The 286,647-nt window shown below is 52.7% G+C and overlaps 1 protein-coding gene and 1 long non-coding RNA gene across 2 annotated transcripts; both read right to left on the minus strand.

Moving 5' to 3' along the window:
• Nucleotides 1-5,544: 5,544 nt before the first annotated feature.
• Nucleotides 5,545-136,066, minus strand: CFAP46 (cilia and flagella associated protein 46). The gene is given in 58 exon segments (XM_087433025.1): nt 5,545-5,792; nt 6,996-7,076; nt 7,170-7,306; nt 7,947-8,028; nt 9,258-9,370; nt 10,144-10,246; nt 10,878-10,913; nt 10,984-11,044; nt 11,196-11,269; nt 18,265-18,423; nt 20,010-20,089; nt 20,988-21,189; nt 21,589-21,789; nt 22,764-22,840; nt 23,407-23,504; nt 31,196-31,366; nt 31,893-32,273; nt 33,885-34,073; nt 34,972-35,160; nt 38,979-39,114; nt 40,127-40,303; nt 41,710-41,816; nt 41,944-42,144; nt 44,932-45,078; nt 45,983-46,115; nt 46,855-46,953; nt 47,768-47,916; nt 51,409-51,558; nt 52,411-52,554; nt 53,574-53,779; nt 55,019-55,178; nt 59,493-59,676; nt 60,538-60,676; nt 63,450-63,534; nt 68,654-68,816; nt 69,311-69,442; nt 84,507-84,673; nt 85,471-85,578; nt 86,517-86,666; nt 88,478-88,643; nt 90,146-90,358; nt 92,059-92,192; nt 93,399-93,526; nt 94,651-94,781; nt 95,385-95,508; nt 97,297-97,417; nt 97,606-97,834; nt 105,551-105,741; nt 108,021-108,119; nt 122,665-122,764; nt 127,157-127,267; nt 129,948-130,042; nt 130,521-130,644; nt 131,509-131,673; nt 134,152-134,216; nt 134,915-135,046; nt 135,279-135,403; nt 135,993-136,066. Coding segments are annotated over 58 exon segments (7,995 nt in total). The 5' UTR covers nt 136,042-136,066; the 3' UTR covers nt 5,545-5,670.
• Nucleotides 136,067-263,204: 127,138 nt separating this feature from the next.
• LOC147916933 (uncharacterized) lies at nt 263,205-267,146 on the minus strand. The gene is made up of 3 exons (XR_015552590.1): nt 266,906-267,146; nt 266,013-266,136; nt 263,205-265,837 (listed from the first exon to the last, which is right to left on the minus strand). It is a non-coding gene; the product is annotated as an uncharacterized LOC147916933 (long non-coding RNA).
• Between the last annotated feature and the right edge of the window lie 19,501 nt (nt 267,147-286,647).

Raw genomic sequence — 286,647 nt, forward strand, 5'->3', positions numbered from 1 at the left:
GAAAAGGACAAGCCGTGAATAAGAAACTCACAGAACAGAAAATCCAAGTGGCCACCAAGTACATGAAAAGATGCCCAACCCACCAGGTGAAGGAATTCATGAAAGTCACACTGGAGATGCTGACCCCCCACGGCAGCCTTGGGCACACCTGCGCCCACCTGCGTCCACTGCCCAGATCAGGGGCAGCACCGGCTGGCTTTGCCCTGGGACAGCTGCGGCTTCTCTGGGGGGTAGTTCTAAGCCCAAGAGAAGCTTCAAAGAGGATGTTTCCTGGGCTCCCAGGTTTGGGCAGGACGGTCTCTTGTCTCCGTCCGGCTGTTCGAGCACCCCAGTCCCTCTGTGCCCCCAGCCCAGATCCAGCTTGGAGAGGGTGCCCAGGAAAACGGGAGGGTGTGGGGGCCCTGATCTCAGGGCTCTGGGCAGAGGACGCCCGCCTGTCTCTCGCCTCTTGTCACAAAGAATTAAAATCTATAATAAGAAAATTTAAGAGCTCCCCTATAATTTGGCCCATCAGCTCCATCCCGGCCATTTGCCAACTGCATCGGGGTATTAATCTAGTAGTCTCCCTCTAGTCTCAATGAATCGTGATAAAAATGTCAAACAATTAGATTATATTGGCCAACAGCGCCGGTGTGATTGAGTGGCGAGGCAGGGCGCGTCCCTTGAATCACCCTGACAGAGGAAGCCGGCTGCCCCCTGCCATAAATCCCCACCATCCCCCTCTGCTTTTATAGGGGCCCTGGATCTGAGAAGCATGAGGGTGTGTTATAGGGCTGTCCAGAGGTCAGTGTGGGTCCAGTGAGCAGGGCCATCCCGAGGGAACCCCGCTGCTGGGGGGCCTGGGTGGTGGGGGTGGTCTGTGGGGACCAGAATGATGCTGCGGTGGGGAGCAGGCAGCCCCGGGGGCCAAGACCCCTCTGAGAGTCTGCAGATCCCCACAGGTCACTTCCCCACGGAAATGACTACGCAGAAGTGCTGGCACACGGAGAAGCCGTCCCAGGGTCCAGGCGGAGACCCTCCAGGCCAGCCCAGCGGTCACACGGGAAGAGGTCACAGGGGAGGAGGCCAAGGAGAAGGGCGGCTGAGCCAGCCCCGGGGCCAGTCCCTGCCGGTCCAGCCCCTGGGGCCCCGAGGCCAGGAGGGAGTTTGCAGCAGCCGCTGTTGCCAATGTTTCGCCCGGCCTGCCCTTCCCAGGAACCTCACCGCTGCCTTCTTCTTCTTTTTAAGGGTGAAGACGTATTGAAAATTGATTTCTCTGTTGGAAATAGGATAATTAAACTGGTTGTTTCTATCTTCATCACCGTCATAATAAAATGAGAGGACAGCAGGGTTATGCCTGGCGTGAAGTAATATTGTATGTCTTAATGCAAGGGAGCATTAATTGAATACAAATGGCCTTTCTTTAAGTCGCTGGGTTATATTTCAGAGATATGGGATAATGATGCCAGTTAATCATTTTTACAAGATATAAAATTACTGGCTCCTCCAGGAAGATCATTAAGGAAAACAATTGTTCACAGCAATTGAAAATAGAGTTTTAATTATTTAACACAGAAATTAAACTATTAGACACCAGTGTTGGATGAGGGAACTTAATAGAAATTTATATACAAGCGTCTGTGAACATTTTAATTTTATTAACCCACCTAATTTCTTAATCCAAATCAGCCTGTTTTCACTGTGATTGTGAATTAACTGCTTGGCGAGGAGGGCAGGCCCAGGCGCCCGAGGCCCCAGGTGGACAGGGAGCCCGGGAACCAGACTTGCTTCCCGGGAGGAGCAGGTGAGGGGCAGCTATTGGCCTCCCAGATGAGCAGGGGACCATCCGCTTGGAACCCCGGGTGGGATCCAGGAGCCCAGAGTGCCCATGACGGGAGGTGGGAGCCACAGGCCAGGGTGGACGGAAGCCAGGGTCTCCCACGCTGCGGGCAGCTGGGGCTGGGGAGGGCAAGTGCGAGATGGCTACTGTGTGGAGGGTGACCTTGGTGTGTGCCCGGGTGATGCTATTCTATGGGGATGAAATGAGGAATGAACGTTAATTGTTGGCACGGAGTCCAGAGCTAGGGTGACCCACCTCACAGGTCACCTGGCTGTGACCCTGCGTGGGTACCGGGCAGAGTGGGGCCCTGACCCTGGCTGGCCTGGTTCCAGAGCCCACATTACCTGGGCCGGGCGGCAGGGGCACGGGTGTGCCCAGGGCCCCAAGCACTCTCATCCTGGTCCCCGCCCCATGATGAGGGGACCCCTGGACAGCCTCGACCCAGCCGAGGAGGACCCCCTCCATGCCCGGGGAACCCTTAGTCCTGGGGTATTGGGTCTTCCATGTTGGCAAGCAGCCTGTCTGAGGGTAGGGACGCTTTCAACAAGGATTCTGATTCAAAACTCTTGAAAAGGGAAATCCTTCACCACGTTAAGTGGAAACACACGGAGACTTGATCGCACAGCAGGAGCTCTCAGCGCAGGAACAAGGTAGAGAACCACCAGAAACTCATCAAAACATACACCTTTGGTGGGACTGTGAGTGCTTTTTTTCCTTCAATTTTTTAATTTTCCAAATTTCCTATAATAAAACATATTGTTTAGAAAAACCTCCTTATTTAAAAAATGTGGAAATCACTATTTCAAGACATAAATTAAGAAAACAAGCCGCACTTTTAAAATGTGACTGAGGAGAAGGAGCAGAACGTGTTGGTCTGCAGGTCGCTGCAGGTGAGCAGCCTGGTCACTGCCGGCCTGGGACGGAGGGGCCTGGACGCCGTGCGGACACAGGACTGTGGGCTAAGGCCGCCGCCTCCCCTAACAGTGCGGGTCTTGGAGCGGGGGCGGGTCAGGCCCTCTCGGGGCTGCCCAAGGCCGGGTGCCGCATTCTCCAGGGGAGAGGACAGGGCCCGAGTGACCAGCTCAAGGTCATGGAGTCCGTCCAGAGCTCAGCTTGGACCAGATCAGGGGGCCAGAGTCTCCCTTCCCCACCCCGAACACGAGGTCCCCTGGTATCCAGGAAGTCGGGGGCTGATGTGGGCAGTTGCAGTCATCTCCTGGAGCCTCCCAGCCCTGGTGCCAGGGTGCCCCCCGTCACCGACCTGCGTCCTTCCTGAACTTGCCATCTGGTCACCCCCTGGATGGGCTGTCCACCCCTAGAATTACATTCTGTCTCCTATTATTGCCAATAAATTCCAAGTGATCTCTTTTCTCCTTATAGTTTTTAGGGTTACATAAATTTCACCCATGCAATTTTTTCATGCTTGAATATATTACAGAATGCCACTTCTGTTCTAGAAGCTAATTGATAATGTGATTTGTTATGTTGCTGGGACATAACTCAGAAAGTTATTTTAGAGCCTTTGATACATGGACCAGGCTCCCTGTTTAATATTTCTCACGTGAGTCGACACAGTGTAAGGTAACAGATGTGCTGCACAGATGAAATATTTCCAGAAGCTTTTATTCTTGTTGTTTGGGTGGGTGCCAACATCTTTCTAGAAGAAAGCTCATATTTCCAGCGCTGCTCTGATTTGAATTTATTCCTTGGTCATTAGTTAGCTTTTTTTTTTAAACTGGAACGTGTATATATTTGAAAAAAGGAGAAATCAAACAAAAAAGAGGGGGACTCACTGCCTTTCAAGATTACCAAAGATGAGCTTTTTCTTTACCTTTTCTGTTGAATTAATTATAGATTCACAGGGAGTTGCAGAGACAGTACAGGCTGTGTGCCCTCCCCGCACGCAGCTCCCCGTGGTGACGTTGGAAACAGCCACCAGGCGCTGACGCTGGTGCGGCCCTGGCATGCGCTGCAGACAGTGTTTCCTTCACACCACCTCTTACAGGCATCCCCGTGTGCGTGTGTGCGCATATGTGTGCAGCTCTGTGACATGCTACCCAATGTATAGATTGCTGTCGCTGCCACAATCAAGGTGCAGGACTGATCTGTCACCCCAAGGCTCCCAGTGTCCTCCCGGGCCAGCCTGCACCCCCCCAGGGAGGGGTGAGTGGGGTGTTTTCTAGAATATCCACAGCCCAATGCCACCAGACTCCCACAGCCCTGCAGAAGGTGGGTCTGCCTGCGGAGCAGCAGCACAGGCCCCTCCCCGCTGTAAGGCCCCTCTACCACCATGGGCCCCTTCAGTGCCCCAGGACCTGCCAGGGGGCCAGGGACGCCAGGTCCAGCACGTCCAGGGCCGGCCACTCAGCCAAGAGGTGTTTGGAGGGAGTGGATTTCCCCATCATTTCCTGCTGGGCCCCATTGACACATGGTCCCCACAGTGGGACAAACGTGCCCAGGGTCAGAGGGATCAGCAAGGGGGTCAGAGGAGTGAGCACTGCCCTGGGTGTGGGGGCTTCACAGCCCAGAGTGTGGCAGGGCCTTCCAGGTGGGAGGAGCGCAATCCCTCCCTCTATCGTGTCATGTCCCCCTGTTGGCCTCTCTTCTGACACTGAGGGACATGGGGACAGAGCCTGGAGAGTCCCTCCTCCTGCAGAGCACAGTGGGCAGACCCGCCAGGCTGCACCGTGGAACCAGCCTGCCAAGGCTCAGGTCACACCATGGCAGCTCTGCTCCACGTGTCGTGGTGTGTCAGGTCCCAGACTGAAGACACAGCCCCACCCTGACCCCGTGGTGGCGGGAAGGCACAGGACCCGCTGACACCCAGTGGCGCTTAGGGCTTGGCTCGGCCTGTCCCTCCCTCCCAACTCATTGGCTACAGCCCCATGTGGATGTGGGGAAGGTCCCAGGCTGGGGACAGGGCCATGCAGCCCCTCAGGGACCAGCCTACAACAGACCACGTGCCTCTGCAGGAAGCCGGTGGGAGCAGCGTGTTCAGAAAGATCAAGTGGGAGGACATGTCCCTTCCCTGGGCACTCTGCTCCTGCAGTGGAAAGCCCCCGGGGTGGGCTAGGGCTCATTTCTGGCGTCCTCCTTTGTGCAAGTGTAAGAAGGTAGAGGAGTCCCAGCAGGAGGAGCGGGCAGGAGCCAGAGTCGTCCCACTTCCACACCAAGCGCCTGGGGCACAGACACCACACCGCAGAGGCTCAATTCAGCTGTTTACTGAAGCACCTAGACTGAAACCGAGTTTACGTCCTTACACTGTTTCTTGACAGGAACCAGGGCGGGAGGGAGTGGACGCACTCACTCTGAGCGGGCCGTCCCCTCGGGGATCAGGAGTCTCATCCTCAGGGAAAAGTGTTTGCTGTCAGCCAGAACTGTCTCCAGAGGCCCACCTGCTGCTGAAGCCTTGTGGGATGGACGCGGCTTCCCGATGACTAAGACCACAGGGAGCACACAGAGCAGGGGAGGGTTCTGGTGGTCTCGGCCGCTGTGGGGTTGGCCCCGGATGCATTCCTCACCCCCACCTGCCCCATCGAGCCCCCAGAGATATTCTCCCCCTCCTTGAGGGCCCTGTGGGCACTGGGTGGGAGGAGATCTTGAGGAGGGAGCCACAGAGCAGGCCAGACCCCCGGGAGGACATGGAGGCAGGTGCCGCCCTGTGCGGAACTTGGTGGGGGGGTTGGCCTGGGCAGTGCAGCCCAGCAGGAGGCCCTGGAGGAGGGGTCGGGCTGCGGCCAGGGCTGGAGATCCTGAGGAGGAACGGGGAGGAACGCCCGTAGGTGGGGACGCGGTGGGTCCAGGGCGGTGAAGTGGGAGCAGGGCTGTGGGGAGGCGGGCCCAGGCCACCATCAGCCGATGGCCAGGTGCGGCAGCCCGTAGAGGACCAGGTTGAGGGTGACAGGGAGACGCTCAGAGCGGGGCTGTGGCTGGAGGCACATCAGCTTGTCCTTGGAGGTCCGCGGAGACTCGTCTGAGGGGAGAGCCAGTGGGGGCTGTGAGACGCCAGGCTCACTGGGGCAGGGCGTCCACACAGGGTGGGGAGAGAAGCGGGGGGAGGAGGCGCTCCTGACTCTGCCTCCGGACGCAGCCTGGCGGGTGGACGCTGCTACACGCCCTTTACAGACGAGGACACTGAGGCTGGAGGGGGCCAGCACACAGCCAGGGAGTGACTGCACCAGGACCGAACTCGCCTGACCCCAAGGCCCACTCTCCCCTCCACACCACAGCTTGGCACTGAGCACTAAGAATCCGGAAGATCCCACCAGCTCTGGCTGCCTCTGCCACCAGCCAGCTGCCACCACTGACTGCAGGGAGGGCCTGCACGGGAGCAGGGTTTCCTCCCTTCCCTTCCCACGGACACAACACCAACAACAGAGGCGTGGGGGCTGTGGTCCACCCCTTGTCTACCTGACGGAAAAGGGGTGTGCTGGGCTCCTCACGCCAGCAGAGCCCGGCGGCTTCTCACTCCAGCCCGTTTATTATTTCTATTGGAATGGGCCTGGAATCCCACCTACCTCCTCCTCCTGCCGACACCCGCTGGCTCACTCACTCACTCGTTCACTCAGTCACGCACTCACTCACTCACTCATTCATTTGCTCATTCATTCACTCACTCATGCACTCATGCATTCACTCATTCACTCACGCACTCATTCATTCACTCACTCATTGATTTAACAAGCAGTTACTGTTTGGCAACTACATCCTGGGCACTGTGGACCATGCGATTTTTAAATGTTAAGCTCCCTTTGTGTGGTGTATTTTGGAGATTTTGCGATTTTGAATCATCCTGGGATAAATCTTTCTTAGTTATGGCAGGTTATTCCTTTAATTTTAAATCTATAACCAGGGTTGTATTTAAGTTGTTTTTACACCAGTATCTGTATGTGAAGCTGTTACCACGTGTGGACATCAGGGTCCCACTTGCTCTGAAGGATGAGCTGGTGGCTTCTCTGCTCCCAGAGGCTGTCCCTGGGCTTTTAGAATTTGTGTGATTTGAGCTGTTGTAAAAACTAATGAGCAGTTCTGATGACCGCTGTCCCCCCAGCATCTCTGACGGCAGCTCTCCCTGCAGGCCCTTACGTGTAGGAAGCGTGTGCTAACCTCTGGAGGCTATGCAGAAACAGGGGAAGTGGGGATACCCTGACCCTGCGAGGTGGGGCAGTTTCATTACCGTGGTGAACCATTTCACTGGCTCCCATCGTCTGCAGGAGACGGACGGCTCTCCCGACCGGCCTGCCAACTGTCAACAGATCTAGGGAAGAAACATCCCCTCAGACACCCCGGGAGGCTTCCGGGGAGGCGTGAAGGGCTGCGGGATAGGCCCGAGGTGCCCACGCCCACTCACTTTCCCACAAGACGCTGGCCCGAAGCGCGTTGTCCTGCAAGAGCGTCGGCCACTGGTTCGCCAGGATGCTCCTGACCCCCACCAGACTCAGAAGGATGGCGGTCTTAATGGGCTCCTCCAAGGACAGCTGGAGGGCACTGCAGGGGACCCGGCTCCCTGGGCCAGTGCCAAGGGGCGAGCCCTCCCCTCCCCGTCCACAGCCCAATGGCACCAAGTATTGGAATGTGCACTTGCACTGAAATCTCCTGGAATTCGTGAAAGAATCAAGAATTCCCACACACCCCAAAGCTGAATGCCACCTAACGAGGACAGGCATTCCAGAGTGCTGCCATGTCCCTCTGGACCGCTCCCAGCCACGGGGTGGAGCCGGGAAGGGAGGCCTCCAGCATGGGAGGGAGCCCCCCTCTGCCGACTGGCAGCCCACAGAGGCCTGGGGTGCGTGTGATGGGGTCTGAAGCCAGCGCACCCCCCTGGCTGCCGGTCCTGCTTCTCCTGGCCCAATCCCAGAAGGCCTCAGGTCCAGCTCGGCCTGGGGTCTGCTGCTGGAGCTGTTCCCCTCCTTCCCTCCCCCCTCCCCCCGGGAGTTTGCCAGGGAAGAGTTTGGGGCAGGTCATGGAGTCCTGCTCCCTGTGGGGCTCTGCCCATGGGGTTCAGGAACACCCTACCCCCACACTCCCCAGGGGGCACATCCATTGCTCATCCACCCCCAGGCTATCTGAATCAGCTGCCCAGAGGCCAGGCTGCGGCTCAAGCCAGTGCAGAGGGGACATCAGGCACCTCTTGTTCTCCGAGACCTCCGTCTGCCGCCGCATGCTCTCGTAGGACCGAGTCAGGTCCAGCAGGACCATCATCTGGCACTCTGCAGGACACAGGAGGGGTGGCTCAGCGGCTGTGCGCCAGGGGTAGGGAGGCCAGGCAGGCTGGCGGTGTCACTCAGGGTGCAGGCGGATCACGGAAACCCAGCGCAATCTGCCCGAGGCTCAGACTTGATGTCCACAGGCCCTTTTCCGGGGACCCGCTGGCCGTAGGGGTACACGGGGACATTATTGGCTTCAGGAGCTGTGGACCTTTCACAGCCTCCCTGTGTGACTGCGTCGGGCAACCGGGAGGGGCTGGGAAGCCCACTCTGGGCCTGCCACAGCTCTCCCTGCCCGCAGAGGGGTCTCAGCTCCCAGCATTCCACACGGACGAGGGCCCAGCTGTGGGGCAGGCCCAGGCACACCCAGCCCCGGGGCCCAGGGACATAGGTGCCAGGGTCCACAACGCAATACTTGGGTGTGGGCGTGCAGCGAGCCCCCGGGATGCAGAACCGCTGCCCCACTTCCCGGCGGTGGCCTGCCTGAGGGCAGGCTTTGGGGTGTCCCCCAGGCAGGCAGAACCGGCAGCTGTACGAGGACAGGCCTTGGTGGGAGGAGCGGGGGCCCCCAGGCGATGCTGTCGCCCCCACGTGCTGCCTGGGGAGCTCACGGATTTCTTCCACTTGCCCTCTCATCTGAGACGGCTTGGAGTGAAAGTGTCCAAGAAACCCTGTGCACCCCCCACCCCGGGTAAGGAACCCGCCGAGTGACCTGCGTACGGGGTGCGGGCATCTTTGACGGGTCCCCTGGCAGGGCCCCCTGGCGACTGTGCAGAGCAGCCAGCTGCCCAGGAGGAGGTCAACCCAGGGCAGGCCAGATGGTGTCCTCGGGCGGGGGGGCACCTGGTGGTCTCCTCTACTCTCAGCGAGAGGGAAACCAGGCCCAGCGCAGCCCCCTTAGACCAGAAGGACTGATAAGAGGGGTTGTGATCAGCGCCTTCTGGAAATGCATCCCCAGCCTTCCCAGAGCCTGCAGGCACAGCAAGGAGGCACGACCCCCCGACTCCTGACGCTGGCCATGCCTGCCTGGCCTGGAAATCTGAACTGGGGTCTCTGAGAGACAGAGGGGCACTGAGGCAGGAGGCGTTTCTTCCTAAGGTGGCCCGCCCTCTGAACCCTTTATCAGGCAGATGCTGTGTGACGAAGATGCGGGCCCCGCTCTGTCCCCCTGTGGATTCATCTTGGGCCCACAGGTCCTGGCAGAGAGTCGGGCTTTCCCAGCCCCGCCTCACCTTCTAGGTTCATGGCGGCCAGCCTTTCCACTAACACGTGCGACAGGACGTGCTCCATCCCGTAGAAGAAGAAACCGCTGCAGCCGCCCAGGAGCTGCTCCCACTCGGCCTGGCTGCAGAGGGAAGGGGAGACGGTGTGTGGACAGGCAGACGCCCACAATGCTGCAGCAGGGACCACTCTGTCCTGAGGCCCTCTGGGCTGCGGCTGCAGGCGACACCCTCCCAGAGGCCGTCCTGTGTGGTCCTCACTCCCCCACCCACGCCTGTGCTGAGGCAGAACTAGCACTGCTCTCCCCGTGTCCTCAGTCCTCCGTCCTGCGCTGACGCTCGGGGGCCCTGGACGGCTGCTCCAGGTGGCTCTCCTGAGAGTGGACCTCGTGTCCCTGGAATGAACCTCCGTCTCACTGGGCAGGGGCTCTGGAAAGTGCTAGAAGGGCACTTCCCTGATGGCCAAGCACACTCAGGTCCCCGAGGGCACCCACAGGAGGCTCTTCCTGCCCCCAGAGGCCCGTCGCTGGTGGTCAGGGGCGCAGACCCTGCGCTGGGCTGGCCGGGACCTCATGCGGGGGCATGCTCCTGGGTGCCCAGGTTCTCATCTGAAAGTACGGATGAGGACAATGACACCCTCCTCCAGGCACTGCAAGGACCAAGGAGCCCAGTGTGTGATGAAGAAAAGCTGGACACCAGGAGCCTCTGTGCCAGGGAGGAGGGACAGGACAGCATGGGGGGGTCAGGGCAGGAGGGGGCCTGTGGGAGCGAGAGGGGAGAGAGCGGGAAGGAGAGGAGTGGGACTGAGGACAACAGCCCCCCGGGTGTGGGCACCCCTCCAGCTGGCTCCCTGAAACTGCCCACCGCGGCTCAGCATCCTGAGAACCCAAACACGCACCTTGGGAAGTGTGTGTTTCCCAGGTGTCCCTTCCATTTCGCAGTGAATGTGTCTCGGTATCTTTCCAAAATTTCCCGGGTTACGGAGACAGGAGTCAGCGTTCCTGCGATGAGAACTGAATGTTGACAAAACCCAGGCGCTCTGTCCCACATGTGGAGCGCTGAGGGGCTGCGGGCGGGGCCTGTGCCCTGGTGCCCTTGGGTGGCACCTGGACCTGGACCTGGACCTGGACCTGGACCTCTCGCAGGGCACAGGGCCCGGCGGAGTCCACATTTACTGCTTGTGGAAATGTGAGTGCTCCTCCCCTCCTCATGGAGAGATTTTAGAAATCAATTCAGCAAATGGAAAACCCAAGGAATTAAACCCTCAGAGCCGCTGGGCGGCAGCCATTCCCGCTGTGCCCAAGCAGGGGTGCCAGGAGCCACTTCAGGTTTGTTCCTCACACCACGGTCATCCTGACTTGGCTGTGGTCGTGAGAGGAGGGCCTCAAAGCACATGTGCATCCCGGGCAGCGTGACCCCAACCCCCCTGTGGCCTTTGTAACAGGAGGCAGCTGAGGGCAGAGGCCGAGCACAGGACGTGGGAGCAGAGACCAGGGCAGGGCAGAGGCTGAGGCCACAGCACTCAGACCACGTTGTTCCGTGGCAGAGCCGAGGCCACGCCCTGACGCCGTGGGTGGTGTGGGTGCATGTGCTATGTGAGTGTCTGTTGAGGAGCCCTTGGGACATGCTCACCTATGCCCTGGGCCTCCTCGTAGGGGTCCACGATGACTGGGCCTTGGTTAAGGAGAAATAGGACCACAAACTCGGGTGTCTCCGGCGGCAGCGCATCAAAGGATACACGTGAAGTTGTCTGAGTCGACTACGAGGCAGTCAGGGGGGATGAGCCGGGGCATGCTGCCCTATAACAGACAGGGGTCCTTGGATGTGTCCCGGGAGGCAGGCTGGCCTCACTCCGGCCAGGCAGGGGCCAAGCCTCAGGCCGAGAGCTACCTGTGGGACCCTAGGCTCCCCAGGCCCTCAGCCCATGGCCAGCGGCCCTGTCCCGCCTACCTTCCCGCCCTTCTTTCCTGGACTTCTCTTCTTCAGCTCTTTGCCTCTGCCTTCCTTCTTTTTCACGTTCCCTTCTGTTGAGGACAACAAAAAGAAGTGGTGATGTTCTGGAACTAGATAGAAGTGGTGGTACACAACATTGTGAATGCACTAAATGCCACTCAACTGTTCACTTTAAAATGGTTAATTTTATATTGTGTGAATTTCACCTCAATAAAAAAACAAGAAGTAGTGAGAACAATTGATTTTAATTTTTGTAAGTCGAAATGGCAGTACTTTCACAAATATAAAGACTCACAAGGCTGGGAGAGGCGTGGGCCAGAGACCTCAAGAAAGGAACCGTCTCCAGAGGCTCCCAGGCCCCACCGGCTGACCATTCGCACAGCACGTTGAGCACCCGCCAGGGTGCCTGCCCAGGCGGCCTCCCCACAGGGCCAGGCCCTGCTAGTTCCCCTGCCTCCTGCACGAGGGTTTACAACCCCCTTGCTACACTGCACTGTTCTGGGGGCTCGTAGGTTCTTCTGGAAGTTCTGGGAGGAACCAAGTCTCTTCCTCTCTTTCTGCCCTCGCGTCCTTCCTTTCTGTCTGCGCTGGAAGTATGACATGAGGCTCTCCGCCAGGTCCTCACTTCTTTTTCAAACAACCAATTTTTGTCTTTGTGTCTATTTTGTTGACGCCTGCTGATGTGTTTATTGCAGCCTTCCTCTCCTTTCTTTGGGGTTTTTGCTGTTCTTGCTCTAACTTCTTAAATTCGATGCTTAGCTTACAAAGGGACACCACTTCTCCTTTCCTCACATAAACACTTAGAGCTACCAGGTCCTTCTGGGCCCTGCTGCCCAGACACATCCTGCTAGTCTTTGACACCCCACGACCGCTGCTTCTGAGTCCACGCAGCGTTTACGAGTGTGTCTTTTAATTTCTAGGTGTGCAGGGATAGCGGTGGTTTCTAACTCATTCATTCTGTGGACTCAGCCAATTTCCATGGTTGTTCCACGTGTACCTGAGAGAATGTCTCTAATGTCCAGACACGGAGTTCCCTCTGCCCCTTCAACCAAGGCTGCCGTTGTGTTGTCCCAATCCTCTCTTTTTCCCTCTCTTTGGTTGCGTGCCCGTCAGTGATGAGGCTGGAACCTCCCCCGACGGGGACAGACCACCAGCCATGCCGGGGTCGTTACTTGTGCTTCACCTGTTTCGAGGCTACTCTGCCTTCCTGATGAAGTGACCGCTGTCCTGCTGTGACGGCCTGTCCCCAGCAGGGCTGTGGCTGCAAGGTCCTTCCAGCCGACAGGGACACAGCCGCCCTTCTGCTCACTCTGCTGCCCACTCTTTCCAGCCTGCGGCTTCCTGAGGCGGCATCCTCTTGGTTCAGGTGCGTCTCCGCAGCAGTCCCTGACAGACGTCCCCGCCTGCTGTCCCGTAGGGGGCAGTGTGGCCTGTTCCCCCTCTCTGGTCAACGATCTACATGGACTAATTTCCAGCCGGCTGTTCTGACGTCTTGTCTTGCTCCGTGTGTGCTGCTCCATCCTCGGCGCCTTCTAACTGGACTGAGGCACCGGGTTCATTTGTTTTTCTTATTCATTTTCCTTCTTCACTGGTTGGAATTTATACAGCAATTCTCCCTTTGGGGGTCATCTTACCGTGGACCTTTAACACCCAAGTAGCATCCCCCCAGTGTGAACAGTCCAGGGCTCTGAGAACACTTCACTGTGGGGGCTGCAGGATCCTTTCTGTGACCACTTGTAATACATTTAAAAAGACTTGACTCACGTTTGCCAGAACTTGTTCAGTTGTGGTGAGAGTCTAGTTTCTTGTGGCTGCTGTAACAAATAACAACAAATGTACGGGCTTAAAACAATACAAATTTATTATCTGATGGTTCTGGAGGTCAGAAGTCAAAAGGGGATCCCCTGGACAAAACCCAGGTGTGGGCGGGGCTGGTTCCTCCCGGAGGCCCCCGGGGGGATCGGTTCCAGCTTCCAGAGGCGCCCGAGTTCCTGGGCCCGTGGCCCCTCCCTCCATCTCCACAGCCAGCAGCGTTGCCCGTGTTCGTCTCTCTGCCCCCTGCCTCCCCATTATGAGGACCCTTGTGATGACACCACAGCACCCGCAGAATCCAGAACCACCTCCCCATCTCAGGGTCCATCACTGAGTCACGTGTGCACAGTGTCTCTTACAATGTCAGGTCACGTACTCAAAGGTTCCGTGATCGGGATGTGGTCGTCTTTGGGGACTGTTACTCTGCCGACCCCACCGCACGTTCTAGACCCTCCCACCGCACCACGACAATGCTGGTGATGCAGGGCAGTGGGACAGGAGGCCGTTTCCAGAAATGGTGTGCGGACAGTTGGGACTCACACGGAAGAGGAAACTCAGACTTCACACCACACACAAAAATTAACTTCACAGGGAGGGCAGATAGAAATGTGAAAGGCAAAAAAACAAAAAAAACTGTATGAATAGCTTTACGATCTTGAGGTGAGAAAAGACTTAAAAAAAAAAAGAACCCAGGGGCCGGCCTGGTGGCACAAGCGGTTAAGTGTGCTTGCTCCACTTCGGTGGCCCGGGGTTCACAGGTTCGGATCCCGGGTGTGCACCAACGCACCACTTGTCAGGCCATGCTGTGGCGGCGTCCCATATAAAGTGGAGGAAGATCGGCATGGATGTTAGCCCAGGGCCAGTCTTCCTCAGCAAAAAGAGGAGGATTGGCAGATGTTAGCTCAGGGCTGATCTTCCTCACCAAAAAAAAAAAAAGACCCCCAAAGCACCAGCTACTAAAAAAGATTGTCACATTGGACTATATTAAAATGTTTTCTTCATCAAAAGACACCATTTAAGAGAATAAAAAGACAAGCTACAGGGTGTGGAGGAGTTTTCTGTAGTTCATAGAAATGATAAGAAAATTTACATCCCAATACATCAAGAAAACCCTACAAACCTAAAGAACAAAATCCAGATAACCCAACAGATAAGCTGGCAGAAGACGAGAACAGCTTCTTCACAGAGGAGGACTTCCCAACAGCTGATGAGAAGTGGAAGGACTCTGTCTCACCAGCAGGGGCAGGGACTCGTGCCCGAGGCGCCACCCTGACCCCACGCGGCCACACCCCCATGCGCACCCGGGGAAGCAGGCTCACGTGCCCCGAGAGGCTTCTAGAAGGGCCATGGTGTTTGCCACCCTTCATTTTCCACCCCTCATCGTCTTTTCATTTCACCTGGCTTTCCGTGAGGAGGCGCATCTTGGATCGCGCATTCTCATTCATGTGGAGGAGCTCTGCCCTCTAACTGGGGTGTCGAGACCACTGGCAGAGAACGTGATCAAGGGTGTGGCTGGATTGAAATCTACTGTCTTCCCATTTGATTTCCGTTTGTCCCTCTGTTCTTTGTTCCATTTTCCCTCTTTTTCTGCCTTCTCTGGGTTAATCAGCATTTGTTTGTTTGTTTGTTTTTTGTGAGGAGGATCAGCCCTGAGCTAACATTCAATGCCAATCCACCTCTTTTTGCTGAGGAAGACTGGCCCTGTGTTAACATCCATGCCCATCTTCCTCCACTTTATATGAGACGTCGCCACAGCATGGCCTGACAAGCGGTGCGTCGGTGCGCAGCGGGGATCCAAACTCTGGCGGCCAGCAGAGGAGCGTGGGCACTTAACCACTACGCCAGGGGCCCTTGCGTTAACCGGCATTTTTTACGATCCCATTCTGTCTCCTTCCTTGGTGTATTAGCTATAACTCTTTGTTTTGTTTTTGGTGGTGGCATTAGATCACACCTTCAGTTCATCACAGCCGACCTTCATGCACTGTCCCAACACATCATGTACAGTAATGACAACAGCACAGCATCCTTTACGTCCTGTGGAACTGAGGACGAAGGAGTTACAATTTCCCTAGATTAGGGTGAAACCACGCCTGTACCTGAGGTTCACATGGGAAACAAAGTAACCAAAATTTCTGAGCTCGCCTTGCAGAACAGCAGGAGCACTGCTGATAAGAGAGCAGCTTGCTCACAACCTGACTAAGCATCGCGCAAATGTCACAGACTAAAAACTCACCGCATGCAGCACATAGAACTCCCCCGAATTTGCACACATGGGCCAGGAAGGAATACGAAAGACAGTTGCGCCTGCGCCGAGGACTCAGAACTTCAGCCCCAAGGCCACATGCTCCCCCTCCCCCACCTAAAACCCCAGATAAAAACCCCTGCTGGTAGCTTTTCAGGGAGCTCAGCATTATATCGCTTTGCAGTAGAATTCCTACTTTCTTCCCCTGCACCCGCGTCAGATGCGCTTGCTTCGCAACAGGTGGGCGAACCCACCTCAGGTTCACTGACACTGCCTCTCAGCCTTGTCCTGTCCCGCCTCACATTTCACATTTATATGTTATAAAGCCCCACTACACGTTGTTACCATTTTTTTTGCTCTAAACTGCCCAAATCTTTTAAAGAGATTTTAAAAATAAGAAAAAAGTTTTAAATATTTACCCACATATTCCCCATTTCTGGTGGTGTTTATTTCCTTGTGAAGATGCATATTTCTGTTTTTTTCCTGCCTGAAGAACATTTTCTAGCATTTCTTGTAGTGCAGGCAGGCCTGCTGGTGAAGAATTCTTTCAGCTTTTCTGTTTCTGACAAAGTCTTTATTTTACTGTATTTTTAAAAGTTATTTTCAAAAATATTTAGATTGGCAGATTTTCTTCTCTAATAATGTAGATGCTGTCCACTGACTGCTTGCACTGTTTTTGTTGAGAAGTCCGTTGTCACTCTTGTATTTCTTTCTTGATCCACAATGTGTCTTTTTTCTTCGGCTGCTTTTAAAATACGCTGTCACTCATTGATAAACCAATAAATCATTGATTGGTTTTAATCAATCTGACTATGATGTGTCCTGGTATAGTTTTCTTTTTGTTTCTTGTGTTTGGGGTTCATTGAAACTCTTGGATCTGTGGGATTACAGTTTTCATCAAATTTGGAAAAAAAATTGGCCTTTATTAATGCAAATATCCCCCCTCCTTGAGGATTGTAATTACAAGTATATTAGGCTGGATGGAAATTAATAACAGAAGCTCGAACTAAACTGAGTCACAAGGCCTGCAGAGGGAGCTCTCACCCCATCACATGGTCAACCTCACCAAACAGGAAGACAGCACACCAGCATCTCAGACAGGAAGTACAACTACTGACTACGGAGGGCAGATTTCTGTTCCCACCCAGCAACAGCTCAGCCAATCAGAAACACCGCACCTCAGCCAATGAGAAACGCCACAGCTCAGCCAATGAGAAACGCTGTAGCTCAGCCAATGAAGAGCCGTTGCCGCCCTGAACTGTCACTCTCCCCCAATGGGCTTTCCTTTAGAACAGCCCCGCCCTCTCCCCCTCCTTCTCTATAAAAGCAGCTCCCTTCTTTGTTCTCTGGGTTTGCCTATGGTTCTCCATAGCATGCACGGCCTGAACTGTAATTCTTTTGGCTACTCCTGAACAAACTCATTTTGAGATAAAATAACAGAAAATTCGCTTTTTAAGTTGACAGCTGCTTGAACTTGTCCAACAGCTCACTGATGCTCTGTTCATTGGTTTCAGTCGTTTCCTATGGCTATTTCTTCAGGTTCACTGATCTTTCTTCTGGCGTGTCTAATTGCTGTTCATGCTAACATGTATCTTCCATCTCAGACAACGTCTTTTCATCACTAAAGTTCCGTTTGGGTCTTTGTATCTTCCACGTCTCTGCTCAACATGCTCAGTCCTTCCTCTCCCTCCATGGACACATGGAATATAGTTATAGGAAGTGTTTCAATGGTCTGTTCACTAATTCTGCACCTGCATCATTTCTGGGTCTGTTTCTGTGGATTGGCTTTGCTCTTCACTATGGGTCATAGTTTCCTGCTTCTTTGCAGGCCTGGTAATTTCTGACTGAACGTCAGGTCAGACATTTGTTGGGTGCTGGATATTTTTTATTCCTATACATGTTCTTGAGCTTTGTTTTGGGATGCAGCTACTCGGAAATAGCTTGATCCATTTGAGGCTTGATTTAAGTTCTGTCAGGTGGGCCTAGAGCAGGTGTCCCTCGTGCAGAGGCAACACCTCTGGTCCTGTACTAACACCTGCGAATTATAAGATTTTTCATTCTGGCTAGTGGAAACCTGAGCCGTTCCCAGCCCTGAACGAGCTCTGGGGACCGTCCTCTGCCCCTTGGGGGGGTTCTTTCCCTGACCTTGCAGTTCCCTCACACCGCACTGGCCAGTTCTCAGCTGAAGACCTGAGGGGTCCTCTGCGATCTGTGCAGCTCTCTCCTCCCAGTATCCGCCCTGCAAACTCCAGCCACCGTGGGTCCCCAGCTCCATCTCCTCCACTCAGGGAGACTGCCAGGCTCTGCCTGGGTCCCTCCCTCCCCTGTGCTGTGGCCTGCAGACTCTCTCCACGCAGAAAGCTGGGCTCATCTGCTGGTTTCCCCTCTCGGGGATCGCTGCCCCACACTGCCTGGTCTCCAAAGTCTGAAAACCGTTGTTTCATATATTTTTTCTGGTTTTTTAGTTGTTTCAGTTGGACGGGCAAATTTGGTCCTTGTTACTTCATCTTGGATGGAAGCACAAGTCCAATCTATTTATATTTTATTTAATTTGATATTTAGTGAAGTGCAACATATATGCAGAAAACTGCACAGAGCACATGTGTGCAGCTTGGAGAACTGTCACGAACTGGGCACATCTGTGTACCCAGTACCCGTGCCCCACCCCTAAGGCCCACGTCAGGTCCTCCGGCCTCTCCTTCACTGCTTCTCACCACTCATAAAGGACTCGTTGTGTAATGGTTGTTCACCGCCCTTCCCCTCCTCTGAAACAGAAGTTGGTGACGGCAAGAACAATGCCTGATTTCTTCTTCAGTGTATGTTTAGCACCTAACAGAACCCTTGGCACATAGGAGGTATTCTAATAAATACCTTTGAAAATGAGTGCCTAGAAAAATGTTGCAACATTTGATAATTATTTTTTGACAGGACTTAACATTCTCTTATCATAAAAGTAATTTAAATAGTTCCACCCTAAAAGTCAATATTAGTGTGGCCAAGGGTAGCTCTTACCTGTCTCCTCTTCCTGGAGGCGATTGCATAGCATTTGGAGAGAAAATTCTCGTGACACAGAGGAGACCATCCCTTCATTGAGCACAGAGAGACCTTCCAGCGGCAGCTCCAGAAGATCCCTGTCCACAATGAGGACGATGTCTGCAGCCTCGGGCTGAACTGTGGGAGGGAGGGCGCCAGCTGCAACGGAGAAACCCACAGCGGGGAGCCTGAGGGGCTGTGTCATTGCTGAGGCCGTCTGGCTGGCCATGGGAAGAAATCTGACCTGAGCACAGCTTGCAGAGAGGCGGGGCCCCAGGACATGCCGGGGCCATCTGGGGGAGAGACACTGGTTTCAGTGGGGCAGCCATCTCACATCTCAGACCTGGACTCGTTGGGTCCTCTGTGGTTCTGAGGACCTGCCCCCAGCAGCCAACGCCCGAGGCAGGTCCTGGAACACCATGGCTCCTTCTAACCAGGGAGCCCTCTTTCAAAGGATGAGGATTTGCGCCAACCCCAGTCCCTGAGGACACTCCAGAGAGGGGTCATGGCCGCTGGTGGCAGCTCCTTTAAAGGACGCTTCTCCAGGTGACCCCTGAGCCCTCGGAGCCACCGGTCCTGCCTGGCTTACTAGAGGAAACCTGCTCCTTTGACAGGCACAGCGGTCCTGAGGGGTGAGGCCACTGGACATTGTAATTCACAAAGTAACACGGGTTTACTAAACACCACACAAGGGCCTTTCCTGTCTTGATCTCGGGAATTTTTATTGCAGAATCTCAGTTCGCAAACGTGGCCTCAGGTGGTCAGACTCTGGCCTCTCAACTGGAGGGCAACACATGACTTGTTTTCCCAACAGCCGCACACACTTCAAAACCCTTCACCGACAGCGCTCTGCGCGCTGGCTCTGAGCATCCGCCTCTTGGGCGCTGTGGGAGGAGGGTGCCACCTGGAGCTTCCAGAAATCGAAGTGCTTTTTGGCAAAGTAACCGCCCCTTTTCCCTTCTGCTCAATAATCCTTTGTGGGAGATAGAAAAGTAGACAAATGAAAATGCCTTTTTAAAATGAGCAATTTATAAACTCCTAGGCTCCAGGAGAGATTAAACCCTTGCAGACACTTGAGGCTCCTTTCCAGTCGTGGGGTTTGGGTGATGTTAGCACATTTCAAACATTTTTAAGCCCATCAAGTGAGAAACAAGGGCATCTGTCCTGAGGGTGCAGAGACAACCATGAAGCCACAGGGAGCTCAGGCCTGCGGCTGTCCCCAGTGTACGCCGACCTTCTCCCAGGGTTGGGCTAAAACGGGAGCATTTCACCTTTTATTCATGGAATCAGCAGCACTGACCGGAAGGCCCACTTTGCCCTCCGGTCATCCGGGACACGCACACTCCGGATGGCGATGCCAACTGGTGTTGTGCTAGGATCGCATGTCGTTACTGCTACTAGTACGCACACGGGGGCTGCCGGCCCCCTGAGGAAGGGCGGGTCTGCTGGGCTAGGTGGTGCTGTTGGCGGGGGTTGCACAAAGCCCCCCCGAGGGTGCTGGTCAATGGCTGTGCACACAACCTCTGGGGGCCTCCCCGTCCACCTGTGGGTGCTCAGCACCCTGGGAGACCCTCAGAGGGAGGCTCTCCATGCAGGGCCCGCTGGGCCATTGCAGAAAGCTTGTTTCTCTGCAGAGAATCCCAGCCTAACTTCTCCAGCAACAAGCCCTCTGCTCCTGAGGTCAGATGCCTGAGGCCTTCACAGCCTCCTCGGGCGCTGCTCACCCTGGGGCAGGGATGGCTTCCTTTCTTTGTCTTTGCTCTTCAATCTCCCCAGATCTGCGACGATTGTGGGGACCTGTGTTCTAAAAGTCAAAGGCATATATTCAGGTTCTACAAATACATGAAAATCGCACACACTGATTTGTGAAGAGCGTGTCTCTGGACTGTTTCACTGTAAGGCCAGGCCCGCCACTCTCCATGGCTCACTTTCAGGGCCAGTCTCACTGCGATGGGGGCCTGGGATAACTGCGCACAGACGTGAGCACGCAGGTTCAGGACGGTCCCCGACCTACTGCAAATCCAGAGAGCGCCGTGTGCCAGTTCCCTCCGCCTTCTTTCCCACCAAAATTAAGTCTAAGGGCCCTGAACCCTCAGCTGTGCTCTCCTCTCCCACTCACACCCGGGCCAGAGGCTCAGAGGGCAGAGGGGACGTGAGCAGGGGGCGCTCCCCCAGAAAAGGTCTTAAGCGGAACCAGGACTTCTTCCCAAGGACAGATGGATGGAGTCGGGCATCCTGGGTTTGAAGGGGCCTTTGCACGGCTCCCATTTCAGTGGAACACAGTCCGAATCGGCACACAGAGAAGCTCACTGAGCACACAGTGTCATAATATCAGAGACATGCATCTCCACGTATGGACACTATCAGGAAAACAGCTCTGACTTTCCACCCGTCCCACATCCAGTCACTCAGCTTGCACCAGAAAGTTCTGGGGTCAGAGCTGGCCTTCAGGCTGAGCCCCCCACCCGTCTGCCCTCGCCCCCGGGCATCACATTCCTGAGTGCCCCCTGCACTTGTGGGGACTTGTGGTGATGGAGAGGCCCCGGGACCTCCCATCTGTTCGGAGGAGAGGCCAAATTGTGCCGCCCCCCCCAGGGCTCCGGCAACCTGGCTAGTGCCTCCTCTTGCCCTCCTGGCCGCCCTCAGCGTAGGGAGTGGCTCAGGCCCTTAAACACCTCAGGGAGTAACCCATCGACAGGCACCTGGCTTCAGGGCAGCTGAGCAGTGAGAGCAGCGGTCTCAGGTACTCCTCCATGGTCTCCAGGACATCACTGAGTCTCTGCAGAAGGCACCCCTCCCTTTCTGCTTCCTGTCTCAACCCAGACAACAGCCCAGGATTAGCAGGTGTCTGAGGGACCTCGTACAGTGCCCGCATGGTCGGAGCAAAGAGGAGGTTAGACCCCACTGGGTGGGGGCCCCGACAGGAGAGGCCTAGCTCCTGCCCTTCTGGACACAGCCTGGTGGCCAGGGGCCCAGCTCAGCAACACAGGAGGGCTCCTTGCTCCTGCCCGCCTGCCCCTTGTACCTGCCCGCCTGTCTTGGGCACTGGGGTCCCAGGGCCCCCTGCAGACAGTGCTCCCTGCCAGTTCACCTGCCCACTCCTCGGAGAGGCCACCCTGGCACCCCAGCCCCACCGGGTTCCTCTGCTCTCATCACAGAGGCGTCTGCATCAGACTTGGCTCAAGGATTCAAACAGGACTTGGCCCCCAGGCTGGGTGTCCGGCCGTGCCTGGGTCTGGATGGCCAGTGACCCTCACCCGCCTGGGCAGTGGTCCTGGCCCAGACCTCCCCACCCTGCCTCACTACAGCCGGGCTGGGGTCTCTGTCCCTCCGTGGGGTGGGGGCAGCCCTGGCAGCTGGGCTCGGGCCTCACCAAGCCTGGGCTCAGGGCCACGTCCTCACTGTACACTTCGGCCTGGGCCTGTTCCCGGAACTGCTGGGCGCTGGCCAATAGGCAGGAGAAGGTGGCCGGGCTCACGGCCACCCGAGCCACCTTGCAGGAGCCTGCAGAGACAGACACCGCCGCTGTCCCAGTACCCGGCCTCGGAGACCTGCCCTTCAGGGCCGAGAGGACAGCAGGTGGGAATATACGTGAACACTCAGAATTACGAGAGGAACAAATTGCGGGCAAAGGGCTTCTCCACGCAGGCGCCTGCCTGGCGTCCGTTTCCCCAGGAGGAAGGCTGAGTGGCCAGGAGGCTCTTCTTCAGCCCCACGTGGAGTCACCGAGATGTAATCACCACCAGGACCCTGCAGCCAGCACCAGGGAGGAAGCTGCCCCCTCAGGGCAGGAGGATGGGCCGGGAGAGGCTGGCTTCCAGGAAAGGCCAGGAAGGAAGGGAAAACAGAAACCACGTGGTGTTTGAAAGGCGCCAAGGCCGCGCTGCAGACACTTTGAGGGGCGTCAGCTGGGGGACGCACGGCCAGTCCTCCCGGACCCCAGGGGCCCTGCCCTGAGACAGAGCTCGTGGTCGCTCACGGCTTTCACAAGTGTGGACTCGCGCTCAGGGTGCGTGGAAACAGCCTGAGGGATCGCCAGGAAACAGCAGGCAGATGTCTCGACTGCTTCTAGAGCCTTCCGTAGTTTAAAATGAAATGGCGAGTGGGATTAAGCGCCTCAGGCGTAAGGAAGGAAGTGGGAGTGTCGCACTGGAGACGAGGAACTTGAAGGAGAGATAGATGGGTTCATCCCCAGGATTACAGGCTTTCCCAGAGCAGCCTGGACCGAGGGCGGCTGGACTGGGTGTGAGTGTCACTGCGCTGGGCGGCTGGGGGCTGAGACGCAGGGGGCCAGGCTTTGCAGCTGCTGCCCGACCCCAGGAAACACACGCCTCTGCCTTGTCTCCTCATCTGTCATGGGCTCGACAAGTCCCCCCTCGGGGAGATGGCGTGGGGGCAGAGGGCTGGGGTCGCCACGCCTGGAGAGGGACCTTGTCTCTCTCAGTCACTGGTGCCCCAGCTCCGAGGACAGAACTCACCCCCCACTTGGAGCACCTTCCCTTTGGCTGCAGGGATGACCTTGGGTCTCTCATAGGCAGCGCCGTACAGATGGGTCCTGTGGGGAGGATGCAGGGTGGGGTCAAAGCCCAGCTCTTGGGGTCCCAAAGGAGCCCCAAGACGCCAATTCTGTGAGCCACATGCACCCCTGACAGGACCCCCCTCCCCTCGAGCTCCTTGGCCAAGTCCAGACACAGAATAAAAACAGGCCCATCTGGGCACAGCCATCCACCGTAAACTGACCACAGCGCTGCAGAAGGCGGGCCAGCCACCCTCCCTCCAGGTGTGCGGGAAGTTCTGCCCACGTGAGCGGGGACCTTCAGACCAGACGCACAGGGCCCGTGCTGGGGTCAGGGTGGCACCGTGCCCCCAGGCATACTAGCCTGGCCATCATCACAGTAGTTCTCCCCAGACCCCTCCCAGAGGGACGCCCACCCACCCCACCTCAGCTGGGAGCCCCTGCTGGCCCGTCTGTCCAGCACGCTTCCCGGGCCAGCCGGGGCATCTGGCGCACCCACGGCATGCCCGCAGGCGCGGCAGCCCCGGTGCTGTGTCCGCACCGTGAGGCTAGGCTTCCTAGCAGGATGGGCAACAGGCACGAGAGCAGGAATAAGAAGGCCTCACCTGTCTCGTGAGTGGTGCAGAAGGAGGATCCGAACAGCAGGAGGAATTTCGTTCAAGAGGTTAAAGTGTTGCTCAGTGACGCAGAGATTTTGCCAAGCCTGTGAGTGAGAACCACGAGTCAACAAAGGCTGGTAGGAGGCAGTGATGGTCACTGCACCGCGGTCATCGCTTCTCAGGAGATGTCAGAGCAGAGGGTTTTGTGCAGCCCTGGGCGTAGGGGGCGGGACCCCTGCAGGACTCGTGGCCACCACAAGGGGGCAGCAGACGCAGGCGGAATCCGCTGGCTATCCATTAACATTTCCTCTTTTCTACTGGCAGAGTCAGAAACCCCACACAGCGCAAATGCACCAAGAACACAACGAGTGGAAACTCCAGCACCTCCTCCAAACAGTCTTCTCCCTCCATCCTCCTCCCTGTCTCCTCCACACTGCACACGTGCACATGCACACGTGCGCAGACGCACACAGCCGCGTCCCCTCTCTTCCTGGGCCTGCAGGCGGTCTGCCCTGGGCTGTGGTCAGGCTGCGGCTCAGCGCGCTCCCCGCTGTGCTCCCTTCTCTCCTGTGGCCCGTGCCCTGACAGGTTCTAAAGACTGTCAGGCTCTGTGTACCGTTCAGGCTCCTCACTCTCTGCAGCAGGTGGCCGGTGGGAGGGCCCGAGGGTTCCGGCCGCCTGCTCTCCCTGCAGGGCAGCCCCCACTAGATGAACTGCGACTGCTCAGAAGCACATCTTCCCACGTTCTGACGAAATGAGCTTCCTCAGGTTTGCAAAAGCTGGCCAGTGTCCAGACTCAGCCCACCAGGGTGACTTAGAACGCTTGTCTGAGCAGAGACGACAGACAGAAAGCGGTAACTGTACATGGAAAGCTGCATGGACTTCCACAGCGGGCCACACCCACGTGCCCAGAGGAGGAGACCCCACAGGGAACCAGGACAGACTTCCAATAGCTCAGGCTGGCTTCTTCATCCCACACCGGGTGGTAAGGTCCATCCAGGCTGGTGCCCGTGGAGGCTGGAGGAGGAGAGTGCCTCCTCCTCCTCTTCGCTGCAGAGGATTCCGTCTTGTGAACGCACCACGACTTCTTCATCCTTCTGCGGCCAGTGGCATCTGGGTAGTCGCCCTTTCTGGCTACCATGAATGTTGCTGTGATGGACACTGGAGCGCATGTTCTCTGGGGACCACAGGGAAGTGTCTCTGCTGGGCACAGGCTGCCGGTGGAGCTGCTGGGTAGAACATGCACATGCCCGGTGGCTCCCAGGGGGCTGTTGTACCCCCACCCCACCCTGCCCTGCCCCCACCAGTGTGCCAGAGTTCCAGTGGCCTTCTCGGGGCCACTCAGGGATCTCCACCTGTGTCCTTTGGCCATTCTGGTGCGGTCTCGTAGTATCTGAATGTGGGTTATGTTTGCATTTCCCTGACGACTAGTGAACTTGGGCGTCATTAACAAGGTTTCTTGGCCATTTGGGTATCTTTGGTGAAACTCCAGTCTTGGGATTTTTCTGTTGGAGTGTCTGTCTCTACTGAAAGGGAACAGGTGCTCTCTGCACACGGGATGCGAGCCTTTGTCAGGTACGTTTGGTGAGCGTCTCCTCTGTGGCTGCCTGTTGACTCCCAGTGCTGTCTTTTTGATGAACAGAAGTTCTTAATTTCAGTGCCAGCCAATCTGACATTTTTTCCCTTTTGTGGTGAGTGCCAGTTGTCTCCTGTTTAATGAATTTTTACCTACTCCAAAAGTATGGAGAAGTTTTCCTCTAAAACCTGGACACCTGTGCCTTCCTCAGGTAGATCTGCAGCCCACCTGGAACCACACCGTTGGTGGAGGCACACCCCCACATCCCTTCTTCCTTCAGGGTCACCCACGACATACATCGGGCAGTGTGTGAGGACAGGTCTGTTCCTGGACTTTTTCTCCTGCCTCACTGGTGGTCTTCTCTATGTGCATGTCAACCTCACACTGTCTTAACTTCTACACCTTTAAGTGGGTCCTGACATCCTGTACAGTAAGTTGGCATTTCCATGAAAATTTTAGAATTGAATTAACAGTTCTTAAAAAAATATAAGCCTGCTGTGAATCTGACTTGTTTTGTGTTGGATCTATAGATTAATGGCCCATAGGGGGTCTTCCTGGTTTAACTTGGCATTTAGGCTCACAAGGCCCCTGGGGGCATAAGGGGAGGAACCACAGTGGCCAGCAGGGCGGTGCCGGGCACCCCCCTCTCTGGGAGCGGTCCCTACAGTGGTCCCCCAACCATTCCTGGGGAATCCTCTAACCCCGGAGACAGATCAGGTGCGAGGGAAGAGCTCCATGGGGGCAGGTGCGGGAGCTGGCGTGGCTCCTGGGGTCCCCACAAGAGACACACTCCGTGACAAGGTGTTTTCGGCACGTTATTGATCATGAGTCCCTTTTACAGAACACAATGGTGACCAGGACCCCGGGGAACAGAGCTAGAAAGTTATGGCAGGATATCTGTTTAAGTCTGGCCTGGGGGGAGCTGCCGTCTAACCACTTGAAGCCTTCCACCCCGCAAAGGCGGGTTCCCTCTCTGTGCGGCTCTCCTTGAATTTCTCTTCAGAAGGTTTGCAGTTTTCAGGGTAGAGGTCATATATGTCTTTTGTCAGATTTTCCCGAGGTATTTGATTATTTTTGATGCTACTGAAAACGTTATCATCGAGACACTTCTGTGGTCCACTTGTTTGTAACCGGCACGCAGAAACACAGCTAATGCTGGTCTATCAACCTGAGAGCCTTCAGCAGGACCTGCCAACTCCGCACGTTAATTCTCACACTAACCTGGAGGCTCTTCATGACTTCCCAGGTACAGTCACGTTGACTGTGAATAACCAGTTTTAAGTTTTCTTTTTCAATCTTCTGCCTTTTTCCAGTGTTATGTACTAAACTAAGGAGGAGTGGTGACGGTGAGCTTTCTGCGTCATTTCCTCTGTTGGAGAACATTGTCCAGCATTTTACCGTTGAGTCTGAAGTCTGCTACAGAGTTTTACAGACATTCTTTATCAAATTAAGGAAATTATCTCCTATATTAATTTTTTGAAATCATGAACTGAATTTTGATAAATGCTTTTCCTACATCTCCTTGTCCTTCTGTTAATATGGTGAATTACACTGAATGATTTTTTAATATTAAACCACATGGGGTGCAGCCACGTGACCCTGGTGCAGACCCCTTTAGTAATCGCTGGACTCTAACATTTCGTGTCTGTGTTGATGAGACGTCTCCTTCCTTGTAATGTCCCTGCCAGGACTCCCATGTCAAGTTCTGGTCTCTTAACAGAATACTGAGGAGGTGTTCCTCTCACGTCTGTTCTCTGGAAGAGTTCTGAAGGACTATCTCTTCCCTCAAGGTTGGGAAGAATTTACTGGAGAAGCCAGTTTGGTCTGGAATTTTCTTTGTGGGGATGTTTTTAATGAAAGATGAAGTTCTTTAATAGTGAATTATTCAGCTTTTCTATTCTGTCAGCTTTGGTGAGTTGTATTTTTTGAGGAAGCTGTCATTTCATCCAATTGTCAAATTTTTAGAGTAAAGTTATAAAAAATATTCCCTTATTAGCTTTTTGATGTCTGAAGGATCTCTGTGATGTCCTTTTATTATTGATACTGGAATTTCGTGTTCTCTCTCTCTTTTTCTTTATTGAGTCTAAGTGTTTATCGATGTTCTTAGTCTTCTCTTTGGAACCAACTTCTGACACTGTTGGTTTCCTCTGCCATATATTTCTCATATTTCATTGTTACAGTTCTCATTTGTCCCCTTCTATTTTCTTAGGAGTTTTTATTCTAGCTTCTTAAAGTCAAAGCTTAAATCACTGTTTTTAAGACTTTCTTCTTGTATTCAAGGCTGTCTTTTTCCTCTAGGCCCTGTTTAGAGAAGTCTCACAGGTTCTGAAATGTACTCTTTTCATCCTCTAAGTCAATTTAAAATATCACCTACATTCCATTGTGATTTCTTCTTTGACAATCGATGATGATAAATATACTGTTTAATTTCAAGGCAATTGTGTTTTTCACAGGCATCTTTTAGTTATTGATTTCTAGTTTAATTTCATTGTGTCTGGAAAACAAACTCTGAATAATTGCAACCCTTTGGAATTTGTTGAGGCTTCCTTGTGGCTCAGCATCGGTCAATTTTGGTAAATGTTCCACGCACACTTGGAAAGAATGTGTATCCAGTAATTATCAATGCCATGTTCTGTGAACGCCGGTTAGGCTAAGGCTGTTCAGACCTTCTGAATTTCCCACCTCCTGCAGGCTTACCGATTTTCCATCTACGCATTCTCCCAGCGACTGAGAGAGTGGTTACAGCCTGCCACTGGGACTGTGGTCTGTCTGTGGCTCCTCTTGTGTCTGTCAGCTCTGTTCCGTGTGTGAAGCCCTATCGCTGGTGCACACAGATTCGGGGCTGTGATTCTGTTGGTCCATTCCTATGCGTCATGAAATGCCTCTCTTTATCTCTAGTGATGTTTTTTTCCATAACATCTGACTTTCATCTGATTAGTATTTTCATGGTTTCTATATTGCTTCTCATCTTTTCCTTTCCATATTTCTGTGTCCTAACATGTAAAGTGTGACTCTTTCAAGCAGCATATAATTGGATTTTGTTTTTCTTTTTATCCAATCCAATAATCTTAGTCTTTGACTTATAGTGTTTAGTCAATTTACATTTACTATAATTACAAATATATTTGGGTTTATATCTAATATTGTACTCTTCTTTTTCCGCTCGAAACATATGTTTTTATATTCCCTTTTTATCTCTTTTTGCCTTCGTTTGGGATTAATAAAATATTATTTGTTCCTTTTTTATTAACCTAGTTACCCATCATTTATGGTCACCCTAGAGACTACCACATTCATCCCTGCCTTATTATCTAATAAAAATATGAATGTTACACTTCCCTGGTAGCGACAGAACCTCAGCATCTTAAATTCTACTTAACCCTTCCTGCCTTTGGTATTACTGCTGTCTTTCATTTTACTGCTGTGATATAACTCCAACTCCACAAGGTGTTAAAATTACTGTCTTACACAGTCAACATTTATTTCTTTGCACCCACACACTTGCCCTTTGTAGTATTCTTGAGTCTCTCTGGCATTGTCGTGTTTCTGTCTGGGCTTATTTTTCCTCTAAAAGACGCCCTTTTAGTTTGTCTTTTATTGTAAGCTACCTGGTGACATGCCCTCAGTTTCCGTTTGTTTAAAAGTGTCTTTATTTTGCCCTGAATCTGAAGGATCTTTTTGCTGGTTGTGGACTCCTCAGGAGGCAGTGGTCTCCTCTGGCCCCGCCACAGGCTGCCCTCAGGTTGCTCTGTGTCCTTGGTGCCCAGCGGCTCTGCTCCAACTGTGCAGCAGCCGTTCTCCTTGCGTCTCTCCAGCGTGAGGTCGCTGGCATTCCTGACCCGCCGGGTTTCACCAGTCTGGGGAAGCGCTCAGCCTTCACCTCTTTTCAGTGTGGCCTCTGCTCCAGGTTTTCACTCTCCTCCCTTTCGAAGACTCAGGTTAAATGTGTGTCCGGCCTTTTGAGAGTTTCTCACGTGGCACCTATCCCCTGTGCTGTCTTTTCCGTTCTCTTTCCTCCCCAGGTGGGGAGCTTCTGCTGGTCTGTGTTCCAGCGCACGGACTCGGCCTTGGGCTGTGCTCACTCTCCTCTGGATCTGTGCGCCGCCCTCCTCATTTCAGAGGCTGTAGGCAGGAAGGCCTCGCGGGAGGCCAGTGTTCTTGAGGCTGTCTCCTCCCAGGCAGGTGTTTTTCCCCAGGCACCGAGAGAGCATGATGGATTTCATTGCCTTCTAGAAGCTTTCGGGCAAACTCCACAAGGCCCAGGACTCAGCCGCCAACCCCAGGCTGGTCATCACACAGGCCGTGCCAGGTCCCAGCACGTCAGCCCTGTGCGCATGGCTGCTGCAGGCGTTGCTGCTTCTCTTTCTCGGAGAGCTGTCCGTTGAGTCCAGTCCCATCTGCTCCCTGATCAGCAGTGACCCAGGGGGCAGACAGTGATGGTCAGCTCGCCGCAGAGGGCTCTCCCCTCCCAGGAACTTGAGCTTAGCTTGTTCTCGTTGCTTCCACAGCTGAAGCCGCTAAAAACATCAGTTTCTGCCGTTCACCTGGCTGTTTCTGTGGCTGTCGCAGTGGGCTTGCTGTGGCCCATGGCCTCCCCTACCCCATAGTGCAGCCGGCCCTGGAGTCTGTGACTGGTCTGTGCACCTGGGAGTCAGCACAGATTTTCCAAGAGGATTCTTGGAACAGTAGGAGGAGCAGGAACACCAGCCGTGATGGTGATGGCCACCACCGGCCAAGCCCCCGGCGCGTCCGGGCTCCGTTCCACCACCGGCCGGGTCCCCGTCGCATCCAGACCTTGTTTTCAGCACTTGATGTGCACTGATGCATTTGGTCCCTCAACTTTCCTATGAGGTGAGCACTGCGCTTCCCCAGGCACAGAGGAGGAAACGGAGGCAGAGGGAGGCGTGTGGCTGGCCCAGGTGTCCACCTACTGTGGAAGAGCTGGGACGGGAGCCATGGCGGGCATCTGCTTCTGGACTCCACCGCCTGGCTGTTCACACGGACCTCACTCAGTAACGCTGACCGGGGTTGCCCATTTTATTCCACGTGGCGTGTGCTCCCCCACATGGAGTGAACATGCATGGACATGTCCTCCAAGTGCAGCTGCCCAGCCTGTGCCGCCTCCTCCAGGCTGGCCTGGCCTGCTCTAGGCTCAGTCTGGGGCCACACCTCCAATGTCTTGCTTCTGCTCTTCAGAGGGAGGGAAGGTTTTCCGTCACTGGGGTTAAAGCCTTGGTTCTCAGCGGGGGCAATTCTGCTCCCACGGGCGACGTCTGGAGACATTTTTGGTTGTCACTTCTGGGGAGTGCACCCACCTGCATCTGGTGGGTGGAGGCTGTGACACTGCTAAACATCCCACAGTGCACAAGATGGCCCCCCAGAGAAGCATCAGGCCCCAACGTGACAAGAAGAAAAGCAGCCCCAGGTGAAGGGTGTGAGGTCAGACCCACACAAGGACACGGAGGGAACGGCTCCTGTCTGTTTTCCCTGATCTGTTAGATTCCATCAAGTTCTGCTTGTTTTTTTTTTTTTTTTTTGGTGAGGAAGATCAGCCCTGAGCTAACATCCATGCCAATCCTCCTCTTTTTTCCTGAGAAAGATTGGCCGTGGGCTAACATCCATGCCCATCTTCCTCCACTTTATATGGGACGCCGCCACAGCATGGCCTGACAAGCGGTGTGTCAGTGCACGCCCGGGATCTGAACCCAGGCCACCAGCAGCGGCGCGTGCACACTTAACCGCGACGCCACAGGGCCAGCCCCAAGTTCTGTTTCTTTAAATGCTCCACCTCATCCTGCTAATCCAAATAAAAGAGTAAGTGCCATTAGCTATAAGGATCTGCAAATGTTTCTCAAAATTAAACCCCATGATTCACTGAGGTATAAAATGTTTCCTTGAACTCAGTCAGGGCTAAACGCAGCACGCCACCCTTACAGAGACCCTCGGGGCACTGTCCCCTGCTGCAGGCCCTGGGCGTTTACAGTTGAGAGCTTGCCGCTCCTCATGGTCACCTAGGAGGTGGCTGCTGTCCCCACAGGCCCTTCAGGAGGATGAAGCCCAGAGAGGTCGAGTGACCCTCTGGGAACCACACAGCTAGCGAGAGGCAGGCCAGGACGTGGACCGCCTGAGACATCTCTGAGACCTGGGCACTGACAGTGGAGCGTGTCTGGGAGCTGCGGGGCCAGGTGCGGGTTGGGAGGGTGTCCCCAGCTTGGTTACCTTGGAAACGGCAGCCAGCCTCTGCTCCACGCTGGCGAACAGGCTGGTGGAGGTCCTCTCCTGGCGCCTCAGCCTGTGCTCCAGCTGCAGCAGGGCCGCCAGCTGCGAGCTGCTGGTGTTGGCCGTGGCCGTGAGCAGAACGTCGCGCATCATCGCCGAGGCTGCGCAGCTCTGAAACAGACGGCGGGGCGCCGAGGGCCTGAGCCCCATCCAGGGTGGCCGGTGCCCGTGGGGGGACTGTGCCGGAGCCTGGAGGACAGGCTCTGGGGCTGCCCAGGCTCTGCTGGAACCAGCTCCCTCGGGACGCCCCGTGTCTCCTGGCCGCCAGCCCCTCACGTTGTGAACCAAGCGCCTGCCCGCCACGGGGTGCAGGGAGGGATGCGCGGATGCTTCTTCGCTCTGAGCCTCAGGAATGTGAGGCTTGGTGAGCTTCTGCTGCTTGTGGACCAAGACGACAGCGATAAGAGGAGTCGGGGCTCAGCAGAACCTCGGGGGGACAGGACGGCCTCCCCAACCATCTTCCGGGGACCTGCAGCTCTCTCCTCTAATTGAGCACCACCCTCAAGACAGGGGCCCTGGTTGCAGCCTAGCTGGGGGGGGGCCACCAGCGGGAGGGAGCCGCGGGGTCCTCGGGGATCCCCCTCCCCTGAGGTGGCTGAGAAGGGCCTCGCGGAAGGTGCGCGGAGCAGGGCTGTACCTGAGACAAGGCCAGGAACTGGCAGGTGGCCGCCGGGTCCAGAGCGCCAATGCACTCCACCATCTCCAGGCTGGCGGCTGCCGCGACGTCCAGGAGGCTGCTGCCCAGGGCCACCTGTAGGCACTGCAGCAGCACCTCGGATGCCTGGGCCAGGTACCGCCGGGCCAGCGCCATCCTCCTCTGAGGGCACAAGGCTCAGGCTCAGGCTGGCTCCGCGGGCGGGGCACGTGCACGGCCACGGGAGCAGCGTACCTTCAGATCCGAGCCTTTCCTGCTGTGCTCCTCTGGGGCCGCCCTGAAGGCCGGCAGGTCGCTGGAGTGCTCCTCGCTGTCTCCATCCTCCTGGATTATCTCCAGACCCTTGCTCAGCTCCGCACCCGCCTACGGACACGCACTGCTAGTCAGCCAGCATTTGTCAGCCTGGACACTTCCCACCCCCCAAGAGTGCCCATGGCTGTCGGGGCATCTCTGCAGGATCCCTGGGTGAGGCCCCGGCCTGAGGCCCTGGTGGTTGGCAGGTGCATCAGGGTCTCAGGGTGGGAAGAGGAGCGAGACTCATTGTCACTGGTCTCGGATCAGTTGCATTCTGTGCCCACTTTCCTTCAGCCCTTCAAAGTCACCTTCCTGGGCCTTGGCAACCCCAACCAGCACCGTGCAGCAGGAACCGAAAAAGTCAGGTGCCCACCTGCCTGGGGGTGGAGGGGACAAAGGCACAAACAAGACCCCACGGGACCCGTCTGGCTGTCTGCAGGACAAGCCACCCTGACGGGGTCCTCGGGGATGCCAAGGCGACCCTGCCTGGGGGGCAGCCGGCCCAGGAGAACTTGGGTTGAGGGGCAGCCCCTGGGCTTGTGGGGTCATGGCAGGAGTGGCAGGAGGAAGGGGGCAGGGTCTGGGCGGTGCATTTCTGGAAAGCCTCCTGCCCAGCCACGTGCGATTTACTGCAGGTTTCCCTGATGGCCCCTCTGAGCAGGTATTGCTCATGCCATTTCACAGACGAGGACCCCAGCCCCCTTCCTGGTCCACCTCAGAGTCTACCTCAGAGCCACCTGGTACTGGTTGAATCATCAAGCCACCCAACGTATGCGAGTCCCGTCCTAGGTCCTGGGGACCCAGGACAGATAACCCATCAGGGTGACCCCAGGGCCTGCACACCGCCCCCTGCAGGGAAGCAGGGGCACCAGCCCCAAATCACACTGGAGGGCGAAGTTAGCTGCTCTGGGCTGGGGGTCTTCCCAAAGGTGCAGAGTCTGTGGGGATGAGCCTGGCTTCATTGGGCAGGTGTCCTCCAGGAGGAAGTGGCATCTGCACAGGTGTTTAGGATGGTGAGCTGGACCTTCCCTGACCTGCAGCAGCTGTCACCAGAGCCCCTTCCTGGGGTAGGGCGCTCCCGTGAGGGCACCCAGGCCTGCCGGGCAGCCTTGCTGGGGCTCGAGAGAAGGGTTCGGGCCTGCATGCACCAACAGGGCAAGTGGCCGTGGGGCTTGAGCCCTCCTTTTGGCCTCACTAGCCTGCGTGCAGGGGGTAAGGGTGAGTGGAGAGGAGTGAGGGTGGTGGCCCCCCTTCCCACCAGGACAGAGCTTTAGCACCAGTGCTCAGACACACCCCAGACTTGCCAGTGGAGAGTTGCTGAGGTTTGGGGAGATGCCAGGAGCCAAGATCTGCAGGACCCCTCGTTTGGGGCTGGGACCTGGCAGGCTTCCCATCCTGCCCTGGACCCCCAAGTGCCCACTCCTCCTCTCCTGCACTCTCCTCACGGGGGCAACTTCCCCCCGAGCTCTGTCCCCAGAAGCCTGTGTTTCTCTCCTTCCCCACTAGTCAGACTGCGTTGCCTTTTCCTCCCTTTCTCAGGCCACAACTTCTTGACCGGGGAAAATTCGAGGCCTGTTTTATATCCCAGTTCTTACTAAGATCAGGGGAGTTGTAAGTATTTTGTTTTTGTTTTAAGCATAGGCGACGAGTCTGTGACCAAGCCAGAACAGGAGCACGTACCGAGAGGCTCTCCTCCCAGTAGAGGGCGGGGCGTACGGGGTCTGTGTGCACGGCCAGCAGGTGGAGAGCCTTCCCGGCCAGGCCCAGGAGCCGGGCGTGGATCTCCACGCAGCCGACACACAGCGGCGGCAGGCTCCCCAGCTGCGCCAGCGCAATATGGGCCAGGGTCCGCTTCAGCGTGAACCATTGCTTCAGGAACACACACCTCGTTAACGTTACTCCCACCCCCGTCCCGGGAAACGCAATAGGCCCACCCTCTAAGGCCCCCGGGATCTACCCTCTAAGGGCCCCAGGATGGGATCCACCCTCTAAGCCCCCAGGATGGAATCCACCCTCTAAGGCCCCCCAGGATCCGCCCTCTAAGGGCCCCAGGATCCACACTCTAAGGGCCCTGGGATCCACCCCCTAAGGGCCCCAGGACTGGTTACATCAGTCACTCTGACAAACGCCTCCTCATGGGCGGGGAGGGTCTGCAGGGCTTAGGAGTTGGGAGGGTCACTAAAGTTTGCTTATATAACCTTAATTTGGGGCTTATTGACAAATATGTGAGTTTGTATCAAATTTTAGGACTATCTTTGATCCATTTATACTTATGTCAAATTAATTTGATTCATACTTCATGAAATCTAAGAAAATGTCTCAAGTGGCAGAATATGTTTCCTTCAAAACAAATATTTTGCAAATTCAACTTATTTTTTAACAAAATGTAATTCTCCTTTCTCAAGCTCTCACATGCTAACATAATTTGTCAAGACACAGTCGTGCCTCAGGAAGGAGAGCCCTGACGTGCGTGGGAGGCATCCCCCAATACCACCCCGTGTTCACTAGCCAATTAGGTCCCCTCGGGCGACCAGACGAGGCCTTTCCTCAGCAAGGCCTGGAAGCCCACCATGCCGCCAGCTGCTGGAGCAGGGAAACACTCGTGGTCAGAGATCCCAGGCAGAATGCTCCGGGCCCTCTGACTCCCACTGGTCAGCCTTCTCGTCAGGGTCAGGCACACCGTGACGGACTCCCCCGTGGATGGGAGAGGCCCCGAGCTGGCCGCGGGGATGGGATGGGGGCCCAGGCGGTCTCCGAAGACGCTCACCCAGCCGGTGGAAGTGTAGTCGCTCGTGCTCTGCAGGTAGCTGGCCAGCAGCCTATCCGTGGGGCCCTGCTCAAGCTGCCGCTGCAGGGCCCCCTCCTGGGCGAGCCGCAGCGAGTCCAGAGACGCCTCTGCGAGGCTGAGCTTGAGGTGCGCCAGCTTCCTCATCAGCGGGGTGTTGGCCTTCTGCACCTGAGCCATTCAGGGACACACTGAAGCTCGCAAGCGCTCCCACGAGGCCCAGCCTCTGATTACAGCCAGCTCTGAGGAGGCCTCGCCCACACAGCGGTGTTCCCACGCACGAATACACCCACAAAACCATCGCCATGATTAAAACAGGGGACGTGCCCGCACCCCCCAATTCCCTCACCTCCCTTTACAATCCTCCCTCCTAGCCCCCTCCTAGGCAAACACCTGGCTATTTTGTGGCTCTACAAATGAGCCTGTGCTTTCTAGGATTTTATATAAACGGCGTCCTACTGTCTGCACTCTCTCTGTCTGGCTCAGCTCACTCACTGTCTTAAAGCAGGGCAGTCATCTTGATCAGGACTGTGGATAATTTAGGAGAGAATTGACATCTTAATAATATCAAGTCTTCTGATCCATGAACTTGCTATATCTTTCCGTTATTTAGGCCATCTTTAATTTTTCTCAGCAACGTTTTGTGGATCTCAGGGTACAAGTTTCCACTTCTTTTTGGTCAAATTTCTTTTTTTATGCTGTCATAAATGGTATTGGTTTTTTAATTTTAATATCTGATGGATCACTCCTAGTATATAGAAATACAAAATTAATCTTTGCATATTGTTGTTGTAGCCTGTAGCCTTACTAAATTCACTTGTTGGTCCTAGCAGCTTCATTATTATTATTGCAGACTGCATGGGATTTTCTACACAAATGACCATGTCATCTGCAAAGACAGTTTATTTCTTCTTTTCCAAAGTGAATGCTTTTCATTTCTTTGTCTTGCCTTATTGAATTGGCTGGAACTCCAACACAATTCTGAATAAAGTGGCGACAGGACACAGCCCTGCCGTAGTCCTCGTCTATGACAGCAGATTTATCTGCTTCTCCATTGCAGTGTTATCAGTTCTTGCTTCATGTATTTTGAAAGTCTGTTATTAGGTGCATAAATGTTTAGAATATTATGTCCTCTTGGTCAGTTGACCCCTTTACATTATGAACACATTTTTTGTTCTGGTGGTACTCTTTCCCTGAAGTCTGCTTTATCCCACATGAACAGAGCCACTCCAGCGTCCCCCGACGGGTGTGAGCATGGCACAGCTCTTGCCATCCTTTCCCTTTTAGCTGATTCCCTCTTATGCTGACAGTGGCTTTCTTGCAGGCAGCCTAGGTCTGGGCTTTGCTTTTCCGTGCCATCTTTTGATTGGTGTTCAGACCATTTCCAGTGGGTGTAACTTTCAGTGTGACTGGGTCTGAGGCCATAGTCTTGCATGGTTTTCTGGTTACCCCATCTGTTCTTTATTCTCTTTTCTCTTGTTCTGCTTTCTTGTGGAACAAGTGAATAATTTCTATGATTTCCTTTCATCTCTTTCTTGTCTTACTAGGTACACCTCTTTGTTCTGTAATTTTTTAGTTGCTTCAGGGTTTACGGTATAGTATGCCACTTCATGCAGACTAGGAAAAAGTCCTTTATGCTACGGTTGTACATTTTGTTTTTATCTGTGTTACACACCCTATGCTACATTGTTATTATTTTTGCTTAAATAGCCAATTATCCTGTAGAGAGATATAGATAATGAGAGAGGATCTTATTTGTCTTCCCGGGAAGTTTATGTTTCTGACGCTCTCCACTCACTCTTGATCATACCTCCCTCTGGTATCCCTTCCTTCTGCCTCAGGACTGACTTTAAAACTTCTGGTCGTGTGAGTCTGCTGATGACACATTCTTGTAGCTCTTGAATGTTTGCGGGAAAAAATCTTTATTTCACCTTCATTTCTGAAGGATATTTTTGCTGGGTACGGAATTCTGGATTGACAGCTCTCTCTCTCAGCACTTCACAGACGCTGCTTCCCTCTCCTTGTCACACTGTTTCTGGTGAAAACCTGCTGTCATCTTATGGTTGTTGCTCTGAACACAACATATGCTTTTTTCTCTGATTTTGAGACGTTCTTTTAATCACTGGTTTTTGTTTTTTTTTTAAATTTTTCCCCCCAAAGCCCCCGTAGACAGTTGTATGTCATAGCTGCACATCCTTCCAGTTGCTGTATGTGGGACGCGGCCTCAGCATGGCCAGAGAAGCGGTGCATCGGTGCGCGCCCGGGATCCGAACCCGGGCCGCCAGCAGCGGAGCGCACGCACTTAACTGCCAAGCCATGGGGCCGGCCCTAATCACTGGTTTTAAACAACTTGGTTATGGCCTTGGTATGGTTTTATTCCTATTCATAGTTCTTGTGTTTGGGGTTCATTGAGTGGGTTTATGGTTATTTTTATTAAATTTGGAAAAACTTCAGCATTATTCCTTCAAGTATTTTCTCTGTCCACTCCCGTGTCTCCTCTCCTTGCAGGATTCCAATCACCCTTGTCCTCATGCACCTCACGTTGTTAATTTCTCTCTCTCTTTCTTTCATCTCCCATAGTCTCTACTGCTGCGTCGTCTTCTGCAATCTCAGCCATTTATCCCATCCAGTGTGTTCTCCATCTCACACTGTAGTCTTCACCCTTAAAAGTTCAATTTTGGGGGCTGGCCCAGTGGCGTAGTGGTCAAGTTCACGCTCTCCCCTTCAGTGGCCCGGGGTTGACAGGTTTGGATCCCGGGGGCAGACCCACACACCACTCATCAAGCCATGCTGTGGCGGCATCCCACATATAAAGTAGAGGAAGATGGGCACAGATGTTAGCCCAGGGCCAATCTTCCTCAGCAAAAAGACAAGGATTGGCAGAAGATGTTAGCTCAGGGCTAATCTTCCTCACCAAAATAAATGAATAAATAAAAGTTCAATTTTGGTCTTTTTATATCTTCAATATGTCTACCTAACTTTCTGAGCGTCTAGAATAGCCCTAATAACTGTTCTAACATCGTTGTATTCCAATTCTAATATCTGTGTCCATTCTGGGTAGGTTTTGATTGACTGATTATTCTCCATATTACGAGTCACGTTTTCCTGCTTTTTTGCATGGTAAGTTTTGCATGCAATTTTTCATTGTTTTTTTGGTATGGTCATTTTTGCTCGGTTGTCAGACATGGTGCATTTTACTTTTTGGTGGATGGACATGTTTGTATTCCTGCAAATGTCCTTGACTTTTGCTCTGGGACAGGTAAGTCACTTGGAGCCAGTTGGTCCTTTCAGGTCCTCCTTGTGGGACCTTCGGGCGGGTCTGGAGCCGTGCTCGTCCAGGGATGATTATTCCCGGCTGAGGCAGGCCCTCTGCTCTGCCCAGCGCCCTGGATCCTGAGGTTGTCCAGTCTGGCTGGTGGGAGCACACACTGTTCTCAGGCCTGAGTGAGTGCCAGGCAGTTTCCTAGAATCTTTGTGGCAGTTCCTTCCTGGCCTTGGGTAGCACCCTCCAGGAACATGTTGATGAGTCCCCAGCCGGACTCCCCGGGGGTCCCCTGAGGATCTCTGGAGCCTTGTTTCTGCACAGCACTCACCTTTCTGGTCCTCTGTCCTGCAAAGTCCAGCTGCCCTGCTCTCCTTGGACACCAAGCTCCACCTCCTCAACTCAGGCAGTCCACGAGACCCACCTGGGTTCCCCTGCTGTGGCCGCAGTGAGCGTGGACAGTGCTGGGATCGCCTCTACTCAGGGGTTACTGCTTGTGGTTGCTGGCATCCACTGCTTTGAAATTCCTGTTTCCTATTTTTGTCTGTTTTGGTTGTTTTGGATGGGAGGGTAAATCCACTCACTGTTGCTCCATCTCAGCCAGAAAGGGAAGTCAGCTGTTGCGTTTTTAGGGTAAGTTTAGTGGTGTGTATTCACATGACGACGGGAATGACCCAGGCACGAGGGAGTGACCAGGCATGCACCCAGGGACGCGGGACACACTTACACCTTGAAGGGACAGTAAGCCCTGAATCCTGCGAAATCTCTCTTCTTCTTCAGCCACGGCTCTCTGGACCAAGCCGTACGCTGCCAAGTAATACGCCGTCTTCCGCTCTTCATCTTTCTCATTTTCGGCACACAACCTTCACGAGACGGAAGAGCGGAACTTAGAACAGAAATACCAGTGTTACCTCATCAGGGCTAACACCGTATAGTATGTAACCTCTGTGTAACTACACTGCATTTTCTATCAGTGCTTAAAATTTTATCATTAGGTGTTTTACATATAAAGATATTCTCAATACATCTTAACACAAAAATAAGTATGCACACTACACTATTTTTATAAAAAATTAAATCTGTGCCTAACAGATCCGATGAACAAAACCAGTGTTCATTGTGCTGGTTTGATCACCTCATTTTCCTGCTTGTGCTTTTCTGCATTTCTCAAAGTTCTACAATGACCATCATTGCTTCTATAATAATAATATAATTACGGTTAGATTGCACAGGTGTCCAGGTTTCCTTTTCCCTCACAAAGGCTGTTTTTAATACCTTTCACGTGACTTGCCTGCTGTGTTTTGAAACCCTGCGTGTACACCAAGCATGTGGTAGCCCCGGGCGGGGTGGAGGGTGGGGAGGTGGGAGAGGGGAGTGTTTACTGAGGCTTTGCTTCGCTCTCTTCCCTCTGCGGAGGGTGGTGGGCAGGAGGAGCCTGGAACTGAGGGAGTCAGGCCAGCCCCTGCCCTGGGCGAGAGTGGGGCCTCCGAGAGGTCATGTGAGGGAGGTGACAGAGCCCTCCTGGGGGACAGCGCCTGGGGCCACCTCCTGAGACCAGAGCCAGTGTGAACAGGTGTGGGGTGTGTGGGTGTCCCGGAGGGAGTGGGGGACAACAGGCGGAGGCCAGGAGGAGGCCGTGTCAGGGGCTGATGGGAGTTTGCCCCTGAGGAAGGCTGGGCATGTGGTCAGGAGGTGGGGGAAGTGGCAGTGGAGAGGGAGTATTGAGGGGAGAAGGTGAGACGGGCCTGGGGAGGGGCTGCGTGCAGGGACTGTCACTGAGCACATGGCGCGCTGGCCCTGGCCCTGCCCCTGCCCCGTGCGGCCTCCAGGGGGACAGCGCTCATCGCAGGAAGAGGCCGCAGCAAGGCCACACACCTCTTCATCTTTGCGCGCTCCAGCTTTACATCCACACAGTTCTCCTGGTAGCCACAGCTGATAAACTTCTTCTCAATTTCCAACAAGCAGGCATCCATTCTGTCCAGCAGAAGCAAGTGCTCAGAAGGTTCGCCCTCCACTGGCTCCTGGGCGGCCTTCACGCGGAGGCTCACACACCTGCAGGTGGAATCCTCTTCAGATGTGGCTGAGCACACGCCCAGGCTGGCTGGTGGCTTCTGATAGGTCAGAAGCTCTAGGCCAACACCAACCACCCGTGTGGCTACCGCCAGCACCTCTAGCTTTCATCCAGAAACCGTGCAGGCCACATTCTTCAATCACAATGAACAAAATTAGAAAGTAACAACCCCTACGCCAGGCATTACGTCCACGTGGAAATTCAAAGCCACTCTCCTAAATGATCCTGAGCAGAAAAGCAAACCCACGTGGAAGCCTGGGGGTGCTGCCCCGTGGAGTCCAGAGGCGCGTTCACTGAGGAGGAGACAGAAAGCGGCTGGACTAAGTGATCCACCCGAGAAGTGGAAACAACAGCCACGAGCAGGCCCCTCACCAACACAGAAAGAAGAGCTGAACTAGGACGAAGCAGAAAGCTAAAAAAGTAAAAAGACTCAGTCCCTGCTGCTTTGGTCAATAGGGCCAAAGCTGCTTCTTTGAAAAGGTCATTCAGGTTGGAAACTCTAATTCTGATTTAGGAGAAGAGAGATGGTACAATCAGATGACAAGGGGCGGGACAGACCTAAGGCGAAGACTTGGAAAGGTCACAAGAAAAGAGGCTGCGAACGTTTACACTGACACAGCCGGACATCTAGAGGAAACAATTTTCTAGGAGAATACAAACTACTGGAAATTTGGCTCAAAAATACGCTAAAACTCTGAAAGATGGATAATCATAGAGGAAACAGTAATACTCTCTGAAGTTCTGTCCCTAAAACACCTGCTGCCTCCCTGTCCTGGGATAGTGGAGATAGTGGGATAGCAGGATAGAGGAGTCCCTGCTGCTATCTCCCGTGGACCGGACATGAGAGCTCTGGTCCCGTCTCACGTGGCTCAGACAACCAGCAGAGCAGAGAATAAAGACCGGGACAGCCTGGGGAGACCCAGTGCAACAGTGATTGTGGGAGAAGGGGAGGGCCCCCCACAGCTCACCGGCCAGGCGGTGCCTGTCCCTCAACCCCAGAGGTGACCATGGAAAGCTACCTCAGGCTTAACGGGAACTGAGAAGATTCCCTGAGAATTCAGGAACAAAACAAGGCTGCCTGCAGACCTGTTGCAAGAAAAAAGTTCATTGGAAAGGAAGAGACACTGCCTCCAGGAGCCCACGGGCCAAGGTCGAGGCCCCCTTCCTGAGAGGGGATGGGACACGGGGACAGAAGGCTCTGTTTCTCAGAGAAGGTCTGAAGGAATGACAGGACACTCTGGAGTTTTCTAGAGCTGGGTGTTGGTATACGGCCCTCGATATGTGAGTCTGTGAACTTCATAGGTTTGACATATGGCATGAAAACTGATGATAGAAAAAGTTAACCACACTTTCATGTTAATTAACCATTTCTCTTACAAAACATTACCTGGCTTCTAGGTCTGTGGTCATAAATTCCAATATAGGTGTTCGGTTAGGTCTTTCTTTCTTGAGAACCTTGAAGGCACCTATGAGTTTTTGAAACAGTTGGCAGACCTGAGGAAGACACGGCCTTGGTGTCAGTGTGTCGCTCTGCTGGCCGCCGGCCCAGCCCACAGGCCCCTTTCCCACCGGGCATGCCGACCATGCCCAGACGAGGCCCAGGGCGCCTGCTGCTCCTTACCACCACTTCTCTTCCTTCACTTTCCACGGACAAGAGTGTATCTGCCAGAGTCAGGGTTGAACTGTACCAAAACTCCTCACTTCCTCCCAGGAGCTGAGCCTTCTCAATCATCTTCCTAGCTTGTCCGTAGTTCTTCTCCTTGTTTGCCAACTGTGCTAGAAGGTGCAGGCATCTTGATTCTGCACAAGGATCCTCAAGCTCCTAAAAAAGATACTCACGTGGAGACAGGATGGGGAGGAGGTGAGGGGAGAGAGAGAGACAGAAAGACAAAGAGATAGAGACACAGAGACAGGGAGAGAGAGACAGAGACAGAGACAGACAGAGAAGGAGGGAGAGAAAGAAGAGAAGAGAAGAGAGAGAGCGTGAGCAGCTCTAGGCATCAAGCCTTTCCACACCCACCGTCCACTCAGCTTCTCTGACAACTGAAGGAGGAGGCCCCACATTTGCCCTCAGAGCATGGGGGTGAGCTTGACTCCTCTGCATGTGTTAAAACCTACTTCCAGGGTTCCAGAACGTGCTAACAGTCCTGAAAAGCCCCCTCTCTTCAGCAGCAGGCTGCAGTGCCCTCTCAGGGTGCTGGCCCAGGGCTAGGAGCGCCCCTCCAGATGCTGGACCAGGGCGAGAGGCAGGTCTGGTGACCGGGCCGAGCGTCCGCATCTACTAGGCCTTCTCCGTGCTAGCTGGCCAGGGCTGCCCTCATGCCCCATTCATTGCACACGGTAAGAGGCGGCCTGCAGGTGGGGTGAGGTGAGAGAAATTGCTGGCTTCTGGACCGAGCCCTGGCAGGAGGACCCAGGACTTTGAAGCAGGAAGAACAGCAGTCCAGGGTGGCTGGGCCCAGAGAGAGCGGCCAGCATGTGACCCACAGAGGCTGAAGTGGGGGACCTGGTGGGCCTGGGATTTCTCATCCCAAGAGCCAGGGCCTTGGCAGGCAAGTGCAGGCTTGGGAGTGGCTGTAATGGGACAGTGGCCAGGGTGGGGGTAGCGGAGGTGGACACCGAGAGAGTAGGTGGGCATGGAGGCTAGACACGTGTCAGGGACAGTGCTGGGGTCTGGCGGGTGGAGCCAGAGGGAAGAGGCTGACAGAGGGTTGCTGTGGGAACTCTGTGTGGGTGCAGGCACAGCTGCCTCCTGAGGAGTGGACGGACACAGGGGCCAGTCCCTGCAGACACCCCAGGGGAGACGTCACCAGGGTCTGAGTGCTTTGACCCCAGGGAGAGAACCGAGGGGGGCAGAACCTGAGACTTGCAGATGTGGGGTGGGGGATTCAGGGGTGTGGACGAGGGGAAGATGCTGAGACAGAACAGCCCTGAGAGGGAAAGAGAACCAGGGAGGTTGGGGGTGGTGGATGGCAGGGAGAGAAGGTGCCTGTGGGCAGGCTGCCAAGGAGACCGGTCCTGACCATGCGAGAGAAGGTCCAGGAGGGGCGGGATGGTGGCTGGGTGGACGTGAGGACAGCATGGACAACCCTTTTACGGGGCTGGATGGCAGACTGATGGGGAAGGTTAAGGACGCACAGGCACAGGCTCGGAGACCAGATCGTGGCAAGAGGGTGGGTTTGATAAAGCCAAGAACTTCTGTTACAAACCAGCATCAGCTCACAACCTCCCACTGCCTTCAGCCTCCGGGGTCAGAAGGGTGGGTCCCCATCCACCCCTGTGGCTCTCGCCCCTACAGCTCCTAGAGGCCTGTGGTCCTCCTCCTCTGGTCTCAGAAGAGCCCGTCGCCAGCAGAGTGCTGCCCCACCCCGGGTCCCACCCTGTCTGCGCTCCCTTCATCAGCTGGCACAGCCTTCTCGGTCCCTTCCCCGGGCCGTGCTCCCTCTTGAGTCTGGTCTGCACACACCATCCTCACTGGCAGACCCGCACACACCTGTCCCCACTGCCTGAAACAGAGACCTGAACCTCCCGAGGTGCACTTTTATACCCTTCTTAGGGACCTTTCTCTCTCTGGAGTTCTTCTTCAAAACAAGTGGCAGCCTGTCTGGTCTGTAGCTTTGCCTCACCCTCCCAGTGGATGCAGTCCTGAATGCTGGACGGAGACAGACCACCTGTCTACAGGCTTTGGGGAGCAGCTGACACTGGCAGAAGCGGGGGAGCTACGACCTTGTGGAGGAGTGACGCACACACGGGTGGCTCCACTTCATCCTGGATTTTTCCCGAGGGCGTCCATCCTTGCGGGGACAGAGCCCGCGAGGAGAGCAACAGCCCAGCTGGGAAGAGCAGGCTGGAGCTTGGGGATTCCAGGTCTTGGCACTGGAAGGGCCAATCCCAGGGTGGGGGGCGCCACGGGGAGGGCCCAAAGATCCGTGCTCTGAGGCAGAGCAGGTCCAAGAAACCCAGCAGATGGCAGCAGCAGGGAGCTAAGGAGCCGAGCTAAGATTTGAGCAGCCAGGCTGGAAGGCAAGCCATTCCAAGAGAGCACAGTCAACCCTAGGCTGTCAATGAGCCCCTGGAGAGGCCACAGACACCTGCAAGGCCCGCACCCCAAGAATGAGAATAAAACTCACAGGACGGGGGCCCTGGGGCACCATCTGCCTTTGAGAACAAGACTGACGCTCTCTGGAAGAAGCAGCCACCAAGCCTCTCCAGGTTCTCATCCCCACACACAACACCAGAAAGTGCACATTGACAGGCCTGCTAGGAAACAGAACAGAACCCCCACAGTGAAGAGAAGAAAGAGGTGCTACAAACAAACCCACAGCAGTCATCAGGAACAGGGGCTTGAACAAACTCTGAGTAACGAGTTCAAGAAAATAGAGGAAAAGATGGACAAAGGACATGAGAGACAGGCCTTCCATACAGAGTCGGATCTAAAAAGAGAACCAAATGGATGTTCTAGAACCGAAAGACACAACACAAGCTTCAGAACAGACAGGCCCGTTTCCCAGCTGAAGCAGTCTCAGCTGTGTGTGTGGGTGGGGGGGCTGCTTCTGATGGCGAGGAGGCCCCACGGGCCCTGATGGCCTGGGCAAGCGTGGCCCCTCACCTGGAAGGCCAGGTACGCCTCCGACAGGAGCAGTCTCGCAGGCTGGTACAGGTCCATCTCAAGGAGAACCTCCGCTTTGAGGGTCCACAACTGGGGAAAGGATGTTCCTTCCAGGCCTCTACCGGCCTCTCCGTTTATCTTCAAAATCTGAAAGACATGGCAGGCCTGCACTGCCTCCGCCTCTGATGTCTATGCCAGCGGCTCCACGGCAGGGAGGCAGGGGTGTCCCCAGGAGCCTGTGTCGGTGCAGGAGGCTGTGCTGTCGGTCCGGTTTCCCACCAGGCCCTGTGCCTCTGTGAGGTTTCCCTCCTGGGACACCTGTGTCTTCTCTACACCTCACACCCACCCAAGCCCACCACCAGCCACGTCAGAGCTGGCTCCCGGGCTCTGTACTCAGTGTTCCCCCAACCCCGCCCCGGCTCCCCCTCCTCACCCTCTTCCCGTACCAGGCAGCACCCTGATCAGCACCTAACGGCTCCCTGAGCTCTTGCAACTCAGTGTGCCACACGCGGGACTCTCTGTGGCCTGGTGCGGGTCACAGGCTGAGCCAGGCCTGCATGAGAAGCTGTGTACTCTGGGGTCCTGGTGTTTTCCTACCAGACCTCCCAGGGTGCTGACTTTGGGTCACAAATGGGTCCCATGGTGACAGGTGTTCTGGGACTTCAGAGCAGGGAGTGGGACGGTTACTTTCCTTTATGGGCAAGCCCATACGAGGTGAGCCCGTGTCAGGGAGAGCCGGTCACGGGTCAGACCTGCTGGGCCTGCCCTTCTGGGCGACATGGTCTCTCCTTGGGGACCTGTCTGTGCTCCTCCAGCCCATCCTCCCCGAAGTGCTGCGCAGGCCTGTTCTATGACGGCTTGCAGCCTCGTCCTCCAGGGGAATCCCAGGGCCCCACAGGGAGGGGACCCATCTGCTCAGTCCCTGGATTTCCCAGCACAAGGGTTTGGACCCAGCACGCAGTCAAGACAAGTCCTGGCTGACTGGCTGGAGCTGCAGCCCCGTCACACCCCCCGGGCTAGGACTCAACGTGCCTCTGGCAGAGTGGGGTACCTTATCCTTTGCTATGAGGGGCTTCATCTCCCCTTGCTGGACTGGAGTTACGGGCTCATTCAGTGCTGGCAGACTCTCTTCTAATAGCGATTCCTTATTTTTCTCCTTTCTCAAGGAAATTTCTTTTCTGCAGCTAATGTAAGTAAAATAGGCAATATGTCAAGGAAGAAATACAACAGCCAAGAAATACCTGAAAATGTTCAATTTCACTCATAATCAAAGAAACACAAATTAAAAAAGCTATAAGAAGCCACTATTCACTCACTGTTTACAAAGATTAAAAAAAATCTCGTGATTTACCAGCAAATGACTCCCAAATTCATGTTTCTAGGCCTTTCTCTCTTCCAACTCCAGACTCGTGCACCCAGCTACTAACGTGACATCCTGACATCAGTACGTATCTCAGACTCCAGGGCAGAACTCTCCCCTGTCTGGAAAGGCAGCCTTCCCTGCTAGGCTCCGGCACCAACCGAGGCGCCCGCAGGGCTCCTGCCGCCTGTCGATCCGCCTTCCCTGCGTGGCTTCAGTATGCCCGCTTCCCTCGCTGTGGCTGCGCCACCCGGACCCCTGCAAGTTCTCGGTCCTCCATCTCCCTCCACTTGCACGGCCCCAGCCCGGGAGACGCCAGCACACAGGAGGGGTCGTAAGTGATAAACTGCACCTCAGGCACTGCCCCGTGCCCCCCGGGGCCAAGGGTCCTCCCGACACCCCACTGTCGGGTCGTAGGAGAGATGGGGGCCTGGGGCTTGGAGGGGACACGGCCGAGAGTTGGAAGGGCCAGATTGACCAAGTCCTTCCTTCTTTACAGGTAAACTTGTGTCGCTGAGGAGAGTCAGCAGCCAGGAGGACGCACCACGGGTCCCTGAACACACCTGGCCTGCTCCGTTTCTCCGAGGTACGTCTGCCCGACCACTTCTTCATGGTAAGCGGCTGCTTCTCGCAGCTTCAACTCGGAACAAACCAGGGCAAGTCTGGGGCGAGAAGGAGGGTCAACACTGTCACACAGGCGCAGCGATCACTCAGGCTGTGCTGGCCTTAGTGTACTTGATAAAAATGGGTAAACGAAAATAGAAATGGATAATTTGATGATATTTTCAACAATCTTTAAAGCTAAGCAAAATTATTAGGGAAAAATAACAGGTGGCTCCATCAAATTTCAGGTGGAAAAACTTTTAACACTCATTCATATGTTTCACCCAGTATGTATTTGTGTTTGTGGGGTCAGGGTCTCCTCTAGGGAAAGAGAAGGCACAGCGGGGGCTCTGACTGCCCATCACAGCTCAGGCAGAGAAGCCCTGCTGTGATTCTTGTGTAAAATGACTTTATCTGAAGTGCTTTCGCGCTTACAGAAAAGTTGCACGAACACTACACAGAATCACCGCCCATCCTTGCCGATTCCCTGGCCGGACGCTTCCCCACGCTGGCTCTCCTGCTCCCTCTCCCCCTCCTCCCTCCTTTCTCTCTTCCTCTCTCTCTCTCCCTATTTTCTTTTCTTCTGGAGTATTTGAGAGTAAGTTGAAGACACAATGCCCCTTTATTCTAATAGTGTGTGTTTCCTTAGAACAATGATATTCTCTTAAGGACTAGGTAGAAATTTTAAAATAAAAATACTATTTTTATGTTCAAGTATTTTGATTTATTTGGCTTTACAAATCTTAGGGACTTTATTATTTACAGAATTAATATTTTAAAATGCTGTTTGTTTTTATATTGCTTTAGGGAAATTTGCACTGTAGCTGCTTAAACGTTTCCCAGTTTCCCCGAAAATAAAACAGGTATACCAACCGAAGGTGGTAGAGATCTTGGAGGCTCTTGCTTTCTACCACAGAGGCTGCAATTAGTACACCCAACTGTAGGACTGGGATTGTGAGCTCATAAAGGGACATCTTCTGCAGGGCCTTGACCAAGTGGTCCAGATAATATAAACTGTACGTCTACATAAATACACAACAAACATGTAAGGTCAGAGAGGGAGGAAGGTGAGGCCACTAGCTCATCAGCTCTTTCTTTAAAGAACTCGGTCCTTCACAGTGCCTAGCACACAGTAGATGTTCAACAAATGTTTGTTGAATGAATCAATGAATGAATGAATGATGTGCTCTCTTCCTTCTCGCCTTCAACAGCTTTCATTTAGTCATGTGAAATTCCCTATAATCTTCAGCACCCAAGCACAGCTAAAGATCCTCACGAGAAACAATCCATTCATGTATTTATTCAAATTAATGTTTTTGTTTTATTTTTTCCACTAAAAACTACTGGTCCCTTAAAAGCAGAATTTTTTTTATGTGCACATACAACTGCTTTAAAATCTAATATAGATAGAGAAGAACTAATAATTCTTATAATGTTGGACTAAGTTTGATAAAACAGTAACTCTTCAGTGGAAAATTAGAAAAGTTGGATGAACTATTTTAAAAATCTGCTTAAAAGCATTGAAAAATGAATAATGCTGGGAAAAATTACTGGACCAAGACCTGGAAAAAGATGGATATCCAGAGAAGTGAACCTGGCATACTGGGGTACATTTGTCCTGGGGGGTGTCTGCTGATTTGAAGAGGCAGCTGAGATGCTGAATGGTGCTTCTGATTTTTTCTTTGCAGGGTGGAGCCAAAAAACTAGAGTTGAGAGCCCACCCAAAGCTAAATACCCAAGTCGGGTCCCCGAAAGGCTGCACCTTAGGATTAAGGGCAATCTAGAAGTAGAGCAGCCCTCTCAGGGACTACATCCACGCCCAGTGCCATTCAGGTGACCTGGAAAGCGTGTGGTTCTTTGAGAGACTAATAATTGATAACTCCTGGTTAGGCTGATCAAGAAAGAGAGGTGGGGAGCCACAAGATCTCTATGGATCCTACAGACCATAAAGATCATTAAAGGATATTAAGAACAACATTATGCCAATAAATTTGAAATTTTATATTAAATGGAAACATCCTAGAAAAACAAAACCCACCAAAATTATTACAAGAAGAAACAGAAAATCTGAAGAGTTCTATAACTATTAAATAAATTGGATCCATAATTTAAAATCTTCCCAAATAGAAGACCTAGGCCCAGAGGCTTCACCAGGGAATTCCTCCAAACACTTAAGGATTCTAGGCATTCAATTCAATCACAACCAAAACTCCACCAGGGTTTTAAATGGAGTCTGACAAGCTGATTCTAAAATACACATGGAAGTTCAATGGAAAATGGAGAGGACCTCCCAAGTCGTCATGAAGAGTCAGGTGAGGGGACGTTCTCCACCTAACATTCAAAGTTATGAAGGTCATAATCGAGACAGTGAGATGGTGGTGCACGTGTGGACACTTGATTCACGACAAATGTGATGCAAAGAAGGTGGGCAAATGATTTTTCAATAAATGGTGTTAGAACATTCAGATATCCAGATTTAAAAATTTGAAGCTGGATCCCTCACCTCACACCACACACAAACCAATTTCAGGTGGATTGTAGATCTAAATCTGACATGTAAAACTATGAAGGTTTTGGAAAAATATTGTAAGAGAATATCTACATGACCTTTGAGAAGAGAAACTTTTCTTTTAAACAGGACACAAAAAAGCACTACTCACAAAGAAAAAGATTAATAATTTTTATTGCATTAAAACTAGAAATCTCTATTCACGAGACCTCAAAAAAGCCAAGGCACAGAGTGGACAGTGATCTGCTGTCTGTGAACTGTCAAACTGCTTTTTCCAGAATAGATAAAGAATTCCTTCCAATCAACAAGGAAAAGACAGAAAGCTGAATAGACTGTGGGCAGTGGACAGGACAGGCACATCACAGAAGAGGACACCCAAGTGGCCAACAGGCACTGAAAGGTCTCCTCCCTTGCCTTAACCAGGGAGTGTCCAATTAAGACACAGCGAGATGCTGCCACACGTCCACCAACAAAGTTAAGCAGGTGAGCCACGCTGGGCTGGCAAGGGTAGGGCAATGGGAACTCTTGCCCCTGAGGGTGGCATGTAGCTGGCACCATCACTTTCAAAGGCAATTTGGCAATATACTCTGTGGCTGAAGATACACAAGCTGTGTGATCCAGAAATTCTGCTGCTGGGTATGTGCTCCAGACACGTGGGCGTGTGGGCACAGAGACACGTGGGCACAGAGACACGTGTACGTGAATGCCCACAGCAGCTTCCTTTGTAACAGCCACGACCAGACACAGCCCCAATGACCATCAGTAGCTGAATGGACAAAAAGATTGTGGTCCAGCCAAGTCACAGAATACTCTACAGCCATGAACGAGAACAAACTATAGAGACACAAATGAGCATGGAGGAGTCCCACAAACATGACTGAATGAAAGAAGCCAACACCAAAGATTACATATGGAATGATTCCATTTTTATAAAGCATAGAAAAATAGGCCGAATGTAGTGAGCTAAATAATGGCCCTCAACGTCCTCAGGTGCTAACCCTGGGAACCTGTGCGTCTGACCTTACATGGCAAAAAAGGACTTTCCAGGGGTGGTTAAGATAAAGATCTGAGGGGCTGGCCTGGTGGCACAAGTGGTTAAGTGCGCATGCTCTGCTGCGGCAGCCTGGGGTTCGCTGGTTCAGATCCTGGGCGCGCACCGATGCACCGCTTGGCAAGCCATGCTGTGGAGGTGTCGCATATAAAGTGGAGGAAGATGGGCACAGATGTTAGGCCAGGGCCAGTCTTCCTCAGCAAAAAGAGGAGGACTGGCAGATGTTAGCACAGGGCTGATCTTCCTCACACACACACACACAAAAAGATAAAGATCTGAGACGGGGAGATCATGCTTATGCCCTAAATGTAATCACATGGGTCCTTATAAGAGGGAGGCAGAGGGAGACGTGACACAGACACAAAGGAGAAGCCACGTGAAGATGGAGGCCGGGATTGGGGTGAGGCAGCCACAAACCCAGGGACCCCTGGGACCACCAGGAGCTAGAAGGGCAGGAACGATCCCCCGGAGCCTCCAGAGGGAACGTGGCTCTGCTGACACCCTGATTTCTGCCCAGTGCTACTGATTCTGGATGTGTGGCCTCCAGAACTGCGGGAGAACACACTTCTGCTGCTTAAACCACCTGATTTGTGGTAACTTGTTATGGCAGCCACAGGACGACTAATTTTCATGTTTAGGGGTGTTACTGGGTGGTGAATGCGTGAGGAAAAGAAGGAAGTGTTGCCCACGGATGGTGGCAGTTGTCTGGGAAAGAGTGGGGGCCGGGCAGGGGCTGTGGGGAGCCCTGGGCCAATGGTGCTCTGCGCCTTGACCTGGGTGCTGACACCTGTTCCCTTCTTAACAAGTCACTAAGTAAACGCCTGTTTCTGTACTTCTCTTTCTGGGCATATTTCATAACAGAAGACGTTGGCTGGAGCTACAAGTCATGGAGATGCGGAATGCAGGCTTGCCAGTGTATTTCCAAGGCCTGGGACACTCTTTAAGTCAACTTACCGGTTTCTGGATACTTGATGTGTTAATTGTAAAGTCGCTTTTATCTTGTTTAAATACAGATATCACTTCTTCAGGGCAAGAATAGGAAGCCCATTCTTCTATGCTTGCTGGTAAATCTTCAGGTTGTTTCCTAGGAACTGGGGTTTGACACTGTAAGGCAGAAACACGGGATTTGCTTTAAAAAATGGAGCTGAAAACATACGCCCAGGTGGCACAGCTGAGTAGACAGGTCGTGAGCCTTGAGAAGGCAGCGCCTCTGGAGACCATGTGCAGTGCAGATCTGCGCTCTCCCCGTAGCCCCGTGGCTCAGGGCCGCCGCCCTACCATCCCAGCCTGGCTGCAGCCACACCAGAACCACGTCCAGTTCTACCTCCAAACCACGCTCTGACATCGCTTCCAAGAGAGTGCAAACGGACGCTTTCTGCCCCTCGCACAGCCAGAGTCTACCTGGGGGTGCCCCAGGCTTGCGGCCCTCCCCACCCACACATCCCGTGCTCAGGAGGACTTCGAGCCGGAGCCCAGGTGTGAGTCCCAGCTCCGGGGGCTGTGCAGACAGGACCACTGTCAGACGGGCTGCAGTGCGCACAGCCACGTGGACACGCAGGGACTTCAGGGTGAAAGGTCTGATGTGCGGTACAGGGCCCCACGTGATGCAGAAGCTGTTTCTCATGCCCTGAGAGCTGCCCGCCCCGCCCCGCACCCCAGGGCCCAGGTCTGCCTGCACAGAGTGACTGTGCAAAGGTGTCTGTCTGGTGACTTGCTCAGCATGAGATAACCAGGGGGAGCAGCCAGACATCCCTGTGTTTCTCTCCCAACAACCCTGGGGTGTGGTGCGATCACTGCCTCCACTTTACAGGAGAGAGAGCTGAAGCACAGCGTTCACCAGGCCCCATGTCGGGCTGTGGCCCCTCTGCGGCCCTCGCACTCCACTGTCTTGCCTCTGCAACCACCCGCCGCGGGGGCTGCCCAGAGTGGCCTGCACACTTGGGCCGAGTTGGCTACCTGCTTCTGCTCTCTGCCCTTCTCCGCGTCCTTGTCGTTGCTCCTCTCCTGCTCCTGCTCCCTTTTAGTCAACAACAAACGCGAACTAGCTGCTGCTGGAATTTTACTTTCTGAAATGGACTTTCCTGCTGTTAATAAAGAAACCTGGGAAAAACGAAATCCAAATTTGCAACGAGAACGGACGCACGTCCCCACCTTCCTCCTGCAGGCTCAGACCTGAGGGAGCTGGTGATCCTAAGGCTCAGAGTGGCAGCCTCGTGTCCACTTGTCCACTGTGGCCAAGCCTGTGAGGTGGCCAGCCCTCCTCTGCACTCGGGGCATCCTCTCCAGGACTCTGTACCAGTGGGAGCGTGGGGGTGAGGGGCAGACACGCTGACCCTTACGGAGGCTTGTCAGCTCCGTAAAGTGAGTGAGTTTAATGTCTAAGTAAGAACATATTTGAATCACTTTTAGCAGTTCTCCTAAAAGAATCGTAAAGAACTGTTACGTGGCAGGTGGTGGGGGGTGTGAGGTGTGGCCTGGGACATGCTGAAGATCAAGGATCTTCCTGCTGCCGAATGGCGACGGCCCTGTTCTCTCCAGCACATTACTGAGGGCAGGGCACAAACTTGCCCTCAGAAGAAAGGCCTGTCTTGATGGACGCTGTCCTGCTGGGGGGTACTGCTTGTAGGAGATCCCTGAGAACAAGGGGCCCCTGGGGGGCCCCTGTGAGGAGGTGGTGGGGAAGGGGGGCAGTAAGGAGGCTGTGGGGAGCACAGAAGGTTCTGGAAGCCCAGTGGCAGAGTGGTTCAGGATCTGCCATGCCAGGACTGCCACTGGTCAGGAAGACACGAGCTTCGGCTGACCGGGCACTCCACACAAAGAGGCGTGGGTGACCTTGGTAAGGCGGTTCTGGGGATGGTTGGGCAAAGGTGCTGGGGTGGGTTTCAGAGAGGAGGAGGGGCCGGTGTGGAAGGAGCGGTGAGGGCCCTCCTCTGAGGAGTTCCAAGAGCAGGAGGCCCGCGGGGCAAGAGTGGGATTTTTTTAACACTGATGGGAAACAAGTGGAGAGACATTTGCTCGTATCTCGAGTCTTCAGACAGTCTTTGGAGGTGCTAATCCACGAGCCCAGATTCTGAACCCGCAGAGCTGAGGACCGTGCAGGAGGGCAGTCGTGGCCTCACCTGCCAGATGCGCCTGAGGAAGGCGTAGGCCATGAGGCAGTAGTCCTGGTAGCTGGTGGCGCTCTGGGACACCATCAGGGCCAGCAGGATGTGGGCACGGGCCAGTGATTCCAACTGCCGCACGCTGTGCAGCCTTTCCAAGGAGGCTGTCCCCATGTCCTCGGACAGTGGGCTCTCTGGGGCTGCCTCGGGGGGTGCATGCTCCTCTGCAAGACAGGGGCAACCGCAGCTGTGAGCACGCCCGGACCAGTGTCTGTGGGCCTTAGCCATTTCCTCTCTGCCCCTCTCCCAGGCCCTCAGGTGGCCCCCAGTGGCCCTGCATGGCCCATCAGAGGGCAATGATCTAATCAATGCCTGCTGCCTGTCCTGGCAGCCGAGCCCCTTCCAGAAGAGGTGCCCACCCGAGCAGGGGCCAAGCTGGCCTCAGAGACGGCTGTCCCAGGGCCTCTCCCCGGGCCGGGAGACAACATGCCAGCCTGCCGCGATGCTGCAGGCTACAGTTGGGCCTGCAAGGAGATGCCTGTCCCAGGCCCAGGGTGGGTGCCTGGCTGGTGTCCTGCAGCTCTGGGGTCTACTCGTCGGGGTTGGAAGTGATGGAGCTGGTCTGAGCTGGCTGACTGCACTCATACAGACGGGCACTGGACATTGAGTGGACAGGTCTGGCGACGTCTGCGCTCCCCACAGAGCAGGCTCATGTCACCTCTCAGCCCCTACCCTGGCCGAGCAGAGGCCTCTGGAGCAGCCCTTAGTGCCCTGCGCCCTGCGTCCACTCTCCCACAGGAAGGGTGACTGGTTTACTCCGAAACGCTGCTCCCTCCAGGACGGGGTCTCAACCCTGCTGCCCGTGGGCATCTCCCAGGGAGCTCCGTGACCCCTGGCTGCACCCAGACCTGCTCTGGGCAGATGCCTGTGGTTTTCAAACCCCCCGAAATTCTGGCAACAGCGAGGCTGCCCCAGACTCCTCTACTCACCAGCACTCCAGCTCAGCAAACCCTCACCTCTCAGCCCAAACCAAACACATCTCCATCCCTCCACGACCTCAGGGATGAGCACTGAGGGACGGCAGAGAGGTGAGCTCTGGCGTGGGGTGTGAAGCACCCTCAGTGCAGAGGTGCGTTCCTGCACCTGCTCCTGCAGCCTTGGGAGTGGCCTGGGGGCTGACTCCTGATCTTGTCTATCAGAACAGGCTGGGCCTTCCTGTTAGTGCCACCTGATAATGGTGCGAGCAGGTCCCCCTAACCCCTTTCCTGAGCACGGGCACTGAGGGGAGTCTACTTGGAACTTCCTGGGCGGAGGCGGTGCTGCCTGGTGGGGGTGGCACTGCACTGTGTACGTGAAGCGACTCTCTGAATGAGAGACGACACGACCGTTGAAGGGACATCTGTGTCCAGGAGACAACAGTGGTGGGTGGCCCCCCTCCCCCCTCCCGGGCCATGTCTCCTCACCAGCCGGCTCAGGTGTGTCCCTGGCAGGTTTCATCATCAGCAGGATGTCGATCGCCCACTTCAGGTGGAAGATCACGTCGTCGATAGGAAACTGTTTGTAATACAGCCACTCACTGAATTCCATGATATAGTCAACTTTCTGCCACTCACTCTCGGGCTTCTTTGGGATTAAACAAAACAGGGTGTTAAAGACTCTGCTCTTCCCATTCCTGCCCCAGAACTGTACTGAAGATGTGATCTACAACATGAAGTGGTTTTATTATTTCATTTTCTAGAAGGAAATGGGTTTGTTTTCACCCTACGAGACCACTTCTGAATCTGCTCTCCCTGTGGACACCCCGCCCACCCGCCTGCCCCACCCAGTCCCCTGCAGACCCCGCACGTCCCTCCTGCCTTCTGGAGCAGGGCTCCTCGGCAGCCCAGCCTCAAGCGGCTCCCCGCCATCACGTCCTCAGCTTTGTGTTTCTCCAGCACACGTGGAAGTGTGTACACAAGGCTTGATCTGGACGGCTCTGCGGTCACCCGCGGGGCTGCCATCCAAGGGTGGGGAAGGCAGGACGGAGAAGGACGGCGCGCAGGAGCAGGAGTTTGGGTATGCTGGGTTAAATCGTCGGTAAGATAGAGTGTGGAGTAGGCAGTGGCACGTGCGAGGTTACAGTGGAGGGAAGTCTGGGCTGGGGACTTAGTTGTGAGGAAAGTCAGCGCAGGGATGGGATTTACCCCGGACACTGGTTGAAGTCACCAGGGAGGGATGGTCATGGAAGGGGGCGGTCCAAGCCCTGAGCCTGGGTTCTCCTCCCTCATTAAGGGTGGGGAGAAGAGAAGGAGGAGTGACCTTGAGAGGCGGGGGAACTTGGGAGCCAAGTGAAGGAAGTCTATCAGAGCAGAGGGGCCAGCCATATGCCCCATCAAGCAGGGTAAGATGGGGTCTCAGAATGACCATGGACGTTGTTGGTGGTTTTGACAAAGAGCTGTGCAAGAGGGGTGGTGGAAGCAAGAGTCCCGTTAGAGGGCTGGAGAGAGAATGATCATATTTTCAATAAACGGTGCTGGCAAAACTGGGCTTCCACACGCTGAAGAATGGAGTAGGACCCCTGCCTCACACCAAACACAGAAACTGACTCAAAACAAATCATACCTAAATGTAAGAGCTAAAACTATGAAACTCTTAGAAGAGAACTTAGGAGTGAATCTTCACGACCTTGGATTACGTGATGGTTTCTCACATACAATACCATAAGTACCAGCAACAAAAGAAGAGACAGACAAATTGAACTTCCTCAAAATGATAAACTTTGATGCTACAAATGACATCATCAAGAAAGTGAAAGAGTGGTTGAAAAGATAATCCAGAGAATGAGAGAAAATATTTACAAATCATATATCTGATAAGGGACTTGTATCCAGAATACATAATGAACTCCTACAACTCAAGAATAAAAAGACAAACAACCAAATTAAAAAATGGGGAAAGAATCTGAATAGACATTTCTCCAAAGAAGATATACATGTGCCCAATAAATGCACGAAAAGAAGCTCAGCATTAGTCATTAGGGAAATGCACGTCAAACCACGATGAGATAGCACTTTGCACCCAGTAGGATGGCTAGAACCCAAAAGTCAGATAATAACGAGTGTTGGCGACGATGTGGAGAAATTGGAACCCTGGTGCACTGCTGGTAGGAATGTAAAATGGTGTAGCCACTGTGGAAAACAGCCTGCAGTTCCTCAAATAGGTAAGTGTAGAGTTACCATATGACCCACCAATTGCATTCCTAGGTATATGCCCAAGAGATACGTAAACACATGTCCGTGCAAAAACTTGTACACAAATGCTTATAGGAGCATTATTCACAACAGCTAAAAAAGGGAACCACCACAAATGCCCATCAACAAAATGTCTCTCCACACAATGATGTCCATCCACACAATGACGTCTCTCCACACAATGATGTCTCAGGAGGTCTCTCCACACAATGACGTCTCTCCACACAATGATGTCTCATGAGGTCTCTCCACACAATGATGTCCATACACACAATGGTGTCCATACACACAATGATGTCTCACGAGATCTCTCCACATAATGATGTCCATCCACACAATGACGTCTCTTCACACAGTGGTGTCTCTCCACACAATGGTGTCCATCCACACGATGACGTCCATCCACATGATGATATCCATCCACACGATGATGTCTCTCCACACAATGGTGTCCATCCACACAATGATGTCTCTCCACACAATGATGTCTCATGAGGTCTCTCCACACAATGATGTCCATCCACACAATGGTGTCCATACACATAATGATGTCTCATGAGATCTCTCCACACAATGGTGTCCATCCACACGATGACGTCCATCCATACAATGGTGTCCATCCACATGATGATGTCCATCCACACGATGATGTCCATCCACACGATGACGTCTCTCTACACAATGGTGTCCATCCACATAATGACATCTCTCCACACAATGACCTCTCTCCACACAGTGGTGTCTCTCCACACAATGGTGTCCATCCACACGATGACGTCCATCCACACGATAATGTCCATCCACACAATGACATCTCTCCATACAATGGTATCCATCCACACAATGATCTCTCTCCACACAATGGTGTGTGTCCACACAATGACATCTCTCCACACAATGACGTCTCTCTACACAATGATGTCTCATGAGGTCTCTCCACACAATGGTGTCCATACACACAATGGTGTCCATTACACACAAGGATGTCTCACGAGATCTCTCCACACAATGATGTCCATCCACACAATGACATCCATCCACACGGTGATGTCCATCCACACAATGAGGTCCATCCAAACAATGACATCTCTCCACACAATGGTGTCCATCCACACAGTGAAGTCCATCCACACAGTGACGTCTCTCCACACGATGACATCCATCCACATGGTGACGTCCATCCACACGATGACGTCCATCCACACAACGATGTCTCTCCACACAATGGTGTCTATCCACATAATGATGTCCATCCACACAGTGAAGTCCATCCACACAATGATGTCTCTCCACACAACGACGTCTCTCCACACAATGGTGTCATTCACACGATGACATCCAACCACACAATGATGTCCCTCCACATGATGACATCCATCCACACAATGATGTCCCTCCACACAATGGCATGTCATTCAGCCATAAAAAGGGACAAAGCACTGACACACGCTACAACACGATGAACTTTGGAAACATTATGTTCAGTGCAAGAAGCCAGACGCAAAGGCCACATCTTATCTGATTCCATTTGTGTGAAATGTCCAGAACAGACAAACCCATAGGGAGAGGAAGGAGATTTGTGGCTCTCTGGGGCTGGTGGTGGGAGGGAGGGGGAGTGAGTGCTAATAGACTTAGGTTTTTGGGGAGTGATGAGATATTCTAAAATTGCTTGTGGGGATGGTTGTATAACTCCGTGAATTTACTAAAAAATGCCTCCTACCCCTAAGAAAAAAGAAATAGTGGCGGGAAGGGATTTGGGGTCAGCAGGAACAGAGAGCCTCTCCAAGGTCATCACTGCAAAGGGAGCCCGACAGGCTCAGCTCTGTCCAGGTGACCTGCCTCTCTCTGGTGGAGGCGGAGTCCACACTGCCTGGTCCCAGCGAACCTGGCGGAGCCATCGCCCAGGGAGGCCTTGGCTTTTGGCCCAGGAGCAAGGCGCAGGGGCACCCCACAGCCACTTGTTGGGAACCCAGGCCTCGGTGCTGACCACACAGCAAGTGGCAGAGCCTGTGGTTTGGACCCAGAGTGGCCTCCTGACCAGCCCCCAGTTAACCCCTTCCCGAGAGACACCCCAGCCCCTGGAGCACTCCAAAAATCCCAGGGCAGGATTTGCTCCAGGAGGGAGAAACCTGCTTAACAGAAAACCTTTCAGATATCTGCTGTGGTGTGTGTCTGGGACATCTTCAGTCCCACGATTAGGGGCCTTCTTTGTCCTTGGGCAAGTTCTATATGCTCTTGCATCAAATTGAGGTGCCCCCTCCCTCAGATCTACCCTACTTCACTCCAGGAGCATTGAGAGGAATGTCTGTCTTGGCTTCTTGGGGGTGAGGAATGTCCCCAGGACCCACGAATTCCAGAAGGCTGCGGAGCCCCACTGCCTCCACAGCCTGGTCCAGGCCTCGGGCTCCTCCTCCTTGGGTGGGCCTCACCCACTCTCACCCTGCCCCCAGGCAGCGACACGATCACCCGCGGACCCTACACACAAGGACCTCGTCCCTCCATACTGGAAGGGGGTGATGGAAGACGGGTCCGTCTGCTGCCTTTGACTCGTCAGCAAAGGAGATGGGGCCGCGCCTCCCAGGAGGGGGTCCTGCTGCTCCACACAGCAAGGGCTCCTTCAGGCGCCTCCCCATGCAGCTTCCCTCGAGGGATCACCTCTATACGGGAGGAGTTTACTCATAGCCACCCAGAGGGACCCAGAGCAGACCTGTAAGACATGAATTGCATTATGATAGCAGGTCAGCTCTCCGAAGACGTTCTTGGAGTTCAAGGCCAGGCGGTGCCACATGTGTGCCACATAATCTTCACTCTCGTCCTTGAATTTCTGTATCTCCATCGTAAAATTCTGGCCAAGCTTGGCCTTCACAATGACCATGTGCTTGAAAATCAAACTAAATAAAAGCAAAAGAGAGAAAGTAATGCTTGAAGTGAATGATAAAAATTTTAAATGTATCTAATGCATCCAAAGCAAGTATTTGGCATTTTCCTTCTTACAAAGGTAAAACAAAATGGAACCTGAGTTACTTGGGGTTTTTGTGTTTTATTTTTCTTATTTTTTTTTTATTTTATTATGAGGTGTGTGTGTGTTGTGTTTTTTTTTTGTGAGGAAGATCAGCCCTGAGCTAACACCCATGCCAATCCTCCTCCTTTTTTGCTGAGGAAGACCGGCCATGGGCTAACACCTGTGCCCATCTTCCTCCACTTTATATGGGACGCCGCCACAGCGTGGCCTGACAAGCAGTGCCTCAGTGCGCCCCCAGGATCCAAACCCGAGCCGCCAGCAGCAGAGCGTGCACACTTAACTGTTACACCACAGGGCCAGCCCCTGTGTGTTGTGTTTTAAATCCCCAACTTTCTTGTGTTGAACTCGTAGTGGGGAAATAAAGTCCTCAGGGGAAATGGGAGTGTGTGAGAAGGCACTGTGGGATTGCAGGGGGTAGGCACTCTGGGAAGGGGTGCAGATGGGTGAGGGGGTCCTCAGAAGGGGGTCCCTGGGCAGGGAAAGGTCCTGGGTGGGCAAAGGTTCTCTGGGCGTGGGGCGGTCACCCATCAAAGAGGGATCCCCAGGCGTCAGAGGGAGGGGTTCCCAAGTGTTGGGGCATCTCCTGGTGGGGAGGGGCCCCAGGCATCAGGGGGAAGGGTCCAGGGCACAAGGAGCCCCCAGGCAGGGAGGGGCCTTGGGTATGAGGGCGTTCCCCGGGTGGGGCGGGGTGGTGGGCTCCAGGGAAAGGTGGGGGTGGCGCAGCACTCACAGGCGGTGTGCCGTCCGCGGCAGCACCTGCACAGCCTCGTCCAGCACCTTGAGGCCGCCCTCCCAGTCGGCGTGGTCAGCATGGCAGTGGAAGAGCAGGCCGTAGAGTGCTGCGCGCAGCGTCAGGTCATCCTCGGCCCCTGCAGGGAGAGGGGTCAGAGGAGCTCAGGAGTCCTGCCCTGGCCGCCCCGCAGTGGGAACCGAGGGGCAGCTGCCCCGCTGGCTGCCCAGCGCTCGGAAGGTCCTGCTCTGTGTGCGGGCGTCCGCGGTAACTGCTCCGGATCACCCAAGACCTTGGGCGGCCGAGGGCAACACCTGTGTCGGGGCAGCTGGGCCTCCTGCCTCAGAGCCCGGCGAGGGGTGTAATCGCAGGTTGTAAACCAGCACGGCGCCACTGGACAAGTGTGCAATGCAGGCACACCTCAGGGCATGTGCACTGCCTTCATCGCACACACACACATACAAATGCCAGCAATGAGCCCTGATGACGTCCGCCTGAAAGCCACCCGCAGGCTCTCAGGACGCTTTGCTGTGGGCGGCAGCGCCAGGACCGATGCAGGAAACCAGCACACCAGCCCTGTCAGGACTAACCAGCCAGGGGGCTCCTCGGGGCCCGCCCCAGTGGTTTCTGACCCTGTCGACCTGCAGGCCGTCCCTCTGTCCTTCCTCCCGCCACCTGGCTCACCTTCTGCAGGTGCTTCCTGAGCGGCCTGTGCCCCGGCTGCCCTCCCTTAAGCTCTCTCAGACTCTGCAGTCCTCCCAGCCCTTTCTCTGTTTGAAACTCCTGATATTTTTCTGTAATTTTAAAAATAAACAATGTGAGCTTAAGGAGAGAAGAATCCTTTCCAAAACACCCCAACCCAGCTCTATGGGTCAGGTGCCCGGCTCCTGCAGGTGGAGAGTACAGAGGGGAGGGATCCATGTGTCTTGTTGACGCGCCATGACACACGCCAGCACTGCAGCTGCAGTCCATTGCTCATCTAAGCAGAGGCCCCACTGGTAGGGCTGCACACCAGGTTGTTCCCACCACCAGTTCTGGACACCAGGTTGTTCCTACTACTGGTCTGGACACCCAGGTTCTTCTATTTTACATCATTGACCATGTAGCTTCCTTTCTCTTTTTTGAATCATTGGAGTGAATGGGTGAACATGCCCATGGATCCTGCCACCCACACTGCCAGGCTGCTGGCTAAGAGGAAGCACCAACTCATACTGCCCAGGACTTGTGGGCTCACCGTGGCCTCTACACTGCTAGTGCTGGGGATTTAAATATACAGGTGTCCCTGCTCTAAATATACAGATGTCCCTGCTCTCCAAGCTCAGGGGAGGGTAGATTTAGATGCATGACCGGATAAGCCAGTCAACGTCTGAAACTTGAGAACCATGTAGGTTCTATAACATGGTTTCCTCCACTGTTTGAATTATTGTCCACACCTTGGCCAGCCGAACTTAGGAACCACCAACTGGGGCGGCAAGGGCCACTTACATATGTTATTTCCAATCCTGACTAGCTGAGAGGTCCCGCCCTTCACTCTGCATTTCCTTGATCCACACTGAGGAACAACATCCTCCCTGATCCACAATCATGGTCACGTCTGTGGACCATCTGCCGCTTTTCCAATCAATCTATGGAGGCACGTGGCAGAGACCCTGCTTGGCAAATACCGCAGCCGCTGTCTGGGGCCCGGGCACTGGGACAGTGCTCCTCCTCCATCTCCCTTCCCTGGAGACCATCGGTCCCAGACAAGCCTCGGGATGGAGGAGGGCCTCGAGGGAGGGCACTGCTTGTGTGGAGCCGAGCTGCTGGGCTCTGGGGGTTGTCAGTGCAGCACAGCATATCCTAGCCTGACTAGCGCGACTGTTGATATGTCAGAGAAACTAATCATTTAGTGCCAAATTTGATACAAATATTTTCCCAGTATTTACGTTTTAATTTCCTGCATTTCTCATTATTTAAATTTTTGTATATTTGAAAGTGTGCCTCTATGATCACTGCTACGCTCAATTTTACTGTGACGTTTTTCCTAGAATTTAAATTTTTTAAACTACTACACTGTCGAGCCTATTTGATGTTTATTTCAGCACATGGAGCACAGTGCAGCCTGACCCCCGCCCTCTCCCCAGCAGGGCTGTGTTCTACCACGCAGCCTGGCTCCTTATCAGGCACTGCATTCCTGCAGTGTCTGGGCTGCTCTCTGCCTCCAGATGGCTGCCACCTACACCTCTCTGCAGCACCAGCAAACGATGTTAACTGTTGTGGTTTAGTATTCAACTTAATATCTAATCGAATCACACACGGTCATATTTTTGTTCATTATTTTATGTCAAGTTTATCTCTCTAAACAGACTCTGAAGCACTCGTGGGAGGGCACTGCTCCACCCACAGCATTCATACTCCCCAAGACACACTGGGACTCTTACACTAAAAGGAATGATTAAGTTTTAGCAGATAATCATGATTTTTTCTTTAAACATGAATTCTAAAATATGGTTTTACTGTTCTAAGGTCAGCATTTTTTTTTTGCAGGAGTATATCTCCACATTTTTTATGGAAGTAGAAGAATATGATTTATTTGTCAGAATAACCCAGAGGCTAGATTTCAAGGCAGCCACTACGAGGCTGAGAGCACTGGCTCTGGACCCAGGTAGCCCGGAAGGATCCAGTGCGGGCCTGGACCACGGGGACAACAGGCACCACCTGGGCTTTGGTTTTCTGGTGCACACAGTGGGGATTTCATGTAGTTCTTCTTGAAAAGCACTCCCAGTGCCCATCAGGCATTAACTGCTGAGCAGACACTACCTGTGGTTATTGTCATGATAAAGCTGGCTTTATATAAGGGGGCAGGAATTTAAAAGCACTGAGTCCTTGGCTTTCTTTGTGCCTGTGGCTCCCTCTGTCTCGCATCTACAAACCTGGGAGAAAACAACCTTCAGTGGTCCCTCCACTCTGGAAGTCCGCTGTAGGCCACTGGTGCAGAAGCAGCATTTTCCCCTTTTCCTAAAATAAAAACAAATAAACAATATATATATTCAAAACTTGCAATTTATTCTTTCACCGTTTTGTTTTCCATTGGCTCAGTATCTAATTACAAAAATTGCAGCTACATTTCTGAAGCACTAAGTCACAAAGAGTGACATCACAGCTCACCCATGAGAAAAGGCTCTCAGTGAAAGCTTCACTACGTCACAACACACAGACTGTCCCCCAACACAGTCTACAGCGTTTCCAATGACATGAAGCATCCAGGTCAGTTTCATAGCCTTAAATTAATGGGACTAAAAGTACATCAGAACAGACTTATGGACACGGCACAAGCAGTGCTCGGAGGGGAGTTCATGGCTGTAAATGTCTACACTGAAAAAGGAGAAGGATCTCAAATAAACAAACTATCTTTACTCTTTAAGGAATCAGAAAAAGGAAGAATAAACTAAACCCAAAGCTGGCAGAAGGAAGGAAATAATAAAGATTAGTGCAGAGAGAAAAAAACAGAGAATAAAAAAACCACAGAGAAAATCAATGAAACCAAAAGTTGGTTCTTTGAAAAGATCTACAAAATTGACAAACCTTTAGCTAGACTGGCAAAGAAAAAAAGACAGAAGAGACAAATAACTAAAATCGAAAATGAAAGTGGGAACGTTACTACCAACCCTAGAGAGATAGAAAGGATTATGGGAGAATCCCATGAACAACTGTATGTCAACAAATTTGATAACCTAGAAGAAATGGCAAAAGCCCTTGAAACACACCAATTACCCAAGCTGATACAAGAAGAAATAGAAAATCCCAACAAATTTCTAACAATTAGAGATTGAATCAGTAATCAGAAACCACCCAATGAATAAAGGTTAGTCCCAGACCAAATGGCTTCACAGGTGAATTCTACCAAACATTTAAAGAGTTGACACTAATCCTTCTCAACTCTTCAAAAAATCAAAGAGGAAGGAACAATTCCTAACTCATTGCTTTGATAGCAAACCCAGATAAAGACATCACAAGAAAAGAAAATTACAGGTTAACATCCTTTATGAATATTGATGTAAAATTCTCAATAAAATATTTGCAAATCAAATCCAATAGCATAGTAAATGTTATTCATCATGACCAAGTGGGATTTATCCCAGGAATACAAGGGTGGCTCAACATAAGAACAATCAATGTAACACATCACATTAATAGAACAAAGGAGAAAAACCACATGATCATCTCAATTGATGGAGAAAAGGCATTTGACAAAATCCAGTAACCTTTCATCAGAAAATCTCTTAGAAAACTAGGAATAATGGGAAAATTCCTCAACACAATAAAAGGACCGTATGAAAAACTCATAGCTAACATCCTACTCAATGGTGCAAGACTGAAGCTTTCCCTCTGAGATGAGGAACAAGGCAAGGATGCCTGCTTTTAGCACTGCTATTCAACATTTTACTGGAGGTTCTAGCCAGAGCTAATAGACAAGAAAAAGAAATAAAAGGTATCCAAATTGGAAAGGAAGAAGTAAAACTATCTCTATTCACAGATGACACGATCCTATTTATAGAAAATCCCAAAGAATCCACAAGAAAACTACTAGAGCTAATAAATGAATTCAGCAAAGTTGCAGGACACAATATCAACATACAACAATCAGTTGTGCTTCTACATATCAGCAATGAACAATCCAAAAAGAAAAGGAGGAAGGTGCTATGAACTTAATTATGTGTGCCCCACCCCCCTCCCAAATTCATACGTAGAAGCCCTAACCCCCAATGTGATGGTATTTGGAGACAGGGTCTTTGGAGGTACTTAAGGTTAGAGGAGGTCAGGAGGGTGGGCTCCTCATGATGGGATTAGTGCCCTTAGAGAAAGAGACACCAGAGAGCTTGCTTTCCCCACCCCCACCACATGAGGACAGAGCAAGAAGGCAGCTATCTACAAGTCAGGAAGAGCGCCTTTCTCAGAACCTGGCCATTCTGGCTCCTGGATTTTGGAGCCTCCAGAACTGTGAGAAATAAATTTCTGTTGTTTAAGCCCCCCAGTTTATGGTATTTTGTTATGGCAGCCTGAGCTGACTAAAACAAGAAGCAATTCCATTTACAGTAGCACTTAAAAGAATTAAATACTTCCAAAGAGGTGAAAAACTTATATGCTGAAAACTGTAAAACATTGTTGAAAGAAATTAAAGAAGACTTAAATAAATGGAAAGACATCCCATGACCATGAATAGGAAGACTTAACATTGTCAAGATGTCAATACCACCCAAAGTGATCTACAGATTCAACACAATCCCTCTGAAAATCCCAACAACCTTATCTGAAGAAACGGAAAAGCCAAGCCGCAGACCATACGGAACTGCAAGTGGCCCCAAGCAGCCAAAACAATCCTAAAACAGAAGAGGAAAGTTGGAAGATTCACAATTCCTGACTCGAAATTCACTACCAAGCTACAGTGATGGAAACAGTGTGGTGCTGGCAGACGGACAGACACATAGACCAGTGAAACAGACGGGACAGCCCAGAAACAAACTCTTGCATATATGGTGAAGTGATTTTTGACAAAGATGCTAAGACCATCCAAAGGGGAAAGGACAGTCTTTCAACAAGTGCTTCTAGGAAAACTGGACATCCACATGCAGAAGAATGAAACTGTACCCTTACCTTACACCATATACTAAAATTAACTCAAAATGGAAAAAAAAAAAAAAGATCTAAACATAAGAGCTAAAGCTATAAAACTCTTAGAAGAAAACATCGGAAAAAAATCTTCAAGACATTGGATTTGACAATGACTTCATGGATAGGACACCAAAAACACAAGAAACAAAAGAAAAAATAGTTGAACTTCATCAAAATTAAGAACTTTTGTGCAACAAAGGACACTGTCAAGGGAGTGAAAAGGCAACCAAACGAACGGGAGAAAAACGCCTGCAAATCATATATCTGATAAAGGGTTAATACTCAGAATAGATAGAGAACTCTTATGATTCAACAACAAAAAACAAACCAATGTAAAAATGTGCAAAGTACTTGAACAGACATTTCTCCAAAGAAAACATGCAGATGACTAATTAGCACATTAGAAGATGCTAAATATCATTAGTCATAAGAAAAACGCAAATCAAAACCACAAGATACCACTTCACACCTGTTAGGATGGCAATAATGTAAAAAAATGGCAAATAACAAGTGTAGACAAGGATGTGTAGAAATTGGAACACTTGTGCGCTGCTGGTGGGAATGTACAATGTGCGGCTGCTGTGGAAACGGTTTGGCAGTTCCTCAAAAGGTTAAATACAGAACTACCATATAACTCAGCAATTCCACTGCTAAGTATATCCCCTAAAGAACTGACAGCAGGGACACAAAGATATTTGTACACCCATGTTCATAGCAGCACTATTCACAATAGTCAAAAGGCGAAAACAACCCATCTCCATCAACAGATGAACAGATAAACCAAATGTGGTCCATCCATACAATGGAATATTATTCAGCCATAAAAAGAAAGGAAATCCTGCAATATGCTACAACATGGATGGACCTTGAGGGCATTACGCTCAGTGAAATAAGCCCCTCACAGAAGGACAAGTACTCTGATTCTACTTATATGAGGCCCCTAGAGGAGTCAAATTCAGAGACAGCAAGCAGAATAGTTACCAGGGGTTCTGGGGAGAGAGGAGGTATTGTTTAATGGGTAGAGAGTTTTGTTGGGGATGATGAAAAAGTTTTAGGTATAGATAGTGGTGACGGTCACACAACGTTGTGATTATAATTAATGTCACTAAATTGTACAGTTAATGAATGGTTAAAATGATAAATATCATATTATGTATATTTTGCCACAATTTTTAAAAAGCACATTATAAAGAACTGAACTTTTGGTAAATTTTATTAATTTCTAGACTAGGGCTTGGCTAATTTTTTCTGTAAAAGTGCCAGATAGTAAACACTTCTGGCTTTTCGGGCCACGTGGTCTCTGTCACAATTACTTGGCTCTGCTGTTGTAGTGAAGCCACAGACAGTATGTAAATGAACAGGCATGGCTGTGTTCCAATAAAACTTTATTTACAAAAAGAGGAGGAGGGCTGGACTTGCCCTCCCCCTCCCCAGTGGCGGTTTGCCCACCCCTGGCCTAGATTATTAGAGGTCATAAATATCTTGGTAAGAAAATAGGAAGCATCAACCAATCTCTTAAACAAGACTATGACTTTCCCATTTCCTTCTTGCTGTCTCTTGAGCAGCAGGCTCCCAGCTGGGGCAGCCACGGGAAAGCCACACCTTCCCACACGGCTGTGGGCCCTCCTGGCACGGCCAGCTCTGCATCAGCCCAGAGGGCAGCTCCCCCCTCTCATCCTGTCCCGGCCCGACCTCCCACGGCTCGTCTGGCTGCTGGTGTCTGAGGACTTCACTGGGCCCTGGACCAAGGGCCCAAGAGCTCCACCCATGGGCTCTGTCCTAGGCTCTCTGACCATGGACATCTGTCTGCCACATGGCCTTTGACCTGGAGACCTTCTCTTCAGAAGGGCCCTGCTGGAGACCACAGGTCTGTAGGTTTGTTATCCCAGGTCTGGCCTTCCTGGGCAGACAGGACAGGTGTTGGAGGCCCTGTGGGAGACCAAGTCCTGGGGCTGGGAAACTGCAGGACACACAGAGGACGCACGCGGTCAGCAGGCAGGCCGGGCAGCCTTCGCTGACCTCCGTGCACTCCCTGGAGCTCGATGGGGCCCAGCCCTGCCTGCCTCCAGGGCCAGGTGGAGGGAGCGAGGCCCTCAGCCAGGCAAGTTCCCTCCACCAAGACCACACTCACTGGGCGTCGGGGGCAGGGGGCGGGTGACATCCCCTTTTTACAGTCCGGTCAAGACCTCACTGGCCTGGGCACACATCTGCCCAGGGGCTTCTGCGGCTCTCCTCAGCTGTCTGAATCTGCTGTTCCGTCCCCATTCTCCTCCTCTCCCCTCTGGTGCTGGAGCTCAGGGAGGAGCATTTCGGGGATGCCTTCGTCCTCCCCACCCCCTCTCTGCAGGCCATCGTGTGCCTCATTTGAGCGGTTCTTTGGGGTCTGTCTTCCCTGAGGAATCTCACCTGCCGTCTCTGGAGGAAGACCCTCAGGAAGCCTGCCCCCCGTGGCCCCCCCACGCACCTGCTTTCTCGCTTCTGTCTTGTTGATGATGCTGATGATCCTCCGTAAGGCACTCCTGCATTTCTTCCTGTTGCCCGCAGAGGACAGCAGCGGGAGCCAGGCGTTCCAGTAGTGCCGGGCGGCCAGCATCACCAGGGCACTGCTCCCCGCGATGCCCCCAAACCTGAAAAGGAAGTCCTGACCTAGAGAGGGGCCACGCCCACTGTGTGGCAGCAGCGCCCAAAGCGTCTGGATTTACGGAGGGGAGGGGTGAGGCTGGGTGCCACGGGGCTCCCCAGGACACACTCGCTCCCTTTCTCCTGCGGCCCTGCGCCCGGCTCTGCAGGATGGGGCTCCTGGGGCATCCCTGCTGGGATCTGCTCAGGGCCACAGCCCACTCCCTACTCCCTGCCCCACCTTGCCCCGTGCGGCCCCAGCTCAGCTTCTCACAGGACTGCCCAGGACCCTCCGTCCCAGTCGCCCAAGGGGCCCTGTGAGCAATGGCGAGGCGGGCGTCCCTGCCCAGGGCAGGAGATGACCCTTGTCACAGGGCCACCGAGGGAGGGGCCGGCCACCGTGCCAGTCCCCCTTGAGCAGCGTGCTCATCTCAGGCACTGCAGCTGCCATTTATCTCACAGTGCACAGCTGTCTGCACAGTCACCCCACTTAGCACGGCACCTCATGCTCTCCAGGAAGGCCCTGGTAGCCGGCAGGCGCAGCCGCTTCCTCCCCCTCAGGCTCTCCAGGACGCTCCTGCCCTGCGTGCAGGCCACGGTGCTCAGCATCTCCGCCGCCAGCCGAGCCTCCTCCCTGAAAACAGACAAGTGCCCTAGCACATGCAGGCTCTCTCTGCGGGGAGCGAGGGGCCACGAAGAAAGGCGAGTGAGCCTGGGGATGCCGGGCCATGGGAGCGAGCTGGGGACCTCCAGAGTAACCTCATGCAAGTCCCCGAGCCAGGACTAACCGGCTGAGTCCAGTCAACCCGCAGAACCACGAGAGAATCGTAACCTGATGTTTTCAATGACTTCTTTGCAGGATGTCTTGTGCAGCCACAGGTGAGCAGGACAAGCCTGGTGGGCCCGCCCCCCACCACAGCCGAGCCCACGGGGAGCAATGGGGCTCTGTTCTCTGGGCCCCGTGTATATCTCGTCTCAGGGCCTCCGCTCTGCACCAGGCTCAGCCCTACACAGTTTTAACTCAGAGCAACATCAAGAAGGACATGCAATCCCTTGTCCCTGAACGTTTATTAACCCAGCCACGCCTGGGTCAGGCACAGATGACATCACACTCAGTCAGACATCATCCCGTCCAGTGCTGGAGGGGACCAAGTCCCTGCAACTCAGCTAGGGGGCACCGAATTTACTCTAGGAGAAATACACTAGTTCCTGGGTAGACCTCTCCACAGGCTGGGGTGCCCTGAAGCCAGGGACCCACCTGCAGGAGCAGACAGCCACTCCTACCACTCTGACCCAGGAGTCTCGGGGAGGGAGGCGCTGTCCCTCGGCTGCCAGGATCCACGGTGTCTGCCGTGCACAGTCAAGCCCGTACTCTGGAGGTGAAGCTGAGGGTGGCTGGGTTCTCCAAGGTGGGTGTGCCAGCCCCACAGGTGAAGGAGCCTGGCCCTGCCTGGGCGCTGCATCCTGGAGACTGATCTTTCTAATACAGTGTTGGGGAGAGTTCTGTCGATGTCAGCTGGGTGAGATCTGTGGACAGCGTGACTCACATCATCTACACACTTACTGATTTTTTTGTTTGTTTGCTTACTTTGTTCTATCAGCTACTGAGGAGGAATGTTGAAATCTCCAGCTCTAACTGTGGATGTATCTAATTTTTTGCTTCTTGAATTTGGAAGCTCTGCTATTAAGTGCACACACATTCAGGATTCTCATGTTTTCCGGCTCGTTTAACCCTTTTATCACGATGAGATGTCTCTGTCTCTGGTCACACTGCTTGGCTGCTCTGCGACAGCCACACCTGTGTCCTAAGACTCGAGTTTGCACAGCATCCCTTCCACTCTTCTGCTTTTAACAGGTGCCTTTATGTTTAAAGAATGTCTCTTAAAAGCAGCTTCTAGTGGGTCTTGCTTTCTGTATTCAGCGGGGTAAACTCTGCATTTTAACTGGAGTGTGGTCCATTTACCTTTAATGGATTGATTGGTATGGTTGGGGTTAAATCTGTTTTGCTGTTTGCTTTCCTTTTGTCCCATATGTTGTTTCTTTCCTCCCCTCTTTTGGGTTAACTGAATATTTTTTAGTATTCTATATCTCCTCTATTGGATTTTTAGTTACACGTTTTTGTTTTATCTTTTTTAGTACTTGCTGTAGAGATCACAACATATATCCTTCACTAGTCATAGTCTACCTTGAATTAATCTTACACCACTTCACAGATGACATAAGAATCCTACACAATACACTTCTGTTTCTCTCATTCCCATCATTAGTGTTAACGTCATCCATTTTACTTCTATATTTATTAATAATAACACAATGCAACGTATTTTTGTTTTTAACAGGCAAAGGTCTTTTAAAGAATTTAAGAACTGAAGGAAAAACCACCTTTTATGTTTATCCACACCTTTACCATTTACCTAGTTACTTCCTGACCTGAGTTTCCATCAGCCTAAAGAATTCCCAGCAGCATTTCTCCTTCTGCAGCTCTTTTGGCAGTGGATTCTCTTAGCTTTAGTTAATCTTAAAATGTCTTGATTTGGCCTTCATTTTTTGAAGGCTTTTGGTGGATGTAGAAGTCTAGGTTGATGGGTTTTTCTTTTTTAACGCCTACAACGGTGTGCTGTGCTTCTGTTGAGAAGTCAGCAGTCTTATCTTTGTTTTCCTGTGTGTAATCTGTCTTTTCCCCTTCTAACTTTTTCCCAAGGTTTTCTTGTTACCTTTGTCTTCAGCAATTTGACTCCAGTGAAAATAGGTGTGGTTTTGTGTTTATCCTGCTTGGGGGTCACTGAAAATCTTGGATCTCTGGGTTGATATTTTTTAATTCAATTTGAACAAATTTCAGCTCCTGTATTTTCAAATGTATGTACTCTGCCTCCCCATCTCACCTCTGTCCTTCCAAGACTCCCCCACACTTGTGCAGACCACGTGTCCTGTCCCACAGTCGCGGGGGCTCTGCTCATCTTGCCGTTCAGTCTTTCCTCCTCTGCCTCACCTTCAACTGTGTGCTGACCAGCACTCACGGACACTTACCACTTCTCCCATGTTCAGGCGTTGAGCTCTCCCAGTGATGCTTCTATGTCAGATGCTGTATGTTTCAGCTCTAGAATCTCCACTTAGTTCTTTATTATAGTTTCCATTTCTTTGTAGAAATTCCCCACCTGCACACTAAGTTGCCCAAATACTTTCTTGTACTTATAAGAGCTGTTTTAAATTCGTTGTCTGCTAACTCTAACGTGTGTGTCGTGTCTGCATCTGTTGACTGTTTTTTCTCCTGCTATGGGCCACATTTCTTGTTTTTCCCTGTGTCTAATAATTTTTGATTTTATGCTGGACACTGAGTTATACTGTTGAGAGTATGGATTACATTGCCTTCCTTTAAATGAAGGTTGGGTTTCATTCTGATGGACACTTAATTTACTGGTGGCTCAGCCTTATCCTATTGGGATTTGGATTAGGCTTTTTTAGGGCAAGTCTAGAGCAGCCCCTGTAGCCCATGTCTTTCTGAGTGCCTGGAAAGTTCAGTGAGGTCTCCCTGATTCTCACCAGTTAACTCCAACATCTCAGCACAGGGTGGCCTCCAGCGCCTCTCTTCAGCATAGGACCCAGAACCTGCTTCCTGCCAGGCCTTGTGGAATCTAGTGCTGTGCACAGCACCTTTACACAGCTGAGAGCACCCATTCTCTGTCCAGTACCTCCTCTCTTGTATCATAGCCTATGAACCCCAGCAGCCCCAGCAGCCCAGGCTTTGCTCTCTGCCTCCTCCACACACTTCTTCAGTCTGGGCTCCACTCCCAGGGCTGCAGCTCGGACGGCCCCCACCAGGCAGAAAGCAAGAGTGAGTGTGGGGCTCACTTATTTTTTTTTTTTAAGGAAGATTGGCCCTGAGCTAACATCTGTTGCCAAGCTTCCTCCTTTTTTCTCCCCAAAGCCCCAGTAGATAACTGTCTGTCACAGCTGTACATCTAGTTGCTCTGTGTGGGACACCACCTCAGCATGGCTTGATAAGCGGTGCGTAGTTCTGCGCCCAGGATCTGAACCGGCGAACCCTGGGCCACTGAAGCGGAGTGCGCGAACTTAACCGCTATGCCACTGGGCCAGCACCCGGAGCTCACTTTTGATGCTCCCCTTTTGCAAGAATTTCTGCTTTATGCCCTCTGTCATCCAATGCCTGAAAACAACTGTTTTATGTATTTTGTCAAGTTTTATAGTTTTTTACAGTACAAGAGTATGATATCCATTACTGTGTCGTGGCCAGATTTGGGATAAAAAGTGACTTTTAAATTCATATAAAGACTCAATACAGATGATGATTATGTTAAATAAAAATGTTGATCAAAGTAGTAAGGTACCAAATATTCTTAAACTATCTCCTGTTAATCTATTTTCTGTCTATTTTAGGGATCTACCTGAAATGTCTTATGAATATATATTCTTTTACTTTAATAGTATAAATGTGAAACTTATTCTGGTAATTACACACTGAGAGTTGACAATACCAACTGATTAGTAACTGCACTATTTTTCACCAAAACTGAAAACTATTTTCACTATTATTGTGAAATATTATCATAAAAATTACTCTGTAACCAATTCCACACTAGAGTTTCTACACATAAATTGCAAAATGGAAAAAAGTAGCATAAAAATTTGAAATATGTGTATTTTTTTAAAAAGGTGAATCATCTGCAGTGCATGCCATGTGGCTGCATGTGACCTGGTACCCTACTTGACGGGAGACAGGGTCCAGTACTCTCAGGGACCAACAAGGTCACTGTAAACTGTGGCATCTCCTACGAAGCCCAGGACCACTCCGTCTCTCCAGCCTCCTGGCACCCAGTCCCATGCCTGGACACAGCCGGCACTCCATGTGGCTGGATGAGTGGTCAGAACCACAGGGGAACCCAGGCTGGAGGGGCAATCCCACTGAGTGCAGTTACACCAATTACCACTAGAGGACAACCACGGCCCACAAATGAGTTTAAAAGTCTTAAGGTGGAAATCAAATTTTTCTAGTTTTGCACAATCCTCTCTTTCCCTATTAACCATATGTATATATTTATATTTTTAGCTTATCTTATTATAGGAATTGCTGTTTTAAAATAAAATTCAACTTCAGAATCACTGAGGAAAGAACGGCGAGGCCAGGGCACACATCCATCATTGGAGCCTGTGCCCTGCCCCCAGCTCCTCCTGGCCAGCTCTGCTGTGCCCTCAGCAGGCAGCGAAATCAGCTTTAATGCAATTACAGGAAGACTGTGAGGCAGCACCCATGCACCGACTCTTTCTATAAGACTGTCTTTGTAGTTTCTTCTGTCTTTTGAAAATAACTTTTGAATTTTTATCAAAGGGGTACCTACATATGGTTGACAATAACTGTCCCCTACCCAATGCCCAGTCCTGTTCCCTCGAGGGATAGACTTCTAAATATTTAGCTCTGTCTTCCAGCAGCTACATGCCGACCTCTAAAAGCAGGCTTCTGCCTGGATTTCCCCATTTCTCAGGCTCAAGCATTACCCACAGGACTCCCACAATGATAAATGGGAGTGAGCTCACTCAGACCACCCTTTTGCCCTTTTCCAACTTACTAATATAGCTGGTTACAGCATTATTTTTAATTCCCCTATTTATCATCTTTGTACCTTAAAACCTTACACTAGCTCCCCTTCTTGTGGACCCTCGACAAGTGGTCCCTCTCAGATGAGGGCATTACAACACCTATATTCTTCCCCTCTCCACTAATGTATGTCATCTGTGCTTTTACTTCACTTTTGTATTGTCAAAATTGATAACATTGGGAGCAATGTCAGCATCATGGTGGAGAGAGTTGTTCCCTTTGTCTCTCTCCTCTAAGTTACAAGCAGTAGGACATCCGTTCACCAACAAAGGACCCCTGCACAGCACAGCAGAGCGCCTGAGAGATCCATCATCTATACATCTGAAGGTGCGTGGACTGGATCTCCAAGAGGCAGTGGAACTAGGGGACCAGCTCCCTCCACTTTCCCTGGCAGTGGCAATCCAAAACACGAATATCCTCACCAGTGGTGGTGGTGCCCTGACCTGAGGTTTCAACAAGCACAGTGGCATGCACCGGCAACCAGAGGCTGCAGGGGAAGCAGCGTTGCACATGACCCAGCACCCCCCAACAGCAGTGGCAGGTGACACCTGCAACCTGAGGCTTCAGGAGCCACAGCAGAACCCATGACCCAGCCCCCAGTGGCAGCACCCTGGACACCAGCTCTACCAGCAGAGGAAGCTGCATACAAGAACCCAGGCCTCTGGCAGTGGCAGCAACAGCTGTGAACCCAGCACCCCCAGATAACCCGGGAGCAGCAGTGCAGGTGGTGCATGGGGAAGTGGCACATGAGCCTGCAGAGAGCCAGTGGGGGAACATGAGACTCAGGCGACCCCAGAAGCAGCAGAAGTGCTCACAGCCTGGTGACTCCAGTGGCAACACCTGTGACTGCAGTGACACTGTGAGCAGCAAGGCACCAGCAATCTCAGAGGCACACAAGCACAAGGGCACTGACGATGCCTCTGGCAGAAGCACTGGAGGGTAGAAGGTACAGGATCTCAAACATGACCAGAAGTAGCTCAGAACCAAAATAACCAAAGCCTTACCCAAATAAGAAAGGTGGTTATGGGGCCGGCCCAGTGACAGAGTGGTTAAGTTCTCGCATTCCACTTTGGTGGCCCGAAGGCCCAGGGTTCACAGATTTGGATCCCAGGTGTGGACCTACTTACTGCTCACCAAGCCAGGCTGGGGCGGTGTCCTATGTAGAAGAACTACAACTCTACAACTATGATATACAACTATGTACTAGGGCTTTGGGGACAAAAGAAAAAGAGGAAGATTGGCAACAGATATTAGCACAGGGCCAATCTCCCTCAAAAAAAAAAAAAAAAAGGTGGGATTAAAAAAAAAAAAGACAGGTGGTTACTACCACAAATGCGCTGGCAGAGGATCAATTCATCAAGCTGTTCTGTTTTCCAGAACAGATAAAAAATGACAAATCTCCAGAAACCAAACTTGAAGTCACAGAAGATTGCGATCTGACAGAGAATTCAAAATAGTTATCATAAAGAAACTCAATGACTTACAAGAAAACTCAGAAAGACAGTTCAATGAGCTTAGGAATAAAATTAATGAACAGAAGGAGTACTTCACCAAAGAGATTGAAACTTTAAAAAAAACAACAAACAAATTCTAGAGATGAAGAACACAGTAATGAGATGAAAAATAAAGTGAAAGCATTGGAAATAGAGCAGACCATATAGAAGAGAGAATTAGTGAGCTCAAAGATAGAAATCTAGAAATGATTCAGGTGGAAGAGGAGAGCACTAAGATTCTTAAAGAATGAAGAAATTCTATGAGAAATATCCAACTCAATTAGGAAAAGCAACATAAGGATAATGGGTATCCCAGAGGGAGAAGAGAGGGAGAAAAGAGCAGAGAGCTTATTCAAAGAAATAATAGCTGAGAATTTCCCAAACCTGGAGAAGGAACTGGACATGCAAGTACATGAAGCTAACAGAACTCCTAATTATCACAACATGAAAAGACCTTCTCCATGGCACATTATATTAAAACTGTCAAAAGTCAATGACAAAGAAAGAACATTAAAGGCCTCCAGAGAGAAGAAAATAACCTACAAAGGAACCCCATTAGGCTATCAATGGATTTCTCAGCAGAAAGTCTACAGGCCAGGAGAGAATGGAATGATATATTCAAAATACTGAAAGACAAAAACTACCAGCCAAGAAGACCCTATGCAGCAAAGTTATCCTTCAGATATGACGGTGAAATAAAAGCTTTCCCAGACATACAAAAGTTGGGGACGGTCATTGCCACTAGAACTGCCTTACAAGAAATGTTGAAGGGAGCCCTCCTACCTGAAACAAAAAGGCAAAGGTTTATAAAGCTTTGAACAAGGAGATAAATAGACAGACAGAATCAGAAAAATTGCAACTCTATATCAGAATAGGTTAGTAAATGCTTAATTATAACATAAAGGCTAAAAGGAAAGAAAGCATCAACAATAACTATAACCACTTCAATTTGGTAACAAACTCACAACACAAAAAAGGATAATGTGTGACAACAAAACATAGAAGGGGAAGAGGAAAAGGACAGAATCTGCATAGGCTAATGGAGACAAGATGCTATCAGCAGAAAATGGACTATCTCATCTATGAGATCCTTTACATAAACCTCATGGTAACCACAAAACAAAAAATAAGAGCAGAGTTACAAAACATAAATAAAGAGAAAACTGAGAAAAACATCACAGAAAACCACCAATCTGAAATGGCAGACAGAAATACAAAGAAGAAGAAACAATGGAAATATAGAACACCCAGAAAACAAGAGATAAAATGGCAGTATTAACCTCTCATATATCATAAATCACCCTAAATGTAAATGGACTGAATTCTCCAATTAAAAGCACAGAGTGGCTGGATGGACTAAAAAACAAGACCCAATATGCTGCCTCCAGGAAACACATCTCAGCTCTAAAGACAAACAAAAGCTCAGAGTGAAGGCATGGAAGACAACACTCTAAGCAAATGGCAAGCAAAAGAAAGCGGGTGTAGCCATACTTATGTCAGACAAAACAGAGATATGTCAAGCCAAAAAAGATAACAAGAGACAAAAGATGGACATTATATAATGAGAAAGAGGATGATCTATCAAGAAAACATAATATTTATGAATATATATGCACTTAACACAGGAGCACCAAAGTATATAAAGCAACTATTAACAGACCTAAAGGGAGAAATTGACAGCAACATAATAATAGTAGGGAACCTCAACACCCCACTAACATCAATGGATAGATCATCCAGACAAAGAGTCAACAAGGAAACACTGACCTTAAATGAAACATTAGACCAGATGGACTCAATAGATACATATAGAACATTCTACCCAAAAGCAGCAGAATACACATTTTTCTCAAGTGCACATGGAACATTCTCAAAAATAGACCATCCCGGGAAACAAAGCAAGCCTCAATAAATTTAAGAAGATTGAAATCATATCAAGCATCTTTTCTGACCACAATGGTATGAAACTAGAAGTCAACTATAAGAAGAAAGCTGGAAAAGTCACAAATATGTGGAGACTAAACAACTTGCTACTGAACAAGTATTGGATCAATGAAGAGATCAAAGGAGAAATTAAAAAAAAATACCTGGAGACAAACGAAAATGAAAACACAACATACCAACTCTTATGAGATGCAGCAAAACTGGTGCTAAGAGGGAAATTTATAGCAATAAAGGTCTACCTCAACAAAGAAGAAAAATCTCAAATAAAGAAGCTTACACTATACCTAAAAGAACTAGAAAACGAAGAACAAATGAAGCTCAAATTAAGTAGAAGAAAAAAAAGAATAAAAATCAGAGCAGAAATAAATGAAACAGAGACTAAAAAGACAACAGAAAAGAGCAAAGAAACTAACAGCTGGTTCTTTGAAAAGATAAACAAAATTGACAAACCCTTAGCAAGCCTCACTAAGAAAAAAAGAGAGAAGGCTCAAATAAATAAAATTAGAAATGAAAGAGGTGAAATTACAACGGATACCACAGAAATACAAAGGATCATAAGAAAATACTATGAAAAACTATACGCCAGCAAATTGGACAACCTAGAAAAAATGGATAAATTCTTAGACTCATACAACCTCCCAAAACTGAATCAAGAAGAAACAGAGAATCTGAATGGACCAATCACAAGTAAACAGATTGAAAGAGCAATCAAAAATTCTCAAAAAAATAAAAGTCCAGGGCCAGACAGCTTCTCTGGTGAATTCTAGCAAACATTCAAAGAAGACTTAATACTTACCCTTCTCAAACTCTTCCAAAAAATTCAAGAGGAGAAGAAGCTTCCTAACTTATTCTATGAAGCCAACATTACCCTGATACCAAAACCAGACAAGGACAACACAAAAAAAAGAAAATTACAGGCCAATATCACTGACGAACATTGATGCAAAAATCCTCAACAAAACACTAGCAAATTGAACACAACAATACATTAAAAGGATCATACACCACGATCAAGTGGTATTTACCCCAGGGACGCAGGGATGGTTCAACATCTGCAAATCAATGAGCATGATACACCACATTAACAAAATGAAGAATAAAAATCACATGATCACCTCAATAGACGCAGAGAAAGAATCTGACAAGATACAGCATCCATTTATGACAAAAACTCTGAATAAAATGGGTATAGAAGGAAAGTACCTCAACATAATACAGGCCATATATGACAAACCCACAGCTAATATCATCCTCAATGGTGAAAAAATGAAAGCTATCCCTCTAAGAACAGGAACCAGACAAAGATGCCTACTCTCACCACTCCTATTTAACATAGTATTGCAAGTCCTAGCCAGAGCAATAAGGCAAGAAAAAGAAATAAAAGGGATCCAAATTGGAAAGGAAGAAGTGAAACTGTCACCACTTGCAGATGACATGATTCGATATAGAAAAAACCCCTAAAGAATCCATCAAAAAACTATTAGAAATAATTAACGAATACAGTAAAGTCACAGGGTACAAAATCAACATACAAAAATCAGTTGCACGTCTATACACTAACAATGAACTAGCAGAAAGAGAAATCAAGAATACAATCCCATTTACAATCACAACAAAAAGAATAAAATACCTAGGAATAAATTTAACCAAGGAGGTGAAGGACCTATACAATGAACATTATAAGACATTATTGGAATAAATTGAAGAAGACATAAGGAAATGGAAAGATATTCTGTGCTCAATGATTGGAAAAATAAACATAGTTAAAATGTCCATATTATCTAAAGCAATCTACAGATTCAAGGCAATCCCAATCAGAATCCCACTGACATTCTTCATGGAAATAGAACAAAGAATCCTAAAATTTATATGGAACAACAAAAGACCCCGGATAGCCAAAGCAATCCTGAGAAAAAAGAACAAAGCCTGAGGCATCACAATACCTGATTTCAAAATATACTACAAAGCTACAGTAATCAAAACAGCATGGTACTGGCAGAAAAACAGACACAGAACAATGGAACAGAATTGAGAGCCCAGAAATAAACCACACATCTATAGACAGCTAATTTTCAACAAAGGAGCCAAGAACATACAATGGAGAAAAGAAAGGTTTTTAACAAATGGTGCTGGGAAAACTGGACAGCCACGTGCAAAAGAATGAAACTAGACCCTTACCTTACACCATACACAAAAATTAACTCAAAATGGATTAAAAACTTGAATGTAAGATCTGAAACCATAAAACTCCTAGGAGAAAACATAGGCAGTAAGCTCTGACATCACTCTTAGTATCTTTTGGAATACCATGTCTCACCAGGCAAGGAAAACAAAAGAAAAAATAAACAAATGGGACTACATCAAACTAAAAAACTCCTCCACAGCAAAGGAAACCATCAACAAAACGAAAAGACAAGCCACTAACTGGGAGAAGATATTTGCAAATCATATATCAGATAAGGGGTTAATTTCTAAAACATATAAAGAACTTATGCATCTCAACAAAAAAGAAAGAACCAACCAAATCAAAAAATGAGCAGAGGATATGAACAGACATTTTTCCAAAGAAGATACACAGATGGCCAACAGGCACATGAAAAGATGTTCAACATCACTAATGATTAGGGAAATGCAAATCAAAACTACAATGACATATCACCTCACGCCCGTCAGAATGGCTATAATTAACAAGACAGGAAACAACAAGTGTTGGAGAGGATGTGGAGAAACGGGAACCCTCATACACTGCTGGTGGGAAGGCAAACGGGTGCAGCACTATGGAAAACAGTATGGAGATTCCTCAAAAACTTAAAAATAGAAATACCACATGATCTAGCTATTCCATTTCTGGGTATTTATCCACAGAACATGAAAACACTAATTCAAAAAGATATATGCACCCCTATGTTCATTGCTGCATTACTCACAACAGCCAAGATTTGGAAGCAACCTAAGTGCCCCTCCACGGATGAAAGGATAAAGCAGATGTGGTGTGTATATACATATACACACACACACAAAATGGAATACTACTCAGCCAAAAAAAATACTGCTCGCCATGTTGCCATTTGTGACAACATGGATGGAACTTGAAGGTACTATGCTACGTGAAATAAGTCAGAGAAAGTTAAATACCATAGGATTTCACTCATATGTGGAAGATAAACAAACACACAGATAGGGAGTAACAGATTGGGGGTTAGCAGAGGGGAAGGGGGTCGGGGGAGGGCAAAAGGGGTAAAGGGGCACCTGTGTGTGGCGACAGATGGAAACTGACTTTCAGTGGTGCACACAATGCAGTCTATACAGAAGTCGAAATGTAATGATGTACACCTGAAATTTATATAATGTTATAAACCAGTGTGACCTCACTAAAATACATTTAAAAATAACTAATAAAAGATTGGTAACATTTATATTTTAAGTAACCACAAAGAAGTCTTCTTTGTCAAAATGTTAATCCTAAAACTAGAATACCAATAAACACCACGATAATGTAAATGTTTTTCACTGAAGAGTTAAGCTATACATTACTTTTGTGCTTCCTGGAGTCTCTGACTGACCTTTTCTCCATTGTACTATTTTCCTTTATCACAATACCTTCTCAACTCTTCACATTAGTCCTCTTCTTCCCTGCCCCCACCCTCCAGGGCCTTCCTGCTCTGATCCAGACAGATGGCTCTTGCAGCAAGCAGCACAGCTTGACAATTTTTCCGGATTGAATCTATTATTTCCAGTATCCCACATCTTTCTCTTTTTTGGTTTATTCTCTTGTTTTTCTGGAGCATATCCTCAAATAACGTTCTAAAAACAGGTGTATGGGAAATATATTTTCTAGGCCCCTGTCTGTCTAAGAATGGTTTTCTGTTACCCATATACTTGACTGGAAGTTCAGGTGAGTTAGAATTGTAGGTTGAAAATTCTTTCCACTTAGAATGCTCCGTTTTCTTTTAGCTTCCAGTGATGGTTTTTGAGAAGATCGCTCATTTCTATTTCCTGCTCCTTTGCAGACGGCTTTCTTTTAAAAGCTTTGGGATATTCCCCTTACCTGTGGTGATCTGACATGTCCCCACAACGCATCTGGATTCCTCTGCTCCAGGAAGTTCTCCCTCATGGCTCCCCTCTTATGTTGCTTTCTGAAGAACCCCTCCTTGACTCTTTCCGGAACTCCCACAGCAGGATGCTGGACCTCCTGTACTGCTCCCACATATCTTCTGGATTTTCTGTCACATTTTCTGTCCTTTTTCATCTTTTTTTCCGAGAGATTTCCTCACACTTTATCTTCTAACACCTCACTTAATTTATTTTCCACTCCAGAAATTATCTTTAATTGTCAAGAGATGGTTAGCCCCCAATTATTCCTTTCCCACAACACTACGTTTTAAATTTTAAATGCTGCACCTTCTCAAATATCTTTGAGGTTTTTTTTAATGTTCTCTTCTGATCGCTGCATAATCTCTTTTATCCAGAGTAAGTTTCCTCATTTCTTTAAGTTGGTCTTTTCTTTAAAGCTGTAGGTCCTTCTCAGGAGACTGAGGAAACTTTATTCACATTTATGAGTGTGGCTAAGATGCTGGAGGCTCCAGGTACGTGGGCCTGGTGGATCTGCTGACAGGCACAGCTGTACTGTGATTGGTGGAGAGTCAGATCAGGTGAGGGACACTCAACCCCACAAATCAAAGGCTTCCAGAAAGAGCCCTAACACCCTGCCTGGTGTCAGATGTCCCGCCAGGGGCCCAGTGTTCTGTGCACTGCTGCTCCGAGTTCTCAGTCTCCACACGCTGTGGGCCATCTCCCTGCTCTCGTCGGGGTGGTGGGCCCACCCCTGGCCCACACCTGCTGCATCGTGAGCCTGGGGTGGGACATCACAAAGCCTGGGAGCTTCTCCTTTTGGAAGCAAAGTAATTCTCGTTACAGATCGTCTAGGAAGAAATAAGCTCTAGCCTCTGACGGAGAGGTCAAATGTAAACACCACCAGAAAGGGTCTCCACTGTTCTGGAGGAAGGGTCACTCATGAGGCAGCGAGAAATGACGGCTGGGGGCTCTGTCCTGGCTTTGCTCCTGCGACCTCTGTGGTCGCGTCCCGACAGCCCCAGGGCTCCGTGAGGGAAGTCCCGCTCCCGCCCTTCACCCTCGCCTCCACGAACACGCAGCAGCCCTGCGGGAGGCCAGCAGGGCAGACTTCATCCAAATGCTCAGCCCCTAGGAGGGCACAGTCAACTGCGTGCTCACGGACTCGCCAGCGCCTACGCATTTCCAACGCCCCGCCCTCTGCCGGCTGGCCCTCCCTCCCCTCCTGCAGGGAAACCTCGTCCAGCCCCACATCATCCCGACAGACGTCCACGGCTTGGACATTTTCCCCGAAATCTATGCATCTGTTTCTACTCACCCCCGGGCCTCCAAAGGTGCTGCCCTGAGCTCCGGGTTCCCCCAGACCCGCCACAACCCCACCCTGACAGAGTCGTCCAGTCCACAGTCCTGGGAGTCCATCCAGACTCCTCCCCTGCAGGGCCACATTCTCATCCACGCTGCCACCTCGTGTGTCGGCCTGTGACTGTGGTCCCCGAGCAGGACTCCACGGCCAGGCACCACAGTACCCCGACCTCAAGTGAAACCCCTTCCCTTGGGTGGCACTCCCGTGGCGGCCTGGCTGGAGTGGTGCAGGTCTCCAGCAGGGCCCTCCCTCCGCACCCCAAAAGGACACTCGGATGCGAGGACCTGGTTGGGGTTCCATGGGGCAAGGCAGGAGACTCAGCACGAAGGGGCTTCTGTGCCAGTCGGGGTTCAGACCACCCAGAGGCACAGGACGCTCACTCTGGGGAGCAGCCACAGGGCTGGGATGTGGCCTGAGGCTGGGGACGCAGGGCGGCGAGGCCCTCCCTGGATCTGGCCTCGGACAAACAGAACGGCTGCTTGGCCACAACAACACCTCCACCGCCTGGGGTCAGTCATTTTGTCTCTCAGGAAACAGGCTCAGGAAATAAGCCGAAAAGAAGAACCTCAAGGAAAACAATCTTGACCGCAGAAATACTTGCAATAGCAACAAATTTAAAACAGCCTCGTGTTCAAAAAGGGGAAAGAGTGAGTCCTACAATCATCGATCACCAAAGGGAACCTGTACGCCACAGGAAACACGAAGACCACAGCAGCGCCTGTGGCTGCCCCGGGAGACGTGGGCACTGCTTTCCTTTCACTGAAACGACGTTTAGTTACCTCTGAATTGATTCAACGTGCCTATGCTGCCTGTTCACCATCACCCTAACAAAGCCGTCTGCTGGGAAGGGCAGAGGGTGGAGCTGCGAGCCCCCTTCCCCTTGTGTGCGGGTCACACTCATGGCTAGCGAGGCTCGTGTGGCCTCAGAACCCTTCTGAGTACAGCTCCCCAGGGCCACGGCTGATAGGGTTGTCCTGGCTGATGGGGAGCTGGCAGGTGGCGGTTGCACGGGCACAGGGCAGGGCTGATGGGAAACTTGCTGAGAGGAGCAGGGCCTGGGGAGGGTCTGGAGCTGGTTCTCTGTAACCTGGACGCGAGTTGCTCCTCAGTCCTGCACACGCGAGTGACGACGAACATGCTCACATACCCCTCCTGACCCTGGGGAGTGGCCCACAGCCTCAGGACACCAGAGTTCAGGCATTAGGGAGGTACTTACGGGCCAAATATCCGCAGGTACCTAATGCCCATCTGGAGAGCCTTCTGCGAGCACGCCATGGTGGTCTTGTGGTCGTGGGCCGCGAAGGCAAAGTGGGTCAGGCGCGTCAGGGTCTGCAGCTCCACCAGGGGGTCTGACCAGTTGCACTCGGACGCCATCTTCACCACCTCCCCGGCGGCGGGGGGAGAACGGCTGTCTGTTAGTGTGGTGAATCTCCGACGGCACGCAGCCCACAGTGGGGACAGTGCTGTCAGCTCGGTGGGCTATCTAGTTGTGTAAAACCCTAACTCCGGTGTATTGCTCACCAGCCGTAGACATTTAGTTAACGTTACTCCAAACAGACCCACGACTCGTAAAGGACCCTGCACAAGGCAGCCCCCATGAAGCCTGAGTCCCTGTGCTCACTACTCGTAAACCGAGGCCGAGTCTCTGGCCAGGGTGGGTAGGTTGGGGGACAAACGCCCCCAGGGTCCACACTGCCCACTGTCCCACACTCGGGGAAAGCACAGAGGGAGCTCCCACGTGACACTAAACTCAGCTGCCCTGGGGGACAGCGCCGGCTCTGTTGGGAGGCAGGTGAGCACTGTGGTGGGAACGCGGTCACCAGGACAGGCGGTTCCCACTCCAGACACCTTGGGTAAGGCCCTCTGACCACGGCTCCTCATCTCAACAGCGGAATTTGAACAACTGGCTTTGGGTTGGGGGGCTTTGTCTGTGCACAGCCCCTGGCATGCCTACCAGGACACCTGGTGACACCTACCTCGGCCAAGTGGGAGAATGGTGACAGTTGGGGGGGTAGGCAACACCTGGGGGGAGGTGACACCTGGGAGAAAGGGACATCCGGGGAGGAGGTGACACCTGGGGGAGATGGTGGCACCTGGGGGGAGGTGACACTTGGAGAGAAGGTGACATCTGGGGGGAAGGTGACACCTGGGGAGGAAGTGACCCCTGGGGGGGTACCTACCTGAGCCAAGGGGGGCACGTTGAAGTCCATGAGGCCCAGCCCGTTGCAGGAGTACATCTCCAGAGCGACAAGAACTCTGGTCACCGAGTTGATCTCCTCACTGTTACTCTGGTGGGAAGGAATCACAGAGTGTCCATCAGCCCAAGGGTGCTGGGGAGAATCTGGAACACTCGGACTTGAACCCTATGAAATACCAGCTTCGTGGCAATAATCGGCGCTATCTTGGCTATGTGTAAATGTGTATTGCCAAGTCCTCTCTTCACATAACAAAGAGGCAGTAGGCAGTGCAGTCCCTATGGTAGTCTGACAGCCGGGCTGATCCGGTGGAGGTGGAGGGCAGGCAGCATGGCACAGTAGGGGGGTGGACCTCTGCCTGCAGGGTCCCCTCCCCTTGGTCCCACTCCAATCGGACCCTCACTCCTGGCCCAGCTCAGATACCTGTCCCTGACTGCCCACCGCCTTGCTGGCCTCACTTTCCGCCTAGACCAGCGCATCCCAGCTCCTGCCGGTGCCCCGTGGGAGTCTCCCGTTGGTCTGTCTGTGACCATGCAGCCCATGTCAGTGAGGGTGGAGGCCGTGGGCTGGCCCTGCCCCTCTCCTCTCTGGGTCCCCACTTGCTCCCCCGCCCTCCACTCCCGCAGCCTTGTGTGCACTGAACCTAGGAGGTGCCCCCTCTGGGCCGGGTGCAGATAAGGTCACAGTGAGCTTCTCCGAGGGTGGACAGCATCCCCAGAGGCCTGGCGCTCTTGGTGGACATTCAGAACAGCAGCCAGTCAGCTGGCGGAAAAAGGGAACGCCACAGCCAGGGGCAGTGAGCTCAGTGGGGACAGCCTTCCCGGAGGGGATGCACTCCTTCCACAGGAGAAGGGAGCTCTCCCCACAGCGTGCTGTGGTCCAGGCTGCGAGACCCGAGGGGGCCTGCTCTGCTCTCCCTTCAGGTGGGAGACAGAGAGAAGACTTCAGCAAGAGGAGTCCACCCTGCAGGTCTGGGCACGTGGGGATGGGGGCACTTCCAGACGTGGGACACGGCCACAGGGCGCCCGCACCTGCTCATCCGGGCCCAGCCGCGGCCCAATCTGCTGCTGCAGCAGCTGCTTGCCCTTCACCCAGGTGGCGATGAGCTGCTGTCGGGCATTGGTGGGCACCACCTCTTGGGGCACCGTCCCGTTGGTCAGGCTCAGCGCAAACTCGCAGACCTAAAATGGATGTGTCCTTGTTCATAAAACCCCAATTCTAAACAGAGAAACCTGGGCCAAGACCGTAATCATTAAAAATAAGGGGACCTTGCTCTTGGTCCCGGCCGCAGCAGTGGTCTAAACATGCACCAGTCCTGGAGCCTGTAGAACAGGGCAGCCTGGGATGTGAGAGCCCCAGGGGTGCTGGTGGGGCTTGTCTCCTCCTATGTCCCTACTCCCTACGGCACACCCAGGCAGCTACACTGCCAGGAGCAGCAGGCCCCTCACTGAGTCGTCACCATGTGCCTGCGGCTCTGCTGGCCCTAAGGCATGGTGCACAGCCAACCTCTTGACAGGCACCAGGCCCCCTCCCTGTGGACGGTGTTTGTTCTGGGGGCTGCACGGTGAAGATCCGAAGCCCAAAAGCTGGGAACCCAGCTCCCTGCTCGCCTGCTGTGTGACGAGGGCACGTTCTTCATTCTGTGCCTCGGTTTCCTCATCTTTGAGTGGGGACAAAACCCAGCATATGCGTTTTGTTCTGAGCCACGCTGGTGCCGTAAAGCCCTCAGCAGGCGGGCTCCTGAAAGCCACTACGGCCGCGGCTAACTACAAGCCGTGCGGTCTCCTCCCCGTTTTGCCTGTTTTTCCCCTGAAGTGGAACACGAACACCTGACCCTTGCAAACGTTTAGGGCCGTACCGAAACGCAGAAACAAAAACACCCTTCCTACCCGCTCTGCCTCCGTTCTTTCCTTCTGGATTGACCTGCGCACAGGCTGGTCACTTCCACCCGCGCCGGCCCCACCCACTCTCCCCCGCCGGCCCCGCCCCTCCCTGCGGCCCCGCCCACTTCCCCCGAGGTCCCGCCCACTCTTCCCCGCCTGCTCCGCCCCCCCACCCGGGGCCAGCCTCCCCTCCTTTCCAGCCCCGGCCCTGCTCCCGGCAGTCCCCTCGCCCCGACGGGCCCTGCAGCCCCAGGGCCTTCTGCGCCCTGGCTCTGCGCTCCCGCAGGTGTAAGCCAGGTGCGGGCTCTCAGGCAGGTGTGCGCTCTGACTCCAGTCTCCACCCGACTGCGCTGAGAGTGCCATGCGGCCCCAGAGGACCGCGCCACATGGGCTCCTCCCGCCTTTCTCTCTCTCCCTCGTCTTTCTGCATCCGGGGCTCCTGGCCGCGGCCCACAGCAGTGACCCCGGTGGCCTTTCTCGGTCCTCCTCACCGGAAGCACTTCTCTCGGCCCGTACTCGGGTCTGCCGCAGGTTCTGGCAGATTCCCTAAACTCATTCAGGAAATTCCTTTCTTCCACCTTTACTAAGATTCTTCTGAATTAGAAATGAGTGACGGATTATCAGACACCTTTCCACATCCATCAATGAGACCATTACCATTTCCTCCTTTATTATGAATGACTACAGTAAAACCCACATTTCCTGGGAAACGGCTTTTATGGAATGATGACCCACCAAGTCATCATACAACCTGTCCGTGCACTTTTTATCGTGTATGGTCGCATTTCTGTTTGAGACTGGCATTGTCTGTATTTCCTAGTTTTACACCCCCGTTTGTCTGCTCTGGAATAACCAGCAGAGGTGCGGCCAGGGCCTCGCAGGGCATCCTCCTGACACTGCCCCCCACCTCAACTTGTCTTGTTTCCTCATTTTTTGAGAAATGCATGTTTTCCACCGGCTCCTCACCCCGTGCCCTGTTTCCGGGCAGCTGAAAACCCCTGCCGGAGGTTTCCACTTCCCAAAGCGCCCTCCCACCTATCGCCTCCACTGATCTCAGGGAGACTGGTCCCTGCCTGCCCCGGCCCTCACACACAGCGAGGGTGCTGTACCTCCACTGCAGTCCTCACTGCAGAGCTGGCTCCTGAGTCTGGTGGCCCATGAAGCAGGTTTGGTCGCACAAGTCTTCTAGATTTTTCTGGTGTCTGGGTTGGAATCCAGCTGATAATCAAGCCTCGAGCCAAAGCATTGCAGAGCATCGCGAGCATCACGGGGTCTCTGGAAAACAAGGCACCAGCGAGTGAAGCGCAGCCTGACGGCAGCCTAACTGCAGCCGCATGAAGCCACGGGCCCAGAGTCCAGCAGAAGCCGGTGAGTCCTCAGAAGTCCACCACAAGTGTGTTTACGGGGTCCCCATCTGCTGGACTGACACAGAAGGGTGGCTGCCCATCGTCCCTGTGCCAGTTCAAGAAGCGAATCAGCCTTTCGAGGGAGGAAGGGAGCCGGCTGTGACAGGATGAGGGCTTGGTCCCCTGCCACAGGTGGCCTCCACACTGAGAGGTCAACACCTGTGCCATGTGGGCTAGACTCCTCAGGGAGTCCTGTGGGGCCCGGACGGGGTGTCCAGCAGGCCTTTGGTCGTGGTCTAAGCATTTCCATCAATTACCAGATCTGATGGGCTTACAACAGAACCTTCATGTTTCTCACCAGAAACGTCATGGTACTAAAACATTTAAAATAGTCAAAAATGGTCTCCGTATGCCAAGAATTGGGGATAAACGTCTGATCTTTGTCCACAACAGAACCATGCAGGATGACTGCGTGACTGGGAGGGGCTCAGCTTCCGATGGCTGGTTTCTCGGAGCCCTGTCAGGGTGCTGACTTCCTCTCCCCCTGGCCATGGGGACCCTGCCCAGGGCCTCACACTTGGAGGAGAGGTGAGGACCACTGAGCAATTCCTTACTTCATGGCCCATTTTCTTTATTATCCGTAACTTTAAAAAGTTACCACATGCCTATGTTGCTGCATTCTAGCATTTCTACTTCAGTATCTGATGGAAAAATTTTAAATCTTATTGTTTGGATGAAAAGCCAAACCAACAAAAAACACACAAAGAGAGTCTTAAAATTTCATCCTAGTTAGATGAAACTTTGACCTGACTTGATGTTTTCGGATGTCTGATTTTAGCTGGTGGACACAGTCCCTCAGGAGTTCACACCCATGTGGATAAAGAACACACAGACACAGATCCTCACCCCTGCCCCAACCAGAGTGAGGTCTGTATGGAGGAGATCCCTTTCCTTTCCTTCCCTTCCATTTTCCCGAGACACTCGTGTCTCAGCAAACCTTCCTTGCAATTGTTCTGTTCAGAACAGAGTGAGGCAGGCTGGGAATCGGCACTGTGGCGATGCCTCGGGGCCACGTGTGGCTGTGAGAGCTCTGCTGTGGGTCAGGGCCTCACCAGCATCTCATTGACCCCCACATGCCACCCTGCAGCTCAGAGAGGCTGAGTAACTGGCTCAGGGGTGCACAACCAGGAAACAGAGACCCTGGGATGACTCAGGCAGCCCTCCCTGTGTCCCCTGCAGGCTTTTCCATGGCCCGTCACTGCCAGGTGCCAGGCGCCAGTGGCCCCAACTCTCACTGGAAGGATGACACTAAAGATGGGGGCAGGGGGCTGGTGGCACCACCTCCCAGAGTGAATACATGTCTGACCCCACAGCTCCTGGGCCTGGATCCGAGGGTCACGAGTGCACACAGCACCCGCCAGCCACACCCACCCGCTGTGGCCTGTGGCCTTGACGATGCTCAGGAGGTGACACAAGGTATCCACAAGCTCTTTCTGCCGCCCGGCCACGAGGAGATGGTGGTTGTGATTCAGGACGTAGACCACGGCGTTCTGCACGATCCAGGCCTCCTGTATCTCCTGTCCGATCTCAGCAGACCGCAGCCAGTTGCTCATGGCGTAGTGCGACAGACCCTCTATCCAGTTCCTGCAGAACACACACCATCAGGCTCTCCTTTGAAACAAGACTTTCCCCAAACGTGCATTAAAGACGTAAGTGTGGACTCTGCCATCGGCCCCGCCCCTGTCTATGGAGCCCGGAGGTTAGAAAGGGGCAGCCCGACGTGTTCCCTCCCGAGGACCCTGGACCTGCCCAGCTCTTCCCATCTCCCAGCTGGACGCCCCTTGCTCACCTCTGCAAGCTCCCACACGTGCAATAAGACCCTCTCATCCTGTCCCTTGCCTGCAGACCTCCCCGGACCCTCCCCGTTTGAGGACCAACCCCTGGCCCGAGGCCTGCCCGGCTGCCTGTCCAGCTTTGCAGCTGCCCCTCACACCTGCCCCTGTGCCGAGTCTCGCTGGCCTCCACCCATTGCACACAGGCCGCCTCCTCAGGGCGAGCCCTTCCCACGTAGTGCTGTGTGCACGTGGCGTCTGCACCAGGGCTCCACATCCTTTTCGGTAAAGGGCCAGAAATTCCTGGCTTTGCCAGCCACATGTCGTCTCTGCTGCATATTTTTCACGATTTTATTTTGCAACTTGTTTAAATGTCCAAACCACTCTTAGCTCGTGGGCCGTACAAAACCAGGCTGTGGGTCAGATGTGGCCTGGGCCCTGGTTCGCTGATCCTCCTCCAACTGTAAGCAGGGCCACCAGGTAAGGACAGCTCTGCTCCAGCCTTGGGCCTGGGCCCTAGACAGACCTGGCCTCCCCTTGCCTTGTGGCAGCAGGCTCCGAGGACAGGGCCCCGGGCTGTGCTCTGCACAACACTCTGAAGGCGACTAAGGCAGAGACGGCCTTAAAACACCAAGACGAACATCACCCACACAACCCTCGTGCACACTCTCCTTTCTCCACACAACACTAGTGCACACTCTCCTTCCTTGTGCCTCTTGAGGGCTCAGTGGTCTCCCCATGCCGCACGTGGTCTCCCCACGCCCCACGCGGTCTCCCCACACCGCACGAGGTCTCCCCACACCGCACACGGGTGCAGAGGAAGAGGGGCCAGGGCTCCACCTCCACTCCCGCACGGGAGCACAGGGTGCGGGCAGCCTGTTTACTGGGTAAAACCAAGAGTAAAATAGGCTTCTCTTCTCCCCCAGTTAACAGTGATCAGCTCCTATGACGTGAAAACACAAATATTCACTCACTACCACATTCACTTTTAAAAATACTTAATTTTAGATTAAAAAACACTAAAAATCATCATTGTTAATACAGCACCTCAATTTCACAACTGTTTTTGCACTTGGCATCTCTTGTGGGCAAGTCTTCTGGAATGTTCCATATGAACTTTCTCATTCGCATACTGGGAGTGATTTGTGCCCCAGACATCCCGTGACGGTGCTCCCATACTGAGAGCTGACCACAGCCTCCCCTCCGAGCAGACAGAAAGAGCGCTGCTGGTCTATATTTTCCACCTTTCACATGATCTCCCTGACATCGCAACTTTACTGATAACGAGAAGGACTAACCACAAAGGACACAAGTCTGAACTACAAAGCACTGGACAAACCGGTCTCGTCACTCTTCTCACACGTGACACCACACCACACTCCTGGTCTGGACACAGCCACTCGTGACCTGTGCCCTGCTTCCCAGGCCATGAAGCCTGCCCTCTCCGTGGACAAGCAGTGCCGCAGGTGCAGAGGACACCTGGCCCCGTCAGTCCACGTGGCAGCCACCTACCGGTACATGATCCACTCTGCGTTGTCCTCTGCAGACTCGAGCGTGTAGCCGGCTGGGTGCTGGCTCAAGTCCTCAGGGGGCCTGGGACAGTCATTTAGCTCTACACCTTCTGACCGCAGCAAGTGGACAGTGGCCTGTGAAGGAATTGCGGTGGGAGAGGTCACGGGAGCAAGGACCAGCACCAGGCGGGAACATGCAGACAGGCGCAGGTGGGGAGACACTGTGACCAACCCCATGGCCTTCACGACCTTGCGTGTCTTCCCTGTGGGCAACACTCGCTCCCTCCCCACACATCCGTCACTTCACCTGTGAATCCTGCATCTCAGAAATGAAGGGCTCCTTTCAAGAGCACAACCTGAGCCATCACCATACCTCGGACACATTAGCAAGTGCCCAGCCAGCGTCCCTGTCCCCCGATGGCTTCACGAGTGGGTATAGAAACACTCAAGACTGCTGAGACCCCTGGGCACAGGCTGATGGGGCTGCGGAGAGGTAGCTGGACGGCCTTGCCACCTGTTTCCCTGGTCGTCGCTGTCAGATCCCTGAGTGCACACTCTCCTCCAGTCCTCACCGTGTCCCCGGGTCATGGCCCGACCTGCACTTGGAGGTCTCAGCAGACCCTTACTGAGCAAACCAGGGAGTGCTCTGGCCAGGTCACCTGCCCACTCCCAAAAGAAACAAGCTAAAGTTGCTCGAAGAAATCTGAAGTTACAAAATGTCACCAAATGTCCCCCCGGCATCGAGGCACAGGTGCCATGGCTGAGAGCTCAGACCTGGGTCCCAGTGCTGGCCCGGATCCAGCTCTGCTGCCTGCGAGTCCTGGGGTCCTGTGCTCACTGTGGGGACTGGGCTCACAGTGGAGGCAGCAGGGAGTCCAGGTAAGGCCTGGCGGCTGGTCCCCGAAGCAGGCAGCCCGCCTCGGACGGGATTAGATCCAACACACACTTTCCCTCCATCACCCCTTGTTCACAGTGCTCCTGACGTCCACTCTGATGCAAACACCCTCCCAGATGCAGGCAGTCAACCCCTAGTACCGATGTGACTCTGAGTTCACAATTCAGAAACTATTTCTAAAGAAAAATTTATATCAACACACACCACATTTTGATTTATCAGTTTCTCCTAGAAAATACCCAAGAACCCAGGGAAATCTCCATAATCTGCAGTCTTATTTGAGGAGCAGAGGTGGAGCGCTGGGAAAAACGTCTTCAGGGGTCAGCATGCCCCATCAGTGCAGACGCGGCGACCTCAGAGGATGAGAAGATACTCGTGGGGGTCCTTGCGCCCACGTGCCAATGCTGCAAACGCACACCCCGTGATGCTGCCATGCAGGGACGCACCTCAGCATTGATGAACCCCACCTCGGCGAACTTCCGCAACAGGCTGGGGGACACCTGCCTCTGCAGGGTGGCGTCTGACTGGCCCCAGGCGTCCTGCACGGAGCTTGCTCCGCCCTTCTTCTTCTTTCCTGAGGGAAACAGCAGAGTCTCAGATGTGGTCAGATGTGGCGAATCTTTTCCAGCAACTCAACAAAAAAGCAAGGATTCCTGGCCTCTCCTCAGCTCCGCGGGGTGGGCAGGGGTCTCTGGGCGGTGGGCATTTTTCCCAGGAAGGGGCTGGAGGAGACCTCCCCAAGTGTGCAGGGCCCCCTGTGAGGTGGCTAAGGTGTCCCCAAAGCCAGCTTGGCCACAGCCAGTCTCCAGCTGACACCCCCAAACCCACGGTTCTTGGTTTTGGTTGTGTGGTTCTGGTGCTCGAGAAGCACCCGGCCCCGCCAAGCCGGCAACACCCACGGTCCAGGCCTTCTCGGAACCCTGGCAGTTCCCTGTGTCCTAACAGTCCACTAGACCAGAGCTCCTCCAGGGACCTGCACACTGGACTGGTCAGTCCGCAGACCCAGTGACGACAGTGGGGAGCCTGCTCCCCGCCCACATCCCCGAGAAACAAGCCTGTTCGGGAGGCTGCTCCATACTCGGCCCCCATACACGCCATCAGCCTCTGCCCTCTGGGCTCTGCCTGCAGGCTCCCACCACGCGGCCGTGGTTCTCTCGCTCACGGCAGGTCCTTTCCCCTTTCTGAGCCCCCTGATGACCCCAGAGTGATGGTTAAGATCAAACGGGATGATGGCATGTGAAGTCAGCCTGGCACAGCGCCAGACGCACACAGGAGGCCCCATAATCAGTAATGATAATAATAATTATTAGTATAATAATAATATAATAAAGTAGTATAGTAATAATAATAATTAGTAGTGATCGTTGTTCATCATGAACTGTGCTGGGCAGTCAGCTGCATATATTTAAAATACCCTCTCCATTTGAAGGCCCCACTGGATTCAAGTCCTGGCACAGCAACCCTTTCCGTCACTTCAAGAGCAAATCCTGGCCTCTTCCAGGAGGCAGTGGACGGCACGGCCGCAGCCTGTCGGGACTTGGCCAGCCCCTGCACGGTGACTGCCAGAGGTGCTTAGCCACTGCGGCCAGGGCAGCCACGGGCCTTTCTGGCCCCAGGGCTTCAGCGAGCATGTGAAGCCTGGAGATGGTCCTGACTGGCTGGCGACTCACTGCGCACGCACGGCCGGGAAGCACACACCTCTCTTCCACCTCGCAGGCTTCTTCACCTTGACATTGTCGTACAGGAGACAGAAGCGGCTTGCTGCCCGGCACACGTCCCACACACCTTGCTTCCGGGCAACTTTGGCAAGCTCTGCCCAAATCTGAATTCTGCTCACCAAAGATGGAAAGGAGGGAACAAGTGCACAGAGGTGTGACTGGTAAAAGCAGAAATCACATCGAACTGTTGCTTGTGAGCAAGAGTCACCGGCGGTGCTGCAGTTTCAAGGTTGCAAAGAGCGACCTTGAGACAAATCAATGCTCACAGCTGGGGCCTCGAGGCAGCAGGACGGGCCTGATGGGGTGGGGCTGCCCCCCGAGATCAGGGGGGAGAGCGCAGGGGGCAGAAGTCTGGCTGCCACTGGCCAAGTGTCACTGTACCAGCTGACCTCCCTCCCCTGGGGCAGGTGGCCCTGGGTGGAGACCCCTGCAGTGTGCTCCAGAAGCCAGCCACTCCCGCCACTGCGTCCTGAGAACCACACGCAGCGCCCAGCGCTGGGCGTCCTCCTGGAGTCAGGACAGTCTCAGCAGAGTGACAAGAACACCCTCAGGGCTGTGGTTTGCTGTCTCACAGGCGACGGGGAGGTCCATCTGCGAGGCCATTGGGGAGCCCGCGCCTCCCCCTCCCGCCGCCCGGCCGTGACGAACGCTCTCGGTGACAGCCCCGCCCGGCCAGCTCGGCCAGCTCGCGTCCTTCTTCCTCTCCTCACTCACCGCTCCTTGTCATTCTCATTCCCCAGACGCCGGAGGTGCCCGGTGGCCTTGTCCACGCTGATGATGTGGTGCCGCGCCTTCGCGCAGAGGTAGGTGAACCGGCCCCTGTTCTTCCCGGTGGAAACTGAGGACGGAAAATGCAATGCAAGCGCCACATGGTAAGGGATCACGCGACTCAGAGGAACCCAGCTCTGTTCAAGGGAATATTTGTATCATCTGTCCTCAGCTGCCGCGGCCGTCGCAGCAGCCCTGGGGCCCTGGACTCCAGGCAGAGCCGAGAGCGGCTCCTGGGGCATCTGTGGTCTTCTGATGGAAGCAGGTGGAGCTTCCTGCGAGTGCGGGAAGCCCCCAGGCACCAGAGCAGCGTGTTTCAGGGTGGGACTCATCACCCTGCCCCCTCTTCCACCCACCCAGGCCCCATGGCCTGGTAGCTACTCATGGGAGTAGCACCCATGAAGGGGCTACTCCCTTCATGCGGTCCCTGCCCACCACCTGCTGTCCTTGCCCGAGGTCGGCAGTTCTCTCTGCTTGGTGTTGGAGGCTCCTCCTCCCGGCGGATCTGGCGCTTACTCTGAGAGCTCAACCCCACCCACGCCCGGCCGCCCGGCACAGCTGCATGGTGTGGGACACAGGACACGCACTGCCCGGGCCACCACCCATCCTCCCAGCGAAACAGGCATTCGCCTTCAGGCGCGGCTCACGGAGCCCGCGGACACCAGGCAGGCCAGCAGGCCAGCAATGCGCGTCACCGTGAAACGCACCAAGAGCACCAGGCGTGTGTGAGCGCCGACAGAGCCCCGTGCTCCTCAGATTGCGGGGATGAGATGAAACAGGGAGGCATGATGCCCGCCCCAGATGAGAATGACTCAGGGGAATGACCAGCGTGAGGCCACAGAGAGGGCGGCTGCCCCCAGGGCGAGGGGCACGCCCCACCACGTCCTCCTCCCCACCGCTGGGGCAGGACTTCACCCGTCCTTCTCCCTCATCTCGGATCCGCAGCACGGGACCCTGCGGCTCCTCTGTGTGTGACAGCTGGGGTCACGTCTGCGGGCGGGACCCCCAGAGGATGGGCGGGGGTGGGGCCCCCAGCCAGGTGCAGACCTGTGTCCACAAGGGTGAGATAGGCTTGTGGGTAGTGCAGCCTTCCATTCATTTACCGAAAATTAGTTTACAGTCCCCCTTGGGATAAAAGCCAACGTTTGGTGTGAGTGGAGACAGAGAAGAGGTCCGCTCACGCTGACTCTCATCTACAGACACGACAGAGCAGCCCCGGACCTCGTCCTCGTGCCTCAGACGGTGGTTTGGGCAGAAGTGTGACCCCCAAAAAAGACGTGATGAAGCCCCAACCCCCAGAACCTCAGAATGTGACCTCATTTGGAGATAGGGTCTTTAGAGGGATAATCCAGTTAAAATGAGGTCATTGGGGTGGGGTGGACCCTAATCCATTATGACCAGTGACATTAAAAAAAAGGGAATCTGGACACAGAGAAACAGGTACAGAGGGAAGACGGTGTGAAGACATAGGGAGAAGACGGCCGTCTGCAAGCCCAGGAGTGCGGCCTGGGACAATCCTTCCCTCCCGGCCCCCAGGAGAAAGCAGCCTGCCGACACCTTGATCCCGGAGTTCCAGCCCCCAGAACCGTGAGAGGATGAATCCTATTGTGAAGGCTGCCCCACTGTCCGGAGCACTTGTCATGGCAGCCCGAGCTGACCGATACAGAGAGCGGGAGAGGAGACCCCTCCTGGCACCTCCAGAGACCACAGGCCACACATCGAGGCCCAGGCCGGCGGGTTCGGACCTTCAGGGGGGCACAGCGTGGCCCACACCTGTCGGTCCGGGTCTGCCTCGGGACCGCATGCGGCCAGGGCGGCTCCTGAGCAGGAGCACAGGCTCCAGGAGGGACCAGCGCACCTCTGGCCTCGTTCTCACTGTCGAGCACAATCCGGAAGGTGTCGGGGGCGAGGGCCAGGCCCGCGTTCACCAGCAGAGCCCGCTTCTCCCTGACACTGTCTTTTGGGATAGCTTTCTTTGCCTGCAAAAGAAAGAGAAGGTGTGATGAGTGGCACTGTCTCTGGTCTTTTCTGAGTGCTTGTGGCCTCTAAAGAGGACCACATGGGTCCTGCCGGGGGGCCCCGCCCGGGACAGGCCTGCCCTTGGCAGGCACTGAGCCGGCAGGGCCCTGGGTCCTGGGGGCGAGCCCCGAGCAGGCCGTGCCAGCACCTGCTCGATGGCCATGGTGGCCTTATCCTCGGGGCGCGTGGGGGACTGGTACAGCATGGTACACAGGCGCAGCCGGTTGACGGCCCTCCAGAGCTTGTCCTGGTAGAGGCCCAGGCTGTCCAGGCGCATGGCCTTCTGCAGGTGCTCCATGGCGGGCTCCAGCCGGTCCTCATCCTCCTCGATGCACGCCATCTCCATGTGCGCCTGGCAGCGGAGCAGGACCATGAGGCTGGGGAGGGACAGCACAGCGTCACAAGGGCCCGGGGCGTGCTAGCTTCCTGGGAGACCCTCAGTGGGCCTCCTGGCTCCTGGCTTTCCTGCTTCCTTCAGGTCCCGCCCTGCCTGACCTTATGGCCTCACACAGGGGCACAAGGAGAGCAGGTCCCTGCAGACCACAGGAGACCTCAGACCCAGCTGGTGAGAGCCCCTCTCCACCCCCTGCCGGAGGTATAGCTGAGCGTCGGTCGGTGCCGTCTCATCCATCACTCCTGGACGGCTCTTGGCATTGCCAATGAGGGGCTTCAGTGCAAGTCCCTCACTCCCCACTGTCCACACCTGAAGCCCTGTCTTTGCCTCGGAGGACGGGGCCTCTCTGCTCTGCTCTGGTGTCTCATTCTGGTCTCATCGGCTGAGGCTCTTCCCCGACGCACACATCCGCTCAGAACAGCACCACTCCCTCGGCCCCCGGTCCCTGCCTGGCGTTTGCCTCTGCTGGAACCTCACGGGGCTGGGTGGGGGCTGGAGTCGCTGTGTCTAAGCAAGTACATCAAGTGTCCCCTGAAACGTCTCCAGCATTCCATGCAGAGACCACCACGTCACGGTCACTGCCTGGGACACAGCGTTAGCAGATCCCACAAACACGTGGAGTAAGAGTCCACAGGACCCCCGCACCGACTCTCAGCCCAGATGGGGCGTGAATGCCATATGGTGTGCACGTAACCTTGGGACGAGGAGCAGAGAGCCCCGGTGCCAGGAGGTGCAGTGCTGCTGTCAGGGGAGCCGGGCATCGTGGGCGGGAGAGGGCCACTCATGCCCACCGAGGGGTCCTGGTTAAAGCCACAGGTGAGGTCTGTGCTCCCCATCAGGGAGCCAGGTTCCACAGACTCTGCCTAGAAGTCCAGACTGCAGCCAGAAACAGCTCACTGCCCTCTGGCCTGAGGCAGGGAAAGAAGCAGTAGACAAAATGGGGGCGGATCCAGCACTGAATCACGCTCCCCTGGGCAGCGTGAGCCCTGAACCCCGTAACGTGAGACTTGTCCAGGGCTGGATGATCCAAGGAGCTGGCCAAACCAGGCCGACGCTACACACACAACAGAGAGGTCCACACAGCAGGACAGCCCGTATCAGGGAGAACCCGGCAGAGAGGTCCACACGGCAGGACAGCCCGTATCAGGGAGAACCCGGCAGAGAGGTCCACACGGCAGGACAGCCCGTATCAGGGAGAACCCGGCAGAGAGGTCCACACGGCAGGACAGCCCGTATCAGGGAGAACCCGGCAGAGAGGTCCACACGGCAGGACAGCCCGTATCAGGGAGAACCCGGCAGAGAGGTCCACACGGCAGGACAGCCCGTATCAGGGAGAACCCGGCAGAGAGGTCCACACGGCAGGACAGCCCGTATCAGGGAGAACCCGGCAGAGGTCCACACGGCAGGACAGCCCGTATCAGGGAGAACCCGGCAGAGAGGTCCACACGGCAGGACAGCCCGTATCAGGGAGAACCCGGCAAACCGCTCCCTCCCGGAGACCACCGTGATGACGGTGAGTCAGCAGAGCAGATTTGAATGAGGGAATCCATACCCGCCAAAACAGGACAAATGGGACCAGCTGAAAAGGACTCAGAATGAGTAATTTCAGAGTTACTTCTGCTTGCACCTGTGATCAAGTAAGTCTGCCATGCATATAACAACCACAGGCTGGACCAGGTAACTCGAGGCAGCCGTTTCAGGCACTGGGCTCCGAGCACAAGACCGCAGCCCCTGGAGAAGGAAAGTCAGGCATGAGCCCGTGACTGCCAGCTCCGCCTGGGACCGCTTCCTGAGGCACAGAAGGGAGAGCACAGGCCCCGTGAGCCCTGGAAGCAGAGACCAGAGCACGGGCTGCCGAAGCAGCTGGAGTCTGCACGCAGGGATGGAGGGACAGGCTTTGCACAGGGCCCGAGAAGTCTGTGTGTGGGCTCTCGGAGAACCCGTGACCAAGGGCTGGGCTGCACACGTACAGGGTGAGACTGCTCCAGGCTGGAGAAGTAATACTGGATACCAGAGACGCCAGAGGCCATGCCGCGCTGCAGGCTACAGAAAGTTGGCCCAGCCAGAGGGAAGAGACCTGGTGAGTGGCTCACTGACGTTCTGGACATCCCCCCGAGACTCCACGGAGGCGTCTCACCCTAGGAGGAAGGGCCACCCCGTGGAGGAAGGCCTGCTCTAGACCCGCCCAAAGAAAACCGAAAGTCAGAGCCTGCTGAGATCACAGGTGTGACGCGGTGTAGAGGTCGTGGCCCATTGAGACAGGCTGGGAAACACCTTGACATTCCAGAGGTACGGCCCCAACAACACATGAAGCCAATTCCCAGCCAGTAATTGACTGCCTCCTAGAACAAGGATCAACACTTTTCTAAAGATAACAGAATCCAGAGACTGCACAGTGCACTGTACACAATAAAAAATTATTAGTTATGTGGGGAAACAGAAAAATGTAACCCACAGTCAGGACATAAGACGGGCCAGATGTTGGGTTTAGCAGACAAATCCTTTAATGCAGGTATTAATAATACAAATATAAATATGTTCAAAAAGCAGAAGGAAAACAATACTAATGAGTGAACAGATAGGGAATCTCAGCAGAGAAGTAGAAACTACAAAAAATGGAAATAATAGAGTGAAAAACTATAATAACTGAAATGAAAAAATTCCCAGTTGAGCTTACCCGCAGATTGGAGAAGGTAGAAGAAAAGAGTCAGTGAACCTGAAAACAGATCAACAGAAATTATCCAGTCAGAAGAACAGATTGCAACAGGTGAACCGAGGCAAGGAACCGTGCCTTGGGGACCTGTGGGACAACAGTCAATGTTCCAGCACATGTGTAGCTGGAGTCCCGGAAGGAAAAGAGAGTGACAATGAAGCAGAAACGAATCTGACGATCTGACAAAAACATCATCTTACATATCTGGTATTTCAGCAAACCCCAAGTGGGATTTTTAAAAAAGGCTCCAAGGAGGGGCTGGCCCCGTGGCTTAGCGGTTGAGTGCGCGCGCTCCACTACTGGCGGCCCGGGTTCGCATCCGGGTGCGCACCGACGCACCGCTTGTCCGGCCATGCTGAGGCCATGTCCCACACACAGCAACTAGAAGGATATGCAACTATGACATACAACTATCTACTGGGGCCTTGGGGAGAAAAAGGGAAAAAAAAAAGGAGGAGGATTGGCAATAGATGTTAGCTCAGGGTTGATCTTCCTCACAAAAAAAAAAAAAAAAAAAGGCTCCAAGGAATACCATAATCCAAAGGCTGAAAACAACAGTTGGAGACAGAAACTCGAAAACAGAAAGGAGGGAAACACATGTCACATCCAAGAGAACCATGCTGAAATAATTCTTGACTTTTTATCAAAAACTAGAAAGACCAGAAGAAAATAAAACAACCTTTTCAAAGTGTTTAAAGAAGAGGGGCCAGCCTGATGGTGTAGTGGTTAAGTTCACATGCTCTGCTTCGGCGGCCCGGGGTTCAAAGGTTCGAATCCTGGGGGCGGACCCGCACACCATTCATCAAGCCAGGCTGTGGCGGAGGAAGACTGGCACAGATGTTAGCTCAGGGACCATCTTCCTCAAGCAAAAAGAGGAAGATTGGCAATGGATGTTAGCCCAAGGCTAATCTTCCTCACCAAAAAAAAAAAAAGCATTTAAAGAAGAAAAATGTCTGTAAACCCAGAATCCAATAACCAGTGAAAATATTATTCAAAAACAAGGGTGAGGCAAAGTCATTTTCAGATCAACAAAAGCTGAAAGAATTCATCACAAGCAGTCACGCATTGCAGGAAAAAACAAAGGAAGTCCTTCAGGCTGAAATAACACCAGATGGAAACTCGGATCTGTGGAGGAGAGAGAAGAGCCAGTGGGACTGGTAAAGACGTGGATAAATGCAAGAGACGATTGTTTTCTCTGCAATTTTCCTAAAAAAAAACCACTGGCTGCTAAAAGCAAAACAACCGCACTGTATGAGATGCGGTTTATCATATATCTAGAAGTAAAAGACATGAAAACAGCTGCACAGAGAGAGTGGGTGGGTGGACGGAGCGCAGCCTCACAGGGGTTTACGCTTGTGAAGTGGGCAGAGGTGCAGCACCGGCCTTACACGACTCCGGTGAGTGAGGAGGTATATTTAGCCCTAGAGCAACCCCCTCCCCACCTCCTGCCGGAGGTATAGCTGAGAAACAAAGAAGCCAATAGAGGAAATAACATAAAATTCTTTAAAAAGTCCCATTAACCTCAAAGAAGGCAGGGAATGAGCAGCAAGTGGAAACAAATAATGAGATTTGACAAATTCAAATTACACTAAATGCAAAGAGACTAGACACTCCAGTTAAAAGTCAGAGATTGACATACTAGATAAAAAAGGAAAACTGGGATATATATTGTTGGCAAGACACTCACTTAACAGCTGTGGTTTACACTTTAAAGATACACAGAGGATGAGAGTTGAAAGGATGGAAGAAGAAATGCCGTGCAATAGCGAGCACAAGGAACTGGGAGGCTCTATTAACATCCAGCACAGGAGGCCTCCAGACAACGGAGTCACCAGAGACCAAGAGGTCACAAGAAGACCACAAGCCCAAGCGTGTTACACAGGTTCCAAAGCACACTGAGCAAAGCTGAGAGGGCTACAGAGAGCGGGAGTGGACCCGCAGTCAGAGCTGGGCTCCACACTCCCCTCTCAGCAATTGTTGGAACAAACAGACAAGAAATGGGGAGACCACAGACCTGAGCCAAAGCATCAGCCAATATGATGGATGCTGACATGAGCAGCACAGACTCCTTCAAGAAGGAAGGACTGTGCCTTCAGCTGCCGGCAGGAACTCCTCAGTGTTCAACCCCCAGAGAGTGTGTGTCAGCTCGCAAACCTTCTACCAAAATACAACCACACAGCACCACCCCGGGGCCAGAGAGCTTCACTGGATTCTATCAAACATTTAAGGAAAACAGCACCAATATTACACAAATCCTTCAGAAAGCAAAGGAAAAAGAACACTACCCAACTTCCCAATTGATTTTACAAAGTCAGCATCACCTTGACATCAAAACCCGACAAAGATATTACAAAAGAAGAAAATTGCAGGTCAACATCCTCAGGAACATACACATAAAAATCTTTAACAAAACACTAGGAAATCAAACCTGGCAATACATAAGAAAGTGAATATCTCAGGACCACGTACAAGATGCAAGGTTGGTTCAACCCTCAAAAATCAATCTGTGTAACTCACCATATCAAAGAAGAAAAGAGAAAATTCACATGATCATTTTAATAGCTGCAGAAGAAATATCTGACAAAATTCAACCCCCATCCATGATAAAAACAACTCAGAAAACTGGACATTTAAAATGTGTGCAGTCTATTGTATGCAATTATATCTCAATAAAGTTGATCAGGAACAGAATTATCAGAGAAAAAGAGGGCAACTAGAAGTTATTTTTTAAAAATCAGGTAAATATGAAAACAACTAAAAGGATATTTTTGGAAATGAGAAATAAAGTCATTAAAATTAAAAAAAGATAGACTAAAGAGGAGAAGAAACAATTCCAGAATTGTAAAATAACTGAGAGCCAATAGAACGGAGGAAATCTGTCAGAACTCAGTGTGACTGCGCACAGGGCACAGGACCGGGAGGATGTGAAGATGGAGGGATGGGGAAGTGAGGGCCTCGAAGCATGGACGAGAAGCTCCCCATACATCCGAGTGGAATTCCAGAAGGAGAAACTGTTTTTTAAAAGGGTAAAAATCTCCAGATTTGAAGAGAGACGCATCTTCACACAGACAAGACCTCAGGCCAGGAAATGAAGGGTCCTGAGGACGCTGGTGCACTCCCCTTGCCCGCTGACGACTAGGCCTCCTTCCCCCATCAGGGGGCTCACGAAGGTGACAAAACCACACTTAATCATTCACAGGAGCGGATGGGGCAGGGTGGCTCTCCCCACACCCCTCCCTGCAATCTGCGCCCAGTCTCGAGGCCCTCCTGCTGCTGGCACCTGCTCTCCTGGGTGATCCTCTACACCTTCTCTTCTCTGCCCAGACTCCCAGTCCCCGTCTCCCAGCCTCTCTCTCACTTCTTACTTCTCCCAGAAAATGGAGTAATAGGAGGCCATTCCCACACATCTGCTCGCCCTGCAGGATTGATTCCCCTTGTCTGCGGGGGGATCTTCTGCAGCATCTCCATGTGCTGTGACACCACGCCAGGACAAAACAGAAGACACTGAGGAACCGAGAAACAGGCAGTGGCTTCACCCACTCATGGCCCCCGCCAGGATGGCACTTTCCCAGTTGTCCCACCCCATGCCTTCTCTCCTGTGCCTGCTCCAACAGGCCCTGCGCCTGCCTGGCGTCACTCTCAGCCCGCAGCAGCCCAGGACCCCTCCCGACAAGCCCTTTCTCCACTGGCTGGGACCCACGTCCTCCTCCCACTGCCTTGCCCCTTCCTTCTCGGCCTTTTGAGGGTCCCTCTGCCTTCCTGACCTCAAATGGGGTGCCACTTTGGGCTTGCTCCCTTTCTGGAGCCCAAGGAGACCTCCCGGTCACTGCTCTACAGCCCCCTATTCCCCATGCTCCAGACGCACATTTGCCAAGCCAGCTCACCTCCTCCACCGTCATCTCTTGCCCAAACTCCTGCCGCCAGCTTTGTGCACAGGCTGTTATCAACAGCAGCAGAACAATTATTTGACACCTCAAGACCCCTCCTCCATTCCAGCCTCTCGGATGCCCACCCCACCTCAGGATAACCCACGTCTCCGGGGCATCGACAAGCCCTCCTTCTAGCCTGTGCCCAGAGCTCAGCTCCTGGGGCTTCACCTTCCTCAGTCCCCAGTTCCCTCCCTTCAGTCTGGGCTCTGACTGAAGGTCAGCTTCTTGGGGGTCAGCTGGGATCACCCACCCAAAGGAGCATCCCTTCCCTCTCTTCTCTCCCCTCTCTCTGCCTTACTGGCCTTCTGCCTTGCTGGGTGTAGATGTAGGTGCAGGTGTAGGTGCAGGTGCGAGTGTGAGTGTGAGTTTGGGTGTAGATGTAGGTGCCGGTGTAGGTGCAGGTGCGAGTGTGAGTGTGGGTGTAGATGTAGGTGCAGGTGTAGGTGTGGGTGTAGATGTAGGTGTGGGTGTAGACGTAGGTGGGAGTGTAGACCTGTATGTAGGTGCTTTGGCCATGCCCCTTCACTGCGTGTTTCCAGGGTCAGTGCTTAGCAAGTGTGTGATGAACGACTCAGACCCAGTGAGGGCAGCAGGCACATGGTCTTGATCATCTCAGCGCTGGCCGGGGAACCGTGCTGCTCACCCTGACCTGTGAGTATTGCAGACACCAGGGGAGTGGATGCAGGCTTCATGGCGAGCTCTGGGCCACCCTGTGGAGCCACCTTGTGGGGCACAGGTGACCTGAGCCTCATGGCTGTGCTGTCCCCACAGGCTCGCAGGCCCTCGGTAAGGGGATGCAGGCTGCTCTAACTTTACATTAGCAAGTGGTGAAGGGCAGCCTAACCCTGCTCAGGGCACACGGACGGCTTTATCACTCAACAGCCATTCAAGCCCTGTTTGAACACAGGGGGCTTTTCCTGTTTGCATCACTTTTCGGGAAAATGAGTTGGATTTCATCCTTACCCCTTATGGTGCTGAAGGACCCTGCCCTAGCCCTCTCCAGCCCATGCACCACCCCTCTCTGAGGGGACAGCCCAGGACAGAGGCACACAGCTACCTGTCCACCTTCTCCAGGACCTCCACGATGCTGGTCAGCGGCTTCCGCAGGTGGTGCCTCAGGTTGTGCTGCAGCAGAGGCAGACATGTGTTCCACTGCGTGGTGCACACCACCTGGATGACCCGGGGGTCGCCCAGGCGGATGGCTCGCTGGAGCGTAATGTCAAGTCTCCGTATTATATTCAGCTGGGTCTGCACAAAAGACGTTGACCAGACTGAGAGACGAGTACCAGTTATCAGGCCTGCTGCGCATGCCCGAGCCCAGGAAGCATGAAGGCTAGGAGGCAGCAGGTGGGCAGGGCCCACGGTCTGAGTGTGTCTGTGGAAATGGTCTGTGTGATCTTTTCTACGAGGGACTGGTTGCCTTACAAGACACTTCCTTAAAAGGCTTGGAATGGGCTCTGCACAGCCATGCGAGTGTCTCTCTTCCGTGAACTGATTTGATCCAAGCCTGCTTGTTCCTTGGTCCTACATATTTATTGGGGCCTATGTCTCATTACATTTACTAACCAAACAACATCTCCTCCTGGCTGCGCTACACGCACCCTTCCCAGCAGACAGGCTCTGGTCCCTGCCTTCAGGACCTGTGGAACCAGCCTCACCAGCTCCACCCCTTCCTCAGAGCCCACAGGGCTGCCCACGGTTCTAATCTTGGCCACGTCCCATGGCTCTGGCTTCCAGCATGCTCGGGGCCTCTCCTCACACTGCTCCTGGGCCATGGGTCCAGGCCAGGCTTGGGACTCACGACTCCGTGCTACCTGGCTACTAAGATGAGTCCGTGAAAGCCTCAAGAACCGATGCCCGAAGCCCCTCCAACCGGTGCCCCCTGAAAAGCCCCCAGCCTCTGAGGTCCTCAGCAGGCAGAGGCAGAGGCAGAGGGACCATGTCACAGCCAGGCAGCCCCCCGCACCACATGCACAACTGCCTCTGTTGCAGTTTATGATCAAACGTGGGGGACAAAGTGTTCTCTATAAATCATCCTCTAAACAACATTTATAAGTGCCGACCATGCACCGGGGAGCGGCACGTGGCCGTCAGCAGTCAGAGCCCTCCCTGGAGCAGTGCAGCACTGGTGCGGCAGCCACGTGAGCAAGCCCAAAAGGACAGCAACATCTGCCAGGGGGCCATGAATGTGCACGGAGGGCCCGCTGAGGGCTTGGAGCCCAGAGCCCCTGGCCGGCGGCTTATCTCCCTGCAGAGTGCTCACAGCACAGGCCAGGTGGGTGACGTGGGGCGTGGACAACCCGGCCAGTTCCATGAGCTAATCCCAGGGAGCGCCCGCCTCGGCCCCAGATCAGCACCAGCCGCCACTACTCTGCTTCAATAGCTTTCTGTTCCTTTTTTAAAGCTTTAAAATTCTTATGAAAACACAGTCTCAATGATCTCCGGATTCCTTTTCTGGCAGTGGCAGCTGGTCCAGACCTACTGCGTTAGATAAACAGACACCAGAGTGGAGCTGAGCTCACGTCGTCGCTAACTCTTTGCCATCATGTCTAGACGGCTGCTGCTGTGCCAACTCGTCACCAAGACAGCTGCCTCCTCTCTAACTACAGATGGAACGTTCTAAACAAGTCTCTGGCTTCCAAATGGGGCAAATGGGGAAGAGTGGTTGCAGTGAGCTCAGCACGGCACCTCCTGGTGGGACTCCTCTGGACCTGCCTCCCCACCCATCCCCAGGGACCCCACCCGCTTCCCCACACACCCCGGGGCCCTCACTTCCCCACCCACCTGGGGTCCCCACCCACCACCCCATGCACCCCAGGGTCACCGCCTCCCCACCCAACCCCGGGGGGTTCCCGCCTCCCTATCAACCCTTGGAGTCCCTCTTCTCCCTACCCCTGTATCCCCAACTGCCCCTCATCCCTTGCAATGACCTCACCACATCCCCAGAGCACCTGGAGTTTCTAGGCCCAGTGAGGCTGATGGCCCTACACTACGGAAGGGGGTGACTTTTGCCTTCCTGGACGTGACTCAGGCTGGTAAAGGGCCCTCACGGGGAGAGGGTGGCTTTCACCAAGGGCAAGTGTGCGTGGGGGGTGGGGAGAGCAGTTCCACACAGGCTCAGGAGGGCTCGGCTGGAGGAAGGTCTCATCCCAGCCCCCAGCCTTCAGGCCAGCACACGGGCTGCGTGACCCCAACACACCCATGAGGCCAAGGTGGCCCTGGCAGCCGTGGGGGCCATGCTCCATGCCACAGAGGATGATGGTGGCTGGCCCTGGTGGCTCAGGTGCCATCCAGGCTCCTGGAGTTCCTGCCAGAGAGGCCGTGTTCACAGGTGGGAAACTGAGGCACATGGGGCTGGCCTCAAGCCCCTGTCACACAGGAGCCAGTGGCAGACCCATGGTGAGGCCAGAAGTGGGGTCCCTGCGATGTCCCAGCACCCTCAAACCTGGTACAGACTCAACTCTCACAACTTACAAGAAATCTGCAAACAGTTCAAGTGTGTACTCTGCCTCCTACTCAATATTTACCTCAACAGCCGCTCGGATATAGATTTTAATTTTATTTTCAAGTCTTAAAGCTTCTAATTCATACTCCAGGCATTCAATTTCAATCAGCTTCCCAGGATCCTGCAGGATACAAATAGTTTTTGTATACACAGAGATTTTTAACAAAAGCAATCATGCACATTCATTGACTTCAAAGACCATTTTAAAATACAATTCATGGACTAGGTAGAAATTTAACAAATAAAAATTATAAAATAATACAAAGATATATAAGAAAAACTCCAAAAGGTGCACAGATTTCAGCAAGAAAGCTACATTTTTTTTTTTACCTTTTTAATAGAGCAAAGATAATTTCATTGGACATTTAATTTTTAAATATTTACACCAACTTGAGACAGTGTTTCTGTTACGAAATTTGGCAGACGTGCTTCTTTTACTTAATCTCTGGCGGGGTTCGGGTGACAGTGCCCCGTGTGGAGGCGTCGGAGGTGGGAGGGGCAGCGGCCGGGATGTGTCGTCTGGGTGGGGTATGCCTAACGTCTCACAAAACTGCTAAACTGTTTCCCAAAGGGTTGTGCCATTTTACATTCCCACCAGCTGTGTACGAGAGTCCCAGCTTCCTCCACATCCTCTCCCACGTTTGGTATGGTGAGTCTTTTCATCTTAGCCATTCTAACAGGTGCGCAGTGGTGAGAAAATAGAATGTACATACTGGTCTCTGCCCCTGGTTCCAGTATAGGGCTCCTAAAACCCTTGTAATTTCCTAAGTGAGAAGAGCACTAGCGGCACCTTTTCTTCTATTGGGGCAACTCTAGGTCGGCTCCTGGATGGGGGCTGGTCACCAGAAGGACCAAGCCATGATTAGAAGCTTGGAATTCTCAGCTCCACCCCCATCCTTCAGAGAGGGGAGAGGAGCTGGAAATAGAGTTAATGATAGATCATGCCTACATGAGGACGCCTCCATAAAATCCCAATAGTACGGGGTTCAGGGAGCTTCCAGGCTGGTGAACACATCCACACTGGGAGGTGACGCACCCCAACTCCATGAGGACAGAAGCTCCTGTGCTCGGGACCCTCCCAAACCTCGCCCTGTGTGTCTCTTCATGTGGCTGTTTATCTGTATCCTTTAGCATATCCTTTAATAAACTGGTCAATGTTAAGTCAGTGTTTTCCTGAGTTCTGTGATCTGCTCTAGCAAATTATCAAACCTGAGGAGGGGATTGTGGGAACCCTGATTTATACAAGTGGGACAGAAGTGTAGGTAACCTGAGAACCTACTACTTATGATTGGCATCTGAAGTGGAGGAGCAGTCTTGGGGGCTGAGCACTTCACTGTGGGATCTGGAGCTATCTCTAGGTAGAGAGTGTCAGAATTGAGTTCAACTGTAGGACACCCAGGTGGGATCGTGGAGGATTTCCCCCTCCCTTGGGGAGGGGGAAAACCCCCACATTTGGTGACCAGAAGTGTCAGAAGGAAAGCATTCTGTGTGAAAGTAAAGGAGTGACATACAGGAGGTGAAAAACTAGGTTTTCCCAAATACAGTAGTAAACATCATAAGTAATGATACTCAGCATCTTTTTTTTTTTCTTTGCCATCCATATATCATCATTGGGAAAGTGTCTGTTCAGATCTTTAGCATTTTTTAAAGTTGTTTTTCTTGAGTATTGAGAGTTCTCTACATATTCTGTATAAGTCCTTTATCAGATATATGATTTGCAAACATTTTCTCTCAGTATCTGGCTTGTATTTTCACTTTCTAAACAGTATCATTCAAAGAGCATAAGTTCTTCATTTTAATAAAGTTTAATTTATCAATTTCTTCTTATATGAATTGTGCTTTTGATAACCTATCTAAGAATTCTTTGCCTAACCCAGGGTCACAAAGATTTCTCTTACGTTTTTCTCTAGAAGTTTTATAGCTTTAACTTTTGCATTTAAGTCTGTGATGCATTTTGAGTAATTTCTGTATATGGTGTGAGGTAGGGGTCACTGTTCATTTTTGCACATGTGGTTATTCAATTGCTCCAGTACCCTTTGTTTAAATAACTATCTTTTATCCACTGAAAGACTTTGCACCGTTATCAAAAGTCAGTGGACCCTGTGTTTGTGGCTCCATTCTGTTCCATTGGTCTGTGTGACTTTCTCCATGTCAATGTCACACTATCTTAACTACTGTGCCTTCATAACAGGTCTCCAAGTTAGGGAGTGCATGTCTTCTGACATTCTTCTGCTTTTTCAAAGTTGCTTTTAGCTATTCTAGGTCCCTTGCATTTCCATATAAATTTTATAATCAGTTTGTCAATTTCTGAAACACTCCTGCTGGGATTTTGGTTAGGATGGCATTGAGTCTGTTGTTCAATCTGGAGAAAACTGACATCTTAACAATATTGAGTCTTTTGACGCATGTTATTATCTTTGCTTTTAACAGCAATTAACTTTTGAAGAGATTTAAGCACTTTTTAAGTCTTTTATATTTACTCACGTAGTCGCCCTTTCTGGTGCTCTTCCCTATTTTGCGCAGATCCAGATTTCCACCTGGTATCATGTTCCTTCTGCCTGAAGAACTTCCTTTAACATTTCTTGTAGTGTAGGTCAGACTCTTTCAGATTTTGTATACTTTAATAAATCTTTATTTTTCCTCTGATTTTGAAAGATAATTTCTCTGAGTGTAGATTTCTGGGGTGACAATATTTTATTTGAAAGATGTTGATCCTATGTCTTTTGGCTTGTATTGTTTCCAACAAAAAGTCTGCTGTCATTCCCAGTTTTGTTCCTCAGCACATAATTTTTTACCCCTCTTTAAAGACCATCAAATTTAGGGGCTGGCCCCATGGCCTAGTTGTTAAGTCTGGCACATTCCACTTCGGCAGCCCGGGTTCGCGGGTTCAGATTCTGGGCATGGACCTACACCACTCGTCAGCCATGCTGTGATGGTGACCCACATATAAAGTAGAGGAAGATTGGCACAGCTGTTAGCTCAGGGCTAATCTTCCTCAGCAAAAAAAAAAAAAAATCATCAAATTCAGAATTTTGAACCATTATTTCTTAAAATATTTTTTTCTGTCCCCTCCTTTCTCTCATTTCCTTCAGGGACTCCAATCACATCCATATTGGTCTGCTTCACATCAGCGCACATCTCACTGATGCTTTGCATTTTCTTTTCAGTGCTTCTCCTCTCTGTTTCATTTTGGATAGTTTGCATTACTATATCTTCAAAAGTTTGCTGATCTTCTCTTCTGAAATGTCTAATCTGCTTTATTTTTTACTTGAAAGTTTTTTTAATTGAGGTATAATGACCAAAAAATTGCATATATTTAAAGTGTAAATGTGATGATTTGATAGATGTATACACCGTGAAATGATCATCATAGTCAAATAAATTAACATGTCCGTCACCTCACATAGCTGGGGTTTTTTGGTGAGAACGCTTAATATCTACACTCTTAGCAAATTTCAAGTATACAACACCGTTTTATTAACTATAGTCACACATTATTAACTATAGTCAGTACAGTTCTGTCCCCAGTATAGTTAGATCCTCAGAATTTATTCATCTTATAACTAAAAGTTTGACCCACGTTCTGCAGCTCCCAGGCCCTGGCAACCACCACGCTAGTCTGTTCTTCTGTCTGGCTTCTTTCACTTAGCATAATGCCCTCCAGATTCATCCATGTTGTCACAAATGGCAGGATTTCCTTCTTTCTCATGGCTGAATAATACTGCATTGTATATACATACATTTTATTTATCCATTCATCCATCAACAGACACTTACTTGTTTCTATATCTTGGCTATTGTGAATAATGCTGCAATGAACATGGGGGTGCAGATATCTCTTGAGATATTGATTTCACTTCCTTTGGATATATACCCAGAAGTAGGATTGCTGGATCATATGGTGGTTCTATTTTTAATTTTTTGAGGAACCTCCATATGGTTTTCCATAGTGACTGCACCACTTCACAATTCCACCAGCAGTGTATAAGTGTTCCCTTTTCTCTACATCCTTGTCAACACTTGCTATCTCTTGTCTTTTTGAAAACAGCCATTCTAACATGTGTGAGGTGATGCTCACTGTGGTTTTGATTTGCATTTTCCTAATGACTAGTGATGTTGAGCACCTTTTCGTGTACCTGTTGGCCATCTGAATATCTTCTTTGGAAAAATGTCTATTCAGGTCCTTAGCCCAATTTTTTCACTGGATTATTTGGGGGCTTTTTGCTACTAAGTTATATTAGTTCCTTACATACTTTAGATATTAACCCCTTATCAGATACATGACTTGCAAATATTTTCTCCCATTCAGTAGATTGCCTTTTCATTGTGTTGATGATTTCCTTTGCTGTGCAGAAGCTTTTTAGTTTGATGTAGTCCCATTTGTTTATTTTTGCTTTTGCTTTTGTTGCTCTAAAGAGACTGTCCTTTCCCCATTGTGTGTTCTTGGCACCCTTGTCAAAGATTAGTTGACCATATATGCCTGAGTTTATTTCTGGGCTCTATATTCTGTTCCATTGATCTATGTGTACGTTGTTATGCCAATACATACTGTTTTGATTACTATTGTTAGTGCCACTGAGGCAATTCCAACTCCTAGTGACACTGTGGACAGCAGAGTGGAACACTGTCTGGTCTTTTTGCACCATCCTGTCACCTGAGTGTTGTATCAGACAATGCTCTGCTGACAGTCACAGGGTTTTCATGGCCAATTTTTTCGGAAGTGGGGGCCAGCTCTTTCTTCCTAGTCTGTCCTAGTCTGTAAGCTCCGTGGAAACCCGTCCACCGTGGGTGACCCTGCTGGTATTTGAAACACCAGTGACACAGCTTTCAGCGTCACAGCAACACACAGCCACCACAGCGTGACAGCCGACAGCCGGGTGGTGTGATTCTCCAACAGGAAACGAACCCGGGCTGCAGCAGTGAGCGTGCCAAATCGTAACCACTAGACCACTAGGGCTGGCTATTGATGACAACAGCGTTGGGGCATAGCTGGAAATAAGCAAGTGTGATGCCTCCAACTTTGTTCTTTCTCGAGAGTGCTTTGGCTATGTGAGCTCTTTTGTGGTTCCATACAAATTTTAGGATTGTTTTTTTCAATTTCTGGAGAAATGCCAGGGGAAATTTGATAGGGATTGAATCTGCAGATAGTTTTGGTAGTATGGACATTTTAACAATTTTGATTCTTCCAATCCAAGAACATGAGATATCTTTCCATTTATTCAGTCTTCTTCACTTTCTCTCATCAACATCTTATAGTTTTCAGTGTATAGGTTTTTCACTTCCTGGTTAACTCTATTCCTCAGTATTTTTTTTTTTTATTCTATTGTAAATGGGATTGCTTTCTTTTTTTTTTTTTTTTGTGAGGAAGATCAGCCCTGAGCTAACATCCATGCTAATCCTCCTCTTTTTGCTGAGGAAGACCGGATCTGAGCTAACATCTATTGCCAATCCTCCTCCTTTTCTTCCCCCAAAGCCCTAGTAGATAGTTGTATGTCATAGTTGCACATCCTTCTAGTTGCTGTATGTGGGACATGGCCTCAGCATGGCCAGAGAAGCTGTGCGTCGGTGCGCGCCCGGGATCCGAACCCGGGCCACCAGTAGCAGAGTGCGAGCACTTAACCGCTAAGCCACAGGGCCGGCTCCTGGGATTGCTTTCTTAAGTTCTCTTTCAGATAGTTCGTCGTTAGTATCTAGAAACACAACCAATATTTGGATGCTGATTTTGAATCTTGCAACTTTTTTATCTTTCTGTGAGGAAGATCAGCCCTGAGCTAACAACCATGCCAATCCTCCTCTTTTTGCCGAGGAAGACTGGCCCTGAGCTAACATCCGTGCCCATCTTCCTCCACTTTATGTGGGACGCTGCCACAGCATGGCTTGACAAGTGGTGCGTTGGTGCGTGCCCAGGATCCGAACCCGGGCCGCCAGCAGCAGAGCATGTGCACTTAACCGCTATGCCATGGGGCCAGCCCTGAATCCTGCAACTTGACTGAATTTGTTCATTAGTTCTAACAGTTCTTGATGGAGTCTTTAGGGTTTTCTATATATAAATAACATGTCATCTGTAAAAATAATTTTATTTCTTCCTTTCCAATTTGGATACCTTCTATTTCTTTTTCTTGCCGAATTGCTCTGGCTAGGACTTTTGGTACTATGTTGAAAAGAAGTGATGAGAGTGGGCATCCTTGTATTGTTCTTGATCTTAGAGGAAAAGCTTTGATCTTCTCACCATTGAATATGATGTTAGCTGTGGGCTTGTCTAACTTGGTCCTTATTATGTTGAGGTACATTCCTTTTATACATCATTTGTTGAGTTTTATCATGACATGATGTCAAATTTTGTCAGATGCTTTTCCTGCATCTATTGAGATGATCATACGATTTTTATCCTTCATTCTGTTAATGTGGTGTATCACATTGATTGATTTGCATACATTAAACCATCCTTGCATCCCAGGGATAAATCCCACTTGAACATGGTGTATGATCTTATAATGTGCTGTTGAATTCAGTTTGCCAGTATTTTGTTGAGAATTTTTGCATCTATGTTCACCAGGGATATTGGCTTGTAATTTTCTTTTCTTATAGTGTCTTTGTCTGGCTTTGGCACCAGGGTAATGCTGGTCTAGTAAAATGAGTTTGGGAGTTGTTCCTTTCTTTCCAATTTTTTAAAGAGTTTTAGAAGGATTGGCATTAATTCTTCTTTCAATGTTTGGTAGAATTCACCAGTGAAGTCATCTGGTCCTGGGCTTTTCTTTGTTGGGTGATTTTTGATTACTGATTCAAAGTGCTTACTAGTTATCAGTCTGTTCTGATTTTCTATGTCTTCATGATTCAGTCTTGGTAGGTTGTATGTTTCTAGGAATTTATCTATTTCTTCTAGGTTATCCATCTCAGCATATTTGTTCATAATAGTCTCTTACAATCCTTTGTATTTCTGCAGTATCAGTTGTATTGTCTCCTCTTTCATTTCTGATTTTATTTGAGTCTTCTCTCTTTTTTCTTAGTTTAGCTAATGATTTGTCAATATTATTTTTTTTTAAAAACCAGGTCTTAGTTTCATTGATCTTTTCTATTGGTTTTCTGGTCTATATTTCATTTATTTCTGCTCTTATCTTTGTTATTTCCTTTCTTCTACTAACTTTGGGCTTAGTTCTTCTTTTTCTAGTTCCTTGAGGTATAAAGGTAGGTTGTCTATTTGAGATCTTTCTTTTTTCTTATTACAGGTGTTTTGCTATAAACTCCCCTCTTAGGACTGCTTTGCTGCACCCCATACATTTTGGTGTGTTATGTTTCCATTGCCATCGGTTTCAAGACATTTTTTGATTTCCCTTTTGGTTTCTTGTTTGACTCACTGGTTGTTCAGGAGAGTACTGTTTAATTTTCCCATGTTTGTGAATTTTCTAGCTTTTCTCCTATTATTTATTCTAGTTTCATACCATTGTGGTCAGGGCACCAGCTGGGTGGGGAGTGGCAGCTACAGGTCTAGAGAAGGTCCAGCATTGTAGTCTCCATGCAGCTCCGTCAGCTGAGATCAGCATCAGCAAAGACTCTTTTGTTCCTCAAAAGCCAAGGCCACTGGTTTCTGCAGCAGTCGCAGGTCTGTGGGGTCTTTGGTGGCACAGGCTGCTGGGACCTCCTGATCACTTTTTCTCCCACAGTGGATGTCACAGCCATGGGGTTCTCTCTTGGCATAGGGTCTGACTTGCAAGCACCCTAGCAGTGATGGTGGCACTGCTGTCTGATGTGCAGGCACCCGTGGAGCAGCCATGGAGCTGAGGACTGAGTGTGGGTGTTTGCAGAGGAACAGCAGCTCTGGCGTCCTGGGCGCTGGCTCACCCACAGCAGCAATGACGTGTACAACACAGGTGTATGTCATGTGGCCACAAAGCCAGGGTTTAGATCTAATCTGCTTTAACTCCCATTCCAGGAACTAGTCTCAGCCTGTAAGAGCTCTGCAGATTGTCCCTGTCTCCCCTCAGGCGGCTCTTTCTCAGCTTGTGTAGATCCTCACACACATGCGCTGACCAGTGCTCAGCTGAAGACTCGAGGAGGCGCCTCTGCAGATCCCCAGAGCTCGCACTTTGTGCAGTTCACTCCTCTCTGGTCCTCTGTCCTGTGAACTGCAGCTGCCTTGTCCTCCGTCAGTTCCATCTCCTCAATTCAGGTGGACCACCAGGCCCCACCTGCGTCCCTCCATCTGCCGATCTGCCACGCCCCAGACAGTAAGCTGGACATCACAGACTCACCTCATGTGTTCCCCACCTCTACAGTTTTACCTTCCTCCATGATCTACTGTTTGGTGTCTTGAAAACTATTGTTTCATATATTTTGTTTGGTTTCTCATTTGTTTCAGACTTGAGATAAATGTGGCCCTTTCATTCCATCTTGGCCAGAAGCAGAAGTCCATTTATTGTTTCACTATGCCACTTTCACATTATTTACTCCTTTTAAGAAAAGGTTCACTACCAGGAAAAAAAAACTGGGAAAGTGACAAAAATGTGGAGATTAAACAACATGCTACTGAACAACCAATGGATCATTGATGAAATTAAAGGAGAAATCAAAAACTATCTGGAAACAAACGAAAATGATAACATGCCATATCAAACCATATGGGATGCAGCAAAAGCGGTCCTGAGAGGGAAACTCATAGCGATACAAGCCCACCTTAACAAACAAGAAAAAGCCCTAATAGGCAACCTTAAATTACACCTAACAGAACTAGAAAAAGAAGAACAAACAAAGCCCAAAGCCAGCAGAAGGAGAGAAATAATAAAAATCAGAGCAGATATAAATGATATTGAGACCAAAAAAACAGTAGAAAGGATTAATGAAACAAAGAGTTGGTTCTTCGAGAAGATAAACAAAATAGACAAACCCTTAGCCAGGCTTACTAAGAAAAAAAAGAGAAAAGGCTCAAGTAAATAAAATTAGAAATGAAAGAGGAGAAATTACAACGGATACCATGGAAATACAGAGGATTATAAGAGAATACTATGAGAAATTATATGCCAACAAATTGGACAATCTAGAAGAAATGGATAAATTCTTAGACTTATACAACCTCCCAAAATTGAACCAAGAAGAAATGGAGAATCTGAATAGACCAATAACAAGTAAAGAGATTGAAATAGTAATCAAAAACCTCCCAAAAAATAAAAGTCCAGGACCAGATGGCTTCTCCAGTGAATTTTACCAAACATTCAAAGAAGATTTAATACCCATCCTCCTCAAACTATTCCAAGAAATAGAGGAAGATGGAATACTTCCTGAATCATTCTATGAGGCCAACATCACCCTGATACCAAAACCAGACAAAGACAATACAAAGAAAGAAAATTACAGGCCAATATCGCTGATGAACATTGATGCAAAAATCCTCAACAAAATATTGGCAAACCGAATACAACAATATATTAAAAAGATCATACACCATGATCAAGTGGGATTTATACCAGAGACGCAGGGATGGTTCAACATCCGCAAATCAATCAACGTGATACATCACATCAACAAAACAAAGAATAAAAACCATATGATGATCGTCTCAATAGACGCAGAGAAGGCATTTGACAAGATACAACATCCATTTATGATAAAAACTCTCAATAAAATGGGAATAGAAGGAAAGTACCTCAACATAATAAAGGCCATATATGACAAACCCACAGCTAACATCATACTCAACGGGGAAAGACTGAAAGCCATTCCTCTGAGAACAGGAACGAGGCAGGGCTGCCCACTCTCACCACTCCTGTTCAACATAGTACTGGAGGTTTTGGCCAGAGCAATTAGGCAAGAAAAAGGAATAAAAGGAATCCAAATAGGTAACGAAGAAGTGAAACTCTCACTATTTGCAGATGACATGATTGTATATATAGAAAACCCTAAAGAATCTGTTGGAAAACTGTTAGAAACAATCAACAACTACAGCAAAGTTGCAGGGTACAAAATCAATCTACAAAAATCAGTTGCATTTCTATATGCTAATAATGAACTAACAGAAAGAGAGCTCAAAAAGATAATACCATTTACAATTGCATCAAAAAGAATAAAATACCTAGGAATAAATCTTACCAAGGAGGTGAAGGACCTATACAATGACAACTACAAGACATTATTGAGGGAAATCCACGATGACATAAAGAAATGGAAAGATATCCCATGCACGTGGATTGGAAGAATAAACATAGTTAAAATGTCTATATTACCTAAAGCAATCTACAGATTCAATGCAATCCCAATCAGAATCCCAATGACATTCTTCACAGAAATAGAAAAAAGAATACTAAAATTTATATGGGGCAACAAAAGACCCCGAATAGCTAAAGAAATCCTAAAGAAAAAGAACAAAGCAGGAGGCATCACAATTCCTGACTTCAAAACATACTACAAAGCAACAGTAATCAAAACAGCATGGTACTGGTACAAAAACAGACACACAGATCAATGGAACAGAATTGAAAGCCCAGAAATAAAACCACACATATACGGACAGCTAATTTTCGACAAAGGGGCTAAGAACATACAATGGAGAAAGGAAAGTCTCTTCAATAAATGGTGTTGGGAAAACTGGACAGCCACATGCAAAAGAATGAAAGTGGACCATGTGCTATCGCCATTCACAAAAATTAACTCCAAATGGATCAAAGACCTGAAGGTGAGACCTGAAACTATAAAACTCATAGAAGAAAATATAGGCAACACACTATTTGACATTGGTTTTAAAGGAATCTTTTCGGATGACATGCCTACCCAGACTAGGGAAACTAAAGAAAAAATAAACAAGTGGGACTTTATCAGGCTAAAGAGCTTTTATAAGACAAATGAAACCAGAATCAAGATGAACAAACAACCAACCAGCTGGGAGAGAATATTTGCAAAACATACATCTGACAAGGGGTTGATCTCCATAATATATAAAGAACTCACACAATTGAACAACAAAAAAACAAACAACCCGATCAAAAAATGGGCAGAGGAAATGAAGAGACACTTCTCCAAGGAAGATATACAGATGGCCAATAGGCACATGAAAAGATGCTCAACATCACTAATCATCAGGGAAATGCAAATCAAAACAACACTAAGATATCACCTCACGCCTGTTAGAATGGCTATAATCACCAAGACAAAAAACAACAAATGTTGGAGAGGATGTGGAGAAACAGGAACCCTCATACACAGCTGGTGGGAATGCAAATTGGTGCAGCCTCTATGGAAAACGGTATGGAGATTCCTCAAAGAATTAAAAATAGAGATGCCCTATGATCCAGCCATCCCACTACTGGGAATCTATCCAACGCACCTGAAATCAACAATCCAAAGAGGCTTATGCACCCCTATGTTCATTGCAGCATTATTCACCATAGCCAAGAAGTGGAAGCAACCTAAGTGTCCCTCGACTGACGCTTGGATTAAGAAAATGTGGTATATATATACAATGGAATACTACTCAGCCATAAAAAAAGACAAAATCGTCCCATTTGCAACAACATGGATGGGCCTGGAGCGTATTATGTTAAGTGAAATAAGCCAGAAAGAGAAAGACAAACACTGCATGATCTCACTCATATGTGGAATATAAACCAACACATGGACAGAGAAAACTGGACTGTGGTTACCAGGGCAGTGGGGGTGGGGGGTGGGCACAAGGGGTGAAGGGAGTCATATATGTGGTGATGGACAAACAAAAATGTACAACCCAAAATTTCACAATGTTAGAAACCATTAAAACATCAATAAAAAAAAAAAAAAAAGGTTCACTTATTTCTGAACAATCATATAGAATTACATGCTTATTTTTATTTTATTTTTGTTCAACATTCTTCCTAAGAGGACACTAAAGTGTCAGACATTACAGTTCAGTGTTAGAAATCTGACTCTGCCTCAGAGTCAGATTTGGATGATGTCTCCTTGGATGATGTCTCTCCACTGATGTCTGCCCCACTGGGAAGGACCCAGTTCCTGGACTCCCCAACCATGTGGCCCATCATGCAGGAGACCCTATGAGGAAAGAGCTGGCAGCCCTGAAAACCTGGACATGCCCACTTTGGAGAGACTGTAATGATCTTAACGTATCCGTCCATCCGTTCAACAGGTATTTACTGAGCACCTCCTAACTGCCAAGTATTGTGCTAGGAAGTGGGGCTGTAACAGTGACCAGACCAGACAGGTCCCTGTCCTCAGAGAGGGTGCACTCTCACAGGGAAAATGGACGAGTAACTCATACACAACACTATCAGGCATTAAGAAGGTCAGAATGTAATAACATAACTAACAATTTACCAGGAAGATATATTTCACCAGGAAGATGTAACAATTCCAAACCTATATGAACCAACAGCCACGAAAAAATGACATACGTACAATGTAAAATTGAGATATCCATATTTGTAAAGAGAGATTTAAAACATTTCTCACAGAAATCAATAGAGCAAATAGGTAAAAATGAGTGAGGATGTAAATATTTAAACCAATCAACACCAAAGTGCTATTTAATGGATATATACACAATCCTGTATTTTAAAAATAAAGATATTCTTTCCAAGTATGCACAGAATATTTACAAAATATAAGACCAGTAAACACTGAGCACGTGGGGACAGACCAGTGAGGAGAGGGTGCTGTGAACTCAGAGGTGCAACTCACTGGCCTCTCTGCATTTCAGATAAAAATGTAAAGAAAGAGCCAGTACTAGACATTTCCACAGACAGCAAAGATGCGGCATCACCTGAGTGCACTGTCAGACCAAAGCGCCTGGAAGGGTGACGAGCCCCCAGCAGAACGCTGCACTAATTAGAGGAGGTCACGTTCTACAGGTGGTCTGAGGGGGTGACATTTGAGATGCTGCCTGAGGCTGGGCAAAGAGCCATGGGTGCTGGAGGGGCACCACGTTGGTGAGAGCCCCCCTGCCTCCACACGAGCCTGCTTCACCGGCACCTGCTGACGGCAGCAATGGGGCTCTTCTTACGAGGTGCCAATGCCTGCGTTTCACTTCTACGGCGGCCCTTGGAGAAGGGGCCTACCACTGCCGCCATTTCACAGAGACAAAAACCGGGCTCCCGGGGGTGTCCCGCAGCTAGTGAGCCACGGAGGCAGTGGGACCCCAATGCTAAGGTTGGGCCACTGTGTCGTGGAAACCCAGAGGAGGGAAGGGTGGCAGAAGCACTCTGCGGGGCACTGCAAGAACAGGCGCCCCACGCAGGTCCTAGCTTCGGTGTCCTCCAGCCTCACCTGCACCCACCCCATCCCGTCTGAACTCTGCCTGACGGTCAAGGTCCAAATGAACTTTTATTTCTTCTTAGAACCATTTCCAGATCAAAAACTATGATATCACTAACTGATTTCCCTTTGCTAAACTATACTTCTCAGCATCTGCCCCATGAAAGGGCAGTCACCTTGGAGCTCTATCTGGAGGTCAGCTCCTGAGGGTCAGCTGGTATCTAATCCTCACAGGCAACCTGGGACTAAACACAGCAGGTGCTCAAGGAAGACGGCGTGAGGTGACACTGTAGTGGGTGGTCGCACTGCCGGAGCGAATGAATCCTTCATCTACCTTATTCATCCTGTGAGCAGCCGCACTCAGAAGAGTCTGTGTTAGAGTCCACGCGCTGCCTTCACACTGGTCAGTGCCGACTGCTCTACGCAAGAGCCCTCTCACTCAAATTAAAAAACAAACGCACTTGGGGCCGGCCCCGTGGCTTAGCGGTTGGGTGCGCGTGCTCTGCTGCTGGCGGCCCGGGTTCGGAACCCCGGGCGCGCACCACTTCTCCGGCCATGCTGGGGCCGCATCCCACATACAGCAACTAGAAAGATGTGCAGCTATGACACACAACTACCTACTGGGGCTTTGGGGGGAAAAAATAAATAAATAAAATCTTTAAAAAAAAAACAAACACACCTGAAGCATGCACGCTCATAAACTTTTGGTGAGAATGTAAAATTTTCTTTGGAGGATGATGTTGTAACAGATATTTAAAAATCTTAAAAGCGAGGGCCGGCCCTGTGGCTTGGTGGTTAAGTGCGCGCGCTGCGATGCTGGTGGCCCGGGTTCGGATCCCGGGTGCGCATCGAGGCACCACTTCTCCGTTCATCCTGAGGCCGAGTCCCGCATACAGCAACTAGAAGGATGTGCAGCTACGACATACAACTATCCACTGGGGCTTTAGGGGGAAAAATAAAATAAATAAAATCTTTAAAAAAAAAAAAATAAAAGCGAGAACTCCCTAGTAATTTCAAGTCCATGAATTTATCTTAGCAAAAAGTTCTAAATGCAGATAAAAGCTTTAGGCACAAACGTTCATTGCAGCTCTTTACATAATAAGCAAAAAATGATAGGATTTAAATGTCCCATCACAGCATTGGGGAGTAAATTATGGATCACGATTATTATGAAATACCGTGCAGCCCTTAAAGGGAGCTGTAGAAACACCTGGTGGCAATGCCTGCCTACGATGACAGGAAAAGGGGAAAGGCGTGACGCGAAAATCACATCGTCTCAGCTGTGCAAAACGCACGTTAAAAAGACTGGAAGGAAATTTACGAGCGATGCACATTTAGGACCTGCTGGTGAGGGTTTTTCAATTTCTTTCTCTTCTTTTGCCTTTCATGTCCAGATCACAGTGAGCGGGTACCGAGCATCCAGTCATTAGGCTACTTACTTTGCTGTCAATTTTCTTCAAGTCTGAGAGGCAGCCAGAGGAGACCTCCTCGCATTTCAAGATCAAAGACAGATGAGCTAATTCAAACAGCAAAAGAATTCTGGAAACAAAGAAACCAAACACCAATGGATCAACAGGGGGTGACAGGAAACACAGACCTGCATGGCAGAACGAGCGTTCAGCCATCGTTCACCGCAGGCAGGAAACAGAACAGAAGAGAGGGGGGACCCTATGGGATGGTCCCAAGCCCGGCCCACCCTGGCCCTGACCCAGGATCTGGAGGAAATCACAGGGCTGCGTCCCGCTGGGTGAACTGTCCCTCCTCCCCAGCCTCGTGGGCAGGTATGAGTGCGGTCTGGGGGAGGCAGGGACAAACACCCTGCAGAGCGGCTCGAGTGTGGGTGTCACTCTGAATTATTGGAGCAGTGGCAACGCAGGGACAGACATGCGTCTCCTGACTCAAAGCCAGCTCTTCCTATCACGTGACATGCAACTGGGAATGTCACCAAGAGCATCCGCAGTCCCCATTCAGGGTGTCTGTAGAAATGGACGGGCTGATGCTAAAATTTATATGGAAATGCAAAGGACCTATGGCGGCCTAAGCAACTTGGGAAAAGAACAAAGCCAGAGGACTAACTTCCCTGATTTTATATAAAACTTAACATGAAGCTCTAGGAGTCAAGGCCACGGCCCTGGGTGAGACAGGCCAGGGGTCGCAGCCCTGACTCTGATGTTCTAGACCGGGTAATTGTTTGTTGGGTGGGGAGGCCTATCCTGTGCACCGTAGAATATTTAGCAGCAGCGCTGGTTGCCAGGCACTAGATACCAGTAGCAGCCCCACTAGTGGCCACCAGCAGTGTCTCCAGACACAACACATGTCCCCTGGGACAAGCCAACCCGCTTTCTGCCCTGTCCGAAGTAATGTCACAGCCTTACCCAGGAATGCAAGCAGCTGCTCTGCTGTAATAACTGAACTCCAACTCGGTGTTACCAACTCCCTCCCTGCGTTGGGAAGGTGTGTGGGTCCCTGCACTCCCCACTGCCCCACCCCCCTCCTCCACCCACTCAGCACCTGGACCTCCAAGGGCCCTAGCAGGCCTGGCCTCCCAACCTCCAGCCCTCCACCCTCCCTGAGCTCAAGCCACACAGGCCTGCTGCGTAGGTGAGAAGGGAGAACCCACAAAGGTATAAATCACTGGTTTTCATCCTTTTTGGTTTTAAACTAATAGAACAGTTTTTTCCCACCCAGAATTCCAGACACAGAAGCCCAAGTGGAGAGGTGTCAGCAGGGCCCCTCATAGAGGGCGGGGAGCCTCTAAGGCTCTTGGGGCCGAGGGAGGACCTGAAGCCCACGGAAGGCAGCTCTGACTGGCTGAGCCTGTGTCCCCAGCAAGCAGAGGACACACCTCTTCCAGGGCCCAAGGAGCAGCAACCAAATGCTGACTGCACATGAAGCCTCGAGGAAACTTAATTGTCCAAATCAGAAACTGTTCTGGCCATCCTCTCTGGCCACAATGCAATAAAACCAGAAGTCCTTATAAAAGCAAAGCCATAGAGACACTGCAGGGAAGAGGATCATTTTCAAATCCTGAGGGTGGAGGGGCCTTGCTAGGTGCATGGGTAGAGGCGGAGAGCAGGGGCCAGGCTGGTTCATGGCGGGGGCATTGGGGCAGGGAGGGTGCATGGGCAACGGGGCGCAGCCAGCTCTGAGCTGGGGCCACATAGCCTGTGCTTCTGGGGGACCTGGGTCAGCATCGACTCACAGGACTGTTGGGCCAGGAACTGGGTGAATCCACTGAGGGGCCTAAAACAGCCACTGGGCCAGGATCGGTGGGAATAAATGTTCACTCAAATTACTCTTCTATTAAATAAAACATTTCTGTACATCAAGAATTATTTTAAAAACCTCAAGGTAAACAAACTGGGACAATTGATAAATACAGGGGGGTTGGAGGACTCAAATTTCAAAATAGAAAAGGCATTTGCAAGTCAATAATAAAATTACTTATACCATACTTTTAAAAAATTGGGCAAAAGAAATCAATAGGAAATTAATCAAAGAAAAATGATGCCAGTAAATATATGAAAAACTTCCAACTTCACGAGAAGTCTGAAGACTTGAAGTGAACGCAATGGCATGCATCTCGCCTGACACGCTCAGAGCTTATCAGGAGGCAGGAGGCAAGCATCCTTACGTGTGCGCTCTGTACAGCTTCACAGCATGTGTCAAGGGCCCCAGAGTCTCATTCCTGGAAACTTCCCCCAGGGGCTACTCCCACTAGCAGTGAGACCCCAGCAGAGAGCCCAGCCATGGCAGGGCGCTGGAGGCCACAACCAAGGCTGGCCTGCTTTCAGTTAGAACAAGTTAGAGATTCTGATGAAAAGAACTGACCCTCCACCCAGAAAAATGCTCACACCTACATGTACACACATGTGCACACACCCCAGACGGCTTCCCAGAGGATCTGAAAACCCATGTTAGGAACATGGTTGTAGAATATTCCCTGATGCAGAAAAATGTGCACAATTTATGTGGAAGGAGCAGGTTAAAAAATATGCAATGATAATTTTGAAAATATACATTGATGCCATTTTCAAACTTTCTATAATAATTACATACTAAATTTGAAATAAGAAAAAAATGATGAAAGTCACTTAAAAATATATATATACACAACCTCTGGCCCATGAAATCTGTATAAATTTCAGAGCAATGGAGGAACTCACATGTGAAGTGACATGAACATGAGAGGTCTTGGTGCGTCCTTGAGCCCAATCCAGCTGCAGGCCGTCTCAGGACACCCATGAGCCTGTGTCCTGGTGTTCAGGGCCTGTGGGGTCCCATCCCTTTCAGTAACCTGTTTCTAACCCAAAGACCTCAGGGCTGAACAGAAGCCACTTTCCCGATTAGATCACAAACAATTCTGACTTCCTTGCTGCTAGCTGACCGTCCTTTTTGGCTTTGATAAAGTGAGCTGTCCTCTGGAGAGGCTCCCCTGCAGCCTGCAGGCACTGGATGCTACCAGCAGCCACATGAGCCTGGAAGCAGTGCCTGCACCAGTCGAGCCTCAGAAGAGACCACAGCCCCACCGACACGTTGACCACAGCTGTGCCCAGATTCCTGTCCCACAAACACAGTGAGATAATCAACATGTATTGTTTTAAGCTATGTCTGTGGTAATTCGCTACACAGCAGCAGATAATTAATACACCCTCAAATGAGTTTTCTAGGGCTGCTGTGACAAATTACCACAAACTGGGTGGCTAAATTTACTCTTTCACAGTTCTAGAGGCCAAGAAACTGAAGTCAAGGTGCCGGCAAGACTGTGTTCCCTCTGAAGGCTCTAGGGGACAGCCGTTCCTTGCCTCTTCTAGCTTCTGGTGATTATTGGTGACCCTTGGTGCTCCTTGGCTTGTAGCTGCACCACTCCCATCTCCGCCTCCTTCGTCACGTGGCCTTCTTCCCTGTGCGTCTCTGTGTCTCAAATTTCCCTCTTCTTCTAAGCAAGATTCACTGGATTAGGGCCCATCCTAATCCAGTGTGACTTCATCTTAACTTGATCACATCTGCAAAGACTCTATTTCTAAACAAGGTCACATTCACAGGTAGAGAGGGATAGGACTTGAGTATATCCTTTTGGGGGACACAATTCAACCCACAACACCCCAAAATCAACCATCAAACGACAAACTGAAAAATTATCCAAAACAATTATTGTAGGCAAAGGACCAAAATGTTTCATATATTAGGAGTATGGAGAAATTGATGAGAAAATCATTGAGAATTCAAAAGACAAATTCTCAAAAGTGGCAGTTCAAAGGCCCCCAAACATGGTTGAGCATTACCCCTCCCTGGTAATCAGACATGCAGATGAAAACCAAAACAATAAGATAATTTCAGCCACCACGTTAACAAGTGGGTTTTTTTCCATTCTTTTAAATAAACACACAGGAGAATGGCACAAAACAGCTGCTGGGTTGGGATGCAAACCCGCCACCTCTGTAGAAATAAATCGGGGAGTACATTCCAGATCCTTCTGTCAGCCTCTAGCTCAGCTACCCACTCCTGGGAATCCAATCCAGGACTTAACCTAAACTCTGAACAGAGCTCTGAAAATGCTCAGAGGATTCAGAGGACAGCGCAGAATTGAAAAAGCTAGCCTGGAAACGCTCAGGAAAAAACGCTGTTCTTCCACCTGCTGAAACATTGCACAGCTTTCAGAAAGGTGTAAGATGTTGTGGCAGCTTGAAAAGTGCTTAGCTTTGAAGTTAAATTTGATTTTAAAGTAAGACATGAAGTTACATGCCACAAGTGCTCCCCAAACAGTACAAACCTCAGGATAAAAAAAGACTAGAAAGAAATATCCTAAAATCTCCACAGTGGCCGACACTTGGTAGGGTAGTCATGGTTGCTTTTCCTACTTTTTCACATTTTCCTGTACTTACCAAATTTTGTACAATGATTATGTAGATGTGAAACCAGAAAACTTACTTTTCTTCTCTGATTGAAGGGAAGTGCTGGTGATTGTAATAACCTAAATGTTTATAGGTCTTCTTCAGAATTTTGTTGACGTCTTCAGGTATATCATTTTTATCCAATTTTCTATAATTAATTCAAACATTAAATCACCAAAAAATCCTGTCAGATTAATTTAAATTATCCTAAGAGAAACTCTAAGTCTATAAACCTATGTTCCCCACTAAACAGAAGGCCTAGAATAAATCCCTCCTCCTTTCTCTCCTACACTCTCCCAGCCGACTTCTCACATGGCCTCATTCTCCCTCACTCCCAGTCAAGGCTCTTTCTTCCTACGTGACTAAACAAGCGGCTTTTTTTCCATTTTTAAATAAACACACATGAGAATGGCACAAAACAGCTGCTGGGTTGGGAAGCAAACTCGCCACCTCTATAGAAATAAATTGGGGAGTACATTCCAGATCCAGATCCTGCCAGAGCCAGTCCCACACACAGGGCCCACCTTTGTGGGATGCTTTGCCCTTCCCATGTCCCCTGCTCCAGGACGCAGGGCCAGCAACCCACCTCCCTCTGGACAGCTCCCCTGTCCTCTCACAGACTGGGATCTCCTCAGTTCCCCCTCCTCTCACACACACTGGGATCGCCTCAGTCCCTTCTCCTCTCACACACACTGGGTTCTCCTCACTCCCCCCTCCTCTCAACCACAATGGGATCTCCTCAGTCCCCCTCCTCTCACACACACTGGGATCTCCTCAGTCCTTCTCCTCTCACACACACTGGGTTCTCCTCACTCCCTCCTCCTCTCACACACACTGGGATCTCCTCAGTCCCCCTCCTCTCACACACACTGGGATCTCCTCAGTCCCCCTCCTCTCACACACACTGGGTTCTCCTCACTTCCCCCTCCTCTCAACCACAATGGGATCTCCTCACTCCCTTCTCCTCTCACACACACTGGGATCTCCTCACTCCCCCCTCCTCTCAACCACAATGAGATCTCCTCACTCCCTCCTCCTCTCACACACACTGGGATCTCCTCAGTCCCCCTCCTCCCACACACGCTGGGATCTCCTCAGTCCCCCTCCTCTCACACACATTGGGATCTCCTCAGTCCCCCTTCTCTCACACACACTGGGATCTCCTCACTTCCCCCTCCTCTCACACACACTGGGATCTCCTCAGTCCCTTCTCCTCTCACACACACTGGGATCTCCTCACTCCCCCCTCCTCTCACACACACTGGGATCTCCTCACTTCCCTCCTCTCACACACACTGGGATCTCCTCACTTCCCCCTCCTCTCACACACACTGGGATCTCCTCAGTCCCCTCCTCTCACACACACTGGGATCTCCTCAGTCCCTCTCCTCTCACACACACTGGGATCTCCTCAGTCCCCCTCCTCTCACACATACTGGCATCTCCTCACTTCCCCCTCCTCTCACACACACTGGGATCTCCTCAGTCCCTCTCCTCTCACACACACTGGGATCTCCTCAGTGCCTCTCCTCTCACACACACTGGGATCTCCTCACTTCCCCCTCCTCTCACACATACTGGCATCTCCTCACTTCCCCCTCCTCTCACACACACTGGGATCTCCTCAGTCCCTCTCCTCTCACACACACTGGGATCTCCTCAGTCCCTCTCCTCTCACACACACTGGGATCTCCTCACTTCCCCCTCCTCTCACACACACTGGGATCTCCTCAGTGCCTCTCCTCTCACACACACTGGGATCTCCTCACTTCCCCCTCCTCTCACACACACTGGGATCTCCTCAGTCCCCCTCCTCTCACACACACTGGAATCTCCTCAGTCCCCCTCCTCTCACACACACTGCCGTCTCGTCACTTCCCCCTCCTCTCACACACACTGGGATCTCCTCAGTCCCTCTCCTCTCACACACACTGGGATCTCCTCAGTCCCCCTCCTCTCACACACACTGTCATCTCCTCCCTCCCCCCTCCCCTCCCTCACACCGGGATCTCCTCAGTCCCTCTCCTCTCTCACACACTGGGATCTCCTCAGTCCCCTCCTCTCACACACACTGGCATCTCCTCACTTCCCCCTCCTCTCACACACACTGGGATCTCCTCAGTCCCTCTCCTCTCACACACACTGGGATCTCCTCAGTCCCCTCCTCTCACACACACTGGCATCTCCTCACTTCCCCTCCTCTCACACACACTGGGATCTCCCCAGTCCCTCTCCTCTCACACACACTGGGATCTCCTCAGTCCCCCTCCTCTCACACACACTGGCCTCTCCTCACTTCCCCCTCCTCTCACACACACTGGGATCTCTTCCAGCCCCCCTCCTCTCACACACAATGGGAGCTCCTCACTCCCTGCTCCTCTCACACACTTCAGGATCTCCACCATACTAATTCCCGTTTGCCACTGTAGCAGGTCTCTGCCTGGGTACACTTCCTTTCCCTCATTCACTCTAACCCACTCCCATCAGGGTTTTCACCCACAAACTATTCTTGTTTTGCTCAATTTCATGGTCCAGTCTGTAGGCACATTGGCAACCCCCATCAGAAGCATCTGATAAAGCTGGTGACTCTCTCCCCCTAAAACTACTTTCTTCACTGACTTATAAGCCACAGCCACCCTTGGCAACCTCACTGGCCGTGTCTTAGTAAAGCGAGGCAAGGCAGAGTTCCATCCACCCTGCAGGGCCTCTCCCTGCAACTCCACACTCACCAACCCACTGGCACACCACATCCCCTCACTGAGGGCACAGAGACTCCACGTCAGCACCTGTAAAACTCAACTCCTGCTCTCCCTCTGAAAACCACTTACGCTTTTAGCATATTAATGTGGAAAGTGACAGAGAGGCTAAGGGAAGTTTTCTTTTCTTCTTTTAATTGAAGCTCGTCCATTAATTCATGTCGCACCTGTTAGAAAATGGAATAGAATATTAATTTTGATTTAAACAAATAATTAGGTAGAGATCTAGATATTTCGTAGCTATTATTTTGAAATATTCCTCACTTAAAATTAATATTTACAATTAACAAGTATCTTCTCATTAATTATGTTTTATATTTAGTTTTACATATATAACTTAGTTGATTTCCTAGACACAAAAATTAATAGATGATGAATGCTCTTCGTACATGTTGTCATGGTAACTACTTTTTCTTTACAAATTTTCTGCTAACTTTTTTTTTAATTAAATGCTGTTACAAAAGAAATATCCAAGTGGTCACAAAGAAGCAAAGAGATTTTCTTTTGTTTTGTCCATATATGCACATATGTATGTTTTTATATCTCTCAATGGATGGACTTGTTTGCTCTTTTTATACACAGTTTTCTGAACAATGACATTTAAGAAAATTACTTCTATCAACATTTTTTGATATGCCAATTTACCATAACAGAAAATATTTGTCGATATTTCTGTGGCACGTTAGCTTTTATGAACGGTGCTGCAGTGGCGCAAAACTTAGCGGCCTCCTCCTTTTTTCCAGCCTGCAGATAACACTCCAGAAGCTCCCTGGATAATATAACAGTAGTGGGTATTAAACCTTGATGAAATCATTTTCTGCTGCAAATGTGTAATAACCAGGTTATTATACTTGTATTATTTTTATGTTTACAAACTTCAGAAAGATACACAAATGGGCCAGTTCCTAACCTCACTCCCGCAGTCTGTGGCTCACCGAGGACAGGCCAGCAGGGACTGGGAAAGCTATGCTATTGCTGGCAGGAGGGAAAGGGAACTGCTTGCACTTTAATTACCTAAGGTATTTAAAAATGACCTTTTAAAGAAAAATTGTATTTATATTTATTTTCTGTTAAAGGCTCCCCAAATGGCCATAAAGCAGGTAAGGAAAGCCTGCAGATTCTGGATTCTGAATTCAGGGCAGATTCTCTGGGTCCTCCTTGCCTATGGCTTCCCAAATACAGGAAAAGTCTGACAGATTGCCTTTCACTCCCCCAGCATAAGGACCATTTGTTGACATCTCTTGCTGTGGCTCCACAGGGCCGCCCCTGTGGCAATAAACTCAGCACCCGCTTCCCTAACAGGGGCGCCTAGACACGGACGCCCATTCTGGCTGAGTTTTATATTGCTAAAATGTCTATTACACTAACAATTTACTGAACTAAGTTTTTAAAACCATGAGCCAGGACTATGACACAGGTTCACACTTCCTGTGTTTTCAGTCAAAACATTTGCCCTGTTGTAACACCGCTATAATCAGGACACTGTGATGTCATCCACAGAGTTTAGAAACATCTTCAGACAAGACACACAGACAACATAATTCTAACGACAGAGTAGAAGGCAACGACATACACCCCGCCGTGTAAAATAATCACCCCTCTGGGAGAAGGCAGGGTGGGCGCTCAGACTCACAGCATCAGCTCTGCCCGCCAGGCTTTGTCCTCTTCCTCAGTTTGATTCAGCACATTCACAATCTGGGAGAGGCTGGAGATCAGATGGTGATGATATCCAGGCTTGAGAAGCGGCCTCACCGTCTGCCAGTAGAGGACTGAGGCGTTGTACAGCAGGAAGTAGTACCTGTGGCGCAAGAGGAAGTCCCACGGAGACGCGGTCAGAGGGCAGCCTGCCCAGAGCCCCCTCTGGGAGGGAACCTCGAGTCCTCTGCCTCCAGCAGATGGCAGCAGCTGCGTCTGACATGCTCTGGCCCACACTGCATGAGCGCCCTGCACAGCCTGCCCTGGAGGCAGCCATGGCACCCTGCTCAGACGGTGCTGGGTCCAACCAGAGATCCTTTCACTCATTCACTCACTTCACAAAGTGATCGAGTCGGGCCGGCCCCGTGGCTTAGTGGTTAAGTGCGCTTGCTCTGCTGCTGGCGGCCCGGGTTCGGATCCCGGGTGCGTACCGAGGAACCGCTTCTCCGGCCATGCTGAGGCTGTGTCCCACATACAGCAATTAGAAGGATGTGCAGCTATGACATACAACTACCTACTGGGGCTTTGGGGGGGAAATAAATAAATAATTAAAAAAAAAAAAAGAAATTTAAAAAAGGGCCGGCCCCGTGGCTTAGCGGTTAAGTGCGCGCGCTTCGCTGCTGTTGGCCCAGGTTCGGATCCCGGGCGCACACCGCTTCTCCAGCCATGCTGAGGCCGCATCCCACATACAGCAATTAGAAGGATGTGCAGCTATGACATACAACTATCTACTGGGGCTTTGGGGGGAAAAAATAAATAAATAAAATCTTTAAAAAGAAAAACAAAAACAAAGTGATCTGCTCCCTGTGAAAATACACTAGTGAGCAAGCCCTCCTTGGGTTTCCAAGGGATAGACAAGAATGGGCAAGTGCAGAGCAAAATCAAGGAAGGCTTCCTGGAGGAGGTGACATTCCTGGAGACCTGAAAGGTGACTGGGAATCAGTCAGGGGAGCAGTTCAGGGAAAGAGGGTCAGGCAGGTGGACGAGGGAGAGCAGGACATTCAGGGAACAAAGTCCCTGTGCCTGTGCACGAAGTGCAAAGTGCAGGAGGAGGGGGGGTGGGGAAGGGAGCAGGGGCAGCCTCAGAAGCTGGGCTTTTTCCTGAAGGCTGCAGGGGCCACCGGAGTTATCTGAGTAAGGGACCCACAGGGGCCAATGTGCCTGACTCCAGGCCTCTCCGGAGGGGCCAGCCCTGCCTTCTGGAGCCCAGGGACCTGGTGGCGTTCTAACGGGTCATTAGATGGACAAATGCTGCTCATGACCACTATTACTCGGGAAGGAGGAAGACTCCAGGTGTAGGCAATAGGACAAGTCCACTTGCTCCTTCATGGCGTTTATTCAGAGCCATGGAATGACCTGGGTCAGGACTCATTTTTTCCCCAGCTTTTCTAGGAAAGGAGGGGAAGCGCAAGACGTCATGAACAGTGCAAGCTCTGACCCTCGGCATTCTGTCCAGATGGTCAGTCACCTCTGCCTGGAGGGACTCCAGTCAGCCTGTTCTGTCTCCCCAATGCCACATCCAGAAAGGAGCTCACGTCCCCGCAAACTCTTCTCGTGATTCCTATTGTGGTCGGAGGCTGTGCAGACTCACTCCCCCATGCCCTCACGTTGGGTTCCTCTCTCTTCCCCACTGCTGCAGCCCTGGCCCTGCCATCCTCTCTCTCCAGGACCACCCAGGGCCCTTCTCCCAGCCCCTCTCTCCCAGGTCTATTTCTAAAGGTGGTCCTGACAGCCCCCAAGGCTCCTGATCCCCCATCTAGGACCCCCATCGAGTCTGGAGGTGCCCCCAAGACCCCCTAGAGTGCAGCACTGGCCAGGCCCCTCCCCAAGGGTGCTCACCACCCCGGCTTCACAGCTCCAGGGCACAGTCCCCTTGAAACACCCACTGTCCTTAGAACCTCTGGTTCAAGGTCGGGTCTCCCAGCCACACGTCCCCACTGAGAGAGGGTCTGCAGGGCTGGGCCCTGTATCCCCAGCACCTACAACAGCACCATCTCTGGCTGGCCAGAGATGGCCATCAGTGAACCTAGGATGTATACTTACATCTCCTTTAAATGTCGTGTCCTATTTAAATAGGTTGTACTAATGCCAGTTTGTATGCAAGCTTAACAGTTTCAGTAATATTGATTTTTGATGAAGAAAACATTAATTAAGTAGCAATCTGTGCTGGAGTTTCAGCTAAATCACCTCTACAGGCATGAGGCCTTGGCCCAGGTGGTCCCCCAGGGGCAGTATAAGCAAGTGGGGGCAGCGCGGGGAGGGACCCGAGATGCTGAACCCCCCACAGAAAGTGAGGGGGCCCTGGGGACGGGTGAAAGGAGAAGCCCATAGAGAAAGCTGACAAAAGTCATCCACAGATCACAGATACCGCTGAAGGGGGTAGAGGATGCAGCTAAGGGAACTGTACGCGCACGCAGCCAGTTCTCATGTCAGAGATGTGAGTCTATGACCCTAAATGCATCAAAAACACAAAACAAGGACAAAAAACCCCTACAGTCTGAACAGATAGAACCACTTGGTAAATTCTGCTTCTGAACCTTTTACACCATCAGTTAGAAACGGCTGATTCCATTGTACCCACCTCGGTTCTCCTTTGGCAAAGTTGATCACCTTCATATACTGAGTCACACAATTTTCAAATTCCTCCTAAAACAACACAAAGAACACACAATTAAATCCAATTTGCCAGTGAGACCTCGATCACTGCTCATTGTCACTTCCGTGAACCTGAAGCCTCTCTGAGGACTGGCCTGGCCCCCTGTACGGAGCATCAGGAGCTGGAGCACGGAGCAGAAGCCACGGCTGCGTGTGCTCTCGGGCGCCTGGCCTCTCTCCCTGGAAGTTCCCCTCTGCCTGGCTCAAGGGCTGGAGGGCTGCTGCGGCATGACGGCATGACCGCGGCACTGGGGTACAAAGGTCAAACGCCAAACAGGATGCACGTCAGACTCCACTGCTTAGGGAAAAGCATAAACAGGAAACACTGCAAGTTTCCCGTCACTGAAAGTCAATCTGTCACTTGACTCAATAAAAAACTTTAAGATTTGTCTAGCCTGACACAATTTTGGACGTGGGGTGAAATTTTTACTGTTGCGATACCAGATGTGGAATTTTGAGGAGAATCAAGGCAACCTCAGGGAAAAAAACACAGTAGGACAAACCATTACGTGTTCATTTTAGACGGGGAACTAGCGAGCATGTGCCCTCCACCTCACTGGGAGTGTTGAAACTGCACGTGAAGCTCCACGATTCAAATGACTAATAAAGAAAATCGGAGGAACTGGCACGCAGGGTGCGCTCCTCCTGGCAGTGCCCGCTGGGCCTGGGGACCCAGGACCCTCTCTCACCAGGTTTTCGGTGGACTTGGGGGCACACAGCTGGGCCCTGCACAGGTGCGCTCGACCCAGAAACTGCGTGACTGGCCCCTTCACCTTGAAGTACATCTTGATGCAGTCCTCGCTCACCTCTGGTTGCCCCATCTGCAAGAGAACACCTCCGCCATATAAGGGCTGGAAGGATGCCTTGGATGGCGCTGCCTCCCTTCCCATAAACACACGACTGTCCTGCTCTGAGGACAGACCCAGTGGTTTCCTCCCGTGGACCACCCCACCAGGCGCTGCCGCTCTCCCCAGTCCCACCTTCTGCTCCCATTATAAACCCAGAAACAGAGATCTCCCGACACGACGTCCCAGGAGCCCTGGGCTTAATTACCTTCAGGGCCTGTTCCGCACACAGAACGAACAGGTCGGGGCTGAAGCTTTCTGTCGGGTCAAACTCCGATTTCGCCAGGTTGGCTGACTTAATCAACTCATAGGCCCTCTTCAGGGAGGCAGCATCTATCAGGACGGCAGTTGAGGAGTCGGTCAGGAAAAGGAGCCCATCGCATCACCGAGCAAGAGCGAGGAGGTCAGGCGGGTCCAAGAGAGGCCTGGGGGCGGGATTCTGCGGCTGCAGGGGCCCGGTCGTCTCCAGGGAGAGGACAGCCAGGGGCAAGATGCCCCCTGCACAGCCCGCTCCCCTCCTGCAGCAGCGGCCAGTTGGAGCTTCAGAAGCAGTGGGAGTGAATAATCCTGAGGAACGCTTAGAACGACAAAACCCTTCTCTGTAAAAAAGGCGCCTTAGTTCACATTTGCCCGGGCGGACAATCCGCGCAGTGGGGGCTTCCACAGGTCACTGAGTCTGGCAGGGCTGCGACCAAGGGGGGGGAGGGTAGCAGGTGTCTTGGTGGGTCCTAGGGCCTCCCTGGGTCAGGGGTGGGGCGGTTCCCGGGTCTCCCGAGACGCAAGGGTCATGGCCCTTATCCCAGGGCCTGGACGGGGGTTGTGGCCGCCGCGGGATCAGGCGGGGTCCCGGGGGTCGGTCTTGTCCCAGGGGTTAGGGCGGGTTCGGGGTCTCCCCAGGTCAGGGGTCGGGGCCCCCGCCCACCCTGCTGGCTCTCGGCGCGGGCCAGCTCCTCCGTAACCACCAGGTCCATGGCCCCGCCGCCTGCGGCCGGTTGCTTTCCTCCCGCGTGGAGATGCCGGCGGTTGCTTAGCGACCAAGAGGGACGCGGCCCGGTCCTACGGGTCGGCGGCGGGGCCACACTTGTCCGGGGCGAACCGCCGCCGCGTCCACAGCCCCGCGCTGGTTCAGCCATCCCCGCGGGAGCGAGGACGCGGGGCGGCAGGGGGCGCGGGGTGGGGGCAGCGAATGGGAGAGGGTGAGGCAGGAGGGGAGGGCGCGCCCGCGTGGGGGTCGTGCTCTTGCAGGCCTGTCCGCCCTTTCTCTGGCCCCGCACACCGGCCAAAGCCCCCACATTGCTGCCCGGTCGCCCGTGTTGGGTGATGGCCCCCGCCCCCACCCCCTGACGATGCTGCAAACTGGCGCTGCCCTGGGTTCCAGTCCTGGCCCTGGGCGATCCCCGTCACGTTCTCCTGGAGCATCCTCCTGCATTCCTTGGCTCATTCATTCATTCACTCTACAAATAGTTATTTGCCCCCTGCCGTGGGTCAGGGCTGAGCGGGGCCTGGGCAGGCAGTGGGGTGGATAGGCTGCCCCCCTGGGTACAGGACATCGCAGAAACGGAGTAAATGTGCGCCTGGGGGAGTGCCACCAGCGGAGGCCAGGGAGCCTAACAGCTTGTACAGGGACCTGATCCTGGGTGTGGGGGGGGTGCGCAGTAGGGAGAGCCCCCCAAACAGAGGACAGTTGAGCTCAGATCTGAAAGAAGACAGGAGGTGCCTGACAAAGGAGGGAAGAGGATGCCAAGAGAGTAGCATCTTCCAAGGCCTGGAGGAGGGAGGGGCCAGCTGGGGATGCACAGTGCTGTGAGCTAGGAGACAGCTACTGCCGGGCCGGGGTTCTCCTCTTCCCACATCCACAGGAAGCCCCAGGCGTGCCTTAAATGCTGTGTGTGGGTCTGAGCGTTTTCTGTGGGTGCGAGGTGGAAACTGGCTTGGAGAGGGTGAGACTGATGAGGACTAGCCAGTGTGAGCAAGCAGAGAGGCAGTGGGCTGGCGCACACACAAGGGCAGGAAGAGAAGAGCAGGTCTGAGTGATGGAGCAGGTGTGGGGCCAGGGAGGGCCAAGAGGCCATGGCCCTGGAGACTACACACTGGGATGGAGGGAGGGCACACACCCTTGGAGGGAACTCTGGGAAAGGACTAGCTGGCGGAGGGCTCAGGAGAAAGTCCGGGCATTCTGTCTGGGACTTGTGGGATCCTGAGGTGCTTAGAGTTGACATTTGTAGGAGGGATCTGGGCTGAGAGGAGAGCTCTGGGCTGGAGGTGCAGGCCTTCGAACAGCTGCTTAGAAGTGATGGGGTGTGGCTGAGATTGCTGAGGGAGAGCACACCAAGGGAGAGGAGCAGGGGGCTGGAGACCAGCCCTGGAGACCTCCAGGCCACGAGCAGCAGGAACAGCTTCAGTGGAGACAGAAAGAGGGCCAGAGAGGTGGAAGGGAAGCCACACAGGGCTGAGTCCAGAAGCCAAGGGAACGGTGTTCTGAAGAGGGGAGGGATCAGCGAGGTCAAATGTGGCCAAAACATCAGTAAATGAGCACTGAGAAATAGCTGTTGGGTTTACCAACATGCAGGCCGTCGGTGACCCAGGAATAGACATTTCTCTGAACTGGGAGTGCAGAGCCAGTTGGAGGGAGTGGAAAAGTGAGGGTGACAGGGTGGAGAGAGAGAGATACACAACTCTTTCGAGAAGTTTAGCTCTTAATGAGGAGGAAAGAGACTGGGTGGTGATAATGTAGGGGCTTTGGTGTCTTTTTAAAGACACCGTGTATGACAAGCACTTTTAAACTGATGGGTTTTTATTCATAAACAATATGATTGTGTATGTAAAAAAAGCCTGTGGCATCTACAAAAATACTACAAGTACTAATTAGGGAAGTTAGCAAGGAGCAGGATACAACATCAATACGTGAATATTAATTGTATCTGTAGATACTGTGCTAGCAATAAACAGAGAAGGAAGGAAAAATACCACTTAAAAAAGCATAAAAGACAAACTACTTTGGAATAAACTTAACAAACGATGTCTAATACTGCTACACTGAAAACTACAAAACATTGCTGAGATAAACTGAAGACCTAAATAAATGGAGAGATATGCCACACCCATGAACTGGAAGACTGATGTTTGTAAGAAGTCCCTTCTCCCCATGTTGATCTTTAGACTCAATGCAATCTCACTCGAAATCCCAGCAGGCGATTTTCTGGAAATTGACTGCTGATTCTAAAATTTATATGGAAACACAAAGGACCTAGAATGGAAAAGATAACTTGAGGAAGAGGAACAAAGTTGGAGGACTCACACTACTTGATTTCAAGACTTACTGTAAAGCTGCAGTATTTTAGACAGTGTGATATTGGTGAAAGATGGACAGGTAGACCAAAGGAACAGAAGAAAGAGTTCAGAACCAGATCCACACATATACAATCCATTGATTTTGATAGATGTGCCAATTCAATGGGGAGAAGGAAAGTCTTTTCAACAAAAGATGCTAGAACAACTGGATAGTGAAGGAGAAAAGAAATGAACCTGGATCCTTGCATCACACCATGCACAAACGTTAGTCTGAGATGGATCGTAGACTTCAAAAGTAAAATTTAAATGTGTATAGCTTCTAGAGTAAAACATAAAATGTTTTGCCATCTTAGAGCAGACAAAAGTTTCTCAGATAGGACATAAAAAGTGAAACCATAAAAGAAGAAAGATAAATCTGTCCTCATCAAAAGTAAAACCTCTGCTCTTCGAAAGACACTGTTAAGAAAATGAAACGGCAACCTATAGGTTGGGAGAAAATATTCACAATAGATATATCTGACAAAGGACTTGTATCTAGATTATATAAAGAAAGCCTATAAATCAATAATAAAAAGACAAACACAAGTAAAAAAATGGGCAAAAGACTTGAATAGACACTTGATAGTACAAGATGTATGAATATCCAGTAAGCACATAAAAACATCATTGGTAATCAGGGAAATAAAAATTTAAATCAAAATGAGATACCACTTTAGACCCATTAGAATGGCTAAAATTAAAAAGACCAATAATGATAAATATGCTGGGATATGAGCAACTGGGATTCTTATACACTGCTAGTGGGAAGGTAAAATGATACAATCACTGAAAAACTGGAAGTTTTTAATAAAGTTAGACATGCACATACCCTATGATTCAGAAATTCTACTCCTAGGTGTTTACCCAAGTGAAACGAACGCATGTATCCACAAAAAGACTTGTATGAGAATGTTCATAGTAGTTTTATTCATCATAGTCCCACAGTGGAAACAACCCAAATATCCAGCAATAAGCGATTGTGGTATAGTCACACAATGACCCACTACTCGGCAATAAAAAAGAATGAACCAGTCATACTACAACAAGATGGATGAATCTGAACAACAGTGAGCAAAAGACCAGGCATAGAAGAGCCCTCTGTGGGATTCCATTTCTGGAATTGGACCAAAGGCTAGCAAGTTCCAGTAGGAACCGCCTTATTTCAACAAGTCAGGCCAAAGTGCCAAACAAGGACCCACAGAAAGGACAAAGCCTTTAAAGAAGGGACGAAGTCTTCAAAAAAACAAAAAATCAGATCCCAAATAAAGCTTAGAGAGCTTCACAATGCAAAAAGAGTGGAGCTCGAGATGCAGGAGAGACTTACCCTCAAACTCCGGGATCCTTGAGAAAGCAGTGAGCACAAGGGGCTCTGTGGGTACCAGCACCTGTTACCTGTCTGCTCACCCTCCTCGGAGTCGTCAGGGGTCTTCTCTGGATCTCAGTGGGACCTCCAAATAATGTTAACCTAAAACAAATGAACAGCCAGTTGTTTTACCAGCAAAATGATTTATTTGGGAACATCAAAGAATTGCAATTCAGGACACGCAATCTATGGCAAACCACAGGCAAGTCCAGAGAACAAAAGAGAGAAGGCTTCCTTTATAGAAGAGAAGGGGGAGTTGGGAGGGGCTGTTACAAACAAAGAGTCCATTGGAGGAAACTGGGACTTCAAAGTGTAGTGGCTTTTCATTGGCTGAGTTGTGAGTTGTGACAGTCTCTTATTGGCTGAGCTGTTGCCAGGCAAGGAGAGAATCTTCCTTCCTCCTGCTGGGGTAGTCAGTATGGCTTCCTGCTCTGGGTGCATGGTCCTCTCTTCTTGTTGGGGTCTGTATTGACATGGGATGGTGCTGCTGGGAGCTCCCCCTTCTGGCCTCCTGACTCCATTTTAAATGAGGTTTCTGTTTATTAACTTGCACGCATGAAATTCTAGAACAGGCACAGGGGACCTAAGGCAGTAGAAATCAGAGTGGGAGGTTAACAGGGAAGGTGGTGACGGAAAGGTCCACATCTTGACTGGAGCATCAGGCACACAACTGTGTACATTTTTCACAACTCATTGAAACCAACATTTAAAGCCGGGGCATCTCGTTTTATGTCCATCATACCTCAATGACAAACCAAGCCAAACCGAACACAAAGCCCCAGGAGCTCCAGGACGTGAGCTCCGACATGAGAGGGAGCTTGGGCTCCCCCAGGCCAGGCGGGCAGGAGGAGGAGAAGCTGTAGGCCGGCAGTGGTTTTGCCCTGGGAAGCTGAGGGACTCTCTGCCAAGTGCTCCTGCTTTTGAGGACATTGGAGGCCTGGTCGTCTGCTGAGGGTGAGGACTGTTGGGGTTGAGCATGGAGGAGGGAGAGGGAGTGAGTGACGAGAGGCTCCTGTGGGTGCTGGGGCAGAGCCGAGCTCTCGTCGAGGTTGGGGGCCATGACCCCCGAGTGGCACCCTGGCCCCGTGAGGCTCCTGCAGAGCTCAGCTGCTTGACTCAGGACAGGAGAAGGTCCCGTCGGGGTCCTTTGGGGTGGGAGGCTTGGCATGTGGCAAGGGTGAAAGAACAGGCCTAGCTTGGTGCAGGTATCAGGCAGAGAGCACCGGCATGCTGGACGTGGAGGTCACTAGGGGAGGAGAGCTGGTGGGTGGGGAGAAAGTGGGGTGTCGGTGTGCTGGGGCAGGCTGGGACGTGGTGAGGGTGAGGGGCTGGGTAGCCCGTGCAGCAGGGCCAGGCTGTGACCCAGTGATGCGGCCGAGGAGCACTGGACCTGGGGCCCCGAGGGCAGGATGGCTGTGAGCTGACTCCAGGCCTTGGAGGAATAGGGGGACATCACTGTGTGAGCCAGTAGGACAGACTAAGAAGAGGAAAATGTCTTGGAGATTTTAAAGTCGTTAGCTAAGCCGTGGCAGAAGCGACTCCCTCCTTTACCTTGCCTCCCAGGCTTCGGGGAAATCTGTGCTGCTCCTTGTACTGCTCATCTTTTCTTACTCTCTCTTCTCTCCTTCTTCCTCAGGATTAGACCCCCAATTTTTGGCAGACACAAGGCTACCCGACTTCCTGCGTCCCTTGTAGCCAGTGTGGCCAAGTGATCTAGTTCTGATCACTTTAAGGCAGTTTTAGGGGAGTTTTCTCAAAGGGAGAGCACCCTTTCTTTGGTCCTTCCTTTTGTCTGCTGGTGGAAATGTGGCTACAAACACTGGAGCTCTAGCAGCCATTTTGTGCCACGAGGAGGAACCCTCCATGCTGCGAGCCTGGGTCTCCTGCCTGTGTGGCAGTTGCTCAGTCCTGGATGGCCTTATGTGAGAAAGAAATAAACTTCTTTCTTGTTAAATCTATGGCTGCTTTGTGTTTTCTGGGACACTCCTAACTGATGTCCTCACCAGGGCTTCGACTTTGCCTGTCAGTGAAGATTAGGATGCAAATGCAGACCACAGTGGGGGCGGATTTCTGACAAGCATTGTGTCTAAGTTTTCTTAGATAAAATTTAAAATCCAAAGGATGATGAAATATGTATACATACACATATGTGTATATATACATGATATATATGTGAGATATACATATATACACACATACTTACACATGATAAAATAAGTTCTGCCCAGATGTAATTCTGAAATCTAAACTCCATGTTTTCCTCAGGATCTAGAGCCATGCACCATCTTGAAGGTAGAGGCTCAAGTCCCTGTTAAATGAACCAGCTGTTAGTTCTCACAGATGATTCCCAAGTATGTCTGTTTATTCACAAAGACACTCAGCACCATGCGCACAGCAGTTATAAAATATTTATTCCCGCCGAGGAAGTATCTCCCAAACATTATGTAGTAGGAGATTTTCCGAATCCTAGAGCATTAAATATTAAAGCTTATTTCTCTAGTTGTACAGCAGCCTTAATACTAAGAGTGGAACACAGAGTTGTTTTTCACTAGATGGTATTTCATTTGGTGAAGACAATTCAGGTCAGGCACAGACTGCTCTTTTGCTTTTTTGGCCCGAGAATCAAGTGTGGAAGCATCTGGGTGCCGTGCATTTCCCCCTGAAGTTCTACTCCTCCTCCCTCCAAATGTTCCACCTTGTCCTTGCTCTGCACCCGGAGAAGCCTCGAGAAAAGGTGGAGACAACCCAGTCGGACACCCCCAAGTGACCAGGCATCTGCACTTGTAGGGACACACTGGACTCACAGGAGAGCCTCAGCCCGAGGGTGCTCAGCACAGGCGCTTTTACCCTGACTTTTCTCACACCGCCCCAGGTGGCTTCCAGCCGGCACCTGCACCCATCTGCAGCAGGAAGTCCATAGCGCACCCTGCCTGTCCCTCAAAGCGGCATTTTGGGTCACCATCTTTGCGCATAGAGACCGTGTTCTGTGTCTGGGTTTTCCAGCAAGACCCCCGAGGCCTGCGGTATCGGTCAGCTAGAGCTGCTGCAACAAAGCACCCCAGCCGGGGGCTGACACCGCAGGAATTCACCACCTCACAGTCCAGAAACAGAAGTCTGAGATCAACCTCTCTGCGGGGCTGGTTCCTTCCGAGGGCTGGGAGGAGGATCTGTTCCTGCTAATATTTTCCTTAAGGTCGTTCTACAATTTCTTTTCAAACAAAGGATTCAGAAGCTTGTCCTTGTTTTTCTATGCTCTTGCACTGGTTTCATAGCATTGTAATTATGTGTTCCTTAAGGTTTGCTAGAACATGTGAAACTGGACATTTTCTTGTTTTGTTTTGAGCAAGTGTGTGTGTGTATATATATGTATATATATTGTGTGTTTGTACTTGTGTGTGAGTACTTGTGTGTATTTGTGTGGATATGTACTGCAGAAATTAAAGAAACCTTAACTAAACTGGGTCAGGAGGCCTGCAGGGGGAGCTCTCACCCCATCACATTGTCAATGTCACCAAGCAGGAAGAGAGGACACTGGCATCTCCGACAGAAAGTACAACTACTTTACTACTGAGGGAAGATTTCTGTTCCCACCCGGCAACAGGCCAGTCAATCAGACACGTCACAGCTCAGCCAGTCAGAAACACTGCAGCTCAGCCGATCAGAAACATCACAGCTCAACCAATGAGAAGCCCATTGCCACCCTGAACTGTCACTCTCCCCCAATGGGCTTTCCTTTAGAACAGCCCCGCCCTCTCCCCTTCTTTGTAAAAGCAGCTCCCTCCTATGTTCTCTGGGTTTGCCTGTGGTTCTCCATAGCATGCACAGCCAGAATTGCAATTCTTCTCTGGGATTTACTGAGGTTCCTTTGGGCCTAGATATGCAATCAATTCTTGTAAGTGTCCCACAGGCACTTGAAAAGTATTTGATACAAATCCAGTAGAACGTGCTATTGATTATCCTGTTTAGGTCTCTACATCCTCACCTTGTTTTATTTATCCGCTAATGTGATCCTGTCTCCTTGCACGCCTGTAGGCTTTCTCGCTTTCTGTAAATCTGATTCTATTTGGCACAAAGGTGTTTACGGCCATTTGATCTTTCCTGTGGTTGTCACCATTGTCGTTATCGGTGCCCATCTCTGTCTCCTTCAGTGCTTTTTGCCTTGAGCACAGCCTTGTCTGATGTTAAGATCACACTTCTCCTTTCTCTCTTCTCTCCCGTACCATTTTTTATTGTGTATAATTTACCTGCAGGGAAATGCACAGGTCTTAAGTGTCACATTTGGATGAGTTTTGACAAATGCGCACACCTCATAACCTCACCTCTATCAGGATGCGGGTCATTCTGTCACCCCTTGGAGGTCCCTCGTGTCCCTTCCCAGCCGATCCCACCCTCCGCCAGACAAGCTCTGCTCTGATTCCGTCACCAGTCTTCCTGGTTTAGAACTTCCTACAAATGAACTCTTACCACATGTTCTCTTTTGTCTCTGGCTTTTTTCCCATTCAGCACAGTGCTCTCGAGGCTCGTCCACGCTGCTGCGTGCCAGCGGCCCGCTCCTTCACGTGGCTGGTAGCATTCCATACGTGAACACACGAGGTTTGTTTACCTGTTCTCCTGTTGAGGGACGTCGGGGTGTTTCTGTCTGGGCTATGATGAACAAAGTTGCCGTGAACTCCATGTGCGGGTGTCTGTCGGATATTTGTTTTCATTTCTTTTGGGCAAATGCTGAGTAGCGGGACACTGCTGTACAGGGTGGGCATTTCTTTCTTCATAAAAACTGCAAACCACTTCTCAAAAGGCTGCACCATTTTACATTTCCACCAACAACGCAGGAGAATTCCAGTTGCCCCGGATATTTGGCAACATTTAATGTTATCTTTTTATTTGAACCGTTCTAGTGGGTGGGCAGTGGCCTTTGATCAGTAAGCATTTCCTTAATGACTAATGATGTCGAGCATTTTTCACATGCTTGTTGGACCTTCATGTATTTGATTTTGTGAGGTGTCTGTTCAAGTCTTTTGCCCATTTATTAAACTTGGGCTGTTTGTGTTTTTGTTATGGAGTTACTGAGTTCCTACATATTCTGGATACAGGTCCTTTATCCACTCTTTATAGATGGTGACTATTTTCCTTCCAGTCTTTGGATTTCGTTTACCTGCCCTTCACTCCCAATCTCATGAGAGTCACGTGAACTTGATTTTAAAGAACAAGTTGGCGTTATCTGGAGGGAGAGTGGGGTGGGCAGGTGTGTGAAGGTCCCACAGTGTGATGAAATGGTGACTTCTGTGTGGCTGGAGGGACAAGAGCCCATGAGATAGCTTGAGTGGGGGTGGGCTGGGAAGGCCACAGGGTTTCAGCCCGAAAATCTCAGGCCTCATTTTCCCACACCCACTTTGTCACTGATTTTGAATTTCCAGTGGTAGTTCTGCACAGCTGTGTCCTAAGAATTTGCACTTTTTTTAGTTCTTCAACCAGTTGAACACAACATCTGCCTGTGAGCACAGAGCTGGAGGTGTGAAGCTGCCTCAACGGGTGCACGACCAGAGCCCCTCGCTTTATCCATCTCTAGGGACCCCCATAGCCCCCAGTCAACCTGCACACCCCCGTGTACTCAAAATGGGGACGCACCCTTTGTTTTGGTGCCAGGACCAAAGGCAGATACAAGCACTCTGCCTGTCTGACGCAGTTCCATCCCACACCTCCCCTCCAGCTCCACAGCACCATGGAGGTTGTGAACAAGTGGGTTTCATAGCCGGTGGATACTTCAGCCCTCTGGGTGGAAGCTGGCACCCACTGTGACCGGGAACCTGGCAAGGAAAGGGTTGCTGAGAATCTGAGCAATAACTGACGTGGTCTGTCAAATGTTTTCCAGAAAAGGAGAAAACTAAATGTGCTGTTTTTTCAGAAGTTGATGTCCCCATTTTTGCAGGGGTTGCCATCTTACAGTGAAACTTACATGATGGCAGCAAGACCCCTGCAGATTGCTCCAACTCCAAGTGTCCAAAAGTCACCATGGACCGGTTACATAGTGACACGTTCATTGAACTCGTTATGTAATGGTACCTTGAACTCATTGTGTAATGGCATGTTACATTGAACTCATTGTGTAATGGCCTGCACATGTGCCCGACTGGGCCCAGTTGTTACACAGTTGTCACATATCCTCTGCACTCTGGTGTGTAAAGTCTCTGACTGCACTCAGCTTGGGGGGACACTGCATTGGGAGCTATCCCCAGTGTTCTCCATTGCTTGTGCAAACAATAAACCTTTTCTTCACCCACTTCTGCCTTGGTTGTGCTTTTTGGCTCCACACTCACCAAGAGACGAATCCATTGAGTTCAGTTACACCCCAAAACCACCAACACTGGATTCAAGATGGCAGCTCTTTTGGAACCTTGCAGGAAGGCAACTGAGGGGGATCCCCCCACCTGGCCATCCCCTGGTAGGGATGGGGCTCACTTCCTTCACCCTCACCTACCGGGACCTAAGGCCTTGCCCACCCAAGGTGTTTGGTGGTGGTGAGGGTGGGTTGATGGTTTTTCCCTTCCTGCTCTGGTCTGAGGGTGAGAAAGAGGCAGAAGGTCAGGAAAAGCACATTAGGAGGGGTCCCCATTGTGTACAAAACCGTAAGGCAAGGGGAACCTTCTAGAATGGCAGCTTTCCTCTTACCTTCCTTGTGAGATCATAGCATGTATGTATTGGTCTCTGCTCCCGGTTCCTGGCACAGAGCTTCTAAAACTCTTGTAATTTCCTAAGTGAGAAGAGCACTAGGAGCTTTTATTCTATTGATGTGACTCTGGGTGGGCTCCTGGATGCTCCTGGACAGAGGCTGGTCACCAGAAGGACCAGGCCAGGATTAGAAGCTTGGAATTCTCAGCTCCAGCCCCATCCTCCTTTAATGATCCGTCATGCTTACATGAGGATGCCTCCATAAAGTCCCAGTAGTAGGGGTTTTGGGAGCTTCCAGACTGGTGGTCAGGTGGAGGTGCGGGGAGAGTGGCGCTCTCAGAGAGCCCAGAGAAGCTCCGCGCCCCTTCCCACATGCCATGCCCTATACATCTCTTCCATCTGGATGGCCATCTGTGTCCTTTATCACGTCCTTTTATCATAAACTGGTAAACAACAAGTAAACTGTCTTCCTGAGCTCTGTGAGCTGCTCTAGCAAGTTAACTGAAACTGAGGGGAGTCGTGGCACGTCTGGGGGACAGCCTGTCTGTCAGAAGCACAGGTGACGACCTGGACTTGGATGGGTGCCTGAAGAGGGAGCGTCTTGTGAAACTGAGCCCTGACCTCCGGGTAGATGGTCAGAACAGCGTCAGACTGTGGGGACCCCAGCTGGTGTGAGGAAGCCCCGCACGTCTGGCGTCAGAAGTGCTGTGAGTGTGGTGGTGTGGGACAGTAAAGGAGACTCACAGGAGGACGGGTTTCTCCCAGCTCACTCCAGCAGCAGGATTTAGTGAAGGAAGCAGCTGGTCAGAAGTGTCGTCCACGAGAAGTATTCTGCAAACAAGAGATCTGCTGGCGAGCTTCTGTCTCAGGGGTTCGGAAGGCCAGGGGGGCTCAGCGTGTCCTCAGCCCCATGGGGGAGAGGGCTCCGGGGTCACCGCCTCGTTCTTCAGGCAGAAAAGTCTGTGGGGAGAAGCAAGACTCTTCCAGGAGACCTCACAGAACAGGACCCACATTCTCAAAGGACCAGCCTCCTGGGCCAGGTAGAGTTCCCCTGCGAGGAAGTCACAGCCCAGAGCCCAGGGCGGGCAGTTTTGGGGCAAACACTTCGGTCTCGCCAAGCCTCGGCTTCTTCACCTTGCTGTGGGCTCCAGGGCCTCTGCAGGAACTAAGCCAGGAGAATCACCCTACAAGTGGGCGCGTGTTGGAACCAGCACCTGTGAGCCGGGCAGACGCAGGCCCTGAGCAGGTGGACAATAGGCTCGAATTTCTGAGCATGTGAAGCTGAGTGAGGCCCAGATGATGTGACCTCTCGCCCTGACCTGGCCTGATGCCCCCCCCCCGCCGACACCCCCAGAGCTCAGGAGCCCCCAGGCCTGGCCCTAGGGCAGCACACTTGGTATCCTTCAGCCATTAGCTTTTTTAGGAGACCCTAAAAGGCTATCTGTGTGTTCGGTTCTCCTAAAACATGCTGCCAGATGGACAGACACATGTCTGGGGACAGGCTGCAGTGTTCTGTCCTCAAGAACACCGTGGGTCCCAGGCGAGTGGTCACCAATCCCAAGGCTGCTGGCTGCTCGCCAGTCTCACCCTCCGCACGCCCGTCGTTCATCAGTGGCCGGTGCCTCCTCTCCCGAGGTGTCCTGGAGTGACACTCTGGGGCAGCCTTTCTGGACCTGAGGACAGGTGAGGAGGGGCGAGCTCCCCTGGGCCCTAGTGCTCGCCTAAATTCATTTCTACAATCCTGGTACTTAAATACTGACAAACATAAAAGGAGGTGTAAATCCCTTATATTTACCCAAATATAAAACCAAAGCAAATTTACAATTTCAATACAAACAAACCAGAAAACCCATGCACTTTAACTTAGCAGCACTCATTCGGTTAATTTGTCAAAACCACAACGCTGCCCAGTGTCCCGATGCGGCCTGGAGCAGGCTCCCCGGAGCCTGGAGGGACCCTGGAGTGTGAGCCCCACACAACTGTGTGCTATTCCTGTGGGGAAACACTGTGGGGCTGAGGTCCGCGCTTCGGCAGGTGGGAGGCACCATTTTGTCCTCTCTGCCCTTTCTGGTTGGGCTGCAGACGTAAGTGAGCATGCGTGTCGGGCGTGGACGGGGGGCGCACGCTGGAGGTGCAGCCCAGACCATCCCGGCTCTGCAGGTGCAGGTTGGTCAGGTTGTCGCTACAATGAAGACGCAGCGTTTGAAGTGTTTGGAATGGAACTTAGGGCCTCCGAGCATGTGTGGGGCCCCAGGCTCAGCAGACCCCAGTGGAAGGAACTCTACTCTGTTGAACCAGCCACGGTGAGCCCACTCAGCAGGGAACCAGTCTCAGAGTGGCCACAGACCCAGGGACCCTGGTTTCCTGGTGCCGATTTGCTGGGTCCGAGTCCCATCATCCAGACAGCCTACGCCCCTGCCCGCTCCCCTTCCTGCATCAGACCTTTCCAGAAGCTTTCCTTGCTAGGGCTGGTGCTCTTTGATAAGGGAGCAGCATTGCTTTGCTTCAGCCAAAGGAAAAAGTCCACAAGTGTGAAAGTTAGACACCATGCAGACCGAGGCTGGAAATTTTATTTGGCATGGAAGCCTTTGCAAATGTCCTGAGGTCCCATAAATAAGAGTTAAGTCAGTTTGTTCCTTCCCCTCCTTGCACCCCTGACACGCACAGATAGGGTGGAGTGCAGGAAAGAGGAGAGGGGGTACAGGCACTAGAGTTGGGTGCAGAGCCAAGAGAAGGCTGTCCTCTGCAATGCAAGCCCTGCAGAGCCAGAAAATGTGGTGTCACTTGACCAGTGGGGCCCAATCTCCCCAGACCCAGGCCCCAGACCCAGACCTCAGACCTAAACCCCAGACCCAGACCTTGGACCCCAGACCCAGAGCCCGACCCCAGACCCCAGATCCAGACCCCAGACTCCAACCCACCGAGGACATTCGTCAGAGGGGGAAGGGGCTGAGCACGTGGGGAGTGGGGTGTGGGGGACAAGCCCAGGCTCAGGAGGGGATGTTAGGAGGGACTCTGTTCCTTTCTCCTCTTCCGCCTGTGTCTCTGGCTGGTTGTTGCTGACACCACTGACCCTGTGCGGCCACTTGTACCCCCTGGGGGTGGCCTGGCGGCAGGAGAGACTATCCCACTGGCCTTCCCTCATCACCAGCCAGTGGAGGATGGGCAGTCACAGGGCGGGAGTTGTGCAGGCACGGGACCTTCCTTCCCTACCACCCCCCACAGACGTGGACGTCACCGCAGGCCCCCAGATGAGAACAGCGGAGGCTGAGTCCTCAGAGCGCACTGCAGTGGGGGTCCCATGTCACTTGGGTTTGGCAGAAACCCAAAGACAGGCAGAGCAGTGGAGACTTCATGGTGGAAAGGGGGGCTCAGGGATCCCCGGTGGGGGCTGGGAGGCTGGAGCAGGATCTAGAAGTGGGGCATCCTCACGACTGGTTTGGGAGCATTTTGACTTCCTTGAGGGGTCCTGAGTTGGAAGGGGAAGCAGGAACCAGAGAAGCTGGCGGTCACTGACGGTGTCCTGGCGGGTCTGGGCTGCTCCCTGCAGGCTGTGGGTCAGGGTTTTGTTGTCAGGTGTGGTCTGGGTGTTGTCCTTTGTGTCCCCAGCCTCTCACAGTTTCTGAGGGTCCCCCGGGGATTTCCTCCCTCAGACCACAAGGAGCCCTCGGGCTCCCTTTAACACAGCTGCCCCCTGCCCCATCCTGGGAGCCTAATTCCTAGACTGCTGGCTCGTGCCTCAGAGCACAGCCCGTGTCTCCAGGAGACTTACACTCCCTTCCTCTGGCTGCGCCTGCCCCTCGAAGGTCCCTTCCTCTAATGGATGTCCGGGAACTGTGGAACCCTGTCCCCCTCCGTGTGGCCCTGACCACTGACAGCCAGAAAGGCACAGACGCTCCGAGCTGCGGGGTCTCAGCAGCCAGACCTGGAGGACAGGGCCCTCCAGGAGTTACCGGGCTCCCACGAAGCAGTGTGACCAGGGCAGGAGGAGGAGGGGCACGCGTGCCATTCTGCGGCATCTTGCGTCTCCACCATCTCCATGGGGACAGTGTGGTTCCAGTGTCCTCTGCTTACCTCCTCCAGGGGACGTGGGTGCTGGAGCCTCCATCCAGGTTAATCTGTGTCTCTGGAAAACCCTCTGGAAGCTGGCGATGCACGATTGGGGCCCTAGTCTGGCTCTGACGGGACCTTCTTTGCTAGTCTTGGGGTCATTTTATTCAGTTTTGGGGACTGTGGTTTTTTTCCCACTGCACACACACTTCTCTCCTTGCAATATCTTCCATCCCTACAGCCCTACTCTCTGAGGCACGTAGGATCCCCCCCTGCCCCGCACCAGAGGCGTTGTCACGCCCACTTGGACTTGTGGTCCCCATCACACACCTTGGCTGTCCCTGTGTCCAGACCCACCCTGGAGGGTGGGGACAGGTCCCCTGCCCACCTCAGCATGACACCCAGTGCTGCTCAGGAGGGGGTGGAGTGGGCAGGTGCCATGTGGACCCTCCCCTCCCTGTCCACATGCCTCCAAAAACCCTTCAGTGCCTGTTCCAGAACGCAGCCAGAGGCGCGTCAAGGTGCGAGCACACGCCCACCCATCCTGCAGCTCCTCTCACCACTGCAGTAACCACCGAGCAGTTCAGCCATCCATCCACTGATGTCCCCCAGCCACCACAGAGCTGCCGGGGGAGGCTGCCCTGGGAGTGAGAAGGATGGCGGCTGCTGACTTGTCGTAACTTTAGGGGTGCGGGGCAAGCCCCCCTGCGTCCAGGCCTGATTTCTGCACATAAACATGTCCTTCCCTGTGGTAGAGAGGACAGACCCCGGCCAGGGGAGAGAGCAGGACATGGGCTTTGTGCTGTGCCTGGTGGGGGGGCTCCCTGCTCCATGCCAGGGGAGGCAGGAGGGCCTCCCTGTGCTCAAGGACCTTAGAGTTGAGGCCGGCTCAGAGAGGTCTGGAGGTTGGGCAAGGTGGCCGAGCAGGTCCTTCTGTCCCAGGCAGTGGGCAGCTTGGTGAGCAGAGAGGGACGGGGAGGTGGTGACACCTAGAGAAGCGTCTGGTGAGGACAGTTCCTTCAGTAGAGGGAGCACAGACAGCACCAGTCGGGGTCAGCGGGGGTTCCTATCTCTATGTAACCAGGCTGACTGCACAGGAGGCCCTGGTGAAAGAGGAGCCCAGTTGCCCTGACAGCCTGGCCCCGAGATTGGGGATTTCAGATGATCTGGAAAGTTCTAGGGGCACTGGGAGCAGCCCCTGCCAGCGTGGACAGGGTGGGTGGGGATGACAGCAGCCCCTCGCTCAGAGATGGGCCCTTCTGACTCGGGAGCAGAGGGCACGGATTGAGGCGCCAGAGGCCTGGCGATGGGCCTGCTCCCTCCCAGATCCACGTGTCCTGGGGGGAGGGGAGGGCGAGCAGCCCCCACTGGCCACAGTCTAGAGCCTTCCACAGCAGCGTCCTTTCCCAGCGCCCCTGTTGGAGGATCCGGCTCCCTCAATTCTCAGCCTAGCTCTGAGGGTGCTGGGCATGCATGCCGCCCACTCACCTGACCCTGTCCTCAGAACCTTGGAGATTCCTTCCGGTGGATTTGAAGAATTTTACTAGGAAAAAGTGTGTTAAGGGGAAAAAGTCAGGAAAAAATGACACTCTTCCTTAGAAAAGTCTAATTCTTACTTAAGAGTTCTTCTCTCTGAGGAAGGAGGAGGAATAGGCCAGTTCTAGCAAGTTCTCCGTGTCTGTGGTGATCGACAGAGCAGTGCCCTGACAAACACGTCCAGCAGCGGTCAGCTTGCGCCAGTTAGGAAAAGTGGAGAAAGCACAAATACACACATGACAAAGGAGGGTGGAGAAGGCGCAAGGAAATTTAAGACTAAAAATCCTACGAGAGTTACAACTTCGCTCTCATGGACCTTTTTCTAGGAAAATGTGAAATATGAACACTCCCCCAGAAGAGACCAAACCTCTCAATGGACCAACTACCGCAGAAGAAACAGTGAGCGCAGTGGAGGAACCATCCACCCCCGGAGCCAGACCAGACAGCTCCACAGGGCCAACGTGCACACTTGCAGGAAACGCTGACTCCACGGCTACTTCCAGAAGGCTGGAAAAAAGAGAAGGAACTACCACATTCTTGCATAGAAAGACTCGCTATCACTAAGATATTAACTCCTTTAAACAGAATTAATAATTAATGCCCTTTAAACAGTTTCAGAGCATAGAAGAAGAAGGAAATCTTCCAAATTGTATGTATGAAGGCAGAACAACATTGGTATTCAATTTTGAAAAAGGTAACACAAAAACGAAAACTACAAACCAATCTTGTTTATGAATATCAACATAAAAATCTTAAGTAAATAAAGTATTACTCAGTAGAATCTAGCAGCACATGAGAAAGAATGCTCTACCATGGCCAGGTGGGGTCCTCCTAGGACACCAGGAAATTTATTCTTCTAAATCGGCGTGTTACAAGCTTAAACAGAAGAACGTACAATTATTTCCACAGATGCCTAAAAGGCATTTGGTAAAATCCAGCATCCATTCTTGAATAAAAACCCTAAATAAATCAGGAAGAAATAAACGTTTTTCAAGTCCTGCTTAATGGGGAACGTTAGGGTCATTCTCATGAAGTCAGAAACAAGACAAAGATGTTTGCTATCACCTTGATGCAATTTGATAAGAGAAAGGAATCAGAGGCATAAACATGAGAAAAAAGGTAAAATGACTGTAATTTCAGGACAGTGTGGGTGTACAGCTGGACACTGCAGGGACACTATCACAGACAAGAGGATTCCATAAGGCCGCTGCAAACTCATTGTAACAATCCATAGACTTCCTGTAAAAACAGGGCAGTTAGAAGAAGGATGGGAGAATGACCCCATTTAGTGACAGGTATAGCTTAGATAAAATGCCGAGGAATAAACCTAACAAGACATAGGCAGAATATTCCCAAAGAAAACTTTAATTGCTTTTGAGGATCAGAAAAGAAGACTGAAGAGAGAAGAAAGGATCAGAAAAAATAGAAAGAACACCATATTCTTGGATAGAAAGACTCAGTATAACAAAGATATTAATTCTTTCTAAGTTAAGCTGTAAATTTGGGTTATAACTTAGAGGTAATTGTTATGGACAGGTGAGTGAATGAAGAGTTAAGTCAGAACCCACTTCACTCTCACACCAAGATAGTTCTGGAGGAATCCACACATTAATTAGAAAACAAGATGAGGCCAAAACATTCCCAAAGAAAGCAAGAGAGTTATAAAAATCCCTGGTCTGAGTAATGGCTAAATCTGACACAAAACCCAGAGACTCTAAAAGAAAGATTGATTGAATACAGCCACGCAAAAACTTCTAACTGATAAAAATCTCACCATAAATAAGTGAAAAGACACATGAATAACTGAGGAAACATTTGCAATACGTAGTACAAACGAAGGGCTGATTTCCTTACTGACCATTTCCTCCAGGAAACCCTTCTCATCAGAGATCTCGCCCGCACGGGGGCAGGGAGGCGCTAGGGTGCACACTCACATGCAAGTCGTGGACGGAGGGGATGGAGTGGGCAGGACCCAGGCCCAAAGCTGCCAGGACCCCTCAGGGGCATCGTCTGTCCTTCTCCGCCAGTGCCTTCAGGGGCCTGGGCACTTCCTACCCTCCCGGGAGGCAAGTCTGCCTTCATTCATTCCACAGACAGAGCACCGCTCTGCCGTGCAGCCTGCGTGGGGCAGGCGGAATCCCACCTCAGGGCCCTGAGGGTCACTGCATGGTGGTGGAGGGGGCGTGGGCTCCGGAACCAGACCCAAAGGGTTCAGGCCCCGCTCCCTTAATTCCTCCACGAGCAGCTGCAGCCACTTGCTCAAGCACGGAGCCTGGTCCGTAAATCAGGGACCCACTCTGTCTGGGGGCTGCAGCATGGGGACCTCCGGTGTCTTGGGGTCTGTGGCATAAGGACTCTGCCTGTGTTGGAGGGGCTGCTACGAGGCCGGTGAGAGAAGCTGTGGGCCTGGGCGTGGTGGCGCTCAGGATCAGTGCTCTGGTGGCTTTAGGCTTTTTGCCTCCTGGGCTCTGATAACGAGGTCCCCGACCACGGAAGGCCCTGTGTGGCTCCCTCACTGCTTGAAGCACCAGAATTCAACTCGATGTCCATGGAGACCGTCCTTTCCTGCATTTGGGGAAGAAAGAGCCTGGCCTCGGGCCCTGCAGGCCTGCTCCTGAAGGCCAGGCTGCGTATTTTTAGCAGTCCTATTTCGGCCGCCTCTCCTTTCCCCTTGCTGACTGTCTCGGTATTAACTGGCATCTCCTCTTATTCTCCTGGCACCGAGACACAGCAGGCAGCTGTTTAAATGCAAGATCAGTCAGCTGTGACAGGATGCACAGCCATCTGACGGAAAGAGAAAGTTTCACAATTCTACCACCAAAGTCAGTGACTAAATTGGGATGTCAGCTGTGAGGCCACTGTCCTCAAACACAGACGGTGACAGCTGTGCTGAGGCACTGGGTCTACCTCCAGGACAGGGCCGCCCGCTGTCCCAGGGGCAGGGATTCTGCAGGCCCCTTGCACCTTCCCTGGAGGAAGGGGTGCCCTGCGGTCCCTGATGTCCTGGCTCTGCCTGGCCTCTCGGCAGGTGCCACGGGGCCCTGCAGGGTCTGGGTTCTGCAGGTGAACCCCACCGTGGGGACAGAGAGGCCCCCAGGGCCTGGTCTCCATAGTCCACCCGCCGGGCACCATGGGCGTCCAGGGGGTCCTGTCCTTTCTTGGCAAAAGGCTGTGACTCCAAAGCTGGTCCTGGGTTGTGGACAGGGCCGGGGGCACCCCCAGGAGGAACCATGCCCCAGGTGGGCATGGTTAGGGGTCAGGGGATGCTGGGCAGACCTGCACGAGGAGGCCATGGAGGATCCAAAAGGAAGGGGAGGATCAAGCTAGCCACCTCCCAGGGCCTCCTGAGCCCCGAGCTCCAGCCCCAGCCCCATAACCAGAGGGTGGGGGTGGTCAGAGCCAGAGGCGTCTCAGCCTCGAGCAGAAAGTGCAGTGGCGCCGGGGTCCGCTGGGCACCTCAAAGGTCACTGCACATCCTGGTGATTCCTAAGAGGCAGTGAGGGCCGGTCCCAGGACCCAAGGCTGAGACAGGCACCGGCCGAGGCTTTCCCAGGTTCACGGAATAGCCAGCCCCTCTATGCAGATCAGTGAATGTTCACAAGGGTCCTAACCAGGAAGACTGTAGTGGACGGGCCACTAACAGCCCGCGTCAGATGCAGCCACCCAGCACCTGGCCCTTCACTCTCCCTGGACGGCCGGCCACTGGCCTCCCTCAGAGCAAGGATGCTTGGTCCTGGTGGGCCTTGGGCGCCTGGAGACCCCGTTAATGAGACAGCAGTCTGGTTCTAGGCCTGACTGCCACCTTGGGGCCTTTGGGCAGTCACTCACCCTCTCGAGTGACCACTGCCGCCTCTATGACAGGGTCATTTTGGATTTCTGTGTCTATTCTCAGTGTTTGGGTATAAAATGAGCAAATGCCCTCAGGCCCTTCCGCTGACCCAGGCTCTCGCCTGCTCCAGGGTCCGGGGGCCGCCTTAGTTGTGCTCTGAACACTTGGGGTCCACATCCACATGGGCTCCCCCACGGCCTTCCGGGCAGCTCACAAGCCCCCCATGAGGCTGCGGTGGCTGACCCACCTGCCCCTCGGTAAAGCTGCCCGCCTGGGGGACTCAGCTGGTGGGAATCAGGGCCAAGAGCTTCCCTCCCTCTCCCGGGCAGTGTGGAACCTGAGGCATCTCCACTCGTCTTCCGGGGTCCCAGGAGGAAGGAGCTTCAGGCCCTAGTGGGACTCCTCTGAGTCCCCTCCCCAGTAAACCTGCTCTGGGACCGTGGGCTCAGGCCCGTGGCTGGGGCAGACCCTCGATGAAGCCGAGCTGCCCCCTGGGGACGGCACTGGCCTTGGGGCTGACCCAGCTCAGCGTCCAGTGGCCTGAGCCCCCATGTCCACGTCTGACCAGCAGGGACAATCATACATCTCACCCACCTGACCAAGCTGCTGAGCAGATGCTGGAAAGAACGTGGAGGAGGTTGAGGAGACGGTGGCCCTGGCACAGCTCTCTGGGGACTCGGCCGTCCACACCCTCGGCGAGGACGGGTCACCAGCTTCGTCCTCAGACTTTACTCCCAGATTGATGTAGAGACAATGTGCTCCCACCTCAGGCTGCCAGGAAAGCGGCCCTCCTGCAACGGAGCCTGAAGCCACAGCTACCTGTCAGCCCAGGGGTCCCAGTGCCCTGCCGCGCCTCCCAGGGACGCCCCGGATTGTCCCTGGAGGGGATGAGCACGCATGAGTCCAGACTGTTCCGCTCAGGCCTTGGGTGTGTGGGCGGGTGGCAGGCCTGGGAGACACTGTTTGCAGCCATGAGTTACCACCCGACCCCCACGGGCACCGTGCTCAGCGTCTGCTCGGGACAGAGGGCTGCAAACCTGCTCTGACTTGAGCTGAGAAGGTAGGAAGGAGGGTGTCACCACCCAACGATGTCAGCAGTGTCTTGGGAATTTGGAAATGATGTGATGGAGGCTGACTTTAATGATATTCCTAAAGGATGAAGCCAGAAGGAGGGGGCGCAGTTCCTGTGAAGACAAGCAGGCAATGTTGACATTTCTGCACACCCGAAACCGCCGCGGAGAGGCCTGGGTGAGGGCCAGCCTGTCTTCTGAGGACAGTGGGCTGCGGGTGAGCATGTGCGTGTGAGTATGCGTGTGTGAGTGTGAGCATGTGTGTGAGCATGCACTTATGAGTGTGAGCATGTGCATGTGAGTATGCATGTGTGTGAGCATGCACTTACGAGTGTGAGAATGTGTGTGTGAGTGTGAGCATGTGCATGTGCACATGCACTTATGAGCGTGTGCAGGTGCGTGTGAGTACGCGTGTGTATGAACATGTGTGAGTGTGAGCATGCACTTACAAGTGTGAGCTTGTGCATATGTGCATGCACTTATGAGTGTGAGCATGTGCGTGAGTACGCATGTGTGAGTATGAGCATGTGTGTGAGTGTGAGCATGCACTTACAAGTGGTAGCCTGTGTGAGAATGTGCATGTGCACATGCACTTATGAGTGTGAGCAGTGTGTGTGAGTGTGCGTGTGTATGAGTGTGAACATGCACTTATGAGTGTGAGCATGTGAGTGTGAGCATGCACATGTGAGCACGCACTTATGAGCGTGAGCATGCGTGTGTATCTGTGACAAACTCTTCCGTGTGCACGCTCCCAAGCAGTCCCATTCCAACCTGTCTTCCTCCCTGAGAGTGACGGCTCCCTCTTCCACAGGGACGCTGGAGTCACCAGGCCATCACTGTGACATGAGGAAGGGGCTTGCGCGTGGCCAGCATGAAGAGAAGCCAGGACAGAGTGCGCCACCCTGACCACTGTCTCCTGGGAGAGGAAGGGACAGCACGGTTCAGGAGGCATGTTGGAGAGAGAATCCAAGGTGTCATCTTGAATCTAAATATCTTCCTTCAATGAATTGGAACATGAAACTCACTCCTGCCTCAATTTTAAACAAATGTCATCAAGAGGGCCAGGGGAAGAAGGCGGCCTTGGTCCCCTGGCCCCTGGGCGCCTTGTTATCGCACCTAAGGAGCCTTCCATTATTTGCTGAAATATTCATAGCAGTATGAAAAATTAAGCATTAGTAGTTTGCCTTGTATTTCATTATTTATTAAGCTAGCAACTTATTTTTATTTTGGCGAGGAGCTTTCATCTTTTCCAAGGAAAAAAAGTGAACAAGAATAACAGCTCTCATGTTTTTAGTGATTGAAATTAAAATTTAAATGAACTCCCAGGCCAATGTGAAAACTAAATACAGATGTTTATGAATGCAGATTGATTGAAAATGAAAAATGTAAGAGCTTTTTGTTCTTTGCTTTATGAATGTCAATTTTGTTCAAATGACTCTTCTCGTTCACTCTGAGCCCCGTTCGCTTCCAAGGTTCATCTCCACTTCACGGCAGATACCCTGGCTTGCTCAGTCCCTCATTCATCCTTCCCTCCGTGCATCCACCATTTCTTGGCACCTGCCCTGTGTCAGCCGGGTGTTGAGAGTCCTCGAAGGGGAATAGCCTGTGCCAGCTCCCCCCAGAAGGTGCAGGGACAAGGCTGGGCTGTCACTTCCAGGGAAGATGTGCCTGGGTGGAGGTGGCCCCCAGGCTCCTGCAGGCTGGCTCCCCCAGGCTGCTCCGGAGAGCATCTCCAAAGCTCCGTATAGGAGACCAGAGAGGTGACCAGGGGGACTGGACGGGGTGCTGGTTTCCTGGGGCTGCACATAAACTAGCACACACTGGGTGGGTCAAACACCAGAAATGATCTCTCTCTGTTCTGGAGGCACATGTCCATACTCAAGTTCAGATTCCCTCTGGAGGATCCAGGGCAGGCTCCTTCCTGCCTCTTCCAGTTCTTGGTGTCCTCAGGCGTCCTTGGCGTGTGGCCGCATCATCCTAATCTCTGCCTCTGTCTTTATGTGGCCTTTCCTCTGTATCTGTCCCCTGTCTCAAATCTCCCTCTCCTTTCTCACATAATGACACCAGTAATTGGATTTAGGGTCCACCCTAAATCCAGAATGATCTCATCTGGAGACACTTAATCACATCTGCAAGGACCCTATTTCTCCAAAAAAGTCTCATTCACGGGGACCAGGGGCTAGGATGTGGACACATCTTTTTGAGGGACATCATTCAACCAACTCCACCAGTGATCCCACGCTCAGAGGAGGGAGGGCTGCAGAGTTGCTGAGGTCTTTAATCCAAACCTCATTTCAAAATTTTAGTATAAAGGAGAATGAACTGCAAGGGTCCATGTGTGTGTGTTTTAACACCACCAAGCAATTCTCTAGCACCAGCTGGGTGTCCTACAATTCAGTCAATCCTGACACCATCTACCTGGAGATGGCGTCAGACCCCACAGGTGAAGGGCTCAGTCCCACAAGGCTGTCCCCCACTTCAGATGCCACTCGCAAGTCCAGGCTGTCACCTGTGCCTCTGACCAACCGGCTGTAGATCTGAGGTTCCAGCGACCCCCGCCTTGGGTTTGATTAATTTGCTGGAGTGGCTCACAAAACTCAGAGAAACGTCTCACTTACTAGATCGCCAGTTATGAAAGGATGGAACTCAGGAACAGCCAGATGGAAGAGGACATAGGGCAAGGTGTGGGAGAGGGCGTGGGGCTTCTGTGCTCTGAGTGCGCCCGCTCCCCACGTCTCCACCTGTTCACCGTCTCGGAAGCTCTCTGAGCCCCTTGCTTTTGGGTTTTTACGGAGGCTTCATGACACAGGCATGATTGATTAAATCATTGGCCACTCCGATCAATTCAATCTCCAGCCCCCTCCCCTCCCAGGGGTCGGGGGTGGCACTGAAAGTTCCTCCAAGGTCAGTGTCAGTTCCCCTGGCAACCAGCCCCCACCCTTAGCTGACCCGGGGGCTTCCCAAAAGTCACCTCATTAACATAATAAAAGACACCTTCATTGCCCTCCTCTCAGGAAATTCCAAGGGTGTTAGGAGCTCTGTGCCAGCAATGGGGACAAAGACCAGATATATGTTACTTACTATAAATCACAATATCACAAAGAGGATATTTTCAGAAATACTAAAAAGACGCTGGTGAGAGAGAAGGTTCCCAGTGACTGCCCCAACATCCAGGCTTTCAGCTCAATGTGGGAGGTGGCAGAGAAAAATGAGAAAGAGAAAATGAATAAGATGAAATCTAAGTGAATACAGAAAGTTGCAGAAGGTTTTCGGGAAAGAAATTTTATGTTATGAGGTCAAAGCTGGCTAAGATTAAATGGACTTATTTATAGGGGTTTTTAAAATGAGCTCAATAACGTACTGCTACAAAACTAGAGTTTAATTTTCTCTCTGTTAAAATGACTAGGTTTCTTAGATCATTGGTCTTCTCTTGATAAGGGATTATGAAAGATTTTTCTTTACTCTTTAAGTAATCAGGAAACAAAGATTCTGTGTTTTCTTTATCAGGTCTCTGATTACTTATGAAAACTGAGTCTTCTCTGTTTTACAACTATGTAACTTTCTATATTTGCCTTTAAAACCCTTGTCACTTTGGTTGAATGGATAACTAAGTATTGTTTCACAGTGACCTATGATTTTTTTCTTATGGGTTTGTACCTTTTTATCAACCTCTCCCCGTTTTCCCCACCCCCAGCCCCAACAACTTCTCTACTCTCTGTTTCTATGAGTTTGACTTTTTAAAAAATTATTTCACATATAAGTGATAGCATGCAGTATTTGTTTTTCTTGTTTGGCTTATTTCGCTTAGCATAACGACCTCCAGGTCCATATATGTCGTAGCAAATGACAAGATTTCCTTCTTTATTAAGTCTGAATAATATCCCATTGTGTATATATATCACATTTTCTTGATCCATTCACCTGTTGACGCACACTTAGGTTGTTTCCATATCTTGGCTACTGTGGATAATGCTACAATGAATATGGGAGTGGGTATATCTCTTTGAGATCCTGATTTCAGTTCTTTTGGATATATTCCCAGAGGTGGGGTTGCTGGATCACTTGGTGGTTCTATTTTTAATTTCTTGAGGAAACTCCATACTCTGTTTTCCATACAGGCTGTGCCACTTTACATCCCCACTATGATCCACTTTAATCAAGTCTTTTAAACTTTTGACAGACTTCCTAAAATCAAATTCTAAATGCAATCTTTTTGACTTTGAACTAAATTTGGGATTTTCCAGAGCATCCCTGAAAAATCTCAGATTTTTTTCTCTCTCCTTATAAAAAGAGAGATGTTAAACTAATTAGGCTTATCCGATATGTTAAATTACAAGAGAAACATTGTCTGGTAGAAGTGGTGATTAACTTTCGTTAGGTTCTATTCGTATGGGTATATCTTACTAATATCCAAAAAGTGTACAAAAGTCCTGAAAATTTGTCAATGTCGTTACTGTCCATATAATCAGCCATATTTCCAATCATTATTTTTAAATGTTGTATGCCACAGCAATAATCCAATATGCTTGTCAGCTGCATCATTTCCTACAGTGGACTCTTGTCAGGTCCCTCACCACTGCTACTTCCCCATTTTCGTTACTCTCCCACAGTTATGGTTTTACTCTCAATTCTTCTCTCAAAGTGTTTACAGTCAACTGCAGGAAAAAATGCTTCATCTTCAAGGAGATTCTTGGAAAGGACCCTGACTGGTATTCTAGAGTACAGGTTTCTGATAACTTTAAGATCATACCATTGAACCAGATAAGAATTTCTAAAACTCTGATGGAGAGACATTGATTCGTAAAACTGCCAACCCCACAGCAAGCAAAACTAAGATTAATTACGTGGGGTTGGATGAACTGATAAGGATGATTATAATTTTTATTACTTTTTTTTCAAAGCATTGTTGGTTCTTTAACGTTTTGTCTCTGCATGTGAAGAATCCCTTTTTTCTTCTCTTTCTTCTCCTCTCTAAGCTGTCTTATTTACTGCCTTGTTTACTGTGTTACTTACTTACTATCTTACTTACAGCTATTTGGTAAAGTAAACATCTGTAAAACAGAAATGAAACATTTGTCTTGTTCTCTTCACCTGAGCTCTCCAGAATTCAGAAACTCTATTATTGTGTATTCTTATTTTCATGGCAATAGGTATTTACATAAGTTTAATAAGAATCTGTTCCCCTTTTAACGGGACATAATTGGGTGAGTCTTTGGCTTGGATTCTGAGCCTGGAGAGGCTTTTAAAAGTCTAATTTCAGATTTCTTATGACCAGACAGTTTTAAGGAACTAGGATTGACTTCACGGAGCCAATAAAGCCCCTTGGATGTTACCAAAGCTTTGACTGGAATATTGTATTTGAGAATATGCATAAAATCATATTCTTGCTGTGCTTATGTAAATAATCAGGCCAAGTTCAATGAGATTGGACTTACTTTGCAGACAAATTTGTCTTACTATGATTACCTTTGGTAAAAGTGGGGTGACTGTAGAAAGAAAAATTGTATTTCAGTAGAAAACTATAGTGCACCCGTTATCAGATGTTAGTCCTACTCATTGTCTTTGAGATTTTGCTATCTATTGGTGAACTGGACTGGATCCTAAATTCTTCTGGTTTCCTCAAATATCTGGCGACAGCTCTCTAAACTAACATTTCCAATTTTCCTTACACCTTTCTGACGTGGTGTCGCTGAGAGCTAAAACCACCCTTTTCCTGCAGCCCTAACGAGCTGAAGCTGGGCGGCTTGACGTAAACTCAGAGGAGTCACCACAGCAGATCCCTCGTGGGTAATCTTTGCTCCATCGTCTGTGTGGGCCCCTCAGAGGGCTCACCAGGACGCCTGATGACAACATCAAAGACGTCCAAACTCCAAACCAGGAGAATCCACCAGATTGAAGCTGCCACTCTCATCCTACCATCTAAAGATGCTTCAAGCTCAGATCTGGGCATTTCCTTGAATGGCTGCTCTCCAGACTCAGAAACTGAGTTTATAATTTGCTCCAACTATTAACCCTTGTTTTTCTTTTGTTTCCATAGAAACGCCTCTCATTAAGTACCTGATTGCTGTCACCGTATAGAGGCCTAACTCGGATGAAAGCTCACCCGCAGCCCACCCCCTGAGATCAGACTTGCTCGTGCTCATCTTGTTCTAAGTGATGATGACATGGCTCGATACTGTAAGGCACAGATACAAGATTCAAAGGCTTATGTCCACCAAGTCCCAAGAACTTTCTGTGTATCCACTCCCAACAGAAGACAATGTTCTCCAAACATTAGAACCTGGAGATTTAGTTTATTGGAAAAGACATCAATGAAAATCTGTGCTTGAACCTCATTGGAAGGGACCTATCTATTGCAAAATCTCTGCAATTACAGCAAAAATCTATGAACTCTTTAGCCAGAGTTGTCTTAGACAATTGTGTAACCTTAGACTATTTACTAGCTGAACTAAGAAGAGTGTATGTTATTGCTAATGCATCATGCTGTGTCTACATAAATAACTTAAGAAAAAATTGAAACCCAATTACACATGATCCAGAAAAATGCAGATTGGCTTGGAAAAGTCAAACCCAAATCTGATTATAATTTAACCAATTAGCTAAATTGATTGATTTAATTAGTTGGTTAATTTTGGACAAATGGAGTCTTGGCTCCGGTATCACCCTCCTGAGAGTAACACTCATAATCTCTCTTGTGGGCCGAATCCTCTCAAGTCTTAAATGCTTTTCAGTGGCCACTGACTCAGCCAATGAGAATCGACCCTCAGTCGAGACGCCTGCAGAAGAGGGAAGGGCACTGTCTAGTTGGTCACGCTCTCGTCCAGCTGAGAGATCAACCAAAGGGGGTGTTGTTAAAGAAAAACCGATACAGAGGCGACTTCCGGTTGATGTCTCCCTGTTTGCAAACTGTTTCCCGCTCAATAAAATATCCATATTAAGTCAAGCTCTTGGGATTTCCTTTCTCCTTTAATCTTGAACAGTTTTTTTTAGCCCTTCTTTGTATTTCTTAACCTTGAATTTTTTGTAGAGGACAAGTCAACCACTTTGCAGCGTGTCTCTTAATTTGGGCTGGCATTCATATTTTCTGTTTCATCTACGACAGTTTGGTAAGTTGTGTTTTTCAAGCAGTTTTTCCATTTCATCTTAGTTATCAAATTTATTGCCAGAAAATTGTTTATCATATTCCTTGATTTGCCTTTTAATTACCGGAGGTTCTCTGGTGATATTTCCTCTTTCATTTCTGATGTTGGCCATTTATGCTTTTTTCCCCCGATTGGTCTCATAGGGATACATCAAAATTGTATTCATCTTTTTAAAGGACGAGCTTTTTACTCCAGCTACTTTAAAGATTTTATTTTATTTATTTCCCCCCCAAGGCCCCAGTAGATAGCTGTGTGTCATAGCTGCACATCCCTCTAGTTGCTGTATGTGGGACTCGGCCTCAGGATGGACGGAGAAGTGGTGCCTCGGTGCGCGCCCAGGATCCGAACCCGGGCCGCCAGCATCGGAGCGCGCGCACTTAACCACCAAGCCACAGGGCCAGCCCTACTCCAGCTACTTTAAAAATATTTCCCTTTATTTGTAGTTTTCAGCCTAGCTAGGTGTGGTCTCTTTGTATTTATTTTGCTTTGGATTTGCTATGCTTCTTGGGCCTGTACATTTATGTTTTTCATCAAATTTCATCACTATTATTTCTCTTTTTTTATGTTTTAATGGTTTCTAACATAGTGAAATTTTGGTTGTACATTTTTGTTTGTCCATCACCATATATGTGTCTCCCTTCACCCCTTGTGCCTGCCCCCTACCCCCATTGCCCCTGGTAACCACAGTCCAGTTTTCTCTGTCCATGTGTTGGTTTATATTCCACATATGAGCGAGATCATACACTGTTTGTCTTTCTCTTTCTGGCTTATTTCACTTAACATAATACGCTCCAGGCCCATCTATGTTGCTGCAAATGGGACGATTTTGTCATTTTTTATGGCTGAGTAGTATTCCATTGTATATATATTCCACATCTTCTTGATCCAATCGTCAGTCGAGGGACACTTAGGTTGCTTCCACTTCTTGGCTATGGTGAATAACGCTGCAATGAACATAGGGGTGCATAAGCCTCTTTGGGTTGTTGATTTCAGGTTCGTTGGCTAGATTCCCAGTAGTGGGATAGCTGGATCATAGGGCATCTCTATTTTTAATTCTTTGAGGAATCTCCATACCATTTTCCATAGAGGCTGCACCAGTTTGCATTCCCACCAGCCGTGTATGAGGGTTCCTGTTTCTCCACATCCTCTCCAACATTTGTTGTTTTTTGTCTTGGTGGTTATAGCCATTCTAACGGGCGTGAGGTGGTATCTTAGTGTTGCTTTGATTTGCATTTCCCTGATGATTAGTCATGACTATTATTTTTTCAAAATTGTTTCTACCCCGTTGTCTTTCTCCTCGACTTCCAGGACTCCAATACCCGTCCGTGAGGCAGCTTGATATTGTTACACTCTGTTCATTTCTAAAAATCGTTTTTCTCTCTGTTCTTCAGATTGGATGATTTCTATAGTTCATGCAAAATAACAATAACCATTCCATAGATAAGAGAAATAAGGTGAGTTTACTTGAGCCAGAGTGAGGATTATAACCTGGGAAGGACTTAGAAAGCGTTCCGGAGAAGCATGGTTTTCAATGCAGTCCTATATCTTTTTAGAACAAAGAACATACATTAAACACACCCAGGCTACACTTTCATCAAAATTTCAAAGAGGTCTTCAGTGGCAAATTAGCAGGTCAACGTGACCGTGATGTTAGGAAAGGGACTAGTCTGGGCATTACCAATAGGGTGTTATCAATAGGGCATAGGAGGGGAAAGTATGCATTCTTATCTTAAGAGAGTGCGTTCTTTAAAGGTTAAGCAGATGTACAAGGCACGTTTGACAGGCCATAAGTCAGGATTTTTAGTTGAAGCCGAACCAGTTTTGAACCCAAATAATTACACCCTATATACCTCAATATGTGAAAAATCTCTTGTCACTACTGATCTGGTGATTCAGAGGCACCCACGGGAGCCTTAGTGGAGCCAGGTGCACAGGGCCGTGGGCTGGCTGGAGTTGGGGCCCATGGTCTCGGAGGTGACTAAACCTCATCCTGGACAGGCTCAGTGGGGGGTCCTTGGGCCCCTTTCAACTGCCATTTGGGGTCAGGACTCCGGCAGAGCACCAGAGAACACACCCGGCCAGCCCCTTCCAGAGTGGAAAGGAGTGGAGACCGTGAGCCTGCCTCCCACTGCGCATGGTGCCTCCAGGCACAGATCCCCTCACTGGGCCTCAGTCCCCAGGCTGGCTGGACCCAGCCTGTAGGACATGGCAGGGACCGCCCCAGACAGGGGCTAGGCATCCTCAGAGAGAGGCACCAGAGTGGCCAGCACCGATGCACAAGGTGCCCACTAGAGCCCAAAGGCTTCCCCCAGCTTCAGATGGAGAGACTGCCCTTCCAAGAACTGTCCAGCTCCGTCACACATGCTCCAGCGCCTCCCGTGAGCTTTGCTGACCCCAGAGTAGCAGGGCCTCGCCGGCTTGGACGGAGCTCTCTCCGTGACGTGCCCCCTCCACTGAGTCAAGGGCAGCACAGGCGGCCCGAGGGTCTGCTCCCTGGGCCCCAGACTGTCGGGTGGCCCTCTGGGTGGCCAGCCAGGTGACCCCACATCCCTAATGGATGCTGACTGCTGCCAGGTGGCCAAGGGCAGCCCACCCTGTCTGTGCTGAACCTGCCCTGGGGGCTCCTCACTCTCTTTCTTCCTCTGTCTCTGTCCCTCTCTGTCCCTCTCCATCTCTCTCTCTGTCTTTCTGTCTCCCTGTCTGTCTCTCTGTCCCTCTCTGTCTCTCCCCTGCCCTCTTTTTCACCTTGGACTTTGTAAACACACTGGCCTGGATTATATAAGCCCCCTCCCGCGGCCTGAGCAGAGACATTTAAAAATAAAACTTGTCAAGTGTTATTACCTTCCCATCTCCTCCAACTCCAAGTTGGGCTGTGCAGTCGAGGAGCTATTTGAAGCCACACCAGCACCGGCGGGCCTCTTAGGGGGAAGGATGGGGGCCCCCCACCTGGCCACTGGCTTCTCCCCCCACCTTCCCTCTGGCACTGACCTCTAGAGAAGGAGAAGGGGCAGTTTCTGAAAGGGGCCCCTCAGGAGACACCGAGAGGGCTTGGAAGTGACAAAGTCAGGACCGGACACAGATGATCTCTCTTGCTGAAGACACGGGTGAGTCCAGGCATAAGGGGTGCCCTGGGGGCCAAGAGCCAGGGTGCAGAGACCTGTCTGCCTGGCCTGCGTGGGGGGCACGACACTGGGCCCTGAAAGAAGGGAGAAGATGGGCTGGAGCTGAGGAAGGACCTGGACGCAAGTGGAGGCCTGCAGGCGTCTGGAGGCGCTGCCGCTGCGGGAGTCCCGAGAAGGGTCCTGAAGGCAGAGTTCATCTCACCAAAGAGCGCGCTGTCCCGAGGCCCCGGGGTCTGTGGTGTGCACATATGTCACACTTGCTCCGCACAAGGAAGAGGGTGCCTGTCCTGGGAAGCACACACAGACCCTGCCACATCTGCTGGACGAGGAGGGGCGCAGGTCTTGGCCCACACTCGCTCCTCCTTTGCTGTAAAGAGGGCCCCAGTGCCATGTGACGCGGGACCCCGTGGTCCATATGCTCCTAAGGCTCAGGTGGAGGTGCTGGCTGAGGCCCTGCAGGCAGGAAAGGCCCCCACACCCTAAAGCCCCATCAGTGAGGAAGGACCCCCATGGTGGAAGGTGGAAGGGTCCCCACGTGGTCAACTGCATGGAGAGGCAGCCGCCTCCCCAAGCTCAGGGCGCAGCCCGCTCAGCCTGGCGGCAGTCTGACCTCACGGTCCGCTGCTGCCCCGTGGCCAGGCGGCCTGTCTGGAGCGGGGCTCAGGGATATTCTAGGAGTCATTTCCAAAGGCGGATCATTTCCACTACAGGTGTTACTGCCCAACGTGGGGCCTCCTGCTCGCCGCAAGACATGCCAATAGTCAAGAGGCAAGGTGGTAGGAGAAAAGGACTGGTTATATCACAGCTTGCTAGCAAGGGGAAGATGGGCAACAAATGTCTGAAGAAAACCATCTTAAAAGGGCACAAAATCTTATAGCAGTTATATGGGCCGGTGGGTTATAGGGGAGGGGTTAGGAATGTTGACCTGGTGTTACAGACTGGGAGTGCCACGCCAGATCTTTTGGTTTTCGTTGATGATGGCTATCAGCATAGATTCTCTGTTGGGAGTCATCACATTCCTAAGGAAAGCAAAAGAACAAAGTTATCATCTTATGGCAGCAGGGAGGTGCATGCACAGGCAGGGCTTGTAAAATCAACACAGCGGTTAGATGTCCTGGAGGGAGCATATCCAGGTTAGTCTGTCAGAGGTCATTCAAAGTTACAGTAGGGTTTCTTTACTACAAGATGGCTTCCCTTATGTCAACCTCGTCTTGAGCCAGTATCACAGACAGCCTGGCCTGTTCCAGGGCCCAGGGGGTCTGCGTGTGATTCTCCCACTGGGCCTTGCCACAGACCCACGCTCAGGGTCTGCCACATCACATGGCCCAAATTGCCCTCTGGAGCCCTTCCCTGCTCTGGCCCCCTCAGGCTGGCAGCTTTGCCTGGTACCCAGGAAATGCGCCAGAGCAGTGTCCCCAGAGAGGACTGTGCTGCCTCCAGGACACACAGAGGCATCCAGCCTCCTTCCTCGTGGTGGGAGGAGCAAGATACAGTGACTGGCCTTTCGCCTTGGGGGGGGTCCCTGCATGCCACGATGGATCCCTCCTACCCCACCTCACCCAGGCTGCTCCAGGGCCCTGAGCCTGGGTGCCCACTCCCTGCAGCTGAGGCAGCCCAAGGAGTGACGGCAGTGCTGATCACACCCCAAGGCTGGGCAGCAAGTCCAGCTCACGCCTCCTCCTGGAGTCCCCGAGGGCTGTGTGAGGGGCAGGTGAGGTGGGGAGCAGGCCTGGGGGTCCAACCCCGTCAGTGGGGAGGGCGTCTGTCACTCGAGCATTCTGGGGGTGGAGGCGGTCAGATTCATGCCCCTAACAAGTGGCATCCTCATCTTCAGGCAAAGCCGCCCACACTCCTCTTCCACGACGCAGGAACATCCACATCCCTTGAGCTCGTGTCGGTGGCCAAAGCTAGAATCAGGATGGTGGGCAGCAGGGAGACCCTTCAGGGGACACACGTGTGCCCCGGTCCCATGTCAGAGCCTGGGGGGCCCGTTACAGACACTGGACCCTGGACCCTCGGTGGTGAGGTGGGTGCGCTGCCCCCAGCCGGGTGCACCCCGAGTGGGAATCGGAGGCTGGGCAGGAAAGTGGGTGCGCTCACTCAGATGGGCCCTCCGGTGCTGCTCATCCCCTGGGTGGAGCGAGGCTCCTGCAGGCCGCATGCTCCTGTCTTCGTGCACCACGGAGGGGCCCTGACAAATCTTCCTTCTGCACGGGTCCTGTCTCTTACCTCCCTTGGCTCTATTTGAGGTGCAAACGCCGGGGGAGGTTCAGAGCGGCTGTGCGGTGCATCAGTCTGTGAATGGCTGGCTGGCGGCAGCTGGAAGGGCGAGGAGGTGGGAGGGGGTGGGGGCAGAGCCACGCCCGCAGCCCTGGACAGGGGCTGCTCTCCGACACCCCCTCGTGGAGGCACCAGAGGTTTCTCCAGAAGGCGAGGGCTTTGGTTTGGGCAAGAACAAGCTGGTCAGGTGCCCTGCGCTCCCCACCTTCCTAAGTGTCCACCTGCCAGTGCCAGGAATGAGGGACGGGGGCGCAGGCCCCACCACCCACGCCTGGGACGCGGGGAGGCCCCCCGTGGCTGCACCAGTCATCTGGGGGCTATGGGAGAGTCACACCCTCAGCTCCGCCGTGGGATTCTGTGGTCAGGGAGGGCTCTGCAGAGGAGGGCCATGGCTTCTCCAGGTGGTGCTGTGCCCAGTCCCTGCTCCCGGCCCAGGGCAGTGGGGCTGTGATCCCCGGGGTGCAGCAGTGGGGTGGGGGCGGGAGGGGTGGTGGGTGCTGCAGAAGGAGGTCCTGGAAGATGGAGGTGGCCTCAGAGCCTCCTCGTGGACGTCCTGGTGAGGCCCGACCAGGGGCCACGTGGAGCCTCAGGAAGCCCTGCTGCCCTGTGACCCTGCCCCTGGGTGACCGGGACACCTGCGGCTGCCAGACACAGGACCAGATGCGGGGCTGCTCCTGGGCCTCCTGTGCCCCCTCCCAGCAGTGGTGCCCTCACGGATACTCAGCGTCCAGATGATGCCCCATGAGTGAGACCAACCCCAGTGAGTGTCACAGAAGCATTCCATAATCGTGTCTGGAGCATGTGTTACCCGCCCTGCGTCCTCCCTTTGAGAGACACATGGAACACGCCAGACGAGAAGGACAGCGTGCCTCACACAACCAGACAGGGGCCCAGGCTCGAGGCTGGTGGACCTGTGCCTCTGTGTCACTGCCCTCTGTGCCCTCTGTCCCCTGTGCCCTCTGCCTCTGCCCTCTGCCCCTTGTGCCCTCTGCCTTCTGTGCCCACGGCCCCTCCTCTCCTCCCTTGGGGCTGCTGGGTGGTCTCCTTCCACAATGTGGCTGTTGCTTGTCCAGCAGGGCTCCTGAAGGGGGTCAGCCCATGACCTCCGGGGCCCAAGCCCAATTTGGGAGGGGACACAGCCCACCCTGCAGAGTGGGCCTCAGGGGAAAACCGGTGCAGCAGTGCCGGGTCAACCCGCAGCAGGTGGCTCCGAGTCCGCTGGTCCAGAGCCGTTCCGGAGGTTCCGGAGGCTCCTGGGGCCTGGAGCCCAAGCCTGGGTAGGTGGGAGCCTGAAACAGCAAGATAAGTGGGATGCAGTTTATTTTTGAACTGTCCTATTAATTAAAACAAAAACGGAACCAAAAAAGAGTGTTAGAGTCGTATTAATCAGCGACATTTCTTAAAATGCACTTTTTCTGGCTTCTCCAAGGGCAGCTGCCCCTTCCCCTTTCCTCCCCCACAAGACCCTGAGCCCTTCCCAGATGTGGGACCAGCAGCGCCCCTCACTCCCTCTCTCCCCGTCTCTCCTCTCCCGAAGTCTGTATGTCCCCAAGCCTCCCTCTGACCACTGCTGTTGCAGACCAGCCTCCCTGGGCCTCTCCTGCTCCTCCCACCCCTGGATCAGCAGAAGAAAGGCCATCCCGCCTCCCCTCGCCAAGGGCTGCTGCCTCTCAGGGGCAGGGGAGAAGACGGTGGGTGCTCGTCCTGTGTCCTGCATCTGGTGCCCGTCCCCTGGCGAATCTGCCACCTCACAGACAGCAGGCCGCCGTCCAGGGAATTCCCAGGAGCTGCTTTCCCAAGCTGAGCCCAGCACTTTCCACCAGGTGGGACCGAGTGCCCGGACCTGAGTGGGCAGCCAGGGCCCCGGGGAGCATCTCGGGGTGGGGTGCATGGTCAGGTACCGCCCTCCCCACACCCCTTCTGTGGAGAAGTGAGGGGGAGCCCTGAGAGGCGCCCGGAGGAGATCCGGCCACACGGGCCCCAGGAAGCGGGTGGACCCTCTGTCTGCTGCTCTCGCCCTGCATCCTGAAATTCTGTGTCTCTGACCCGGGAGGCGCGTGTCTCCTGTCAGCAGCCGTGACCCTGGGCAGCCAGCCTGTCAGCTCACACCTGGACAACGTCTCAGGCCCTTCGCAGCGGTGATGCTGAGGACGGGGTGCTGACAGACGTGGTTTCCTGGAAGAGGAAGAACAGGGACTTCGTGGCCTAACCAAGAGGATTTGGAGGAAGTCTCTGGGAATCAGTAGCAAGTACATTGACCACATCATACGGTCAGTGGGAGCAAATGGTCCTCCTCAGTGGGAGGGTTGGTGAGGTGGCCGAAGACCAGGACAGGAAGTGGGTTCACGGAGAGGCCCAGACGGTGCCCTGTGTGTTGCCACCTCCCTGGGCAGGGGCGCCCTCACCAACCTAGCAGTCAGCGGTCAGCAACCAGCTCTCTCAAACAAACCAACAGGTCATTAGAGTTGACAGGTATTTGAGAAGATAAAGGGGAGAGACCTCGGCAATGGTGTGATGGCCCGTCCCTCCCACCACCTCCGGCCCTGTCCTGGGGGAGGGAACAGGCCTGCCTTTACGCTGACCCTGAACCTTGAAGACTCGAAGCAGCTGAAGTAGCTACCGCTCCATTTCTCAGTCAGCTGTGAGAAACATGTGCAATGGGAAGGTTCCAGAATTTCAGTTCCCGTGAAGATGAGGGAAGGAGCTGCCAGAGGAGGTGGCTCGGAGGAGCCTCTTGATCACCTGCGGTTGCCTGCCCCTCAGAGCTGCGAGCTAGTGGCCGTCTCGGGCTTCTCCACCAGAGATCCCCGGGGCACCGTCCCCGCCCACGCCAACCCCTGACAGACAAACCTGTGTCACGTCTGTGAGAACTGAAGCGAGGTCACTGTCTTTCTCTCCCTTCCAGGCGTGAACAAGGGCACGGCGAGCCTGAAGGCGGGTTTTCTGCGCTTCCGTTCACATAGATGACCCGCACCGTTGACAGAATCCTCCACGTGGTTGGGGGTGCTTGCCAGTGAAGTGTAAATCGTTTATTTTGCAATCATATTTTTGAAATATCAAAGCAAATCTCAAGAGCAAAGTGTCATTTGTCTTTAAAATTGGAACATTTGTGGTAAGATTGTTTTTGCTAGATATTGTTATTTTTCTGATTATGGGATGAAAAATGTCAACCATCCTCTGGAAAGTGGCATTGAGCTTTCTTCTGAAGCAAACAGAAATGATGAACATTCTTTGCGATGCCTCGGCCCTTTATTTGTCCTTCTTTGTAAATTTTTTGTGGATAAACTTTAACACTGGCTCAGGAGCAGCAGGACAGGGAGCCATGTGGGTTCTGTGTGAAAACACTGCTGAGCGCAGCTCTCAGTGAAGTTCATCTCAGGTTCCTTGTTCAGAGACAAAAGCTCTTCCGGCCTCTTAGAACACGGGCCGCTGTCATCTCAGCTCATCCTGGTCCACACAGTCCTCGGTACCCATTCTCCCCCTGAAGTCGCCCCTGCCCGTCATCCTCACACTTAACTTTCCAAAAATAAACTTGTCCCAGATGGAGACGGGGCGGCCCACAGACACGGATTAGTCAGAATGAAATAAAGTAAAATGCTCACCCTTTGAAGTTTGCTTCTCGGAACATCATCACGCTGGCTCCACAACAGCACCCAGGCCACAGCTCAGACGGACTGAGGTCATTCGTACCAGGCCCGGTGTCCCACCTCCACCCCGTTCCTCCCCCACCCGCCCCTCACCCAGGACAGCTGGGGAAACTGAGTCAAGAGAAACGACTCATGCTCCCAAAGGCAGAGGAGAGCCAGGAGCTGGTGAGCTGCCGGAAGCGAGGCAGCTGGCCTGGAACTGCCTCGGGTCACGGCTACTGAGGACTCGTCTCGTGGCCTGTGCTGATGATGCAAAGCCACGGCTACGCCCCGGTTGAGAATCGCAGGGAATGAAGGCACAAAACCCAACTGCAACTTCTGGGCAGGTGGGGCTTCTGCCAAGGCTTCCTGGACATGGCGTGACTTGGCTATGTGGCTCCAGGGGTGACGTGGACGCTCCGTGGTGGGTCCGTGTAACCGACCGTGACAGCTGTGTGCGTCTGTGTGTCCTGGGGACACCTGTTGGGACAGACAACATTCTCGGTTCTGGACCTGCTGTGCTCCCCAGAGGGCAGGAGCTAGTACTCTGCAGATTTCAGGGGGCTGCAGCATTTAACCCACTGGGTTGTGGGGACGTGACTCCACGTTCCTGGCCAGCATGGTTGGTGGCCTGTCCAGCTGGCGTCTGTAGGCCTCGGCCTCAGCCAGGGGACAGTCCACTTCTGAGATTCCACGTCCTCTGAGCTCTGTTCTTATTCACGCTGCCCTCGGGAAGATTTTCATTCTTCATCTTGCTGGTTTGCCACCTAATAAAAAGCTTCACGTGAATATTTGATTTTGCATCCTGAATTCATTTTATTACTGCAGGAGGAAAAGTTAGAAAAAAGGTGAGCTCATCATTGGTGGGCGTCAATCCTGCAGCTTCTGTGGGAGGGGATATTGCTTCCGGATGCTCTTCAAGTGGTGTGAACACTGACCTTGCAAACTGGAAATTAATTTCAAAGGGAGAGAACTTGGGGCACTCATGTGGACTTTGAAAATCACCTTTCCCAACCTCTGATGGCAAAGCGCGTGTTGGTGGACAGGCTCATGCTGCGGTGGGCGTGTCACTGGTGCTCTGACTCCTGGTCTCCACTGGGTCCTCACTATTGTCCTCATTGGTAAAAGCCAACAGAGGTCCCAGCCAGCCTCAGGGGCAGGCGAAGTGGGAGGAGGGGAGGGTGCTCCTGGTGGGCTCATGGCGGGGTCTCCTCTGAGTCTCTCAGTCAGCCTTGGGAAGGGACACTGTACCTGCTTCCCCAAAAGAAGCCCTCCCAGCCTCACCCTTCAGAAAGGCCCTGGTGGGGGGCCCCCGCTCAAGGAGGCCACGAGGGGGGCAGTGGCCGAGTGGGAAGGGTGGGAGGTCATTGCCATAGGGCACAACGCTGTTGGCATCACATTCAGAGCATGGTAGCTATTTACGGAAGTTTCTCTAGTGATGCTTTGAGGAAGGAAGGAAGGAGGGAAGAAGGGAAGGAAAGAAAGGAAGGAAGGAGGGAAGGAAGGAGGGAAGGAAGGAGGGAAGGAAGGAGGGGAAGGGAGGGACAGGAAGGCAGGAAGGAGGGAGGAAGCCGTCCTCAGCCTCCACACACTCAGCCCATCTAAACACCCGGCCGCTGCACAGGTCAGAGGACGTGGGGTGAAGTAGCAGGTGGAATGTGTCTTTTGTCCCAAAATGCAATGTAACCCCCACAGATGCAAAGAAAACCGTGCTCTGCGCCTGGCAGTGCCGTCTCTGTGATATTGCAGACAGAGACACCAAGTTCAAGGGAACATCACAAAAACTCAGAAACAGGCCCACACAAACATGAACTGATTTTTACAAAGGCGCAAAAGTGATCTGGTGAAGAAGGAACCCTTTTCAATTAACAGTGCTGGAGCAGCTGGACATCCAGGCAGAACACCCCCAAATGTACACCCAATCCTTTTCTCTCTGGAAGAAAGGTGACAGAGGACCGGCAGAGAGCTGAGGATTTCTGCGGCTCACTTCAGACTATAATTTGAAAAAACTTACGTAATCACCAACCAAACATAGATCTTATTTTAAAAATGTCCAGACTCAATCCAAAATAAATTTCATGGGAAGTTTCCCCTCTGTGTTTATTAGTTTACACCATGTAGATGCTTGATGAGAGTTCTGAATTCAAGGCTCAGCCACGTGAGTTCAAACGCAAAGTCCTCACTTCTTCTAGGATAAGGGGGCTCTGGGCCAGCTGGGGGAACGGGGAGGAGGGACAGGGGCAGAGACACAAGAAGGAGAGCCGGTCATGACTGCACCAGCCTGGGAAGACCCCGCACTCTGAGGTTCACTACCTTGATGGTTGAACTTTAGGTATCGAATGACAGCTTGGGTCACAGGGAGGCTGTGTTATCATGGGCTGGGGCGCGGGGCCTTCAGCTGGAGCCGGGTTCTCCTTCTTGGAGCTTTCCTCTGGGGCTCTGCTTGAAAGTGCATCTGGATTTGGTCCATTCCCTCAGCGGGAATTAATAAAGACCATCAGCCTGAGAGGTGACACAGAGGGCATGTCTTAGATTCCAAGGTCACATGTCCCCCACACAGGTTCCCAGACACCAAACAGATGCACTGCAGGTCAGTGGGTCCCAAAGCCGTGGCATTTGGCACTCTTCTTGTTTCCTTTGTCACTACCTTTGCAGGGAGCTCGCCACCATGCACTGGCTCTACAGTGGGGGGGACATCCTCGATCTCAGCCCCAGGGGCATTGAACTCCACCCCGTCCGTGGCCCCTGCTCTGGCCTGTGCTCCTGGGGGCGGCTCTGAGGCCCCAAGACCTCCTTCCTATTCCCGTCATCACAGACCCAGGAGAGCCGGAGTCCCTTAGAGGTGTTTAGAGAAGGAGGCTCTGCGTGTGTGTGAGTGTGTAAATGTGTGTATGTGAGTGTGTGCTCTCGCACAGTTACAGATACATCCGGACACTTCGCTGGCCCGGCCCCATCTGCCTTCCTGTGTCCGCCTCCCAGGTGTTGTGTCCCTGCGGGGCCCCTGTCTGAGCTCCATGCCATGCATGGGTCACCCACCCTCTTAGCTGTTCCACCTCACTGTGTGTGTACAGTGTGCAATCACAGACAGTGGAATGCATTTCTAGACCTACAGAGTATCCATTTTCAGATACTCAGAGGAAGGAAAGAAAGAAAAGACTAACCCTCACTCTGACTCGAAGCTCAGGGAATACCCGTGTCCAGGCTCCTCTCATCAACCAAATCAACACTCGAACCGTTATTCCCTTGGCCAGTGGAATGCAGGGTCTCTTGCCCAGCTTCGCAGGAATTTATGCTCTTTTAATCCAAAATGCTCCTCCACGGGGCTAGTTACAGAAAAGACATACAAGTCTCTGCGGGATGCGCTATTTTTCAAGGTCTAGTGGTAGTTTGCCTGTGAGCGATGTGGCAGCTTTTCCTTTAAAATCTTTTGCAGAAAACCTTGTAAGAAGGCACTTGAGCAGCAGGTGCCTGAGTCCGGTGCACACAGGCAGGAGTCTGGCACACACAGCCAGCCATCCCGGGACACAGCAGGTGGGCTGGTCCTGCTGTGACATCCACACTGTGGCCCTCGGGGATGGAAATATGAGCACAGCCTCCTCCCCCAGAGCCTCCCCAGGGCCACTCAGGCCTCCGCTCAGGACCCTCACTCCACGGACATGCTGGTCCCACACGGCTCCTGCCCGATCTCCTGTGGGTACTGCCCCCTGACCCCATGATGAGGCTCCTGGGGTTGGGATGGGTTACACGAGCCACGTCACTCACGTGCTAAACCTGCCCCATGTCACAGATGATCTCATTCAGTCGTGTTCGTGTTCATCAGATTTACACTCATGTTCCTGGGACAGTCTAACAATTCCACAGACCTTATGAAAATCACGGTGGGCGAGCCCCTCCCTCTTCTCAGGGGGAGCTCGCTTCCACCCTTTTATGTCCATCCTTCTAATTGCTACTTCTTGTTTTGATAACTTTCAGAAATTGTCTCCTGATGTGCTGCCTGAGGACAGGCTCCCGCCCTCCCCACAGGCCCATTCCAGAGAGAACAGCAGTTTTGTTGGGTCAGGGCTCCCAAGTTATACGCCCATGAGCATTACTGGGGTTTCGGGGGGTGGGGAGAGAAAGTCGTGGCCCCATCGTCCCCATGGACACACGTCTTGGAGTTTTCTGAGAGATGCTCGCGTCTTGAAGATGAGCAGAAACTTACTCACTGGTGACCTAGCAGCCCCTGCTCAAACCTGCTCCTGGTTTCTGGATTCTGCTGGGACAGGGTCCTCAGAAGACTGAGCCAGGGCAGTGCTAACTGGAGCCACTGGTTATTTTGACTACAGAAAACTCACCCCCACGCCCTGTGAAGTCTATGAAAGCCTGCGCTTGAGTCCTTTTTCCATCTCGGGGTTTCTTTTTGTTTTTTTTTTTGGGTGAGGAAGATTCGCCCTGAGCTAACATCTGTGCCAATCTTCCTCTATTTTGTACGTGTGTCGCTACCACAGCATGGCTGACGAGTGGTGTAGGTCCGTGCTCGGGATCCAAACCCTCGAACCCAGGCAGCCTAAGCGGAGCATGTCATACTTTAACCACTACGCCACAGGGCCAGCCCCTTGGGGGGTCTTTACAAATAACTGAAGCTCTGTGCACCGGGGTTCCTCCAGGAGAAATGCCCTCCCTGCAGGGCTGCTGGCAGGACTGAACTAGGTGAGATCCAAACGCCAGCACCAGCCAGGGCAGCTTCCAGGATGTTCCTTCCAGAGACGTCTATGAACTCCCCAAATACTGATGCTTCCAATTGACATAAAGATTTTTTCTGTGTTTGGTTTCCATGTTTTGATGGATTTATCCACTTCCTCGTGAATTATCTGGTCTTATTCCTGTTATCGAGGAGCACTTCACTACTGTATCATCTTACTGCTTCTTCCAGCCACTGCTCACCTGTGACCCTTGGTTTTGCTCTTTACGCCGGTTCAATCCTAGGCTGGCCCAGGTCCAGGACACTCAGTCTTGGTCTCTCCGTTCTACTCCTGGCACCATCAAGGGCCCAGGCTCCTCGTGGACACCCTCCTCCCCCAGGGCCCACGTTACCTCTTCCCGTCTCCAGATGTTCCCACCACACGCGGTGAAGGAGATGGGGGGGCCTCTGTCCAGCTCCTGCGGCCCCAGGGGAGCTATGCGTCCCTAAAGCCCGGGGGCGGGGGCTCCTTTCCTTCCAGATGCAGGTTCCTGCCAATCACACCCTTCCTGCAACTCAGGAGGGGACGCTGCCACATCTGCCCACCAGAATCCGAGACTGGGGGACCTGGCTGCCCTCCTTCTCCCCATGCTAGCCTTACAAGGAGACTCCGAGGTGGGGCATCTGGGCTCCTCCTCCCTGCGCAGCAGGCCAGGGTTTCCAACTTGGCTCCTTCTCCTAGTGTTCATGGCAATTTCAAATCTTTCTGCCTTTCTCCTAGGGGTGAGCAGGGGAGAAAGTGCCTGAAAGTCTCCTCGAATCACCTTTCTCTTGGTGGAGGACCAGGTCTCCACCTTTCCAGCAAAAAACAAAAATCACAACCTGCCAGATGCCCCTTACTGTCTGGTCTCCGAGTGGCCAGATTAGCCACACCCACACATCCCAGGTCATTCCCACTTGCTGAAGCGGTGTGTCCGTGGCCCAGCCTCCGACATCTCCACATGTTCTGCGGATCATCCTCTGGTCCTAGTCCTGAGGCCCCTCCCTGCAGCACTGAGCCTGCTCAGGAGACCTGCTGCCCTCAGCCTCTCCTCCCCTCACAGCCTTGGAGTCATCACCTGGGCTCTGCCTCCCACCCTTCTGAAAATACTCCTGTCATGGCCAGGCCCACAGTCCCAGGCGACCAGTCACCACCCCTGAGCTCAGCATGTCCTCATCTTCAGTGCCAGCTTAAGTCTCCCCTTAACCTCAGGAGGTCCTTTTGCCCTCTTCAATCGGCCTCAACAAAACCCACCCCTCGTCTTCCACCCCATCAAGTCACTCCTCCCACCACATCCCTTTCCCAGTGAATGGAGGGACATCCCCAAGTTGCCCCCAGCCAGGATCCCCTTTGCCAACTGTTCAGCAGTATTTAATGACCTCAACATTTGTGTACCTTATGACCCAGCAATTCCACTCCTAAAGATGCACACCACAGCATGCATACATTCACCAATCAAAAGATATGCACCAGAACATTCACAGCAGCATTGCTCACAATCCCGCCAAACTGGAAACAACCCGAATATCTCGCCTGTAGCTGCCCTGGTAGGTGGAACACTGGGCCTGGGTCCCAGAGGGCTCTGGGTGAGCCGCCTGTTTTCTTGCATCTAGATCTTGGTGATGAGCATGATTCACGGAGACAAAGGGGACATTGGCAAATAGCCTTGGCCAGTGAGACTCCCCCTTCAAAAGGCACCTGTGTGAATCAACTGGAAAAAATGTGGAAAACACAGAGTAAGGACCGTCAAGACAAGGCATGGGTCCTGTTTACTCTGAAAGCCCCTGCACCCTCCTATCCTGGCTGCCACCCCAGGGTTCCTTCTAGAGGGAACAGCCCAGGGGCAGAAGCTAAAACAATGCCCGCCCATGAGGTCAGGGCCGGAGCACAGGGCTGTGAGAGAAAACACCAGAAAAATTAACACCCTTTTCTCATTTGCGACCTCAGGCATTACAAGGTTTTTCCTTTCCCTAAATAACTCTCTACCTCAAAGACTGATCAGCAGAGGAAACAAAGCCGTTCATATGCACGTGTAGAAAGGAATGACCAGAACCAGACGTTAGCTGCGATCTGGGATGCTCTGAACATCCATTAACATTTTACCCATCAGTCCAGTCAGCTGCAGGTCCAGACGTATCAGAGACTCTGAAGCTTTGCGAAGTGTAACCATGCCATCCAGAGGAACATAACCATGTGCTGTCCAGACGGTGAAATTACAAAGTGAAATCACAAGCAGCATATCTTAAGGATGAGACTGCAGGCTCCCGAGTGCAGGTCCAAAGTCTGTGCGCTAGTAACTGCATTATGTGCAATAACCGGAAGTGATTTATGTCCCCTGGGGCTCCGTCCTGTGTTGGGGGCGTCAACTTAAAAAGCAAATTTGCGGGCTGGCCCCATGGCTTAGCGGTTAAGTGCGCGCGCTCTGCTACTGGCGGCCTGGGTTCCGATCCCGGGTGTGGCACCAACTCACTGCTTCTCCAGCCATGCTGAGGCTGCGTCCCACATACAGCAACTAGAAGGATGTGCAACTACGACACACAACTATCTACTGGGGCTTTGGGGAAAAAAAGAAAAGGAGGAGGATTGGCAATAGATGTTAGCTCAGAGCTGGTCTTCCTCACAAAAAAAAAAAAAAAGCAAATTTGCCTTTAATTCTACCCTCAAAACGAGTTTATTCAGGAACAGCTGAAAGACTTACAATTCAGGCTGTGCATGCTATGGAGAACCAGAGACAAATCCAGAGAACATAAGAGGGAGCTGCTTTTATAGAGAAGAAGGGGGAGAGGGCGGGGCTGTTCTAAAGGAAAGCCCATTGGGGGAGAGTGACAGTTCAGGGCGGCAACGGCTTCTCATTGGCTGAGCTACAGTGTCTCTCATTGGCTGAGCTGTGACATTTCTCATTGGCTGGGCTGTTGCCAGATGGGAACAGAAATCTTCCCTCAGTAGTATAGTAGTTGTACTTCCTGTCGGAGATGCGAGTGTCCTCTCTTCCTGTTTGGTGACATTGAGGATGTGATGGGGTGAGAGCTCCCCCCGCAGGCCGCCCGACCCCATTTAGTTGAGGTTTCTCTCATTCATTTCACAAGAAGCTCATGAGAACGCTGCATCTGCTGTTGCGCCTGCAGGGGTGGTGAGGGTGCCTGGTCCCTGCTCAGCAAGTTCCCCTGAGCACAGCTGGACTCTTGGACAGCCCCGTTCTCAGACACTGGGCAGGGGGTCAGCTGTGGGACTTGGGCAAGTAGCTTGACCTCTCTGAGCTTTATTTTCTCAAACCCAAGTCAAGACAGCCCAACTGTACAAATGCAGGGAGGTGACCTGGCAGAGGGGTGGTGGCAGTGACCACTATGGTTACTTGAGGCCACATATCTGTGGTGAGAGAAAACTGCTCTTACTGGTCAGAAGTGTGGGCTGCACCAGACAGCAGGACGAGGGGGAGGTGCACTCAGGTACTTGTGGCTATTCACTCACAGACCCCAGGTGTAAGCAGGGGCTTCCTCACACACCCTCGCTCACATGAGTCAAGATTCCGTGAGGGGCGAGCCCAGGCCAGGCAGACCCCGTGGGAGGAGCACGGCGTCCCTGACTTCGCTCAGCCCACTGGCCCAAGCCTCGGCCACTGGCAGTTTCCGCTGTTCTCTGCCAAAGACTCTGGGCCTCTCCTTGGTGTGTGGAGGGCCGTCTCCTCTCTGTGTCCTTGAGGTCTAGGATTCTAATCTGTCTGGAACACAGGCTGTCAACTCCGTGTAACAGCATCTGATTAAAATAAGATCCACACACACAGCGGGTCTCAAGGAAGAGCCTTGGTTCATCCTGACGGTGGAGCTCATCCCAGCCCAGGCCCAGATCTGGACCTCGTCCTGTAGGGCATCCTGCTGGGCTCGCCTCCTCTTCCTGGTGCTTCTTCAAGTGCATATTTTGTGAAGGATGACGGGGAAAGGGCCTGGTTACATTGTCCGAGAAGCATCGCGGCTGCAGCCCGCGATGGGCTGCCTGCTGCAGGCTGTGGTGCTGCCCGACCCCGCATGACAGCTCGGGATCTGCTGGCTCCTCCGGCGGAAGTGCAGTAAATCTCCACCCTCCGCTCTTTCTTTCTAGCTCTGACGGCCCCCCTCCTCTGGAGGTGTGCTTGCCAGTATAGACGTCCACACATTCCAATTTCCCTGGAAGTGGAAATGCGAAGTGTGTCTCCTAGGGTTTTAAGTACCAGAAACCCTTAAAAATGCTGTGATTGGACCCTCCTTATGCAGAAGTGTCCTGTCTGGATTCCTGTCATGGCATCAGTCAGTGTCTCAATTTTGGAAAGACCAAGATGTTGGAGCAGAGGAGGGTGCTTTCCGTGGCGGCCAGGCTTGTTTAAGGTGATTGCATTTGGAGCCCCTGGCTGCAGACCAGGGCGAGGTGGTGTATCTGTGGTCCCAGTAAAGGAGAGTGAAGTCAGGAGGTGGAGGGGGTGGTTCAGCCCCTTGTGCCCACAGATTGAGGCCTGGCAGCTACCTCCTGCTTGTTTATTGTTTATTATTTTCTTTCTTTATTTTTTTTGTGTGTGAGGAGGATCAGCCCTGAGCTAACATCTGATGCCAATCCTCCTCTTTTTTCTGAGGAAGACTGGCCCTGTGCTAACATCCATGCCCATCTTCCTCTACTTTACATGGGACGCCGCCACAGCATGGCTTGACAAGGGGTACGTCGGTGTGCACCCGGGATCCGAACCGGTGAACCCCAGGCCGCCACAGCGGAGCGCATGCACTTAACCACTTGCACCACCCGGCCAGCCCCTGAGGTGAGTTTTAAAATATCCCATGTTCAATTAGCACATTTAATTTAGGGGCCGACTGCAAGTCTGAAATTTGGGATTTATCGCACTTCCCTGCGCACCACATCACGCAAATGCTCAGCACTTTTTACACATGTCCTGCTAGTTTTCCAAGATGGCACACATCACTTAGAACAGGCTGATTTAATCAGGCCTGGGGATTTCCAGTTCATACCGACTGTTTTCAGTGATGTTTAACTTTCAGATGTGGAATATTTTTTCCTCAGTAACTGATACTTCATTGAAAAAACTGCACATCCCACTTGGAAATTCTTATTTATAATGAATCAAAATACTCTTGTGCCCTGTGTCTACAGCAGGAAGGATGGAAACGGTTCAGACAGTCCTTCACTTGAAGTTGTTCTCCCAACTGCAGTGGAAGACTTCTTGGGAAAGGGGGTTTCCTCAGCAGCCGCTATTGCTTATTTTAATTCAGTGAGAGACAGACACACAGACACAGAGTGAGAGAATTAAATAAAAACAAAGCCAAAAAATGAGTAGAAAACAGAAATGAATGAAGTATTTCAAGAGTATCAAGTTCTCCAAAGTGTGGAGGGGTCTATGTGTCTGGAAGGTTTTAGATCCTGCAGTGGGCACCCCAGGTAGGGCCTGCTCACACCCCACCGGAGGACCCTGTTAGCCGTCCTGGAGAACTGGGGGATCATTTAAATTGTAGTGTGTGCTGGTTATTGGGGTTGGATCTGTAAAAAAAATTTATTGAAAAAAAGGCTCTCAAATTCCATAGTTGGAGTAGAATATTTGAAAGCTTATTACTTTTTCTACCTTTGTTTCCTGACTGTCTGCCTCTTCCACTAGTAAGTGAATTATCTTCCACCAGTAAGAGCCAAATTTTGAGTTAACAGTAAAACATGCAGAATATTTAGACATTTTTCATAATTTTCGCTGAGTGGAATAAGAGAGAAAGCCCCCGTTTAAGTAGGTGTGTTGGATTTATGGATTCTGTTTTGGCGTCATTAGCAGTCACATCTTTGTAGGATGTGTAGTGGCTGTTACCCGTGGGGTGCGTGTGGAGGGAGATAAGCCCTCCAGCTCAGCCAGCCCCTTTCCTTGGCTTATCGTCACTTGGACAGCCTCTTCTGGGGAGTGCCAATCCTCAGCTGAGAAGAGCAGTGACCAGTCTGAGGGTCAGCGAGGGGGAGTGGGCGTGGGACAGGCGTCCATGAGACCCAGTCCAGCTGAACCTAACCCTCTGAGCTTCCGTCCACTCACCTCTAAATCGTTGGCCTAATAACACCAATCTATGGTCATTCCTTTGAGGCACAGTTCAGTAACTGCCCCGCCTGGGACTCGGGCCACCCCGGGGACACAGCACACGTACATCCTGGTTGTGGACTGCACACTGTGGGGGCTGGATGACTGAGTTGTGTCAGCTGACAGCCCTCCTGGACCGTGCGGAGGGGTTGAAGGGAGGGGTCAGAGCATCTAGATCCAGCTCCTGCTCTCCAGTGGAGTTGCTTTGACTTAATCTCCGCAGGCCTCGGTTTCCTCAGCTGTACACTGGGACCAGGCCTGGGGTGACGGCACTAACACAGGTGAAGAGCCCAGCGGGGCCTCATGGCACACGCTGAGCCTCAGAGGGGCTGGGTGTCTGTTGGGGTCCCTGGTGTCCTTTCCGTGGCCAGCATCTGCCATTCCGAGCCAGGGGCTCAGCTCGCACTGAGGAGGGTCCCGGCTGGGAGCCTTTCTGCTCCCCCGGCAGCTTTCCTGCAGGGCCGCGCTCAGCAGAGCCCGCGGCTGCTCTGTGCTCTGCGCACCGGGAGATGTAGGGTCTCGGCCTCTCCCTGTGATGAAGACGTCTTAGAAAAGGTTATTGCATAGATCATAAAAAAACCCAACCTGTCAGTTTCTGAAAGGAATTCCAACTCAGAAAGGTATAATACATAATTTACCAAAGCTGTATTACTGAGTTTTATTGAACTTTCTTCTTAGATTTTTGGAGACAGATTTTGCCATTAGTGGCAGAAACCGTGGAGCCAGGAGACAAGAATCCACCTGTCCCTTCTATAAAAAGTACAGGCGATCTAGTTAAAAATAGCCCCGGGCGCCCCTCTTAGTGGCCTAGAAATCTCAGGATGCATTTTCCCTTGTCAAGAAGCGGGTTGTGGAGGAGGGCTCCTGACACCAGACGCCTGGCGGCTGCTGCAGTCCCCCTACCTGGGCAGCCAGGTGGGGGACTCACTCTGAGAGGTCCCCAGGCGAGGCCATGACAGCCTGGAGGGGACGGGGAGGAAGTGTCCTTCTTTCGTCATCGTCGTCGTGGACCTTCTCCTTCTCAGGCTAGAGCTGCAGAGGAGGCTGCGGGGTTGGAGGCTCAGACCCCGCTTGCTCTGTTACGGGGGAGGGGCAAGTGGGAGGGAGGCCGGCGTCCTCACCGAAGGAAGTGGTTTCTTCCCAGATCAGAATGACTGTCATGAGACACACGATGTCTGCTGTGGCTCTCGCAGAGGCCTGTTGGGGTTGGCCCGTGCCGCTCCCATGAGGGATGCCTCAGGCCCAGTCCCATGCTGCTCCGTTCTCAGTGCTGTCTTGTGGGTTTTCACCCAGAGGAGCGTGTCTTTTCAGGTACCAAGAGAGTGGCTTCCCGTGGGGATTTGGGACATCTCTGGCCTGGTGTGACCTCCATTTGTCATGGCTTGAACCTGCTTCTCAGCGCTACACCGGGGTCATGTCAGGGCCAGTCTTCTGACTGGATAACAGCAGAACTTCCAAACTACGAGGGCTCCTCGGGGTGCTGGGGTGGGGACGCCCCGAACACCGGAGCACACTTCTTATTTCTTTTTTCCTTAGGACACCGAACACTCTAACCCTGAAAACCCCAAGAAGTCTTCTGAAGGTTACAGGTGATCATGGGAGTGTCATGTGAGGGTGTTCAGACGGCAGAGGGAGCTGCACGGCCCCGCTCTCCAGGCAGGACCCACCGCGGTCAGTGTCCCAGCTGCTTGAACAGAGGAGATTTGGAAGACTGACATCCCGGGAGTGGCTGGCCCAAGGCGCGGAGGCAGTGCGGGCCCAGGCATAGGGCTGCTGACCAGGTGGACGGCAAGGGGCTAGTTCATTGTTTATATCAGGGGTCCAGGGTCCATGAACTGTAAGCAGTGTCCAGTCCAGGTAGGGGCGGCCCCAGGTAAAACCAAAATGGCAGAGGGCGATTCTCCCGCCTGCCCTGAACAGGGTGCTGGGTCTGCTCCTGGGCCGTCCCCGGCCTGGATGAGAATGACCCTCCAGCTTGACTTCCTGGGCACCTGGCCCACTGCAGACACTGACGGGACCTCTAGGAGGCTCGCGGGCTCTCAGGGGCTGTGAGGAGAGGGGACAGGATCCCTCCCTGGTAGTGAGGCATTTGGTGTGCGCTCCGAAGAGAGCTCCGTGTCCCAGCTTCTAACTGCTGGGTGGGAGCAGACACCATGTACAAACAGAAACGGGCAGTGAACAAAACGCAGCACAGCAGAGTTGCTGTGGGGAGAAATGGAATGCAGGCGGCGTTCCAAGCCAGTTTGTGAACCTGCAACGCTGTGTGGCTGTTCTCCCGGGTGGCTCCTGCTCCTGGATCCCTTATGAACCCACACTTGGGCACTTTCCCCCCTGGAGAGACCTGGAAACTTTGTGCTGTGCACGGAAACTGAAGGACTAGGGCCTGGGTCAGGTGCAGGCCCTCCTCACACCTGAGACCTCCAGCAATCTCTTGTTCTCCTGGGGGCCTCACAAAGTATTCCTCACCCCATGGACAGAGCTGCACAGAGACAGAACCCAGCAGGCGGGTCTGGGGTGCCCGGAGCACCGTCCTGTCCCTGGAGCCCCGAGGCTGCCCCGTGGAGGCTCGCCTGCCCCGTGGAGGCTCGCCTGCCCACAGCCGGGTCTCTGTCCCTGACAGCGAACAGCGGAAGTGCCTCCCGAAATGAGACTGATGTTTTTGGTGCTGGAAACTAAGTGGAAACAAAAGGAAGAAATATAATTTTTACTGCCAAAATTTATCCTCATTTTGCAAGAATTTGAGGAGAACCACAGGTGCATGAAATTGCGTTTTCATCCCCACAAGCAGGCCGTCCAGTTTCAAACTCCACCTGAGAGCCTGCCTGCCTCTCGGGAGGTGCTGGTGTGCACGGGGCGCACTGTGTATCCCTGTCCTCAGGCATCTGTCAGCCTGGGGTGGGGTGGCTCCCGTGGACAGTGGCAGCTTCTCTTCGTGGGTGGGAGGACGCTGTGCCCTCGGGGTTCGCTCTCTGGGGTGTGAAGGCTGGTGTAGCAGCTGTTGAATTCCACTTGTCTTGGCTGCAGGGCTGTGCATCATGATCAATAAGTGTTTCAGAAACTTCAGGGGATGGGCTGACTGTGGGAATTTCTTCTGAGTTTTGCCTGCAGAGGAATCAGCCTCAAGTGTCAACAAGGTGCTGTTTCCCTGCAGGACGTGGCTCTCACTGGCATCCCACAGGTTCAAGCTTGCTTTGGTGACATCATTGAAGTGCCCAGAGCCTTGTCCCCTGATGGACCAGGACAGAGGGGCCTTGGGGCGGAGGAGGCACTGCTCAGGGCCTCTGGGCCTCGGGCCTTTGTCCCCCAAGGTGGCTTTGCAGTGAAGTTGTGTGTCCTGGGTCCTGTATGAGATTTTGTTTGGGAAAATCAAGGCTCTTCTGCTTGAAAGGGAAAAACAAGAGAAAGAAATGTGGAAACCACTGGATCAAAGTGCACTTCGCTGCTGGGCTGTGGGAAAATCAGGGTGGGAGGGGCCTCTCTGGTCCCACCTGTGCCTGGTGCTGATCACCCTTTCAAACACAATGGCGGACGCGCTAGACTAGGTTTGGAGAACTCATGATGCCAAAAGCTGAGCTGAAAGAATGTCTTTCTGCCCCTCTACAACATAAATCATCATGTTCCATAGAATTCTTCACCTCAGCGTTTTCCAGGTCACAGAGGTATCCTAGGAAGCAACTACCGATGACGGTAGAGATGGTGATGATGGTGATGGTGGTGGTGCTGATAGTGGTGATAGTGGTGATGGTGGTGATGGTGATGGTGATGATGGTGGTGGTGATGGTGGTGATGGTGGTGGTCAGGATGGTGATGGTGGGGATGGTAGGGATGGTGGTGATGGTGGCAGTGGTGATGGTGGTGGTGGTGATGATGGTGGTGGTGATGGTGATGATGGTGGTGGTGATGGTGATGATGGTGGGGATGGTGGTGATGGTAGTGATGGTGGCAGTGGGGTTGGCGGGGCTAACACTGAGAGCTCTCCTGTGTGGCGCTGTGTTACCAGCACTTGGTGGCACACCCATGTCTGGTGGGTGTTGTTCTGGAAGTCTCTTTGAAGGCTGACCAGAGGTGGGTCTGTAGTTTTTCTTGAGAGTCAATTTAACCCATGGTGAGTCAGCTTCTGGTCTCCCGTGTGGCTTTGGTGAGTTACAGAGACTCTGAGGCACGTGACAATGACACATGTCCTCAGCAAGTGTCAGCCATCGATGGTGCGGTTACTATGGACCTCGGCACTAGGGGTTCAGAGCACCCCTCCTGTTGCCACAGTAAGGACAAGCCGGGGGCCTGGCCAGCTGGAAAGAAGAGTGGGCAGCAGGACTGAGGCCTGTCCCGGCCCACGGCGTTGAGCCTCCGGGTTCCGCCATCCAGGTCTGCATGTGGGGTTAATTCTTGGAGAGGAGAGCATAAAGCTTATTCCTGGGCAATGCTTTCCAGGGGCTAGACCCCAGGTCCAAGTCTGGCTAGAGGGATAGTGTGGAGCCCACAGTACCTGAGCACACGAGGACCAGCCACCAGCCTTTGCCAGGGCAGCCCTGGAGGACCAAGCTCTGCATGTGGCAGGCACAATCGAGAGGGGAGGTGACAGGGGCACCCTCTCCGTGGTGGGGAGGTGACAGGAGCACTCTCTCCACAGTGGGGAAGTGACAGTGGTGTCCTCTCTGCAGTGGGGAGGTGATAGGGGTGCTTTCTCCGCGGCGGGGAGGTGACAGCATTGTTCTCTCCAAGGCCAGCTGAATGAGCTGCTTGGCTAACCAGCAGATGGGACCTGGAATGTGCGTTTGGCGGGCAGGATGCCCTCGCTCACAGGCAGCCCCGTGGACACGTGCCTCTCTCCCCCACGGAAGGTTGGTTCATGCTGGAATTCACACATGGGGAACTTGGTTATGGGTGAATGAGTGGGGTGACCCAACTACTGGTTTGCCAGGACTGAACCTGTCCGTTTCAGTCCTGAAAGTTCCACAGCCATCCCCAGTCCCAAGCACAGCTGCAGGCAAATGACAACCTTACCTGGGACAAGGGGCCTGTGTTGGGGGGCTGCGGGGCCGTAGGCTGTCTGCTCGAGTCTGTAGTTCTGGGCTCAGCGATGAGGTCGTTATGTAAGCGAGTCTCACAGCTGCAGCTGCATGAACTGTGCTATGAACAGCTTAAAGGCCTTCACTATAAAAATTACGATGATTAATCTAAACCATGACCGTGGACTGATAGTGTTTATTCTTTCTTAATCTTCAAGATGCCGTTACTGTTCCTGAGGTACTTTAGTGCAGTTTGTTGCCAGGAGACGGGAGGGAGAAGCAGGGTCTTTACCTGTTTTCTGCGTTTAAGATGGTGGTGCCCGGTGACAGGGGGCCATGGGGGGGACCATGACGGGGGGGCCGTGCCGGGGCCATGAGGGGGTCCTTGGCGGCGTCGGGGGGGCATGGTGGGGGGGCACGGCGGGGGCCATGGCGGGGCTGCAGGGGGCCAGGCCTGGGTGGTGCTGAGCTGTGAACTCCTGAACTTGGAGGTGTGCAGGGTGCCCCGTTCTTCATCACCAGCTGGAATGAAGCCCCTTGAGTGGATCCCAGGGCCACATTCCCGTGAGCAGGAGCTGATGAGCCACTTCCAGGCCACCGGTGTGGAGGATGTGTGACTATTTGATGACACGTGAGGACTGAGCCCGCGTTTGGCTTTAGAGTCATTGTGTGCTGTGCTTTCTGCCTCCTAAACCAGGGTCCTCAAATGTTCTCTGTAAAGGGCCAGATGGTGAGTACTCAAGGCTTCGCAGGCCCTAAGGTCTTGTCCCAGCTACTCAGCTAGCGGCAAAACACACCCCAATGGCGTCTGTGTGCCCGTAAAGCTTTGTCTGCACATGGCCTTGGGGCTCAGGCCCGTCCTGGAACAGGGGGACGCCACCCTCGCCTGGTCAGCCCAGCCTCCCAGCAAGCACCGGGACCTGCGAACGGACCCTCTCCTTGGTGTAAATTGTAGCGTGAGGAGGTGCGAGGGAAGCAGTCTCTTCTTGTGAGGGGGTCTGGGCCTCCTTCTCTTGCTCTGTTTGTGAGGAGCCGTGTCCTGTCCAGGAGTCTGGAGCCGTGGCTCTGGCCTGTCCAGGCCCTGGTGGCGAGGGTGCTTAGGGGCCTGGCTTGGCCCCTCCGGGTCATAGCCTGGCTGCCGTGCCCCCTTCTCCGTCCCCGCCTGGTGCCCTCGGGCATCCTCACTCTGCCTCATCTCCCCTCTTCGGCCGTCCACAGAAGTTTCTCTGGAGGACGTGGGGTCCTTCCAATTTCACTTGGTCTGGGGGGTCAGGGGCTGGGGAGGAGAGGCCCCCACCCGGGGTCTTGGGGGGCAGCCCTCGGGGGGCTTTCTCAGTGACACTGGGACAACTTTTGCTGCTTACGGGACCAGACTGAGGGCAGTTTGTAGAAACTCCTAATTCCCGTGGACTTGGGTAATTGGTGTAATATGCATTCCATGCCTATTACTGCGTTTCTAGGTGAGGGCCCAAAAATAGGGTTAAATATTCCGCAAAATGCTGGTTAGTCAGGATGCGATCCTAAGAGCCATCTCTTTCACGTTTGAAAAACAGTCCTTTCTGCCCTGGCGGCCTGGGGTCAGGCTGTAATTTGGGACTTGGGGTCAGAGCTCGTTAGGGCACAGGGACACCAGTGGGATTTCCAGAAAACAACTCTGTCATCAGAGATGATAGCACGGGCCACGGGGATGCCACGGGGCCACAGCCCTCAGGCCAACAGCGGTTGGGGTCCAGGCCACCCCGAGTCATGAGGACATCCACCCCGGCTGGGGAGACCCCCGTCCCACGGCTAGAAGAGTTGGGGACACATTGTGCCCCTCACATTTCAGGACGAGGTCGCCCCGCGGAGGTGACACCAGGCTGAGGGTTCTGACCACTGCACCGGGCCCTCGGTGGTCAGTGTTCTCCCTGAGCCCGCTCCCTCTGCCGTCACTTTCCTCAGGACACACAGGCCGTGCCGTCCGATGGTCAGAGTGTGGGCTCCGAGGCATTTTGTCAATGGGATGGCTGGAGTGACAGTCCCGAGTGCTGTTGGACACTCTTGGGCACCACCTTCCAATGGGCCGCCCAGACTAGGGAGATTGGGGGTGACTCGGCTGTATTTCTGACCACTTCTGCATTCTCCAGCTGCGGCCTCAGGCTCTTTGGGGACGTGCAGACTTACGGTGTGAGCGGGCTTCCAGGGGTAGGCTTCCCTTGGCCTGGACGTGGGTGGTTCATGGAGGAAGCCTGCCCCTCCCTGCCAGGGGCTGAGAAGAGCAGTCCTGGGGGCCCAGGGCTGGAAGGACAGGTGAGGCCCCTCTCTGGTGCGGATGGCCCATTTGGACCTGCGAGGTGTGACTTTTCTTTCTCATCGGCCCCAGGAGGGCAGCTCCAGTTTCTGGTCTGAGCTGCCGGCTCCAGCAGTGACCGTCGTCCTCCAGCCGTTGGGAGCTCCGTGCTCCCTCCCCTGGGACCCAGGTGGGGGTGCTTCTTTCGGACCCCACAGGAGCCCTGCATCTGTGCAGGCTGGAGGACAAGACTGTGGCTGGGGCGGGGCAGAAGTGGACATCACAGGTGCAGACACAGGGTGGGCAGGTGGCCCAAGAGAAGCCCTCTGGAAAAGCAGAATGCCTGAGGGCGCACCAGGCTGCGCTGCCCCCCAGAGGGGGTTCAGAGGCAGGTGACAGCACTCTCCACCGACGGCCAGTTGGCACCTGCTCTCCACTGGGGATGGGGTAGCTGTGCCCCTGCTCGGCCACAGGGCCATGGGCATCGCCAGCGGGGACCTGCAGAGGCTGAGGCAGGGTGAAGACATGGAAGAAGTTTCTTCCCCAGCATCCCCTGCTCCTGTTGGTCAGACACAGAGCGGAGCTGCGTGTGCCAGCTGTACCTGTCCAGGCCCCGCTGAGCTGGCCCGGGCGATCGTCCCAATGCCTTTCACTGGGCTGCTGCACACTTGGAGAGCAAGTCCCGGCCTTGAGGCTGAGCTCAAGGCTCACCCATCAGGCCCCTGCCTGGCTCCCAGCAGGACCATGGCCCTGCCAAGTCGTCCTTGGAGTCAGGACAGCCTGGATGGCCAGGTGAGAGCTGGTGAACGCTGGGGAGGTGGCTCCTTGGGGGCCTCTGACAGCTGGCATGTCTCCTGTCTTCTTCCCCAGTCTCTGTCCTCCTGATGTCCACCCAGGGTCCTCACCTGCCCCAGCCTCAGAGCCCGCCTCTGCCCTGCCCTCCTCCCACACACCCCCGGCCGGAGCTCTGGCCCCGGCCTCACACTCAGCTCCCAGATTGTCAGCGCCTCGGGGCGTCCTCCACGCTACATGGAGATGGACGGGGATTTACCGGGCTTTCACTGGGTTCCCGCCGGGGCCAGGCCCTGCCACGGAGGAGAGGAGAGGCCCTGCCACGGAGGAGAGGAGGAGAGGGAGACGAGCGAGGAGGGAGCCAGCCAGCAAATGGGGGCAGCGTCCACTCCAAGTGGAAGCCAGCCTCTGTGCCTTGGGGGCGAGGTGCAATGCCCATCTGGGAGAGGGGGTCCTCGGGTGGAGAAGTCGCAGGTGTTCCATCCAGAGCGTGGCTTCTTGGCCTTTGTTGTTTCCTCATCTAATCACTCCCATCTTGTTTCCTCATCTAATTACGCCCATTTCCCACTTGCGTTGCTTCATCGTAACTGTTGTATAATTCCCGGGATGATTCTACCTTGACCCAGGGCTGGTCAGCAGAATATTTTTAATGTGTAGGAGCTTTTAAGCTTTCTATTATTTCTGATCCTGGGGCTGGGACCCCTGCCCACCCCGGGATCTGCGTGGGGGTGAGTAGCAGGGAGAATGGTCAGCTGACAGGCTTGTGGCCCCAGGAGCGGGGCTGAACTGTATTTCCCACTCTGGCCATTTTCACCACACAGCACAGGAAGTGGTCAAGACTAAACACTGGTGTCATTTCCTTAGCATTCCAGATGGAAGTTAAAGCATCGTTACGGAGAAGTGAAAGAAAGGGAGAATCTCGGCATTTTCTTACCTGTTTTTATTTTATTTTTTTTGTGTGTGTGAGGAAGATGGGCCCTGAGCTAACATCTGCCGATCCTCCTCTTTTTTTGCTGAGGAAGACTGGCCCTGGGCTAACATCCGTGCCCATCTTCCTCTACTTTATATGGGACGCCACCACAGCATGACTTCACAAGCGATGCGTCAGTGCGCGCCTGGGATCCCAACCAGGGAACCCCAGGCCGCCGCAGCAGAGCGTGCGCTCACTTAACCGCTTGCGCCACCAGGCCAGCCCCCTTTTCTACCGTTTTTAATGAGAGAGGAGTGATTCCTCCCATGGGGGACACTTCCGTGACGTGGGGTTCCTTTGCTGACACCCAGTGAACGAACGGGCTGCATCAGTCGTCCACTGCTGCGTGACAAAGTCCTGACCCCAAACCAAGGAGCTGACGGGGTGACCGTGTACATTGACCCCCCAAACCAAGGCGCTGACAGGGTGACCATGTCTTCAGCTCAGGGTTCTATGGGTCGCTGGGCGCTTCCCTGTCCAGCTGGCTCAGCAGATGCGTGATGACCCCTCCTGTTTGTGATCAGCCGGCAGTTGTCGGAGGACCTGGCAATCAAGGACGGCCTCACCCGCTGACGCCCGCTGCCTGGGCCACCTCCCTCTGGCGTCTTCAGATTTCACTCTTCAGATTTCACACTTCAGATTTCACTGAGTTTGATTATCACGCTTCCTTCCAGTGCGTTCCCTGTGTCTGTAGGCGGCCCTGAGCGTTCTCAGAACAAGGGCCTGCACACAGTTAAAAATGACAAATGGTAGCTTTTCAAAAGCAGTGGCTACGACCTGGACCCGATCTCCTTTAAATCTGTCCTGGTTGTTTCCCTTCTGCTCTTTCCCGTCAAGGACTGCCTGCTCCCGTTCCTCCATCCGGCGTCCTGTAACCCAGGCGCCAATTACGCGTTTTTTCCAGTTCTGACAAAAACATGCCATAAAACCAGTGACAGGGTTCTAAAATCATTCTTTTCGAGCTACAATTTACAACCATGTAAGGGAGATCCCTTCCCATTACATGGCAGAAAGTGGGCTGTGGATCCCACACCCTCCCGAAGGCTGGGGAAGGCCGCCCTGCAGCCTCACTGGGAGTGAGATTTTAGCAAATTAGCAGGGACCTCTCGTCACAGTTAACAGTTTGATCATCACACTTGATTAACTTATTGAGGTTGCAGACCCCGGGAGCCAGAGGCCTGGGCACTGAGTCTCTTTGTCTCCACACTTCAAAGGCCAACATATGCTTAAAATTTCAATTAGGAAACAGATAGTGTTGTGGCTGGCTCATCTTTTTTAAGTTGTTTGGAAGAAAACTGACAACTTTTAATCCTAGAGAAATAGTGGTGCTCTGAAGAAGCCCTGGGGAGCTTACCTACCCTTCTACCACCACTGACCTACCCATCTGCTAGCACTTCACTACCCACCTACCACCACTTACCTACCCATCTACCACCACGTACCTACTCATCTACCAGCACTTACCTACCCCCACTGCCACCACTTCACTAGCCATCTGCCACTCCTTCACTACTCATCTACCGCCACTCACCTACCCATCTCTCTTCTGCCTACTGGCCCACCAGCTCTCACTTCACCCGCCATGGGATGGGCCTGGGCTTCTCCTGCAACTCCTCGTGTATGAAGCTCCAACATGCTCAGCAATGGGTGACATGCTCGTCGCAGTTCATGGAACAAATGGCCTGAATAACCTGAGGAAAACTCTTGCCCAAGGACTCAGGCCACCTGCCTTCCTGCCCTAAAATCATAGAAGTTTAGAGCCAGTGTGACTGGATGTCCACCATTTGTCCCCCTGCAGCCACTGAGCCCAGAGAAGTCCCACAGCTGGCGACAGTCACGCTGGGTCCCAGGACCCTCCTCCCCGGTGACATCCTTCTGTCTTCTGTTCACTCAACTCCCAGCGAGCACCCGCAGCCTGCGAAGGAGGGAAGCAGCTCTTTCTGGGGGTCTGTTGGGTCACCCGGCCCCCCCGGCCTGTCTCCACCTCTGTGCTCTCTCCAAGGTTCCTATAAAGCCCGGCATTGGCTGCTCAGCACCTTCCTCTCAGGAGCAGATGGCCGGCCTCTGAGGAACGCTGAGGGGCCTTCCCTGGGGGTCCAAACTGGCCAGTGAGGTTTTATCTGGCTCTGGGCGTGGGGCTGCCTCGGCCTCAGCTCCTGTCAACCAGAGAGTCCCTCACCCACTCACTCCCTGCTTGTCCAACTCAGATTTGAGCCTCTGGCTATTTAGAGCAGATGGTGAGAGGCGCTGTCAGGCAACACAGCACTTTCCTTTACTGCAGATGGGGCTCCCTTGTCAGACGGTGAGGGCAGGGAGCCCCAGGGACCAGGAGGGAGAGGCGCTGGGACCGTGAGGTGATGGCTTCTTCCTTCCCTCCCAGGGTACCACGCCGTTCTCGTTCATCACATCTGGTTTCTCTTTATCTTCTCAATTCAGACACTGTATTTATTTTTAGTTCTTAGCATAACTTCTGCAACAAAATACTTGGGCTTCCCGAGTTTGGGCAGATGATTTTTGGATACTCAAGACGAAAGGATTTGATGAGTCCACGGTTTCTCTGTCAGGCTTCAGTGTGACATGTTAAGTATTCTATAACATTTAGCTTAATAAAAGACTGGCATTTCCTTTGTGCAAACAAAAGACTAGAAAATTCCTTCTGCCTTGTTTATCACAATGCCGAAGGACTCAGGCCTCATCCTCGGTGGACCTCTCTGAGCTCCTTTCTCCTCCCTGACAGAGGGGCAGACTGTGATGCTGTGGGTCTGCACCCCGGAGGCCCTGGCAGGTGAGTCTGGCTCTGGCCACGCACTCATGCCCACCTGCATTCCTGCCCATCGGAGGCCTGCTTACTGGGGGCCTCCAGTGAGGCCTCCTGGGCGGGAACCTTGAAGACACCTCCCTCCACTCTGACTCCGTACTTCTCTATTCCCACCCCCCGCCGGCTCTGTTCCAGGGGGAGCCGGGCCCCTCCTCTCTGGCTTATACCATTACAGTAAGTGACTAGAGGGCCGACCGCCACTTTCCCTGTGGCCGGCTGTCCCAATCGACCTTGGACTCCTGCCACCAGGCAGTAGCGCTCACCCACTCTTGGCTGCAGGAGGGGACAGCGAGTGATGACAACAAGGGGTCAGTGGAGGTCAGCCCTGTCCGTGGCCCTTTGTCCCTCGTGTCCGCATCTGTGAGGTGCAGGGGTGACACCCCAGCTGCCTCCCTCAAGGCCGCACATCCCCACAGACACTGGACAGAGGCCGACGCCCTCAGGAGCCTTGGAGGCGGGTCTGTTTGGGGTCTGTGGGCTTTGGCCTTGAGGCAGGAGCAGGGGGATCGTGCTCTGAGGAGCCTGATGGACGCGGGTGCAGCCTGGGGAGACGGAGCCGCTCAGCTCTTCCTGCCGAGGTCAGTGGGTGACCCAGGCAGGCGCTGGGCTCGAGCCGTGAGCTGTTGCTGACTGCAGGCGCCTGGCCCAGGCATCCCCTCTGGGGACTGGGGTTCCACCCTCCTAGCAGGTTCTCCCCGCACACGGCAGTTTCCTCTAGGAGAATCGTCTTCAGGCTGACTTGGTCTGTCCCATGCGAGCGTCTGGGGAGTGGTTCAGTCCAGCGCCTCTGACTTCTGGTCTGACAGCACCGACTCTTCAGGAGGATCCTGCAGTGAACAAACAGGTGTCATCTCTGGTGGAGGGTGGAAATTTCTAGAATCTATTTTAAAGTGCAGAGTTCAGGGCATTTCGTACATGCACACTGCTGTGCAGCCATCCCCACTGTCTACATCCACAACATTCTGATCACTCAAAAGCAGCACCCATCAGCCGTCACTCCCCCAGCGCCCACTGACCACTAATCTGCTTCTGTCCCTGCATTTATCTTCTCTGGACATTTCATATAAATGCAGTCACACAGTATGTGGCCTTCGGTCTGGTTTCTCTCACCCAGCATCATGTTTTCCAAGTTCATCCACGTTGTGGCATGTTAGTGCTTTCCTCCTTTTCATGGCCGAGTGATACTCCAGAGTGTGGATGGACAGCTTGTGTGCATTCATTCTCTCTGCTGATGGACACGGGTTGGTCCCACGTTCTGGCTGTTGTGAGTCATGCTACAGCGAACATTTGTGCATACGTTTTTCTCTGAATGCTTGTTTTCAGTTCTTGGGGTATACGCCCAGGAGAGGAAGGTCTGGGCCAGGTGGTGACTCGATGTTCAGCATTTGAGGAGCTCTCTCTCTCTCTCTCTCTCAGTGGAGAGTGACCGCGTGTACTCAGGTGTCTATACAAAGCTCACAGGTAAGCTCTTTCACACGTGATCTTATATTTAAAGCAAGTGTTAGCGAAGCTTAGCGTCGGAGCAGCCCGTGACATCTGTGCATCAACTGTCCTACGGTGCGAACGTCCATGCTGTTTGGAAACTTTCTGAGCTGTGCTGAATTATGAGCTGGGTCAGGGAAGCTGCTTCTTCATTTAGACACATCTTGGGCTTGACTGGTTTTGTATTTATAAAATAAATGACTTGCATGGTTTTTTAAATTAAAAATCTTAACAAATGTTATCACTGAGATGAACAAAATTAGGTGAGATCCTCAAAATAAGAAAATGTCCTCTCTCAGAGCACTTTTGGGTATAAAAATAAAACCAGTGCATCTCTGGGGAAGATTGTCCTCTTCACAGCACAAATTCCCTGGGGCTGCTGGAATGGAAGCCGTATCAGGGTGAGGCGGGAACGGATGCTGTAGGACCGTTCATGATCTGCCTCTAGCTGGACTTGGGTGGGGGTCTTAATTAACAATGATTTTAAGGAAATAGGGTCATGCACTGTGCTGCTTCCTTAGCTGGTCGGGCTGTGTCTGGATTTGTCTCCTCAAGGGAACAAGGAAGTCAGACCCCAGGAGAACGTTTTCCCTGGTTGTGGCCGGGTCCCTCCCTGCGGGCAGTATCTCGGTTTGTCTGATGTCTTGGATCCCTACATTAGTTGTATCTGATTTTAGATGCCACGCCAGGGTCCCTGTGTGCCTGTCTCTGTTAACATGCAATGTCTCTTTCATCTGAGAGAAGTCAGGGTGCTCGACTTCTCAAGGGAGTGTTCTTGGCTCTGGATGGGGTTCAGATGGGCGTGGGGAGTGTCCCCGTGGCTTGTCCACAATGGAGAGTCCCTGTCCCAGGACCTCGTGGGCCTACCGTGGAACCTGGGGACCGATGGCTGAGGCTGAAGAGTGGCAGTCCCACAGCACGTCACTTGTGACCCAGGAGACCACGAACGAGCTTGTGGGTTAATCCAGCCTGTGCCAGGCCTGGGGTTTGCACAAGGAGCTCCACTCGGCTGACAGGGCATCCTCAGGCCGCCTCCTATGTCCTCCTAAACGCCTTGGCTCCAACGCAGCCTCTGCAAAGCGAGCTGGTCGCCTCTGGGGAGTGGCCTCTAAACTGGCCAGATGTGAGCTTGTGTTGGGGGAGGGGGGCTTTCAGTGGTGCTAGAAAGCCATGGTGCTGGTCACCCAGACCTGGGGTCCCAGTTAGAGAAACCCCGAGACATTCCTGTCCTGGAAGCCGCTCCTGTGTTCAGAACGCACTGCCTACCACAAGGAGTCTCATGGCCAGGGCAGGTCACCGTGGGGTGGAGGCTGACTCCTCTTTCCTTGGGTCCTCCGGAGATACAGGGCCCGCTCACTCACCTGCAGAGGTGAGGGCGCTGGAGAAGGTGGTGGCCGCACGTGGAATGGCTTGACCTGAGAGTCTTCAGGACGTCACATTGCTGAGACCTCGCCTTGAGCAACTGGGCATGTGGGGCGGCCGGCACTGCAACGGGGACATGTCGGGTGGGAGTGCAGGGGTCAGGAAGGAGGAGGGCCATGGGGGGCGGTGAGGAGGATAAGTCAGGGTGCTCTGGGGCATCCTCTGCATGACCCTGCAGCCAGGATGTGTGGGGAGGCCCACCCCCATGCCTGGTGCTACCTGCAGGTGTGGACAGTGAGGCCCTGCTTTGTGGCCCTGAAGGAGGATTGGCTGGACCATGGCTGTGGTACCGGGCAGGCCCCGGCTCTCGGAACCTGGGCTTCTCGGTCTGAGCAGGATCTACCGAGCCCGGGAACCCAGGCAGTGCTAGTGGAAGGGGCTGCCTGCCCAGGCCAGGTGCTGGGCACATCGAGCCAGCCACTGCTCAGCTCCCTCCAGAGGCTGATGCTCAGAGGAGGAGCTGAGTGGACGCAGCAGCCCCTCGGCTGGCCTCTCTCCCCTTGCTTACCTGTCCACAGAGTGGAGGGAGCACTGTGCTCGCTTTGAGGTGGAGGGTCCCGTGTCCTCAAAGACTCAGCAGGTTCTCCATACGGGAGGTGGACTCGGGACCCAGTGTCCAGTGTGGGGACACTGCCCCGGCCACACGCCTGAGGGCTGGGAGACGGGCCTGGAAAGGAGTGTCAGGTCCACAGGATGCCGGGGCACGAGACCCGGCGACGTTTCCAGAGAGGCCTTCGGTGCACAGGAGACCCTGTGGCCTGGGTTCCCGTGGACGTGCGACCGGCAGGGGGGTGCTTGGTCGTGGATGTTGATGACGATGCCATGGGAGGAACGTCCAGCCAGGGAGGATCCAGCGCTGGGCTGAGGATGGGCAGGGGCGGTGGGGGTGGGAGCAGCCCTTTGCTGAGGGTCATCTGGCCTGCGAGCCCGTGGGGCAGCCCAGGGTGGGCTGGTGGTGGCGGCTGTGTTAGGGTGGGGGTGTGTCTGTGGTGGGTCTCGGCCCACAGACACTCGGGCAGCCTGCCTGCAGCCTCTGGAATTTCCTCCTTGGTGTTGGAACACTTCCTCAGAATCTCCCTCACCAGCCGTGCTGCATGGTAAGTTGGGCCATCGGGGCTCCGGGGACCATCTTGTCTGAAGATCTTTATTTCGAGGTTTCGTGAGTCTCCTCGTCTTTGGAACTGGAGCTGCAGGTAGGGAGCATCTGCTTTATCTCTTGTGCAGCCTCTCGCTCAGCTCACGTCTGATTCTGAGAGAATCACTGGAGAGCATCAGGGTGGAAGGTCTGCTGGTGAAAACAGTGTTGCTCGAATGGGGAATTCTACCATGTTGTTAAATATTACGTCCTTGTCAATAACTGACATTATCTCAGTCAGCTCAGGCTGCTGTAACAAATACCACGACCAAGAGGCTTAAATAACAAAAACTCACTTCTCCAGCTGTGGAGGCTGGAAGTCCAAGATCAGGGAGCTGAGAAGTGGGTTTCATTCTGAGGCCTGTCTCAGCTTCTCGCTGCGTGCCCACAGGGCGTCTGTGTTCATGGGGAGAGAGCTCTCTGCATCTCTTCTGACAGGGACACTGATCCCATCGTGGGGCCTCGCCCTCAGGACCTCACCTAACCCTGATCACCTCCCAAAGGCCCACCTTGAACACCATCACTGGGGGTTAGGGCTCCAACACGCGAATTTTGGGGACACAAACACGCAGCCCAAGCAGACACAAGGACAATTATAAATGACAGCCGCTCACACAGCCCTCATGGCCAATTCCAGAGAGGCTGTTCCAAGGGCAGTGATCTAGTCTTTCTGCGTGCTGTGAGGAGACATCTATTCGTAACGTGTCAAGGTCACGGAAGGAGGAGGTTAGCGGCTCTCAAACTTTTTGGCTTATGAAAACACTGGGTGTGGCCTGTCCAGTCCCCAGATGAGCCGCCTCTGGGAGAGAAGATTCTTGGGAGCCATCGAGGCAAGAAAGGCCGGCCACCTCAGGAGAGAATGCCCCCTCAAAGCCCGTCGGGAACCAGACCTTTTACCCTCTGTCAGAGGAGACGTGGCCTTGGGTTCCATGGCTGCATGCAAGCCCGGCCTGTGGCTGCCTTCGGCTTTTTGGTGACCATGAAGACCCTCCAGCTGGAGGCCTGGACCAGGCTCCACATCACGGGATCTCGTCCAGCTTAACAAGTCAGCGAAGGTTGTCTGTTGCTGTTTTTTCAAAGAATATGAATGGATGATGCTGAATCCACCATCCAACAATCTGTATCCTACTTTAAAGTCTATTTCTCATCAGGATATGTTTTAACTATACAGCCAAATTAGACGCAATAAACAAAATGCACCCTTAACTAGAAGCAGATGAAAGCCGTATGCAAAACAGATTTGGAAACAAAATGAACGCAGGCGTCATGTGGTTTAAAAGGAATGAGAGATGGAATTACCTTCACCGAGGCGCGGAGAGCTCCGTAGTTGTCTCCGGGATTCTGTGGAAAGGAAGCTAGTGCTGTCATGGGAGGTAAATCTGCCTTAGGAACGCTCGGAGAGCCAGCCTTGCCCTTTGGCGTCATCCGCCAGCAGAAAGATGCTGGGGCTGCTGTCTTCAGCGTGATTCTGCAAGTGGTGAGGGATGAACGTGGGGGTGCAGGGCCCACGATTCTTGCTGCATGAGGGGCATCATTGGCAGTCGGGTGCTGCTCACCCATGCTTGATGCTGCCTCGAAGTGAGGAGCCTGAGGCCTGGAGGTGCTGCCATTTCCCCCTCAGTGCCCATGGGTGGACCCGGTGGCCAGGGAATAAGGATCCGGCCCTCTAGAAGGAAGACAGCGCGGGTGGTAGTGGCCTTGGGCACTGTCGGGAACTGGCTCGTAGTGAATATTCATTTATGAACCCACTTTATGGTGGTATAATTTACATAGAATAAAATGCACCCATTTGGAGGGTACAATTTGATGGCGGTTTGGCAAATGCACATGCTGGATTATTGCCACAGTCGGGATACAGAACATTTCCTTCACCCCAAAAGTCTGCTCATGCCCCTTAATGGTGCATGGGCCCCGCCCTCAGCCGCAGGCTCCCAATGGTCCACTTTCTGCCCTACAGCTCCGTCTTGCCTTTGCAGGACTTTATGTGCAGTGTCACACAGGATGGGTCTCTTGCTCTGGCTTCTTCTGCCCGACGCTGCCCTTGAGATTCACCAGCTCTTGCGTGCATCGGTAACCGTTCTTTGTTATTGCTGAGCGCTCTTCTGTCGTACGGATGCACCACTTCCCATTCACCTGTTCAGGGACGGTGGGGTTGTTTCAAGTTTTCACCGTGATGAATAAAGCTGCTGTACATATTTGTGTACAAGCCTGTGTGGGAACACGTTCTTATCTCTCGTGGGTAAACACCCAGAGGTGCAATGAGTGGGTCATAGGTTGACGTGTGTGTTTAACTTTTGAAGAAACTGCCAGGTTGTTTTCCCAGGTGGTAGTTCCAGCAGCAGGCAATGAGAGTTCCAATTCCCCCACGTCCTCACCAACCCTTGAGGATGGTCCGGTTTTGTTTTGTTTTAATTTTAGCTGTTCTATGGCGTACACGGTGTTTTAATTTGCACATCCCCATTGGTCACTGATGTGAGTGTCTTTTCCTGGACTCATTGGCCTTTCACACATGTTCTTTGGTGAAGGAAGCGTCCACTGAAATCATTTGTGCGTAGTTTATGGGCTGTATGTTGTCTTACTGTTGCGTGCTAAGAGTTCTTCATACATCCTAACACGGGCCCTTTGCCAGATATGTCACTGCAGACGTGCCCACCAGCTCTGTAGTTCGCCTCTTCATCCTCCCAACAGTGGCTTTCTAAGGGCAAAATTTCCACTTGTGATGAAGTCTGATTTATCAATATTTTCTTATTTTAAATAATATTCTCATTCCTGATATTGGTGTTTTCTGTTTTCTCCTCTTTTTTTCCCTGATCCCTCTAGCTAGAGGTTTATCAGTTTTATTAATATTTTCAAAGAGCTAGATTTTGGTCTCATTGATTTTCTCTATTGGTTTCCTGTTTTCTGTTTCATTTTCTTCTGCTCCAATCTTTATTACTTACTTTCTTCTGCTTACTTTGGATTTAATGTGCCCTTTTTCTCCAGGTTTCTTACAGTGAAAACCGAGATCATTGATGTGAGATGTTTTCTGTTCTGATACAAGCATTTCCTGCGATACACAAGCTACAGTTTCCTAATAGATGTTCAGTCCAATTATTCTATCCATTATTGAAACTGGGGTATTTAAGAATCAAACTACTGGGGCCAGCCCCGTGGCTTAGTGGTTAAGTGCGCGCACTCTGCTACTGGCGGCCCGGGTTCGGATCCCGGGTGCACACTGACGCACCGCTTCTCCGGCCATGCTGGGGCCGCGTCCCACATACAGCAACTAGAAGGATGTGCAACTATGACCTACAACTATCTACTGGGGCTTTGGGGAAGAAAAAAAAAGGAGGAGGATTGGCAATAGATGTTAGCTCAGGGCCGGTCTTCCTCAGCAAAAAGAGGAGGATTAGCATGGATGTTAGCTCAGGGCTGATCTCTCTCACCAAAAAAAAAAAAGAATCAAACTACCATGTTGAATTTTCATTTCTCCCTTTAATTCTGTCAATTTTTGCTTTGTGTATTTAGAGATGCGTTGTTAGCTGTATATATGTTTAGAATTGTTATATGTTCTTGATAGACTGAGCCTTTTATCATTTAAAAATATCCTTCTTTGTCTCCACTAAAAATTTTTGTCTTAAGGTCTGTCTTGTCTGATATTAGTATAGCCACTCCAGCTCTCTTTTGCTTACTGTATGTGTGATATATTTTTTCCATCTTTTTACTTTCAACCTATTTGTGTCTTTGAATCTAAAGTGTGTCTCTTGTAGCCAGCATATATTAGGTCATTTTAAAAAATCCATTTCACTGATCTCTGCCTTTTTATACTAGTGTTTAACCCATTTGCATTTAATGTAATTAAATGTATAATTTCTATTATATGTTTAAATGTATACATTTAAAATTGTATAATTGTACATTTGTATATAATTGTATAATTATTGTATAATAATTGTATACAATTGTATAATTGTATATTGTATATAATTGTATACAATTGTATAATTGTATAATTCTACATTCAAAATTGTAAAATTGTATTTAAATGTATACATTTAGGGTCCAGCCTGGTGGCATAGCGGTTAAGTTCGTGCCTGGTGGTGTAGTGGTTAAGTTTGTGTGTTCTGCTTTGGCGGCCTGGGGTTTGCTGGTTTGGATCCTGGGTGCAGACCTACTCACTGCTCATCAAGCCATGCTGAGGCGACGTCCAACATAGAAGAGCTACAACTTGGCAACTATGATACACAACTACGTACTGGGGCTTGGGGAGAAAAAAGAAAAAAAGAGGAAGATTGGCAATGGATGTTAGCACAGGGCCAATCTTCCTCAAAAAAAAAACTTTAAAAAAATAAAACAAATAAAATAAAAGTATACATTTAAAATTATAAATTTTAATTTATATAATTTAAAATTATAAATTTTAATTTATATAATTTAAAATTATCATTTTTTAATGTATATATCACTTATTTAGAACACATTTCAAGTGCCTTATTAGATGTTTGGGTTTTTTCCCATTTTTTTTATTGTGGTACAATACATATAACATAAAATTTATCATCTAACAATTTTTAAGTGTGTGATTGAGTGTTATTAAATACATTCATAATGTTGTGCCACCATGACCACCACCCATCTCCAGAACTCTTTTCATCTTGTAAAACTGAAACTCGACATCATTAAACAGTAACTCCCCAAACCCCTCTCCCACGTGGAAACCACCATTCTACTTTCTGTCTCTAGGAATTTATCTACTCTAAGTACCTCCTATTAGTGGAATCATACAGTATTTATCTTTTCGTGAATGACGTATTTCACTCAGCATAACGTCCTCAGGGTCCATCCATGTTGTAGCATATTGCAGAATTTTCTTCCTTTTTACGGCTAAATAATACTCCGCTGCATGGATAAGACCACGTTTTGTTTATCCATTCATCCATTGGCAGACGCTCGGGTTGCCTCCACATTTTGGCTATGCTATGGACGTGGGTGTGCACAAGGGCACAAACGTCTGTTCCAGTCCCTGCTTTCAGTTCTTTCACGTGCACACCCAGGAGTGGGATCGCTGGATCACATGGTAGTTCTATTTTTAATTTTTTGAGGAACCACCATACTGTTTTCCACTGCAGCTGCACCATTTTACATTCCTACCAATAGTGCTCAAGCGTTCCAATTTCTCCACATGCTCCCAACATTTGCTATTTCTGGTTTTTTGATAGTAGCCATCCTAATGGGTGTGAAATGGTGTCTCACTGTAGTTCTGATTTGCATTTCCCTAATGATCAGTGATGTTGAGCATCTTTTCATGTGTTTATTGGCTATTGGTATGTCTTTGGAGAAATGTCTATTCAAGTCCTTTGCCCATTTTTTAATCAAGTTGTTTGTTTTTTGTTGTTGAGTTTTAGGAGTTCTCTATATATTCTGGATATTGATCATTTATCAGATATATGATTTGAAAATATTTTCTCGCACACTGTGGGTTGCGTTTTTACTCTGTGGATATTGCTTTTTGATGCACAAATTTAAAATTTTTGCATGAAGTCCAGTTTATCTATGTTTTCTTTTGTTGTCTGTGCCTGTGGTGTCATATCCAAGAAATCATTGCCAAGTCCAGCGTCGTGAAGATTTTGTCCGATGTTTTCTTCTAAGAGTTTTATAGTTTTAGGCCTTACATTTAGGTTCTTGATCCATTTTGAATTAATTTTTGTATACAGTGTTAGGTGAGGGCCTAACTTCATTCTTTTGCATGTGGCCAGAAGCGGAAGGGGACAGCTAGCCCAGCTGGTTTGTAAAGGACGGGGCATCTTTGAGGCAGCCCCATGCTGGGGGTGTTGCTGGTCTGACTCTGGCATCTCAGGGTGGGGGCTCTAAGGGAGGCACTTAGGGGCCAGCACCTGGGCTCCTCTCCCTGCCCCTGGCCTGCCCACTGCAAGTGTCCAGCTCCGTGGGGCAGTGGGCTCAGTGACTCTGGGGGCGGTGAGAACAGCCCTGTAGCTCTGGCCCACGCCGCCCTCGGGTGCAGGGCTCGGTGCTCACTGCTGTGTGCTGAACTGTAGCTACAGATCTCCTCTTGTGACTCTGCCACCCTTAACCAGCTTCATGTGCTGAAGTGTTTCCACGGCCCTGCAGTAAAGCAGCCTATTTCCCTGGGTTTGAATTTCCTGTCCAGTCAATCGTATTTCTGAGGCCTCACTATGTTCCCTGTTGAGACCCATCAAGCGCTCTCAGATCAGGGCTGTTGTGGCCGGCAGCCCGGAGGAAGGCACACCCCTGGCTGTGCAGGCCACTCTGAGCGATGGACACCGGGCGCGGCAGCTGCCGGGGGACCCCACTCCATCCTCGGGACCCACCAGCAGGCATGTGAGCACCACGGAGGCACTAGTGGACATGGCAGGAGGTCAGAGGGAGCTTTCTCCAGAAGCCGGAAACCGTGGTCCTCACCATGGAGATGTCGTGCTAAGTTTGCTGTTTCTTCATGTGATTAAGCAGAATATAGTTAAGGCATATTGCAGCGGGTTAAATAGTGTCCACCCAAAGATGTCCAAGTCCTAACCCTTAGTCCCTGTGAATGTGACTTTGTTTGGAAATAGGTTCTTTGCAGATGTGACAAAGTGAAGGATCTCAGGCTAAGATCGTCCTGGATTTAGGGTGGGCTCTAAGATGTGAGACAGAGAAGAGAAGGTGACGCAGATGGAGGATGCAGCCACAGCCAAGGAGCGCCCGAGCCACCAGCAGCTGGAAGAGGCGAGGAAGGATCCCCTGGGGTCTCTGGAGGGAGCACGGTCCTGCAGACGCCTCAATTTCACACTCCTGGCCCCAGAACAGTGAGACAATAAATGTGTGTTGCTTTGAGACCCTCAGTTTTTGGTGATCTGTTGCGGCAGCCCCAGACACACACGTGTGTTCCTGAGGCAGACGGAGCACCGGGCACCCGGCCCAGATTGTGTCGTCGGTGAAATAAACACATTTTCTTAAGCATCTTTACCCAATTATGCCCAATTCTCCTTGGTTTGTGTAACAACTTTTTCTGTTATTTTTTCATGCTGCTGAAGCCATTAAAAATCAGACCGGGTCAGAGCAGGTGGCTCCACTCCCAGCGGCGAGTGCACCTTGCTACGGCCGCTGCTCCACACCAGGCTCCTCGTGGGGGCTGCGTGCTGGCCGTGCCCCCCAAGGATGGCTCTCTCGCGTGCTTGCTCCGACCTTTCTGCCACCGGATCCCCCAGTGTTCATCTTCTCAGAGGGCATCCCCTGTCGGCTCCACCACCGTTCCTCTGCTCCTCGCCTTTTCTCTTCTCTTCCCTGCACTGACCACGGATGCACTTTTACTTGTCTCTGGTCTGTACCCTGTGCCGCAGTGGGAGGGGCCTTGTTGGGGTTCACTGCCATGCACTCACCCGGAGCAGGCTGGCTCCAGGTCATGCCCAGCCGGCCTCTGATGAATGAAAAGCTGGGGATCGTGGTCTGGCTGGTCATCCAGCCCTTGAATTTACTGGGGCCCCAGGACTGACCAGGCTGGAGGGCCGGTCCAAGGGATGGAGCCAGACCCCAGGGGTGGTGCCAGGGCTGAGATAGTTTTGGGGTGCTGGAGGGAGGGCAGGGCTGAGCCAAGGCTGTGAGAGGTCTGGCAGCTTGCAATCAGCCATGGTGGGAGCACTTACAGGACAGAAATCGGCAAACGCTGCTCACCGGGGCTCCTCTTCTGTCCAAGCCAGCATCGGGGGTGGGGTGTTGCTGGGGGTGCTGTGGAGGGCTTGTGGTCTGAGACCCATGTTTCCACTCTCTGTGGCCTGGACAGTGGTGGGGACACTGAGCTGAGGAGGGCAGAGGGCACAAGGGCGTACCAGCCTGAGTGCCGGGGCCGGAGCACTGTGGAATGCTCTGTTCTAGCTCACTTTTTACTTAGAACAGTGGAGGTTAAATTGATTCTACCACCTGCTCTCAGGCTGCGGCCTGCCCTTTAGAAAACACTGCCACCCTTACCTAGCCCCAACGTGGTGCCGCCTCCTGCAGGAAGCCCTCCCTGATCGCCCTTGCAGTGAGACCTGCTCACACAGCAAGACTCTCACAGCCCCACAAGATCAGGAGACAAAGGGGCCAGGGCCGTGTGGTCACGCGGTAACCCAGAGGGGAGCTGGGGACCTGCCATCTGACCCCCTCCCCGTGACATGCAGCATCTGTGCCCTGAATTCTCTGCTGAATAAATGTCTGTTCAATAAAAACGTGACAGATAAATGAGGACGCTTCCTCAGAAATGTTCAAAACAGCCTGAGAGTGCTGATGTTTGTTTGTTTTATTATAATCACAGTGAGCCACAAGGCGCTTGCTTATTAAAAAGAAATAAGTTGAAGAAGTAATTGCCTGCTCTATAGTTATAAATTATCGTCTCTATTTTATTTATTGCTATATAGGGAAATGGAAATGTAGCACATAATTTAGTGATTAGAACTTTATAGGGCTTTCATTTCCGATAATTGCATGTTTTTGTTCAGCCCAACTATTGCCCTGATTTTTTCACCCGATTGCTCTCTGACCTCCTGTGGGAGCCTGAGAAACAGCTGGCGCTAGTGGGTGAAAATGGTGTTTCTCACGGTCTGCGCTCCTGGAGGGGCTGAGGATTCTTCTCCACCTGGAGCCGCTGTGGGAGGTGAGGGTTTGTGTGTGTGGTCGGGACAGTCAATAAGGAAGCAGACAACAGATGGGCTGGGGGTCCCACAAACGAGAGCAACTTCTACCTGTACCCAAATCCATGCAGAGTGATAGAGGCTGGCTGGACATGCCCGTGAAGGGGGCCGTGTGGACACTAAGGCTTCGTCCAGCTGGTGTTGCCTGGCTCTGTCCCTGAGGACATGTCCATCTGCAGTGAAGGTGGCCCTCCGAGGACCCCGGGGGCTTTGGTCTGCTGAGTTCACATGCCAGGTCTATGGGTCCTGAGGACAGAGAGTGGACAGTGCCCTGCTGGTCACCAGGTCCTACTCCAAAGCATCGGGACAGTGGGGCGTGCGCAATGGATGAGGGGCTGCTGTTTGGCTGAGGCGTTGTCAGTGGGCCGCGGACGCCGTTCACAGTGTGGGCAAGGGATCCCCATTCCCAGTCCACGACTCCCGAGGCCTTGGGTCCAGCTGGTCTGCCCACCTCGCCCCTGACCTCCTGAGTCCGCAGTTCTGTGCTGGCCCCCTGCTGCCCCCTGGCAGAGTCCCACTCTCTGGGGTCTCCCTCCCTCAGCGGCAGTGCTCCTGGGGGCCCACCGACCAAGCCTCCTTGTCCCAGAGGCTGTCACCGGTGCCTTCTGCACCTGCCCCTCAGCTGTTGGGAGGAGTGAGCGGTCAGCGTGTGATGGTCCCTTGGCCCCCAGCTCCCCTGTGCTCTGGGGCGGCTCCACCCTCGGAGCCCGTCGAGCCCACCCCACAGCCATGTCTGCTGTGGCAGGGCTGTCCTGGTTCTCCAGGCTCGACCAGGCTGTGCCTCGGACCTCTCTTCTGTGTGCCCGCCTGATGGACACTGGCCCCTGTGCCCCCCAGACTCCTAAGGCTCCCTCCTTCATGTCCAAAGGCACAGTGTTCGCCGTTTCCCAGGTGTGCGCCCAGACGCTGAGCAGGCAGTGCTCCCCACCGGCCCCCTTACATGTAGTCAGTAGTCAGCGGCCCAAGGATGGGACACATTGCCATTCTCGCCCTGTCTCCCCTCTCAGCCTCGTGGAGTCTGACTACCTTGGAGGCGGGATCCGGGAGCCAGTGCCCCCCAACAACCCCAGGACCCCTCTCCTGAAGTGGCCCCTCCATCTGGCCCTCCTTTAGGGGCTCGGCTGGCCCAGGGTCTGTGTTGACTGGTGCTTACTCACGGCCCATCCATCCTTCCACGCGGGAAAGGCCTGCCTCGCCTGTCCTGCCTACACCATCTGCCCAGGCCAGACCCTCAGGAGGTGTGTGGACCTCAGTGTGGTTGCCCCACCTTTCCCTACAAATGGTATTCTTGGGCTTTGTGCCGCCAATGCCGTCAGACTGCCAGGGCACTCTCCGCGGACGTCCGACGTCCTTAAGGGCAAGCGTCTCAGTCATCTAAGCTCTCCCCGGCTTGCCCTTCACAGTTGCAGAGAGCTCCTCTGGGATAGAGGCTCTAACTTGGGAAGAAGGATCTGTTCCAGGAGGTTGGGAGTGGGTGGAAAGCAGGGAGGCTTTTCTTGTGAATTTCTGCCCTCATCTTTCTGAGCTCACGGCCTCCTGGCTGCAGTGTCAGCTCTGGTGTGGCCCTGAGCTGGCCTCTGGCTCCCTGCGGCCTCAGGTGGAAAGATCTTAATGCCCCGTAAGCGTGACATTCCCTCTCTGTGGCTCCTCATTGCTTGCAGGAAGGACAAAGCACAAACTCCCCATTGTCCGGCATGGTGGCCACCGGGGAGGCCCCCACTCTGCTCTGGAAAGGGGTCCGCGGATCTGGGTGGGCAAAGTGAGTCGTCAGAATGACTTTCTGGCAGGTCCTGCCAGCGCCCAGCTCGGGCAGGGGCCTTGGATGTGATGAGTTGTGTGGCAAAGACAAAGGAGCCCTCAGACTGGACACTGGGTCGGGAGGGGAGGGGTTCGGGGGATGTGCAGGTGGCCATCCCTTGAGCTTGGTGAGGACCCCAGGCAGGGATGGCCTCGCACCCAGTTGATGGTGAGCGGGCTCTGCCCCATTCCAGCCCCTTCTGCCCAGAGCACAGGGGCACGCTGTGGGGCCTGGATCACAACTAAAGATGGCTGCACCTGACGTCTGGTCCTGAACAAACGCTGGGGCCTCCTAATCACATTGACCAGGAAGAGGAGCGGCCGACACCTGAGGCAGGTGCTTTCCCAGGATCTCTGGACCAGGCCCGTGTACCTTTCCTTCACTGCTGTCTCTCACTTTGTTTCTTCCCTCCCTTCTGTGGAAGGATGACACCCTTCTCCATATTTCCCAGTCCCTCATAAGAGGGGGAAACCTCTCTGATTGCTAGATTTGCCATCAGAAACCTCCATCTTTGTAGGAAAATAAGACCCCTTAGTTCACCCTGTGAGAAATTTTGCTAAAATTCCAGATGCCACTGTACATTTAAATGGTTCTGCAGGCCCATTTTATATAGTCAGGGTACTAAGCCCACCTAATTTCATTCCTTGCTTTAATTTAACCCAACCATGGGAAGGAAAGACAAGATCTTATAAACATGTGTGTGATAAATTCTGTAGGACAGCCGATGGAAATCAGATCATTTGTACACTTGTTGATATACCCATCTATTTAGGCAACCTCTCGATATGTAACAACACAATGCCTGAGCCTTGGTTAAATGGTGGTAACACCTCTATGCCAGTGAGTGAGTCCACAGATACTGTCACTTATGCGGGAGCCTTATGTACCCCCCTGGTTACATTTTCATCTGTGGAGGCTCTGACGGTAGCCTTTATGCTCCGGCATCTCATTGCCTTGACAGTTGGAGAGTATGAGGACAGCGTGCCCTTGCCATATTCACCACCTGTTCTCCCTGCATAACCAACCAGAAGCCTCTCATTGGTCATTCCACTAGATTCCTATAATTGCCTCAAACGAGAACTTCCAGGAGGCATATGTGATTCTGGGTTTGCCTCCACAGGGAGCACTTTGTTTCTGTGGATTGGAGTAAGTGCCAGTGAACAATGATCAGGAATCTCGCCCTCACTCTAGAAGAGTTGGCCAATTCCACAGCCAAAGCAGTTGCAACCCAACCATGGTCGCTGAAGGCGTTGTCCAGGGTAGTCTTAGGTAACTGCATAACTCTTGATCACCTATACGCTGAGCAGGCAGGTGTCTGTGTAATGACAAACACCTCCTGTTGCACGTGGATAAACAGCTCTGGAGGAGTGGAGACCCAATTACACAGAATTAGAGAGCAAGCACATTGGCTGCAACAAATTTCACCCAATAACCCACTGTCTTTTGATTTATTCAGCTGGTTGCCCTCAGGTCTGGGATCCTGGTTTAGAACTATCACACAAACTGGCTTGTTGTATTGTTCTTAATCCTGTGTCTGCTTGTTAAACTCTGTACCTATGGTGTGTTGAACTTTTGTAAACATGACATACCTAATAAGGTGATGTTAGCTCAACAATTTGAAATGAATCCCTACACCTAGCTCCTTGGACTGAATAAGGGATGCCTGAGAGTTGTGCCTCCCAACCCTCCCTGCTACTCACATGTGGACCAAATGGTTTCCAACCAATATGCACTTTCCCTCCAATGTGGGACATGACAACCAGGAAAGGTCCTTCCTGGTACCGAGGGACAAAACCACCGCATGCAGAGAACCTGACTCGATCAGCAATGCTTTCTGAGAAAAATATTGATCAAAAGGGAGAAATGTGAAATTAATAAAGGGAAACATCATTTAAAATGGAGTCCGGCGGCCAGAAGTGGGGTCTCCCAGCAGTACCACTCCTGGTCAATTACAGGAAGACAGTCACTTACAGACCTCCACAGAAGTCCTCAACAGGGAAGAATCATCAGTTATAGGGGGAAATGTACATTGCATCCCAAATAGAAATCGAGGAGCCAGCAACTCAGCCAATGAGAAACCTTCACACCTGAACTCTCGCTCTCCTCCAGTGGACTTCCCTTCAAAACCACCCCTCCCAACTTCCTCCCTTTTCTATATAAAATAATGTTCCTCTCCCTTGTTTGTTGGATTTGCTTATAGCCTGCTGTAGCATACACAATTCAAAATGCAATTCTTTGGCTGTTCCTGAATAAACTTTTTGCTGGTAAAATAACTGGTTATTTTATCTTTGAGGTTGACAAAACCTTGACAGGTTTTACCTGATTGGGGCTCACATTAGAGCCCACGGCTGCTATGGATTAAGACAACAGACATTTATCCCCTCGCAGTTCTAGAGGCCAGAAGCATGAAGTCAAAGGCTGTGCTCCCTCCATGGCCCTAGGGGAGGACTTCTCCTGCCTCTTCCAGCTTCTGGGGGCACCAGACGTCACTGGGCTTGTGGTTGTGTCACCCCAATCTCTGCCTCCATCTTCACATGGCCTCCTTCTCTGTGTCTGTGTCCAGATTTTCTTCTGTTTATAAGGGCACCAGTCATTGGGTTTAAGACCCACCCTAATCCAGAGTGACCTCATCTTAACTTGACTGCATCTGCAATAGACCCTATTCCAAATAAGGTCACAATCGCAGGTTGTAGGAGGACATGAATTTTGGGGGAACACTATTCAACCCAGCTCTAAACGCCGTACAAAATTAAACCTGGTGGCTCACTGTTTCCCACTCTGCTGGCAGGGTTGGCCACAGGGGGCAGCTGATGGTGACCCTCCAGCCTTGCTGGTCTCCGAGTGGATCGGCAGAACCACGGGCTGCGATTTAACTTGACATTTTTTAAAAATAAGGCACAAAGTAATTGAGATGATACAAATTCACTAAAACTGAACGTTATTGTTAAGCCTGTCACTGGACTACGTGATGTCCTATAAAATGGAGGCTGCGGCACTGCCGGCACGTGAACTTTCAAGCAGCGGAGAGAGGTGAGGGCTGTGCGGAGGGCGCAGAATCGCGTAGCTGTGATTTCTGTTTCCACGTGGAATATCCTTGTGTCTCCCCGGCGGTTTCGTTCCCTGGAGGAAGCTGTGACGGCGTGCCCCACGCGCTGCTGTGGAATCTGTGGCAGCACTAGCTGGATTCCGAGTCCTCCGCGTACAGCACAGCCTGGCGTTCAGGCTGCGTCAGTGACGAAGGTGGAAAGGCATGTTTGTTAGGAGCCGCCAGTCGTGACCGCTCAGGACGGTTTCCAGGCAAGAGCCATCGGCCGAGTGCCTCCCGGTCACAAGAAAGCGGGCGTCAGATCCTGCTGTGTGGCCTTGTGTGCTCGCCACGTCTCTCTAGGCCTGCTCTCGGGAGGCGGCAGGAAGGACTTGCTGGCCGCGAGACCCCGTCAGTGACGATCGGGGGAGCAATGCTTGGAGGTCAACACTTACTAATATCTGTTGTTTTTGTTTTGTTTTGTTTTAACCTTTTTTTTTTTTTGAGGAAGATTGGCCCTGAGCTAACATCTGTTGCCAATCCTCCTCCTTTTTTCCTTTTTTCTCCCCAAAGCCCCAGTAGATAGCTGTATGTCATAGCTGTACATCCTTCTAGCTGCTCTATGTGGGACACCACCTCAGCATGGCTAGATGAGCAGCGTGTAGGTCCATGCCCAGGATTTGAACCCGTGAACCCCGGGCCGCCAAAGCAGAGCACGCAAACTTAACCACTACACCACGGGGGCGGCCTCCTAATATCTGTTGTTTTAAAAGGAAAATGTTGGTGTCCAGAATTCCATGTTTTTGTTGCTTGGGTGGAAATTCGTCTTCTCTGCAACGTGTTTGAGGCAACTTCATGAACTGCACAGGATTTAAGAATTATTCTTCATGAGTCTTTATAGGTAAATCACTTATAAACCCAAGAAAGTGACACTTTTTCCATAGAGGAGTGTGTTGGCTGTTTTACAAAGGGGAAGAAGATGTCACTTAAGTAAGACGGATTCCCAGATTTACCTCAGTTTACTTCCGCAATGTAAGTATCACCACCATGGAGATACTACTAGCAGAGGTTTTGTGAGTTGACGTGTGTGGTGATGGCTACACTGCTGGGTGGATTAAGACTCAGTTTGACGTTAATCTGTAATTGTGAAGGAACAAGAAGATGCATTTGTGTATGCGTGTGTGTGGATGTGTGTGTGTGCACAGGTAAATAGATACAAATAGGTAGGTAGCTGGAGATCCATGAGAAGGATAGACGGATGGACAGACAGACAGCGATTGCTGGTGTCCCCACCCATCCTGGGTGCTTCCTCTTCGTGTGGCCGCCTGACTTGCTTTGGCCGATGATGTGTGAACAGCAGCCACCAGTCCTTCAGTGGAAGTTGCGCAGCCAGTGCCAGCCTTCTGGATGGGGCCGCCCTCGCACCAGGGCCCTGAGGGAGCACAGCCCAGATGCCTGCGGTGGCTGAGAACCATGTGTCTCCTTCCGCAGAGGTCTGGGGAGTTTTCTTCACTGCTGTCCAGCCTGTATTTGCAGATGACTCACTGTGGAAAGAATCTCACCTTCCCTTCAAATCCTGGATTCAGCCTGGGCGTCAGACCCTAACCGTTCACCCCACCTCACACCAGCAGTGGGATCATGGGCGAGCACAGCCTCTCTGTGCCTCAGCTCCAGATCTGCAAAACCGGGATGGCCTCAGCACAGCCTGGATGGAGGGAGAATTGGGCTAGTAGCATGAGGGACTTGGCCCCATGCCCCAAGGTGAGCGCTCGGCCTGTGAGCCTCTGCTGTGAGGCCGGAAAGGCACCCACACGTGGAGAGAGATGACAGAGAGGAGAGCGTGAGGAGAGGAGGCTAACACTCAGCACCACGGATGGTATCGACCGCGACTCATAGGTACGGCCTGCGATTAGCGGGGCTCTTGTCCCCGTTCCAGGGCTGCCCTGCTTGAATCCTGCTCGGGGGCGTCTCTGGTGCAGGGTTTGGAGCCCGCTGCAGCACCAAAGCCACATGGCTTCTTAGCTCTCGCATGTGCATTTTCTCACCCGTGCACACTGAAAGGTCGAAGGTGCGTTTTCCTGGGGAAAAGTGTTGGTATCAGATTTTAATAAAGTAAAGGCCACAGGTTTTAGAAAAGAATTGTATTCTGGTGACAGCGACACCGAAGCGCACTCTTAGGGATTTTGTGCTTTGTATTGGAAATGCCGGTGTGCTCAGCCCCAGGGCCTCAGACCAGGTGGTCCCCTCCACTGAGCACGGGGACAGAGACCCTCACACTGAGAGCCCGCCACCAGGTGCCCATGTCCCAGGCCCCTGCTTGTGGGGAAGGGACCCAGCCCGTGCAGGCTCGGGGAGGAGAGTGTGGGCGGGTGGGAGGCTGCTGGGGGCCTGCAGCCCGGGCCTCCTGGAAGGGTCTGCAAGTCCCAGACAATCGCTCCGTCCCCAGAACCCTGAAGGAGGGAGCCTCCGGGTATTCATTTTCTGTATAATGAGCTATTTTTATGAACGTGTGTATGAAGGTGTTGTCAAAATTCCTGATTTTTCCCAGGGGTGAAAGGAGACCCCCACAGCCTGAGAGAAGCCGGGCACCGCCCCCCCGCAAGCTCGTGTCTCTCGAACGGGCCCTGCAGCCAGCTTTCCCAGAAGCCAGAAACTGCCGGCGACTCACTGTGGCAGCTCCAATGGTCCCGGCGTTTTCTGTCTTGTCTGTGTGAGAAATCAGCCCAGGGAAACCTTTGCTGTTAACAGAATAAAATAAATACAGAAGACAGTGAAAAAACTTACTTTTCAGAAAACATTATTCAGAAATATTGGTCCGACCTCTGGCTGAGTTTTGCTCGGCCACATGAAGTTGTCTGCCTTTAGATGTTGATAAAACCTGACCAACCAACCACCAGGCCACCAGGCTACTCGCTGTGGTCACAGGGACCTCGAATTCAGGGTCATGTGTGTTGTGGTTGCCAAAATGCTGGATAGATGCCGTCCTGGCCTGCTGCACTCACCCCAGCCTGGTGCCCACCTGGGCTGACAGGAGCCACTGACATGCCTGGCTGCGCTGAGGACCAGGCTGTGAGGGGTCAGCGGGCAGTGGAGGGGACAAGCCAGGACAGGCTGGGCTTTCACCCCTCAGAGGAGTGGATGCTGCTGCCCTGTGCCTTGGTCCCGTCTCTGTGAGGGAGGAGTGTCCAGGGACCCATGCTCTCCGTCATTCGGAGCGAGCCTGTTCTCTGGGGCACGCTCTGCCCCGGCCAGGTCACCTGCCTTCCCCGAGGAGGCAGCCTCGCATCCTCAGACAGCCTCTTCTCTGGGGAGCCGGCGCCAGGCCCTGCCTCTGATTCCCTCCACGTCCACCCTCTGCCTTTCTCAAAAGCGCCGCCCTCCAGGTGAGGACCCTCAGCCCACAGCTCTCCGGTCAGCTGGAACCCCTGAGAGCGCTGTGACGCCAAGCTGCCTGCCTGGCCCTTGACCAGAACTGCAGCGAGCGCTCTGACCTGCAGTTTCTCGGCACCTCGTGTTTCACTCTCTGATTTTATAATTTTTATAATTTTATTTATTTTTTTTCCCCCAAAGCCCCAGTGGATAGTTGTATGTCATAGCTGCACATCCTTCTAGTTGCTGTATGTGGGACGCGGCCTCAGCATGGCTGGAGAAGCGGTGCGTCGGTGCGCGCCCGGGATCTGAACCCGGGCTGCCAGTAGCAGAGCACGTGCACTTAACCGCTAAGCCACGGGGCCGGCCCTCACTCTCTGATTTTAAACAGGACTTTTTCTCCCAACTTCCTTTGAAAACCCTGGCACTTGTCCTCTCTGCACTGGGTCACTGCTGGATGAGCTGTGGTGGCACCTGGACGCTGTCACCAGTCCTCTCATCAGCATCAGTCCATTTCCAGCCGCTCCTCACCAGCTGGAACCCAGCCAGCCAAGGGAGGTCCTCCCACAGCCCAGAGGCCGTGTGCCAGTCAGCTCCACCCTCCCGCTTCCCCAGGGGGAGGCCGGTGGTGCAGAGGTGCACTTCCTGTCCGGCTCAGAGGCCTGAGTGGGTGAAGTGCCGACTCAGGGTTGGAGTGTGGCCCCAGCAGAGCAGACAAGGATGCACGCTCACAGGGGACAGACGCTGTCATTCTCAGGAACGCCCAGAGATAGCCCCTTTGGACTTTCTGTGCAAAGGTGCTCGGGGGTGGATTGTGCTTGCATTTGCACGATTCAGCTCTGTCATAGTGAAAGATTTGTTTTCACTGGTTCTGAAAAAGTGCATGAAAGACATAAGACAGAATCCTATTCTGATGTGGTGGAACAGATGGCCTTTTCCTTCAGAAGTTGGTTTCTAGAACATAAGCTGCCATGGGTCCAGCGGATGGGGAGATAATTGCAGTTAATAAAGCAAAATTGGTGCCGACCCATGACTTGTAGGCCTGATTAGCGTGGGCTTTGCTTGACGTGATGGCTGTTGTTCTGAGCGGTTGTGCATAACTTAATCTTTGGTTAATCAAGTTCTAGAACATATCCTAAATATGTTCCATGGGAGAGCTCTCTATTTGAAAGGAACTTGCTTATCCTTAGTGCAAACTCACGTCAGTGTAGTTTTTCTAAAAACCAAGAAGAGGCTTCCACAGTAGTTCACAAAGGCCGTGTGGCCACTGGGCTGGAAGGGCGCCCTGCAGCCTCCAATGGGGGTGGCTTTAGTCTGCCACTCTGGTCTGCTCCAGAAACACTGCGTAAAATGAGTACTATCCCCATCCCCAGCGCCATTTCAGACAGGGGCTTTTCCAAAAAGCACTTTGCCCCCAGGACATAATGAAGTCACCTGCCTTGAACCAGGCACCAGGAATGAGGCAGACAGGTACACACTAGCACACCCACATGCACACACGTGCACACAGGTGAATGTCTGTGCACACAGGTGTATGCACACTTGCACATCTGCACGCACCCATGCACAGAAATGAACATCTGCACACAGATGTGCACACACCCACGCCCTCATACACCCTTGCACACACGGATGTGTGCACACAGTTGCACATCCACACACATGTACACAAGACACATAGGAAATACACTCACACACCTGTGCACACAACACACTTGCACACCTGCACACACAGATGTGTGGACACCCACCACCACACATAGACCAGTGCCCTCACCCCACTCCCACCTCAGCCCCTGGCTGTTCTCCATTTCTGTAATTTTTCCTTTTCAAGAATGTTATATAAATGGAATCACGCCACGTGTAACCTTGGGGGACTGGCTTGTCTCTCAGCATGACTCCCCGGAGGGTCGTCCAGGTGGCCCTCAGCAGTCCTTCATCCCTGCTGCTGAGTGGTTTCCGCTGTCTGGGGTCTCCCAGCGTATTTAACCACACTGTCGAAGAACACCTGGATTGACTCCACATTTTGGCTGTTATGGATAAAACTGTTATAAACATTTGTGTACAGGTTTTTGTGTGAAGAATAATTTCATATCTGGAGGCCAGCCCAGTGGCATAGCACTTAAGTTCGTGTGCTCCGCTTCAGTAGCCCAGGGCTCGCCGGTTTGGAGCCTGGGCACGGACCTGCTCACCACTCGTCAAGCCATGCTGAGGCAGTGTCCCACATAGAGCAACTAGAAGAATGTAAAACTACGACATACAACTATCTACTGGGGCTTTGGGGAGAAAAAAGGAAAAAAGGAGGAATATTGGCAATAGATGTTAGCTCAGAGCCAATCTTTCTCAAAAAGAAAATGAAAAGGCTTTAAAAAAAAAATTTCATTTCTCTGTGGTAAATGCCCAGGAGTACGTTGGCTGTGTCATACAGTAATTGCACATTTAATTTTTTTTTTTGATGAGGAAGATTAGCCCTGAGCTAACATTTGTTGCTAATCCTCCTCTTTTTGCTGAGGAAGATTGGCCCTGAGCTAACATCTGTGCCCATCTTCCTCTACTTTATATGTGGGATGCTGCCACAGCATGGCTTGATAAGTGGTGCATATGTCCGCGCCCAGGATCTGAACCCTCAAACCCAGGGCCACCGAAGCGGAGCATGCAAACTTAACCACTACACCACTGGGCCAGCCCCTGCACATTTAATTTTTCAGAAACTGCCCCACTGGTTTCCAGAGGGGTTGTACCGTTTTGCATTCCCACCAGCAACAGATGACACTCCAGTCTCTGCCGCTTGCCGGTATCTGGTGTTGTCACTCTTTTTATTTCAGCCGTCCTCATAGATGTGCTGTGGTGTCTCACTGTGGTTCTATTTGTACTTTCCTACTGGCTAATGACGTGGAGCGTCTTTCATGAGCTCATTTGCCCTCTGTGTGTCCTCTTGGTGAAATGTCCCTTCATGCCTTTGCTCATTTTACAATTGGATCATGTGTTAGTTTTCTACTGTTGAGTGTCGGGAGTTCTTTATGTGTCCTGGATACTAGTCCTTCATCAGATATGTGGTTTGTAAATACTTTCTCCCAGTCCATAGCTTAACTTTTTACCCCCTTCACAGAGTCTTTCACAGAACAGATGTCTTTGATTTTGATGAAGTCCAATTTAACAATTTATCTTTTACGGGTCACGCCTTTGGGGTCAGGTCTGAGGACTGTTTGTCCAGCCCTAGATATTGACGATATTGAACATTTTCTCCTGTTTTTTCCTAAAAGTTTTACAGTTTCATGTTTCACATTTCGGTCCATTTTGAGTTAATTTGGTAAAGGTGTGAGGTTTGGGTTTAGGTATTGGGTTCGTGTTTTTGGCCTGTGAGTGTGCACCGCCGTAGCGCTGTTTGTTGAAAAGGCAGTTCTCCTCCTCTGCACTGTCTCTGTGCCTTTGTCAGAAATCAGCTGGCGTGTTTGTGAGGGTCTGCCTCTGGGCTCTCTGTCCTGCCCCAGTGGTCTGTGTGTCTGCCCTGCACCGGACACACGGCCGTGATGGTGGTTGCCGTGTAGGTTCTGAAGGAGGATCACAGATCCCTGCACTTCATTCCTCATCTTCCTTTGCTTTTCCGTGGAAATTTTAGGACAACCTTATCTATCTCCATAAAAGTCTTGCTGGGATTGTGATGAGAGTTGTGCTGAGCCTGTGTGTCAGTTTGGAGAGAAGGGACATTGTTACTGGGCTGAGTCTCCCAATCACTGAGTGCAGCGTGTCCCTCCACGCGTTTACACCTTCCTTGATTCTTTCGTCACCATTTTGTAGTTGATCACATACAAGTCCTGCACGTGTTTTGGTAGATTTATTACAAGCAAATCTTTCTGTCTTTCTGTCTTTCTCCCTTCTTTCCCTCCCTCGCTCCATCCCTCCCCCTCTCTCTTTCTTTCATGATCTGATGGCATTTTATCTTTGATTTTGATTTCCACACGTTCGTTGCTGGTTGACAGAAGTATATTGATTTCCGTACGTTGATCCCTTGCTGCTGGTTCTGGGAGCTGTGGTCGTTGGGATTTGCTACATAGACAGTCACGTCACCTGTGAACGTGGACAGTTTTATTTTTTCCTCTCTGGTCTGTAGCCTTTTAATTCCTTTTCCTGCCTTATGACATTGGCTGGAACTTCCAGCACCATGTTGACTAAGACGTGGCCTCACTGACCTGACGTCAGCAACCATAGTTTTCATTTCAGGCTTGACGTTCCCAGATATAAACCCAGCTTCACATGGTCCAAGGGTCTGAGAGTCCCCCCGGGCAGGACTGCTGGACTCAGGGCCAGGCTGGGCCACTGAGAGTGCTAGGGAACCAGCACACGCCCTCCCTGGGGGCTCAGCCTCGACTGCTCGCGAGGATGGAAGGTAGATGTGAGGCTCACAACGGCGGGTTCTCGGCATATGGCCGCAGGCACCCCTGTGCATCTGAAGCTGCCCATCGCATCTGCCTCAGTTCCACCAAGACCTGCAGAGGCCTGAGCGGAATGGCTGGGGGCATTTGGGGCACAGAAGAGGGCACTGTGTTAGGGGACAGAAAGGAAAGGGGCAGCTTCCCTCAGGGGTGCTCCTGAGTGCCTGCTGGAGGCTGTGGGGCTGAGCACACTTTCCTGCGCCTTCCTGCACCTTCTAGCACCTTCCAGCCACATTCGGGTCCCTTCTGCCCTGTGGCCGGTCTTTCCACCCCCTCTGCAAGCTCAGCCCCTCCCCAGCCTCATCGCAGAGCTCCTCAAGGCTCAGCACTCTCTCTTCCCCTCACCCCAGGCTCTCTCCAGGGAGGTCTAAACCATGACCATGGTGTCAGCTGGCACCCAGACCCGGGGTCTGCCAGACCTGTGTCCCCAGCCAGACCCCTGGCCCTGAGGGACACCTCACAGGCAACTCCCTGGGCCTCATCAGGCCCCAACCGGAGCCAGATTCCCTCCATTTGCACCTTCCCGTGTCCACGTCTCAAGGTTGGTGGCCCGATATCCGTGGGACCAGCAGAATCTGGGAGTCACCATAATCACTGTCCCCTCGGCCGGCACCCCTGGCCTGCCACCAGGTCTGTGAGTTCCAGTTCCTAGGATCTTCTCCCTCTCTCCCGCCATTTCGACGTCCCAGCCATGTCTCACAGGCTCCGTGGAAGCTTTTGTTGGAAGAAAAAGGTTGCTCTGCCCTCTCAGGTTCAGCGGCTGGGCCTGGGAAATAAACTGATGGCAGAAAGGCACACAAATTTACTTCATGTTGGAAGTTTTATGTGGTCTATAGGAAGAGCTTCATAGAAAGAGGAACCGCCAAAGAAACAGCTGGGCTTGGAGCCCTTTATACCATCCGGACAAAGAGGGACGAATTTAAAGAGGGGTGACAAGACGGAGGGCTGGCAGGTTGTGGGAGGGGAATGTACGGGGCAGAGGGAGCGAAGGGCCAGCAGCTGAGGTGTGTTGTGCCGGCTCCTTCTCTGGGTGGCTCATCTCTGGTGACGAGGTGTTCTTCCTCGTCGGGAATTGAGGGGCACCTTCACCAGGGGGTTTATGTGCTGCTCTCAGGCGGATAGGGGGACAGCAAACTCGTCCTGCGTCTGCTTTTTCTCAGTTGCCTTCAGCTCGAAATCATCCTCATGCCAGAGTGGCGATTTTGGGGCAGCATACTCTGAACTGCTTCACTTTCAAACTCTGTCCTCCTCCACCCCAAACCCCTTCTCCAAGCTGTAGCCAGAGCTGCTTTTTCCAGATGCAAACGTTTTCTGATCAGTCCTGCCTCCATCACCGCAGGGTGTCCCAGGCTGAAGCGAGGCTCTTTCTGCAGGGTCCCTGCCCACCTGGAGCATCCACAGTCCCTCCAGGCACAAGGCCTGGCTCGTCTCCTCTCACAGGTCCGAGTCCTCTGCCTTGGGGCTCTCTCCTCCCTCTGCCGGGAGCTTCTGCCAAACATCATAAACTTCCAGGGAAGGGCCTTCATTCAAATGGAAGGGGAAGAGAGGTGAAAACAATGGGGACTTGGAAGGCAGTTGCTGCTTCTTTTGAACTGGAATCTGGTGAAGTCCCAGGGCAGCAGCCAGCCCCCTCTTCCCCCCACCGCCCCCCACCCCAGCCTCCTGCTTCCACAGGCGCTCACTCAGCTCAGTGCAGCCTGAATCAGGGTGTCGGAGACGGGACGTGCGATGGGTGGGCTCCCTCCAGTAAACAAATCATCTTACCTTCAAATGGGAAAATAAAGGTTTCTTGAATTCTTTTCATGTTAAGCTGAGCAGGCACAGGAAGGTGAAGCCAAGCTGCCCCTTTGTTTGCCAAGATGCTGCTTCTCCAAGAGGCACCTGCCTGGGGCACGGGTCGGGCCCTTTGGATTACACTACAAATCCTGAATCCTGATGCGGCCATTCCCCGCTGGTAGGAATACATGCATAATAATAATATAAATGCATTGTCAACATGCAATTAAGCTGTCAGTGATCTTAGGATATAAGTACTGGCCTAGTCAAAGACCTGGGAGGATGACGTTCTTCTTAAGTGTGGGACCCGTCACTGTTACGGTGGCTGCAGGTGTCAGAACGAGACCGCGGGGGACGTTGTCCTGGGGTCTAAGTGAGCCTGGCCCCCACGGATGCAGCGTGGCTGAGCAGCCCAGCAAGAGGGCGTCACGTGGCGTGTGAAGGGTGAACTCCCACTGGGTCCCCCAGCCCTATTACAGGCTCTCAGACATGGGTGGACGGAGCTGTGCCCCTCACATCTCAGTGGGATGCTGAGAACTGCTCGCCCGTGAAAGGCGGTTGTGCATGATTCTTCCCAAGTCCACGTCGAGTGGTGTCAGGGTGTCGCCTGAAATCCACCGTGGTGGAGGGTTTGTTTACACCACGGAAATCGGCAGATGCCCCGGTTGAGCTCTGTCCTGATGGGCCCTTGTTAGGCGCCAGCAAGCCCCGGAGTTAGGAGGCTCCTTGGGGCAGGCACGCGGTCCCCACTGTCAGCCTGAGCTCCTTAACCCAACCCTGCAAGCTTCACAGGCAGAAGGTGTCAGAGTGGCGACGGCGTCGGTGACGTCCGCGGGCACACGCTATGTCAGCCATGTTCTGAGGTCCACGCCACGCCCCCACCCACACAGCCGGCATGTGGGCCTGCCAACCCATTTGCAGAGGAAAGCAGGTGCGGCGTGCATACGCAGCTCACTCAGAGTCCTGTGGCGGGGTTAGGGGGTGGCGGAGGGTCAGGCAGGGTTTGGACCCCCAGCCGGGCTCAGGGCATCCCTCCATCTTAAACTCTATGCCCTCCTGATTCTTACGTACAAGCCCAGCATAAAGCAGCCAGCCCTCGTCTGAGCACCAGGAGCCTGGCGTTGCCTGTGGGAGGCTGTGTCATGGTGGTGGCTGTGGCACGGATGGTGAGCTTAGGCCTGGGGACAAGGGCCCCATTCCTCAGGGGATGCAGCAGGAGCCCCTGGCCCCCCTGGAGGCAGAGCCTGCAGGGTCTTGGATAGCCCTTGGGGGCAGGATGTGCTGCAGACCAGAGGAAGCAAGCTGGGAGGAGACCCAGGTCCCAGGGGTGGAGGGGATGGAATGTACTGGAAGTGTAAGTGGTGGAGGGGAAAAGGAAGTCTGGAGGGGCCCACGTGGAGGAGGCAGAGCTGCCTCCTCCCAGCTGCCCCAGGTCATTCAAGTGTTTTCCCATCCTCCCAGTGACCTCTCAGTGACCTCTCAGGAGAAGCACTTACTGCTCAGGAGCACTGCCCGCTGGGCCCAAGGACACTCTCACCTGGTGGCCGCAGGGCGGGGCAGGCAAGACCAAGCCCACTGTGGGGACAGAGCCTGGAGCGGCCGGCCGACGGCCTTCCCCTGCATGGTGCTGCCATCTGTGGGGGTGGCCAGCTCCTCTGGTCACCAACTGCTGCACCCATGTGACCAGCCCTCCGCAGCCCCGCACCCCCAGGAGAAGGACCTCACTGGCCCGGGCCCCAGTGGCTGCTGCAGGTAGATAGGAGAACGCCGGGGGTCCACCTGCCTCAGGGCTGAGGGAGTCCCTTGTGGGGTAAATGGGAGAGACCACTGGGCAGCAAGCTGTTTGGGGTGGCCCTGAGGCCAGAGCAGGACAACGGCAGGAAGGAAGAGGGACTGGGCGGGGCAGTGTCTGAGGGAGCCCACAGGGGAGGGATAGGGCAGGCGATGGAGGAAGAGGCTGGGGTGCCCTGCCCCGTGGCGGCCTCGCCCCCCTCATCCGTCTAACTCACTGCGGTTCACACACACTCCTTCACGCTCACCGTGAACAGGAGGGCTCGCAGGGATCACAGCCATGCTGCCTCCAGGACTCAGGGCTTGTGTGCGTGCGTGTACTTTAGGGGTGGACCAGCTGAGTCACTGGACTTGCGTTTCTGTTTTCTACTGAAGCCACTGGTTGAGGGCGTGTCTCTGTCCTGTGCAAGGGGACAGCTCATGGCGGCAGACACCTCAGCGCTTGGACGTGAATGGGAAGGACGCGCGAACTTACAAAGACCGTATCTGGGAAGGCCCGAAGTAAGAGGGGCTGCACACAGACGTGGGGGATGAGGGCTCCAGGAACGGCCTTACGGCAGCTTCCAGCACCCTCCCCTGGGCTCCTTCCCACTGAGGTGCGGGTGTGGACAGGAGGGTGCTCCTCCCACAGGGCGAGCCTTCCATCCCTCTCACATGGCCTCATGCCACACCCATCGGTCAGCAGTTATGTCCATGAGGTCAGCAGCTATGTCCTTGAAGCTCAGAGGTTATGTTCTCAAAGGTCAGTGGTTATGTCCCTGAAGGTCAGAGGTTATGTCGCACTCGTGGGGGGGCAGAGGCTCACCACGATGGCCTCCTGGGACCCGAGCAGCCTGGACAGGTCTTCTGCACAGGACTCAGGCCCTCTCGGCCCCGCGGGGTGTGTGGCAGGGACTGGCCCAGTGGCGTTGGGAGTGGCCGCCTCACTCCGGGCAGGGGGCCGCAGGGCAGCTCTCACACTTCGGGGGCCTAGCCGGGCCACAGAAGACCGTGATTTATCCTGGATAAATATTTACGGATTAAAGTGAGAGGAGAAGCAGCTGCCTCTCATTTTGGCTCTGAGGGAGAGATTGGCTCGGCTGCGCCGGCGGGAGGGGGTCCGTGCGGAGCCACCCCAGACAGCAACGGGCGGACATCCGAGTCCGGGTGCAGAACACGGAGTTTGGTGGGCACGGGGCCTGGTGGGGTCTCGTTCTCTCTCTGGAGCTTAGACTGAGTGCGCGGACCGCAGTAGGTGGCGGCGGGCCCAGACCATCGTTTTCCTGGCGTTTACCAAGCACACCCGCGTCCTGCGCCTGGAGGGTTGCTGTTGTAACTCCCCACGGCGGACTCTAGCATTCTGCCAGCTGCATTCCAGAATGCAGGTCTCTCTGAGGGGCCCTCGAATACACTAGACAAGTGAAAGCCGTGTTTCCTGAAGCCCCACCCGTGTCGGTGAATGACGTAGAAACCAATCGCTGGCCCTCCCTCCTTTCTCTTGCTCACAGGACGTGTGAGTTGGGTCTTCTGGAAACAGCCCCGGTCTCTTCCTGGGCTTTTCTGGGCCACCTGGAGTTTCAACTGTTCCACAACAGGCTCCCCATGATGTGCGGAGGCCCAGGCGCCCAGCTGGCCGGAACAGAAGCAGCCAGCTTAGGGTGGGGCCTCTCCCGGGCGGCCGGGCCTTAGGGCAGCGCTGCAGGTAGTTCCTGAGAAGGTGAGGCCTGCCCAGGGGGAGCCCTCACCCCAGATTGATCCCTCCACTCTATGACCTGTGAATATACAGACATTTCTTCAAAGAAGACATACAAATGGCCAAGAAACACACGAAAGATGCTCAACATCACTGATCATTAGGGAAATGCAAATCAGAACTACAGTGGGATACCACCTCACTCCCATTAGGATGGCTGCTCTCGAAAACACAGAAAATAGCAGACGTTGGAAGGATGTAGAGAAATTGGAACCCTTGTGCACTGCTGGGGGTGGGAATGTACAATGTGTAGCTGTTGTGGAAAACAGGACGGAGGTTCCTCAGGAAATTAAAAATAGAGCTACCATGTGATCCAGCGATCCCACTCCTGGGTGTGCACGTGAAAGAACTGAAAGCAGGGACTGGAACAGACGTTTGTGCCCTTGTGCACACCCACGTCCATAGCATAGCCAAAATGTGGAGGCAACCCAGGTGTCCGTCTACTGAGGAGCAGATGAACACAGGTGGGATATTCATAGAATGGAATACTATTCAGCCTTAAAAAGGAAGGAAATTCTTCAGTATGTTACAACACGGGTGAACCCTGAGGACATTCTAGGTGAAATAAGCCAGTCACGAAAAGACAAATACTGTATGAGCCCACTTACATGAGGTACTTAGAGTAGACAAATTCATAGAGACAGACGGTAGAAGGGTGGGTGTCAGGGCCTAGGGGATTGGCGACTGGGGGTCACTGTTTGATGGATGTCGAGTTTCAGTCTTACAAGATGAAAAGAGTTCTGGAGATGGGTGGTGGTAATGGTTGCACAACATTATGAATGTATGTAATAACACTGAACTGTGCACTTAAAAATAGTTAAGATGGTAAATTTTATGTTATGTGTATTTTACTACAATGAAAAAACCTGTCGAGGTCATCAAAAACGAGGAAAGTCTGAGAAACTCATAGCCAGAGGAGCTCAAGGAGACACGACGACTAAATGTCATGTGGGGTCCTGGGTGGGATCCTGGGACACAAAAGGGACATTTGGCTAAAACTAAGGAAATCTGTTAGTTAATAATAATGTATCGATATTGGTTCATTAATTGTGTCAAATGTACCTAGTACTAGGGTAAGATGTTAACAGAGGAAACGTATGGGATACAAGGGAATTCTCCAAACTCTCTTTCCAATTTTTCTTTAAGTCTAAAACTACTCTAAAATTAAAAGTTTACTTACAGAAATAAAGCAATGCAGCATGCGTGGTGATCGCCTAGCCAGTTAGCCTCTGCAGGCAAAGGGAAGCAGCCTGGTGAAGAGAACCTGAATACTGACCCAAAACCTGGGCAGTTGGAGCCCTACGTGACATCTGGTTGGAGGGGCTCGATGTCCAGGGAAGCGTCCCCAGCCATGGGCCCTCTCCTGAGCCTCGCTGCCCTGGGGAGAATTGTATCGTGTAAGCCTGCATCCGTGGTAGCTGCAGTAGGATTGACAAAACCCTTTGCATGCAGTTTTTTACTTGCACTAAAGGAAGTGGCCTATTGGTGTTTTCTTTGGGAGTAAATCCTATCGTTGGCAGCGACTGAGACAGCAACCACAGGGACGTGGTGGGAGGTGATGGGCCAGTCATTTCACATGTCCCTGCAGGGGCCTGCAGTACTGTGCTCCAGTACGTCACGTAAGCACACAGCTTCCCTCGCTGGTCATGGGTCCCCAGCAAGGGGGCCTCACTTGTGGCCCCAGATGACCCTGCGCCATCGAGCTGCACCTTCCCTGGTGAAGGCCAGATAAACAGTGGTGGACAATGCAAAGCACTGGCCACTGATGAGTCAGGTGTCAGCGAGACCCAACCCCACCTGGAACGGGGTTGGCCGTCCTGCCAAGGGGCTGGTTGCTCTGAAGCGTCACCAATAGCTATTGGTTTGCCACCTGCTCTGGCCACACCTGCAATTCTGGAGAAGGGAGTCAAGCTCTGTCTTCGCCCATGATGCCCTTAGTGGGCTTGGATGTAGAAATGACCAGACGACAACCTTTCCAGCACGGGGCGGAGTGTGGCCAAGAGTGCCCTCAGGGTCCTGCCTTATGTTATGTGGAGGCTGTGCTGCAGATGGCGAAATCACAGCTAGGAGTACACAGGGAAATCACTGTTGTCATTCGTCTGAGGTCAAACGGTATAAGTCTTCAAAGAAGAAAATAAAAACAGATCATTACAAGGGAAAAGCTGCCTACGAGAATGTGTGGTATGTCCTGGAAAATGACGGCCCTCTGACGACTTCTCACTCCCCGCAAATGCAGTGAGTGCTCAGAGCATCATGGCAGCTCAGCTGGCGACGGCTGAGAGGGGGCCCTGTGCATGGTGGGAGGTCCGTGTTCATCCGTGATCATCCATGTTAATCCATGATCACCTGTGAACACATGATCATCCGTGTTCCTCTGTGATCATCCGTGCTCATCCATGTTCATTCATGATCATCCATAATTATCCATCATCATCTGTGTTCATCAGTGATCATCTGTGTTCATTTGTCATCATCCGCATTCCTCCATGATCATCTGTGTTCATCCGTGATTACCTGTGATCACCTGTGTTCATTTGTCATCATCCATGTTCGTCCATGTTCATCTGCGATCATCTGCGCTCATTCACATTCATCCATGATCATCCATGATAGTCCATACTCATCTGTGATCATCTGTGCTCATCCACGATCATCCACATTCATCCGTGATCATCCACATTCATTTGTTAAATTCCTTTTCTTGTTTACACAAGTGCTCAACAATTTATTTTTCTTTCAAGCAAAAAGGAATCCCAAACATGACTTTTCTCTTCTAGCGTGGAAAGATGAATGTTAGGATTTCTGATTTCATATCTGGCCAGATCCGGGCAGCTGTGTGGAGGGAGCTCCTTCATGATGGGTGACACCCCTCATAGCTGCCCCTTCAGCTCTCCCGGTGTGCCGTGGGCTGTGAGCCCAGGGCTGCTTGGACGCAGGGCAGGAAAGCTCTGCAGGTTGGTAGACTCCACTGCCCGCCTTGGAACTCGTGGGCAGAAACTTCTTAGCAGGGACCTGCTTTCCACCCGTGGATGTGGCTGTCCCAACGGTCATGTTCCCTTCCAACCCTGCTCCATTCTCAGCCAGGGGCCCCCTGGACAGGAGGTTTGCCTGAGGATGCACTCCTCCTTTTGGGGAGGTGTCGGCTCTGCTTGCCACCCCCTCCACCAGCTGGGACCCCAAAGACAGCCCTTGCCCGCAGCCCAGGATGGACCTGGCCTTCGTGGTGACAAGCCTCTGAGCAGAGTCTTCTCTCTGTCGACAGAGCCTTGGAGGTTGGGCCGTGGGCTCGGAGCTTCCTTCTTAACGCAGAAGGAGGTGGAACTGTGTCCCAGATGACGGCAGCACAGACTGGGGGCTTAGACAACAGAAATGAGGCCGGAAGTCCGGGATCAAGGTGTCAGCAGGCTGGTTCCTCCTGGGGGTGGGGGGGGCAGGATTGTTCCAGGCCGCTCTCCTCACCTTACAGACGGCCGTCTTCACGTTCACATGGCGCTCTCCCTGTGTGTGTCTGTGTCCAAATTTCCCCTTTTATAAGGACACATAGTGGATTAGGGGCCACCCTGATGACCTCCTTTTAACTTGATTATCCCTGAATAGACCCTGTCTCCAAATAAGGTCACACTCTGATGCCCTGGGGGTTAGGACTCCAGCATACGAATTTTAGAGGCTCACAGTTCCTAACAGGACCAAGGCTCAGTCCATCAAAAACCCTCGCCCCCGAGGAGAGAGCACAGCATGTGGCCGCGTGCCCAGGGACACAGGGGGCCTTCTTGTAGCAGCACCTGCGGGTCCCTCTGAGGTGGAGGGGCTCCTCTAAGCTGGTTAGGGTCTTTCCTAATCGTCTTGAACTGCTGTGTCTGACTCTACTTCTGTTCCGACAGGCCTTCCCAGGGGTGACTTTTCTTTTTGTTTTAACACTGTTCAGAAAGGGTCTGAATTTTGAGACGAGACTGTGATTTCAGGCTGGTAAGAAGCAGGACTTGTGAGGTTGCACAGGGGTTTCTCTCTGTGGGGTCTCTGGGGGTCAGGCGAGGTGCAGGTGGCCCCTGTGCCTCTGTTCTCTTTCGGCCCAGTGGGAGCAGCTCCGGAGGTGGCAGAAGCTGGAGGCCTGCCTCGGGTTTCTAGAAGCTTCTGTACTGTAATGTGTGGTCGGCCTCTGTCTGCCAGCACAGCCGGGGGCCCCAGGGCTACCTCTGAGCCCAGCTGTCCCATCAGACGTCCCTCCCTGTAGGGTCACTGTGTTGGGGGGATGGCACCAGAGGGTCACAGAAAATCCAGGCTCTGAGTGAGCAGAGGGAGTCACTGTGATTCCTGCCCAGCGCCTGGGGCCCTGAGTGGAGTTAGGGGGGCAGGGTGGCGGGCTAGGCTTTGTGGATATAACTGTTCAGACGCCCACACAGTTGCACCTGGCCTCGGAATTCATTTTCCTGTGTCGGTGTGAACACTTGCTGTCCTCAGGGGTGGGGAGGCAGCTACTAAGTGGGGAACCCACCCCTCCCTGCCTCCGCCAATAACACTGTCAGCAGAGTCATTCAGCCAGATGTGCTTCCGATTGTTACGTGTCAGGAAAGGGAGGCGTGGGTGAGAGACCTGTGAATAAGGGATGTTCATCTCCGGGAGATGGAGGGAGGAGGCGCAGGGACCAGGCCGAGACCCCCGCACAGGGGAGCACGCCCTCCTTCAGGCTTCCGTGGTTGATGTCCACCTGTTCTGTTGCTAAGTCTCTTGACGATCTTCTAGACTTTTCATTTAAAAGCAGTTTATATAGATTCTAGCGTTAGGTGCCTCATGGGCTCTGTTTCCCTCAGGCGAGCTCTTTCAGGCAGGTTGAACTGAAATGGTCTTCACCGCAGGGTTTCTAGAGCTTCAGAGAACAGGTGTGTTTGCTGGTTCCCACTTGTCTCTCCACGGCAGTGGGATGGAGAAGGGGTTTGGGAGACAGGGTTTTGATCTTTTGGAACCGAGAGACTGAGAGCACACCGATGCCTGTGTGGGACCCAGACGGAATGTCCCCATTCTCAGGTCACCGCGGAGAGAGCGCCGTGTTGAAGCGTTCATTAAAAATACGTGTCACTCTGCATGCTGACGTATCAAGCGGAAGTGCTCCTGTTTGACTTGTAGTGCCCTCCAACGATTGCATCTGGCACCGTGGGCTCGTGAGTTCTGTTCTCTGGGGTGACGTGCTATGATCGGACCTGAGGGGCTGGACTCCTATGTGAAGCATTAAGAGCATCTTCCAGATGTGCACGCATTTGTCCCTCGGGTTGTATTTGAGCCAGGAGAGAACTGGACGCCTGGGCCTGGGCCTCAACTTCTGCCTCTCACCAGGCGGGTCCAGCCGGCCAGGTAATAGATGTGGCACGTGTCCAGTCAACATAGACATCTGCCGTGTCTGCCAGCCAGTTTAAGTAACTAAACAGTGACATCAGTGGGGAGACGTGTCTGGGCGCCCTGGGTGGCCACGTGAGGGCAGACGAGAGATTTACCTGCCACCGAGCCCTGGACAGGTGAAATGCTACTCACCAGGGAAGGGCATCCCCTCCGCACCCCTGCACCGCCCGTGTCTGCTCAAGCCTTCTCCCCGATGCTCAGCTGTGTGACTGGACCCCCAGGGGGGCACACCTGCAGGCCAGGTGAGAGCCAGACATCCTCTCCACGTGTCTGGGTCCATGTGTCCATGTGTCTGCTGATGGCGTAGGTTGCCCCACACTGTGGGGGCTGTCCCAGGTTCCCCGGCCTCCTGGCAGGGTGAGGGGGCCACATGGTGAGGCAGGGGCGGGGTGGTCAGTGGAGACTCAGTTTGGGCAGCTTGGGAAAGCCTGTCCCCCCTCTGGGTCCATGTCCCTCCCAGAGGCTGACTTCATACCCCACAGGACACTCTGCCTCCCCAGAGGGATCTGAAGACTTCTAAGGGCTGCAGTGGTCATTCAAGGAGGCCAGCAGGTTCTGACGCTCAGACCTCCACCTCCACACGCGGCAGCCAGCGCCGTGCTCTTGGGAAACGGACATCAATCAGATGATCCTCTCGCAGACCACCCACATGGGCAGCAAAGGTCCGAGGAGTGCGGGGTGTGGTGTAAGTTATGGGGGATCAGGAAACGAACGTCCCCTGAGGAGGGTGGAGCAGGCTTCACATCAAACAGTGGCGATGAAGGGGCAGTCCAGAGAAAGTTTCACAGCCTGTGGGCCTCAGTTTACCTTCACCCGATGCCCAGTGAGCCGCTCCTGCCCACAGAGACGGTGCTGTCATACCTCTCAGCAGGCTGTCCTACATTCCCTGGTGCCACCCTCTCTCTCCCCATTCTGTCCAGTGACTGTAGGCTGAGAAGAGGGGCGGCCGTCCTGTCCTCCCGGTTACTGAGGAGAAGCTCCCTGATGGGGCTCCAGTGGGTATGCCTGTTGTGAGGGGCTGTGCAGGACACCGCCTGGCCCTTCACTGCCTGGACTCTGCGGGTGTGACCAGGGGTCCGTGGGGGAGCTGCGTATTCTCCCATCTGGGTGGGAGCGGGAGGGACTTGGAGGAGGGAGGTGATTCAGCCTGATTGTGAGGCCTCAGGACGGGGCCCTCCATCTGCGCGCCGTCACGACCACCTCTCCATGGGGACAGTGGGAACGGGGGCTGCACGTGAGTCGTGGACGACACCGCAGAGGAGGACATTTTACTTAAAAACGAGGCTGTTGAACTACAATCTACATGCAATAAAATGCACCCCTTTGAACTGCACAGTTGGATGATTTTTGACAAATGAACGCGCCCATATAACCACCACCATAGTTGAGGAATTAAACATTTCCGCTGGCCCCAAAAGTTCCTTCCTGCTCCTGTGCAATTAACCCTCCTCACGTCAGCCTTAGGCAACAGGGGTCTGCTTTCTGCCCCCCAGATTAGATTTGCCTTTTTCAGAACTGCTTGCAAATGGGGTCATAGAGAACGTACTCTTTCTTGTCCGACTTCTTTCACTCGGCGTAACTGTTTTGAGATTCACCCGTAGTGTGCGTGTATCGATAGTTCACTCCTTGTTATTGCTGACTGGTATTCCCTTGGGTGGATTTGTACATTCCTTTGACTCTTGATGGACATTTGAGCTGCTTCTAGTTTGGGCTGTTATGGACAAAGCTGCACAAGGCTTTGTGTGGACACGTTTTCATTTCTCCCTAGTCAACCCCTAGGAGTGGATTGCTCGGTCATATGGTAAGAGGATGTGTGAGCTTTTAGGAAATTGCCAACCTGTTTTCCAAGGTGGTTGTACCACCGACATTTCCGCCGGCAATGATGAGAGTCCCAGCTCCTCCATGTCCTCGCCAACACTTGGTGTGGTCAGTCTTCTAAATTTTAGCTGTTCTGGTAGGTGTGTAGTGGTTGTGGTTTTAATTTGCATTTCCCTGATGACTGGTGTGGAGCTCTTTTCCATGTGCTTATTGACCATTTGTGTATCTTCCTTTATGAAATGTCCGTTCAAATACTTTGCGCCTGTTTTCACTGGGTTGTTTCCCTTGTTATTACTGAGTTATAACAGCTCTTCTGCACACAACTCCTTTGTCCCAGCACTGCAAGTGTTTCCTCCCAGGCCGTGACTTGCCTTTTCATGTTCTCAGCAGTGTCTCTCAAAGAGCAGAACTTTCCAATTCTGGTGAAGTCCAATTTATCAAATTTTTCTTTTAGTTTATGACTTTATGTCTTATCTAAGGAATCTTGCCTATTTCAAAGTTGGGAAACAATTTCTCCCGTGTTTTCTTCTAGAACCCCTGTAGGGAGAGCTTTACAGGACAGTCTGTGATCCGTTCTGAGTTAATTTTTGTGTATATTGTGAGGCAGGGGTCAGAGTTCATTTTTTTTTTTCCCAGCTAGATATCCAGTTGTTCCAGCACCATTTGTTGAAAAAAGAATTATTCATCCTCAAAAAATTATTTTGGTGCCTTTGTCAAAAATCAGTGGACCATGCATGAGGGTAGATTTATGAACTCTTTTTTGTTCCCTTTATCAATATTCTATTCTTATACCAGTGTTACTCATCCTGATTGCAGTGACTTTAGGTAGATCTTTAAATCAGGTAGCATGAGTTTTCCAACTTTGTCAATTTCTTCAAAACAACCTGTTTTGATTTTGATTGGGTCGAATTGAATTTATGGATTGTTTGGGTGAAAATTGACATCTTAACAATACTGAGACTTCTGAGTCATAAATATATTCTTTATTTCATTTAAATGTTTTTACTTTCTTTCAGTAACATTATGTAGTTTTCAGTGTACAGGTCTTGCACATGTTATGTTAAATTTATTACTAAGTATTTCATGTTTTAATATTATTGTAAATTTTTTAAGACTTTATTTTTTTAGAGAAGATTTACGCTCACAGCAAAATTGAATGGAAGGTACAGAAATTCCCCATACACCACCTGCACCCACACGTGTACAGCCTCCTCCACTATCAACATCCCCACCAGAGTGGTGCATTTGTCACAACTGATAAACCTACAGTGACACATCAGTATCACCCAGTCCACAGTTTACGTTAGGGTTCACTCTTGGTGGTGTACATTCTGTGGGTTTGGATGAACATATAGTGACACGTATATGGTGTAGTATGATACAGACTATCTTCACTGCCCTAAAACAACTCTGTGCTCCGCCTATTCAACCCTCCCCCCAGCCCATGGTGACCACAGAGATTTTTACTGTCTCCATCATTTTGCCTTTTCCAGAATATCATATAGTTGGAATCACACAGTTTGTAGCCTCTTCAGATTGGCTTCTTTCACTTTGTAATACGCATTTAAAGTTTTTTCATGGCTTGGTACCTCATTTTGTTTTAGCAATGGATAATATTCCATAGTCTGGATGCACCCCAGTTTATTTATCCATTCACCTACTGAGGAACATCTTGGTTGCTTCTAAGTTTTGGCGATTATGAATAAAACTGCTATAAACATTTGTGTGCAGGTTTTTGTGTGGACATAAATTTTCATCTCCTTTGGGTAAATATCAAGGAGAGTGATTGCTTAATCGTATGGTAAGAGAATATTTAGTTTTGTAAGAAATGCCAAACTGTCTTCCAAGATGGCGCCACCATTTTGCACTCCCAGCAGCAGTGAATGAGAGTCGCTGTTGCTCCACATCCTTGTCAGCATTTGGTGTTGTCAGTGTTTTGGACTTTGGCTGTTCTAATAGGTGTGTAGAGGTGTCTCATTTTAATTTGCGTTTTCCTGATGACATATGATGTGGAGCATCTTTTCACATGCTTATATGCTATCTGTATATCTTGTTTGGTGAGGTGTCTGTCAAGGTCTTTGGCCATTTTTAATCAGGTTGTTTTCTTTTTTCTGAAGCTTCAGTTCATGGTTGTATATCCCAGTTGTAGGTTGTTTGTTTTCTTCTTGTTGAATTTTACATGTTTTTTTGTATATTTTGGATTACAGTCCTTAACAGATAGGTCTTTTGCAAATATTTTCTCTCAGTCTGTGGCTTCTTTTCTCATTTTTTTCACATTGTCTTTCACTGAGCAGGAGTCTATAATTTTAATAAAATCGAGCTTATCAATTATTTCTTTCATGGATCGTGACTTTGCTGTTGTATCTAAAAAGTCATCGCCATGCACAAGGTCCTTCTCAGCCTGAGCAGAGAGGTGGCTTGGCAGCCCTGTGGGCCACGTGGAGGCTGCAGGTGGTCTGCCAGCCCGAGCTACATCCACCGAAGACGACGGTCCTGCCACTGTCAGCTGCCAGTACGCAGCCCCACAGCCCTGGTGGCCCCACTGACCTATGGGATGGCCTCCTTGGGGTGGGAGCAGCAATGTGGAAGAAGCTGCTCCAAACTCTGTGCCTCTCTCCACCTTTCTTTCCCACGGCCACGTGTCTTTGGTTTCTGGACTTGTCTCATCTGCCTGCAGGTTAACCTGAACACCTGAAAGCTGTTTCATGTACCTATGTTTATATATTTAAAAAGTAGCCCTTCCTGTCATCATGGAAGGTGTGTAGGCCATGCTTCTCGGGGTCTTAGTTTTACAGAGTGTGGTGGGCAGACTCTAGGCCCCCTCCATGAGCCCTGCCGCCTGCCATCCACTCTCAGGTGGACGGGGGCCTGTGACTTGATTTCAACAACAGAACATGACGAGAGTGGTGGGACGTCGCCTCTGAGATTGTGCTGCTCAAGATCGTGATGCCCAACTTGCGAGGCTCTGTCCCCTGCTGACTTTGATGAAGTGAGGGGCCACGTAGGGAGGCCCACAGGGTAGGGAATGAGGGAGGCCAGCAGCCAGTGAGAAACTGAGGCCCCCAAGTGCTACAACCACTAAATTCTGCCGCCAACCATGTGATCTTGGAAGCGGCTCCTTCCCCAGCCCTGCTGACTCCCGGATTACAGCCCTGCAGAGCCCCAGCTGACCCACAGAAACTGAGATGATCAGGGGCTGTTTTAAGCCCTGAGCTACAGTTATATTACAGAGACAGGAGCTGTGTGCTGGGCGAGGTGCTGGCTGGGGAGGGGGTTGTTCACTTGTCTATCGGTGAAAGACGGGCAGGAGGGTGAGTGTGTGACTGTCACTCCCGTGGCTCCTTGTGTCCCTCCTCCCCACCCCCCCACCCCCGGCAGCCCACAGCTGATCACCCTGAGGCAGATTGGATCAATACGTGTGTAATAATTTGATTAACTCCGCAGGTGCCTGTGGTTTGCCATTTATCCCAGCAGGGAGCAGCCATCAGCACGCAAATGCTTAGAGTGGAGGAGGGGCGGCCCTGTCTCGCAGAGTTTAGGAGGTAGCGGGAACGTGGACCAGAGCTGATGCAGTGTGGTCATGTGCTCCGGGGAGGCTCGCCACAGGCGCTCAGGAAAAAACACAGCGGCCAGGAGAGTGACTGGCAGTCGAGCCAGCGCTGCCCGCTTCCACTGTGGAGGCCAGAAGTCGGGAGCATGCCTTGTGTTGCTGAGCCTGTGGGGAGAGCGTTCCGCCATCTCAGGGCCTCAGTGACACAGTGACAGAGCATCTACTTAGATGAGTCGTCACTCAGAAGCTAGAGGAGCAGCCAGGGGGGCAGGACAGCAGCTGGCTCACGTCCAGATGGAGAACAATGGGGCGGGTGCCCTTGAGGGATGGTGCCCTGAGACCCTAAGCCTGGACAGAGTGACCACTGGGTGGTTGTCTTAGCTCTGAGTGACCATCTCAGCACCAGGTGGCCATCTCAGCCTTGGGTGACCGTCTCAGCATTGAGTCATCATCTCATCTCTAGGTGACCACTGGGTCTCTGTCTTGGCACCAAGTGACCACCAGGTGACCTTCTCGGCACTGTGTGGCTGTCTCAGTCCTGCCTGGGCCGTGTGGGGTTTGCACAACCTGTTTGCTTACAGGGTGTCCTGGACGCAGATCAGGAGGACTTCCTGGACGGGGGCTACACGAGGATGGAGTGTCCCAGACAACTTGACAGAGGAGGAGGCTTCAGACTCGTGGTGGTTTGCCTTGTGCACAGGGATGACTGAGCCTGGCCACCCCCTACCCACCACACAGTGGGGGCTCCTGAGGCCCGGGCAGTGCTCCACGGGGCCCAGATGGAGTTGGCTGATGGTGCCCCTGCCGTCTGGGGGGCTGTGACTCTCCAGAGGCCCCTGTCCCAGCTGATATTTCTGGTAAACGATGGCTGAACCCTGCAGTTTCCAGCCTGTGAAGGAACCCAGCGCTGTCCACTTAGCCCCCCAGAGATGGCAGGCGGGGCCTAGGCTCTGTCAGGGGAGGGGTGACACAGCCTCACTGGGTGGGCTGTCGTCTAGGCCTTCCTTCACACCCGAGGGAGCAGAACCATCCACCCCTCACTCACCAGATAACTTCCTCCTGGATGAGGGGCAGGGAGCGTGGGGTGGGGGGACCCCAATGAGACTCACGGATGGGCCTTTGCACCCCGACCTCTGTGACCAAGAGCAGTTTGTCCAGTTCAGGCTGCGTGGTGTGGGACTCACTGTCCACCTGTCTCAGTACCTCTGCCCGCCTCCTCCGGGTGCACCAGGGCCCTGCTCCACGGGTGGGGACTGGAGGGCTGCCCCGCGTGGGGAGGGGAAGGCCAGTGTGGCCAGTGGAGGAGGCCCCGTTGCGTTGGGACAAGGGGGCAGGCGGGGGCGTGGGCACCCCTCCAGGGCACTGCCACGTGTAAGTGTCATGGGGCTCTGTCCTCAGACGGTGCCCTGCAGTCTCCCGGCCCCTCTCCCTTTGGGGCCCCGCCTCTGGGGGCCAGTGCTTCGCCCTTCGTGCAGAGGTGGGTTTGTCAGCCCAGGAGGCTGCAGTTCTGCTAACATTTTAGAAAAGCCGCTGTGGGACCCAGATCCTGTGCTGAGGTTCCCCTAATGACCTGAGGGGGCATGGTGGGCACTTTCCCGGCCGCGCAGAGCCGCGTGGCAGCTGCCCGCACCCCTCCCCCAGCCCCTCTGCCTCCTGCGCCACATCTCTCTGGTCGGGGTATTTCCAGCATGCCCCCGCAGACATGTATGCTCTCCCCAAATCACCCTTCCCTGAGACCCAGCGCGAACACTTAGAGTGCTTTTCTCTCAAGTTATAAACAGTGGCTGAAATATGCTTTACAATATGAACTGTCCATGCTGGGAGCGTGTGGATTAACCCACGGAGCCCAGGGCCGGTGCTGCTCGAACATCCTGCATTGTGTGCACACCGACCAGCCGATTGGAGCGTCTGTTTTGCACCAAAGCATTTGCACAAACCTCAGCAGTGATTTCTGAGGGATGGAAAAATGCTAACGCTCCACCAAATTGACCACGAGTGTCTCAATTTAGCTCGCCAACTCCTGCCCAGAAACCCTGGTCTATACTGCGGTCGGTGGGCTCCAGCCACATCCTCTTGGCGAGGTTCCAAACCTCTCCACCTGGTCCCCCAGGCCTGGTCACACCAAGTGCAGACTGTGCCCCCTGCCCTGATATGAGCACTCAGGACCCTGGCTCTGGGTCCTCCTACCTGATCCCCACCCTGGGTTGGGCCTCGGTTCAGCCAGTCCTGCTCCCTCCAGGCCTGTCCCGAGACCCGCCCCGTTCTCCCTGTGCCCCTTTCACCCCTTTCAGGACCTGGACCCAGGTCATCCTCCCCCCTTCCTCCCGCGTGCCCCCCAGACCCCAAGGAACAGTGCACCCAGCCTTGGTTCCTTACCCCCTGGTGGCCCCTCTCCTCACCAAATCGAGGAGCATGAGGGGACAAGAGGTGGGGGTCTCAGACTAGATGCCCAACAGCCAAGAGGTGGGGAGAAAGGCCAGGGGCCAGGGGTCCAGAGGCCAAGTGGTGAGGCTTGGGGGGAGCAGAGGCCCTGAGGAGAAAGGCCAGCACAGTGTGGGGGACCCAGGTGCCGGACAGGGAGGCCCAGTGTCTGCCCCGGGACCCACGGCCAAGCCCCCAGGCACAGACCCCACAGGACTTCTGGAGCAGGGTTCCTGGGTGAGTGCTCGCAGACATGGGTAGAGCAAGGAGTCCAGGGCCCTCCTCTGGGCCCCCCTCACTGTCCCTCTCAAGCCCCCACTGCCCATCACCATCACCATCACCGTCACAGTCAGGGCTGTGGCCCCTCCCTTCTAGTTGGTGTTTCTTCCAGGGAAACTGACCAGAGGAAGGCTAAGGAGACAGAGTGTAGGCCGCTGTGGTCATCCTGGTGGGACGCTATCGTCTCCCTCCTCTGTCCCTTCCAGATGCTGCTCACCCCTGGCTGGCACTTCCGCTGGTGTCTTAGTCAGCTCCAGCTGCTATGACAAAAATCCCACAGACTGAGGGGCTTATAAACAACGAGTGTTTATTTCTCACAGTCTGGAGGCTGGAGGTCCAGGATGGTGGTGCCAGCAGATTCAGTGTCCAGTGAGGACTCACTTCCTGGTTCACAGACGGCGTATTCTCTGTGTCCTCACATGAGGGAGGCGGGTAGGGAACTCTGTGGGGTCTTTTATAAGTCACTCACCTCATCATGGGGGCTCCACCCTCATGGCCTCATCCCCTCCCAAAGGCCGCACCTCCTAACACCATCCTCTTGGGGGTTAGGGCTTCAACATATGAATCTGGGGTTCAGACATTCAATCCACAGCAGCTGGTCCACTAGGGCTTACCCGACGGGGTCACCCAGACCCTCAGTCCTGGGAGTCTGAGCCTGGCCCTTGTGCACCTCTCGGGCTGTGTTTACATCAATATGGACATGAGTGTGAAGGTGCCCGGTGGGTCACTCGGGGTCCAGACACATTCTTCCCTATGCACCCTGCTAACAGCAGCCCAACATCCCCTTGACGACCAGGAGCGACCCCTATGGTATGGTGGCGCCTGTGCTTGTCTACTGACCTCTTGGCACCAGGGGCCAGAGCTTGCAGTTTAATGGGACTGTCCCTGTGTCCCCTGGTGGAAGTGTCCCCTGGTGGAAGTGTCCCCGGGACCCCTGTGCAAAGACTGTCGCGTGAAGGGCGGGCAGCACAATTCCCCCGGGAGTCTGCAGGCCGCTCTGCCTCACCTGCAAGTTCTTGGACATGCTGGGGACACGGTGTCACACGAGGGTTGTTGAGGGAGGGTGTGCGTCTCAGCAGACAGAGAGCCGCCCGTCCTCACAGGGTGTCACCTCCACATCCGCGCCTCTGTTGCAGCTTCCGAGGCTGGTGCATGGCTGACGCGGGCTGGCGGCTGCTAGGGGAGGCATTCCATGAGACCAGCCCTCTGTGGGGCTGCTCTGTGGGGTCCCTCCTGCTTGTGTGCACACGACACTCTTTGAGTGGGTGCCGCATATTGTGAGTCTCACCCGGGTGGGTTGGCTGTTTCTGGATTCCTCTGCAGTCTCGGCTTTGTTCTAGGACTCTGTAAGTTACTGGATCTTTCTAGGTCTTGCTCATTAAGCTCTGTTAGGTGGGACCAGAGCAGTGTTTTTCTAGGCCTTGTTATTTTCCATTGTGGTGACAAAGCCCTTCTATGAATTCCACCCAGGACCCCGTGAATCACGGGGTTTTCTGGACTGGCTGGGGGCACGGACCCCCGTGAGTACCAGGCACTGTTCCCTCTGACCCTCGCGGCTGGTTCTCCCTGACCTCAGGGGGTTTCCACACACGTCCGTGCTGAGTGGCCTCGGCCAGAGACTTGCAGGGGCCCCTCTGTGCCTCTCCTGGTCTCTCTGTGCAGCTTTGTCCTCTCTGGTTCCGTGTCCTACAAAGTCTACCTTCAGGCCCCTGGACTGTCTGCTCCGTCTCTACAATGCAGGGGCCCACCAGGCTCTGCCTCATTCCCCTTTCTGCAGACTCTCTCAGGCGGTCAGCGGTAGTGTTGTGGGCCCCCTGGCCTTGGTTGCCTGATGTCCAGTGTCTGGAACAGTGTTGTTTTGTACATTTTTCCACGCTTTTATTACCTCGTTCTGTCCAGCAGCAGGAACGGAGCGGGTGTCTGACTTTCTTTGGTGGATCTTGCCTCCTCCTTGGATTGCCCGTTTCCTCCAGTCTCCTCTTTGTGGCTGGTTGTCTGGCCTCTGTCTTCCATGTTACAGGCTTTTTCAAATGCCTGGTGGTCCTCGCTGTCCACTCTGGTTTACAAGCCGGGCACTGAGTCACTGATTGAAGCTCAGGGTTTGGGCTGGTTTTCACCCTGCAGCACCCCTACAACGCCATGGGGTGGGGACCCCCAGATGCCAGACGTGCAGGTTCCTTCTCTTGGGCTGGTCCCTCCTGAAGATGGTCCCTCCAGTCTCCTGCCTGGGGTGGGGTGGTAAGTCCAGCCTCAGTGGTCAGGTGGGACGGGGATCGTAGGGTCGCCTGCTCCTTCCCAAACTTCTAGCCCTCGTGAACTCTGCCTTCATTGGCACCAGGACTTCCCAATCCCGAGTCTTTCCAGGGCCTGTGGCTCAATCAACCTGTGTCCCCCAGGCTTCTCCTGTGGTGGGCCTTGGTCATCTCTGCTTTGTCCGGTCAGGGTCCACCCTCCTTCTAACTACAGAATTCTGTGGGTGTCCCTGTCTTGACATGAGTACAGCCATGTTTGGCCACTCCATTGACCTACAGCCACCAGCACAAAAAGAAATATAAAAGCTGCTTTCTGCACGGTGGGAACTGGCCCTTCTCCCATGGACATAGTTGCAATGTGTAAAAATTTCAAGGCCCTTTGGGCACCGCAGCCTGGGACAGACTGGCCATCTGTGCCAGGCTGGGATGATAACCAGGGTAAATAATGCACATACACAACTACTGGGCTGGGATGATAGCCAGAGGGCTCAGTGCACGTACGCCACTGATAACCATTTGTGAATGGGAACACAAAATGCTTCATCTGTAAACTCTGTAACTGCTTCTATAAACTGCTGGAAACCGAGGCCTGGTGAGAGTTCCACCTGTGGAAGGGGCGCCTTGCCGAGGATGTGTGATCCTTGCCCAGCTGATTGACAGGACTCTCCCAGCAGTGGGGCGTGGATGTTGTGAGTAACTGATTTATTGTGAAGTAATTGATCTGATGTGTTCTCTTTTCCCTCAACCTGGTGTTTCACTTTCCTGTTGGTTTTTGTCATTCCCCTTCAGTCGATCTGGTGTTTCCCTTTCCGATCCATCTGATGTTTTTCCCTCTTGTTATATGACCTATTCGAATCTGCCGCTATCTTAGCCGATGTGGATGTTTTCCCTTTCCAGTCGAGCTGGTGTTTTTTCCCTCTTATTATTTGACCTATTCGGATCTGTTTGCAGACTATCACCTTTACTATCCTCTATATAATAAAATATACCTTCAGTCCATTTGTTTGGAGTGGAAAGTTTCTTTTACGTCTCCGATCGAATCCCCGAACCTCTCATAACAGTCCCCATCCCATGCTCTGTGTTCTTGAGCGTTGATGCGATTTTTTTCCTTTCCTTCACTTTGGTCCTTTTAGTTGGGTTTCAGGAGCAATCAGAGATAAATGAATAAGACCGGTGGTGTTGATGGAAAGCCTTGCCTTTTCCTGGGGGCACCCGGCATAAGAAACCACGTTTGGTGTCACTTCAGTAAGAGCTCGTGGACTTTGCAAACTAACCCTGTGACTAACCCCAGGTGAAGGAGGAAGAAAGGAAAGAAGGTTGGGTAATTGATTTCCAGTGCTTTCTGTGCTATTTTCACACATAAAATCTGGGCACATCCAAGAGAATGTGTCTCATTCTGAAAGTCAAAGAGTGTGAAGATTTGAACCTCTGATCCCAGACTGTAGAGTAGGTTCTCAAACTCAACCAGGCCCCAGAACCCCTGGGGATGTGTCACAGCAGATGCCGGCCCCAAGGACTCTGAGTCGGTGGGTGCAGGGCCTGCGGACCTGTATTTCTGACACGCGCTGGGTGATGTCCAGGCCCCAGCGCGAGCACCGCGGTGTGGAGGGAATGGCGTTGGAATGACAGGCCAAAGGGCCCAAAGAACCTCCCGTGAGTGCTCCCTCCACACAGTGTGTCAGGAGTGGGCAGTCCATCTGCAGCAAAGGTTACAGCAAGAGATCTTTGTTATCCGACAACAAGCGGGGTCCACAGTCCACCGTAGACAAGCAGGTCCGGAGTTCTATGTGAGGCCTCACGTGTTTGCCTTCTCAGTTTGAAAATAAGACTCATCAACGCAGTAAGATGACCTCCTCCTTCGAGCAGGGGTCTCTGTTCAGCTAAACAGTCTTTACTCCCCCCAGCAAGCGTGTGCTGCACACCTGGGCGCCAGCCCCTCTGTACGCACCTGGGGCTCACCGGTGAACAGACAGTGACCCGGGCCCGGGGGTTCACATTCTGGGCTGAGGCGTGGGGGGAGTCAGACCAAACACAGCGGGCAGGACAAAGAAGCAGATTACACAGTAGGAGGAAGGTGGTGGGTGTCTGAGGTCAAGGCAGGTTGCAGTGGAGGACGTGAAGCAATTCTCCACCACAGGGAAGGGCCACATCAGGGCATCGGGTCAGAGGGGACTGTCACATCTCCAGGGCCTGCCCCCCCCCACTGCCTTCCCCCACACACACCCACAGATGGCTGCCTCAGGTGACATCACCACACCTGCCTGGCAGTGGTGACAGTCCACTCCCTTGGGGTGGGCGGCGGGCAGTGGCCCAGGGGACCTCAGAGGCAGGCTCAGAACAAGGGGGAGGAGTGGGCATCCCCTTCCTGCCCCACTCAGACCCCCAGACCACAGCAGTCAGGCCAGAAGCCCAGGGTCCCTGTGCAAACCTGACCCCTCGGGCCCAGCGCTCAGGGTGCCCCCGGCCAGGCCATGCAGAGAGGCCCCACAGCTGGTGGGCGGAGGGTAGGCCGCACACCCGGCTGTCAGTGTGTGGTGAGGAGCTCGAGACAAAGCCGGGCAGATTGTAATCAGGATGAAGAATTGTTCATAATCACAGGAAGCTGTAGTTACGTTTCCCAAAATAAGGACTTGCGGAGAGAGACGGGCAACTTAGCACTTGTCATCAAAAAAGAAGAAAAAATGGAAAAAACCCAGCAGGCTTAAAAAGGAAAAGGAGCGGTCACATGAAGAAACGCCTGTCAGCGTGCCGGCTTTTCTCTGGCCGGCGTTCTGGCCTCGTCCACGTCTCCTCCCATCTGGAGACCTTCTTATCATGCGGAGGGTTACAGCCATCCCTCCTGTGACCCTTGACATCCCAGGTGCCGCAGGCTGGTGAGGCGGTGTCCTCACGGCCGTGCGTGGAGAACCACCAGCCTGGATGGCGCGTCCACACAGACCCCGTCCGAGGGTCAGGGCTGCGCAGTCTACGAGGCACGTGGGCAAGGCTTTCTGTCTGCAGAGAGAAGCTTCCACTGACTTGGAGGGAAGCAGCGCCCTAGGGCTCTGGTGGGAGGGTCTCGAGGAGCCCACCCTCGTGGGTGGGTGGTGATCCCCAACGTGGAGCAGCAGGCTCAGCTTCAGGTCACGCCCCGAGATTCCAGGGGAGCGAGGGGGAAATCGCCCCTTTGCTCCAGCTGGAGCCTGCATAGCATGGGAGCCAGTGGGCTCTCCCTGGCCAGCCCCCAGGAGAGAGGTGACCACCCTGGACCAGGGTTTGCCGCCTGCTGCCCATGAGCCCAGCAGGGCCAGTACCCTGGACCTGATGGGGCTACTTGCCCAGCGTGCACTAAGGGGCCCTAACTACCCTCTGCTGTCCCAGAATGCTCTCTACCTGCAGGGCCCAGCTCCAGCCGCAGGGGGACGCTCTCCGGCCCCGCCGAGCAGCGAGTCTCAGACCACAGTCCCTTACGATGCACATCCAGGACCCACGCGGCCACATCCAATTCATGACCTTGATCTTGTGGACAGACTTTGGGTACCCGCCTCCCTCGTCTAAGAGGTGAATCTAGCAAGTAAACTGCACAGGCTTTAAGTCAGCACAGTAACATCCACACTGTCCTGTGAAACAGCCGGCAGGCCGTCCTCAGCCTGTGTCCAACGACCTTGAGCCCCACACCTCATGACTGAAGACGCCCACTGGACAGACCCACAGCAGGAAGAGATGAAGGGTGCCTTGGCCCTCACATTCCCAGCTGCATTTCTTGGAGACTGAGGGAAAAATCAACGACCCTGGTCCTTGCTGCCTCCACACACAGATAACGTCAGCACCTCTGCACTTGTGTGATGTGTAACCAAGGAGTTCTTATTTATGTCACCTGCAATGTAGAGTCTAGAGAAGAGCCCAGATGTACCCTATCCCTTTTTTTACATATATGAAATCTAGTTGTAAGGCTTTTTTCTTCTCCTCTTCCCTGCACATGTGCTATTTGTGAGAGAAAGATAAGCTGCCCCTAAACCCATGCCCTCGGAGCAGTCCCATCAGAGCATCTGCCACACTGTGTCCCGGATTCGAGCTCCTCACACTGATTATTGAATAAACTCCTCACGAACGTCACCCAGACTCTATTTCAGTCGACAGCCTGGGCCTCCGGATCCCTTTCGTGGGACACGGGCTGCGACTCCAAGTGGAAGCCACATGTCCAAACCCGGGGTGCCTGTATCCGTGACCCCTCTGAGAGCTGCTGCGCACGCACATGCCAGGCGGGCTGCACCCCCGGCTCTCCCGCAGGGTCCTCTGGCAGCAGAGCTCCCTCACACGGCTCCGTCTCAGGCAGAACCGTGAACCGACGCCTCAACATGCTGTGAAGAGAAGCGAGGAGGCGTGATAACGCACGGGGTACATCTGGCTTTAATTAGTTTGAACAGAGTAAATGTGAAGGAGAGGATCTCTCTACACTTCACCACGTGGGGAGGGGGAGGGTCTGGGAACGCGGTCCCCCGCAGGGGGCCCTGGTGCCCCCCAAGGAGCCTAACCCTGGGAGAAATTGTCCTGAGGGACCTCAGCCTGTGGGCGGCAGCCACGGTAAAGGGGAGGGAGAGGCGCCTGCTGACAGGGGGCGACACCCAGCCTCTCCCCGCCTGGGCCCTAGGACCTGGGGGCTCACGCCCTCCCAGGCGGGTGGGTGTGGATTCCTCTCTGGAGAAGCTGAATGCCCAAGAGAAAAGCCCTACAGCCCTTCCCCCGCCAGACAGCAGCTCCCAGCTCACTGAGGCTCTCGCCAGCCTAGGAGCGGCCGGCTCTCCGAGGTGAGGGACGGCCACGCCACCGGGGCCACCAGTCTCCAACATGGGAGCCACCCAGAAACAGATCCTCTGCGGGAAGCACAAAACCTGAAACAATATTATGAGAAAGAGGAAAGAAGATACTGTATTCATGAAATAACAGAATGCTCGGAGAACTAAAAACAGCAAACAGAACAGGGGCTGGCAGAGCAACAGGACCGAGGGGGACTCAGAAGGACAGAGGGAATCTCCCCAAAATGAAAACCAAAAGCTGTCGAGCGCCTGAACGTGGCGGACACAAGGCGAGGGCGAGGAGAAAATCAGAGGCGTGCAGGAGTTTCATAAAGAGACGACAGGAACATGCGGGAGGGTCTCCAGCCCAGACAGACGGTCGGACGGGGACCCAGGGAGAAGGGAACAGCAGACACCCACAAGCTCAGGCAGTTATTTTCTCTATTGAGGTAAAATTCACATAACATAAAATTGTTTCAAAGTGAACAATTCGGTGGCTTCTAGTGTCTTCACAGTGTTGTGCGCCATCCCCCTATCTAGTTCCAGAACGTTCTCATCGCCCCCAAAAGAAACCCGTCTGCATTAGCAGTCACCCCCACTCCCCTCACCTCAGTCCCTGGCAGCCCTGATCTGCTTCAGGCCTCTGCGGCTTTGCGTGTCCTGCACGTTTCGTGGAAATGGGGTCCTGCAGCACGTGGCAGGACGTGGCCGGCTCCTCCCCGAGGCACTGCAGCCCACCTGCTCCCGGCTGTCCCCGTAACGCCAGCGAAGCGTTGCAGGACTTGTCCTGAAGGCAACCAGGCTGCTCACGCCCCCATTTTAATCTCAAGGGGATTGCAGGTGTTCACTCAGCCGTGGGGAAATGCAGCTCGGTGCTCGTGTTTCCTAGGAGTTCAGCGAAGAGGGGAAAGCCGAGGATGGTGACAAGACCCCACCAGCGTTTTTGTGGAAGCCCACGTCCAGGGCAGAGCAGGGTGACACAGGTGTTTGTCACTGAGGTCATGGCAATGAGGACGGAATGTGAAGAAATGTGCTGGCCAGCATGGGGTGGACATGGGTGGGGGTGCTTTGCCGTTCAGTTGTTTTCTCTCTCTCTGTCTCTATCCCTCTGTCTCTCTGTCTCTCTGTCTCTGTTTCTCTGTCTTTCTCTTGATATCTCTTTCTGTCTGTCTCTTTTTTTTTTTTTTTTTTTTTTTTTATTGCAGTAACATTGGTTTATAACATTGCAAAAATTTCAGGTGTACATCATTGTACTTCTATTTCTGCATGGACTACATCATGTTCACCACCAAAATACTAATTACAACCCATCACCACACACATGTAACGAATTATCCCTTTCACCCTCCACCCTCTCCCCTTCCCCTCTGGTAACCACCAATCCAATCTCTGTCCCTATGTGTTTGTTTATTGTTGTTATTATCTACTACTTAATGAAGGGAATCATACGGTATTTGGCCTTCTCCCTCTGACTTATTTCACTTTGCATTATACCCTCAATGTCCATCCATGTTGTCACAAATGGCTGGATTTCATCATTTCTTATGGCTGAGTAGTATTCCATTGTGTATATATACCACAGCTTCTTTATCCATTCGTCCCTTGATGGGCACTTAGGTTGCTTCCAAGTCTTGGCTATTGTGAATAAGGCTGCAATGAACACAGGGGTGCATGTACCTTTGCAAATTGGTGTTTTCCAGTTCTTTGGATAAATACCCAACAGTGGAATAGCTGGATCATATGGTAGTTCTATCCTTGATTTTTTAAGGAATCTCCATACTGTTTTCCATAGTGGCTGCACCAGTTTGCACTCCCACCAGCAGTGTATGAGAGTTCCCTTCTCTCCACATCCTCTCCAACACATGTTGTTTCCTGTCTTGTTAATTATAGCCATTCTGACAGGCGTGAGGTGATATCTCATTGTAGTTTTGATTTGCATTTCCCTGATAGTTAGTGATTTTGAACATCTTTTCATGTGTCTGTTGGCCATCCGTATATCTTCTTTGGAGAAATGTCTGTTCAGGTCTTTTGCCCATTTTTTAATTGGGTTGGTAGTTTTTTTGTTGTTGAGATGCATGAGTTCTTTATATATTTTGGAGATTAAGCCCTTATCAGACGTATGGTTTGAAAATATCTTCTCCCAATTGTTAGGTTGTCTTTTCGTTTTGTTGATGGTTTCCTTTGCTGTGCAGAAGCTTTTTAGTTTGATGTAGTCCCATTTGTTTATTTTTTCTATTGTTTCTCTTGCCCGGTCAGATGTGGTGTTAGAAAAGATGTTGCTAAGACCGATGTCGAAGAGCGTACTGCCTATGTTTTCTTCTAGAACTTTCACAGTTTCAGGTCTTACATTCAAGTCTTTAATCCATTTGGAGTTAATTTTTGTGTATGGTGTAAGGTAAGGGTCTACTTTCATTTTTTTGCATATGGCTATCCAGTTTTCCCAACACCATTTGTTGAAGAGACTTTCTTTTCCCCATTGTATGTTCTTGGCTCCTTTGTCAAAGATTAGCTGTCCATAGATGTGTGGGTTTATTTCTGGGCTTTCGATTCTATTCCATTGATCTGTGTGTCTGTTTTTGTGCCAGTACCATGCTGTTTTGGTTACTATAGCTTTGTAGTATATTTTGAAATCAGGGAGTGTGATACCTCCAGCTTTGTTCTTTTTTCTCAGGATTCCTTTAGCTATTCGGGGTCTTTTGTTGTTCCATATGAATTTTAGGATTCTTTGTTCTATTTCTGTGAAAAATGTTGTTGGAACTTTGATAGGGATTGCATTGAATCTATAGATGGCTTTAGGAAGTATGGACATCTTAACTATGTTAATTCTTCCAATCCAAGAGCACGGAATATCTTTCCATTTCTTTGTGTCTTCTTCAATTTCTTTCATAAATGTTTTATAGTTTTCGGTGTACAGATCTTTCACCTCTTTGGTTAAATTTATTCCTAGGTATTTTATTCTTTTTGTTGCAATTGTAAATGGGATGGTATTCTTAATTTCTCTTTCTGCTACTTCGTTGTTAGTGTATAGAAATGCAACTGATTTTTGTATGTTGATTTTGTATCCTGCAACTTTGCCATATTCGTTTATTACTTCTAAAAGTTTTCTGGTGGATTCTTTAGGGTTTTCTATATATAAAATCATGTCATCTGCAAATAGTGACAGTTTCACTTCTTCCTTTCCAATTTGGATCCCTTTTATTTCTTTCTCTTGCCTGATTGCTCTGGCTAGGACTTCCAATACTATGTTAAATAGGAGTGGTGACAGTGGGCATCCTTGTCTGGTTCCTGTTCTTAGAGGGATAGCTTTCAGTTTTTCACCATTGAGGATGATATTAGCTGTGGGTTTCTCATATATGGTCTTTATTATGTTGAGGTACTTTCCTTCTATACCCATTTTATTCAGAGTTTTTATCATAAATGGATGCTGGATCTTGTCACAGCATCCATTTATGATAAAAACTCTGAATAAAATGACAAGATCTTTCTGTCTGTCTCTTTTTGTCCATGTCTCTGTGTGTATCTCCGTCTCTGTGTCTCTGTCTCTCTCTTTCTCTCTGTCTCTCTGTCTGTGTCTCTCTGTCTCTGTTTCTGTCTCTCTCTCTCTCTCTGTGTCCCTCTGTCCCTCTGTCTCTGTGTCTCTGTATCTCTGTCTCTCTGTCTCTGTCTCTGTCACACACTGACTTTGTAGGTAAACAAACATGACTTACTGATGGGGAGAAATGGGTGGTTGTGAGACCCGAGCAGGTGAGGGCAGGAGGGGTAGACGGGACCCCTCCTTCAGGCTTCAGTGCCCCAATTCCCTCTGTGCTGTTATTTTGTTTGTTTTCCATCGAGTCTTTCTCATTCATTCATTTGTTCAGCAAACAGCTGATGAGCTCCTTCGAGATTCCAGACCCTGCCCGAGGGCAGCGCAGTCTGCTCTGGGCTTGGAGGAGCCGGAGGAGGATGTCCCCAGTGAGCTAGCTCTGCCAAAACCTCCGAGGCGGGGCCACCACACCCAGCGCTCAGTGCAGGGACTGCCATGCCGCCCTTGCCCCCACCCCTGAAAATCTGCTCCTCCCTCAAATTTTTCTTTTTGAAGAACTTTGTTGAGGTGTGATTTACATTCCACAAAAATCACCCTTTTTAGGTGTACATATAATTCAGTGACTTGCGGTAAATTTACTGACTTGTGCACCCATCACCACAATCCAGTTCTGGAACATTTCCATCACCCCAAAGAGATCCCACATCCCCATTTGCAGTCAACCCCACACCCAACCCGCGCCCGGCCAACTCCTCTGCCGTCCGCCTCTGTGGACCGGCCTCTCCTGGGTGCCTCACACAGACAGAGTTGGTACTACGCGGCCTCAGGTCTGGCTTTTTTCACTGGCACAGCGTTCTCAAAATTCACCGTGCTGTAGTGCGTGCATGCTTCATCCCTCTTTATGCCTGAACAACAGTGCCCTGCTGGGATGTACCACAGCCTGCTGTGTCGTTCGTGAGCTGATGGACATCTGGGTTGTTTCTACTTTTTGGTGACTGTGAATAACGCTGCCATGAACATGGCATGAGTCTGTGTGTCTTGCATTTCTCCAGGACAGATTTCCAGAGTGGAATTGCTGGGTCAGATGGTAAGCTTGTTTTTAATTTTTTAAGAAACCTCCACTCAGTTTTCCCATTTTATATTCCATCAGCAGCGTATGAGGGTTCTATTGTCTTCACATCCTCATCCACACTTGTTGTTGTCTCTTTCTGAGTTTAGCCGTCCCACTGAGTATGCTGTGGTGTCTCGCTGCGGTTTTATTTGAATTTCCCTGGTGACTAATGATGTGGAGCATCTTATTGGCCATTCCTATATCTTCTTTATTGAAATGTCCATTCAAATATTTTGCCCACTTTCTTTTGGATTATTGGTCTTATTATTGAACTGCAAGGGTTCTTTATATATTCTGGACACAAGTCCTTTATCAGATATATGATTCGCAAATATTTTTTCCAGTCTGTGGCTTATCTTTTCACTTTTTTTTTTTTTTGGTTAGGAAGATTAGCCCTGAGCTAACATCCATGCCCGTCTTCTTCTACTTTAAACGGGATGCCACCACAGCATGGCTTGACAAGCAGTGACTCGGTCCTCGCCTGGGATCCGAACATGCGAACCCCTGGCTGCTGGATCGGAGCTCGTGAACTTAACCACTATGCCACCAGGCTGGCCCCCTTTTCACTTTTCTAATGGTATCGTTTGAAGTCCACTTCATCAATTTTTCTTTAATAGCTTATGCTTTATGTATTGTATCCAAGAAATCATTGCCCAGCCCACAGTCACAAAGCACTACTCCTGTGTTTTCTCTTAAGAGTTTTATATTTTTAGTTCTTTCATGTAGGTCTGTGATTCATTTTGATCAAATACATCTTTTTTAATATAAATTCCTCTTTTTGCACATGGTGTCCAAGTGTCCCTGCGTTGTATGTTGAGAAGACTATTCTTTCCCCCACTGAATTGCTGTTGCATCTTTGCTGAAAATCAACTGACCATAAACATGCGGTTTATTTCTGGACTCTCTGCTCTGTTCCATTGATCTGTGCGTCTGTCCTTACGCCAGAACCGTGGAGTCTTGACCTGTGCCTTTAGGAAGTTTGAGATCGGGACGTGCGAGTCCTCCAGCTGTGTTCTTTTTCAGGACTGTTTGCTATCCTGGGTCTGCTGCATTCCCATATACAGGATCAGTGTGTCAATTTCTGCAGAGTCTCTGTTTGCTCATTTCTAGTGTCTATCCCTTCCTCTGAGTTCTGCAGACCTCCCACCCAGAACCCACTCCAGGTCTGTGAGCCCACAGCTGTGACGCACGCGGTTTTAGCCCCGCAGTGGATGAGCGGCCACCAGAAACAGGGCTTCCACTGGCCTCCCGTGCAGGGTCTGGCCTGTGTCCTCTGACTTGGTCACTGGGTGTCTGGTGTCCTCCAACAAGGGCGCTTCGGGAGCTGATGGTTCAGGTAATCAGATCATCCTGATAAGTCCAGTGGGGTTGGCCGAAGAGCACATGGGGTCGTCCCTCACACTGAACAACTGAGCAAACCCAACTTGCGTAACAGGGTGAATTTTAATTTTCTCTTTCAAACAGCCTCAAACCAAAACACGGAAGCTCTTTGAGTAGCTCCATTTTGCCGTCCCGTCTAAACCTGGGTAAAAACTGGCTGGAAGCTTTGGTTTTAGGACAAGTCCAATGGTCCCGCCTCTAGCCTCAGGCCAGGATGCGGAGTTTGTCCCGGGCAGCGGAGCTGATGGCAGCAGGATGCTCTCCATCCTGGCTATTTGGTGTGGCCTGGGGGCACCGTCAGCAACGTCCAGGCCCCCCTTCAGAGAAGCAAGTGAGCACGGCCTCGCCAAAGGCCACTATGGAACGGAGAACCCACAGAGCAGCGTGGCCGCCCCGCTGCCGGCTGAGCCCAGCGCCATCTGCCCGAACGTTTGCCACCAAACTTAGTGACTTCTCCTGTCCACCTGCCTCTGACTCTCCCACACCACAGCCATTAGTCCCAGCCCAGCCTGGTACGCCCGGTGCATCCAGGTTAATTTAGCGGAAAAATTATCTTCTTTATAACACTAAATACATAGGAAGATATTTTGCCCCATTTTACCATTATTCAAAGAATTTAATACCTTCCATGGTTTAATCTTAAGCTCAACAATTTCTGGTTGACATTTACGTGTGCTTCCTGGAAGGACCACCAATTGCTCCTTCTCTTCTCTCCAGAGACTGCAGAATAACTTGATCTGCACGGTTGAGCCAGGGGCCTGTCTTGGCCTTTCAGGACTGAAGCATCCGTGCGTATTAATTCTATCTGAATTGCCGTAGAAACTGCGTTCCCGTTGACCTCTCTCCTGGGAGAGCCCGATGTGTCACAAGCAAAAGTAATGTAAGTTCTTCTGGAGACGAGCACAGTGCTCTTGGATCTTCATGTTCTTCATTTCTGCTTTGTTCGTGGTTTTCTCCAGACCACATTTTGTATATTCTACTTTGGAAATACTTTTGAGACAAGTTTTAAAAGGATCATTTTTGCCTTGGAGCAAAACAAAGAAACCTCCTGTTAAAAAGTGCCAATGAAATAGATGTATTGACTCACGCTGAGAGTTTTCCATGGCTAATGGATTTTAACAGTCTGGACGTAGGAATCATTTTTGACAATTAGATGTGAACTATTTCTACGTGGAAAGCAGCCACGACAACCCGGATATTTTCCAGGGCAGGCAGTGTGGGTGCGGGGAGGGGGGACGGGGTACAAACTCCAGGGTGGCCAGGCTGACGGGCATGCGTCCTCCTGCCAACTCACACATGCCCTCCCTGTGCGCCAAGTCTCCTCAGCTTTGACTGTCCCCAGATCCAACAGCGGTGTCCCAAGGCCCCACATGCCAGGAGAGGGGCGGGGCCCGGGACAGCAATGGATGGACAAGGTCCCCCCATGTGGCACCAGGATGGGAAGCCTCCTGTGCACTGGGCACAGTGAGAGCCACCAGGGTGCCGGCTCACCTGCCTGCCACACTCACCATGGGGTGCAGGGCCTGTCTGCCTGAGAGACGAGAACCTTGACCCAGGCCAGGCTCCTGGCAGCGCAGGGCATCTTAGAGGCCCCCACACCACTCTGACCCCGAGTTCCTCAGAGTGGGATCCAGGCCAAGAGGACAGCCGCCTCCGTGACTCAGGCCAGAGACCGTGACGGCTTGGGCCCTGGGGCTGCTATTCCCACTGGCCTCTAGGTTGGACAACTCAGGAAGTGGGGGTGACCTCTCCCATCAGCTGCCACACAGTGCACTTAGGCCCCACAGATACCCCGATGGATCTGACGTGCCGGGGACTGTCGGGTACCGTCCCATGTGTGTGACCTCCCTTCTGTTCAAGGAAGGATATCGAGGTGCACACACAGACCCCTAACACTGCAGCACCAGGAGCCCAGTGGTCATGAATCCTGGATGCGTGGAGCTGGGAGGAAGGACAGGATTTCTAGGGGTTGAGGGGCCACAGGTTCAGACAATTTGGATGGTCCACTGAAGGGTGTTTTTCTGGGGCTCTGTGGGCCCTGGCACCCGTCAGTGCCCCTCGCTGGGCCCCCATTCTGCTCTGAGCTGGGATGCCCACCCAGATAGGCAGGTTGGGAGGGAGGCTCGCCAGTGTCCACCAGAGGGCGCCGTGCATGTTACTGGCACATTTCCCCCCAAGGCTGGAGGGTGTGCGTCCCAGGCCCCTCAACACCACCAGGGGGAGGCAATGAGCTGGAGGAGCCATGCGGAGCTGACTGAGGGGAGAGGCCACGCGGGGGGGAGGGTGGTCGGGAGGCACTACCTACCAGTTTCTCCCAGGATTCTCCGTCAATTTTAAACTCAAGAAAGAGCCTCTAGAAGCTGTGGGGATTAATTATGTCACCGTGGCCCCCGAAGGCGGGTCTAGGAAATGCTCTTGGTTGGGATCCAGGAAGCCGTGAGCACAGCCTCCGGGGGTCTGCCCTGCAGCGCCATCCAGGGGTCAGAGGATACCCACTTCCTCTATAGGAAACCACGCGGCATCGCAGGTCCTCAGCTCTGTGTGGAGAAAAGCCTTGCTTTTCAGGGCGGGAGGCCCGGCCTCTGTGGGGACAGGAAATGTGCAGCTGTGAAAGGAGCCCTCTGTTCTGACCTCAGCAGATGAATCATCAATCCATCACCCTGTGTGCCCTGCACTCACCTCAGGACCTCACATTCCCACTCTTTGTATTTCATTTTAAGCATTTAAATATTTTTTATGGACTGAATTTCCTTTAAACCATGCAAATTCTTCAGGAGATATGCAAGCTGGGTTGATGGATAGGTTGGTAGATAGAAAGGAATGGAACGTTTTCCAGAAGGACAACGTGCCCCCACAGGCACAGGCCATTGATTTCTACAAGGGGGACCCTCCAACAGGAAAGGACAGTCTTTTCAACAGACGGGGCTGGGGCACCTGGGCATCCACCCTCCCTTACGCCATCCCCAAAGGCTTGGTTGAAATGGACTGTAGACTTAAACACAAGAGCTGACACTGCAAAACCTCTACAAGAAAACTGTGTGACCTTGGACAACGGAAAGATTTCCTAGATAGGAACCAAAAGAGCAAAAACTGTCAAAGAAAAAGTCAATAAATTGTACTTCCTCAAAATTAAAACTTCTGCTTTTTAAAACACCCTGTTAAGAAAATTAAAAGACGATCTGCAGATGGACACAAATGTTTCCAGAGCAGGCATTCAATGACGGGCTTCTGTGAAGAACATGCACGGGCTCTCACATCTCAGCGAAGGAGGGCAGACTATCCCCTCAAAGCAGGAACACCCCTGAACAGACACCTCACAGAAGAGGATCCGTGAAGGAAAGACAAACCCGTGAGAAGATGCTCCGCCTCACTAATGAGGGATACAGGTCAACCCCAGGGAGGTGCTGGGAGGAGACACCCCCGAACGCCTGGGGGGACGTAGAGCAATGGGACACTCGCTCCTCGATGGAGGGAACGGAAGCGCTGCAGCCACGTTAGAAACAGTCAGGTTAAACACTCACCACATGAACCGGCCACTCCACTCCTAGCAATTTACTCAGAGAAACGAAAACCTATCTCGTAGCAAGACCCATGCACAAATGTTCCTAGCGGCTTTATTAATAATAACCCCAACTGGAACACCCAGATGTCCTTCACTCCGTAATTGGATGAAATAACCACGGCACATCCATGCGTGGAATGCTACCCCATAACATAAAGAAACAAGCATTACTCCATACATTTCTCAAAACCCATCAAACTACATGCTTCAAAATGGTTGATTTTATTGCACGTTAATTACACCTTGAGTATAATTATGAGTAAAAACCAGCTCAGGTAGATCTACTTTTCCTGAAACACAGTGTTAGCCATTTCCTCCCTAAATAACGCCTGTTATCCTCGGCTGGGTTCACGTGTATCGGAGATCGGGAAACACGTCTCCCACCACCTTATGTGTCACAGGGTCAAGTGGGTTCACAGCATGGCCGTGTCCTGCGATCCAGCACCCTCGCATGCAGCTGCGTCCATGCACGCACGTGTGCACTCACACTCACACTCCTGCACGCACACACGCTCTCGCACACGTGCACACATGCACGTACACTCACACTCACACACATGCACGCACACGCTGACACACATGCATGCACACACCCGTCAGCACAGCCTTAGGATGACGCTGACAACAGTCATTCAGGCAGAGCGTGCCCCCCGCCCCACACGAGCAGGCCCAGCCGAGTGCCTTTGCCCTCCATCTGCAGCATTCCCCCCTCTTCACCATCCTCCCTCCCTCCCACTTCCCTCTCGCCCGTCCCTGGTCCTCTCTAGGTCTCCCTCCATCACCAGTCCACTATGTCCCATGGACGTCTCTAATGGTTTTAGTGCCCTGCATTTGGGTCCCGGGAGCACAGCTCTCCTATCTCAATGCTGCAGCCCAAGCTGAAATGCCCCCTGAATCAACAGGCCCCAAGTGGCACGGCAGAGGGGGGTTAACTGTAGCTGTTCCACCTATGACAGGAAACGGTGGCAGTCTAGGCACCCACCTCCTGTGGGGACTTGCGCTGAGGTCGTGCTCCCAGGCTGCTTGTCAGCCCCCGAGGACCCACAGCCAAGATGGCTGAAGAGACTCACTGTGGTCTGGCCCTGGCCTGGCCCCTCGCCCAGCCCGGCGCCACCCAGGAAGGAGCTCTGAGTGCCAGGCCCGCCCTGGAGATGGCCTGTGAGCCCCCCGCACACCCACTTGGCTGCTTGACTCCAGGACACAGCACAGCAGGCACTCTGCCCAGTCCCTCCACAGCCTTTGACCCCTGACCCAGCCCTTGGATAAGGGCATCACTTTGGACAAGGCTTAAACCTCTGTGTGCCTCAGTTTACCTATCTGTGAGATGGGGCTGAAACGGGCCCACCTGCCACAGTCAGTAGGCGACTTGGGTGAGTGACCCTAGTGGGGCCCTGGGACCCGGGGAGGGGTGGGGCCACATTCGTAGTACTTTTAGGTTGACAAGTGTGTGTGCACAGCTGTGAAATCAGACGTGTCTTCGAATAATCACAGTTCGGCCTAAAGTGGCGACCCCTTCGGTCTCTCCCCACCCGCAGCTGGAAAGGGCCGTTTGTGTGGCTGTTCTCACAGTCCGTGTGGCCGGCTCCCTCCTCCATACACAGCAGGCCGGTTGTCCCTCCCTGCAGCAAGGCCGGCCCCGCCGGAAGGGCCCGGGCTCGGGGCCGGGCTGCTGTGTCCCGCTCCGTGTGGTGTTCAGGAGCACCAGCAGCCCCTCGGCCTGCGGGAGCCGGGGAGCCGGGGAAGCTGCCCTTGTTCCGTGGGGTGTGGTTTGAAGCCGGAAGATCTGTGTCCAGACATGTTCTCCACGTCCAGCGTGATGGGCCGTTTCCAGGATCCAGTCTGTGCCTCGGGTGGGGCCCCCAGGGCTGGCCTGTGGGTGGGTGAGCACCTTGAGTCCCTCCAGGGTCTGTCCTGCAGCTGTGGGTGCCCTCGCTGGACCCGCCAGTCTGGGCTTTGGGGTCTGGTGGTCCAACATGTTAGACAGAACAGAGGCTGGTGTCTCAGCCGAGGGGAAGGATGCTGGCTCAGTGACACACGGATGCTTCTCCTGAACTCAGACCCTTCCTCTTCCTGTGTCATCCTGCAGTGTTTTATTATTTGTTCTGCATTGTGGTTATTATTATTGTTTATGCTACTTTGCTACTGTTTAAACAGAGACGAGTATCGTCTGACAGCTTACAGGAAGTGGGGAATTTCCCTGGTTCTGTGCATGGCAACTCTTAACTGGCAGAGCGTCTGACCTCTTGTGTCTTCCTACGGGGACCTTTTCCACAACGACCGGCTGCCTGACCCCCAGCTGTTCACTGGACTCAGAAGTCTCCACAAAGTATCTCCCGTCAAACCGTTGCTGGCACAGGCAGGTGCTCGAGGCCGGGTCGGGGCCGTGCGACGTCTTTTCCTGGATAAAGGGGCACTCTGTCAAGTCGAGGTAAGATCAGACCCTGGAAGTGCATCTGCAAGACGGAGGAACAAGGAGGGTTCAGAGAAATGTAAAACTCAAGGATAAAGGAGGGAGAAGCAAAGGCTAAAACAAGTCGGGGGCCTGGACATAACGTGGAAGACACGTTAGGAAACAAAAACATGTTTAATGTGTTTCTGAGAAATTTTAGTGCAATAAGATTGTTAGTTTCTGAATTACATAGAAAACATTTTTATGACTGAAGCACAAATTTTTTAAATCTGGGGTTTTATATGTAAGGAATATAATGTGTCATCCAGTCATCAGTTTGCAGCCGTTGCTAAAATAAGACACGATTTTCTACTATTAGGACGACTGTGGTTACCTGTGCACGTAAGTGTCCTTAGTTTCCTTGAACACATCTAGTCTTATGGCAGCAACTTCCGTGTGGCACGGCTGTGGCTTCTCTGATTCCTGCAGCAACATTCACTCCCAGCAAAGGCCAGCCTGGCGTGCATGCATCTCCCAGTGACGGAAGGGTTAGTGCAGGCTGCCTGCCCTACACTCGTTCCTGCATAGTGATCGCTCAGTTTAGTAGGAGAGCAGCTCCCAGAGCACTCGTGCTAATTGTGCACAGTTACAGCAGCCAGGTGACATTCTGCATTCTGGAGTCGCTAAGCCGGAGCATGCGTTCTCCGACACAGCCCTGCCGCTCTTTTGTAATTATGCTTTCTTAGTTGAAAATGCACATAGCTCAAAGTGTAAAAGAGAAACGAAGAGGTCAGCCTCTTGTTTATGCAACGTGTGATGCACACAGTGAAAAGCCAGGAGAACGTGGTGACCTGCTGGCTGTGCGTGTCCTCCGGGGGTAACTGCCCTTTGCCCACAGGCTCTCCTGGGCGCTGGTCTTCCCATGGCTCCACCGGGACTGAAACAGTCAAGAGACGACAGCAGACACGCGACTGTCCCTCAGTGTCCTCTGGGTGTCACCTGCTGGGCGGGGCACCCGGGGCGTTGGTGCCTTATCACAGTAGGACCTGAGTCCAGAGGGGTCAGGACTCATCTAGGGCCAGAGGCAGGGGCTGGGACTTGCCCCCAGGTCTGTTCAGGTTTTCCAATCACAGGGGTCTGGAGCGTGTTCACGAGGGAACCTATGAAGGGTCGCTGCAAATATGTGTAGACGTTTACTCCGCAGATATTTACGGAGCACCTACTGTGTGCAAGACACGGCCGTGTCAATGCTGTGAAGCCCTGAGATGACGCCTGACAAACAGAAGGAGGGAGAAAAGTATTCACAAAACCAACACAACAAAAACGTCTGCTGGTTTATTGAAACCTGCCTTGTTCAGGAAAGGATTTAGGGCAATTGCTGGAGAAGCAGGAAGACAGAAAAATTAAATGTCCAAGAACAAGAAGAAAGCTGGACAGGAGGGCGGCTGCAGGCTCCTCCCAGGGGCCTGTGCTCACGTGGGTCATTGCTGAGGGCCAGAAGAGAACTCGCCAGCAGCTGGCCAGCACACACGGGCAGCCTTTCCTGTGCTCAGGGGCCGTGTCGGTGGCCTCCGTGGTGTCCCCGGGCTCTGGCCTCTCTCCAGGCCTGCAGACCTGGTCAAGGTGCCTGAGCTGGCCCCGCCTGGCTGGTTTAGGCCTCCCTCCCCGTCCATTCTGACAGGCCTCACAGTGGGTGGGCCCTCCCCTTGCCAAGGCCATGGTGGTGGGACCCCACAGGTCCTGAGGTGCTGGGCACCGCCACAGGGGGCTGTGCAGCCCCTCTGTGCTCCGGAAGCAGTGTTGTGAGACCTTGCACTGTGCTGGCGTGGGTGTGTGGATCAGAGGGTGCACATGTGCTCCTCCTCGCGTCCCTCCCCAACAACGCTCTCAGCATATGCACAGGCACACTTCCTCCAGTGTCACCGTACCCTGCAGCCCCTGTCACAGCCATGGTCCCCACATGGCTGCGGGCCTGCTCTGAGTCACACTCCAACCAGGACGTTCAGCATGGCAGAGAGCCGGTGGGAGTATGGAGAGTGCGTCAGTGAGGCCCGGGGTCAGCAGGGGATGCGGGAGCCGGGGACCCAGCTTCAGAGGGTGGAGCTGGCTGGGTGAGGTGGGACCCCACGGAGCAGGGCCCAAACGCTCACCCAGCTGGAGCACGGCAGTCAGGGGCCCCGGGCAGGCAGCGCGGCTCTTCTGGCTGAGCAGAGATTCGGCCAGGGCCCCTGGGGACGGTGGCCTCCCTCCGAGCTGCAGTGAGCAGCGACCACAGCTTCCAGGAGAGTTCCAGGAGAGTCTTTTCCTTCCAGACAATATGTTGGTATTGTTACTACTATCATTTAAAAATCAGAACCAAATCTCAGAAACTGAGGGGACAAAAGCCAGACCATGGAAAGGACTTCAGGGCTCAGGGGAGTCAGGCCCAGCTGGAAGGCAAGGGCCCGGGCCCCCACCAAGCCTGGCCTCCAGCCTCCAGGGTGAGGACACCCCAGGCTCCAGGCCTCAGGCCGGCTGTGCCCAGACCTGCTGTTCTGATGAAGCTGGACCGCATCAGGTGGCACATCTGAGGTGAGCATCCTCCCCATCCAGAAACCCACAGACGCCATGGCCGCGCGTGGAAGGGACCACATGGGGCCCAGGAGCCACGAGCCTGCTGGAGTGTCCCTCTGGGCCCAGACACCAGGAAGCCACCTGTCTGAGAACCAGCCAAGGCCGGGCAGCCTGGAACGCATCCAGGGTGGAGAGTTACCATGGAAATCTCCGGGAAATCCTCTCCCGGTTTCTCCCAGAGGGATATAGATGTAACATTCTTTTTTTTTTTTTTTTTTTAAGATTTTATTTATTCCCCTCAAAGCCCCAGTAGATAGTTGTATGTCATAGCTGCACATCCTTCTAGTTGCTGTATGTGGGACTCGGCCTCAGGATGGCCGGTGAAGTGGTGCCTCCATGCGCACCCGGGATCCGAACCCCGGCCACCAGCATTGCAGCGCGTGCACTTAACCACCAAGCCACAGGGCCGGCCCAGATGTAACATTCTTGAAACAAGCTTCTAAAAGCTGTAAAACCAAATCCCCTAACCGCCTCCACGAGAAACAAATGACCAAGCAGGCCCACGTGCGGGCTCGATGAGCCTGGCGTGAGCACAGTGCTGATGGAGGAGGAGGCCGGCCGGTTCCAGCGGGTCCTCTTCTGTGGAGACTCCGGTCAGCGTGCAGGGGGATTTGGAGGAAATAAAATGTCCCAATTGTGACTGTGGCTCCCGAAGACACGCGTGGTCCAAACTGGAGGCCGCCGCTCCACCCTCTGGCCCCTGCGTGGCTGTCCAGACCTCACGAGAAGGCGGGTTGGCCAAGGCCCACATGGGTCCAGAGCGGCTCCCGCCACGAGTCTCCACGAGGCTCTGGGGTGGCTCCATCCTGGGGAGCTGTCCTCCTCACGCCAGGCGCCGTGGACACGGTTTGGGTTCAGAGGAAACGACATCGAGGAGCTGCTGCCTTCTCCCACCAACTCTTTTCAGACACGTTGAAGGTTCTCGACGCCATCCCAGCAACTCTCCTGACCCGTGACGGGGACACCAGGTGAGGCTTAGGGATCCCTTCAGGCTCAAGGCTGCCGTGGACCCAGGTGAGCCCGTGGAGGGAGAGATCTGTGACCCTCTGTCTTTCCTGGGTGCACGGGCTCCTCACTGGGAATCCGGAGGGCAGTGGCCATCCCACCTGAGATGGGAGGTGCAGTGCTGCAAAGTCAAATGTTGTCTCTGCAGGTCTGAGTCGCATCTGTTCTCCAGAACATTCCCACCATTTTGCTTGTGTTTCATTTAAAGAAAGGGGGTCTCTCTCTTGAGTTTCAGGGGTTCGCTTCAGCAGGCCGCTGGGCAGGGCCAGCTTTCACGCTCCATGCAGTGCTGGCCCAGTGCCCGCAGGTCTCCGAGCTCTGCAGGACCCGGTGCCAGCCCCGCCCAGCCCAAGCCCTGCAGAGGGGCTGCTTCCCTGTGCCGCCTGAGGTCTGAGCCCTCCACACCCCTTACCCCCACGACCCGCAGGGTTCTCCCCGCTGTGAGCTGACCAGCAGTGCTGGCCTGAATCGGGCTTACACAGCCCGGGAGCCAGAGGCAGGCTCTAGGTGCCCAGAGGAAAATACCAGAAACATCTACTTCCGTGCATCTGACCTGCTGAAGAGACCAGTGCCCCTTGTTCTAAAGGTTTATTCTTGGCACTTGCACCTGCTGGGGAAACGATCCCCATCAGCGTTTTGTAGCCATTTAAAATGAGGACATGTGTGAGAAGGTGGAGGGTTAGCCCCACAGCTCTTCACGAGCACGGCCCCCATGGCTGCGGATGGTGGCGCCGTGATGAGTGGTTAATAATGGATTATGCACTCACTTTTGTGTCTTTCCACAATGCCAGAATTTATTAGGGTCAATTCAAAGGATCTTGCCGCAAGCGACTGACGTCTGGAAACTGTGGTAACAGCCCGGCGTTCCTTTACAGAGACTCAACGAAACGTCACACATTAAATCATGTGAGCATCATGAAAACATATTAACCAACACAGCATTCAATATGCAAGGGGTTACGAACCAAAGTCAAAGACCTTGGCATGGTCCAGCAAGTCTGGAACAGGAAATCAGTCCAGCCAAAGGGAGCGGCCAGAGGCCAGGGGACCAGCAGCGTCTCCTCCTCTCTCTGCGATGGCGCTGGCGTCAGTGTTTCTTCCTCTCTCCCTTTTATGCTGCTCCCACAGCTTATCCAGGTCTGCAGTTGTGCTGTCTGGTTGTCTCTGGTGTCTGTGGGTGTGCTCTAAGGCATTGTCGGTTACACCCATAACTCCATTTTCTTGTTCCCTTCCATGAGTCTTTAGCATAAGTTCTTCCATTTTCGTGTGCTCTTTAAAGGCCTTTGTCTCAATGCTGGGAGAGGGGACACGTGTCCCTTCCGTGGGTGCCTCCTTCTTCTGGACCATGGTCCGAGAGTTCTGCACCTCCCACTGCAAGGGGCCCCATTCTCTGCAGGGAAGGGGCTTCTCAAGGCTCCCATTCCCTGGCCACCTGGCCACGGTGGTGGCCCTGCTGGTAGCCTGCATCCTGGAGCGCTTGCTTGTGCCTCCCGTTTACTGAGTTTTGGTTTGCTCCAGGCTTCTCTTGCTCCCCAGGAACTTACAGGGAAATATTTTCTCCAGCCTGGTGCACGGCCGTTCTCAGAGCTCTCAGCTCTGAAAGCTGTGTGAACACGGCTCATGCTGCATTCAGGGTGGTCTGGCTGGTGCCCCTCCAGAACGGAAAACTCCACAGAGCCGAGCCTCAGTCCTGTCTGGAGAGGCCGGAGAGCCGCCTGCCCAGGCCCCAGCCTGCCCTCCCCTGTCCCAGTCCAGAGAGAAGAAAGGGTCAGGGGGCCATGATGGGGTGAGGCCCAGCCTGTCAGGGGGAGATTCAGAGGGTGCCAGGAGCTCCCACCCTCTCCCGTGTACCTGCTCCTAGTCCGCCTGGACCTGCACCAGGACCTGAAGGGGGCCTGTCCTCGCGCAGTGATGGTCCCACCACCTGCCCTCCCAGCCCAGCGGCCCAGGCCCTGTGCGTGTCTCCCCATGTGAGGCGGCTGCACGGCCCTAGGGATAGAGGCCGATGCTCCTAGCCTGAGCGAGGCTCCTCCTGTGTCTGAGGCGGAAGCTTTAGGGGACAAGCTTGTGAATGGGAGGAAGACTATCCTCTACCCACTCCACATCCTTTCCGCTGGGCCACAGATTAAATTGACATGGGACCAACTAGCAGGAGAAAATCAAACAAAGCTTTATAACATGTATACAGGGGAGAGACTCACTGGGTAACTCGACAAACGAGGGAGCTTCTCATCTTAAATCACATCTTCAGGTAAAGACAGAGGATGTTGGGGGTGGGGGGGTTTACTAGGAGAGATTACCAGAAAAGCACAGTAAACAAGAGTAAGGTTATTATGCAGATTTAAGGCCTCGCCTTCTCTATTGACAAGTTTATAGAGATGAAGTCATCCCCCCTTCTTCCCCGTACAGAGAGGGAGATACCTTTACAAATGGAGATTTCCCTTATGAATGTAAATGTTTGGTAAACAGAACTTTGAAAAGAATGGACTTAGCAACCACCCTTCCTGTCTATCCATACGCAGAGTTATCTGCGGTGATGGCCTGTCCTGGGGACAGGCATCTTATCCTAAATTATTTTAGGCAGTTTGGGGGAAGGTCAAATGTCCTTTGTGATTCTTCTTCAGCTCAAAATAATCCGCATATCAGAGTAGCACATCTTGGGGTGGCCTGCCCTGAACCCCACCACTTGCATCTTGCTGCCCCCACAGTGCAGAGCCTGAGAGGGTGCCCCACTGCCACGCGGCTTGCTCGTTGGGAGCCCGAGATGTGGCCTCAGCCCCACACCCGAATGCTTCCTCCCCGAGGGCAGTGCCCTCTTGAGCACCAACAAACAGGGATCCGTTCTGAACAAAAGCTCTCCTCCTGCTAAGTCGGCCCTTTAGGGACTTGCTGCAGAGCCCGGCGTCGCTGTGAGAAGCACTTGGCCTCGTGTGTCCATCTAGGTCTGTCTAGGGCCACCTATGCCTCCCCAGTGTGGTGAGTCACAGCCGGGCAGTGATGGGTCTGAGGGGACAGAACAAGCACAGGGAGCGGTCGAGTCCACAGCAGTGACACCCTGAGGTCACATCCTCAGGGAGGCACATCGAGGAGCAGATGGACACGTGTGGAGCCCAGGGAGGGAACACTCGAGTGAAATACCGCCTGCATACGGTCCATGTGGTCGTGTGCTCGGACGTCAGTCACGGGCCTCGGGAAGCCATGCATTTCCATAAGGGGCCGAGACGCCATTAGTCTTTAGTATCGGTCTTGACGGCAAACACAAACGTGAAACCCTAGAGTTCTGTCTTCTAGCTACAAACCTGTGCTGTTGTGAGCCCTCACACGCCATGGTGTCTGCGATCCGGATTCTCAGTCAAGCCCAGAAAGTTCTCAATGCGTCTTCCTCCAGGGCCCACACAGGGGCCAGGGGGTCCTAGGAAGTGACGAGGAGGAAAGGGGACCATCTGTGAGGCTCCAGTGCTGACGGCTCTGCAGCAGGTGCCCAGCAGCCCCAGCAGAGACTTCTAGAAGGGGTATGACCTCGAATTCCTGTATTCATAAACGAACATACAGTGGAGAAAGTTTGGGAAATCCAGAAAACTACTTACGAGAGAGCCGTCGGTTGATGCACCATTCAGATGTGAGCAATGCCCACCTCTTGGGCAGCTGGGGCAGTGCAGCTGCCGGGCACCATCCTCACTCAGCAGCGCTTCCGGGCTCTGCGTTCTCCTCCTGTGTGGGGTGGGGTGCGGTGCTTGACCCGGGCCCGCCCACACTGCTCCCCTGACAGCCCAGCAGGCAGAGGCGACCTGGGGCCCCATGGCACGTGGAACACACACCAGACCCTGGCACCCCGCTGTCCTGTCACCGTCCACCCCAGGGAGAGGCCGAGGCCCCTGGGGGACGAGGAGCCCGGTGTCTGAGGCAGGGGTCCTGCTTACAGAGCGAGGGAGGAAAACACGAGAGGTGTGGCCAGAGGAGGAAGGCACCAGGACTGACCAGCACAGTTTGGATGGCGCATTTAAGGTCAGAATAAGGAGATGCGTCAGATCCTGAGAGCTGTGGGACCAGAACTGGCCGCGCGGGATTCTGGGGTGAGGCCCTCGTGGCCAGGCCACCGCCCTTGGGTCTGATGGCTCCACTGCTGGGCCACCCTCTCCAGGGCGGAGGCAAGGTTGGGCAAGCGGTCAGTGAGGGAGCCTCAGAGGCAGGGGAGGGTGGGGAGGCTGCGGCCTCAGTTCTGCCCCCAGCGGGCCTGGCCAGTCACGGTCACTGCAGTGGGGGGTCAGGAGGACAGAACCGTGAGGTGACCCTCTGGAGAGCCGCAGGCAGCAGCACAGGACAGGCGAGGGAACTGGCAGAAGGACCCAGGGCTCTGGGCAGGTGTGACAATGCCTGCCATGGGACCCAAATGGAGCTGGGCCGTCCCTCCGAGGCCTGGTCTCTCGGTCGGCCCCCAGGGAGGGGAGAGCCTGCACTCGGTCCCTCTGCGAGGACGCACCTCACTGGCTTTTGCGCGGCCCTGTCAGTCGCCTTCCCCGCAGCCGGGCTCTGGCGGAGGGTCTGGGCACGGCGATGTGGCTGAGACCTGGCCTCTGAGTCTGTCCTGACTGGTGCCTCGGGAGGAGACGAAGCCCGCAGGTGGGTCCTCCTCGATGTTCTCTCCTCTGCGGTGGTTTTCACGAATGTCCTGCAGCCAGGATGTGACAGCCCTGCGAGGGGAGAGTCACGCCTGTGAACCTGCCTCCAGATGAGCAGCAGGCTCAAGAAGAGTATGCGACGCTTCCTTAAAGCTCCCTAGAGAAAAAAAGACACCGCAGCATGAGGATTATCAATATTGTTGCTAATGAAATATTTACTGAAAAGCCAAAACAGGACATTTTTCTAGTTAATTAAAACAGTGCATCTTACTAGTGGGGCTGCGCAGTTAATGTAAGCAAGATCCCTGCAAGACGAGGTGAATGGACCCCAGGGCAGGTGACCCAAGGGACTCCTGGGGCTGCCGGGCGGGGTCACAGCTGAGACGAGAGGCGCACAGGCCAGGCGTCCGTGCTTTGTGACGCTGAGGGGCTGGAAGGGAGGGACGTGGAGCAGACCCCAGGAAAAGGCAGGGCCTCCCTGTGGAAACACGGCTTTGTAGGGCTGACTCAACGGCCAGCCCTGAGCCCTCAGGCCCAGCCACTGGGAGGCTCTGGGCCTTCTTCCTGGGGTGGGGCTGGGGGGGTTCATGCGGCTGGGACGAGCACACTGAAGCTGATTTTGGAAAATGGAAAAAAGGTTTCTGTCTTTCCACAATTGTGCTAAACACTAGCATCCATCACCCCGAGGGGCCTCTTGAAACCGTTAGGTGGGCAACGTCGTTATCCTGATAGCTGGGGAAACTGAGGCAGGAGAGGCCAATCAACCTGCCGGAGGTCCCAGGCTGCAGGTGGCCAGCGATCTGTGCCCAGTTGGCCAGTGTCCACCTCCTGCAGGGAAGGTTGGGGGCAGCGATCTGTGCCCAGTTGGCCAGTGTCCACCTCCTGCAGGGAAGGTTGGGGGCAGGGGGCTCCAGAGGTCTGCACATAAGGTGGGGGCAGGACTGGGGGTCCCATAGGTGCAACCGCCCAAGTGGAGATGGTGTCTGGAAGGGCCACAGACTCCAGGCTTGGGTGCAGGGGGCAGGGAGGGACCTCAACCTTGGAACCCCTCTCTGGTGCACGCCAGGCCTTGCATCCCCCAGGCTGGGGCACCCCCACGGATACCGAGTCCCCCCAGGGAGACAAGCCAAGGGAGTGGAGCTGGGGCCTGCCCCAAGCTGGACTGTGACCCCCACAAACTCCGAGCCTGCCCTGGGGGGTGGGCTCAGCCACATGCAGCCCACTCCCACGATCCCTGACCCCAAGACCCCCAAGCCCACTACTCCTGATTCCTCACCCCTGCGACTCTACTCCTAACCGAGACCTCACCCTCAGCCCCCACGGTTCTGCAGCAGACAGGCATTTCCCTCCCAGAAGACCAAGACAGCTCCAAATGGGGACCATTCGGGGGTCTAAGCCGATCCTGCAGCCGGGGGTCCCGGGGCCCCAGTACAGCCCCCTGCCCACCCTGGCACAGGGGCTTGGGCTCCCAGCCCCCACCACGTGGGTCAGGGTGAAGAGATGAGCGTGGCCCCCACCGTGGACCACGGAATCAAGCCTCCGCTTATAGGGGTCTCTTCCTGGGGGCCCGGGAGTGAATAAACGCAGGTGTCAACCAAGCGTGCTGGGCGGCGGGTGGAGCAGCTGGGTGCAGCCCAGCGGGTGGAGAGGCTCTGGGAGGAGGGGGCCTCACGGTTGGAATGCATGCGGCGAACATGGACCTGTGTGTTGCGCCTGCAACAAGGGGCCACGGAGTCAGGCTGCCCTGGCTGCGTGGCCCTGCTCGGTCAGGCCATCAGCTCCTGCAGCCCCACCAGACCCTGGACAAAGGGACACCTCGCCCGGGGCCTCTCCTGCCCAACTCCTTGGGGTGGACACACAACTCCTCTTGCTTTTCTCCTCAGATAGACAGAGTTGTTCCTCCTCGGACACGGCCTGATCCAGCCGCCCACCTCCCCAACACTGCCTCCTCAGCCCCACGCAGGACTAGTGGGGGCCTTCTCCAGAGACCCTGGCCTCCTAAAGGTCAGCCAGCCCCGGTCCCCGGATTCCCTCAGGACAGTTGACCTTGGGCTCCTGCACCTGGTGAGACCCCTGGACTCACACCCCCAGTCCCTGCCTGCCCCAGGGAGGACCCTCTGAGCAAACCACGTTTGCTGTTTCCATGAACCCTCTGCGGCCAGGCGAGGGGTCCACGTCTCCCGCGACAAGCCAGAGGGAGAAGCACCGACTGCTACTGGCCAGCTGCCAAGTAGCCATTTCAAGAACAACCTGTGAAAATGAAAGCCTCGTTTCTGACTCAGTCCCGCCACCCTGCTGCCCCAGTGAGAACGGACCTGGGATCCCTGGAGACCATTGTCCGTTGTCTCAGGACAAACTGAGACTCGTGTGGGGCACACCGCCCCTGTGCCTGGAGCTGACGGCCAGCCCTCCAAGGGATTCCACTCGGATTTAAGGCCGACGCAACACAGCTGCCACGTGAGCCAGCAGTCCTCTCCTAGGTGCACGCCAAGAGAAGCAGAAACAGGTGTTCAAAAAAAGCCTTCTACCTGCATGTTCACCACAGCCAACCGTCCGTCACTGATAAGTGGATAAACAAACATGGGGCAACCCCTCAATGGAATGTTACTCAGCCTTAAAAAGAGATGAAGCGGGGCCGGCCCCATGGCGTAGTGGTTAACTTTGGCGCGTTCTGCTTTGGTGGCCCGGGTTCGCGGGTTCAGATCTTGGGCGCAGACCTACTGTTCGTCAGCCACGCTGTGGCAGCATCCCACATATAAAGTAGAGGAAGATTGGCACAGATGTCAGCTCAGGGCTAATCTTCCTCAAGAAAAAAAACGAGGAAGATTGGCAGCAAATGTTAGCTCAGGGCTAATCTTCCTCGGCAAAAAAAATTTTTAAAAGAGATGAATACCACAGTGCAGATGAAACTCCAAAACATGCCAAGTGAAAGAACAGACACGAAAGACCATGTGTGTGATTTGTGTGGAAAGTCCACAATAGGCAAATCCATAGAGACAGGGAGAGCAGACGTGGCACAACCTGAGAAAGTTTGGGGTCAGTAGCAGGAGGTCAGTTAGAAACTTCCAGAAGCCAGCAGGCAGAACCCAACTTGGCCTTTGTGACTCCTCTGGTCATGGGGCCCAGCTCTCAGTGCTGCAGGATGGAGGAGCTCCTTGTCCCTTTCCCCAAGTCCCTCTTGCATGCGCACGGGGGACCCCATGGAGGAGGCAGGAGATGGCACGTCACTCGAGGCAGCGCTGAGCTCGAGCAGAGGAGGCCCCACCGAGAAAGGGCAGCCCTAGGGCCAGGGCCCAGCCTGTGGGAGTCAGGGCAGCCCTCTGGCTTCTCTGCATGAACTGCGAGTGGTCCCAGTGGTGCGTGAACGCTCTGCCCTATGCGCGCAGACGCAGGGGCCAGTGGGGCCAAGGGAGCTGGTGCTGGAAAGGGGCTGCCGGCTGTTGGCCTGTTGCGGTTGTGTCTATGCTTGCTACCTCACTTTACAAAGATCACGAGTCTGCTTACGGGAGAACACACAACAGAGCAGGACATGCACACGGAGGTCTCAAGTTTGGGCCCTGGGGGCACAACAGACCGGCAGAGGGACCAGCGGGTGCTGGTGGAGGTGGGTTCAGAAAAGCATGTCTTTCCAGGTGGGGCACTCTACCAGACGAGCCCGTGTCCAGCCTGTGTCCCCCAGGGTCCCCAAGCTGCCTGTTTGGGCGGATCCCCTCCTGGCTCCAGGTGCTGTCCCAGGACAAAAAGGGCTTTCCATACACTGTGAGCTCCGTGGGCGCCGCCATACGGGTGTGCTGGGACCATGGGGGCACCTGGCAGAGTCACTGTGCAGGACCCCTCGTCCGTGACTGCTGCCTCATTTCCCAGTAGGTTCCCCTCACGTGAGCCTCTCTGGGCTGGAGGAAGGCTGGGGGCTACAGTGGGATGGGTGAGTCCTTGGGGAGGACACAGGCCCAGCAAAGCCCCCCAGGTCCCGGCGGTCTTCACAGCTGGGGAATGTGGCCAGCTGGTGGGCTGCGGAGCATTCCTGGCACAGAGTCATCATCACTGTGGACCCACCAGGCTCAGGGCTCAGGGGGCTGGCCGGGTCCCCTCAGGAGAACAGTGCTCTGTGCCCTGTCACCTGCCAGCATCCCCACAGCTCAGCTGCCACCCACAGATGGTTGATGGCCTCTACGGTGGGAAGGCCCAGAATCCACGAGTGAACCGGCCCGCTCCAAATGGAGAAAACAGATGGCACAGGGACACCCAGGCACAGGAAAATGCATGCATACACACACTCATGCATGCATGCATACATTTATGCACACAATACACACATTTGTGCATGTACACACAGCCATACACACATTGATACACACACTCATGCATGTGTGCACACAAGCACACATTCATACATACTCATACAAGCGCATGCACACACTCATGCACACGCATGCACACACACATATTCGTGTACACATATGCACATGCATACACACATTTGTGGCCACATACACACGCACATATTCGTGTGCACACACATATTCGTGTGCACACATGCACGCAAACATACACGCACATACATTTGTGGGCACATGCACACGTTTGTGCACATGCATATACATGTGTGTGCACATTTGGGCACACATGCATCTCCGTGCACACATGCGTGCACACTCATACCACACTTGTGCACAAGCATGCAACACACACGTGCGTGCACACACATACCACACGTGTGCACAAGCATGCACACACATGCACCTGCATGCACACATGCGTACACATACTTGTAGCACACGTGTGCACAAGCATGCACACACAGGCACATGAATGCCCTCCCTGGGAGTCGACTGCAGTCGTTTGCTGCCAGCACCAGCCCCATGAGTGGAAGTTACTCAGCTGAAACCTCAGGTGGCTCATCCTGGTGTCTGCTTCTCACCTCCCAGAATCTGAGTGTAGGAAGAGCAGGTGAGGAGCAGGGACGTGGCCCCTGCATGGGGACACAGGGCAGTGCCCCCAGGACTCTCACTGGTGGACTCTTGCTGGATGAGGAGAGACTTTCTTGGGCCTGCTGAGCACTCTTCCCCCACGTTAAAATCCAGACTGTTCATCTGATTTTTAACACCATGATTTTATACAGGGTGGTGGTTGTTTTTTTCTTTAAGAAAAAATAAAAGGATTTTTCTACCCTGAAAAAATATCATTTTGCTTTTGTACAATATATAGAAGAGCCCCTGTGATTTCTCTTTGTTCAGTGCAGTTTATTGAGCTACGAGGAGAGCGCTTCCTTCTGACAGTTTAATATCTAATGACAGTCGAGGCTGCCTCAGCGAGATGCTCTTTCTGAACACATGAAAAAATACATTTTTACAGATTTAGATAAAAGGTGAAGGTTGTTGTGGGTTTGAAACGTTTTCCTTTCCGTGTGGCATAAATGTGCATCACACACACCCAGGAAATCCTTTCCAGCACCTTCCAGCTCCTTCCCAGCCAGCTCTTTCATGCTGAGTGTGGAGGCGAGGCTGACACATTGGTCTGCAGCTGCAGGGCCCTCAGCATGTGGATGGTCGGGCCTCCTTCCCGCCACACCTCTGTGCTCTCTGTCCTGCTGGTGTCCTGGCTCAAGGAGCCAGTATCAGCATCCTCACGAGGACAGGAGGTGGCCAAGCCCAGGAGCATCCTGCTGCTCAAGGCTCTACAGCAAACCAGGAGCCTCGGGCAGCCGCCCATACCCCCACCTTACACAGCCACAGGCTGGAGGAACGGACCCGAGAGAGATGTGGGCTGAGAGGAAGATGGGTGCAGCCTGAGCCGCTCTGCAGCCCCCTTCGAGAGGCACCTCTGTGACATTTGTGCCCAGGATAAAGGTGAAGACTGACCTCCCCAGATCAATGCAAGTGAGCCAGCACGAAGATGTCCTTCCCTCCTGGGGTGACACAGGCCAGAGACAGCGCTGCCTCCACAGAGGGGCCAGGTTTCACCCTGTTCTGTTGGCGAACAGAGTGCCCTGTGCTCGTGCTGGGTCTGTAACTTGCCCTCAGCAGATCACACGCATCCCGGTGTGTGTGGGATGGAAATTCATACTCAGAAGTTTCTGTAAACGTGGAGCATTGGACACATCGCAAAGTCTTCGGGCAGCGTCCTCTTTGTGGCACCAGTGGCTGGAGAAGTGGCCTTTCAAAAGGGTATCGAGTCTGAGCTTGGAGCTGCGGCCCTCAGCCTTCAGCCACGTCCAGGCTGTGCCCTCACAGGAGTGCTGACACCCTCCTGTATGTCGTCCACTGATGCTCCAGCCTGGGCACCAGGCTGGGCTGCAGAGCTGCCAAAACTCCAATTTGCACCAGCCCCCAAGTTGCTGAGTGGCACCGAGGCTGCAGGACACAGGAGCCACAGGGCCAACATGGTGGCATGGAAACCAGTGGGAGCTCAGGCAAGGCACAGAACCTTCTGGAACTCAGCATCTCCATCTGTAAACGAGGAACCGAGCTGGAGCCTCTCAGGTCCCGCCCAACTCAATTATCTGAGGTCTTGGTTCTAGTGGAGCTCTTTGGCCAGGGCCTGTCTGGGGGCCTGGAGGTCCCCACATTCGCTGTTCCCACATCCCTGGACCGGAGTCTCAGGGATGGAATGCCAGGCTCCGTTCAGGGCCATGTTTGCTGTCGATGCTGACCCCAATGTTCACGTAGCTGCTTGCGGCCCCGACATCGCTGGTGCTGCGTGGCTGCAAGGCCCCGGCTCTGGCCATCTGCTACCCTGCCCACTGGACGGCCAGCTCTTGCCTCATGCAACACCTGTGGGCAAGGGACAGAGTTGGACTGTGCCCAGCAGGAGGACAGCAGCACCGTGTCCCTGGCCACCCAGTCTGCGAGGCAGTGCCCAGCCCGGGACCGGCTGAGTAAGATTAGCCCTCAGCCCGCAATCCTGGAGTCAGATGCCTGGACGCTCCAGGCCTGCTGCCCCCTCAGCCAATCAGGCACCAAGGTGCAGACTTGTGCCTCCCGCCCACACGGACACCCAGCCAGGCCAGGAGCCCCCTCAGACCCCGAGCAGAAGCCCCACTGTCCCTTCCTGCTGTGTGGCCAGAAGTCTCCGTGGCCCAGATGGGATAAGGGAGGGAAGCCCGACAGCCAGAAACGGTCACCTTTCCCTGCTGGTGGCAGTAGCTTGGGTAGCTCCAGGGGTGAGGGGGAGCAGAGGGACGTTTTCCAGGCATTCGTGGATGGCCTGGGAACAATACACCCTTTACACGCCAGTCTGTCTATGGGAACGCATGTTTGAGTTCCAAAAAGCCAACCAATTGCTCAGACCAACCCCCGGCCAGTTGGTGTGTGACCCTGACCACCTGTGGTTGTGTCTGAACGTGGCTGTCAAACCACCAAGCCCGGCCCTGGGCAGGTGCCGTGACGGGCACCCTCCCACCAGCTGTGGTCCCAGCCGCACACCTTGGAGAGACGGCAGGTGGGTGAGAGCAACCTGGATGCTGAGCAGGGGAGAGGGCCGGCCACGCTCAGCGCGGCTTCCGGGTACTCGCGGGAAGTGGGATGGCCCGCCGCGTGCAGACAGACACCGGACTGTGGAGGGGACTTGGGAAAGTGAGTCCCGCTCAGTTTCCGGCTCGTTCCTCGGCCAGCGTCTGTCGTGCCTGCTCAGGCCAGAGACAGGAAATGAGGACGTCCAGGAAGCACCCACCCAAGCCCGGCCCAGAGAACGTGCCCACCAGGGGCAGAACAATCCCAATGGACACCTCGGAGTCAGGATTGGGGTTCTGTCCCCACATTCGATTCTGCCTGGGCTTGATCCCAACAGGGAGAGCAATATCGTCTCCGTTCTCTTCTTCTTCTCCAAACCATGTTCTGAATCACTCGACTGGCTGTGGGTTTACAGCTCTCCCCTGAGGGGCCCACACTGGCAACTCGACCGTGCGCAGGAACATGTGAAGGCTGAAATACAGGAAGTGCCATCAGTCTTGATCCAAACGCACCCAGGAGGGTGGCCAAGCTCTAGCTCACACTGTGGTGACTCTGGGTGTTGCTTCTGCACAGGGCGCCCTGCAAAGAGGGGCGAGCTTTCAGCCTTCTCTCCGGGTGACCAGGGTAGCTCATGGAGTCCAGCTGGCTCCCTCCAGACTGGCCGGAGGCCCTGGGCCATGGGCTGGTTCCTCCGTGAGCCCTCACCGGGAAATGTCCCTGGCCGCCCCGAGCTCCTCTCTAAACTATATGGAGGCTCCCACTGACGTTTCAACCCTGTGACGTGCACAGGCTCACACTTGGCTACGCAGGTCAGGAGCAGTGCCCCGGGAGAAGGCTCGCACCCTCGCCCACGTCTCCAACCCTGTTGTCAGGATGCAGAGAACTTCCCGCACCGGCACCAGCACGGCCACGCTGCCTGGGTTAGAAACGTATTATTACAATTTTACCTACGCGTGTTTCTCTGGAGTTCTTCAAAAGTAGGGTTCATGGAGTCTGGAAGCTTCTGAGTCACACATGCTGAGCAGGGTGTGGACAGACCTCTGGGTCACGGTCCTAAATCCTACAGCTGCAGTGCCAGAGCTCAGAACAAAAATGGACTCTCCAACTACTCCCACGGAATTAAGTCTGAATCATTATAAATCCAGAAACTCAATTGTCACTTGGGTGACCTTGGGTTTCTGGCAGCTAAAAATACCTGAACTATAAACTTGACAAATGATTTTGCCTGAACAATCCATTAGCCACGTCAGCTCTGAGCTCTGAGGGCGGGGCTTCCTCCCCTCCTTCTAATTCCCTCCGGCATCTAATCAGATAATCAGGCATCATTAGAAGATCAGCCTCCCCTGAGCCATCAGATGATTTATCTGGGAAGAATTTGCTGACCTTTTGTGCAGTTTGTGGGCGATTCCCAGGAGCTGTCGGCCTCGGGGCCACGTGGGGATTTCAGGACGTGTCTCAAAATCCTGCTTCCTCCCCAGGCCAGACAGGTCTGCCGGATGTGACTTCCCAGCCCCTTATGGCCCCCCCACCATGACACTGTTCTAAAGGGCCTCTGACCTCGTGGACCCCAAAAGAAAGGGGCAGAGGCTGGGAGCTCCCTCCCGAAACAGCCGCCCATGTAGCCGGTCCAGACTTCATCAGGCATCAAGGTTGGTACTGCCGCTTCCACGACTGGGTTCTGTCGGGGTTTTCCCATGACTGCCCCATCACTAACGCAGGTCTGGCAGGGCTTCCTTACCAAAACAGAAATCACATGAAGACTGCCATGAGGACAGCCAGGGTGACCCTGAGCGATGCCCCCACAGCCGTGACCAACACGCCTCGTGAACACACGCGTTCTCCTTCAGTGACAGACTGGTCTTCAATAACCCGGCCATCACATGGGCACCGTAAGGCCAGAAACATAGTTCCCTTAAAAGGACGGAGTGTTTCCCAGGCCGAGGTCTCCTGGGGGCCGTTTGCTGTACACGTGGTCAGTTTGGTCGTCTCTGAACACCAGACTCTGCAGAGGGGATGGGGGCTGCAGGAACCACATCTCCTCTCTCCATCTGGGGTCCGGGTGCCGTCCCGTTGGCCCCGCTGGTTCAGGGCCCACAAGGGCGGCACCTTCTGCAAACGCTCCTGGGAGTGAAGTCGTCGTTTCGGGGATCCGGTGAGCAGCTTGGTGTTAGCCTCAAATTTTCAAACCGTCCTTTCATTGTTTTCTCTCTGCTTGACCACTTACGGTCTCTGAAAACTTGAAATAGGCTCCTTTGTCTCCAGGAAGCACAAGTCATGACTGAAAACGTTCACCCAGCATTTCAGCTGCTCTTAAATCCCGACTCAACACGTCGGTGGGTCGGCTTCTTGCCAAGCCGTGAAGGTTGACATTCCTTCCTGCCTCTGAAGACAGCCGGTTATTCTTCAGGAGCGTCGGAATTTGCAGCGCCTCCTGTGCAGGTTGCATACGTCGTATTTGCTGATGGAGATCAGGCTGGCAGACTCCAGAAAAGGACCCCAACCTAGCGCCACAGCAACTTGCATTGCTGCCATAATGGTGGGCGTCTGGGACGTCGGATCTGTACCTGTCCGCGATATTTTTACCTGAACTCCTTTTGCTACGAGACCCTGGCTGAGAAGTTCCAGAGCAACGCTTCGTGGGGGCTCAGCTCTGCCCATGACGTGGTAGCTGGGAACCATCCACTGTATCATGAGGCTGCTGCTGGGGACGGCTCAGGCATGGGCCTCCAGGCACGATGGCCTGACCCATCCCCAGTCCAGCCCAGCTTAGGACCACAAGGGCTCAGGCATCCAACTTCTTGTTTCTGAAAAATTTGGAGAATAGACAAGATATGAAGATTTTATACATTTTTCTAGGTTAGCCATCTGATTTCTTTAAAGCTTGCCCTTGAGTTTCTTGAAGACGCTGTGCATTCTAGTGCACTCTGATTAGCACAAGGGCGTGCATCCTAGAAGGCAGGTCTAAGTGATCATTAACCTTGGGAAGAGCAAGATGCCTTGCGTGAGAGCCACTTAATGAGGCACTCTGATTACCCCCAGCCTCGCCGCCCTCGTCACGACTGGCTCAGTTTGCAGTCCTGTGTGAGGAGAGTGGTGGCGTCCACCTGGCGGGTCATTAGCCAGCGGTCCCAGAGGGGCTCATTAGAGAGCACTCCGGGTCATGGCTGCGTGGTGGGTGCAGCTCTGAGAAGGATGGACAGCAGGTTTGGCCATCCGCCCCTGATTGCAGAGTCATCCCCGACTGCCCGTCACAGCCAGTGCTCCACAAAGATGTGAGGACTGTGGAACGGGAGGCCTTCCTCAGGAGGACTCAAAATGGCTAAGACCGTGCAGCATTTTGACGTTGGGGACACACTAATTGTCGTTTATTTATTCAGCAAGAATGTGTTGAGAACCCACAAGCACCAGGCACTGCCTGTCCTGGTGATTTGAAGATAAGACAGGGCCCTGTCTTGAGTTGGGCCCTGCCAGGAATGGCTCAGTTTGAAGTGGAGATGACCACCCAAGCAAGCGTTTGCCAGACAGAGAAGGGAGAAAGGGGATGGAGCCTGTGTGCAGGGCGTGAGGGGTGGGTGTGGATGGTCTAGCATAGGATGGCAGCAGGGCTGATGGCGCAACACCAGCCCGGGGCGGGAGGTGACAGGCTGGGACCCACAGGAGCCGTGGAGAAGGGAAGAGTCCCGCAGATTTTTGGCTCAGCGTCCAGCAACGATGCTGGTACAAACGAAGGTGAAGGGGCAAGAGCTGGGGGGTCAGTGGCCACTTTTGGCCCCTGGAGTTTGGAGCAACCACTGGACTTGACATGAAGTGAGGCCAGAGGTGAAGCTGGGAGCCCAGGGCAGATCCTGAGGGCACAGGGTGGCTGGGCAGGCGCAGAGCCGCACGGAGGAGAGAGACCAGGACAGGAGCCACACCGGGAGGCTGAGAACATGCCAGAATCTGTGGTGGAATTGGGGAGCCCAAGGAGGACAGAACAGCAGAGGGAGGGGGTGACTGAGGAGCCTAGGGGCCACCAAGCTGGGCGCTGAGGCCTCGGCAGGTGGGGAGGGGGCACCCAGGCTGAGGGTGAGGAGGACAGTGGGCTGAGGAGGGCAGGCAGGAGCAAGATCACCCCTGGGCCTCTGCTCACCAGGATACAGAGCAGCAAGGGGCAGGGGGGTGGAGGGGGCACCCCTGTGCGTGTGACAGACTAGGGCACGAGGGCTTTGGGGGAGGTGCTGTTTCCTCCAAGGAACCCCAGCTCCTGTGTCCCCCAGGAACATGAGGGTGGCCAGCTTCTCTCTCTCTTGGGTGGGTGGGTGACCCGGGAAAAGCCCTGGGCCCTCAAGAGTGATGACGCAGGGGCACGTCTCTGTCAGACCAGAGGGTCCTCATAGGGTCCTAGACAGGCCAGCAGACGGGGCTGTGGGTGCGGGGGCTGTGGGCGCGGAGGCTGTGGGCACAGAGTGGGCCTGGGGAGTGCAGTGCCCGTCTCCGTGAGGCAGGGCTGTGCGGCCCCCTCTGCCCTCCTCCATGGGCCCACCCCCCATGCCCACAGCAGCCATCTCCCCACAGGAACCCCAGAGGCCACCCTCCTCCACATCAGCAGGGCAGGCCCTGGACCCAGGTGAAGGCAGCCTCTCAGGCAGTTCACCCACTGGTGGTCAGTGGGGCCTTCGCAGCCCACCCACTGCTCCTGAAGGTCTCTGTAAGGATCTAATCCTGAGTTTGCTCAAAATCGACTCTAACACCAATTTTGACAAGCGGGCCCGTGGCGAGGGGGGCAAGTGTTCTGTTTGCATCGCAAAAAAGTGCGTTTCTGAACATCTCTTCCGAGATGGAAGCTGCCTGGTGCCTGCCTTCCTGCCCCGAGTCAGGCGGGGGGGGGGGGGGGGGTGAGAGGGACACGGGGCACCTGATCACAGGGCATCTAAGCGCGGGGTATATGAGCACAGGGCAGGGTCGGAAGTCCCAGCTGGAGCCCCCCGACCCCCACAGATGGAATGGGCTGCACACGAGGCCCCCAGCTGCACAGCCCCCATCACTGGAGGCTCAGGGCCTCAGTGAATAATTAAGCTTGCTAAATAAAATATTAGAAAGTCCAGAGGAACCAGCAGACCAGGTCCGCCGCCTTTTCTGCAGTGAAAACTGCATGAAAATACTGGGCTAGGCCATAGCCTCAGCACCACGTGGCCTGTTCCTGGGGCCACGCACACGGACACAGAGGCTGCTCTTGAGTCTGATGCTCTGGATATTAAGACACCAGCCTCCCCTTGCCTCCCACCCAGGGCCACAAACCAGCCAGACCACTCGCCACATGCCCGAACCTGAGCTGTTTCGTGTCCCAAGAACAGAGACTGTTGCGACCTGACGAGGGAAATGCAGGGTGAGAGATTTTCCCGTTGTTTCTCCAAGACGCGGCGGGCACACCTGCCCACAGTGAGGCTGGGCCTGGGTCTCGAGGTTTGGGTTTTCACACGTGACATCAGAGATTCCCTTGTCTACCCAGTGTGTGTCACACCACGGTTTTCAACATCCCAGTTCTTGCTGCAGAGCCCACGAGCATCCTTTGATGCTGCTCGTCAGCCCAGCACATGGCCGTCCCATGGAGCAGAAGCCCCGCCCGAGTCATCCGGGTGTCTGTAAGGGCTTGGCATGGACAGCCGTGCCCCTCGTCCTACTAGACGCAGCTCTCGGACGGGCAGGTTTGGGCAGTGCTCAAGAGGGCAGCTGAAAGCCAGACTTTGAAATTTGTCACTTCAATGCCAAGACGTTGCTCCTCAGGTCGGACCCGGCCTCCCCGTCCTGGCCCCCAGGCCCAGGGGTTGGATGTTCCAGTTAAAAATAAAACTTTAAAAGCACATCATCTGAGCTGGCGTTGGGAGCAACATAAAACTCTCGCACAGAAACTCTAGGAGCCCTCGAGCCGCTGCCAGTAAACGTCCTTCTCTTGAACAACAAAAGGTTTGTTAAAAATTCTTGCACTTCCTAACAAAAACCAAGGGCGTTCTGGCCTTGTGCAGCACTCGAAAGGAAGGAGGATGCGCCCTCTGTATTGATCATGCCTTACCAAGTCCACTCCGTTTTATTTTGAAACGTGTATCAAAAGCCCGCTGATTCTTCTGGCATTGAAGGTATTGTGCTCAGAATTAAAGAGACATCCTCGGACCACACTGGGCACTCGCCCGGAAGCCGGCTCCACGGGCCCGCCTTTGAGGACACATCTGCAGGCCGGTCACACTTTAGGGGGGACTCAGGTCTGCTCTGATGGCAGAGAGGTGAGCACAGAGCAGCCACAGAGTCGCTGCTGGGCGTTCGAGGGAGGCAGGCGAGGGGGCCCGCCCGGGTGGCGTCTGTAATTGAACAGCTGGGAGAGATTAAGGGACGAGCATCCACACATGGGCTCCTCAAGCCCACACTTCTTTCTCTGACCTGCCTCAAAGCTGTGTCCCTGAGTGCTGAGACGAACGGCCGTCCCTGGCGTCTGCTTATTACGGGATGTGGACACGTGAGCTGAGTTCCCCCCGACCGAGGTGAGGCAGGGACGGTGCTGCTCTCCCGTTTGTTTAAATTTTTTATCAGCTTCTTCCCCGGAGCCTGCGCGCTGCTCTCCACCATGTCTCAGCATGGCTGGTGAGGATGGGATGGAGGTGATCTGTCTTCCCTGTCACGCTTACTGGGAACTGAAAGGCCTCACCGCCGCAGAAGACGCTTCTGCCAGGAAGCACGGCAGCCAACTGGGCCTTGCGGTTTAGGGTTAAGACCCAAGAGGAGAGCTGGGCTGCGTGGCTTCACCTGTCTCATCAGCAAACAGCCTCCCTGTCCCCTCCCATCCCTCCAGCAGCCCCACCCTCTGGCTGACAGCCCACTCTCTTGCCAGCAGGTGGTCCGAGCCCTTGGCGGCCCTCATCCGGCGGCCCAGCCCCACCTGAGCCCACGCCAGGTGCCCCTGATTGACCTCTCCCACCCAGGCCTGCGTGCCAGCTCTTCTCTGTGCCCGGAGTGATGCCCCCACTCCTGGTGTGGGGGTGCAGACGCCCCTCATCCCTCAGCGTGCTCGCCTGCCCCCCTGCGGGCAGGTCCGGGTCTCACTTACCTGCTGTTGTCCAAGCACCCAGCCCAGCCTGCAGGGGACCATCTCCAATGCTTGTGGAATCAATTGGGTCAATTGATCGGCCCTGGAGCCAGGCTGGGATGGGGACACCTGGGAACCAGCCCTCGTGAGGCACCAGCAGGCTCCGTCCTGGAACTCGGGGTCTGCCCAGGGGTGCAGGTCACCGGAGATGACAGGGTACAGGCGGGATGCGGTCTCAAAGGCGACAGAGGGACCCAGGAAAACACGGTCCTGCTGGAAACCTGCTGCCTCAGACAGCCAGGCTCTGCTCCATTGTCCCAGGGAACAATCTGTTCAGGGAACCAGCTGGTCAGCTGTCCCCTGAGGGCAGAGGACCCCTGAGAACTCACGTCGTCCAGGAAGAGGGGACCTCCCAAGCGCCTCTCCTCAGAGCAGGGAGGCCGGGCAGAGGGGCGCAGCCTTCCTGAGCCCTAAGTCTGTGGGGCCCACCGGGACCAGACAGCACTCCCCAGGTCCAGCCTGAGTGAACCCGTGGATCTGAGGCCCAGTCGGGGGGCTCTGGTGGGGGCACCGAACCTTGGGTGCAGGGCACACAGAGCCTTGCTATGGGGGGCCTGATGGGGCGTCAGACAGCCCTCAAGGACGGGAGGATTGTTGGTTATTGGGGCTAATGGGCTGTAGAATGTTCCGGAAATTTTAATAACTCTCCAAGAGAGGAAGCCCTACTTTAGTGAATTGGGCAGGAAAACAGGAGGGGCCCCCAGATCCTGCTGGGTGACCGGAAGATTCCAAGGGCAATCCCAGCTCCCTCTTCAGACTGTCCCCACACCCCTGGGCTCCTCCTCGGCCCCTCCGTACTAGTGAATTCAGTGACCTCCACCCAAGCCTCTTCCTCCCAGGAGCCCCTTAGCAGGCCCGCTGCTCAGCTCCTGGGGCACAGCCTGGCCACAGGGTCACCCCTCGGCTGCCAGGAGAGGGCAAGTCCCATCCCGACTCGTGGCCCCTGGTGTAGGCCCCCCTCCAGAAACTCGAGTCACTGCATCTCTCCAGAGGAAGCAAACCAGAGGCCACAGAGGACGCCACCCCACAGATGTGGTGACAAAATGCAAATTGAAACAGCCGCCCACTATTAGAAACCAGATTGCACAGGCAATTCCAGATTTCTGGCTTGCAAATAGTCTCTGTGAAGCCCGGCCTGCACCCTCTGGGGGGGTCAGAATTGGCCACCCAAAACGTGTCTCTTGGGCGTGATTCCTTTTAAGAACAAAAGACTCTGGGGCCGGCCCGGTGGCACAAGCGGTTAAGTGCTCGCGCTCCGCTGCGGCGGCCCGGGGTTCGCAGGTTCGGATCCTGGGCGCGCACTGACACACGTCAAGCCGTGCTGTGGCGGCGTCCCATGTAAAGTGGAGAAAGATGGGCACGGATGTTAGCCCAGGGCCAGTCTTCCTCAGCAAAAAAAGGGGAGGATTGGCAGATGTTAGCTCAGGGCCAATCTTCCTCACAAAAAAAAAAAAAAAAAAGAAGCAGAAGAAGAAGAAGAACCAAAGACTGGAAGCAGCCCTGACCTCCCCCCACTGCCTGAAAGAAACTGCAGCAGGAAGGCCTGTCCCCAGTACGGGCCATCACCGCAGAGCACCGCGCATCGGAGGCTGGCGGGTCCCTGCTAAGCCCACTCTCCTCACAGCTCCGTGCAGCACACGCGGCCTCTGCACCTCCACGTGAGCCCCTCCCGCGGTGGAGGCGCGGTCCCCCGCCCCACACCCCCCTTCCGCCCTCGCTGAAGGCGCTGTTCCAGACCACGACCCCCGCCCTGCCGCGAGCGACCGCTGTCCGGGGCTCTCCACAGTCAACGGTGGGCTCTGTGTGACTCTCCGGCTGTTCCGTCCCACGTCAACTCAGAAGGCCCGCAGGGCCGCGGGTCTGTGCTCGCCCGGCCGCTCGCAGCGGTCGGGGAACGGGAGCGAGGCTGCCGGCCGGCGCGGGGCCCTGGCCGCCGCCCTCACCTCTCCCTCGCGCCCGCCCCCTTCCTCGGGCGCGTTCCGGCCCGGCCCCGCGGCCTCCGAGCGGGCAGGGCAGAGCGGGGGGCGCACTCCGGCACCGGGACGGGAGGGCGGCGCCACTTCCGACCGCGGGACGCGGCTTCGCGCCGAGGGCCGACCCGCCGGAGGCGCAGGGGCGCCGAGCGGGGGCGGCCGCCCTCCGCCCCGCCACGCGGTCGCGTCACGCCCGTCGCGCCCGCCGTCGCCGCTCGCACACCAGAGGACGCGGCTCGGAAGGTCGGCGGGACCGGCCGGGCCTCGCGGCGTCCCCGCCGTCCGCGCGGCTCGGCCCGGGGTGGGGCGGTCAGCGGCCCTCGGGGAGGTCGGCGGGGCGTCCTCCCGCGCGCCGCCCCCCGGCCCGCGGGCATCCCCGCCGGCACGGCGCTCCCGGCCCGGGCTGCGGGCTGGGCCTCAGGGGGCGGCCCCGGCCCTGCCCCAGACGCGCACCTCTGGAGAAGCGGTTAAACCGGCTCAGCGAACCTGCTGGGAAATGAACCAAGGAAACCTCAACTAAACGGGGTCGGGCGGCCTGCAGGGAGCGCTCTCACCCCGTCACATCCTCAACGTCACCAAACAGGAAAGAGGACACACGGGCGTCTCAGGCAGGAAGTACAGCTGCTCACTACTGAGGGAGGACTGCTCTCCCCGCCCGGCAACAGCCCAGCCAATGAGAAACACCGCAGCTCAGCCAATCAGAAGCGCCAAGCTCAGCCAGTGAGAGACACTGCAGCTCAGCCAATCATCCAATGAGAAGCCAATGCCTCCCTGAACTGTCACTCTCCCCCAATGGGCTTTCCTTTAGGACAGCCCCGCCCTCTCCCCCTTCTTCTCTATAAAAGCAGCTCCCCTCCTTTGCTCTCTGTATTTTCCTATGGTTCTCCATAGCATGCATGGCGTGAGTTGTAAGTCTTTTAGCTATTCCCAAACAAACTTAAGGTTTTTCAAGTCAACAGTACCAAGGGCCAGGGTCTTATCACAAGGACCCCCGACATCTCTGTGGTGAGGCGACGCTTGTTTTTAGGGTTGAAGTGAACTTTGATCAATCTGAGCAGCACCAGGCCGAGTGTCCGCAGCACTACAGGGCATTAGGGTGGCATGTGGCCTTGGGGCCCCTCACTCTGTGGTTTGGGGATGGGATGAGCCTTCATTCATTCACCTGCTCATTCATCACCGGGTACTGATACCTGTCAGGACACAGCCACAAGTGAGGCCCACTCACCTGCCCCAGAATTTCAGGATGGCCCAGAATTCCTGCAGAAGGCACTCCTTGCCTGCAGAGGAGAAGGAGGGCGGCGCCCACAGGTGTGGGGAGTGGGGCCTCGTCTCCTCAAGCCCCAGCAGCTTCCCGCTAAAAGGCCAGGCCCAGGTGGGGCTGTGCGATGGGGCGTTGTGGGTCCCTTCTCCCTCCTCCCTCCTGATGGGAATGTTGGGAGGAAAGAGGAGCCTGTCTGACCTGGTAGCTGCTCTGGTGGGAGGAGAGCGGCCATCACTGTGGAGACTGGTCTGGGCTCTCATGGACCAGAGGATAAAAAGGACATGTCTTTCCTGAGAGCCAAAAGCAACTCCTGCAGGATGTGCAGAAAGCAGGAGGCATCTCGTTAGAGCTCTTCCATCACCATCAGCCCCAGGGAAACCTCCTCCTCTGGGGGTTTCACCATGCTGCCTGGGGGCCTCGAATGTGGACCCCCCCTCTGTGCCTTTGCCGCCTTAGACTTGACCCTGCTGCCCTGCTCTGTCCTGAAGGCTGCAGGCCACCACCGCCTCCGACGGCCCCCCACCCCCCAGGCCCCAGGTATACAGGAAGGCGGCCCGACTGGGTTTGCCCAGAGATGCGACCTTGGGGTCATGGTCAGCCAGCCATGTCCCTGCAGCGGGTATCTGGAAGGTCAACTGTGCCTCTCACAGATGTGCTCTGCTCCCAGACCCCATCTGTCTCCTCCCGCATTTGAAAAGGAACACCTTCCTAGAGGAATCTCCAGCCAGGTCCGTTTCAGTCTGGGGGAGGCAACAGGAAGTGCATATTCAGATCTGCATAAACCTTTGTGAGGAAACGTTGCTGCGGCCAGGAAAGAGCGTGAAAAGTATGTGTGTGTATGTGTATATGTATGCACACACACACATATATCCTGTTGCTGTAAGCCTCCGGCTAATAGGATTTATAGCTTGAGAGTTAATCCTTTTGGCTAATTTATAAAAAGCAGCTTCTAGAAAGTGTCATTGAAAGTGGAATGAAACGATTTACAACCTTCAACTTCCACCTAATGTATGCATGGAGGGAGAGGGAGCTTCCTTTCTTGGCAGAAATCTCTGCTTAAATCCTAATTCCATTTGGAATAACTAATGCATCCCTCGTCCCCAGGAAGTCAGCCTCTGCAAGCCCAGTGCGTCTGTCCTGTGACCTCCTGACTCCATCCAGCACAAGTCAATCACCCCATAGGCAGGCTGATGGGTGGAGGGGGCCACTATATGAAAATGTGGAATGTGAGGGTCTTCCGGGTGAGGGGGAGGGTGTGTTAGACACGTGTCTGCTCTCCCTACTTTTTTTTTTTTTGGTGAGGAAGATCAGCCTTGAGCTAACATCCATGTCAATCCTCCTCTTTTTGCTGAGGAAGACTGGCCCTGGGCTAACATCCGTGCCCATCTTCCTCCACTTTATATGGGATGCCGCCACAGCATGGCCTGACACGCGGTGCGTCGGTGTGCGCCCGGGATCCGAACCCGGGCCACCAGCAGAGAAGTGCAAGCACTTAACCGCTATGCCACGGGGCCGGCCCCTCTCCCTACTTGAATTTCACTGAAAACTACAAAACAAGAACAAAAGAATCATCTTTAGTCACGCAGGGCCACTGCCACTGCCTCAGACCAGCAATCACACCAGACACGTGTCAAAACTTGCAAGGTCAGGCCCTCAGCTGCCTCGGACCTCAGGCTGGACGCTGGCATGTCCATACCAGGCTGCATGTCCCAATGGCAGGGACACCCCTCTATTGATCAGAACTTGGGCTCCAGAGTCTAGATAGACCCTGGTGGAGGAGGAGTCCTCTTGAGAAAGCCATACC

This window comes from Ceratotherium simum, chromosome 6, assembly GCF_057802395.1.
Source record: "Ceratotherium simum simum isolate JZ-2026a chromosome 6, ASM5780239v1, whole genome shotgun sequence".
Lineage (NCBI taxonomy): Eukaryota > Metazoa > Chordata > Mammalia > Perissodactyla > Rhinocerotidae > Ceratotherium > Ceratotherium simum.